The following is a 269904-nucleotide window of genomic DNA, read 5'->3' as shown; positions in this document are numbered from 1 at the left end:
TCCAGGCTGAAATAAAAGGTGGCTGGCTCACCTTCTCTGCTGTCATGGGAAATAATGATCTGTCTGGAACCTGGCTGGGTCTCAAGTCAGCCTGTAAATGTGGGTGATGGGGCCGAAGGAGGCTCTGCTATTGCCTGTCATGTCTCTGCCCCGTTAGTGGGCACCGAGCCCTGCTCAGGGGCTGCCTGGGGAAAAATCTTCTCCTTGGCCTGTTGGTGCTGGAGCACCACTCGTGGGTGTTGGATGTAGCAGGGAGCAGAGTGTGGGTGCTGGGGCAGCCCCTGCTGCCACATCCCACATGCCTGACTCTGTAAAATCCCATGGATTGCATCCCATGGGACGAGCTGGGGGCTGGCCTGCTTTGGGAATGCCAGTGCTGGGTGCTAACATCACTTTGGGTGCAGAATTGGCATCAAAACATTTGTTATGTGGGGGGTGTGTGTGTGCCAAGGGCATAGTGGCACCCTGATGTGGAGGTGGCAGCAAGGAATGCAGATGCTGTGGGACAGAAGGGACTTTGTCACCTGGAAATGCTTTTCTCTGCCCTGGCTGTGCCTGGTGATCACTGGGGCATCCCAGCTGCCTTCCCAGGCTCTTCCTGAGCAGGGCTCCAGCCTGGTCACCCTGGCCAGGACACATTTCCTTTTGGAAGGGAGATCTGAGGATGCAAACATCAAATTCACAATTTCTTAAGCAGGAGCATGAAAGAGATTTGAAGGGAAGCAGAGCCACTGCCATATGAAAGAGGTTCCAATTCCCACAGCTAATTACGAAGAATAAATCCCCAGCTGGGAGGGGGAAAAGAAGGGGAAATGGTGTCAAAACTGTGAATAAACCCAAACAAAATGGAATGAGGAGTTGTCAGCTGGCTGGGACAGTTTGTTTAACAGCCCGAGTGGGTGTGTGCAGAGCCCCTGGGGTCCCCTTAGGGTGGAGTTGGACCTTTTGATTTCCAGATTTCTGGTAGCATCCACCCAGGAGAGCCTCCTGGAATGTCTTGCATTTTTCCCCTGTTTTCTGGCAGCTGTGAAACCAGGACAGGCATGTCAAAAGAATGATATTGTTCTAGAAATCCATTTTCCTTACCTAGAAATGAAGCCAGGGGCGATTTATGTTTCTGAGCCTCACTCTTCTTCTAAATAATTCCACGCAAATCTTTCTTTATGGAGTTGATTTGGGTGTTTTGGGTTTTTTTTCTCCCTATTTTTAATGTCGCTGGCACCAAAGCCGGTGCAGTGGGGGAGGATGGGTGGTCCCTGCCCTGTGTCCCCTCTCAGCATCCCGGCACCTCTCCTGCCCTGCGGGGCTGGAAATCGCAGCCGGGGCAGCGCTCGGGGCTGCTCCGATCTTATCCCGGCCTTTATTAATAAATACTTAAAGGAGCTTTTTCCTCCTGATGCTCTGCTTATCGGCGGCTGGGTAAAACGGCAGATCGCATCCCCGATGCGGACGGTCCGGGCAGGAGAAACCCATTTATTTCCCCTAACGGGTTTATCAGCACATCAAGGAGCTGCTGAAGATGTAAGCACCGCGGTTATTCCCCCAGGTGATGGATCTCGCTGCCACACAGCCCCCGGGAGCCTGACAGGGATGGTGATGGACCCTGCTCGGCGCTGCTGCCTCGTGTATCCCAAGGTCTGCCTTTAATTGAGTCCTGTCACCCTGATGGCAAGGGGTTTCCTACTTTTTTTCTTTTTTTTCCCTTTTTTTAAATTTTTTTTTCTTTTTTTTAATATTCTTTTTCCCCCTTTAGGATGACTTTCCCAAAATAAACGAATGCATTTAATCTCCTGTCCCCTTCCCTCATCTCTCTCTCTCCCCCTGTGGCAAACCCAGAGCTGTGAAGAAAGTGAACAAATTGAAAATCTGTCCTCAGACTTACTGGGTGAAAAGAGCAGCAAAATCTTCTGCCTTTTTTTTTTTTTTTTTCTTTTTCATTCTTTACTTTATTGTGCCTTGCAGAAGGGATGTGGATTGGGGGTGAAAGTCCTTTTCAGAGCGGTGGGGCTGAGCATTCCCGTTTTTATGGACAAAGCTCGTTAGTGGAAAGCCTTTAGAACTCGGGATCGATATTTTCTCGGGAGAGATAAGGCCCATTCAATATTATTCCCCGAGGCAGGCAGAGAAATACCAAGAGCCATCCCCAGAGCAGAAATGCTGAGGGAGCAGCTTCTCCTGCCTGAGGAGGGGACAGGATGGGACATCCCCCAGCCCAGGGAGGGTGGCAGCTGAGCCAGGACCCAGCCCTCAGCATCCAGCTCCTCTAGACAGGGGGGAAATTAAATTTGGGGAGGCTGGGGAGAGAGGGGAATGCCTGGGGGCATTTGGTGGCTCTGTAGGGTTTGGCATCTTCTTGGCACAGGTGCCACTGCTGCCTGCAAAGGGCATCAGGAGGGCAAGAATAAATGAATGAATGAAGAGTCCAGTCCCAAGGCCTGGCTTTTGGCTCTGGAATGCCAGAGGAAAGGGCAAGGTGGGTGTTCCCATCTCCTCTCCATCTCTCAGAGGGCTCCCACCACCCTGCACCCCCTGAACTGAGGTTCCAGCAGAGACCAGCTAGAAACAGGAGAGAACTTTGTTTTTGTGTTAGAGAGAGCTGCCAGAGGTATCAGCTTCTCTCTAAATATAAACCAGAAAACAGGAAACAACGATCTGGCCTAATTTAGTGCCTTTCATCTAAGGATTCAAAGCATCTGACAGCATCACTAAGAAATAAGGGAAGACTTCCCAACCTGCATGAAAATGCAGCCACTCCAGAGCTTTGTGTGCAGAGCATTTCATTTTCATTTTTTTGCTGAATGTTGCATTGCAATTCTCACTCCCAGACCCAATTCCTTCCAAAATTCCCCTGGTTTGCTGTCACTGGGACTGGGACCTGGAAATTCAGCCTGGCAATGAGTGATATTCTTGCAGCTTGACACCGTGCACAGCTGGCTCAGAGCGTGGAGGAATGATTATTTAATGAATTAATGGAATTAATTAATTTTCAGGAGAGTGCTGAGAAAAATAATAGGGAGCTCCAGCAGCTCTGCCAGCTGTCTGGCTGTGTGCAGCAGTGGGAGCAGGGCAGGGTCTGTACTTGGAACAGGGAGCACAGCAGGCCTGGACAGTGCTGGGACAGATGGAAACCACAGAATCATGGGATGGTTTGGCTTGGAAGCTTTAAAGCTCATTTAATTCCAACCTCTGCCATGGGCAGGACACATCCCACTGTCCCAGGCTGCTCCAAACCTCATCCAACCTGGCCTTGGACACTTCCAGGGATCCAGGGGCAGCCCCAGCTGCTCTGGGCACCTGTGCCAGGGCCTCACCACCCTCACTATAAATATTTTTTCCTTATATTCAGTCTGAAATGACCCTGTTTTAGTTTAAAACCATCACCCTTTGTCTTACCACAACAGTCCCTGCTAAAGAGTCTGTCCCTATTTTTGTTAGCAGCTCCCTTCAGGCCCTGGCAGCTCTCCCTGGAGCTTTTTCTTCTCCAGGTGAGCACCCCCAGCTCTGCCAGCCTGGCTCCAGCCCTGGAGCATCTCTGGCATCTCTGGACCCACAGGGACCCCCTCATGTCCTTCTGCAGAAGCTGTAGCTGGGGAGATGCTGCTCTGCACCTCCAGCAAGGCTTTCCTCAGGGAAAGGCACCCCCAGCTGCCCTGGCTGCTGCACAGAGCTGGGCACTGGAGCTGCTGCTTCTCCCTTCCCTGGCGTTCCCAGTGCTGCTCCTTTGCTGCCCTGGGTGTGGTTTGGCCCTTGTCCCTCGCTCTCACCAGGTCTGGCACAGCGGGATTTCCTTGCATGATTTGCTCTGGAAACAGAGGAGGGTCCAGGCAGGTGTGGGGATTTTACATCCCGTGGCTCTGGAAGCAAATTCCCCAAGGTAACAGCAAAGGTGTGCTGGGATGCTCCCACAGGAGCTTCCTGAGCAGGACAGGGGTGCAGGGAAGCTCCATCAGATTTGCCTGTGAGGTTCCTCAGCCCCTCAGGGCATCAGCAAGGTGCTCCTTGGCTGTCCCCAGGCTCCTGTGACATTCCTGTCCCTCTGCAAAGGCTCGTTCAGGTTTGGCACTGAGGTCTGAGCCCTCTAGGTTTCTGTCCCCACCCTTTGCCATCTCTGCACCTGGGTCAGACAGTGGCAGTGGCTGGGTGCTGAAGTGGAGCCCCTCTGGCTGTCACCAGCAGTGCCACCACCATCTCTGTGTCAGCACACAGCAGTGACAGCCCTCTGCCCTTCCAGCTGTGCCCAGCTGTGGCCAGGCTGGGACTGGGCTCGGGAGCAAGAAGTTTGTCAGAGAAAAGTGGGAGGCAACAGATTTCCACACATAATTAACTCACCAAATTAATCCCAATTAGGAGGTGTAATTTGGGTTATAATGGTTAATCATCTTTGCCCCAAGCCACAGCTGCACTGTCTCAACTGCATCACAAAGGGGAGGACGTGCAGTGACCTGTCCATGACACCAGAGCTGCCACCCGGGTGTCCCCTTGTGTCCCCTTGACCTGCTCTCCCCAGGGTGAGGGACAGTGAGGGGACACCCCTGTGTGACCCAGTGTCCCCTGACTGAATTTCATCATCACCACTTCTTCAAGAATGCTGCGAATTCAGCTGCTCCTGTCTGAGCAGGCTCCTACCAGAAAACCAAAGTGCAGGGACATTTCAGGGACTTCCCCACTGCTGCTTTGTGCTGCAGAGAGCCTGACTGGAAACATCTGCTCGTCCTCCTTTCTCTGGGCACGTTAGCCAAGCAGTGCCAGGCGGCCTCAGCAGGGATATTATGGAGCAGCCCTTTCCTCTTGCTTTGTTTTGGATCACACGAGGGGCTTTGGACCCCTCTGAACCCAGGGGCAGCTCAGGGTTGTGCCCAGCCCTGCCTCCAAACCCTCCCTGCTTCACTCCTGCTCCCTAAATCCCACCAGCAAAACCCCCAAATGTTACAGAATTTCTGAGTGACAGAGAGCATGATTTATGTCTGGAGTGAGAACTGAGCTGCCCCTCAGACTGGGCCCTGATGAGCGGCCTTGGTGGGGCCTAGGAGCTTTGATGCAGTGAGAATTCAGTTGTGCAGTCAGAAATTCTGTTTAAGTAATCAGCTATCCAAGCACGAATTAGAGTAGAGCTGCAGTGTGAAAAGTTTGACCACCTTAAGGCAAAGGTAAACAATGTTAGTGTGCCAATCAGAGAGCCTTTGTAACCTGTAAACTATGTAGAAGTGTATATAAACTGCCATCTTGTCTTGAATGAAAGGAGAACGTTTGATTCACCACATTGGTTCAGATCTGCGTTTGTCCTGTTCAGCTTCCTGTTTTCTGAGATTCCCTGGCTTTTCCAAAACCTCTTCCCTGCACCCCCTGTCCTCCTGTGGGAGCATCCCAGCACACCTTTGCTGTTACCCTGGGGGATTTGCTTCCAGAGCCACGGGATGTAAAATCCCCACACCTACCTGGCTCCTCCCCAGGCATTGGGAAAGATTCTGCCAATGCTGTCTTGAAAATGGGCCAGGAGGCTGAAAGATGAACTCCTGGAGAGGTTTCTCCCGAAAGGCTGGCTGCCAGCACGGCCACAAGGGGATCTTGGATGCCCAGTGTCCTGGATGCACCAGAGCATTCAGACAAAGCTCCATTAAATACACCAGAAAGGACAAATTCACTGTGAAAATCACACTGCCAATATTCAGCAGCACAGAAAATAGAGGATTATGCTCCTTACATTTGGCTCAGCATCATCCAAAGCTGCAGAGAATTGTGCACCACAGATCTCGGGGTTATCTTAGTTGGAAGCCTGTTCTGCTGCAGAGGAATGCTTCTGTCCCTCCTCCTCCTCCTCCTCCTCCTCCTCCTCCTCCTCCTCCTCCTCCTCCTCCTCCTCCTCTGGCTGCCCCAGCACAGCCAGAACCTTCTCACCTGCCCACCCCCAGCTCCTCCATCGCCCACCAGGGGCTCAGCCGGTTTTGTAGCTGCTATTTTGGCTGGGTGTTTTTGTTGTAAGTGCTGTTAAACAGGAAAAATAAAAACTCGAGGCCCCCGGTGGTATTTTTAGTCCCGTATCGGTGACTCGCTCAAAAGCCTCAGCAGGACTGTAAAATAAAATTAATCTGCATCTGCCGTGCGTCACTTTTACAAAGCTTGTCTCCTTCTGCTGCCACAGGGATGGTTTGCAACCCTCAGCTTGGGAGAGAGCCAAGTACCTGCCAGGCAGCCCCAGAACACAGACAGCACCGGGGAACCAGCAGGGATGGGGTGTGGGGCGGGCAGAGGGAAGGAAATTGGATTTTCCTGGAGTTTGCAGGAAGGTTGTGCCTCACCCGACTGCTCAGGTACCCCACAGGCTCTGTCCGTGCAGGTGGGGTGAGCTGCACTGGTTGTACTGGTTTGGGCAGGGCAGAGTGCTGGGGAAACCCTGGGAAGCCCTGGCAGTGCCCCACCACCCTGGATGGAGGAAGAAGAGTTATTGCCATGGAGACTGATGGGAGGGCTGGAAACTGACTGCCATGGAAACCAGTTTGGGAGTTTTTGGGGGCATCCCACTGGGCACGGGTGAGGGGGGTGGTGATCCACGTGGCATGGGATGCATGGGGTGGTCTGAGGCTTCAGAGCAGGGCTGAGCCCCACTGCATCCCCCCACAGGGGTTATCAGGGAGTAACAAATGCCCAAAGTGGGGAACAGAGCAGCCCAGACTGGAGTAACGTGGTGGGCACAGAGCTGCTGGGTATCTCTGGGCACAGAGCTGGTATTTCTGGGTACAGAGCTGCTGGGTGTTTCTGGGCACACAACTGATATATCTGGGCACAGAGCTGTTGGGGATCTCTGGTCACAGAGCTGCTGGGTATCTCTGGGCACAGAGCTGGTATTTCTGGGTACAGAGCTGCTGGGTGTTTCTGGGCACACAACTGATATATCTGGGCACAGAGCTGGTGGGGATCTCTGGTCACAGAGCTGCTGGGTATCTCTGGGCACAGAGCTGGTATTTCTGGGTACAGAGCTGCTGGGTGTTTCTGGGCACACAACTGATATATCTGGTCACAGAGCTGTTGGGGATTTCTGGGCTCCCATCCACCCAGCCTGGGAGCTGCAGGTTGGGAGCTGCAGGAACACGAAAGCAGCCCAGGGTGGGTTTGCAGCACGAGGCACCTCCCGAGAGGAGGCTGGCAGGGAAGAGCAGGACTGGGATGAGGGTCAGCAGGAGGGATGGGGATGCTCTTGGCCTGGCAGCTCTGAGGTGATGGGAACAGCCCTGAACTGCTCTTCCTCGCACAGTAGGATGGGGCCAGCCTGGGCTCAGTGATCCCATTCCTTGTGCAGGAAGGGTGGGAGCACCTGGAGCCTCTGAAGTGTTGTTAGAGGTGAGATTTGGGCTGTGCTGCTGAGGTGGGGGCTCTGGGCTGACCCTGGCTGCAGGAGCTGGGATGGTTGTGGGACCTGAGGTTCCTCTGGGAGTCGAAATCTCCACCCTGTGCCCTGAGGGCAGGTTTGGGAGGTGCTGACAGCCACAGGGGTGATGGTTTGGGGGCTCTCTCCTCAGGGAGGCAGCCTGGGCTGGGCAGGGCTTGTGGCCAGACCCCCAATTTTTGGGGGTACACTGGGGGGCTGTGCCCCCCCAGTGCTGGGCTGGTGCCCATGAGCTCAGCTTGCCCTTGCTGGGGCTGAGCACAGCTCTCATGTTCACTATAACCTCAGGATGCCCTTTAATTTTTAATGCTTCAATAAAACAGTAATTACAAACACTGGAATTGGTGTTTTTTAAGCAGAAAGTATTAACTTCCCAGGGTTTAATTATTCAGCAGAAATTAAGGAGAGTGGGGCTGGATCCTGCTGGCTCTCTTGGCTTTTCCTGGTCCCCATCTGTTTTGCAGGGAGGAGGGCTGGGGGCAGGATGGAGCCCATCTCTGGTGTCTCAGGGCTCCCCAGTGCCTTAAAAACCCAGGGCAGAGGTGCAGGAGGGCACCAAGGGGCTGGGCTGGGTCAGGGTGAGGAGAGTTCTGGGGGACAGAAGAAATCCCCCCCTAAATGGCTCCTTCTCTGTTCCCTGCAGGGCTTCCAGCCAAGGCTGGAAGGTTCAGAGCTCTCTGGAGGTAGGTGACTGCTGGGATCTGAGCTGATGCCACTGGGGTGGGTACATCAACCCCCGTGGGATCCTCAGGAGGTGACACCATCACCCAGTGGCTGCCCCTTGTGACCCCCATCCAGTGCCTGCCCCCCTCCCCTGAGCAGGAGGGGACTCAGGAGCTCTCAGTCTTTGTTTTCTGGAATTTTCTGCACCCAGGTTTTGCCCTGAGTTCTTTGGGAAGGTTTCGGGCTTGCTTTTAATTCCTGTGCTCCAGCACGGCGTAGTTTAAAGCACCTGTGGTGGGCATGGTCTGTGGAGATCAGGAGAGCTCCCAGGGATGCTGCAATACAGCAAAGCAGAGCTTTGGCAGAGCTTGTGCATTTGGGCTGGCTGATTTTGGGCCCCCACCCTGCATGAGGTAGCAGTGGGGTTGGGAAAGCCTCGATGGAAGAAGGCAAGGGGTGGGGAAACGGGGGTAAAATATTCCCTGTGAGGAGTGGAGGGGGTCCTTGTGTTGGGATGGGACCTGTTGGGGTTTTCCAGTTTCTTGCACCCACATCTCACACCTCAGCCCTGTTCCCACGTGCACAAAACCCCTTTTCTGTGCAGGGCACCTTTTGCATTATCCCATCCTAAGGCACGGGTCCACACGGTGATGGGCTTCAGGAGCTGGTGCTGGGTGATGATTTAGGGACCCACGTCTGCTGGAAAAGCAAGTTGTTAATATGAATAGTTAACTGCAATAACTTCCTTGGTGAGCAAACCTGTCTGCAGTGAGATGGTGAGGTGGGAATGGCTTTGTCAGGGCTGGGGGATGAGCTGAAGTGAGTGGGGTGGGGATGATGGCTCTGCTGATGAGGTGCTGGGGATGGGGAAGCAACGTGGGCTCATTTGCAAGGGAAATGAAATTATCACCTGCTCTCTCTGCTGTCCTCACAGGCAGAGCCTGATGAGCTGTGCGGGGAGGGGGCTGGAGGTGGTGGCCAAGAGAGCACCCTGGGGTGGGGGCCCTCTCACAGATGGGGCAGCTGCAGCCCCCTGAGGGGTCTGGGGTGATCCCCTGCTCTCCCTGAAGGGTCTGAGGTGATCTCCTGCCCTCTCTAAGGGGTGTGGGGTGATCCTCTCCCTCCCTGAAGGGTCTGGGGTGATCCCATCCGTCCCTGAATGGTCTGGGGTGATCTCCTGCCATCCTGATGGGTCTGGGGTAATCCCCTGCCCTCCCTGAAGGGTCTGGGGTGACCCAGTGCCATGGGGTGGCCTTGTTGTCCCCTTTGGCACCGCTCTGCTCAGGCTGTGTTTAGGGCAGTGAATGGGGTCAGTCACTCCTGGAAAAGGGGTGGAGGTGATGCTGATCCAGGGGGATCTCCACTGGAGCAGTGGATGCTGGTGATGCCCAGGGCTCTCACACGGAGCTGTCACACAGATTCACATCCCCAAGTGGGTCTCAGCACGTGGGGTGGTGGCTTTGGCATCTGCTGGGAATAGGGTGGGGGCTTCTGCCCGTGCTGGGGTGGCAGGACCTTCCCTTGGTGCCTCCTGCCAGGGACAGGCTGTGACCAGATTCCTCCTGAGCTGGGGGTGCTGCTCTGCCATGGTGCAAATCTCTAAATCCCAGCCCATCAAGAGGCCAGCAGCGGTTCCCAGGTGGGAACACAGTTCCCTGGGCTCTGCTCCTCAGGGTGATTCTGCTGGAAAGAGAAGGGAGCTGGGCTTGGAGGAGGGCAGGTGGAGGGAAGGGTGATTGAACTGTCTGGCTGATGAGCTGTGGCAGTGAGAGACCCGGCTGCTCCCTGCCGGCTGCACAGAGAGAGGTCACAGCTCTGCCACCAATCATCTGGGGCCTTTTATTCGCCTCTAACTTTGATTTAACTTCACTAGACTATAAAGAACTGAAAGTCATTCCAAGACACTTCATTCAGAGGGGGGGAAAGGAAAAAAAAAATCAAGCCAAAATGTGGTAGTTTGATGTTGTCAGAATGATTTTCCACTCCTTCAAAATAATCTCACAAAACTGACCCAGATTTTACAAGGCATTCCAGCTTTCAAAGACCTGCCTGCCTTTGCAGGAGATGGGTCTGTAAAAAAAAAAAATATATATATATGTATATATATATATTTTCTTTCTCTGTCAGTAATTTCACAGAGCCTGTGCCTCGCCTCATTCCTGGGGGATCCATAATGCTTTGTGGGAAACACAGTCCAGCCTCGTGGCTCATCCCAGAGCTGAAAGCTGCTGTGATGCTCCCAGGAATGAGGGGAGATGCCCTGGGGAGAGGCTGCAGAGTGGGAAGAATGGAAAACCCCAGGTCACAGTGGGTGTGACAGCAATGCCCTGGCCCAGCTGCCTTGTGGAAGAGCCTGTCCCTGGTTTTTGGGAAGCTCAGGCTGACTCAGGTGTGGGTGGAGATGAGCAGAGGGTGAACAATAATTGGTGATCTTGTGCTCTGAAGCTGCCTGGAGCAGCAGGGAGGGCTGTGAGCTTCCATTTGGGAGAGGCTGGGCAGCAGGCTGATGGAGAGGCCGGGTTAATTGCTGCTTCCTCGTTTATTCACTTGGTTGGGTGCTGGAGAAGGAGGAAAAAGCAGCCCTGGGCTGAGAATCCAGAGAACCAGCAGGGCTGGCTGGCTCTGTGCTGCCCACTGCCTTGGCTGGCCACTGTTAATATTAATTGTTCATTTTCCTGAGTTGTCCTGATTTCATGTCCAAATTTTCCTGAGTTAATGATGATTGTGAATGGATCTGGCTGATCCTCCCGGGGTCCTGCAGCTCTGGGGCTGGGTGAGGAGGGCAGAGCTGTGGGAGTGATTCCCATGGCTCCCAGCTGAATAGCCCAGCTCATCCTGGGGTCATTGATCTGGGGGTGCAGAGTGGCAAAAAGCAGAGCTGTGGGGAGGTGTGAATGGGCATGGAGAAGGTTTGGGGGCATGGTTTGGTGAAGGTTTGGTCTCAGGCTGCTCTGTGCCCCACTCCCCCACCTGGGCTGTGTCCTGCTCGTGGAACCCAAACACTGAGATCCCTGATGGAGATGGAGCCCAGGAGCACCAAGGGGACTTTTGGCAGTGAGGTGGAGGGGCAGGACAAGGGGGAATGGCTTCAGTGCCAGCGGGCAGGGTTGGATGGGAGGTTGGGAAGGAATTGTTCCCTGGGAGGGTGGGCAAGTGTTGATTTCTCGGGGTTCTGATGGTCGGGGTGACCCCAAGAGATCATAAAGAGTCTTTGCTTCCCCAGCACAACGCAGCCAAAGAAGGAGTCTGGAATGTTTCCGATTGTGCTTTCAAGGTTGTTTATTTTTCCTTATCTATAACATTCTTTCTCTGACCTGCTGAGGTCCAGAAAGGAAGCCATGGACATTCTGCCCTTGAGCCTCAAGCAGCTCCCACCATATATACTCAAAACGATGAGTTTTACAATGTTTACAATTTCTTTACCAATGCCTATCACCCATGTTAGACTGTGAATCTCTACCTTAAACCAATAGAAAAGTGTCACATCACACCAAGACATGAAGGACAAGATGAAGGAGAAGAAGGCCAGGACATGCCCAAATCCCTCCATCTTGTACCCCCTTGAACCCCATTCTAAAAATCCCAAAATTCTGTTTGTCCACCCTGTGTTAATTCAAATACCACACTACTAAAACCCTTGTGACTTGTAATTCTTCATACAAAGTTGGCAGCTTTTTCCATGGGCTAAAATTGAAGCCACAGGTGATTTCAACTTTTTGTCAAGATCTCTGAGCCCCCTGCCAGGGTCTGCAGACAGCCAGGGCAGCCAGAGGGATGTGCTGGACTCTGACAGGCCGGCCCTGGCACAGGGTTGGATGGGATGTTGGGAAGGAATTGTTCCCTGGCAGGGTGGGCAGCCCTGGCACAGGTGCCCAGAGCAGCTGGGGCTGCCCCTGGATCCCTGGCAGTGCCCAGGCCAGGCTGGACAGGGCTGGAGCAGCCTGGGACAGTGGGAGGTGTCCCTGCCATGGCAGGGGTGGGATGAGATGAGCTTTAGGCTCCCTTCCAACCCAAAGCACTCTGTGATTCTCTGACAGGATTTTGCCTTTAGCAGCTAAAGCTGCATGGATGTTTCCAAAGGAGGCTGCTGTAGGCAGGTGCAAAGTAGGCAGCAGCTACCTTCCAAAAATGGGGAAGTGGAGAGAGAGGGGAAGATAAAGAGGAGCCAGATGAAAGCAGGGACTGTGCCAAAAGTGCCTTCTATTTATGATCACACAAGGTCAACAATAATCCCCACAGCTACGAGCACATAAAAATTGATTCTTTCCTGAAGAGATTGATGGATTCGTGGTCAGGACACGTTCTCTGATCCTGCTGCCCTCGACACAGCTGGAATTTATGGAGCTGGTGTGTGTTCCTCTGTAGAGGTCTAAATAGCTTCTCAAAAAGCACTTTCAGTTCTGACCTGGGGTCCCGGGAAGTTGTTGTAAATAAGGGAAATGCCTGTTCCAGCTGCTGGGCTGTGTATCCACAGCTGCCTGCTGGGGGTTGAGGCTCTTCATCCTGCCTCAAACGCCAGCCTGAGGTGAGCAGGGTGATGCTCGCCCCACACACCTCTCTGCTCCTGCCCAAAATCTTCTATGCTCCTGCACAAAGCCTCAGCGCCTCTGAGAGGTGACATTCACGGGGGTCACATCCCACAGCTCTGTGATGCACACCCTGTGAGGCTGAAGGCTCTTTCACTCTCTCCCAGTGCTGCTGTGCTAGGGGAGAAGGGCTGAGCATTTCCAAAGCCTCCATCTCCTTCCCCAGCTCTTCCCAAGCTCATCTTGCTGCTCAGATGTCAGCTGGAAATCTCCCTCACTTCTTTATTTTAAAAACACCCAGCTTTAAAAGCCGTGGTGTTTGAAACCACTTTGTTTCCCACAAGTGGCAGGAAGCTACCAAACAAAGCTCATTTATTTTTCACAGCCTCGTCCCTGCAGCTATTAAATCCTGAGCGCCCCTGGATTCCTGGGAAGTTCTCTGGGTAGTGCCAGGACGTGCAGAGCACACTCTGCAATGTCCCTGGGAGCAGTTTGTGCCCTGTGCCCCCCGTCAGGTGAACCAACAGCTTTAGGTGTGCTCAGAAGGCCTTTCCCTTTCCTCTCCCTTTCTGCAGGTGCCTCTGCAGAGCTTTGATGCATTTTGAGTGTGTTACATAAAGTGCTGCCACAGCGAGGGATCCAGCGCTGCGGTTTGGGAGGTCAGGGAGGGATGGGCTGGCGGGGATGTGCAAAGAGAATCGATGCCAGGCTTTTTAACAACCACACAGGTATTGAACCAAGCTTTTTAAGGGCCTTGCAGGCAGCATGGAGCTCCCTCTGTGTGATGTGATGGGAATAGGGACCCGTGGAAGTGCTGCAAGCCTGTCTGGTGTTTGTCCTGTGTCCAGGGTGGTTCTCCAAACTGCACTTTGTGCTGTGATAGATGAGTAATGCCATGGTTGACTCTCACAATTAAAGGGCAAATATTATGTATATGCTAAGAGAAGTTTTATAGGTTTATAGTTGCATTGTTCTCAGGGGACTGCCTGGGCTCGGGACATTTGGGAGGGTGGCTCATTTCTGTGAGCCATCCCCCACTCAGGATGGCAGGAAATGATCTCCACCACCGGGCAGGGAAGATTGACAAAACTTTGGGAGGGGCCAAAGGGTTAAAAGGCAAAACCTCCATTGAGTGGATGAGCACATGGTGGGAAAAAAATCCTCTGCTCCCATAATATTATCTCTATTCAGAGTTCTGTTGTATTTTTTTGATAAGGTTTTAATAAACCTTTTTGATTTTTTTGAAGTGAATATCATTTCACAGTGGCACTGGTGGAGCTGGGCTGTGTCCTGCGTTCCCTCCCCAGCCAAGGAGGATCCTTGTGGCAAGCACATTTCTCTCTCTCTCATGATTTTTCATAGAGGTGCACAGAGAGAAATGAAAGGGAAAACAATTTCTATTTCTGCACCTTGTTTTTCCTATGTGGAATGTGTTTGGAGAATTGTTTACCTGGGATGAGTGCTTGGTTGGATTCTGGGGAGGATTGTTGCAGCCTGGTGACCAATCCAACCCACCTGGGGCTGGGCTCTCAGAGAGGGGCACGAGTTGTGTTAGAGTCAGAGAAAGTAGTATGTAGTTTTAGTATCTTCCTTTTATATCATATATTAATGTATTTTAGCATAGTTATAATAAAGAAATCATTCAGCCTTCTGAATTGAGTCAAACATTGTCATTTCTTCCCATTGGGTTCACCTGCATTTACAATAGATCCTCTGGTGTCCGTGCTGCCTCCAGCCATCCCCTCGTGCTGCTGGACAGAGAACCCCAGCATGTGGTGAAGGACAGGGAGGGCAGGAAACAGGGAGAGGAGCCCCAGGGCCAGCTGGAAAGCAGCTCAGAGCCAGGAGAGGTGAAAAACAAAGCAGCCTGAGCATGGCCAGGGATGCCAGGCTCAGAAGTCTGGGTGGGAGATGTCCTTGGTGCCCCTCTGCCAGCTGGGTGCACACCTGGGGCTCAGTGTGCTGGATGGGACCAACCCCACGGTGTCCCCCAAGCTGCCCTGGAACAAGGATCCCTTCCTGTGGAAAATGTGTGTTTCATTATTGGCTTTTTGCAAATATTAAATTGAATACTGTATGTATTATGTTATATTATTATAACATAATACATACAGTATTATGTTCATACAGCATAATATTGTTCTATATCATGCTGTATGAACATTTTAATAGTATGGTAAATGTAGTTTTGTAGTTAAAATAGAAACTATTTATGTGGGTTTTTTTTTAAGGAATGAGATACTCGCTTTGAGATAAGTCACAGAACACCTAAATCTTCCAGAGAAGAGGAATTTATGATTCTCTCATCAGAAGAAGCTAATTTCTTCAGGCCTTGCTCAGATTTGAAGACGCTGTGGGGATTAAAAAATAGTTGACATACAACAGACAGAGTTTCTTGTTTTAAATAGAATGTATGCATAACCATGAAGGATATATGAATATGCAACAGTGTATTGTTTTAAGGGTGATTCCTTTGTTCACAAGGGATATTTTTCATGACTTAGTGTCTGAGAGAGCATCCAGACATCCCTAATTCTTTGCTTTTTATTGTCTTGTAATTGTTCCAACTCTAAATTTTATTACTCTAATTGTATTACTTTTTTAATAACCATTTTATTATTATTAAACTTTTACAATTTTCAAAACCAAGTGATTGGCATTTTTCACACTTTTCTTGCCCAGGGAGCCTCCAAATCTGCCCTCAGGTGGGGGGCAGGCAGGCAGCTGAGTTGATCTCCTCTTCGACCCAAATTCCAGCCTCCTTGGAGCAGTGCTGAGCTCCCATGCTCACAAGCACTGCCTTGGAGGCTGCTGCCTTCTCCAAGCTTTCCTGGCTGGAAAACGCTGCTGTGGGGTTTGTTTCTGCCTCCCTCCCTCCCTCCCTCCCTGCAGCAGTGCTGAGCATCCTCCGAGCCATCACCTCCTCCACACAGCCTTTGGCACCTGCTGGGAGGCACAAACCAGGATCACCAAGAGGGAGATGCCAGGGAGCCCCGAGCAGCTTTGGGCTTTAAAATGCCATGTTTTCTCATCCCCTGGTATCCCCCTGCTCAGAACAAACCCTTCTGCTGCTGAGCAGCAATCCCACACAAAGCCTTTGGTGGAAAGCTGCTTCCCAGAGGGGGTTTAACAAACACTGGATGGAGTCTGGTGATGCATCCCAGCACCAAAACCTTGTGTTTCCACCTTCCCTCGGGGAGCAGCTCTGGCAGGGGTGAGCAGAGGTCACCAGAGCTCCCTGCCAGGCTGGTAAACAGGCTCTAGCTCCCAGTTTTACCTCCTCCTCCTTCCTACAAGTGAGAGAACAGAGAAACTCTTTCCCCTTCACCTCCAGGCCTGGCTCCCTGAGCTCTGGCTGCCAGATGGCAACGAGCAGAGGCTTTTCTGCCCCTCTCTGCTGCCAGTGCAGGGGAAGCTTTTCCCAAGGCTCTCTCCAGTGCTTTGCACCATCTGCAGCACGAGCCCAGGGGCTGGGCCAGTTGCTCAAGGCTCTGCCTGAATAAGCAGCATCTTTGCTAAGTGTAAAATTGGAAGCAAAGGGGAGCTGGAGCAGAGGCAACAGGGGTGTGGGACTGTGCTGCCTCCCCTGCATGCAGCCAGGGCTCGTCTCCAGAGGATTGACTCTCTTCTCCATCTCCTTTGGCTTTCTCCAGTGGCTTTTGATGGGTGTTAAAAGCAGCCTGGCCTCAGAAGATGCTGCACACAGATTTATGGGTACTGTGAGTTACCCGCTGCTAGCAGGGATGTTTGCTGCCTGCAAAAGCTGTTTTACTCATTTTTTTTGGAGGCTGTTGCAGCTTCACAGGGTTTTGATGGACCAGGGAAAGCTCAGTCTGGGCAGGATTGAGCAGGGAAAGTTCAGCAGCTCTGAATTCTTGTGGGATGGCTGCTGGTCCCAACATCACTGAAGGAAGGGGACACAGGGGGGTCCTGCCCATCATCTTCCCCTTGGGGCTGAGCCCACAGCCATGGCCAGCCATGGGGATGTTCCCATGTGCTGTCACCCTGAGCCACATGAGGACATCAGGTCAGGACCACCCAGAGTGGGGAAATCTGTAGGCCCTCCCACCCTTGGCTTATTTCCAGAAGGAAAGAATCCAATTTGCCCCACTTGTTAAAATTTGATTCATTTTTGAACAGCTTTTTTCCAAGTGGAAAATGGTGGAAAGCATGCTGAGCTTTCCCAGAGCAGGGGGTGCTCAGGAAATGCTCTGTGGAATGTTCTGAGAGCTGAGAGCTGCCTTCCCTCAGCTCAGAGGGACCAGCCCCTGTGCTGCAGAGAGGATGGGGAGCCCTCCCCTGCTGCTTTCCCAGCTCTAAATGAAAGCTGGGCTGCTGCAGGAGACAGTGATGGGGCCCATGGCAGTGTGCAAAGTGCTGCTTTGGCAGCTCCCACAGCATCCACAGCTTGAGGGCTGGGACCCATCACAGGAGGAAAAACAAAATCGTGTCTGTGTCAAAAGCAAGAACTGAATCTGCTCCGCTGATTTCCCAGGTGAGGTTTCTGCCAATGTTTAAAAAGGATAAATGAGACGACCTGGATAATTACAGGGCTGTCAGCTCCACTTCGATCCCGGGCAAACTGATGGAGTGGCTGATGTGGGAATTGATTAATAAGGAATTAAAAGAGAATAACACCAGTAAATGAAAGGAGAGGCCTCAGTGTCTATCAACAGGTTGAAGGCAGTAGGATTTGCAGAAGCAGCTTTTTGGGGCAGAGCTGCCTGCTTTGGAGGGAGTGGGTTTGTGTGAGGTGTTTCACTTGGAGCACAGAGTGGACATCAGAGTGACCATCACAGTGACCAGCCCTGCAGGGCCACAGCTGGACATCACCATGGGCTCCCTGTGCCTGCATCTCCATCCCATCCCAGCTCATCCTGTGCCCCTCTGGACACGCTGAGCTCCTTCCAGCATTGCCACATCCTCCTGGCCAGGTGTGGACACAGCAGAGCTGCTGGGAGGTGAGCAGGGGACAGAGAACACCAGGAAAACGTGTTCCTGCCCTGCTTGTTCCAGCACTGAGCATCCCCCCGGCGCTGCCGTGGTCTCCTGGCAGCCAGGCAGGGATGTCAGCAGCCAGGCAGGGATGTCAGCAGCCAGGCAGGGATGTCAGCAGCCAGGCAGGATCCATCCCAGTGCTGGCTGCAGTGCTTGCCTCCTCTTCCAGTTGCCATAGGAACAGACGAGGGCCTCTAAAGCATCGCAGTGGGGTGCGTGTCTAGGTCATGCTGTGGAGCAGGCAACCATTTTATAGTGATAATAAATTCAGGGAATTGGGAATTTGGCCGAAGTAGCACGCAAGGAAAGGACTTGAAAAGGCAGAATGGAGATAAATGAATGAAAATAATTTTATGACGAATGGGCACGCGCTGTGCCAGACCTGACTGAAATCCTTCTCCGGAGTTCAGGCGACAGGAGCTGGGAACACAGATTGTGAGGAATTATTTGTCCCTGAAGCCTGAAGATAGAAAGGCAAAGGCAGCACCTGAAAGTGTTTAGGGACTATTGGATTTCAAACCCCTTGGTTATCTTCAGTCTCTGCGCTGTCTGGCTGTGAATTACTGCTGGCCAAAGATTTACCATCCCTCCATTTGCATGACAGCCACCAGAGAGGCTCCAAATCATCCAGACGAGAGCTGGCCAAGCAGAGACAGCCCTGAAGGTCATCAAGAGTCTGCTGGAAGTGTCTGCACAGGGGGATGGGGGGCCTGGGTGAGCTCTGCAGGTCCCTGAAGGTCTCCCCAAGCACTGCAGGGCTGGGGGGTCTGGGATGTCCCCAGGGATCCTGGAGAACTCCTGGGGCAGCTGATGGTGGGAGCAGGTTGGATTCTGGAGCTCTCACCCATGTGCTCACACTTGGTTGATGTTCTCCTGCATTGTGGTGTGGAGCTGCTCTCCTGCTCCAGCCTGGGACCCTGTGTGGGTGCTTCCCACCATCCTGGCAAATTCCCTCCCTTTCATGCCAGATCTGTCTGCTGTGCAGCATCTTCCTGGCTTTTTTTCCCCCTGCCTGGTGAGGCAGAAGCAAAAGCTGTGTGCCAAAATGTTCCTTGCTGACAGAGCCCAACGTGTCTGTGTTAACAGCAGCTTTAACACACCCAGTTCCTGCTGCAGAGTGTGGAGCAGGAGAACGTGTGGGCAGTGCCTGTGGAGGGGGTGGCAGGTCACTGAACCACGGCAGCAGTGTCCTCGCACGCCCTAACGAGTTGTGGGGCTGAAAATGGGTGGAATCAGGCAAATCAGGCAATCTCTGGGTTTTCCCAGCCCTCAGACCCCCTGTTTGCCCCAGCCTGGCACTGCTGGCGTGGCACAGTGAGCTCTGGGAGGCCCATGCACATGTCCCCATCCCCAAAACCATCTGGCTGAGCTGAGATCTGAAACTCGTTTTTGTGTCACCGTGTCCTTTTGGCTTGGAGCAGCAGAATTTCTCACACTGGTTTAATCACCTTGTTATGTCAAACGGGTTTGGGTTATTTTGGGGTGGCCAAAGGGTGCCAGTTTGTACCTCCTGGCAGCACAAGGCCCGTGCTTTGCCTTAGCACTTGTTCTTGGCACGACAAAGAAAGCCTTGAGCTGGTGCCTCACATGGCAAACAAGGCTGCTGCTGCTGCTGCTTTCAGCTGATGCCCAGTTTGGTTTAACAAGGCCCTTCCTAAGCTTTTCCTAGGGTGGGGAAGGAGTTGAAAGCTGAAAAATCCAGAGATGATTTATTTCAGCTACCTCTTTTAATGATGATTTGAATGAGCAAAGCAGAAAACTTGGTTTAAATTGCCAGCTTTAAATCTTGTTTCTCATTTCTGTGTGTTTTATTTGTTCCCATAGTTTGATTCTTTATTGGTAACCACCAGCCTGCAGCTCTGATTCTTCTAAAACTCTTCTGTTTTGCTAAACAGAAGAAAGCACTTTGTATGTGGACGGTTACTTAAGCAATTATATAGCTTAATGTACAGTTACAGCAATTCTTTGTGTTTGGATTTTATTATGTTATAATATAGGGAATGATACATTTCTTCTTTATGAGATGACTATTAAGTTTGGACTCACACCGTGTGCCATGGTCTATTTGGATGGAAATTGCTTTTCAATTTAAGATGCCCAAAATACAGAATCAAAAATGGGTTTTATTAGTTAAATAAAACCATTTAAAATGTGCTACCCACAGATGAAAAAATTAGCTTATCTGAGCGTTCATTTAAAGCTGATTTCCTAAACAAGATAAACACTATTCACCAGGAGGGAGCTGAGTGCTTTGTTCTCACTTTTCATATTCTTTATAGGTTTAAAATTAGTATAATACTTAGGATTTAAAATTAATATAATATTTAGCATTTATATGAAAGCAGGAAAAGGCAAAGGAGCTTTGCCACTTTTCCTCATCCCAGATTCCTAGGGTTTGCAATGACTAAATTACTGGGAAAAGTTAATGCAGAAGGAATTTATTTTGCCTGCAGTTTCAGAGGGTAAGGATGCTGGGAGGTACTGGATCCACCCCTTCAGCCTCTAAAACTTCCATGCTTTTAGAGCTTCTTTATAGAGCTGACAGCACCCACGTGCTGCCTGATGTTTTTATACAAGCTACTTAAATTACAGGGGAGTACATCTCAACAACAAACTCAGTTTTTAATTAAAAGGCGGGGGAAAAAGCGTATTTCAGGTAAAGAGAAACCACTCTGAAACTGGAAACACTCCAAAAATAAAGGTGGAGAGCTGTGGCAGAGCAGGCAGGGAGCACTTCAGCCCCCAGGCTTTCCAGGCACGGAGAATTATTATTATTTGCCTTGCCACAGCACTGAGTCCAGTCCATAACTTCTCGTTCTCCTTCCTGGGAAGGGGAATTTTTTCCCATTTGCAGGTCACAGCCGACAGTAATTGCCCACTACTGCCTGCTCCGGGTTCTCCCTGTAACAACCCCACACAAAATCAATGGCTGTGTGCTGTTAGCAGCATTTCCCCAGCAGATCCAGGGTGGGGGGGTTTGTTATCTCAAGGAAAAGAATTCCAGGGATTGCACATAAACAGGGACAGGGCCATCCTAATAAAGATAACGGATTTTGTGCATCATGCCCATAAAAACGCCCCCAGGGTGGGTGAGATGTCTTTTTTGGAGAGGCTGGAGCTGTTTCAGGGCACATCCCGCGGTGGCTGGTGCTGGGCTGGCCGCTGGGAGAGGGGGAATTCTTTGGCATTCCCAGGGATGCGATTCCAGCGAGCTCAGGGATGCCAGAGGAGCAGCCCCGGTCCCCATCGCATCCTGGGGATGTTTTGGGAGCTCCTGGTGGCTCCGGCTGCAGAGGCACCATCTGCCTCCGTCCCTGGGCATCGCTCCCGCTGCAAAAATTTAATCATGGGAAAAGGCAAAAATAGGAAAACAAAGCACTTGTGTGCTTCCAGCTCTCCAGCAACTGGCAGCAGTTTCGTGTGTATGTATCACTAACGCTGCTTCACGGGCTCCAGTCCTACTGGCATCATTTTTAAAAAAAAAAACCCTTTTCCAGAGTAATTGCTGTTTGTTTTGTCATTTCTCAGTGGACAATTACAGTTCAAAAACAAGAGTGCCTTTGAAGATTGCTAGCGGGCGGAGGCTTCATTAACACACTATTAATGCTCCATCGAAACTCACTTGAACTCCACCTGCCTGGGGCCTGGGACACAAAAATCTGGCTTTGCAAAGCGAGGATTATTTGATCTATTTAAAATACTCACAGTATGGTCTCCTGGATACATTTCAACGTCAGCAGTTTGGGAGGCTGAAATATCTCCTGTAGGTTTGTGCTGTTACTTATCATTCAAAAAAAAAAAAAATTCCATTGCGAAGAATAATCCTCTCTTTTTAATTTTTTTTCCTGGAGAAGGGAAACAGAGAGACAAATCTGAACCTGGTTTGTCTCAGGATGGGGTTCTTTACCTGGGATTAAAGTATTAAGAAGAACAGAACAATTTTAAGAGCTGGGGTCACCCCACCAAGCCTATCAGGGACTTGATCCTTTTGGGAATGTATTGGGAGAGTTTCCAAGGCCTGATGGTGCAGTGATGTCAGGAGTGAGAAGAGCTGTTAAAAATAAAGAAAGAGAGAAAATCAGGAAGTTTCCTGCTTAGCTCATTTTTATATTTTTTACAGAAAGGGAAGCTCTGGTAAATCAGGGGTTTGTGGTGCTCACCACCCATCCGTCTGTTCATCCGTCTGAGGTTACTCTGGTGTTTCATTGCTCATCAGAAATATTTTTCCTTAATTAATATTATCCATCACCCAGGAATGAGGCTGTTTGCTGGGAGCTGGGGGCTGCTGCCAGAGCTGGGCCCTGACTCTGCTCCCAGCAGGGCTTGGGAAGGTTCCACCACCCAGAGCTCAATAATCACTTCTATAAAGCTGCTAACCTGGCTCTGGGCTCATGTCCCAGGGCACAGAGATTTTCCTAAAGGGAAGGAAGGGTTTTCTTTCTGCTGTGCTGATGCCTTAGGGTTTTAGCTTTTATATTTTTCAGATCCTGCAGTGCATTAGTGTATAACTCTAAACTCCATATGAAGCGTTGGTTAACTGCCTTCACATTTTGGTCAGACAAAACAATCCCTCTGGGCCTGAGATCCAAGGACATCCTACAGCCTCAGGCCCAGAAAAGTATAAAGAAAAGTGAATTAGTGGGGGAGCAAACTGGGGCAATATGACTTCATTACCTGAAGCTGTAGTTGGGGGATTAACCCCTGATATGTAAACGGACCAAACTTAAAATTGTCTGAAAAACTCGTGACTCTTGTCCATCTGTTGGCCTCTGGGAGGTTTTTGGCTGCTCAGAGTGCATCTATTGAAGGCATTTAACAAACACCCACTTTATTTTCTTAATCTGCCCAGCCTCTGCTCCAGGCAGCCACTCCAAGGCATCTGCCAACAGGAAGGTGGCCCTGAGCAGGGGGTGGCAGCCAGCACTGGTGGGAGCAGGACGGTGAAGGGCTGCATCCCTGGAGATGCTGGGCTGGGATGTTTGTGTCCCTCCAGGGGAGCTTGGGCACGATGGGCCAGCAGCACCAGGGTGTAATTTGTGTGTAGGCACCAGATTTTGGCCACTTCCCTGTGATTTCCAACCCACTCCTGTCGCAAAGTGCAACCATGGAGCCTGCTGAGCATTGCTGGGCAGGGGATGGAGAAGAAGAAGGGAAGAGGGAGGTGCTGGAAAAGAGCTGCCATTAAACCATTCTCTTAAACCTGGAGAAGCTTCCTCCAGCCCACCTGAGGAGGCTTGAGAGACTCTGTGCAGCAGGGAGGCGAGCAGCCCTGGAATTACGCCCTGGAATTACGGCGCAGTAATTGCTTGGTACTTACAGTCCAGGTCTAGGAGATCTCCAAGTCATAAGTCATTGGAAAGATATTGAGCTCTCATCACAAAGAGGAAATATGGTCTCTAAACAGGCAGCTAATGGTGTGCCATTTATCTGATGGCAAATCACCCACGTTCATTGCTCTGCAGCACAGCCAGAAAGAGAAATACAAAATTAGCTGAAGGAGAGAGGGAAGGAGGGAAGGAAGGACACATTTCCTTCCAGCTTTCCTTCAAGGTGGCTTTTGGAATTAGGGTGGCAGCTCTTTGTACCCAGCACAACCCAGCCAGGAAATCCCCCTTTATGTGCATCTTCCTCCCTGGAGACAACAAAAATGCTTTTGGTAGTTATTTCACATTATTCAGAGTTCCTACTGAGAAAAGCCTTAACATTCATCCAGGAAAACCTCGGACTGGTGGAATTTTTATTGTTCTTGCTCATCTTTGCTATGCTGTGGCTCCAGGAGTGAACAAAGAGCAGAAAATCTTTTATGCTTTTCCAGCTCCTGAGTGTCCCTGTGCTGAGGTTGGGAATGCCTTCCAGCTTCCTCTGCTTTACAGCTTCCTTCCTCTCCACTTCTTTTACTCTCTCCAGGTATTTCTGCTGGAGGAAATGGTTTGCTGGCTGCACCAGGCTTTTCCTGAGGGGTGGGTAATGTTTTCTAAGCATTGGTGAGGGGGCTGCCCTGCAGGAGCTGCTGGGTGAGGAGCAGCCCAACTGGGCACTCCCAGAAAACAGCCACAGTCTCTCCATCCATCATCCTTATTTTATAAGAATAAATCTAATTCATCCCTGTGTGCTTTAGGAGCTGTGGCTTCCCTTTGCAGTCCCCAGTGGAGGTGTCTGAAGCAGATGGGGAGGAGGGGGGATGTGCAGGGCTTTTCAAAGCTGTCAGTGGTGCAGGACTGACAGACCACGGACACTTCTCCTTCCTCCTGCCTCGGGGTGGAATCAACTCCTTCTGCCTCTGCTTAGGGTGGAATCACAGGATTGTTAAGGCTGGAAAAGGTCTCTAAACCCACTGAGTCCAACCATTAACTAGCACTGCCAGCCCACCACTAACCCACGTCCAAAGCATCACAGCTGCACAATTTTTGAGCTCCTGCAGGGACGGTGATTCCATCACAGCCCTGGGCAGCCTGTTCCAGTGTCTGACCTTTCCATGAAGAATTTTTTTCCTAGTGTTGAAATAAACCTTCCCTGGTGCAACTTGGAGCCTTTTCCTTTTGTCCCAGTGCTTGTTACGTGGCAGAAGAGACTGACCCCACTTGTCCACATCCTCCTTTCAGGGAGTTGTAGAGCACTTGGAGTTGAAATGTAGCAAAACTCACAGGCTGATCCTGAAAAATCCTTCTTTAGAAAGGCCTGAAGGACTGACCCCTGCCCCACACCTGCCCAGGATCCATCCCCCAGCAGCAGCCCCTGGGATCACTGAGAATTTGTGGGTTGCACACACTGAAAGGAAAAAAATAAAGCTAATTTTAGTTTGCAGAGCAAGTGCCTTCATCAATTAATTATCCTTCATTGTGCAGATATGGAGGAAGGTTGGGAAAAAAGCTGTAGAGCTTCTTAACTTTTAATTTGCCTTTTCAAGATAATCAGAGGGACACAGTGGCTTGGGGGATGTTTGATTGAGGTAGCTGTGGATTTTGCCTCCTGTGTTGTGATGGTGAACAGGAAGTTATAAACCCCTGAAATAACCTTGATTTCTTGGGAGGGAATGCTTTGCTTCAAAGAATTCCTTCCATTTCCTCCCAGGGCGACTATGAGAATGCTCAAGAAACAATGTGAAATCTAATTTTCTGTTAGTCATACACAAAGCACATCCAAGTCATCGCTTCATGCTTGGAAATTTGTCATTTTAATGTGACTGGAGATCCTGTTGCAGTCCTGAGCTGTCACCTGCTGGTGCCAGGGCCAAGTCCTTGCTGGGACTTTTGCTGCAGTGGCTCAGCCTTGAGCCCCCGTGTAACTCTGCAATTCATCTGATCCTGTGCCAGGAAAAGAAACCAACACCTCGAGGCATGGGAGGGAGGCACCTCTTCCTTCCTCTGCTTGGCCACCATCTGTTCTGCAAGGTGCTCTGCACCTCTCCAGAGAGGTGGCTGCTGTTCTTTGTTTTTCATCCCCTCTCCTCAGATTCCCAAACAATTCCCACCACTTTCCCCTGGGACAGGGGAATGATGGATAGATGCCCGTGGAGTCCAGAGATGGGAATTAATTTAAGATATATTTTGGTGATGGACAGACTCTCTCAGAGACCTGAGCTGGGAATTAATAAATGAGGTTAAGTCTGGGGGCAGTTTTAGCAGCCTTTTCTTGGAGATTTTCCTGGCAGGGCTGGCTGCTGGCAGGAATCCTGCCTGACTCCACATGGCACCAGCCAAACTGCCCCAAAAGGCTTCCCCACACCGCAGCAAAGACCTTTAAATTCCATCCCCATCTCAAAAAATTCCTGCATAACTTTTAATCCCCCAGGACTGGGGCTTAAGAGACATCAGCAAGGGGAGCAGAGGGACAGCCAGGCCCTGGGGACTGCTGGGGATGCTGGCACCCGTGGTGGCTGTGTCCCCTCGTCCCAGGAGAGCTGCAGTGGATCCACAACAGGAGCAGTGATTTGCAGTTCCAAGCCAGGAACGTTAAGAATAAATCACTCATAACTGGGAAGATGATAATAACAGAAGCCTCTGGGGAAATCTGTGCTGCTGAACACCAGCTTTTATGATTTTTTTCTTTTTTCACTTGAAGTCACTTAATGAACCCTTGAAATCTTCAGGAAGACTCACCTTAGGGGGTATTGGGAAATATTGATAAATAGTGTTTGGCACTCCTGGGGTTCTCAGCGAGTGGCACCAATATCATCACAGCAGATGGACTGGAGGCTTCCAGTTCTTCTTTTCCCACCCTCTGTGGCTCTTCCTACCTGCAAGGGGCAGGCAAGGTCCAGCAAGAGGTCAGCAAAGCCCATCCCAGCACTCACACAGCCAAATTCCCAGGGAAAGGGACTGTTAGATCAGCAGGAAGATCCGTTTAATCCCAGACTTTGCCAAGAAACAATATATTAGCTGTAAAACAGCTTCCACACTTTATGTGAAGGTAATTTACAGCCCACACTGTGAGACAGTGCAATATTTGCAAGCAATTAAAGAGAGGATGACTCAACAACAGCCACCTCGGGTCAGATTTTCAAGTGTTCATCGTTCCTAATTAAGAAGGGATTTGGGAAGCAGTGGCTGCTGGCACTGCCCTGTCCTGGGAGCTGCTGCCATCAGGCCTTGGGGACTTTGGGCAGATTTGCCACGGGAGGAAAAGGAAGTGTTTATTGAAGATAAGGGGGATGGTCCCAGGGAGCTGTGGGCAGAGATAATCGGTACAAGGGAAAGTTTTGGATGGGTCTGGGGTGGTGCAAGCCCAGCCTTGCCAGGTGAAGGGCTGTGCTGGCTCTGGCAGGAGCAGGACACACACAGGGTGTCACAGCACATGTCACAGCTGAGATGGCCACGATTCACAGGGTGGCACCACACACTGCCAGAAGGCTCCAAGCATCTATACAGAATAACACCAGGTCACTTCAGAGGGTGCAAGCATCACCCTTCTTGTTCTTTCCCCAAATTTCACACCCTGATGTCCACGCACTGCCCTGGGTGCCCTCTGCTCCCTTGGGTGGCTGCTCAGCACCCCTGGGCACTCCCTGGCTCATTGCTGCCAGTGCTGCTCACCTGCTTTGCACAGCTGGAACCTCTGGGGATGGGGCTGGGCCACAGCCACTGCCAGGGACACAAACTGTGCCACACAGAGCCCAGGGACACAAACTGTGTGCCACCCACAGCCCAGGGACACAAACTGTGTGCCACACAGAGCCCCAGGGACACAAACTGTGCCACACACAGCCCAGTGACACAAACTGTGCCATACACAGCCCCAGGGACACAAACTGTGCCACACAGAGCCCAGGGACACAAACTGTGCCACACACAGCCCAGGGACACAAACTGTGTGCCACACAGAGCCCAGGGACACAAACTGTGCCACACAGAGCCCAGGGACACAAACTGTGCCACACACAGCCCCAGGGACACAAACTGTGTGCCACACACAGCCAGGGACACAAACTGTGTGCCACACAGAGCCCAGGGACACAAACTGTGCCACACACAGGCCAGGGACACAAACTGTGCCACACAGAGCCCAGGGACACAAACTGTGTGCCACACAGAGCCCAGTGACACAAACTGTGCCATACACAGCCCCAGGGACACAAACTGTGCCACACAGAGCCCAGGGACACAAACTGTGCCACACACAGCCCAGGGACACAAACTGTGTGCCACACAGAGCCCAGGGACACAAACTGTGCCACACACAGGCCAGGGACACAAACTGTGCCACACAGAGCCCAGTGACACAAACTGTGCCACACAGAGCCCAGGGACACAAACTGTGTGCCACACAGAGCCCAGGGACACAAACTGTGCCACACACAGCCCCAGGGACACAAACTGTGCCACACAGAGCCCTGACCCCAATTCCCACAAACTGCACACCTACAGCCAGGGGAATTCCCATGAAATCCTTGGGAATGGCCCCTCCCTGACTCAGGGAGCTGTAAGAGGGAGGGAAGGGGGGTTTGCATCTCCGTTCTGTTTTGGGGGAGGGAGGAGGTGCTGCTGGTGAGCAGCGCAGGGTTAAGGGCTCTCCCATGCTTTCATCCCCCCTGCCCAGGCCTTTCCCCAGCACCACGTTCCCGAGGAGCTTTGGTGATGCTGGAGGAATCCTGGTGCATTCAGCTGGAGCCACGGGCACACCTCTGCCCTGGCGAGGTGGAAACCTGTCTGTGGAAACATGGAGAGACGCCAGGGTCAGGTGGGAAAAATGCATATTTTATGATTGGCTTTTATACTGATGGCTCAGGTGTGAAAAATGCGTATTTTATGATTGGCTTTTCGCAAATGTTACAATGAATGTTATATGTGTAATGTTAGAAAGTTGTGCTGTATTAATTCTCTTAGGTAGTGTGTTAAGTGTAGTTTTAGGTTCCAATATAATGTTAATATAGAGACTATGTATGTGGGGGAAGTTTTGGTTTTTTTTAGGAAGGAGATACTCGCTTTGAGGAACACCTAAATCTTCCAAAGGAGAGGAATTTATGGCTTCTTATCAGCAAAAGCTAATTTCTTCAGGCCTTGCTCAGACTCGAAGATTAAAGGAAACAGTTGACATACAACCGACAGAGTTCTTGTTTTATATAGAATGTATGCATAACCATGAAGGATATATGAATATGCAACAAGTGTATTGTTTTAAGGGTGATTCCTTTGTTCACAAGGGATGCTTTTCAGGACTGAGTGTCAGAGAGCATCCAGACATCCGTAATTCTTTGTCTTTTATTGTCTTGTAATTGTCCTAACTCTAAACTTTATTACTCTAATTGTATTAATATTTTTATAACCATTTCATTATTATTAAACTTTTAAAAATTTTCAAAACCAAGTGATTGGCGTTTTTCACACAGGCCCAGGGGAGAAAGCAAACTCACACACACAAGCGAGGCCACGTTGCTCTGCCTGGTGGCCCCTTCTGTAAACAAACAGCTTTTCACAGCCAGGGGTAAAGTGCTGGAATAAATCACAGCAGCCACCAGAGCCGGTATAGCTCTGCCAGGGACATCCTCACTGTCAGGGCTCAGCGCCCTTGTCCCTCCTGGATGTGGCATTGTGCCATTCTCCTGGGGACCCTGCAGTGGCTACAGGAAATCCCAGAGCTCGTCCATACAAGGGCTGCTGATTTAACAGTTTTGCCATAAACCATTCTTTATTATCTGGGGTTTCACCAGATGACCCTGGCCCTGTTGAGGAAGTGCTATTTCTTCTGCAGTCAGCTGTATTTTAATAAGTTCCATTGTGGGTGAAACACCCCCAGAGAAAATCCGTGCATTGTTCCATTCGTCAGCCACAGCAAGTTCAGGATAAAAATATTCCAAGGTGAGGTAATGTACTGTGACACTGTGTAAGTTAATTTATAAGGGAATTAACTGTGTTTAGAAGAGAGGATGAAACTTTCTGCAGTCAGCCAGGGTTGGGAAATGTACTGATAGAAAAAAAACAGTTATTCCTTTAAAAATGTGTTGGATTGGGCATGTTTTTTTGAAATTGAGGTGTTAAAAGTGTAAGTGGAGTGGAAGCCAGCACTACTGCCCTGCCTGGTGCCCTCCTGGCTGTCAGCTGAGTGATGCCAAGGACAGCTCTGGGGTGGGTGAGGCTGCCAAAGCCTTTCCTGGGCTGTGGCATCCCCGTGGAGCTGCCCTGGGATGCTCAGAGCAGTCCCAGGGGCAGGAGGGCTCAGCTGCACCAGGAGCTCCTGGGCTTCAGGCTTCTCCCAGCCAAAGGTCACAGGAATTTGGGCACCAGGAGCATCCCATTGGCTTTGAGGCAGGGAGGGGACACAGGGAGCTGCAGGCTGCGGGTGCCAGCTGTAAGAAGCCTGGCATGCCATTATCCCAGGACATTTCTGTCGGAATCTGAGCTATTGATGATTCTGAGATTGTAGAAAGTCTCTGTCTGTCAGCCCCCTGCCAAAGCAGAAGCCATAATTGGTCTGTGCTGGTTTCCAGGTTGTTTATTCTGTTTATCTCTCACATGTTCTGCTGCCCTGCCCAGCTCTGTCCTGCAGGGCAGCGTGTGGGGCTCTGCCCTCAGTGGGATGTGACAAACATTAAATACCAGAAACTCCCTGGGCTGCATTTACAAGAACGTGCCAATATCTGTCACCTACGTTGGACAGTGTGTCCCCAGCCTGAACCAACAGAAAAATGCCAACACCACAGTGAGACATGGAGGGCATGAAGAAGGAGAAAAAGGACAAGGCACACCCAATTCCCTCCATCTTGCTGGACCCCTAAACTAGAATCCTAAAATTTGACTTTTGCACCCGTGCCACACTGAATTATTACTGATATCAAACACTCAGAGCTGTTAATTCACCCTGTAAGATTGAAAACTCTTTTCCATGGACAGAGATCACAGCCAGTGTCTCTGGGGGCTCTGTCCAGAGGGAAGCCCTGGATTCCCACAATTTCCATGCTGCTTTTTGCAGCTGCACTTCCCTGGGTGCCTTTGGGACATGGGATCTCTGCTGTGAAAGTCCTGGCACCTCCTTGGGCCCCTGTTCCCCTCCTCATTAGGTCTTGGTCACTGCAGCCACAGACAGGGACACCCCCCAAGGTGACACCTGGCTGGGGACACTCATCACACCCTGCTGGGATCAGCCCCATGGCCTTTGGGTCTGGCTGCAGGGATTCCCTGCTCCTGCACACCTCCTCTCCCACCAGCAACGAAGGATGAAGCCAGGAAGGACCTTCCAGGCCTTTTATTCCAATGAATGCAAATTCTTCCCCCTTCTCTGGCAGCTTTCACCTCAGCTTTGCAGAAGCAGCGAGGAGTCTCTATTCTGTAGCTATTTTTCACCATAATGATTTATAATTGATGATGAAAATGGAAGTGCTGGAGGAAGAGAGGCCCAGCCTGGGCACTCGGATGGCCCTAATGAAGTCCCATCCAAGTTCCCATTTGTTGTCAGCTATTAATTCTCTCCCCAATTCAGTCCCCAAATTACTTTCCCGAGAACTGAGTCTAAATATGAAAATCAATTAAGAAGGGAACGAGTAGCTACATCTGGGAGAGGAGGCAAATATAATGACAAATCACCTGGTTCCTTTCGAGCATGCAAATTAACATTTAGAGTGTATTTTGAGGAAGGGGAGCTTGGAAATGCTGCTTCACAGAAACTGCTAGATCAATTTTGCAAGCCTGAGTGCTGGAGATTCTTCAAAGTTACTGAGGGCTCTGTCTTGGGATAAAAATATAAAAAAGGCAAGAAATCAATGCTGATAATTAATTTAGCAGAATCTATTCGTTCTTTCTCCTTCCAGTCAATGCAAAGAAAAAAATCAAGCAGGAGCTGAATTTTACATTTCCACAGAGATTCTGCCGGGACAAAATGAATAAACGCTCATAAATTAGTTCAAAAGCTCTGCCATGTTGCTGAAGTGGGGCTTTTTAATGAACTGGAGGAATTTGTCATCACTTTCCCCCTGCCCTTGCGAGGGGAAGCGAGTGCCATCCAAAGTGCCTGGGCAGCCTGGAGGTGCAGCAGCTCCAGACCAGAGTGTGGAAGAGTTTCAAGCTGTGATTTTTTTTTGTTTTAGGTCTGGTTTCAGTCTGATGTGCACCTGATGCACTGCAAAGCCCAGAATCCACATCCCAGCCAGGATCCTGCTTGTGTCCTGCAAACAGGAGCTGGCTGGGAGTTTGTGGGATTCAGACTTTTTAGTTGAGCTTGTGATGGGACAGGAAAGATGGTTTTGAACTAAAAGAGGGTTGATTCAGACTAGATATTAGGATTAAACTTATTTGTGATGAGGGTGGTGAAACACCGGCACATTTTGTGTTCCTGTAATTAGCTTGGGGTTTTGTAGGGTTCCTAAGGAGTTTAGTGGAGCCTCAGTAAATATTTAAGGAGATTGCAGGATTGGTAAATAGTTCAGAAGGGTTGCAGGGTTACCAGAGGGGATGGGCTGGGATCCTGGAGCGGGGCAGAGCAGCAGCAATTCCTGTTCTCTGTCCAGCTTCAGGCAGAGAGGAGCCACGTTTTAATTATTCAAAACTCATCTTCCCTCTCATTAGCAACAAATGGGAAGTGGATGGATTTTGGTAATGAATCCTCAGGAGGGTACTTGAGTTTAAAGCACAACCTGTCCAGTTAAATCTATCCTGTGGAAATGGATTTAAATTATCTGATTCTCCAAATTCAGTTCTGTGGAAGCACATTTCCAGGGAGGAAGGGTGGGAAAAGATGTGGAAGTGGAAAATAAGAGGGAGAAATGGTCCTGGGCAGGTTTTGCCTTTGGTGTCAGCAGTGATGGGGGATCAGGGGAGCTGGAGGCACGGGGTGCAGCACCTGGAGGGATTCACCTGTGCCCTGGGAAAGGGGAAGGTCTGGTTTGGTGTTTCCAACCTGTTCAGGGCCCTGTGGCTCTGGCCTTGGCCACGCTGGGGCTGGAGGAGGGAGGTGACCCTGCAGTGCCAACAGGGACAGTGCTTGTGGAACAGGGGATGTGTGAAAAACCAGGGCTGGAGAGAGGAGTTTCCATGGTATGGTGGGTGTTTGGCCCTTGCTCCATCTGCAAATGGTTGATGAGCTGATTCATTTCCATGGAAATATCCTGTTTATCGTGATTAATGCATAGCAGACTCAGGGGTTTGCTGTCTGTGGGGTTTGTGGCCCATCCCACGAGCCCCAAGAGTGACATCCCTGGGGTGCTGGCCCACACCTCCAGCAAATCCAGGTTTTGCCCAATGCTCAGGGACTGTAAAATAAAGATTCTGCACATATACAAACAAAACTTAAGGTTTTCCCTTTGCTTGTGTAAGAACACAGGGATTTTCCTCACATCATGTGGGATGTGCTCCTGGATCCCAGCTCACTGTTATCACTTTGATAAGATTCAGGAAGTATTAATACACAATATCAAAATCTAAATCCCTCAAAACAGTTTATTTTCAGCCTGGATATCCCAGTGAAGAGTGGCAGCTGCTCACAGATTGCCACCCTTTATGAGGATCTGGTCCCTGAGATCAGATTCAGATGCTTTGCTCCAAACTGGGGAAAAACTCCTGCTGTGCCAGGCAGCTGAACTTTCTGGGTGTGGGAAAGAGAAGAAATTCACTGGTGCTTTAGAGCAAGGGATGCTTTCTGGGACAGGAAGGACAGCTGAGGAAAGGTTCATTTATTATCCTTGTCATGGATTTTATTAGCAAAGATCTATCGTAGGCATTTCTCTCTTTCTGCTTGCTCTTTGTTTTTCCTCAGGAGTGGCTGAGCTGTTCTGCCCTGATCAGGTAATGAGGTGCAGGGAACAAACCCCATTAATCAGAGAATGGGAACAGGGACATTGCCCATTCAGCCTTTTAAACCCTGACTGCTAGAACAAACCATCACCCCCAGTCCAGCAGGAGCCTGAGCCTCCCAGGACAGCTCCAGTTCACTCCACACAAACCCCCACGAGCTCCAGGGCCGTGTCTGGCAGCAGAACTGAGCTGGTATTTTCCCTTCCTGAGCAACAAATCTCCTGGTGGATGATGTTTCTGTGAAGGGTATTGGCCTTGATCCCAGTGGGGCAGGCAATCAGGGTCAATTATTTCATTAGCAGGACGAGGCTCACCCCAGTGACTCCCTGCAGCAGCTCCAGGCTGGGGCAGCAGCTTGGGGCTCCAGAGGGGTTGGGTGCTGTTTGCTCCAGGTTTTCCAGCCCTGTCCACCCTCCCCAGGGCTTCTGAGCTGCCTCTTCCTCACCACTGGTCTGTATCACACAGCAGCTGCTTGAAACTAAGGAATTTCTATTCCCTCTTACGTTTTTTTCCTGTTTCCTCTGATGTTTTGGAAAAACATAAGTGATCTCTCTGAAGAGAGGATGATCAAGGGTTAAGCTTTATTGGACAACTCGGTTGCTGTGTCTGTGTTTGGAGCTTCCCTGAGTTGTGCCCCCAGTTTGATTATCATCAAACCCCAGCACGTTTGTCATGGGGAAGGAGAACATAACTGACATTTTTAGGCCAGGGCCAAATTCATCACCTGCCAGGCAGCTCTGCAGCCATGCCTGTGAATTTGGGGATGTGGAGGGGATGCTCTCAATCCAAGCAGCTTCTGTGGGGAACAAGCTGATCCCACACTGTTCCCTGTCCCATCTGCCTCTGTCCCTTTGTGCAGTTTGTGTCCCAGCACGCTTGCCCAGCCACACGCCGAGGCAGAGCCCGTGGGAGCTGTCAGAGCAGTTTTTGGGCTGGATTTCTGCAGCCTGGGGGGATCCTGCCCACGCTCTGGGCTCTGCAGGGACAAGGCTCCTGCCCAGATGTCCGGAGGCTCTGCCTGCTCCCCATGGCCCTACAGCAGTGGAAATGAGTGTCTGAAGGTGGAGCCAGCTCCTGCTTGGCTTTCCTTGCTCACACAGCCAAGGCAAAGACAAAACCCACTCAGGGGGTGTCCCCAGGGCTGGTGGACCCACGGGGCAGATATGTTTTTATGGGCAGATATGTTTTTATGAGCAGAACCTCTTATAGAATTTCTGAGTGACAGAGAGCAAGATTTGTGTCTGGAGTGAGAATTGAGCTGCCCCTCAGACTGGGCCCTGATGAGCAGCTTTCATGGGGCCTCGAAGCCTTTGATGCAGTGAGAATTCAGTTGTGGTGCAGTCAGAAATTATGTTAAGGTAACTACAAAGTAATCAGCTACCCAGCATGAATTAGAGTAGAGCTGCAGTGTAAAAATTATGACCACCATAAGGAAAAGGTAAACAATGTTAGTGTGCCAATCAGAGTGTCTTTGTAACTGTAAACTATGTAGAAACTTATATAAACTACCATCTTATCTCCAATAAAGAGAGAACTTTTGATTAACCACATTGGTTCAGATCTGTGTTTGTCCTGTCCAGCTTCACGTTTTCTGAGATTCCCTGGCTTTTAGACCCCCTCCCCAGATATATTTTATCCTTCTTTTTCCTTCACCATCCATCCCAGAGGGCTCATACAAAGCAGTTGTGGTCTCTTGGCACCCTCAAAGAAACCCAGGGAGCCCCCATGGGGGCCCTGCTGCTCCCACCCTGACCCCAGCCGGCTGGAGGAGCCAAGGGGAAGGAACTCACCTCAACATTGCCCTGAGATGAGCAGCAGGAGAGGAAAATGGGGATGCAGCATCCTCCTAACAGCCTAAGTATTACATGCCAGACAGCACAGGGCCTGGGCAGCCAGAGAAATTTATTGTAAGAGACATTGTCAAGCTGAATAGCATCAGAGGGGGAGGCTCCGGGGCTCAGCATCTTGGGAGCAGCAGCAAAGCCTTGCTTTGAAGGAGCTCTCCCACACCCCTGTTTTGGCAGATCAGTCCAACTGATTTTGGGGAGTGTTGGATGGGTGTTTTGTGCTGGATCAGCCCCTTCTTGGGCTGCAGGAAGTGGCAGCTCTGGGATTTGTCCCCAGGTGTGTGACATGTCCTTCCTCTGGGGTAGCCCTGTTGTTCACACTCAAGGAAGAGGTTTGGAAAAGAAGAGATGTGTCAAGACTTGGTAAGAGGTCAGCACTGGGTGAATGCTCTTCTCCCTGGAGGGAATCCCTCTGTTAAAGCCCTGGGGTGATGCTCCTGCTGCCAGTCAGTCCCTGCCCTGACCTAGGGTGATGCCAGCCCCAGGCTGCCAGCAGGGGAAATTTTTAACCCCATTTCAACACTTTCCTGGGTATTATTCCCAGCAATAACAGCACTTTTTGATGCAGCAAAGATCTTCCAAGTGGGATCTGTCTGTCCCTTTTGCTCTGCCAGCCTCACCCGCTCCCAGCCCCCTCCCTGGGCAAACTGGGGTTGAAATTCCTGATCCCTCTCCTCATCTCCAGGCTCTGCAAGAGGAAAATGGATTTCTAGCTCAGACCTCAGCTCAAGCAGCTCAGTGCTAGCAGCAAATGATTGTGGGACAATGGGGCAATGGTTCAGGTTGATCATCAGCAGGAGTTTTTTCATGGAAAAGGGGGTCAAGCATTGGAATGGGCTGCCCAGGGATGTGGTGGATTCACCACCCCTGGAGAAGTTTAAAAAACAGCTGGACATGGCCCATGGTCTGGTTGGCAGAGTGCAGATCAGGCAAAGGTTGCCTCAATGATCTTGGAGGTCGTTTGAAACCTAAATAATTCTGTGAAATTATTCCAGGGCCCAGGATCAGGGCTGGATGTGCTGACCTAAGCCCATCCTTATCTGTGCCCCATTGTGCCATGAGTGGAGAGAGAATCTCAGCATCTCCCTCCTTTCCTGCTCCATCTGAGCATTGCTCCTGACTCTCCCCTGTCCAATGCCCCCTCACAGGCAGGAAAACCTTCCCCTGCCAGCTCTGAGGTGCTGTGGGGTGTCAGAATCTGAGCTACTGATGATTCTGAGATTGTAGAAAGTCTCTGTCTGTCAGCCCCGTTGCCAAAGCAGAAGCCATAATTAATCTGTGCTGGTTTCCAGGTTGTTTATTCTGTTGATCTCTCCCATGTTCTGCTGCCCTGCCCAGCTCTGTCCTGCAGGGCAGCGTGTGGGGCTCTGCCCTCAGTGGGATGTGACAAACATTAAATACCAGAAACTCCCTGGGCTGCATTTACAAGAACGTGCCAATATCTGTCACCTACGTTGGACAGTGTGTCCCCAGCCTGAACCAACAGAAAAATGCCAACACCACAGTGAGACATGGAGGGCATGAAGGAGGAGAAAAAGGACAAGGCACACCCAATTTCCTCCATCTTGTCCCCTTTGGACTCCTCATCTAGAATCCTAAAATTTTACTTTTGCACCTGTGCCATATTTAATTATTACTTACATCAAACACTCAGAGCTTGTAATTCATCCTGCAAGATTGAAAACTCTTTTCCATGGACAGAGATCACAGCCAGTGTCTCTGGGGGCTCTGTCCAGGGGGTTCCTGACCCCTGCCAGGGTCCCAGGGCAGCCAGAGGGAAGCTCTGGATTCCCACAGTGGGGCATCCAGGCAGTGCCCGAGTCCAGTCCAGACGGGGTTTTACCTGCCACATGAACTTTTCCTAGAATTTTTTCTCTGTGGCCCATCCAGCTCTCAGCCCACTGTCCATCTTTTTGGAGTACGAGGGGCTCTCAGGAGGGAGAGGGGGCAGAGAGAAGAGCAGGAGGGTGCCTGAGAGCACAGGCAGGGACTGCACTGGGTTATGTGTGTGTGTGTGCATTTATAGATACAGAGACTGCTTTACAAGCTGATACAATCCTGCAGTGCTGGCTTAGCAGTTGGACTCAATGATCTTTATTTTTTTAAAGACTTTTAACTTTTAAAACTTTAACTATTCAGTGCTTCCATAATTATATAAATTTCTATATAAATCAAAGAGATTTGCAAGCTGATAGCCAATCATGAAGTGCTGGATTAACAGTTGCATTCAATGATCTTAAAGGTCCTTCCCTTCCTAAATGATTCTCTGTTTCCATGATTAAATCTATCTATATCTATCTATATCTATATCTATATCTATATCTATATCTATATCTATATCTATATCTATATCTATATCTATCTATATCTATATCTATCTATATCTATATCTATATCTATATCTATATCTATATCTATATCTATATATCTATATCTATATCACTATATCTAGCTATATATCTATATTTGTAAAATAAGCATAGTTACAAGCTGGTATCCAGTCATGCAGTGCTAGGTTAATGGTTACACTTGATTTTAAAGGTTTTTTTTAAATGGTTACGCTTGATTTTAAAGGTCTTTTCCAACCTAAATGATTCTGTGCATCCATGCACTGGAGGAATCAGCAGTGGGATTTTGCAGTAGGGGAAACTGAGGCCCAAGCTGGCTGTCATGCACCTGAAGAAATGAGTGCTCCTCACATTAATTCAATATTTCAGGGAAGGGATGGATCACCCTGACTGCCTTTGTGCCAGCCCTGCTCTGGATTTCAGAGCAAACTGCTCACTTATTTCCCAAGTATTCTCCAATACATGAAAAATGAGATCTGCATTGGGATCTTGTGGGGGTGAAAGGCACCAGTGTGAATTGGGATTAAGGTTTTGGTTTGGTTGGTTTTGCTTCTTCCTTCATTTCCATGAGGGATGACAGCAGTAGCACCATGACTGCAAAGGTTGAGCTTGCTTGGAGAAAATCCAGCCTGTTTTGACACTCTGTTGCCCTGAATGACAAGAATGAAATTAAAAAGGGAGGAAAAAAAATAAAAAAGGGGGGGAAAAATTGAAAGAAAGAAATTCCAGCAGCCACCGCTCCTGCTCTGGCATTGCTAATCCAACAGCTGAAGGTTTATTTGTACTGACTAAGCTAAAACGAGCAACTTAATTCCTTTTTAATTCCCTTCAGAAGGCTTTAAAAAGCCTAATAGCTGTTTTCCTGCTTGCTGGGAGCTCTGAGCAGCCCCCAGCCCGCCCAGGCTCCGTGGATTCCGGGATGGTGGCTGGATTTGTATCAGCCCTTCCCAAGAAAGGCTGGCCCTGGAGCCTGCAGGGGGCTGCTGGAGCTCTTATTCCTGCTGGTTATGAATTATTCAGGCAGCCAGGGCAGGGCTGCTCTGGTGGCTCTGCCAGGGGTCTCAGGGGTGGCCTCGCCCTGTCCCCCTGACACCCCGAAATGTGGCAGCCAGGACTTGGCCAAATGTGTTGCTTAAAGCCCCTGTGGCTCCAAAAGCATCTTTGGGGGGGTTTAACACACTGCAAATGCCACTCTGGGTTTGCAACATCCTTGGGAGTGCCTCCAGGTTGAAGTGTGGATGTGGCAGAGCTGCTCAGGGCTGGTTTTACCACACCAGAGATGCTCAGGGTTGGTTTTTCCCTCTCAGAGCTGCTCAGGGCTGGTTTTTCCCTCTTAGAGATGCTCAGGGATGTATTTTCCCTCTCAGAGATGCTCAGGGTTGGTTTTTCCCTCTCAGAGCTGCTCAGGGCTGGTTTTTCCCTCTCAGAGATGCTCAGGGCTGGTTTTTCCCTCTTAGAGATGCTCAGGGCTGGTTTTTCCCTCTCAGAGATGCTCAGGGATGTATTTTCCCTCTCAGAGATGCTCAGGGCTGGTTTTTCCCTCTCAGAGCTGCTCAGGGCTGGTTTTAACCTCTCAGAGATGCTCAGGGATGTATTTTCCCTCTCAGAGATGCTCAGGGTTGGTTTTTCCCTCTCAGAGATGCTCAGGGATGTTTTTTCCCTCTCAGAGCTGCTCAGGGCTGGTTTTACCCTCTCAGAGATGCTCAGGGCTGGTTTTAACCTCTCAGAGATGCTCAGGGATGTATTTTCCCTCTCAGAGATGCTCAGGGTTGGTTTTTCCCTCTCAGAGATGCTCAGGGCTGGTTTTAACCTCTCAGAGCTGCTCAGGGTTGGTTTTTCCCTCTCAGAGATGCTCAGGGCTGGTTTTAACCTCTCAGAGCTGCTCAGGGTTGGTTTTTCCCTCTCAGAGATGCTCAGGGTTGGTTTTTCCCTGGCAGCCCACAGCTTGGAGCCACCAAAACCCCCATCCATGCACCTGCTGCCTAAAATCCTGGGAAATACAGCAAAACATCCCCCCTGACTCTGCTCTCAGTTGGCAACAGGTGATTCCAGCCCAGCAAACCTCCCTCCATCCACCCCTCTGTGGGTGCAAGGCAACCTTTATCTGTAAGAACAACTGCAGCCAATAAACCATGAAAAAAAAAAAGGTTTATTAATAAAACAAAAATCTGAATCAAAATTTTAAAAAATAAGCTCAAAGAAATGGAAATCTTTTAATCAGCGTGGGCTTTCAGGAAGATTTTGGGGTGTGGGCCCTCTGAGTCTTGGAACATATTTGGAAGAACAGAAATGGAACTGGAAATGGAACTTTTTGTATTTGAGGGATGGATGCCAGGTCTGGAAACAGGGAGGACAAAGGGAGCCCCAGAGTGGCAAGAGAATGGGAGTTTTACCCTCCTGTGCCATTTAATATCTGTGAACCTTCAGTCCACAACAAGAAATAGTTGAGAATTTGGTGCAAAGCACATTTTTTTTTAATTTGAAAATGGAAATTGCAGGAGATATTTGCTGGGAAAAGGTGATCTTGAAGTGTTTTGCTGGGAAAAGCTGAGGAATTACTTCAAACTCTGTCTAAATAGTCATCCACTGGTGATGTGAAACTGCATCTCATTGGGAGGTTGCCACTGCTGTGTCATAATTCAATGAGCACAAAATCAAATCTCCCTGCTTGGTAACATCCCCATTCCTCATTTTCAATGAAAATAAGGAATTTTCTGTTTATTTGTTAGGTGTCAATGCTGTGAGCGAGCCCAGCCTGCTGGAGGGGTGGACGTGGAGGCAGCAGCAAAGCTCCTGGTGCAGACCTGAGCAGAGGGAGAGGCAGAATCAGCTTGGAGGGGTCGGGATGGGCACTGCCCTCTGCCCTGGAGCATGCCAGCCCGGCTGGGTGCTGTGAGTGCCTCATCCTCTGGGAAAACCCAAAATAACCCTTCACCTGTGGGGCAAAGCAAAGGGAAGCAAAGGATCTGGCGGGCTCAGAGGATTTTAGGAGGGTGTTCAATAGGGGTGGGTGATTTTAGGGGGAGGCTGAAGAGGTGGTGTGGGAAGGGGTGGGTGATTTTAGGGGATGTTAAACAGCTGGTGTGGAAGGGGTGGGTGATTTTAGGGGATGTTAAACAGCTGGTGTGGAAGGGGTGGGTGATTTTAGGGGATGTTAAACAGCTGGTGTGGAAGGGGTGGGTGATTTTAGGGGATGTTAAACAGCTGGTGTGGAAGGGGTGGGTGATTTTAGGGGATGTTAAACAGCTGGTGTGGGTGATTTTAGGGGGAGGTTAAATGGCCAGTGCATTCTTGCTGGTGACAGGATTTTGGGGACGGTGCAGAGCTCAGGCTGGGGGCACAGCTGACCCCACAGCTGACCCCACAGCTCACTCCATGCCACAGGGTGCTCCCCAAGGCCCTGATTTCTTTCCCCTGCTGTTTCCACACCCCATTTATTGCCTGGCACTGAGCAGCTGCCTGCTCGGATGAGGGATGCTCCCTGCTCAGTGCCAGGGATGGGGAGCTGGCACTCCTGAACCTTCTCTGGACATGTGGGGGAGACCTCTAAACCAAGGCCTGGGGGTGGCAGGTCGCACGGGGTGTCCCCAGGAGCTGCAGGAAGGGGTGCAGAGGGATGTCCATGTGCAAGGAGCCTCCCTGCCTCCCCATTCCCAGTCTCCACTGACATCTAGTGGCACTGAGGGCGCTCCGAGCTGAAGCCACAAGGAGGGCTCAGCCTTTCCTTCCTCATCCTGCCTGGGATGACATCCCCGGGGACAGCCAGCCCTGGCACACACCTGGGGGACAAACAGCATCCCTGCCATCACCTGGGCTCTGCAGATGGGGACATGGAATAGGGAGGGGTGCATGGCTTTGAGCCCTCTACCAGCCTGATTCCATCCTCTTCTAAGATTAGGGGGTAATGATGGGAGGAGAAGCTTCAAAATGATGGGAGAATCCTCAAACTCCCTCGTGTGAGGGGTGTTTGCTAATCTGAGGCGTTCAGTTTAAATATTCCAGGTTGAAAAGGCTTTTCAAATTTATGGTCCAGGACGGAAATGCTTGGCAACAGAGCAAACCCTTCTGGCTGCAGTTCTGCCATGCTGCTTGTGACAGAGGAATAATGCAGTGGTTGACTCTCACAATTAAAAGGAAAGTATCATGTATATATCTTAAGAGAAGTTTTACAGGTTTATAGTTGTGTTTTACCCCCATTTTGTTGTTATCATGGGGGTGAGCTGGGTTTGGGACATTTGGGAGGGTTGGCTTGTCACCATGGCAGCCCTGACCTCCAGTCAAGGTGTAAGGAAGTGATCTCCACCACTGGGCAGAGAAGGAGGAGTCGATGGACAGAACTTTGGGAGGGGCTAAAGGGTTAAAAGGTGAAATATTCATTGTGTGGGTGAGCACATGGTGGGAAAACCCTCTGCTGTAATATTTTCTCTATTCAATCTTCTGTTGTATTTCTGATAAAGTTTAATAAACCATTAAATTTTCGGAAGTGAGTAGCATTTCCCACATGCCCTTTGCCCAGCTCTTGGCAGTGGGAGCAGGTCCAGGCCAGGTTTGAAATGTGCTGCCTGAGGCACCAGTCATGAGGGTGTCTCACATCTTCCCCATGTAAAAGAATGAATATTTGGCAGGATGGGTGAGCTTTGATCTGTTGGAATTGAGATAAAAGCTGTAAAATAGGAAGGGGGGGTAAAAAAACCCATAAAGAAGAGGTAGCAGAAGGGACCTGTAAGAGTGGGGATGTTGAGGGCAGAGGGGCTCCACAGAGGGGGGTTTCTCTCGATGGAGGTGGGTGACACATCCCCTGGTCTTGTCACCCCACCAAGGACAGGGAATGCACCTGCAAACCCAGTTTGTAAAACCTGAGCTGGTGCAGCCACCAGGGCAACCCACCCTCAGCACCCACAAGGGTGGAAAGGCTGGGGCTGGCCCTTGCTGCCTCATTTTACCAGCTCCTCCTCCAAAAAAAAAAAAACAATTTGATTAACTCTGTTGCAGTGCAAACAGAATTTTATGCTTTGTGTAATCTTCACCTTTCTGAATTTCCCTCCCAAAGTGCCAGGGAGCCCAGCACAGCCTCCCCACTGTGAGAATCACACAGGAGCACATTATTTGATAGAGATCTCCCTGGTTTCTTTTCTTCCCACCGAGCATCCTTATCTCTGCCTGTGTTGTGTGTGCTCAGAGGGAAGCAATTTCTTCCCATTCATCTGCTGGAGGTTGGGTGGATTTGCTGCCCTTGGAAGACCATCAGAGCACAATGGTCCAGCCATCCCTTTTCTGCAGAACCAGGAGAGGAATTTGTAGCTCAAGAGCTCCTGTTGGACAATGCCCTTTTCCTGACCCAGAGATGGCGTAACTGAGAGGTGTTTTAAAAACTTTTATTCTATTTTCAGTCTTATTTGAAGGGTGAGAAAATACAGATGATAGATGTATAATTCACACCATCACAATCAGAAGCCAACTATTTCCTAATTACAGTACACTGTGTTTCTTGGCCACACCATGCTGTTTTTGCCACACCATGCTGTAAATACCTTAAAGCCAATAATCTAAAATTACCCTTCATGGGTTCTGCTATAATGCATTTTTCATAGTTCTATTTCTCCAAAGTACCCAGTCTTATGTGCAAGGCCATCCTTTTAAACTTGTTTCTAGCTCCATTTCTCTCTCAGCCATGTCTGTCCTGTTCCATGGCATTTCTAAGTCAGCATTTCTTATCTCCAGGTTTGCATACAGATGCACACACTGTGTGAGCCTTCTGTCAGGCCCTGACAACTCTCTACAAATCCATTTCCAGCCATCCCTTTTCTGCAGAACCAGGAGAGGAATTTGCAGCTCAGGAGCTCCGTTCCAAGGGGAACCTGACAGGATTATAAAGGAAAGGTGGAACTCTTGGAGAGCTGCACTCCCATCCCCGCCCAGGACTCCTGATCTACAGAGGTACCTAATCTGATTTGTTGGTTTTCAAGTAAATTAACTCCTGGGCAGGTCTGTAGCTGAGTGGCTCTGTTAAATTATTCCTGCCCCGGGAGGAAATGGTTTGCCAAGGAGGCAGGAGCAGCTGGCAGGCACTGATCCCCCTTCGTCCTGTGGCTCGAGGTGTGCAAAGCTCAAAGCTAAATGCTTTTTTAATGGCATAACATAGCCGTGGTATTTATTTGAGGATCATGCTTTGCATGCAGGATGAGCTTTTTTTCCTGTTTCCTGATTGTTTTTTTTTTTCTCTCTTGCCGCTGCAAAGAAGAAAATAAAAGCCTGTAATCTCCAGCCAGCAGACACCAAGCAGATAAACTTCAGGTGCCTCCCAAGGCTCCTGGAGGAGTTTGTGCTCCCTCCTTATCTCCACCTCCAGGTGGATTATCCCGGGGGTTAGCACAGCTCCTGGGGCAGCACAGGGGCTGCTGTCCCATCCCTGCTCCAGGCTGGGCTCCAGGGTGGGCTGCAATCCCAAACCATGCAGGCAGCAGCATTTTTCCTGATGATAACTGTCAAAAATGGCTTAGAAATGGTTGTAAAATAGCTGATAATTGTTAAGCATGTGCTGTTAGTTTGGTTATGGTAAAAGGGGTTGAAAGGGTAGTTATAAGAAATACGAGTACAGTATTACACCTAAAATGTGCCATGCTCTAAACAAAACGAACCAGCCTGGACAGAACTGGGCCAATCAAGGGGCTAAAACCTTCACGTAAATGAAGGATCCCAACAGACACCAATCCAAAGGAACAAAAATCAGGATAAAAAGGAGCATCTGACCCCGTGAATCCATGCTGCTCCTCCTGGAACATCGGGGCCATCGCTGCTCAGCAGCCCCAGCGCCGGCGCTGCAGCATCCGCGCCGGGAACGCTCCTGCTCCAACCACGGCCCTGCTTTAGGCCTTTCCTTTATAATAAATCCTAAAATCGTTTTTAGTGCCAAGAATGGGTCCTGCTTTTAACAATAACCTTTGTCCCAGCTCAGCCACCGTGTGCAGACACTGCCAGTGACAACACAGAGCGCGGCCCCTAAACCCATCCTGGCAGGAGCATCCCTGGAAGGGATGATGAGCATGAAGAAACCAATTTTCCCCATCTCCTCAGGTATTGTAGCTTTCAGTGCTAATTACTGTCTGTTCTAATTCATCCATAACTGATACGGTCTTCAAAGCTTAAATGTCTTACTCTAATAATAGTTTCCAGTTTTTTATTCCTTTTTTTCCCTTGGAACTCCTGCAAGGGAGCCTCTGGGACTCCACAGCTCGTGCTTGTTGTTTGCTTTTAATCAGTTTGCTTTTCTTCCCAAAAACAAAGACAAATAACGCTGCCATGGTCTCTCCTTGAAAATTTCTCTACTTTGAGGAGAAGAGAGAGGAAAAGTGTGACTTGTTATAGGCTGAGTTTCCTGGTGTCTTTCCATGTTTTTATCTGGCAGGCTGCAAGAAAAACAACTCTCTTAATTTAGCTAGGAAATTGAAGGGCACACGTATAATTTGGGAGCAATCCAGCCTGTGGGACCGTGGTGAGCAAGTGTGGTTGTCTTGTTTTGAACAGACAGGTGTCAGCTAAGGAAGGCAGGAGCCTTCCTTGAAATGGAAAATGCAAACCCCCTCCCTCTGAATTATAATTTTGAAATTTAAGGGGCTCTCAGGCAAAGATATGGGAATAGGAATAACAGTTCTTTACTAGGGAAATTAAAAATACAAATGCAATAGAACCAAAAAGAAAACAAACCACTGACAGAGTCAGAACATGCCCTGTCCCCTGTGGGTCAGGGAGGTGGCTCAGCCCCATCCCAGGGGGGGCTCAGCCCTCCTGCAGTGCCAGCTGTGCTTCTGCTGGAGCAGGATCTGCACAAGGGGGGAGTTTTCCTCTGGAGCTCCAGGGCTGGGGGAGATGGGCCTGGGCTCCTCTGGGAATGCAGGGGGAAGGAAGCTGCTCCTCTGGGAATGCAGGGGGAGAAAGCTGCTCCTCTGGGAATGCAGGGGAAGAAAGCTGCTCCTCTGGGAATGCAGGGGAAGAAAGCTGCTCCTCTGGGAATGCAGGGGGAAGGAAGCTGCTCCTCTGGGAATGCAGGGGGAAGGAAGCTGCTCCTCTGGGAATGCAGGGGGAAGGAAGCTGCTCCTCTGGGAATGCAGGGGGAAGGAAGCTGCTCCTCTGGGAATGCAGGGGGAAGGAAGCTGCTCCTCTGGGAATGCAGGGGGAAGGAAGCTGCCCCTCTGGGAATGCAGGGGGCAAAGGCTGCTGTGCTGTGCCCAGGTCAGATTGGATCCAGGTAGGAATGTTTGGCTCCTCCCCTGGGCAGAGCATCTCCCCATGGATGATGGAATTTTCTCAGCCATGCAGGGACACTCAGTGGCCATGAACAGCAGAGATCTCCTGGAGGGAGGGTTGGGTGTGGAGGAGATAAAGCAAACTGCCCAGTGAACAGCAGAAAACTGCCCCAGCACTGACAGATGGCAATAGAATACACACCCAGCTACACCTCTCAACCTGAGACAGTTTTGGAAATGGGGATCAGCAGGCCAAGGAACCTGGTCCTTGTGGCAGAACTGTCATGGCAAGAGTGGCACTGGTGCTGCTGTGAGGAGCTCTGCTCGCTGGTGCAGTGAAACACCTCTGTAGGTGCTGGGAGGTTGGGTTCTGCTGCTCCCTGTGGGTTCAGCTGGTGCTTGGAGAACGTACCCATGGGTGCTGCTCCTCCTGGCAGCATCTGAGGTCGAGTGGAGTGCCCTGGGATGATTCCAGAGGATGGATTTGTTGGCCAAAAGCACAAAGCCTGTGCCAGACCTGAGGACAGTGCTGTGCCGTGCCTGCTCTGCAGACAGGAATAGGGAGTGGCTGCTGAGTGCACCCCTGCCACCCCCAGACAGCTCCTGGGGCACAGCCCCCGGCCCCTCCACGGCTCTGGGGACAAAACCTCCTCATGCTGCAGCCAGCTGGGCTCCAGGAGGATGAGGTGCTCATGTGGCCATGGACAAAAGGTGATGGAGCGAGATGCTGGAGGTCCAGGCAGGGCTCAGAAACCAGAGCACAGCCCCAGCGCCTGTTCAGGCCAGCCCACACAACCCACACCAGGCGGGCATTTACAGGGCCCCTTCTCCCTCCTCCTTCCAAAGGATCCAAGCAGAACATTTTGGGTCATTTTTCTGCTTTTCTCATCTTTGCTCCCTGCTGGAGCTGATTTATCCCTCTGGCTCACAGAGCTCCATCCAAGAGGGACATGTTTTGCCTTTGTAGTACATGAGATTGCTATAAATTATTGGCTGCTTTGTGTCAGCCAGAGCCCGACACAGCCCATAAAACTTTCTGGCCATGATATTGCTCTTGAACCTGGCACCAGGCTGCTGATGGTGAGCTGGCACAGCCCCAAAGGAAGGGGTTTTGGAGCTCCAGGCATGAGTTGTTCTCCAGTGTGACACCCTCAATCTAAAGCCACCCATGGGGTTTATGAGCTCCCCATGGAGGGGGCAGAGCCCTGGAACAGCTGCCCAGGGAGATTGTGGAGTCTCCAACTCTGGGGACATTCCAAACCCCCCCAGATGTGTTTCCATGTCCCCTGCTCCAGGTGACCCTGCCTTGGCAGCAGAGTTGATCTCCAGAGGGCCCTGACTATTCTGGAATTCTGATTCTGTACCACCCCTGGCCACCCCTCCACTGTGGACAAGTGGGCAAAGAATTCAACAGTGTGTGTTTCCAAGGCTTGCAGGTATAGTAGTAGTAGTAGTAATAGTAGTAGTAATAATAATAATAATAATAATAATTCAATAATATAGTAATAATAATTATTATAAATAATATATAATTATATTATATTATATTATAATATTGTGTTATTTTATTTTATTTTATTTTATTTTAATTGTAATTATTTACCAAGCACAGAACCAGTGAGGTTAAAACTCAGCTGTCTCAAGGCCTGATTGCTGCCTGTTCACTTTATTAGCCATAAGTGATGTGTGCAGGAGGGCAGTGGGAAGCAAAGGGGGCCCTGGAGGACCACAAAAACTGGACTTTTAATTTAAAACTGCCCTTTCCTGTTGGAGTGTCTCTCCTCCCAGTCCATCTTTTATTCCTGCTATGCAGCAGTGATCAGCAGGTAGCAAGGGAGAGAGGAAACTGATGGTCTTGCAGCGCTGTCTGGCCAGTTCCTGTGCTGTAAATTATAGATATATATGGTATAAAGGAGTGCTGGGATATTAATTTCTGTTGTTGAAAATCACAGACCCTCTACTTTAATTTACTGCTAAATAATAAATGACTTTGTGAGATACTCGGCAAAGATAAAGACACCTCGGTAAATCAAAGAGCTCATAAGCACTTCGGGCTCAGTCTGTCTTGCATGTGTACTTAAGTGGTTTATATTGTTCTCAGAAAGCAGAAATAAGCAGGCGTTTAACTGATGCTATCTGCCAAAATAAAGGATGAACCCGTGAATCAAACGGTTTCCTGCAAATCCTCATTTGCATTTGAAGAGTGGGATGAGGAGCCCTGCAGGAGTGCTGTAGGGATCTGGAAATATTTAGGTACAAGGCTCATATGTGTCCCACAGGAGCCATGGGATGCAGCCAGGGAGAGCAGCAGGTGGGTTGGTACAGGATTTCTATGGGGTTTACCCCCAGCTCAGCAGGAGGAGCTGAGTGCAGGGTAAGTCTGGAAGATGCTGGGCTTTGAAGCCATCTCTCCTCACCTTGCACCTGAGAAAACACCATTTTGGAAAATCCACGTTTCCCATTCTCGTGGCACTTGACACGGTGCAGAGCAAGGTGAGACAACTGCAGAGCCCGATCTGCAACGTGGATCTGCCACGGAGAGCCAGATCCCTGCCTGGTTCTGCCTCAGTTTCCCTCTTGGCATGCAGAGGAAGCCCTCTGTGGGTCTCACATTCAGTCAAAGAGAGAAACGGAGAGTTTCTAGCCAGACAGAGGCATGGGAAAGAGCTGGAGAAGAATGTAAATAATTCTTTATCTCTCTTGTTTTTCACATTGTTTATAGTTAAGTTCTATCACTGTGCATCAAGCACTCTGCACCAATGCTGTGGCTTGTTTTCACTTCAGGATCAATGGAGTTGGTCTTCACAAAGCTCTGTATAAAAGAGCAGTGTATTTTGAATAAATGGGAATTTTACTCTCAGGAATTGGTCCTCATGAAGCTCTGTATAAAAGAGAGGTGTATTTTGAACAAATTTGAATTTTACTCTCAGCAGCTTCTGGTCAGAGTCTTCTCATTCCCGTCCTGCCTCGACAGCGACAGGCCTCCACCTCCCCAGGTGCCATCCAGCTCTGCCTCCTGGCCCAACACTTTTTTCTCCTGCGTGGGCTCACTTGTGCCAGGCAGCAGAGACAGAGCCACTGAACTTGCACCTGCAGGGAAGGCAGGAGCTCTGGGGTGGCTGTAAGGATTTTGGATGCTGGGCTCTGCAGCCCAGCCCCACGGATCCAGGAAGGCAGCAGCCGCAGAGTGCCAGGCTCCAGCTCTCTGCAAAGGCAAGTTCGAGTCAGAAAGATGCAGTCAGAGTCTGAACTGAAAATAAGATATGGATGTGGCCGATTTTGACATTTATAGCTCATGTTTATTATGCAAATTGGCCACACTCTATAGGAATGCAGCAGAAGGAGATTGCAAAGGGCACCGACTCATCCTTGACGTCTGTGTTGGAAGCATCTCTGGCGCATCTGTGGCCCTGTTAAGCAGATTTTTGGGGTGGTGGGGAGACAGCCAGGGCTGTGGGGGCTCTGTGAGCAGTGCCAGTGCCTGGCTGGGGCTGTGGGATCTTTAGGGATGTGGGTTTGGTGGAACAAGAGGGTGTCAGAGCAAACCATCTCAGAGCTGATGCCCAGGATACGATTCAGAGGCATTTCTTTGGATAATTTCAGCAGATAATTTCAGCCAGAGCTCTGGCTGTGCCTTAGCCTGGCTCTGAAGGGTCCAGGAAGCTCCCAAGTGTTTTGGAATGTTTTAGAGTGTGGCTGCCTGAGCACAGACTAAAAGAGATTGCTGTGGCCCTTTGTGGAGTCACCTCTGTGTTGTTATTAGACACAAAATGAGTATACAGAAGTTTGGCAAGTTAAAAGTGGAAAAGACCCAATTTTATTTCTGACATCACAAAATATAGAATTTTAAAAATGACAGTGGATTGGAGGATGAAATTGCCACCTCTCCAACCACACTGGTTAAACTAACAGTTTAATTCTCTTCTCCAGTATCAATTCTCTCCTCCCACAAAGAAGAATGTAAAACAATCATTATTTACATGAACAGTGTGTGAGCACTCTAGTACATATGCAATACATGGCACAACTTTTTCATGCACATTCAACCCTTGGCCCTGCCTGTCCTTGCCCCTCGTGGTTTGCCACCACAGTCCCTGGTGGTCTCTGAGGCTGAAGATTTTGGTCTTCCTCATGACTGAACTTTTGAACTTTTCCCCTTTGAGAACCTGACCGTCTGTCAGTCTTGATGGGCTTGGAGAAGAGAAGCTTCTTTGTCTGGGTTCTTTGCATCCTCGGACTCCTCCAGTATTGTTCTTTATGCAAGAAGCTTCAGAAATTTGCACTTTCCTCTGCCCTTTGTACCATGGCAGAGGTTTCTTAAGTAAAAGGTCAAAATTCAACACATAATTCTACAAGCTAAAATTTAAATGCTTAATTCATTTTGTTAACTCAAGTGAACTCCAAAAATCTCTATCTCACCCAGACCCACGTGCTGTTCAGGTTTCCCTACACTGTTCAAAGGCAGGGCAGCTCCAATGTGCCCAGAGCTGCTCGGGTGTGATGTGGCACCGTGGGCAAGAGCCAAACCCCACGTCTGACAGTGAAAGCGTTCTGCTGGAGCACAGGAAAGCGAATTACTGTGGAGTTAACAAGAAAATCCATCATTGGTGGGAAGAGGAGGAGGGAACTGGTTGAAGGATCCACGTACAGGACTGCGACAGCGATCAAACAACAGCCCTTTAAATGTCAAGGGGGGTGAGCGTGGTTTAATAGCAAGCAAAACGCTGCCAAGCTGGGTGATGAGGAACAAAGCAGAGGGATGGAGACATCCACCCATTATCTGCTCCCTGGAGAAAGAGAGGAGGGAGATAATTCAGGTTTATGCTTGATCTGCTGTGTAAATCTCAGAGAGGTAATGTTTTCTTTTATCAAAGAGTGAAAAAAAAACCCTGTTTGTTTTCAGCAGTGTCCCTGCCATCAGCCAGGCAGCCCGTGCTCGGCTGTACAATGAGATTCACAGCGTTTTCCTGCCCAGAGCTGGGCAGGATTGCACCCAGGAGGGATGGAACCCTGCAGGGTGTGGCAGCTGGGCAGCCCTGGCGCCCTTGGAGGCAGAGGACTGTGAAAAACGCCAATCACTTGGTTTTTAAAAATTTTAAAAGTTTAATAATAATATAAAAATAGCAATACAATTAGAGTAATAAAGTTTAGAGTCAGGACAATTACAAGACAATAAAAAGCAAAGAATTACAGATGTTTGGATGCTCTCAGACACTAAGTTACAAAAAGCATAGCTTGTGAACAAAGGAATAACCTTAAAAGCAATAGCCTGTTGCATATTCATATATCTCATACATGATGCATAATTTTTTTGCAAATTAAGAACTTTTCTGGTTTTTGTCAACTTCTTCTCCTTAATCTTGTTGGTTCTACAAAGATGGAGAGAAGGTGGAAGAATGTTTTTCTTTTCTGATAAGGAGGCAGTAACTTTTTATGGGCCCCCTTCACTGATATCTCTGTGTGAAGAGCTTTTTAATTATTTCATCTTCCTGCTTGAGCTTGTAACAAATTTTATATAGCAGAGTTTCTATTTTAACATTATGTTGTAACCTAAAACTACATTTAACACACTACATAAGAGAATTAATACAGCATAACTTTCTAAATAACTTTCTAACCTTACATATATAATATTCATTGTAACATTTGCAAAAAGCCATTCATAAAATAGGCATTTTTCACAGCACGGAGTATGAGTGGGGCACAGAGGGATCTGCAGGATGCAGGGTTTGCAGCAACAGGAGTGAAATGCTTTTACCTTCACAAATAAAACTCATGGAAGGGTGTGAAATGCTTTTGTTCTGCACACCCGTGCCCTGGGCTAGGGAGGGAATGCGTGGCTGTCCCTGCCCTCAGTGGGGCGTTGGGGTTGTCCCTCCACCTCCCTGCCAGGCTAAAGAATAAAGCAGGGATTTATTCAAGGATCCCTCCATGGATCCACCTTGGGCAGCACCAGAGCCCAGCCAGGGCTGCACCCAAATGACCCAAAATGGTCCCAAAATGCACGAGCGCTCCCGGGGCTCTCCCTGGGATCAGTTCTGCTCCATTGGCACCTTGGAGTTCATTGTCCCATTCCAGCTCCAGCCCATCAGTCCCACCCTGCTTGTTTTTCTCTCTCCAGCCCACGCTGTTTGTGCTCCTGGGCTGAGGTTTGGATCATTTGTCCTTGGTGCCCAGCTGGAGCAGGAATTGTTTTGTCTCCCTGCTCTGTGATGAGAGCTCAGCATCCCCTAATATGAAGCTCCGAACTGCACACTAAAGCAGCACAGAATGTGAAAAATATAAAAGCCAAAACCTGAGGCATCACCAGGGCTCTCCCACCATGCTCTGGGTACCTGGCACCCCTAAAGGATTTCACTGCAATCACAGCTGGATTTGATGAACTTGGAGGTCTTTTCCAACCTGTAAGGAAAAAAAGAACACTGAGCATTATGACTTCAGCATTATGACTTCAGCATTAAAGCAGCAAGGCATGAAAAGCTGGGCTGTGTTGGGAGAAGGGAGATCCCTGGGCTGGTCAAGGGGCAGCAGGGAAGGGCTTTGTACTCTGAGAAGCACAAAAGCAGCTTTTGCAAAGCCAGCTCCTCAGATCTGCGGGTATTTGCGTTTCCATTCATCTCCCTGCATTGCAATTCTTTGTGCAAAGTAGGGATCGTGCCCTCTGCTTTCACAGGGACTGGAAAGATGTTCCCGGGTATTTGTAGAACACTCCTGATGTGTATTTACAAGAGGCATAAGGAAAATCAGGAGGAAATGAAGAGTTCAGTATTCAGAGCGGGCTCTGAGCAGTAAGAGCACCCACTCCAGGGGAATCTGAGTGTGGAATTTCCTGCTCAGCTGGCTCAGCGTGGGGCTGGGCTGGTGGCACAAACCTGTCCCTGTGTGGATGTGCCAGCACCCAGAGGCTGCACTAACCTTTAATGGGTAAAAATGAGTTTTTATTTACTGGTGGTGTGGTGCTTGGTTTTCCCAGCTGCTCCTCCCATCCAGGTTTTGCACAGCTTGGACCTGTATGTACATTTTATAAAAGGTCTGCTGGAATGTGTTACTGCAGAAATAAAACTAAACTCTGCTTCATTTTTAATGAGCCATCAGGGAGCAAGTTATTGCTTGTGTGTTGGAGTGGTTTTCTGCTCCCAGGCTGTTTATACCAAAATGTCTTGGAGAGAAAATTGTGATTAAATATCTTGAGAGATACCTGTATTTGTGCTGAAAGCCTTTCTCTCAGCCAGGAGTGGGGCTGTCAGAACTGCTGAAAGTGAAGCACAATTCAACATAAACAGGTGGCCTTGAGAACCATCAGCAGAATACTAAACCAAAATACTGATTTACTCTGTATTAAGTGTCCTGTGGTTTCAGTGCTAGCCACGAATGGCCTCTGAACTCTCTGTGTGCAGATATTTTGCCTTTGGGGGGGATTATAAAAATGGAGGGTCCCGTCTCCGCTGCAATGCCAGCTCCGGCCGCACGAGGGCGCTGTCTCCGGCGGGCCGTGCCCCGCGCGGCGCTCCGGCCCGCGGCGGCGCTCGGGGCGCTTCCGGCCGCGCTTCCGGCCGCGCTTCCGGCCGCGCGCGCTTCCGGCCGCGCTTCCGGCCGCGCGCGCTGGGGGAGGTGAGGGGACATGGCGGGCACGGGGGCGCTGAGGGAGGTGAGGGGACATGGCGGGCACGGGGGTGCTGAGGGAGGTGAGGGGACATGGCGGGCACTGGGGTGCTGAGGGAAAATGGGGGACATGGCGGGCACGGGGGCGCTGGGGGAGGTGAGGGGACATGGCGGGCACGGGGGCGCTGAGGGAAAATGGGGGACATGGCGGGCACGGGGGCGCTGAGGGAGGTGAGGGGACATGGCGGGCACGGGGGCGCTGAGGGAGGTGAGGGGACATGGCGGGCACGGGGGTGCTGAGGGAAGATGGGGGACATGGCGGGCGTGGCGGGAGCTGGGGGTCAGTGGGGAGATGGGGGCTGGGGGTCAGTGGGGAGATGGGGGCTGGGGGTCAGTGGGGAGATGGGGGCTGGGGGTCAGTGGGGAGATGGCTGGGGGCTAGTGGGGTGTTGGGGGTCAGTGGGTGATGGGTGCAGGGAGGGGGCTGGTGTAGACGGAGTAGGGGAGGTCTGGAGCGCTGGGGGTAGTGAAATTCGGAGGCAGAGTGGGGTGCAGGAGAGGTGGTAATGGGGGCTCTGGGGAAGCAGGGGCTGGGGGCGGCGTGGGGACATGGGGGACTCGGGGTTTGGGGTGTGGATGGGGGAAGCAAGGTACTGGGGTGCAGGGTATGGAGGTTTGGGGGGAGCTGGGGGCAGCTGGGTTTGGGGGTGCACAGGGGGTTTGGGATGCAGGGTGGTGGGTATTGGGGTACGGGGGAAGGGTGTGGGCTTGTAGGGGGTGTTGCAATGGGTCTGGAGGACGGTGTGGGAGGCAGGGGCAGACAGGATTTGGGGGACTTGGGGTGCAGTGAAGGTAGTGAGGGCTTGGGGGTCATGTAGGGGGCTGCAGTGGGGGCTGGGGGAGGTAGGGTTTGTGGGGCTGGAGCATTGGGGTCTCTGGGGGCTTTGGGACTGTGTAGGAGGGCTGGGGTGCTGTGCAAGGACAACCCCGGGGTGTGGCTGCTCCCTGGAGAGGTGTTGGGCCCACAGCAGGGTGGGGGAGCGCTGAGTGGGGCCCGTGGGGTGCAAGGAGTGAACTGTGGTGGGGAGGGGGCTGCAGGGCCAGCCCTAGGACCAGCAGCCAGAGCAGGACTTTGCTTTTGCTGGGAGTGACCCAGAAATTTGTGTGCCCCATGGTTTCCTGCCAGGGCTCAGCCCCAGATGGTGACAGGGGTGGCACTCGGTGCTTCCATTCCTGAGGTGAGGGAGCAGCAGGTGAGTCCTGGGAGCCCCGTGTGCCCCTCCTGGGCAGGGTGTGGGGTCTGTGGGCTGGGGAAGGGCTGCTGGGTGCTACCAGCCAGCCTCACCCGTGCCCGAGAGCAGCTCCCAGGTGGGCTCCGTGCTGGGCCTCACCCGTGCAGTAACAGGTGTGAACATTCATGAAGCATTTTGATGGTCATGTATGATACTGCATACAACATTTTCCTAATCTAAGGAGAAATTGGTTAGATTGTTTTTTTTTAATGTGTACTGAATCTTCTTTTGAAAGTGTTTTGCAAAATCGAACTGGTGCTCTCTCAGGTATGGAAATGAGAACTTGGGTACTTGATTTATCACTAGATACTGTTTGAGTTGCAAATTTGTTCCCCACATAGCAGGGAATAGTGATAATGTAGCAGGGAATAGTGATAAGGCGGGTTCTGCACTTGAGCAAATGTAAGGCTTTGTTGGAAGGTGTGTACTTTGCTCTCTTGTTTACATGTCTGGTTTCTCTCCTGCAGCGGGGGTTCACCTGGGGACGCCTCAGGGGACTGTGTGCCCTGGCAGGTGTGGGCAGGGAGAGGGGAAGGCCTGTGCTGGGAACCTGGCAGTGATCCCAGCTGCTGGCAAACAGTCCTTGCCAAAACAACAAGTGCTTTTCCAGTTTGTTGTTGCTGTGGGATGGGTGATCTGGCCCTGGAAGTGCTTGTGGTGGAGATATTTCTGGGAAGGATTTTTGGGAGAGCTGGGGTGGGATGATGCTTCAGTTAACACTGATCCAGAGGAGATGGGTGTGTGTAGGACAGGGCTTTAGCATTCCTGGCTGGACATCTTGGTTATTCATTTTCAGGTGGCTGGACCAAGAGACGATTCTGCAGGATGGCGAGAGCTGCTCTTGCAGTTTGGTAATACCTGTGTGGTCTTTTTGGGTTATCATAGAAAGGTTTGGGCTGAAAGGGACCATAGAAACTATCTCCTTCCACCTCCTGCCATGGGCAAGGACACCTTCCACTATCCCAGGCTGCCCCAAGCCCTGTCCAGCCTGGCCTTGAGTATGTCCACAGCTTCTCTGGACACCCTGTGCCAGGGCCTCCCCACCCTCCCTAATTCCCTAATACCCCATCTAACCCTTCCCTGTGCCTGTTCAAACCATTCCCCCTTGTCCTGGCACTCCATGCTCTTGTAAAACATCCCCCTCCAGCTTTCCTGTAGGTTGTAGAAGGCAGTGCTGCCTAATTGGATGGTGAACATGAATAAAATCCATTTTTCAAAGCTGACTTTCTTTTCGTTTAAACCTTTTGTGCCTGAACACTGTAGGCAGGTGTTTACCTGCTGCAGGTGGCTGTGCAGAAGTGACGCCTGCACTGTCCCCTGCAGACGTGCAGTGCCCAGCCCTGCCTGTGGAGCTGTGGGCAGTCGGATCCTGAATCAAGCTTGGCATTGCTGTGGGATTTGGGATTATCTCGGTGTGCCGAGCTCCCACCTCCACTAGAGGGTGTAGAGCTCCACAGAATCCTTTGTTTTCACGGAAATGGGAAAACTGGGAGCCTTTCTGTTATCGGATGTGCAGGCAGTGAGGCCGTGGCAGGATTACATCCCTCGGGAGATCCCTGCTGTGTGCCCTGGCAGCAGCCCAGGCTGCATTACACAACTGCCAGCCGGGCTCGGAGCATTCCATGGGATGTCCCTGGCCAGCCCGCAGCCAGGAGGAGCAGCTGGAATGTGCAGGGGAGGCAGTTCTGCTGGAGGTTGGATCAGGTCGTGCCCAGCTCCTGGACAAGGATTCCTGGAGAGATAACTTGCACATCCCGAGTTCCCTCTGTTTTCTCTTGGGGAGAAAAATGTATCTAAACAGCAAGGACAAATGTTTCACTCGCACAAGAGCTTGCTCCTAGATTTCCCTTCCTGGAGGGAATTTCTACTTGCTCTGCAACCTTCCCAAGCCAAGCCCAACACAGGGGTGCTGTGAAATTCCATAAGCCCGTGCTGCTTGCTGGGCTGTGTGTGCTCCCTGTGCTTGTAGGATGTGCTGCTCAGCTCCAGGTTGGCTCCTTGTCCACGTATAGGTTTTCTTCCTTGCTAAGTTCTGCCTCCAAGTGTCTTGTTAAGAACGAAATCCTGAGCAGAAAGATCCTTGGTGGAGCACTCGGTGCCTGAAGCAGCACCCAGAGGAGAGCTGGCTGGCTGGCTGGGTGGGTGGGTGATGCTGTGGCTGGGCATGTGGAGGAGGACAGGCTCCTCTCCAGCTGCTGGTGCTGTGTGGGCTCGCCTGGATCCATGTGGGAGGGGAGCAGCTCCACAGGCAGGTGGGATGTGCAGCTCTGTGGTGTCAGGAGGGCTCGAGGCCTCTGCATGCTGCCAGGGATGTCCACTCAGAGCCCTGGGCATGGGGAGAGCTAACTGGCCTCTCCAGGGACCTCCTTGGAGGAATCCTGTGGGTAAATTCCCTAGAGGGAAGAGGGATCCCAGAGAGCTGGGTAATATCCAATGATCACTTCTTCCAGGCTCAGTAACATCCCTATGGACAAGGAATGGAGCAAAAAGGGCTGGAGAGCTGCAGGGATGGACATGGAACTCTGTCAGGAGAGACAATGAGGTGGAAGAAGGGCCAGGATGAATACAGGGATGGTGTCTGAGTGTGCTCTGGTGTGCTCATCCATAGTGCTGATGGGAGGGAGGTCAGAGACTCCTGGTGCAGAGCCAGCTGTGGAGCAGCAGCCAGGATCATAACCCAGCCAAGCAAATCCTCCATCAGCTGAGCATGAAATGCATATTTATGTGTATAACGAGGAAGGGGCAGAGGTGTTTGCACAGGCACCTGCGTTATACCTCAACTGCAGCCAGGCCAAATCCCAAGCACTGGGGCTGTGCTGGGAACTGGTCAGACCCTGTGGAAGGAAAGCAGGTCCCATGTGGGCAAGGGAGAGGCACAGGCTGTGGGGAGCAAGCAGCTGCCAAGGTGGGGCAGGTTGGTGAGCTATGGGGAAACCTCTTTATCCTCCAGAGCTCAGCCCAGAGAGGGCCTGGCTGTGCCTGTGGTGTCTCCCCTTGCACTGAGCCTGGCCCCGCTCCACAGCTGCCTTCTGCTCTCCCCTGCTCTGCTCCTGGTTTGTGCTGAGGCTGGAAGAACTTTGAGCTCTGTGCCTGGCTAGACCTTCAGCTGAGGCAGTAATAAGTTCCCACTGCCTGTGTTATGTAAGGGTTTGAACTTTGCCCTGTTGGAAGCGTGAATGTCTGGCCTGCTGTGATCTCTGCAGGAATTGTGAGTGTGGAGACTGAGGGCTTTGGCCACTTCTGCTGGGTAAACAGCCAGAGAACGGCCTGTTTGCCACTTTTCCTCTCCCTCCACCACCCACTGAAGATGCTCTGGCAGCTCTCTTGGAGTGTGACATCTGGGAATAGCGCTGGCAATCCGCAGTGCAGCCCAGGTCCTTCCACTTGGCAACACTCAGCCTTGGTGAAAGCTCACCTCTGCTAAGAGGCTGCTTTTAGCTGTTCCCTCGAGAGCTGTTTTAGGTCTGTTTTTAGCACTGCTCTTCCTTCAGCAGCAGCTGAAGTCCTTTGGGTACAGGCTGCAGGAAGGACACATCTGGTATCTCACTGCTCTGACCCTGGGGAAGGATGAGGCTGGGCACAGCCTGAGCATCCTCAGAACTCCCAGCTCCCACCAGAGCCAGCACTGCATGGCAGGAGTTGATGCCAATCACTGTGCTGTGGTGATGAAGGGAGGGGGCAAGCAAAGAAAGCTTTAAAAAATCTATATTTTTAAGCCATACCTAAGAAATCTGCCGTGGCTCCAAGTTGGACCTTGGCTGTCAGAGGTGAGCAGGCTTAATTTGACAGCTATTTCTTTAAAAGCTGCCTGGAATAAACTGAATGCTTCCGAGTAGTGACCTAAATTCCACTTGCTGTAAATTTCATTAGAAAGTGGATTTGTGTGCCTGCCAGGCTGCTTTGCAGCTTCATTGATCTGCCCAAACCATGTGCTGTGCAAGTGCCTTCCTCAGCAGATTTTTAAAGAGCTCACTGCTGCGTGCTGCCAGCCCAGAATGTGACTCGTTTTTTCTTTTCTCTTCCTCCTTTTTTTTTTTTTTTTTTTTTGTTTCCTGGTGCAAATGCATGATTTGTTTACTAATCACATTGCATCATTAACTGCACAGAGTCATTCCACTGGCTGCGTGGGCACGGATGGAGCAGCTGGGAAGGAAAATGTCACTTTCTTCAGCTCACTTGATGTGCTTTGCTCCCAAATCCCCATCCCACGCCATGAAGGCCAAAGACTTTGACAACCCTGGCAGCTGCCAGCAGCTCTCTGCTCTCTAGCACCATCACCTGTGGTTGTGACACCCCCTGGAAAAAGCCTCCTCCCCTCCTGCTGTCCCCAAAGTGCTGCCTATCCCTGTGCAGCCACGGCTTTAGATCTTGTGGAGAGGTGTTATGGTAGGACAGATGGCACAGACTGAGCCTTAGCAGGGAACATAGCCTGGGGAGACGTGGGGCTGCCACACCTGTGGATGCAGGAGCAACAGGCACCTCCCCAGGCCTGAGCAGGGTCACACAGGTGATGCTGAGTTCCCCTGCTGTGGCAGTGTGCTTGCAGCCCACCTGCATGGGAATGGAGAGGGGCTCTGTGCAGCACCACAGGGACACAGGGCCCGTGCAGGACACAGCTGTCTCTGTTTCATGGTTGGTTTCTCTCCTGCAGTGGGGGGGTTCAGCTCCTGTGTTGGCAGACATGGAGCAATTGCCTGGTTGGGCTGGAGAACTGGGTGAGGGGAAGGTCCCTGTAGCCCTGAGGTTGGATATCCAGCCCTGCCTGCCCCATGGGAACCCTAGTCTGGGGCTGTCCCTCTGCCCCTGGCACTTCTGCTCCTGGGGGACCCCCAGCCTGGGGAAAGGCTCCATCACTGAATGAAACCCAAGTTTTGGAAGCCCCATGGCCTTGCTGTGTTTTGGAGGGGTTGGGCAGGCAGACTGTGCTGCAAATAAAGGCCTGACCTATAACCCCATCCTACAGGAGTGAAGTGCTGGCCCCTGGCAGGAGCTCTGACAGCTCTTTCCAGTTCACAGCACAAGGCAGAAGAGGCTTTTGAAGAGGAGCTTTTGTGCCCAATGACAGTCCCAGCAGTGCCAGGCTGGAGTGGAAAACAGCCCTGGCAGCAAGCCCAGGGGTGGGTTTGGGCCAGGAGGGCACACTCGTGTTGAAGGGATGTCTAAGGAGATTGGTTATTACAGAAATGGTCTCCAGAGGGTGACATTACAAAACATGGGTTTCCCTCAGCTGTCTCCAGACACAGAGCCAGTGCAGCTGGGAATATGGGAGGGACTGGAAATACCCCAAACCCACCCAGAAGGGAGTCTAGTGTCAGGGATGGAGGTTGGAGAGAAATATCCCTCTCTTCTAACCACTGCCTATGACTGAACATTGTGAAGACACATCTGGAAGGGGAGTTTGTGCTTCTCTTGCTGGGGGTGATGAAAATGGGAAGAAATCCCTGCCTTAGAGCTGTGGAACATGGGACTGTCCTGCCTCCTGATGAGGAAGGGGCTTTCTTGGGCTGAGTTTTGGCCTCCAAGCAGCAGCAACCTTTCCACTGCCCTCCCCTTGCCTTTGGCTGCCAGCACAGGGGATGCTGAGTGCCAGGATCCTGGCACTCTGCTCTGGGAGAGGTGCTGCTTCACCTCTGCTGTACAACTCTGATTTATTTTCGGAGGTTAAACCTGAGATCTGACAAAGACCCCACAGCTTGGGCCAGCAATATGGGCTGTCATGGGGAGAGGGCCTTGCTGGCTATCAGCATCCAGTCAGCTAAATTAATTTCCCATAAATCTGAAATGCTCTCCCAGTTTCTCAGCTTCTCAGCACCTCTGCTGGAGTTGCCTGTTGTTTTTTTCTCTGAGGTCTTAGATGTACAGTAAGTTTTGCAGAAGTGATACCCAATCCCATTCCTTCATGCTGTCAGCATCCAGAGCCTTTCCTTATTCCAGCTCTTGATGAGGGGTTTCTCTTGTGGCCCCAGGTGGCTTCAGCGGTCTCCAAGCCTCATCTGTCTCCAGATGGAGGAAAGCCAGGGAGAAAGGAGTCTTGGAGGCAAGAGGTCTCCTGGCTCTGTCCTGCTTTGGTTTGGGGCACTGTGGGTGGTTCAACCCCTTGGAGGGGCTCTGCAGGCTCACCCTGTGAACCTCAGAGTCCTGTGCCTGGCAGAGAGGCACCAGGACTGTGCCAGCCTGGCCGTGACTGGGGCTGGGATGGCACCAGGAGCTTCTCTGGGTCATTCCCCTGCCCAGTGCAGTGAGGTTGGAGCAAGTGCAGCTGCACTTGTGAGTGCTGAGCAAAGGGCTGCCCGGGGGGAGCTGCCAGGGACAGTTGGATTTAAGTGTTGGGAGTGTCACCAAAGCAGCAGTTTCTCTCTGGAAGCCACGGGGGTTTATGTGAAAAATGAAATTTCTGTCTATCTCCTTCCTTGTGCTTTCTCATCTCCGCCAACGAAGCTGAACATGGGAGAGGATTTTTTCCCTATATTTAGCTTTGGAGAAATTGCTATAACTAATCGGCTTTAGGATTCTGCGTTCTCTCTTTTATTTTATCTTTTCCTGTCACTAAGACCTTGTCATGTGGCTGTGGACTGCAGCTCGCTGGCTCTCTGTTTGCTGGGCTTTCATGGAGTCAATTAATAACCCATAAAAATAACACCTCCAGCTGTTCCACTTACAGCTGCCAGGCTGGAGTCTAATTATGGGGCCTTGGATCCCAAATCCTGCTTTGCATGAAAAAGTGCCAGTGAATAGGAAGAGGCAGAGGAGATGGCAATGCAAAAAAGGAATGTGGTTTGGGGTCTATTTTTAGCCTTTTCAAGCCAAATGTAAAAAGACCCTTAGGCTGCTTGTGTCCTGCTGAATGTGATCACATGCACAATATTGTTCCCATGGCAAAGCGGAGCAGCCAGGGTGGGTTGGGGGTTATTTTTGGCAATTAACTTGCCTACATTGCAAATGTCCTTCTGGGTTAGTTTGCACAGTGCTGTGTTGTGGCTCACATCCATGTGCTAATGGGTTTATTGCAATCAGCTCCAGCTCTCTCTGTGTTCCTGAACGTGCCAGTGCAGTGGTGAGGAGGGGAGGCACGCAGCTGCTTGCCCAGGGCATCTCACAGGGTGGCTCCTGGTAAAGGGGTGCTCAGCCTCTCTCAGAAAGTCTTTTCCTGCTGACTGTGACAGAAAATTAATTTAGCTGGGGCTCTGGTGGATAGGTGATGGTCTCCCTTTTATATCATCCTTTCTATTGTGCACCCTCATCTGCTTTCCAAGCTGGATGCTATTTCTGGGTGAACTGCTGGGCAGATTTGTCCTCTGCTTCTCTGGAGCCTCTGCTGGGCTGGTTCTGCCACCACTATCATATTCACCTGCCTCTTGCCTCCTCCTGGGTGCTTCATAACACTCTCTTTTCTTGCTCCCCACAGAAGTGGTGCAGCAAAGGCCCACAAGGGCCCAGGTGCATAGCAGGGGTGTTGGGGATGGGGCACAAGGAAAGCACTGGGCTCATTCCCAGTCTCTGTCCAGGGAGTTGTCTGGGCACATTTCAGATAATGAAAGCCTGGTCGTGACCAAAAGCAGATCAAACAGCTGTTCATTAGACAACTTAAATACTTAGTGGTCACACATTCGTCTGCAGCCACCAGCTTGTAACCATGACTGCAAATAGGCATCCTGTGCTGGAGACCATCCCCTTTGTCAAAACAAGTTATTTGGAGGCTGGTACTGAAACCTGCCCTCAGAAAAAACTCTGACACCCCCCACTTTCACAGGGGCTGCAGGGCCACCCCTGTAACATTGCCACCTCTTCCCTGTCTTCTCAGGCTCCCTCTGACAAGCACCAGAGCCAGGAGGTGTTACACATCTTCTCTCTCAGCCCTCGGGGGATGGAGCCACACTCTCAGAGGGTGTCCCTTCAGTGGAGCTGCTGTGAGCTCTCTTACCCAGGGACAGAGGATGCTATCAATCTGTCCAGCCTTGCCTGGCAGAAAGATTGCAAACGTAGCTTTCCATCAGGCTCTACATTAGCCAAATTAATTCCAGGACAGCCAGCCAGCAGCGCTCCAGGCCGAGACTGATTAATGCTGCGGCCGTGTCGGAATCAGCAGAGCTGCTGCCCGCACTGTGCCAGCTCCCCGGCTGCAGCCAGCCCTCTGCTCGGCCGTGCCCTCTGCCTCACACCTCTCCGGAGCTGAGCCCTGCAGTCCCTGACACAGACAATTCAACTGCAAGGAACAGCTGTCTCGGAATTGTGCTCCCATTCAGGCTGCTGCCGCCGCGATGGGCTGACATTTTTCATGCGTCTTGCCTGCTTTCTTTAATCTCCTAAACACAGGCACGCCTGTGGAGCATGGGAAGGTTCTTCCCCCATGAGAAGGAGAAAGAAATTAGGCAGCAGATTGAGCGTGTATAGCAAATAATGAGATTGCCTTGGATACAGGACCGGAATTCATGCAAAGCATGATGCTGATCGGAGAGGATAAGCAGCGTTTCTGGGGTCTGCAAACAGCGTCACAAAACTTGTGTTTCTCAAGTTCTGAGACACGCGTGGATGAAGGATGCCAGCACAGGCCTGATCCACAGACTGCAAGTTAAAAAATAAACCCTAAAATAGCAATACTGGTAGTTATTTTGGTGTGCAAGTGCCTCATAATGCCTCGTTTTCCTCCAGGCACAGGAATAAGCTGTAGACACAGGCACTGTGATGCTGGAGGAGCAGCAGTCACAAAGGCAACTTATCCTGACAGAGCTCCACTGAAAGGTGCTGTGTTTGCCCACAGGGTGCAGACCCAGAGTCAGTGTGTCCTTTAAAAGAAGATGGATTTGTGCAATACTTTAAATAGTAACTAATTATTTCTTGTTACTCTTCTTGTATTAAAAGAAATAATAATTATCAACATGTTAGAGGCAAATAGGGACAAAGTCTCTACTTGGTGAGTGACCCAGCAGCTTGATTCAGTGCTTGTTGAAGCAGCTGAGAGTATTTGAACTGTCAGGGTCATTAAAAGGAGGGATGGTAAACAGCCTTTGTTTTTATTTTTATAGGAAATTTACTCATCGTTTCTGTGAGCCTTTGGCTGAGACTCCTGTTTTTCTAAGAAATGAGTGATCAGATCCTGAGGGTGCTTTAAGTTATTTAAAGAGACAACTGGAAACAGGCTGTTCTCTGGAAGGCAGGTACCCGGCAGCTCCCAAGGACATGGACACAAAACTGTTGGCAAAGGCAAATTGAGAAGTTGGGCATACTCATCAGCCCAATGAACCCTTCCTCACTCATAACTCCAGCTCCCTATATTATGAGCTTGACATCTTTAGCATCAATAAAACACCTCAGCAAATTAATTATTATCCAAGTGGTTTTCCCTTTATTCCCTGTACCTTTATTTTCTTTACTAGAAAAAAGATCATGGGGGTGAGATCTCTTTAACCTGTGCCACCTCTAAGGGATAAAATAACTCAGTGGGAGCCCCAGAGGGTGTCCCCTGCTCCTCACAGTCCCCTGAGAAAACGGTGCTATCAGGCTTTTAGGTGTTACAAACATCCAACACAGGTATTGCAATAAATGTTGGATCTGATTCTTCACCCAGAATATCCATTCCACCAGCTCCTCACTTTTAATTATCTCTGTACGAGCAGCCCCCCCTGCACCACCTGCTCACTTTTGTTTCAGCATCGCACGGCTCCTGAGCAGTGACACAGAACTCGAGGCAGGGAGCCTTGGATGGGTCCAGGCTTTGCAGGGAGAGCTTGGGAATAAGGGCTGGGACACGTGCCATGCTCATCCCAGCTCATCTATTTTATGAATCAGGACTTGGTCCTATTTGCTAATGTTTGTCTGCGTAACCTTTGCTGTCAATGGAGCCAGTGCTCTGATGTCAGCTGCTGGACTCCAAGCCCTGGCAGCTGGTGTCCCTGGCCAGCTCCCAGGCTACAATTCAATTTTCCTACCAGTCACTTGAGAAGACAGGAAAAAACATGTTTCTGCCTGTTTGTGGCATCAAGAAATTAAAGGGCTCAAGTCTACAAGGTCATTTAAGGCTTTTCTATGGGAAAGCTCAGATAAATCAAATAGTAGTATAAGGTTAATACACCTTCACTTACGGTGCAATAAACTACAGTAAACTAAGGCTGGTTTTATCCTGAATAAAAATCTCATCACAGAGTGTAAAACCCTCTGGGTATTGTACATTAACATCCCCTCTCTGAACACAGGCCAGTCTAGAGATATTTAACCCTTATCCCAAACTGGTGAGTAGTGGAAAACTACTGCAGAGATAAAAGGCAGGAAATAATACCTGGAAATAAGGGAACCACCTAGGAAGTGAGGAGCTCTGGTCTTCTTTCTCATACTGACTTACTGTGTGACTTAACCTATGGCATTTTGTGAGCCTCAGTATTTATACTGCATATTGGGATTATTAGTGTCTTCCCTGCCATCATAAAGGGCTTTACGATCTCCAGAGATACGTGGAGAGATTTTTCCTGCTGTTCACTGTTTTCTCAGTACAGGGTGTCCAGGGAGCTTACAGAATTATGTGCAACTGTAGAGGATGGGCAACATTCAAGTCTGTGTCTGGAGGGCTGAACCTGGGGGTCACAGTTACTTTTAAGAGAAGAGAGGTGAAGGAGTTCCCACATCCTCACACCCAGCTTTACAAGTTTGTCTCTCCCTAGACTGACAAGGGAAAGCAAAAATGGTGACACCTAGTGAAACACCTGTGATGCATTAAATAAAAACTCTGCAAACCAGAATCAATGTCCCCAGGGCAACTCTGTTCCATTAACTGTTTGTCACTCATCATGCTTATTATTATTTCCATCATGCTGGCGGTCTTATCATTTGGGATCATTTCCATGGCTTTGAAAGTTTAGGAAGCAGGTATTTATTTCAATGCAGCCAGCAGTACATAAAAAATTCCACTGACTCAGACAGGACTGATCTGTGAGGAAATAGCTCTTGAAGCACTTTATTGTGTCTGAACCCAAACTCTCATCCCTTTTCCACATATTTTAATAAATATACAGCTTAGCAGCAAGACCTTGAGTGAACACATTCTCTTTTGTGATGAACTGCTGACAATCTCCTTTCTTTAGTACATCTCTGAAGATGAGACTTCATGGACAGTAAGAAGTCAGGATCACTTGACTTTTCTTCACTGCCTGGTATGCGAAGGAAAGAAACAGAGCAAGTTCCTGCCTGTTAAAATTCCAGGAGTTTGAGCTGCATTCCAGCACGGCTGAGAGGCATTTTGAATCTTTTCTCATATGCCTCAGCTCTGTACTGCTCCCAGGCAACTGCACTTTCAGTTAGTTATTATTAATAGTAAAGGATGGACTACCAATAGTTCTCATTAATTTCCATGGCAATATTGCCTGAATCAAGATAACAGTTGCTTCGAGTTGTGTAACTGAAGTTCATGACATGAAGGAATGCAATCCAGGGAAAGTGCTCAGATGGAGGGAAGTGACCGACCTTGCATAACCTCCCTAAGGCTAAACTTCCCTTCATATCTAGCAGGCTGTGTTCCTAATTTTCCAAAAATATGGAACGGTTTGCACTTTCAGCCTGTGTTCTCTGGGCTTCAGTCTGCAGCATGCCTCACAGCTTTCCTCAAACATTTCACCCACACATTTATTCATTATATTCCTCTTAATGATGCATGGCTGGAGCTTCCATAAGAGAAGATGTAACAAGAAAATAAACAACAGCAGAAAAATTTAAACCTACATTACTTTCCTCTTCTTTGTCTATCTTGCTAATATTGTTATTTCTGCAGAAAACAGCTGAAACTAAGATTGATTTCAACATTAAATTATGGATTTTAACTCTATCAGTAAACTTCAAATACCTTTAAAAGTCCAAATAAAGCTTTTCTGGTTACCTGGCCATTTAGTGAAGTAGAATAGAGGCAGTCAGAATTAAAACATTGCCCAGAATCTAAAGAGGGAAATGTTATGAACAAAAAGGAATCTGAGTGGGCGTGAATTCCTCACCCTGCTACGCCAGTAGGATTATATCTCAGGCATTCAGAGCAGGAAAAGGATGTTGCAGGCATAATGGCATGGAATATCAATCAGATAACTAAATCTAATTACAGTTAACTAGTTAATTCCAGCAACATGAAGGCAACTGGCCAAGTGCCACAACAGAAATGAGATTCAGAGGAACAATTTCTTAACATTCAACAAATTCTTGTAAGGCCTAGTTCAGATCAGACAAGAGGCTATGCTTGACTAACTTTAAAAAACAAAATGTCTGTATAAGAAAGAATGGCAGCTTAATCCCTCATTAGTGGTAACCACAAATTCAGCTTTCCTAGAGAAAGAATTGCATCAAAATGTCAGGACACTGAATTTTAGTAGATTTATATTCTGAGGGAGTGAGCCATTAATAAAAGATATTGTGGGTAAACAAAATGTCTCAATAGTGCTGCTGAAGGGAGCAGAGACACGGGTTCCTAACTTTCAAGTACTTATTTTAACACAGTTTGTGATACTCTGGTACTGTAAAAACCACAATTGTACTTCTTTGCTTTTAGTATATCACATTTAAACCACACATAGTGTGAGACAGAGCTCTTTGAGGCATCCCAGACTGCAAATACCCTGAGCTGGGTGAATACTGGCTGATTTCAGAGACAGAGAAGAGGTGGAAAGATGCTCCAGCAGTGACCGAGGTGGGTCCCTGCTCTCGCACTGCCCCATGGCCCTGCAGCACCATGCTGTGCCATCGCTCTAAGCTGACCTTGCCCCTGGTGGTGCCTGAAACCCACCCAGAACTCCCCAGAGCCCCGTGCCAAGGGAGCCACGAGGGGTGTGGGACCACGAGATGCTCAGGGGGCTGAGGGCAGGGGAGGTACCTGCAGGAGGTGCCATGTCCCACTGTCCATGCCCTCCTGCACCCATGCTGTGTGTCTGTGACTTTGTGTTTGAGGGACACTCTGCCCCTCTGCTCCACCCAGGTGAGAACACCTGGAATACTCTGGGGCTCCTGCACAGGACATGGACCTGTGATCGGATCAAGAGGATTGGAGGGTTGGAGCAGTTCTGATATGAGGAAAGGCTGGGAGAATTGGGATTGTTCAGCCTGGAGAAGCCTTCAGGATGAGCTAATTGCAGTCTTCCAGTACAGAATCACAGAATCTGCTGAGTTGGAAGGGACCCACCAGGACCATCGAGTCCAGCTCCTGGCTCTGCAGAGGACACCTCAAGAGTCCCACCATGTGAGAGCATTGTCAGAATTATTCTTGATCTCAGACAGACTCAGTGCTGTGACCACCTCCCTGAGGAGCCTGTCCCAGTGCTCGCCCACCCTCTGGGGGAAAAACTCTTCCTCATATCCAACCCAAACCTCTCCCAACTCAGCTTCCTGCTGCTCTTGAAGGGAGCCTGCAAGAAAGATGAGGGAAAGAGTATTTACCAGGGCAGGTAGTGACAGGACAAGGGGTAATGGCTTCACACTGACAGAGAGGAGGTTTGGATTTGTTTAGTCATCATTCCTGGAGGTGTTTAGGAAAAGATTGGAAGTTGCAATTAGCGGCATGGTCTAACTGGCAAGGTGGTGTTAGGTCATAGGTTGGACTCGGTGATCTCAAAGGCCTTTTCGATCCTAACTGATCCTGTGATTAGAGGTTTGGAAAAAATTCTTTGTGAGGGCGGTGAGGCGATGGAACGGAGCAGCCGTGGCTCTGCAAGCGTTCAAAGCCAAGCTGGACAATGCCCGAAGCAACCTGCTGTAACGCACGCCATCCCCGCCCGCGCAGGGAGCGAACCTCGGTGACTTTTAAGACCCTTTTTTCCCCCACACCATCGCCCCCCTCACGCCCGCCGGCCGCCCCGCGCATGCGCCCCGCGCGCGCCGCCGCCCCCGGCAGCGCGCGCAGGCGCCGGGCCCGCCCCCGCCCGGCCCGGCCAGCGACGGGCGCGCGCGCCCCGCCCGCGCAGGACGGCGCTGCCCCGGCGGCATGAGGCGAGAGCGCGGCCGGCTGCGAGCGGTAAGGGCGGCGCGGAGCCTCCCGCGGCCCGCGCCCCGCTGACCCCCCAGCCCCGCCGCCCTGCCCCGCGGCAACTTTCCCATTGTCCGCCCGCTCCGCGCCGGCTCCTCTCGGCGCTGGCTGCGGGGAGCCCCGAGGAGAGGTCGGCGCTGCCCGTGGTGGACGGGGGGTGGTGGTGGTGGTGGTGGTGGGGCGGGGGTCGCGGTCCGCGGGCGGGTCACGCCGCTGCGCTCCGGCCGGGCCGGGCAGGCGGCTCTGGCCGGGTCCCTGCGGGGCAGCGCGGTGTCCCTCCGTGGTGCCGCCGGTGTCCCTCCGTGGTGCCGCCGGTGTCCCTCTGTCCCGTCACCGGTGTCACCGGTGTCCCTCTGTCCCGTCCCGGGCTGTCCCGGATCCCTCCGGAGCAGCACTGAGCTATCACCGGTGTCCCTCCCGGACTGTCTCGGGTGCCTCCGGGACAGCGCGGAGCTGTCACCCGTGTCCCTCCCGGGCTGTCCCGGATCCCTCCGGGGCAGCGCGGAGCTGTCACCCGTGTCCCTCCCGGACTGTCCCGGGTCCCTCCGGGGCAGCGCGGAGCTGTCACCCGTGTCCCTCCCGGACTGTCCCGGGTCCCTCCGGGGCAGCGCGGAGCTGTCACAGGTGTCCCGCTCGCTGCGGAGCTGTCACAGGTGTCCCGATCCCTCCCGGGCTGTCCCGACTCCCTCCGGGAGAGCTCAGCGCTGTCACCGGTGTCCCTCCATCCCGTCCCCTCCCGGGCCGCCCCGGTTCCGCCGCGGCGGGAGGAACGCGGAGTTTCTTTGTTGTGTAACTCTTTTTGTCCGGGGATTAGAGAGCGTTTGCGGCTGTTTGTGCTGATTCAGGTGTTTTTTGTTTTTTTTTTTTTTAAGAAGAAAATTGCGGGGTAGTCATGGGTAAATTCTTCTCGGGGCTGGGATGCCGGAGAACTTTCCTGTGGCTCGGGGGGTTGTTCTTGGCTCCGGCCGGGGCCGGGGAGCCGCCGAGCCGCGCTGCCCCAGCTCCGGGGCGGGGAGCGCTCCCGCAGCGCCTTCCCGACAGAAAAGCGAAGCGAACTTGCTGTAGCAAACCCGTTTCTCGCTAAAATGAGGCTGGCTCGCAGCCCGCGATTCATATGCCAGTGCTACTGCCAGGATTTTTCAATAAACGTAATTGCAGTCGAGAGAGTTCGGGTCGAGCACTTTGCTGGGTAGAGCAGGCACGAAGCCTTTGGAGTGATTCCTCTCCGTGTTGCCAGCGAATCTTTTCTGGCTGCATAGTGAAATTTTTCTCGAAGTTTTTTCCCCCAGCTATCTCGTAAGTTTCTCTCAAAAGTTTCATTTTTTCTAGAAATGATCAAGGAATACCCTTGATTAATCAGTGTGCTTTTGTAATCCATTTTTTTCCCTTCTTTCTGCAAACAAGCACTTTTGATACTTTTTTTTTTAACATCTTTTTGTGCTTTCTGTATTTCTTTGTTTTTGTTTTTTTTCTCCAAGTCCCTGCTCTGAGCAGGGCAGCCCACATACCATGCTGAGGGACTGGGAAATGCTTCTCTGCCTGTCGCTGGGATGTGTCAGTGTTTGGTTCTCAGCAGCAGCACAGGAAGTGTCACCATCCTGACAAAGAGTCATAAAATATGTTGAAGATTTGTTACTAAAAGTGGACTAAAAATGTGCTAATTTTATCTTGTCTTTGGAAGAAATGATAAGTCATTTCTGACAGAAATATATATATATATATATATAGCTTTTCAGGGCCCCTGTTGGGTCTTAAAAAAGGTTGTCAGGGAATTGTGAAGGATTTCCTGTGGAATTGCTAGCGTGGTACCACGCACAGACTAATTGTAAGAGAGAATTGAAAATGGCTTCCTACGTCTGACAGATGGTTTTGAAAATTTCTTTTTCAGGTTTGAGTTGATCTCACTAAACTGCAGCCATGGTGCAGAAGTACCAGTCCCCCGTACGGGTGTATAAACACCCTTTTGAGCTAATTATGGCTGTAAGTATTAATTTTTGCTGCAGTTTCCTTCTTGACATTTCCTTGTGTTGCTGAGTGCTTGCTGGGCTTTGTTTGATACTGTAGAACATACAAAGGTGAAAACAAAATGCAAAATATGAGAGCTATGTGTTTCAATGGTTTCCTCTGTGCCCAGAATATTTTCTTAACATAATGTTCTCTCCTTTTCTGCCAAAGTTTAGATAGTGTTTGTAGATGTATTTGGAAGTTAGAGCAAAAGTAGGATTGAAGTGTACTGGGAGTTGATTACTGGGGGCAGACTATTCTAGGACAGGAGGAAATGTCATGTACACTGATTAAAAACGTTGTTATGGTTGTGTCTTCATAGACAGCGTAGAGTTTGCAGGATTAGAGAGCACAGAGAAAGCCATGAGAGCAAGGATATGCCTGAATGAAAAGGGAGAAAGGACTTGGGGAACATTTTGAGGGAAGGGAAGAAAAAACTTGGTAGGAAGGCCAGAGAGATGAACAAAAAGCCTTTTGGTGCATGTTGCTAATGGGTATGATAGTGGTACAAATAGTAATGAAAAAAAAAAAGAAATTTAATTAGGTTTACTTCTTTTTATATCTCCTCCTCTCCCTCCCTATTCTTTCCTTTTAGAAAACAGAGTGGAAGTAGGTTTTTGACATTTTAAAGTATATTCGTTTGAAACCACAGCTGTGGGGCTCTTATGAGTTACAGAGAGCAATTAAGGAGCTTTTCCCTGATAAAAATGGTTAAAAGTGAACTGTAACCTAAATAATAATTGTTTGATTTCACTTGCTGAAAATACTGTGTTTAATGACTTCAGAGGAGAGTTTTAATAGCGCTCATAGAGTAAATATTTGGATAGATCATGTGGTTTGGAGTGCAGGGTTCCTTACAGAAGTGATCCTTTGCAGTCACAGGGCAAAAAGGATAAGATCACTCTGCAGGGAATACTTGCATTTCTTTGTATCTTATTCCTAAGGCTGCCTCCAGTGTTACGCATGTAGGTCTTGCTTTTGCAGACACTTCAAGGCAGAGTTGCTATTTTGCTGAGCAGTGAAGAAGCCAACTGTGATATGTGTAAGGTCTTTATGACTTCAGTAGCACTGACAGCTGGGCTCCAGGTGGTCCCTCAGTGAGATTTGGTGGTGTCTGTAACTTTAGCCTTCAGTGAAGTTATACTGCTTCTTAGATCTATCAGCCAAAATTAGTTTCTTAAATGGAATTCCCTGGCTGTTTGCTAAACTGATGAGTCTTTACCTTGCTGCTGAATTGAAGGTGAGAACTCTTCCCAAATTATTTCCTTAAGGATATTTTGAGTCAAAATGCTGATATCAGAATTGTCCACAATGCTTTGCTGGGTGTAACTATAAACACTTCTTTTTATTAGTATTAACTGAGAATTCTCAAACTGTTCTGTATTATCTTGGGGATAATATCTGAAGAATAATATTTAATAAATATAAAGTCTTCCCTTACATTCAAATTTTTCTTTAGAAAGCAAGAGGCTATAGAAGATATGCAACTAGGATATAATGGTAGTTAAAAATTAAAAGTGAACTAAGAGGAGAGGAATGCTTATAAAAAGAATCAGCCGCACAGGATCCTTTCAGAGTCTAGAAGTTTAGCTGAGCAATAATACATCTGATTTATTTAGGTTGTGTCAGAACAGTGGGTTATCACTTGGACTTGTTCAGAATATGAGCACTGGATGAACATCCTCCCCCTGCCATATTGCTGCTGTTACTGATTTTTAAAACTCATAAAATTCTTGCTGGTGGTCCATCAGAATTTTGTGAAGTGTGTGGAGGAGTCCATGAGTCAAATTCTGTGAGGCGTATAAACAGTATATGCAATCTTGATGCTTTTTGTTACTGTTTTGTTACTGTTTCCTCTTGGTTGAACAGTGATTGCATAAGCTGAAGCATTTTTGGGAGGAATACTTGTGTCAAATTCTGTGCTCGCTAAAGTGGAAGCACTACCTTGCATATTCTCAACAAAAAAAAAGTGCTGTAATGTTATTTTAACAGTGCCAGCAACTCTTCTGAAACGAGGAACAGCCTGGCATACACCAGGCTTGGATTTAAAGCACCCAAGAAATGACTTAACATTGTGTTGTGTTTGATTTTCCTTTGCCCCTCTCTTTTATTTGCTCCCAGCCCTTGAGAGAATATGTCCTCAAGTAGAGGTTTAAACCCACGCCCAGAGATATCAATCTGTCAGTAAAATATCTCTGGAGAAAACTTTGGTCAGTGTGGCAGCTGAATTGTCTTAATAAAAAAATCACTGTTTCTAGCCTGGCTCTTGTGTGAGATCTCATCTTTTGTTCAGGTGCTGAGTACTTCTAAAAATTTTATTTGGCCAGTTGTTCTCCCTTCCCTGGGCATTCTGTGGAACTCCAGAGGCAATTCTTTCTCTGCAGTTCACCAGTGTCAGTGAAGCCCATGTGCACTGGGAAGATTCCCTGGATGATACGTGTTGCAATTGCAAATGGGAACTCCTTAAGTCAAACTAATAGCTAGCCTTCAGATAGAGAAATCAGTATTAATTCTTCTGTTCTGGAAGGCACTGAGAGAATGCCACTTGCAGAGTGGGTAATTTATAGTGCAAATTTCCGATTTGCCCACTTTTCCCTTCCTGGGTTTCCAAGAGGTACTTGAGGGAGAATGGAGCACAATCAGCATTCCATTCATGCAGCTCTAGTGTGTTCCCAGGGAACTTTGTTCTCTGCTAAGGGTGACTGCAGCTCTATATTAAGATAAAAAACTGAATTTTATTCCACTTTGATCTAAGCTGTGATTATCAAAACAAAAGCGGTTTGCAGGCAATTATGATATAAAGACTTCTAAAGTAGACAAGAGTCAAAATTCTTTTCCTGAGTTAAATTGATATTGAAAATAAGTTTCTCTGTTATGCTTCCTCCACTGAAATCTAAAACTCATGTGGTGAGCCCTAATATATCTCTGTGACAATATCCTTAAGGCATGACCTCTTATCTCCAAGCTGGGGATTGGTGAGGAGCTGAGGCTCTGAGAGAGTTGGGACATCCAAAGCTTCCCACCTTCCCTCATCATGACAGTCCAGCTGTGTAAAATCTAATATAAGCTACTTCCCTTGAAGATTTCCTTCTATTGGCAAGTTGTGTGGTTCCAGATAATGCTTAAGATGCAAATATTTTAATGAAACTATTTCCTAAACTTGAAAAGATTCTGGGCTGGAAATTGCCACACTTTAGTCTGACACACCTAACCCAGGCCAGATGATTTCACCAAATACTTTCCAAAGCTGAAATAATGATTTTTGGCTGCTCTGTGGAATATCTGTCATAATTCACTTACTGGACTCTCTGTGTGTTAGTGGGTATGTATTTAAAAAAGCACCCAGAGCAGCAGCTTGCACAGCTGTTCAGGAGACCGAATAGAATTTTGCTTCTCCTCCTGTTCAGAGTTTACGTAATGCTGGAAGCAGCTGAAATGTGGAAAAATGGCTGTTTACTTAGACTCACTTGTCAAGTTACCAAGGTTAAATATACTGGAGAAAAACTGAGAAGCTGCTTTTATAAAACTTCTAAAGATTACAGATTCAATTTTTTATATATTAGCTTAAAGAGGTTTACATTTAAAGTAATACAGGGACTTTGCTGAATAAGTAGTTCTTAATATTAAAAGGCAGTTAAGAACTTGAATCTTCCTTAACACATATGAGGCTAAAATTAACTTTGGAGATTCGCAGCTCATTTTCAGTCTGACATACTTTAGATAATTCCCCTTGAGTTTAATTTCCAAAGTAAATTTAAATAATGAATAATCACTTGCAATGGCATTTCAAGGGTGGAATTTATGCAAATGGAAAATAAATATGATGTTTGAAAAAGCACAGATTGGATTGAACCATTGACCAGCGGGATTTTTCTTTTTAAGTTTCTGAAAGCTCTGTGGAAAATGTATTGCTCTTCAGCCCGTTTAGAAAATGTCCTATTTACAGTCAAAATTACTTAGTTTCAGAAATAATATGAATTTTAAAAAATCGATCTCACATTTTGCCACTGTTCTGATGTAATATCTGAACTATCTCGAGCATGAATTTTTCCTATTAAGCATAATGTGTAGTGTCTTTGATTATATTATCATTTTAATGGTTCAAATTTGCTGCTTTTGGACATCAGGGTGACTCTTTTTGGCTTTATAGGTCTAAAAAATAGTTCTTAAGGTGTATCTCATGAATTAAAGTATCCCTAAATTACAGGTAAGTAATAAGATTGTAAATGGGATAAATACACTTCAGTGATAAGAGTAGATGAGAAAAAAAATTCTCTGTTTTTCCAGATTGACAAATCAAAGTATAATCTCTTGATTTAGGTTGTAATGAGCTTCCTGATCAGCAGTGCGTTATTATTTCACTATAAAAATTATTACTTTAACGAGTCATTAAAAAGAAAATTCAAACTGTATCAAGCTAAGTGCCACACCTGCTCATAAATACTCGCCGTTTTTATTCCTTCCAATCTTGTTTTGTTTTCCTGGAAAAAATGCATTTCACACATTATGTGAAGAGGGGTTGAGAGGCTGGTGAGGAAAAGGAAGCTCTTCTGCAAGTGCTTTTGAAAGCACAAAGTAGGGTTTAAATATATAGAGGAATATTTTATTCCCCTGATGCACTGTACTTTGCTGAGAATTCATCCTGGATACTTAAATCCTGGGGAAGGGAATGAACTTGAGTGTCTGCTTCCAAAACCTCTGAGCTGTTTTCCCTTCTGCTGTAGAACTCCCCGAGTCTCATCTGCTTTTCTTCCTGTCCTTGTTGAAAACTCAGCCTTATTTGCTGTTGGAAATGTGTTGGTAAAGCTGTGGTGGAGCAGAGCCTTGTGTGGAATTTCTGAATCTATATTAAATGCCTGCAGTTACAGTGCTGGTTGATGGTGGTGGTTCCTGTGTCAGACATGGTGTAAGAAGAAATGATTATTTGGTCACTTGTTTGGAATGAGCTGTGGGTAACAAATGGGAGAGTTGACTTCAGCGCTATGGAAAAATATTGACTTAGCAGCCTGCTAACAGTGCAATTTATGTGTTATTTTGTGTTATTTTGTGACCTGCTTAGCTACTTCCATGCTTGGTTTCCTGGGATTTTTTTTTGTTGCTGTTTTGGGGGATTTTGTTTTGTTTTGTTTTTCTTTGGGGTTTTTTTGGCACACAAATGACCTGACTGTAGCTGACAGCTGCATTTTTCTTTTTCACCAAATGCTTTGAGTCAGTTTTTAACAAGTCCTTTACACTTTAAAAGCTAAGCTACCACTACTGTCACCCTCTGAAAGGTGTCAGAGGAAGGAAAATATGTATCAAAACAGTTTTTGTGTTTTGTTCTGAAAGCACTCCAAGCTTTTCACCCTTGCAGGTAGGTGTTTTAGCTCTGCTGTGAAGTGCTGCTCCAGGATCTGTTGATCCAGCCAAGTGATCTTGCCTTTGAGTTAAAACTCTTAAATATGTGAGAATCTGGCAGAAAAGAAGTGGTTACACATCCTGCAGAGTCGTAGACACTCAGGGTTCTACAGTTACAGTCTGGAGAAGGTATAATAACTTCATGCTCATGGACTAATGTGTGATTAGACAGTAAGAAGCATGTGTAAAAGCCTTCAAAACCTTCTGGGAAAGAGATAAGGTGAATTTTTTTTGGGATTGATTAAAAAAACATATCCAGTGAGAAGCCAGATGTTGCTTAGAGATCAGAAGGAGGTGTTTTCATATTGCTTGGCAGTGTGTGCTGCCCAAAGACTTCCAATAAATCACTTTCAGAATCCAGAATCTGGAACCCAGAATTGAGGGGGTATTTGCTGTAACCAGAATTGCTTTTGCTTTGAACTTCATTTGGAGTCAGTATGTTTCTGGAGGGAGGCCAGTGATGGAATCTTTAAGCTGTTGCATTCTGAATATAAAATGAATCTTCCGAGAATATGCAGGGAAAGCTGTTAATTAGCTCAAGTTGAAATTAATTACAGGTTGGTATTAAATGGTCTATTTCCTTTTCTCCCAAGTGAATTTGTCTTCCAGTTTTTTCATGTAGTTTAAAAATACTGTGCATGTATTCTAAATGAAGAACTAGCATGTTAGGCTGAATTATTTAACACTTTATTTCATTTTTGTGATAGAGTTAGGTTAGCAGCTCATGTAAAATGTTAAGTAAGGGCTGTTACAGGTAGTTTAATAATTTGACTTTCTCACAGTCAAACTGCAGCTGCTTTCAGCCACCACCAGTCAGTCAGTGGTGTCTGAGATCAGAGCCCTGCCAAGGACCCACACGTGGCTGGGAGGACAGCCTGGCATCCTCTGGGCTCCACTGCAGCATGGAACAGCACTGCCAAGAGAGCACAAGCCACCAGTGAGCCATCACAATTTGACATCAGCCTTCATGTTCTTGGCTCTTCTCTGCACAGCTTTTGCTCAAGTCATGCTAATTTTAGCCCAGTCCACAAAATTTTTCAGCTTATGGTTCATGACTTCTTGTCTTCTAAGGGTCAGAGAAATATCACCAATATGTGGTTTCCCACTGTAGCTGAGCTGATGCACCAGGCTGCTGCTCTTGCTTTCTTGCAAAGTTGATCAGCAAGCCAGCCTAGGGACACAGGCTGGGCCAGAGTTGTCGTGGAAAAAAGGAAGATAAATTCCTTGTCAACCCCATTTCCTCACTGAGCACCCCTGTGGGAGCAGGTGCTCGCTCCCCCCCGTGCTGTGGGTGAGCTGCTGGCAGCTGGCTGCAAGAAACAGGAGTCAGCAGGGCATCTGTCACTGGGGCTGCACTCTGGGAGCCCTCATTCCCTTGGGAAATAATTAGGGATCTGCAGTTTAGAAAATGCAGAAGCTGCTTGCTGTAACACTAAATGAAGGGGCCATTAGAAACCTGATTCAGCAGTCTTCAGGTATTATTTAGCAGTGCAAAGTACTTGCAAATTGCACGTAATGGCTTGGGGTTGTGGATTCTGTGAGTTGCTTTGGCATAAAGGGGGCTCTATCCTTGCTTCAGAAAAATGAAAATTAAAAATTTCTACATTGTATGCTGGAACAATTACATGTGAATGGACTGGCTGCCTGTCTTGCTTTGTATTACTGTATAAAACTTCATGTCTGAGCATTTTCTATCTTGGACTTCTCTTGTGTTTTGCTTTATTCATGTATAGAGCTTCATGTCTGAGCATCTTCTGTCTTGGACTTCTCTTGTGTTTTGCTTTATTATAATTAGTTTTGGATTCTATATATATGCAAATTTGAAAATAAAATTATCAGTGGGCTACCACCTTTAACTCTGGCAACAGCAGAGGGATTGTGGGAGGGAGCAAAGAGAAGCTACTCTTTTGCATTAAAAATGAACTTTATTTAAACTGTTTTAATTATACATGTTTGGGCTCTATTAACTTACTGTTTCAAGGTTTTGTTATGGTCAGATTGGTGAATTTAAATATCTAAATCTGTGGGGTTACAGATTACTGGATAATTACATCTGTTTTCATTTTGTTGGGATTTATGCTCTCATAACTTGAGTATGGATGCTTTTTGGAATATGTGCAGATCAATTTGTGCAGGAGTTGAAAGCTGCACTGCAAACCTCACCATCTCAGCCTGTTTGATAACTTTCTGCTGTGCCTACTGCTGCTGTAGTATTAGATCATATCATGATGTGACAATAATAGATCTCATTTTGTGAGAATGAGTATTTCCCTGGTATTGGTCAGGGTGGCAACGTGCCATTTAGAGTTGTTTATGCCACAGCAAAAGGGAGCAGCTTCCTGATGAGAGCACTTCCTTTCTCGTGTGCATTGTGTCCTTTCATTTAGTGTAAAATTCAAATGCCACAGACATTCAGTCCAGTTCAGGCATACCAGGCAGCAGAAGCCTTTCCAGAGGATGGTTTTTTCAGATTATTTCATTCAGTGTGTAAATTATACTGTATAATTTGCAAAACTCTCTTTGCAGTGCAATTCATTGGCTTGTAGATAAGTTCTTCATTACTGAATTCAAGGCACTATGAAATTACTTATTTGTATTGAAGTGTTTCATAGTGTGCAAGGTGCAGCCACTGAAGTTGTAACGAACAGGATTTAAAGCAATTTCACTTGAACTTGTTTGTTCTGTGTTGACTAAACCAATTCATGCTTTTGTTTGCCTTTCTCTGCTGCAAAGGAGGGTGAAGAACAAAGAAGTGATTGTCTATAATCTCTGACTTTTAATTTATTTTCACAAAAGAATCAAGTGACTCTTGACTTTTTTTATTATTATTATTATTGGCTTATCTTATCTAGGTGGTGTTTTCTGTCTGTGTTTTACTGGGGAGCAGATGCAGGGGTGCAGAAGCTGTACCATGCCAGTGATGGATCTTGCACTGGTATTACGTGGTTATCAAGATCTGGATGATGAATTTGGATTTTTATTCTGTCTTAATGAGAAGCACAGAACTGGATTGCAGCATGAGGCCTCTCTGGCTAGTGCTGCCTTTCAGGCAGTGGCCAAGGGCAGTATCTGCCTCCAGGGGAGAGGATAGGAATGAGATAAACATATGGTAACACTCTCTTAGGATACTTTCTCATCCTCCAGCAATGTGTCTTGACAGGCCTTCTGGTCCAGAATGTGCTGTTGTCAGGAATAACATTTCATGTGCTTGATTTCTTGTGCTCCCAATGCTTTCTGGAGCCCAGTGAACTCTGTGGTGACACCCTCCAGCAGGAGCTGGTGCTTCATGACACGCTCTGGCAAGAGATGGATCCTTTCCCTCCAGCCTGGCAGAGCTTGCTCAGCCTCACACCTCCTGCTCCTTGTGTCAGCAGAGGCAGCACAGCCTGGCCCAGGCTCTCTGTGCTGCCTGCCCTCCTAGACCTGCCAGGGGCCTTTTTCATGCTGCTCGTCTTCCTTAGTCCAGTAGTTTATGATTTCACATGAGGAATTGCTGCTCTGTACTCTTGGTTTTCCACCATCAGTTTTTTTACCTTTTGAGGGTCTCCCGATACATCAGACATAAGGTATTTTTTTGTTGCACTTCCTAGCTTGTGATAAATAGTGTGCGGGCTCCAGACCCTATCATACTGCATTTTGATGACATTTCATTGACATTAGTGAATGGTCATGACTTAATATGATGTACTTAAAAGTTATTAATTGGTTTGCTTAACATAATATGGCTGCTCTCTACCTGGCAGTTGATATTTTGCTGGTCCAAAAGCCAAACCAAAGGTCTTGCTATTTATATTGAATTTTGTGTTCTGCTGAAGCTCACTGTACTGACAGTCTTGAAAGAGTGAAATCACTGGTGCAGTGCTTAGAGGCCAATTGCCTCTGGGCCAAATGAAAACCTGGTGGGTGAAGTCTGAGGCAATGAAGTCAAACCTGTTCCACTGAACCTTCGTGGAGAGGGGGAAAAGTCTGGAGACTTTTTTTCCTTGTGCTAGTAAAGTCTTTAACCTCTCAGGCAATGGTTTAATGAGGAATTCTGTGCCCACACTGTAGCAGTGCTGTAGTCATCCTGTCCTCCTCCACTCACAAATTAGATTTTGTCTGCACAGTAATAATTTTATTTAAAATAGCCTAACGTATTCCAGATGTTAAACACGTTGTAACAGACCTTCTTATTGAAAGTGTCTGTGATTCTAAGACCAAACAAGTGATGAATACTAATTATAGGACTCATAAACGTGAGGCATGGTACAATAGAGCAGCAAGGAATATTTGACTGTTCTAAAAATAGATCCTCAGTGGACACAGCGAGATTGCAGCTGAATTTTAAAAACCTTCAGAGGAACCAGGCATGCAATTTTGTGAACTGGAAAAGGAAAGAGGAAGCCAAGCACCAATTTCTGCTTTCAGTGTGACAGTACCCCGTGCCTGTGAAATGCCTGTTGGCAACACAGTGTGCTTGTGATTGTTCAGCTGCTGTAGGACAAGGAATGGTAATTATAAGAAACGATGGGACAAGCTTAATGATTTACAATTGTTTTTATGTGTGTCTCTTAAAAAATTCACAGGAAGATATGCTCCTGTGTTATGTAAAGGGCTGTGTATTGCCAGTGTTGCAGAGAATTAGGAAGTGTTTGGGAATAGCTGACATTCCTCAGTAATCACATGTCGGGTCTCTAGGCATTTCAGCTTTCCTGGCCTGTCGCCAGCCTTTGCTGTGATGCTTTTTTGGAGGTCAGCCTCTTCTCCAGAGTACTTTAACCTTGAGCCAGAGCAGTCGTGTCCTGTGCAATTGGGGTCAGAAGCCAAGTTTCCTCTGGGAGGACCTACTGAAGTTGACTTTAATTGCAGGGCACATTCTGTCACACAAAGTGTTGTGCCCGGAGCTACGTGGCTTCTGGGCCAGACTGATTTCCATCTGTCTTGCTTGGAACACAGGCAGGGAAGGCATTTTTCTCTGAATATACAATAGCGTTGCAAATGCCTTTGATACAAACAAGTTACAGTGACATTGCAAGTCCATCTGGGACTGCTGTTGCCCCCACGAGGCCAGGTAAGATCTGTGTGTGTTGAAGAGCAACTTGAAGCAGCACAGCTGTGAAGCCTGTCCTCGGTGTTGCACCTTCAGTCTAGACCAAAGCAATGTCAGTTGTTTTCTAACCAGCAATTTATCTTGGCCTCTCAGTCATAAGCCAGCCTAACCTGAATGGTCAGGCTTTCCCAGCTTACTCCAAAGGAAAGGAAGATTAAAATGATTTTATTTGCATTCAGCGTGGTTGTTGGGTTTTCTATCCTTAACCTTTTGTTTTTCTTGAGGAAGGAGTGGTACTTGCCCAACTTCTCTATTCCAGCGTCTCATTTTAGAGGTTCATGTTTCAAGATTGTGCAGAGGCTGCAGTTGAAGTTTGTCTTGCTCACTCTTCAGTGCAGTGGCACTTGGGCACTTTGGGCTCTCTGGGCTTCCCAAAGTGAGGAGGAGAATGAAGGACTCTCCTGTATGTGCCTGGAAGGCAAAGCAGGTGTAACTCTAATTCCTACACAGGCTATCCACTTAATCTTCTGTCCTGCCCTCATATTAAGGTGTCTTTTGAAGATGGACATTAGGTTCCCATACATGAATCAATTATTACACAATTCCACCTGTGGAAATTTATTTAAGCAAACCACAGATGACTCAGATCTCTTTTAAAGTAACCACTCTTCAAATTAAAGTCGTGTTGAGGCATGTCTGCGATTACTGAAGATCATCTTTTACAGATAGAATACGGAATGTTAACCCTTATCTTCACATCCTTTCACATCCTTTACCCCCAGTATGTTCTGCCTGCTGAATTGGTGTACTTTTTGCCTTCAAAACTTTGAATAAAATTGCGTTAAATCATCAGAGATCTCATTTTTATCTGGAAGAAGATGGAATCTCTGTATAGAAGAGTGGTTTTCATGTAGTTATGAGCCAGTTCCCTTCCAGTGTCATTCCATGCAACATGCGGCCCCTGTAATTTTGCTGGTAAAACTTCTCTGAGCACTTTTCTGAAATGAAAATGCCTAGATGTTGAATGGGAAAGGAGCACTGAGGGGGATAGTGTACAAAGAGCCTGCATGGGTGGCTTTACTGGTCCCAGTCCTGAGGAGAATTGAAGTTTCTGTGTCGGGCTGTTTCTTTCTGGTGCAGAAAGAGGCTCTTTGCTTGCTCTGCTAAGTTGGTGACCACAGCTGAACAACTCAACAGTGAACTACCAGTAAAATTCCACTTACCTAGAACAGAACCTGTTCTAAATCTCCTGCTTTATTTATAATGCCTATATTATTTTAATGAAATATTAAAGTAACTTTAGGCATGCTTGAAAACCCTGAACACCGAGACTGAGATTTCTTAGCTCTGTAGCCAACACATTTATGCTGCCATACAGAGGAAGTTTGCTGCAGATCTTCCTGTCCCCCAGAAACTCCTTTTTTTCCTTCTGCTTTTTGCCTTTGCTTTTATCCCCTTCCTTGCTTTTGGTTTTGGGCTGTCTTAAGTGGATCTATGCTTTTTTTAGTATAACTCAGATTTGTCAAGAATGCTTAATGAACATATATTGTCAAGTATCTCTGTGGATAAGCTGAGAGTTTTACTGATATTTAGTTACAGGTGCTGTCTAAATGAAGCATTCTTTCAATAAGCTGCTTCTGAAATCCTTTTGATTTCTGGTTTGCATGCTGGTAGAAAAACAAGCACTTCTTTGCTTCGCACTTACTTTTCAGAGAATGTAATCTAAAACTCTGAAATGTGTGTAAACTTTTAAATTCACTACAAGGAAGTGTGTTTTTTTTCCCCTGAAATTGTTACTATCTTTTTGATAGTAGGCAGGGTTTGATGTCTGCTGTAACTTAACAGCAGTAGAAAATCAGTTCTAAATCCTGTTCCTGAAAGTGATACTAATATGCATAATCCTATCTAGTTGATTCTTAGCCTGAATTTCTCCAAAACATTATGTGCAACAGCTACCAGAGATGAATTTGTTGCAGTGTCCTGTGATTGACAATTGAGATAATGTCCCAAAGTCCTCATGTCTGGGGTCGTGGTTTGTGCAGTAAGAATGTTTTGGTTTCAGTTGGACTCCTGATGCTTTCTCTGTGTGATGACCTCAAAGGAAAGAAGTTTAAACACAAGCAAGACAAACTAAAATGGGTACCAATTTTGGGGAAGATGGTGTGGATGCTGTGCTGAGTTTCCTTGGAGATCTGTCCACTTTCAGTGACATCTTGCAATGACCTGGAGCATGTAATGAGCAGTGGTATTTTCAGGGGTGGACTGGGCAGTGCTGGGTTAATGGTTGCACTCAATGATCTTAAAGTCTTTTCCAACCAAGAATGAGTTTATGATTCCAAGTACATTCCACCTCAGGGGACTCAAAGTCAGCTTACAAGAACTGGCCTGCAGGGTTGCCTTTAGGGCTGTTTAAAATGCCAAGCTATGCATTTGGTTTGGATTTGGAATGTAATTAAAGCCAGTAAGTGATCAACACTGTAACCATGGAAAAGCTGCCTGAACCACAGAGAGGAACAAAAATGCCAGTATTTGTGTGTTGGTGCAGTTGCTTTCACTTGGAAGTGCTTTGTAGCAGTTTAGCACATGAAAGATGCTGCTATCAGAAATCCAAGGTGGTGTGTGATGTGTAGGCAGCACTCTGTGAGCTGCAGTTTCCTTTATACACCATTTCAGTGGTATTTCATGATTTTTGTGATTGGCTGTGTGTATCAGCTATGGTTATGCCTGAAATTTAGCATGAAGCTGTTCCTGTTGCACTGCAGAAGACTTGGAAGAGATTAAATAGGTGTGGAGTCACCTGGATTGTGTCTGCAGAGCTGTGTGGAGATAAAACTCTGTTCTGGCTCTGTTCTGAAAGGTTGTTTTGCTTCCTCATGCACATCCCTGGTGTTCTGGATGAGTGGTGGTAAGTGCTGTTTGAAGCCAGGAACCAAGAAAAAATTGTTCTTACAGTTTTATGGCCTCAGAGTAAGCTAGTGGAGCCAAAGCACAAGGAGAACTTCTGTGCTGTTTCCTGTCTCCATAGAGATTTTTAATTTACTGAATTAAAGCCCTTCATACAAGATCACAAAGCAGTTTTTGAATTTGAGTTTAGTCTGTATACTGGGTTATTTTGTAGTGGTTATGGGCAATGTCCTCAATGTTTTCAGGAATTTGCAGAATGGATGTGAAGCTGAGAGATTTCTTGCTGTGCTTTTCTAGGATTTGAGCAGCACATTGTCTGCTTGGCATGTGGGTAGGGCTGTTAACCTATTTGGTAGAACAAATAGATATTGTTGGCTCAGTGGTGACATCCACTGAAGACAAGATAACTTTAACAGGTAGAGTCTATTGAAATGTCCAAGAAACTTAACTGGGTATTTACTTAACTTGAAAGTACTGTGGGCTTCTGATACAGCTAAATGTAAAAACGGACAGAGCAGTCCAGCCCTCTTCTTTTTATAGGAAGTAATAAAATCTGAGGCTTTATATAGTTAAGCTAGGGATGAATTTAAATGTTAGAATAAATCTGCTCATCCTTTCTTCCTCTTTCTTTATGGACATTCACAAGGCACAAGTGGGTTGTTCATAGCAGTGTAGAGCCTGAAATCCTTTCCAGTGAAACCTGACTAAATCAAGAGAATCCCTTAAACAAGTATAGGCACCAAGAGAAGACGAGGACAAGTAGAGATTATGCTTTTCTGTACACTTTATAAAAGCTTTTCTTCCATGCAGGACTCCTGAGTGACAGAGGAGCTGTTGAGGGCAAGAATTAATGGCTTTGGTAAATGCCAGGAAAAGAAATGTTTTCTTATTCACCTCATTTTCCTCAACTCCTGCTTTCATGGAGAATTTCTCAGGAATTTCATTTCCATTCCACTGAAGGAGAGGTGAGCTGAGAAAGCTCAATTTGCTGGCTGTGAAGCCATTTATGCTTTCAGATGCTTTCTTGAGACAAGGATACTGAAAAGAACCTTGTAGCACTTCATGGTTGAACAAGTCCCAGGGAAGCCCTAGTGGTGTTAATGAAAAGGTTTATGCTGTGACCTTCAGTGTTGGGTGTAAGGGCAGCTTAGAGCACAGGTTATTATTTAACATCTGTGGGTGTTGGAAGCCTAGGGAGTGCCTAGAGACTGTGCAGGGCTCTGTAATGTCTGCGAGGTCAGGACTCATTCAGTGTGGGAAGTCTCTTCTGGATCTTCTGAGAAGAAGAGATGTAGATCTGGGCTGTAAATTTGAGAACCACTTCAGTGCAGTATTATAAATAGAGCATTTGAAGAATCTGAATATCATGCTGCAGTAAGTTTTTGAACCACTGACAATTTCTCTTTCCAGATACTCAACCTGCAAGTTCTGATCTCTGCCTTGGAGAACATCCAAGGTTGTTTTTCAAGATTGCTTCTCTTGCTGTTTGAGAAATAATTAGCCTTCAATTACAACTCATGAACAACATCTGTGCAAAGTAGATTCTTGTTAGTACTTGTCTGATTTGTATAATAAATGTGTTTGTGTGGTCTACTAAAAAAAAAAAAAAGAAGACAAACCTCAGAACTTCAAAAACAAAAAATCCATTGTAATTGTAGTCCAAGGATTTGATGCATAATTATATAAAACTTTTACAGCCTCCTTTATGAAAATTTTAGATTAACTCCATTGTTTCTGGACTTTAAGGTGGGAGTGTACTTCTGCAAAGCAGAAGGAGCTGGGCCGTTTGGGTCAGTTACTTGGGAATGCTTTACTTTGGAAAGCTGGATATGAGCAGTGCTGTAAACTTACACTCTTAATGCACTAAAGATCATTTAATTAGAAAGTTCTAGGTCACTTCTTACACTTGTGTAGTAAACAGGAACACTTTATCCTCTAAAATGGAGCAGAATGTTTGTCTTACCAATATTGACTTGTCCTATTGATTTTTCGCTGTAAGTTACAGAAGGGTTATTTATTTTACCTTGGATACACTTAATAGCCATCATTAATACTGAGATGGCCAAATTTCATTGTACCAGGGAACAGAGGTGAAGACAATCTATTGTGTTTTTGAATGACTTGTGCCATTCCAGGATAAAATGCTTTTTTGGACTGTAATGGAGGGACAAAGCAAAGTAAGGTCATAAGGATGCATTTGTAGGAAGGTGTGATGGGGAGAAAGGGGTATTGTGCAACTTTTTTTTCCTGTAGCTTAGAGTAAGGTTCCACTCTCATTTGCCAGGAGAATGTCAGCTCTCATTTTGGGAGTCCTTTGGAATGCACATGGAGCAGCCGTGCCCTCAGAGCTGCCTGCACAGCTCTCAGATGGAGCCAGCTCTCTGCTCCTGACACCCTGCCCAAGTACAGCTCTGCTTGGAAAGGCAGGATTTTCCTCTCTTCTGTGGAATTCTGCTCTGCATGGAGTGGAAGAGCTTTTTCCTGTTGCAAAATGAAAGTATTTAAACAAAGGTATATTTGAATGTGGGGCATTGTGATTTAGTTTCTCTTTTAACAAACCAAGATGGAACAGAGTCTTCCTTTTTAATGAATGCTTGCTGCTTGCTTCATCTGTCTTAATTCTTAAAATCTCTGCAGTAGCGCTCCTTCAGGTGAAGAGTTACAATTTTTAATTCAAATTGCTGCTACACAACGTATTTCCTGATGTACTTTCTAATTACTTCAGTTCAGTGATAAATTGTTAAGCAAACATGTTGTTTGTTGATCTTGCTCTGATTGCCAACAGGTTCACCATTGGTGAATCTTTCTGGAAAAGGTATAGTGTATTTGTTCTAGTTCTATTTGAACACTTTTAAGCACTTTTTAAAAGTAGAAATAGCAATGGAAGGCTTAAAGGTTTTTTTTTGTTTTCCCTTTTAAAGTAAGTTGTGTTCTTTGCGCTCTGACTTAGTCATATCTTGATGGCATAGACTGTGCTAAGATTTACAGAGAAGTCAAAAGACTGTTAAACAACCTCGTATTTGAGGACCAGAAATGGCACATAAAGGAAATTTTTGTTTAGATGATACCCAGCCATTCACAGACAGGTCTGACCCTGCTGGATTGTCTGTAGTCCCCACGAGCCTCAGCTTTAGTCTGTGGAAAAGATGGTGAAGGCTTTAGTTACAGAGAGAGTTCTAGAAATGAGTGCCTGCCGAGCAGCCTTTGTTTCCCAGCAATAAGAAAATAATTGTCTCTTTGTAAATGAGAACATTTAATGAGGTGAAAACACAACGGAGAGAAAAACCACTTAAGCCTCCTGAGCAAGGGCTGCTGTGGAGAGGTGCTCTGAGGGAAAGGTGGCTGCACAAAGCCAAGGGGGGCTGTGCTGCTGGGAGCAGGGACCCTGAACGTGTCCTTGGAGGACTTGTCCTTGCAGAGCTGGCCTTACAGAGGAGGCTCTTTGCAGAGAGCTGACTACCTGTGTGTTAAAGATGTTTGTGCTCCCCAACGTGCAGTTTGCTTCACGTTGCCTCTTCCCAATGCCTGGGAGTGTCACCTTAGCACAAACCCTATTTCTGGAGCTCTTTGAGGTGTATCCACTGTAACCATCTGCTCTCTTGCATGCACGCCCCCGAGCTGATCACTGCCGTGTGAGCTGCCATCCCTCAGAGCCACTGGCACCGAGATCCCACTGCTTTGTTCAAGTGTCACAATTTTATACTGCTTTGAACAAGTGTCATGATTTTTATACATATGTATGGATTGGGAAGGGAGTGATAGAGAGCTCTTTACAGCAGAACGCAGGGCATGAAAAGTTATTTGCTGATCTGTGAGAAATTGTTTCTTTCCGATCCAGAATTGTTTCTTTTCAAGTTCAGATGCCAAGAATTTGAAACCTCTTGGTTGGCCTGCCATGGGTCACTGCTTTTCCTATTGATCTGCAATGCTCTAATGCAAGGGGAGGAAGGGATACAGTGCTCTGCAGGAATGATCAGGCTCCTGGAATGCAGCCCCTGGAGCCAGGGCAGCATCCTGCTTGAGTGACCTTTCTTGTTTCTTGTGTTTTTGAATAATTCAGAAATCCCTACACTGGAAGTGGATAGGGGAGCACAGTGAACTGTGGTATGCACTTGCACATTGGTACCCACACATGGTCAGGCTCTGCAGGCAGAAATTGAAGTTAGCACTGAGTGCTGCAGATGAGATTTTGGACTGCCAGGATGAATCTGATAGTGGTTTCTCTTGAGGTGCCCTTGGAGAATGTGGTGCTGCTCTTGGAATCTTGCTCGGCCAATAATTTTGGGCAGAAAGCATCAAAAAGAAATAAAACATCTTAACAGCTTGATTCGTGCCATTAAGATGTTAATGCACTCAATATGCTTAATTTTCCAAATGGTAATTGAAATTGCTCTGTATTTCACCAGGCTAGAATTTCTCATTTCAGATTGCTTCATTTAATACTTTTATTTGGAGGATTCACCTACTAAAACAGCATAGCATAAGATTGCTTGGAATATTTTTTTTTTCTTCTTTAAAGTGTACAAGTTAGTTGGAGTAATTTTTAATGGAAATACTAAATAATCCCTGTCCTGGAAGGCAGGAGACTGGGAATATATTAATCTGGCCAGAGAAGCTGAGTAATTTATTTGCATGAATGACTGATTCTCCCGACTGAGGGCTGAGCACATCCTTATTATCAAGGTATTTTATTAGCCCTAGGCATGGTTTCAGAAGCAAAAAGGCAAAAATCTTTGAAAACTGGGCTGGGGGGGGGTCATACCTAAGTGCTGTTTTAAAGGTGGTATTTTGAAAAGAACTTGTTCCTGATACTTGAATTCCAAAATCTAAGGGTTGTGGCAGCAAGCACTATTCCCTTGGCTATGAACAACGACTGGAATGGGTTTAAAATAGTCTGACTTCTGAATTGCTTTCATGTCTTCACACTCAGCTGAAATACTAGCAAGGATATAAGTGGAATAAATCCTGTTATTTTGACTCTACTCTGAGCATGAGTTGCTAAGGGAAGCAGTTGGAAAAGAAGCTTTATTACAGTGCTATTTTGGTTGAAATTATGCTTGTCAGTGCTCTTGCTTGTTAACATGCTTTAAGAAAGTTAAATTTGCAGTTCAAGCTGCTTCACCAGACTGTGTTTTTCTTGATGCACAATGGAGCTTCTAATGGATCAGAGTACACAAATGGTCCAGAGGCTGGTGGGAAATGTAAAAGTACATTATTGAGGAGCTGCAGAATTGCAAGCTCAAAATCACTTTTTGTAAGATCTGTACATGGGTGTCTCAGCCACAGAGGTGTTGTGGCTTCACATCAAGCCCAGCAGCAGCTGCAGAGTTTTGGGGATGAGAATATCTGTGCTTTTGCCTTGTTCCGTGTCAAGTCTCCACACACCCTATGTGCTAAATGTGACAGTAACAGTGTCACGTCCTTGAAACACCATTCCTGGGTGCATTTAGTTTTTCACTCCTGCATGGAGCCCTTCAGGATTTTCTGCAGCTGTTTCTCTTTTGAGGAACTAATTGTCTTTGATTGTATCTGTACAGTGAAATTGGAACACTGAGACAAAGGTGTGGAATATCTGATTTTATGTGTGAAGAGAGACCTATCTGTCCATGTTTCACCACAATGCTGTCATATAAGGAAGGAGCAATATTTTATAATAAACTGCTTTATCAGCCTGCTGGAGGAACACTGCATCATGCAGTTCAGTTATTTCCTGTCTGCAAAGCTGGATTTGAGACAAAATTTCTGGTTCAAAACACTTCAATAATTCAGCAAAATCCCTTCAGTTCTCTTGGAAAATAAAAGCAGTGTTTGATCTTTCTTTAATTTTCTCATGCTCCTTGAATAGCTCCAGTCGTGGCCATGCATGTGCTGCTCTGCCTCACGTGGCTCTTGCGGTGTTGTACCACAAATTACAGGTTTTTTTCCTGTGAGGTTGGTTCATGGTGAAAGATGTGTCAGTGTCCTGTAGCCTTTAGCAGCTTTTACCTGCCCACTCTGCACTGTGAAAGTGCAGTTTGTCCCTCGTGGAAGACACAGCTGTGCTTCAAGCAGATTGAATATTTTGACGTGGCCGTGGTTATTTTATTTATTCCAACTGGGCTGTGCTGAAGAATGGTGCATTACAAGGATGTATTAGCAGTAGGGCATAAATAAAATCTGATTTAAGAACCCAGTAAAATTGACTGGGAACAGTTTTCTCTGTGTATGTTCTCTCCAGGGAGAAAGAATCCTGAATCACTGTTAATCTCAATTACTTTGCTGTGAGCATTCAGCTTGCCAGCTTTTGGCAGATAATTATTTCATTCTCTTCCAGACTGAACACATTCAGTTCAGTCTTGCCATTTAAAACAACACATTCTTCTTGGGCATTTTTTTGTTCACAGTTCAGGAGCAGGTCATGCTCTGAGCAAATGTTCACAGGGCAAACATGAAGTGTTTGGAGGACTAAGATGGGAAAAGTGTCAATATGTGCAATGCAGGAGACTTGAAAAAGCTTTGGCATAAAGGAGGCTGTTCAGATGGAGGAAACTTGTCATCCAAAGGTAAAAAAGACTTTGAAAAAAGTGAGAAAAATAGATCCCTACTAGATACCTGCCTACTTGATCTCTACTGCCCTTGCTTTCCTGTTGATAAAATAATTGTAACATAAGGTCCTCAAAATAAAATTATTAAATGAAGCAATCTGAAAATGAGAAATGGTTCGAAATTCTGCTTCTTCTAGAAATGTTTTCTTTTTCTGACTTCAACAATGCTTAACTACAGTCATTGCAGTTAAAATAGGGATTAATTGATGAAGAATGCTGACACTTTTTCAGGGAGAGGGCTGAGCTACTAAAATGTACAGCCTTCTGTCCAGAACAAGAGCCTTGTAAAAGAAATACAGCTTCTTTGCCATACCAACAGGGCAAAAGAAAACTTCTTATTCCGTGTTAATGGGACCCATCCTCCCTTTGTCTCGGAGCTGTGAAACATTTTCTCCCCAGTGCTGACTGTTGTGTTACAGCACTGATGCTGTGTCCCTGCCTTTGTGCACACATCTCTGAGCTCAGGAATGATTGCTGCTCTTCAGCCAAACCCAGCCAGCTGTGCTCAGTGAGGTCTGCAGCAGGGAGTGTGTGTGACCCTTCCCTGGCTGCCCTTCTGCTGCCTTACAGAGCAGCTTTATGAACTCAGGACAGTCATGCTGCAAAAATGGTTTAAAAATATGCACGAGGGGAAAAAAGCTGACACTGTTTTAGTGCCTTACACCACTGTCACCATAGTAACACTGCCTTCAAACTAGGATGGAGCACTGGTAATAAACTGAAGTATTTTAATTGTTCTATAGGGAGAATTAAGAGACCTTTTCTGTTCCAGCCCCACCATTGCATACTTTGTGCAGCTGCTGCTGGTTTTGTTCCCCACCCTTTCCCTCTTGGTGCTGCAGCCCAGTTGTTTTCAGAGTAGTTGAAATCATCTAAAAGGACAGAGTGGATATTTTACCTCTTTCAAAGACTGGTTTCGTGATGCTTTCTCAGATTCACTTTATCTAAGCTTTCTTCTGCATTGGGGCATCTTGCAATATCCTATCTCTTCACCAAAGCCAATGGGGTTCTTATAGTAACAAAAATAAAGGAATTCACAATATGGAAAGCAGGCTAAAGAATTAGTTGCTTCATTGCTACCCCATGAGGGGAAAAAAAAGGCCAAAGAGAAGTAGAGATACATCAGAGACTGAGAAAGAAAAGGAAAAAAAAAAAAAAAAAAAAAGAGCTGCTTTGTATTCTCCAGCCACAGTGGTTTTACAATCAAAATTCAACAAGTTTGCTAGTGGGGATAACACCCATTTTCCTCTGACTTGTTTTACTGATCTCAAATACTTAACTCTCCTATGTCTGATTTAATACCATCTTTTCTGTGTGTCAAGTATTTAAGGGATGAAGTTATTTACATGACTGTGTTTTTTAACCAAAATCAAAGCTGTTGCTAACTCTGCATTGTTGCAAGAAGTTTTACATTTTCAGAAGTGTGAAATGAGCTCATTGTATTAGACTGACTGTTGTTGGACAAAACTGGGAACTGATAAACTGCAGTGAAATCATTAGGAACGTTCTGTGCCCAGGGAGCTTGAGAGCTCTATTAGCTTAAGAAATAGCTTTTGAAATGTTTTTATTAGACCTTGGGGAGCTGTATGAAATCCCTCTAGACAGCTTGGTGAAACACCGGTAATTAGTAAGTGGGTTTTTTTTAATCCAAGACATAATTGTTTTGTCTTGTGGTATTTTAGAACTGGAGGGCCTGATTTTCCTGTTATCAAGGGGGTTGTCATGGTACAGAATGAATAACTTCCTTTTCAGAGGGAGGGAAGGAATGGGTTATTTTGTATGGTTTAAAAACTGCCTTACTGGCAAGGAACATATTAATAAATGGATTGTTTGGAATGCACCATGACTCTTTCAGCTGTAATGTGGATTCAGGAAGGCTTGGCCCCTTCCATGGAAGCTCTGAAGGACATTGAGCCTCCAAATGCTGGAGGAACTCTGCACACCCTTAGGAATTAATGGTAATAATTGTTTGCTGTCTTTCCATCGTGACAGGCATATGAAAGGAGGTTTCCTACGTGCCCTCTGATCCCCATGTTTGTAGCCAGTGACACCGTAAATGAGTACAAGAGTGAGGATGAGGCCATCCACGTGATTGAGCGGCGCTGCAAGCTGGACATCGATGCACCACGGCTGCTGAAAAAGGTGATGAGCTTTTGAAGTGCCTGCTTTGTACTTCTGGATAGCCCTTCACCTGAATATTGTACTGTCTTGGTTCGAACAGACAGGTGTCTGCTGAGGAAGGCAGGAGCCTCCCTTGAAATGGAAAATGTAAACCAACTCCCTTTGAATTATTGTAATTTTGAAATTAAGGGGCTCTCACGCAAAGATACAGGAATAAGAATAACAGTTCTTTATTAGGAAAACTAAAAATACAAATGTAATAGTATAAATAAAAAAACTACTGCCAGAGTCAGAACAGGCCCTGGCCCCCTGTGTGTCAGAGAGGTGGCAGCAGTCCCATCCCAGGGGGGCTCAGCCCTCCTGCAGTGCCAGCTGTGCTTCTGCTGGAGCAGGATCTGCACAAGGGGGGAGTTTTCCTCTGGAGCTCCAGGGCTGGGGGAGATGGGCCTGGGCTCCTCTGGGAATGCAGGGGAAGGAAGCTGCTCCTCTGGGAATGCAGGGGGAAGGAAGCTGCTCCTCTGGGAATGCAGGGGGAAGGAAGCTGCTCCTCTGGGAATGCAGGGGGAAGGAAGCTGCTCCTCTGGGAATGCAGGGGGAAGGAAGCTGCTCCTCTGGGAATGCAGGGGGAAGGAAGCTGCTCCTCTGGGAATGCAGGGGAAGGAAGCTGCTCCTCTGGGAATGCAGGGGGAAGGAAGCTGCTCCCCTGGGAATGCAGGGGGAAGGAAGCTGCTCCTCTGGGAATGCAGGGGGGAGAAAGCTGCTCCTCTGGGAATGCAGGGGGCAAAGGCTGCTGTGCTGTTCCCAGGTCAGATTGGATCCAGGTAGGAATGCTTGGCTCCTCCCCTGGGCACAGCATCTCCCCATGGATGATGGAATTTTCTCAGCCATGCAGGGACACTCAGTGGCCATGAACAGCAGAGATCTCCTGGAGGGAGGGTTGGGTGTGGAGGAGATAAAGCAAACTGCCCAGTGAACAGCAGAAAACTGAACTGCTCCTCCTCTACCAGAAAGGAATATAATACCCCTATTTCCAGCCTAAGACATGTACCTTAACAGAACCTGTCCCTCTTCCCCAGATTGCAGGAGTGGACTACGTCTACTTTGTGCAGAAGAACTCTCTGAACAGGCGAGAAAGGACTCTACATATAGAAGCCTACAATGAAACCTTCTCTAACAGAGTCATCATTAATGAGCACTGCTCCTACACAGTGAGTAACAACAGACCCTTGCTGGGGCTGCAGATGGAGCCAAGGCACTGTTCAGATCTCAGGGCTCAAACAGAGCTTGGGTTGTTCCTTGCTTTTGCCTTGCAAGAAAAAATAACCAACATGTGGGAAATGAATTTCTAGAGAATGTATGCATCTGTATGCAAACCTTGAGATAAGAAATGCTGACTTAGAAATGCCATGGAATAGGACACACATTGTTGAGAGACAAGTGGAACTAGAAACAAATTTCAAAGGATGGCCTTGCAGTGAAGACTGGATACTTTGGAGAAACAGAACTGTGAAAGATGCATTGTAGTAGGACCCATGGAGGGTAATTTTAGATGATTGGCTTTAAGACATTTACAGCATGGTGTGGCAAAAACTGATAGGCCAAGAAATGCTTATAATGTATTGTAATTAGGAAATAGTTGGCTTCTGATTGTCATGGCATGAATTATAACATCTGTATTGTCTCACCCTTCAAATGAGACTGAAAATGGAATAAAAGTTTTTAAAACACCTCTCAGTTACCCCATCTCTGGCTCAGAAAAGAGCTTAATCCAGCACCAACACACTGCCCTGAGTGATAATTGTTAGTGGTGTAATACACTTGCCTCAAAAACTGAGACATGTTTGGCACTCTCTTGCATGAGCATCTTCTCAGAGCACAGAACACAACATAATTTGCTGTTTTTGACAGCTCTGTTTAGGCAAATCTGTGCTTTGTAGCAGCAGTGTGGGACTTGATGAGGCTTTTGACACCCTGACAGAACTGCTAGAGGAAAGTTCAGCTGATTTGCCTTCTGCTCAGCTCAGACAGGAGTTCACTGAGTCAGCTATGTGTTTTAACCTACCTTTTTTCATTGTTCTTGGTCTTCAGTGCAAATGTTGATGCAGAGGAGTCTGGTGGCAGGCCTGCTGCTCTGCTCTGGTCATGGCTTATTTCTGAATGAGTCAGCTCACCCTCATGGGCTCTTACAGCATGTACTGTAGCAGTAGAACCTCAAATTGATGTTAAAGGTCAGGTCAGAGCTAACAAATGTGACTGATTTATCTGTATTGTAGCACTCTTTCTAGGTCATAACATTTTCTGTTGTGTTTAACCTGTGGTTAAAAGATCACTGAGTGCCAAACCCATTTGACACTATTATCTAATATTTTTATGATTATTTCTGCTGTAGCTTCCAGGGTAAATTTAAGAATACTCTTACCCTTACCTTCAGTTTTTATGTGAAAGCTCTGTTTAAACAGGGGAAATGCTGTATAGAAAAGTGCATGTGGTAAATATGTACAAAACACCACACTTCTCTATGCCCATTTGTTCTACTCAATTGAGAAATTAGGTAAATACAAAACCAGGTTTTTAATGGAATAATAAATTGTTTCTAAAAGTTCAGTTTTACTAAGGGTAACTTATAATTGAATCAATGAAAATACAGGACGATTCTTAAATTATGTTATTATCAGTTGTACTTACTGAGGCTGTACAAGCTATCCTTGTACCTCTCATTCCCTAATGCAGAAACAGAAAATGGAGGCAAAAGGTTTGTTTTTTTTTCCCCCTGCAGTTGTCTCCTCATACAGTGTTGATCCTGTTCTTAGTCAAATTAGGCATGTTTTGAGGGGGAAGGAAACCCTAAGGCATGGGGCCAGTTACATGCTCAGAAATCCAGCCTTTTGTGATGTTTTTATAATGAAAAATTCAGAGCCCAGCCTAGAAACTTCTTGAACAAAACTATTTCAGCTGAAGAGAGTTTAAAAAACAGCTTTTTTGTAACAGTATCAGCATCAATTGCAGAACTGTTTAGGTTGGAAAAGCCCTTTAAAATGGAGTCCAACTAAAAGTGTGTTTCAGGATCATGCCAGTAAAGCAAGAGATAAGCCAAGAGGGAAGGTGTTAGCTGAGTGAGGAGTGTGCACTTCTTTCTGTGGCATCATCAAGGGAGGACAAACTAAAACAGTTTTTGTTCTGCAGAATGCTAAATACCTGCTAGGTCAGTGTGGGAACAGTGTTTTGGCTGTCCCTTGGAAACATGTTGGGAGTGCTGCCCCTGCCCTTGCTGCAGGGCTCAGCCTGGCTGAGCTGGCCCTGGGCTATCAGCCACAGCTGTGGAGGCTTTTACCCTGTTCCTCACACACCCTGCAGTCCCAGCCCTTATCTGAACTGAGAGACTGTAGAAATGTGCACTCCTCTGGCTCTTGGCTGGTGCATTTGTGCTTCTCCACCCTCCCCTTTCTTGTTAAGACCAAAAAAAAAAAAAAAAAAAAGGGTTGTGGGACCAAAAGCTTCTCAGCTTTTTGTCCTTTGGTGTTGCCTCTTCCCAACTGTGAATCAAGGCAAGCAAGACACTGCAAATTCCACTTGAATGTTTTTGACTGTGTGAACCTGTAAAACCAGAAACATTTCAAATGTTGTGAGGGACAAAAAACCCTAAATGGAAAACTGAGCTGTATGATCTTTTGACTTGTAGGTTCATCCTGACAACGAAGATTGGACCTGTTTTGAACAGTCGGCAAGTCTGGATATCAAATCTTTTTTTGGTTTTGAAAGCACAGTGGAAAAGATTGCCATGAAGCAATACACCAGCAATATTAAAAAGGTTAGCCTGCAGTTGGGAAGGATGTGCCTGGCTTCAAGTTACCAAAAGACAGTGAGGCTGCTGCTAAGTAACAGGCTGCTCTGCTCAGAAGCCTGGGCTGCTTTGCTAAGGGCCTGGGGCAGTGTGTCTGTGTAAGGGCTATTTCAAGTGAAATCTTTAGAGGTCTGAGCACTTAATTTTCAGCCCAATTCTTTCTGTGTCTAAATGTGTGGGTTTTTCTGTAGCTGAAGTAAATTTTCTTTTTTGAAGGGAAAAGAAATAATAGAGTATTACCTGAAGCAGATGGAGGAAGAAGGAATAACCTTTGTCCCTCGCTGGACTCCTCCTGTTGCATGTAAATCAGAGAGCAGCACATGCCACCCAAGGAGACCAGTGTCACCTGCCATTAATATCCCAGAGTCTGCCACAAAGGAGGGCTTGAGCAACAAGGAGATCCTCAACACCTCCAGCAGCCCCTCGGAGCCCACCGCAGGAACACCCGATGGTAGGGGGTTCTGATGTGTTTTACTGGGAAGCTTTTTACTGGGGAGGCCCTCAGCACTAGGCAGTTTCTCCTGGGCAGCTGAGGAGCTCCACATTGCTCCTGAGTTGGTGACATGCTGTGTTCAAGCATGGGGCACCAAGCAGTGACATGTGATAGAGTTCAGGCAGCTGTTACAGGCTGAGCTCGTGAGTAGAGATCAGGTATGAGCAGAAGAAATCTGCTGTTCATTGGGTTGCAAATGAACAGTCTGCTCTTACCCTGAAATTCAGGGATAGATGTAACAATAGGAAGGATGGGGAGGAAACAGCTGAAACATCCCTAGACAGTCTTCTGGGAATTTGGGAAATTCTTGCACTGGGAGATTGAAACTTCTCTAAGTATTTCTAGAAGTAGCAAGCCCAGTGGGTGCTGTGGATTGATGAATCTGAGTACACTGGCAAAATGCTTTTACAAATGTCTGCTTTTGCTCCTTCCTTAGCTGCAGAAGGAGACTTTTATCTTCTTCATGAAGATTACTATGTTTGTTTCTTTGCTTATCTTTTCATTGATTCAAGGGAACTTTATTCGGTTCTGACTGTGCCTAACACAGCAGCCACTTTGAGACAGCAGCAAATCAGATAACGTGGTGCTTGGTCAGGTCAGGATCACTCTAATCACCTGTAATCTCTTTTTAGATAAGCTGGATGCAGACTACATCAAGAGGTACCTGGGGGACCTGACCCCGATGCAGGAGAGCTGCCTCATCCGCCTGCGGCAGTGGCTGCAGGAGACGCACAAAGGCAAGGTGAGTTCCTGGGGGTGTCCCCTGCCTCAGAGTGTGTGACACACAAGGTGGGCCCGAGGAAACCTCCTGCCACACCCCCTGGGGCTGACTCTTTCTGCTAAGTGGCTCTCCATGATCAAAACCTAAATTTAAGCAGTGGCAATAGGAGGAGTTCATTGTGATTGTCCAGCTGACTTTGCAGCTGCGGTGCTTCAATAATTAGCTTGAAAGCCTCTCAGACTGTCAGTTTAACTGCCACAGGGGAATAGCATCAGTTTTATAAGTCTTCCTGGTTTCTATAATGACCTTATTTTTACATTTGTTTGTTTTGGCCAAACATCACAGTCTTAAATACTGAAATGGGGATAGGAGTGGAGCACTGATAGCAAGGCTTGGGTTTTTCCAGTGACTTGTGATTTGCATGTGTGTCTCAGCTTCCTCTAACTTAACAATAAAACACAGTTTGTGTTCTGTCCTGATTTATTTAAATTGGACTGGCTTGGTATGGTCATAGAGGTGGAAATGATTACATTAGAGTTCATGAAATTTTTATATCCCTTATGAAGGTAGCTGCAGTGCCTGACAGGGCTTGTGATTTTGTTCCAAACAAAGGCTGATTTTTTTTGAGTAACTCCCAGTGTTACACGCCATCCTCATGCATTGGTGCAGGGCTGCACATTTTTCAGCTTCTATTGTTTGGACTTCTGTTCTTGTTTCAAACCTTGAATACAAAATTTGGTTTGGTTTTGTTAATAGATCCCAAAGGATGAACACATTTTAAGGTTCCTGCGTGCCCGGGACTTCAACATTGACAAAGCAAGAGAGATCCTTTGCCAGTCACTGACTTGGCGTAAGCAGCACCAGGTGGATTATATTCTGGACACCTGGAATCCTCCCCAGGTGCTCCAGGATTACTATGCAGGAGGCTGGCATCACCATGACAAAGGTATGGTTTCAGTACAAAATATGTATTGAACAGCCTTTTTACCTTTTGAATCAAAGGTGATAGTTGTCCCTCTGTTAACTAGAGGTGGCTGGTTAGAACTTCACAGTTGTTATGTACTAAAGACACTTAGATTGCTAGAATGTTTTGGGTTGAAAGGGAATTTAAAATGATCTTGTTCCATCTCTCTGCCATGGGCAGGGGCACCTTCCACTAGACCAGGTTACTCAGAGCCCTGTCCAACGTGGCCTTGGACACTTTCAGGGCATCTGCAGCTTGTTTGGGCAGCCTGTTCCAGTGCATTGCCAGCCCTTAGCTGCTGGGGGCAGAGTCCTGGATCAGAGTCTTTCTTAGCAATACTAACATGCTTAAATCTGCTTTGCCAGGAGCTTAAAAAAAGTGATTAATTGCACTTCTCTAGTGCTCTGAGGTGCTTAGAAGAGTGTTAGGCAAATGCTGAGTGTGCTTTCAGTGATTAAAAGGTGTTTGTAAATAAGTATATCTTCATAATCAATTTATTTCTGAAGTCTGCTGATGGCATAAATGAATATTTATTTGGTGTTACAATCAGCTTAATGATGAGAAGTGGAATGTTGCAAAAACATCAAATAGAGCAGGTTTGTTTAAGAAGAGAAGAAGCTTTGGCTGAATTCCCTTTGTGCTGTGTGCCACAGCCTGACACACTCCCCTGTCCCTCTGCTTTATCGTGCACTGATCTCTCCTTGCTAATACATACATAGAAATGAAACACGCTGGAATTTGTGGCTTGAGGCAAGCTGGGCTCTTTAGATAAGGAAATGATCTCTTACTGTGAGCGATCTGTGCTCTGATTGAGTCTGTTCCCACCAGGCACCGTTGTTTCTGCTCAGCTCTTCCTTTTCCAAGCAGCATATGAAACAGGGCAGGATGCTGTCAGCAGTGGTGGCCAGGAGACAGGGAGGACACAGCAGAAGTTTAATCACAGAGCTTGAATGGTTCTTCCCTGCTGCTCTGGGTTTGACAGACCTCAAACTGAGAAAATGGAAAATGAGAATACGCTCGTAAAGATTTTAGGGAAAAAGACCCGTTAATAAGTCCTGCCTTTCAGCCCGTTCCTTGTCTGTCCTTTATAAATACTTCCTCTGTCACACAGCTGGGTCTTGCCAGTGAGCAGAAAGGTGCAGAATGCATCAAAGGCTTGTTTAATGTTCTTCTGAGAAGTTCTGCAGTCTTGTGGTGAACTTCATGCCCCCTCCCTTCCCCTGCAGTTCCTTTGATCTCTCTTGGAGCATGCCCACAAGTAAAGCACGGCTTTGTCAATAATGGAAACGCCATTTCAGAACTGAGCAGTTCTCTATAATTTAAAACTTTACAGTGGTAGGTTCTTTTTTTAAATCCTCTTTTCTAGTATTGCTCCTTTCCTCCTACATATGCTAAATGTGCCACACTTAAGCTGGCTGAATGCTGTGTGGTTTTTAGTGCTACAGCAAGGGCAGCAGTGATAATGAAGCATGTTGTCTAGAATGAGCCATCAGTGCTAAAGAAAAAAAGTTATTATTTTGGCTTGCAATTAGCATAGATTTCTATACATCTGAATGGTTTTTATTTTGACAGGAACGCTTCAATCTAATGTCTTTTTAAAACCACAAAGCTCTAATGGAATAGAAATTGTACAGTGATAACAAAGCACTGTCAGCTGAGAGTCTCCTTCATGTGTCATTTGGGTGGACCAGGGTTACTGAGCTGTTAGTTTGGGTTTGGAGGCATCTGTGTCTGGGAGGAAGACCTGCTATGAAGCTTAATAGCAGTTTTTGTTTAGTGTTTCAAAAGCTAAACAGTACATTCCAAGATAAGTGTGTGCCAATGTTAAAATAACATTTTCTTTTAGTCCACCTGATAAAACATAAAACACTCTGAACTTCCATGGGGGCTGTGTCTTTGCCAAATAAATAACTAGCCTTGACTCTGCAGTTTTTGTTGTTTGTTGTTTTTTTTAATAGTGTGGTTTTTGTAGTTTCTCTCCTTGTGTCACAAAGGACTTAATGATAATTTGATAACCTCTCTGGCAGCTGCTAGAGGGGAGTGAAGCTGCATGGACAACAAGACTTGAGGGAGATTTTTATGTAGAAAGCTTCCTCTTTTTCTTCTTTTTATATTGCATGCTAACATACTCACTTTTATAAGCTGGTGATTGTTTAGTCTGTGCATTAGAATAGATGAAGCAAAGCTTAACAAGTGTATCACAACTTTAGAGGGAGGCTGGAAGCTGTTTTGTGCAACAAGAGCCAAAGATGCAAAATTAAGAGCCAAAAATGCAAACTTTGATTCTCAATTTCAGCTAACACAGTAATTCACCTTAATGCCTGAGTGATTCCTGTCAGTGTCAGGCTGCCCCAGTGTGCAGGCTGACTGTGGAAAGGCAGGGCTCTAATGCAGAAGGTCCAGCTGAAGCTTATCTCTGGGGCAGAGTCTGTTCTCACCAGGCTGCAGTAGCAGGGCTGTGTGCCAGTTCTGCACAGTGTGCAGTGACAAAGCTGGAGCGTGGTTCCATCCAGCAGACTCTGCAGAGGGCAGGCTCTGGGTGAACACTTGGTTTCATTAATTCCCAGATGTCAGGATGGCTATTTTTCCAGAAATGTTGCTGTAAACTCTCCAGAGTACTATTGCATCATGTGTGATAAAAGCCTTAGAGCCTTCCTTACAGCTCTGCAGTTACAGGAAAGCTTCAGTTCAGTGGTGCACCTGAGCTGTCCTGAAAGCCAAGAATAGTCTGTGTCATTAATTGTGTATATCAAGGTCTGGAGTGTACTGATGTACTCAAAGTCCTTTGAACTTTCCATGAAGTCAGTGAGCTATTTCTGAATCAGGATATGATCATTTTGCAGCTCATTTACAGGTAATCTGTTGGTGTGGCCGCAGAGATTAATGTTCATGTTGCAGTCTGCTCTTGATTCTTCCTGGTGCAGGGGAGGTTTAACTGTTCTGGTTTGTTTCCATCCGAATTTTTTAGAAGCAGCTCTCTCAAAGGTCTCCTGCTGTGTGGTTTGTGTCTCTGTGCAGATGGGCGCCCGCTGTACGTGCTGAGGCTGGGCCAGATGGACACCAAGGGCCTGGTGCGAGCGCTGGGGGAGGAGGCCTTGCTGCGCTACGTGAGTGACCCTAAAACAGCAGCCTTGCAGTTAGAACCCCCTGCCTGTCCTCATGGGCTCATAATGCTTCTCTCGGGGCTGTGTCTCTTCTGCTCCCTGGGTATCTACAGAGCAGTGCAGCCTAACTCCCAAATCTGTTTGGTGGGGAGATTTTACAGGGTATTGTTGCAGGCTGCCAAAAGGTCAGGCCATGATAATATCGTGAGTAACAGTTCTATCAGTTTTTGGTTGGAATACCTCTGATATCGCCTGGTAGCTGTTCCTGGTGTGTTCTGCAGGCTGATGGAAGGGTGGAGTTTCTGGCAGCTCCTGTGGTTATTGATGGGCATTTACAGAGATTCTTCTGCACTTGTGCAGGGCTTCACACCCCAGTCTCTGCTCTAGTGCAGAAGGGAAAATACCACACTCAGGATTTTGTCAAGTTTGTCCTCCAGGGATAAGAATCATGTATTTTTAAAGAAAGAGTGCTTGCCTGTAGTTCTGCCTTCTCTAAAGGCATCACTCAGACTGTTACTGTGGATCTGCTCAGCTTCCAAGCAGAAAGCTGGCAGAATTCCAGGTTTGCACTAACTTTTTGTGACTCCTGGTAATGACAGGAGCAGCCATAGTGACTATTAAAAACAGGGAGTGGGTTTTATTTTTCTCTCTCAGTAGCATTTCCAAGCCAATACTAACTTTTGTTGGCTTGCCCTAGTTCTGTTTCAAGGTTACTTTCTGTGATTTCAAAAGGCAAAAGGGGCTTTAATTTCTGAGTAATTAAGGGTATTTGCAGTGATTCCTAATGAATTCTTTGGTGGAGGAAAAGTTTATGCTGGTTTGATCTTGTAGTTTCAATTAATCTTTGGATAAAAACATATTTACTTTATAATACCTAATGAGTTTGAGACTGTCTTTTCTAAACCCCACTCTTTCTTGTGCAGGTTCTTTCAATAAATGAAGAAGGGCTGAGGCGATGTGAGGAGAATACAAAAGTATTTGGCAGGCCAATAAGGTAAAGTCTGTTCTGTGGGAATGAGCTGCTTTCATGGGGTGTGGGGAGGGAATGTCAGGCAGTGGAACAAGCAGAGGCTAGGCTGTGTCTCACATGCAGGTACAATCATACAGTTAATTAAGAGCCTCCCCAATTAGTGGGGCTAGAGGGAATGTGCCTGGAGAAGCCTGAGGGACCCACATCACCTGCCCCAGCAGCCTTGGTCTTGTGCTCATAATGGTCCTGTTGGGGCTGTTTCTCTTCTGCTCCCTTCTGCTGCAGAGCAGTGCAGCCTAACTCCCAAATCTGTTTGGCAGGAAGATTTTACAGGCACTGGGCATTGGTGCAAGCTGCCAAAAAAATCAGGCCATGATAGTATCATGAGTAGCAGTTCCAGTAGTTTAAGGTGTGGTTTCCATGTCACTTGTTCATCCATAGTGCACTCCAAGGCTCATTATGCTCAGTTCTATTTTGCATTCTCCGTTTATTATGTGTGGCTGCTCAGCTGTTGATCCAAGGTGAGGTCATGAGGCTCCTGTAAAACCTGGGATCTAGTTTTCCAGGTTTTGGCATGACTTCATGTGAAGTTCAGTCAAAAGTGGTTTTCTAGCCCATCTTTAAGTCATTGTAGAGATCTCTTGTGAAAGTGGTAACTGCAAAATGGATTTAAGGACATGGAATGAAGGCAGAACCAGCCCTGAAAAGATGCCATGTTTCTTGAACTCTTTCCAGTTTCCTTCCCCTAATCTGTAAGGTCCAGGGCTGTGGGGTGTGCCTGCTTATCATTTCCCTGTTACAGACTTTGCTGGCTGAGCTCCCTGAGAGAGGTCAAATCCAAGGGAGAAGTCTCATGTGTTTAATGCTGCCTACTGGATCTTTATTTGTAGCCATAATCCTAAAGGGCTGTGTATTAAACATTTAAAGTGAAACAAAGAAGGGTTTGGTGTTTCACAGAAGCCTTATGCATAATGTAATGGCTGCTGGCTGGTGCAGCACAGCTGTAAATCTTGAATTCCTGCCCAGAGCAAGACCTGAACTTGGAAAGAAACTGAAACACATGCTGCAGCTCAGTGGTTAGTATTAAGAACATATCTCTTCCTATAGAAAAAGCTTCTTTCCCTGAGATCTGACAACAGAATTGGCTTTGACGTGTATTGGCATTTGTGCAGTAGAAAATCTGCTCTGTGAATGTCAAATTGCCTCAGAGTAGCATTGTGGCCACTTAAATAATCTCCCAGCAAAAGCAATGGTATAATGTTTGGGCTGACTGTTGACAGGATCTTTTTTTGGCTTCATATGAACCGAACTTTTATCTAGAATCTAAAATGTCTGTGGGAGAATGTGCACAGTGATTATTGCACACCCCTTAAACTGCAGTGCCCACAGGCAGCACAAAGGAACAAACCAAACAAACCAAAACATGCAGAGGGTCCCCACATCTCAGTGTGTTGGGCACTTGCATAAGCAAGGAGAATTTTGATGTTACTGAAATTGTTGTTTTTATCTCTCTCAAATTCAGCTCTTGGACCTGTCTAGTAGATCTGGAAGGCTTGAACATGAGGCATTTATGGAGACCTGGAGTCAAGGCCTTGCTGAGAATCATCGAGGTGGTTGAAGCTAATTACCCTGAGACCTTGGGTCGTCTACTTATCCTAAGAGCACCTCGAGTATTCCCAGTTCTCTGGACACTGGTATGTTTGTAATCCAAGGTGTTCCTCTGTTGTGCCAGTTTGTAAAAGCACTTCAGAGATCAGGCTGCACGTGCAGCAGATGTTGCCATTTGGAAGCATGTCCTTTATATAGGATTCCTGGAGTGGATTAAAAACACCACCTAAGAACCTGATTACACAGTTGGTTAATTTGGTTTCTTTGTGGTGTGGACTTTGCATAGTCAGGATGGTAACACTCAGTGTGATCAAAACTGATTCCTTCAAAATTGACTTGAAAACAATGTAAATTGACTTGAGAAAAATATGAGGGCCTGATCTGTTCTATTTTTCTTTATTTGCAGGTTAGTCCATTCATTGATGACAACACCAGAAAGAAATTCCTTATTTATGCTGGAAATGACTACCAGGGTCCTGGGGGACTGCTGGATTACATTGATAAAGAAATTATCCCTGATTTCCTCGGTGGAGAGTGCATGGTATGAATATAAACTATTTCATATAGCAATTTATTTGTATTTTTTTAAAAATTATTATTTTTCCTCTAAGCAAAGAAATCTGTAAGCACAGAGTGATTCCTGGTGTAGTTTGGAGGTGGGGGCTATGGTGTAGGATTCCAGGATCAGTGCTGTTTTCTGGATCCACTTTAAAAAGACCAGTACAGTGCTTCTCTGGGTTAAGCATCTTGATCAAATACCTCATCAAAGCAGCCAGTCACAGCTAAAAGCCACAGTCTGTTCCCTGGAAAGTTCAGGCAAATTGGTAGCAGAGCTCCGAGCAAGAGCTGTCACCAGCTGATCTAGAGTCTGTGTCACCTTAAAATCTGATCCCATAAGGAGCCCAAGGAACATGAGGCACATCTGCTACGAGGGCTCAGCAAACAGCCCAGTCTCCCCACACAGAGTGTGCAGTTACCCCCAACAAAGCAGAAAAGTGGTTTTACTGCAGGCTGCTGTAATTTCTCAGTCCCTTGTCACATGCCTGTGACAATGCAGCTGTTTCCTGCCTGGGCCCTGGGTGTCAGTTGGATCTGGCATTTTAACATCTTGCTGATAATGTAATTATTACACATTCATGTTTAATGCTTTTGACAACACAGGCTGGGTGTGTTTTCAGCCCCTGTACACTCTTAGATTAATTTCTGTACCATTCTTGAAAATTCATCTGTGTCAGTTCCAATAGAGTCTCAAATGATAATGAAGTACAGTTAGATGTGCTGGACTAGAGCATGTGTTTATCTCCAGTGGGCTGGTTTTTGTTGCAGCAGTAGCTTTCAGTGTTATCTAATTTGGAACTTAAAGCTGGCAAAATCCACTGCTTAAGTAAGCAAAAGTGAATGTTTCCAGAAAGCAAATTGCTACAATATTTCCTGCTAGTTACAGGCAGTAGCAGTCTCTCCTTTCTTCTTTACTCTGGGTATTTCAATAAAAATTACTTCTCTGAGATCTTTTTAATTCTCTGTTGTAATGCAGTTACCAAACACTTCTACTTCCCCAGACACTTCTGTGGAACCTGTTGTCAACTTCATTGCTACAGGCTTCTTAAAACAGAAGTTTGCTTAGGGAAGTTGTGTAATCACTTCCAGTACTGAGCTGTCAGACAGCTGTAACTTCAAAACTGTTAACTCTCCTGGCTGCAGTCTCCTTTTACCTGCTTGAAAACTTTCTGTATGTTCCCACTAGCTATCCTTAAGTTTGGCTACTACTGTTCTTCCAGGTCACTGTAGCTCTATTTTTCTGACTTAGTCACTGTTGCCACTTCCCTCAGGATCTTGAAGTGCTTGCCATCTTTCTTCAGTGTAAGGTGGTGTAAATGATAATTTCAGCCTTTGCACAGTCCATTTCTGGGGTGCTGACTGTTGTGTATGTACAAGATCTGTTCCCCTGGTGTGCAGTTCTGCAAACACCTCACCCAGATAATTTGAAAAATAATTACCTTGTACAAGCTATACAATTGCTTTCAGACTGTTCCCTTCTCCAGAGTATTGCTGAATGTTTGTTTCTGAAGCTGGGAGGCAGAGAACATGATGGGATGGTCACAGGAGATAATTTTTAATGTTTTTTTTTTTTTTGTTGTTGTTGTTTTTAGTGTGAAGTACCAGAGGGTGGGCTGGTTCCCAAGTCCCTCTACCGAACAGCAGAAGAGTTGGAAAATGAAGACATCAAGCTTTGGACTGAAACAATTTACCAGTCTGCAAGTGTCTTCAAAGGAGCTCCACATGAGGTACAGCTCCAGCTGCCCTTTGCTTTCATTTCCATCTCAGCCCTCTGCTCTGAGCTCGGTCTCTTGGCCTGGGAATGCTTTATTGCTTGTTTATTTAGCTCCTGTTCTTCTACCTTCTGGAGCTGGTGCACGGTGATGCCTTAATAGCTGAAGTTTTTGATTGTTATTTTGTTGCCTTTTAGAGAATATCACTGGTTTTCATTCTATTCAAAGCCATATTCTTCTAAGCAAAGCAAGCAGAGGCTGCTGGAAAGCTTCTGAAAGTGAGAAAGATAGACACCCCATTGGGGGGAATTTGTATCTGCACTGCCTTTTTTTTTTTACTATTAAAAAGCCTTTTTAATAGTAGAAACTAAGCCCAGCAACAAAAAAGCTCTGTTCTTTGTCTTTTTTTTTTTTTTTTTTTTTTTTTTTTTTTTTTTGTGTAGGAGTTTGCCTTTGCTGAGCAAATTGCTGTTGCCTAATGTGTCTTTCCTGCCTCAGGTTCTCATCCAGATCGTGGATGCCTCCTCCGTGATCACGTGGGATTTTGACGTGTGCAAGGGCGACATTGTTTTTAACATCTTCCATTCCAAAAGAGCCCCACAGCCTCCCAAAAAGGACTCTCTGGGAGCTCACAGTATTACATCTCCTGGTGGGAACAACGTCCAGTTGATAGACAAAGTCTGGCAGCTGGGGCGTGACTACAGCATGGTGGAGTCTCCCCTGATCTGCAAAGAAGGGGAGAGTGTGCAGGTGAGGCAGCCAGAGCCCCTGTGGGGGCAGATGGAGCCCAAACTGCCCCCACAGGGCACTTCTTACTCACAGCCCTGACAACTGAGTGATGGTGACTCAGTGCTGGGCTTGTTTTTGGCCAGTTGCTGTTCCAGGCTGGGTGCTGCAGGGAACAGGATGGGATTTAGGTGGGATCTGCTGGGAGGGTAAGCTGCATCAGGTCTGCTAGGGACTGAAATGGATCAGCAAGGAGCATGGGGAGACCACCTAAAATGCACATCCAGAAAGAAACAAAACATGCTTTGGGCTTTGTAATTCATGCTTTTTAATTCTGACAGTTATTTACTGAAGCAAATATTCTGTGTTTGAGGAATATCACAGTGCTTGCCCTCAGTAATAAGAGAAAGCTGGAAATCATGTCTGAGCTTCTGTGTGTTTGCCCTCTAATGGTCAGTGTAAGAGCTCCTGATGGCCAAAGCTCCTGAAGGGTTTTTTATGCCATTATGTCCTTTAATTCCAAGTTTGATATGACATGCAGCATGTTTAGTCACACACTGCCACTGCTGTTCCTGTTGACTTGAAATGAGTCAAACAGCCTCTGAAAAAGCAGCTCCTTAAGTCACCAAGATGGAAATGTTCAACTGGAAATATGGACAGTGACCTCTCAAACTATGAGGCAGAAGCCTTGACTGCTCTTTTCACAGTCTCAAAGGACAGCTGTGAATGAAAATAAATGGAAAATGGATATTGTTTTAAAGCAGAACTTATCCTTTCAGCATATTAAATCCTAACCCCTCAACACTGTCGAGCTGCTGGTGTTCCATCCCAGATTTGATAAGGATGTTGTGTGAAAAGAGTCACTCAGCACTGCCATTTGCTGAGGAGCTGAAATATTGGCATTAGGCAAAAATTCTGGGCAATGTAGGCACTTTTTCTAAGCTTAGAAAAGAAATGTCAAGCCTACAAATCTCTGTTGACCAAGTTAATTTTTGATTTCCGTTGTGTCTACTTGCAGGGCTCCCATGTGACCAGGTGGCCTGGCTTCTACATTTTACAGTGGAAATTCCACAGCATGCCTGCCTGTGCTACAACCAACCTGCCTCGTGTGGATGATGTGCTGGCATCTCTACAGGTGTCCTCTCACAAATGTAAAGTGATGTACTATACAGAAGTGATAGGATCTGAAGATTTCAGGTATGTTTGGCCAAGGGCAGCCAATGTCAAACCTTTCTGACTATTTCAGGTCAATGTCAGCTTCACTTAAATTCAAGTAAATTGTGAGGGCCTTAAAAAGCTGCACTGAGGGCAACTAAATTATAAAAGGGGTTAATTAGTTGTCTTGTGGCAATATCACTGGTCACTTGGCTCTGCTTTGAGAGCTTGTTTGACTTGGCAGGTTCTCCTGTAGAAGGAAGTGCAATTCAAATTCCAGTTGTTGAATTTCATTTTCTACCAGTGGATAAACTTGACTGAAATTAAATCTGTCTCTTTAAACAGCATCTGGTTTTTTGAAAGGGGTGCAGTGTCCTCATTGCTTTATGTGGTGAGGCAGAAAAGATTTTGAGTATCTGCACCAAAGCTATTACTTGCTTTTTATTCAGTGTGCAAATACAGTATAGATACAGAGCAGAAATCAAAATCTTTGTGTGTTCTGAAGCTTAAAACCGCTTTCTTTTTTTTTTTTTTTCTCTGCAGGGGTTCTATGACCAGCCTTGAATCAAGCCACAGTGGATTCTCCCAGCTCAGTGCTGCCACCACCTCCTCTAGCCAGTCCCATTCCAGCTCCATGATTTCCAGGTAGTGCCACAACAGCTGAAAAGCAAATGGATGTGATGGCTGGACCTTCGCCCGTGGCAGCTGACTGCAATACAGCATATTCAACTGGCAATTGTGCAAAAAAAACCCCACCCCAAAAAGCCTTTTATAGATAGTAAAGTAGCTGTTTGAATTTTACACTTAGTGGTTTTGATCTTTGTTAGATCCAACAGCTTGTCTCTTAACTTTAACCCTTTTTCCTAAATCAGCCATAAATATTTTTGCAAGTGTGCTTGCACAAATCCTAACTCTGAACACAAGGGCTCTTACTGAAAAGGAAAAACAACCAGTGCATCAGTTAAGATTTTTTTTTTTTTAACTGTGTAGATGTTAAAAAGGGAAAAAGAAAAACCCTACCAAAAATGATCCGTAGTGCATTAGAGATCAACTGTCCCTGTCAGGACATTCCTTGCCATCCTGAGAAATCCCCTGTGATATTCCAGTGCTGCAAACTGTTCTTCTGTTGCCACTAATGATGTCCAAGACAAAGAACACCAGTTGCTGGATACTTGACTTTGTGAGTCCATTTTTTTCAAAGCATGCCCACAGAGCTGTGGCCAGGCTGTAACACTGAATATACTTTTTGTATGAGCACATTTCTGGGGAATTTGAGCTCTGGGTCTTGCTGGGTTAAAGCAATTTGTTCTTTCCTTGGATTTGTGCATGGAGCACTGTGGAGAGAGAGGTGGAGAGCAGGCTCTCCCTTGCTGTGTCACACTGGGCTCATCCAGAGCTGCTCTGAGCTTCTGCTCCCAGTCTGTGCTGGAGCTTTACTCTGCTTCCTTAGTGCATTCCAAGCAAATGGATTTTACTGAGATTCTCTTCTTGTCAGGAATTTATGCAGAGCTTCAGCTTGCTGCTTAAAGCAGTCTGATGGAGGTGTGGCTTCCATCCTTCCTGAGCACTTCTCCCTTCTGCCTTCCCTGTGTCTGGCAGAAACAGAGCACCTCAGTTCTGGTCAGCCTTCCTGTGGGCAGGGAGCACAGGGATCTTCTCTCTGAGTGATACAGGAAAAGATACTTAATTTAAGGATTTTCTCCACTATTTTCACTACTGCCACTGCCAGAGGTGATCTGCCATTTGGGATTCTGTCCCTGTTGGCCAGGCCCAAGTTGGACCCTTGCTGAACTCTGTTCAGGTGTTCTTCCCTCTCAAGCTCTCTCTCTATGCACAGCAAAAGGCTCCAAAGACTGAACTGTCAGAGAAATACAGACCACACCTGGCAGTGGAGCAGAGAAGATTGTGGTCCGAAATGCATCAGGATTTGCACAGTTAGACCCTTCTTGATCTTTCCTTACACTTGGTAGAGCTAAAATGTCCATGCAGGCACAAGGAGCTTCTGTGCTGGCTGCAGTCCCTGCTAGGAAGTGGGATAGGCTCTGCCTTGGGTAAGTGGTGGAGGAGCTTCAGGAGGTGTTACACTTGGAAATCACTCGAGATTCTGGATCCCCTGCCTGAGGAATGCTGGTTCTGAACTCAGTGTGAAGCTTTTTTATGCCTGCAGAGCTCTGGAGAGGCAGGTGACAGACCCCTGACAGCAGCTCTGCTGCAGCCCTGTTCTAGGTTTGGCATGTGCCAGAGCTGACAGATATTTCAGTAACAGAGGTTTTCATAGACCAACCTCCTCAAACTGAACCAAATGGATCTGCTCTGGAGCTCTTTTAGGACTCAGAAGCTGAAGATGGAGGGTAGGCTGTTACTTAGGCTGCCAGAGTGACACAGGTCACTGCTTTGGTGTCACAGCTCCCACAGAGATCTGTGGCTCCAGGGCTGCTCCCAGGGCTGAGCCCAGGCTTCCCAGCACAGGAAATGCAGCTGGTCACAGTGAGTTCACCTGCTGACACTCACAACACTCCCTCTTCCCATTCACCAGGCTGTAAGGGCTGAGGATGGTCCCTTTGTCTCTCTTTCCCTCTCTCTCAGATGGCAATTTTGCTGACAGCTGTAAAGAATCTGTTCCATTCAACACTCCACATCTGTCCAGGTGTCTGGCTTTGTAGAACTTTTTGAGTTGCAGTCCCTTTTCAAGTCTGAAGATCTATATTTTTGTTTTTCACTTGAGCTGGCTCAAAAGTGGCACTTTGGGTTTTTCCTGCTTTTGATCTTAACACATCATTTAGAGCTCAAAGCACATTACAGCACAAACAAGCAGGGAGATAAAATTCCAGAAAAACAATAGTTAATCTTCCTGTAAGCAAAGTGCTGTGGCAATATGACTTGATCACTGCAGTCTAACTAAATTTCCCATACCCTGGTCTTTCTTTGTGTGATACTGCTCTTCCTTCTCTCAGCCAGTGACTCTTCTGTTGGCACCTTTCCCGTTATCAATGTCCTTCACTTCCCTGTCCCTCCTCATGAACTGCATATCAAATTCTGTAAATGTTTTGTATACATAATACCTCATTCTTGGTAATAAAATACAGATAGTCTTTAAAAGATTTTTTTATTGTTATCAATAAATGTTAACTGTTTGGAAAAAAAAAAAAAAAGGAGGGGGCAGTCTCTTTTATTTCATTCATCTGCTGCAAAGCTCCTGGGTTATTTTACATGCTGGATTCAGGTCTGCCAGTGCTGGGTGAAGGAGGGGCTCCTTGGCTGCCCCCACCACTGACACCTCAGGCAGGAGGCCCAGACAGTCACACTCAGGAAATGATGGTTTTTAATTAGTAGAAGTAGAATAAGCTTCAGCTATTTTAGAAACAGGAGCCAATAAACGTCAAACTGTGGCTTTTCTAATTCCTGGAGCTGGAGCAGAGGCTACAGCATGTTGATGGTTGGTCTTTCAAATTTGATCCAAGCTGTGAAGTTTCTCTAAATGAGAATCTTTAACCGTGGTCGTGGAGGTCTGTCAGCAAGACCAGATGGCTGCCTGACCTACTTCAAGCTTTAGCAGGTGGTCAATATTTCTATGCCAGCACACAGTAATGGAGTGCAGCAGTCCTGGAGAAGGTGTTGTGCATGGAGGTGGCTTTGCTGGCCAGCTGGGCTGTGCCTGCAGACGTGGGGGAGCTGCCTTTGTGGCCAGTGCCCTCTCTGAAATGGCAACTAAATAAACCTGAGCCTCAGCCCCTGCTTGAGCTGGGCAGGTGAGAGTGGTGCAGACCAGGGCTGCATCAAACAGCTCCTCTGGGAGAGGTGTCAGTCTGAATTGTGTGGTTTGGGCTTTTATTTATTTTTTTTAATATGGATTTTTATGAGGCAAAGCAAAACTAAAAGAAATTTCACCTCTTTTTTTTTTTTTTTCTTTTTTTTCCCACCAGCATCCCCTGCTTCCCCACAAAGCTGAGGGCTCCCTGTTCTTTAGGTGTCTCCATTTGCAGCCTTGGCTTGTCATCGAGCCTGTAAACTGCCAGGGAAGGATCCTGAACTGCCATTCCCGAGTGTCCCCGGGTGTGTCCCACTGGAGCAGGAGCTGAGCAGAGTCACACAGCAGTGTCACACAGCAGAGTCATACAGCAGGGTCACACAGAGCAGGGTCACAGAGCAATGTCACACAGCAGGGTCACACAGAGCAGGGTCACACAGAGCAGGGTCACACAGAGCAGGATGCACAGAACAGGGTCACACAGTGGTGTCACACAGCAGGGTCACACAGCAGGGTCACACACAGCAGGGTCACACAGAGCAGGGTCACAGAGCAATGTCACACAGCAGGGCCACACAGAACAGGGTCACACAGAGCAGGGTCACACAGAGCAGGGTCACAGAGCAATGTCACACAGAACAGGGTCACACAGCAGTGTCACAGCAGGGTCACACACAGCAGGGTCACACACAGCAGGGTCACACAGCAGTGTCACACAGCAGAGTCACACAGCAGGGTCACACACAGCAGTGTCACAGCAGGGTCACACAGAGCAGGGTCACACAGAGCAGGGTCACAGAGCAATGTCACACAGAACAGGGTCACACAGCAGTGTCACAGCAGGGTCACACACAGCAGGGTCACACAGAGCAGGGTCACAGAGCAATGTCACACAGAACAGGGTCACACAGCAGTGTCACAGCAGGGTCACACACAGCAGGGTCACACACAGCAGTGTCACAGCAGGGTCACACAGAGCAGGGTCACACAGAGCAGGATGCACAGAACAGGGTCACACAGTGGTGTCACACAGCAGGGTCACACAGCAGGGTCACACAGCAGAGTCATACAGCAGGGTCACACAGAGCAGGGTCACAGAGCAATGTCACACAGCAGGGTCACACAGCAGTGTCACACAGAGCAGTGTCACACAGCAGGGTCACAGCAGGGTCACACACAGCAGGGTCACACAGAGCAGGATGCACAGAACAGGGTCACACAGCAGTGTCACAGCAGGGTCACACACAGCAGGGTCACAGAGCAGGATGCACAGAACGGGGTCACACAGCGGTGTCACACAGCAGGGTCACACAGCAGGGTCACACAGCAGAGTCATACAGCAGGGTCACACAGAGCAGGGTCACAGAGCAATGTCACACAGCAGAGTCATACAGCAGGGTCACACAGAGCAGGGTCACACAGAGCAGGGTCACAGAGCAATGTCACACAGCAGTGTCACACAGCAGTGTCACACAGCGGTGTCACACAGAGGTGTCACACAGCAGGGTCACACAGCAGGGTCACACAGCACCCCTCAAGCTGGGGCTTGGGATTTGCTGTGACCCCAGCACTGCCCCACACCTGGGCACTGTGCTTTGAGCTGTTTGCGAAGGAAAAGGGAAATGAAGGAGAGAAAGAGGGAAAGGGGAAGAAAATGGGAAAGAAAAAAAGGAAAAAACACTTAATGTCACGCAGCCTGCAACAAAAAAGGTGCAGGGCAGCCCCAGCCCCCAGCTATGCCCCCAGCCCCTGGTTTGCACACTCCCACTTCTCATTTTGTGCAGGAAACCTGCAAGTGGGTGTGAGGAGCAAGTGCAGGGGGACCCTGTGTGACCCCCAGGGAAGATCCGTAGCCCAGCCCAGGATCAGGCTCTGGATCCCGTGTGGGGTCAGTGGCTCACCAGATGTCCCCCCGCAGCCCAGCGTCCCCCGCTGGCCCCTGAGCCCCGTGGGGGTGAGCAGGGCGAGATGAGGCCATTGCTGAGCCCATCCAGGGAGGTCCCGGTTCCGCCCTGTGCCCCAAATCCCCCCCGGTCCCGTGGGGCACCCACGGGGGATCGCGGGCACAAACCCACCCGGGGCAGCCCGGCGTGCGGGACGGACGGCAAAGGGCTGGGCAGCCCCGGGGGACCCGGGGCCAGCGGGGACACGGGCCGGGCCCCGCACCGGCCCCGCTAGATGGAGCCAGCAGCCCGCGCACGGCCCGGCACCCCGCTGCCGGGGACGTGACCCGTGTCCCAGTGTGCCAGTGTGCCAGTGTGCCAGTGTACCCAGTGTCCCAGTGTACCCAGTGTGCCAGTGTCCCAGTGTCCCAGTGTCCCGTGTCCCCAGTGTCCCAGTGTCCCCAGTGTCCCAGTGTCCCGTGTCCCCAGTGTCCCAGTGTCCCCAGTGTCCCCAGTGTCCCCAGTGTCCCAGTGTCCCGTGTCCCCAGTGTCCCAGTGTCCCCAGTGTCCCAGTGTCCCGTGTCCCCAGTGTCCCAGTGTCCCCAGTGTCCCCAGTGTCCCCAGTGTCCCAGTGTCCCGTGTCCCCAGTGTCCCAGTGTACCCAGTGTCCCAGTGTCCCGTGTCCCCAATGTCCCCAGTGTCCCCAGTGTCCCAGTGTCCCAGTGTCCCCAGTGTCCCAGTGTCCCCAGTGTCCCCAATGCTCCCTATGTCCCCAGTGTCCCCAGTGTCCCAGTGTACCCAGTGTCCCCAGTGTCCCCAGTGTCCCAGTGTCCCAGTGTACTCAGTGTCCCAGTGTCCCAGTGTCCCGTGTCCCCAGTGTCCCGTGTCCCCAGTGTCCCAGTGTACCCAGTGTGCCAGTGTCCCAGTGTTCCAGTGTCCCGTGTCCCCAATGTCCCCAGTGTCCCCAGTGTCCCAGTGTCCCCAGTGTCCCCAATGCTCCCTATGTCCCCAGTGTCCCCAGTGTCCCAGTGTACCCAGTGTCCCAGTGTCCCCAGTGTCCCAGTGTCCCAGTGTCCCCAGTGTCCCCAGTGTCCCAGTGTACCCAGTGTCCCAGTGTCCCAGTGTACTCAGTGTCCCAGTGTCCCAGTGTCCCCAGTGTACTCAGTGTCCCAGTGTCCCAGTGTCCCCAGTGTCCCCAGTGTCCCAGTGTCCCCAGTGTCCCCAATGCTCCCTATGTCCCCAGTGTCCCCAGTGTCCCAGTGTACCCAGTGTCCCAGTGTCCCCAGTGTTCCAGTGTCCCCAATGTCCCCAATGTCCCCAGTGTCCCAGTGTCCTGCTGTCCCCAGTGCCCCCAGTGTCCTCAGTGTCCCCAGTGTCCCCAGTGTCCCAGTGTCCCAGTGTCCCAGTGTACCCAGTGTCCCAGTGTCCCCAGTGTCCCCAGTGTCCCCAATGCTCCCTATGTCCCCAGTGTCCCCAGTGTCCCCAGTGTCCCAATGTCCCCAGTGTCCCTAGTGTCCCCAATGTCCCCAGTGTCCCCAGTGTCCCAATGTCCCCAGTGCCCCCAGTGTCCCGTGTCCCCAGTGTCCCCAGTGTCCCCAGTGCCCCCAGTGTCCTGCTGTCCCCAGTGCCCTCAGTGTCCTCAGTGTCCCCAGTGTCCCCAGTGTTCCCAGTGTCCCCAGTGTCCCCAGTGTCCCAATGTCCCGTGTCCAATTTCCCCAGTGTCCCCAGTGTCCCCAGTGTTCCCAGTATCCCGTGTCCCAATGTCCCCAGTGTCCCCAGTGTTCCCAGTGTTCCCAGTGTCCCCAATGTCCCAGTGTCCCCAGTGTCCCCAGTGTCCCCAATGTCCCTGCTGCCAGGGGACATGTCCTGCTGTCCCCAGTGTCCCCAGTGTCCCCAGTGTCCCCAGTGTTCCCAGTATCCCCAGTGTCCCAATGTCCCCAGTGTCCCCAGTATTCCCAGTGTTCCCTGTGTCCCCAATGTCCCAGTGTTCCCAGTGTCCCACTGTCCCCTCTGTCCCTGCTGCCAGATGACATGTCCCACTGTCCCCAATGTCCCCACTGTCCCTGCTGTCCCCACTGTCCCCACTATCCCCACTGTCCCCTCTGTCCCTGCTGCCGGGGGACACTGTCCCACTGTCCCCAGTGTCCCCAATGTCCCCAGTGTCCCCACTGTCCCTGCTGTCCCCGCTGTCCCTGCTGTCCCCACTATCCCTGCTGCCAGGGGACACTGTCCCTGCTGCACTGTCCCTTGTGCCACAGGCTTGGCGTGGAGCTGGGGCTGGAGCACTGCTCAGTGCCGGGAGCACAAACAGGGCAGGGGACCCCCGTGTGACACCCCCTCCCTGCTCCCTGATGCCTTGTGGGGCTGGCCTGGAGCAGGGCTAAAGAATAAAGCAGGGATTTATTCAAGGATCCCTCCATGGATCCACCTTGGGCAGCACCAGAGCCCAGCCAGGGCTGCACCCAAATGACCCAAAATGGTCCCAAAATGCACGAGCGCTCCCGGGGCTCTCCCTGGGATCAGTTCTGCTCCATTGGCACCTTGGAGTTCATTGTCCCATTCCAGCTTCAGCCCAGGCAGTCCCACCCTGCTTGTTTTTCTCTCTCCAGCCCACGCTGTTTGTGCTGCTGGGCCTGAAATTTGGATTACTTATCCTTGGTGCCCAGCTGGAGCAGGAATTGTTTTGTCTCCCTGCTCTGTGCAGAAAGCTCAGCATCCCCTCATATGAAACTCAGAAGTGCACACTAAAACAGCACAGAATGTGAAAAATATAAAAGCCAAACCTGAGGCATCACCCCCAGCAAGGACAGCACATTGTTCATGGAGCAGCCCCACGGGACGTGTCCCAGCCCCCCCAGCCCCTCCCTGTGCCCTGCACATCCCAGAGGATGCTGCCCTGACCTCCAGGCACCATCCTGGCTGTGGGTTTGCCCTTCCCACTGCTGAGACTCTTCCTGAACAGTCACAATCTCCCAAGAGTCCTGAGAAACTTAATCACCACTGGAGAAAACCCTTGAGGATCTGATGGGAGAAATGCTGTAGAAGTGAAAAAATATCCTGCTTATTTCTTGGCTCCAGTATGGATTGGCCCACAAGCTGTAGGCTGTATCCAGACATTGAATTTTAATTATGAGCAGGATTTCACCAGGGACAGGGAGATGAGAAGAGGAGCAGGCCAGTGAAAAAGATGGAAACTGAAAATGCAAGTTCTTCCAAAAAAGAGCCTTGAAGCTCTTTTTTGAAACCTTTGTTTGGCAAAACAAGCCCCCCAGAGCTGCACACCTGGGGGTGGGGGTCCTGCAGGACCCCAGCTCCCATTGACACCCAGAGCAGAGCCGAGCAAAGCAGAAATGGAATTTGTCTTGCTGGACATGAGTCACTCTGGGGATGAAGGCTCCCAGGGCAGCTCTGACCCCACAGAGGAGCCAGCTGCAGATGGAGGCTTCCCCCACACGGTTTCCCCTAAAAATCCCCATTTCCTGAGCAGGGTGGGGGCCCATTTCTCCATCACCCACTCCACTCTACAGCCTTGCCCGCAGCCTTCCCCAGGACACGGTGGCACGGTGACACTGCTGGCCTGAGCCAGCCTTGGGCAGCCACACCCCGGGTGTTCATTCATCCTTCACAAGAGCCCAAAAAGAAAGGAAGCAGGGAAGGATGATGTGAGCTGCCCTGGAGGAGGGCTGGCACTGCCAGGGACAGCACCCAGGGCAGGGACACTGGGCCCCTCCAGCGCACTCAGTGACTCTGCCCTGCTCACCCCAACAGAGCTGCAGCTCCTGGGGCCCCACAGAACCACCAGCATCCCAGGGGTGATGCTGCCTGAGCAATTCTCTCTGAAGATATTTCATGCTGTGCCTCAGAGAGGAGAGGGCCTGTTCTCCACCTGAGCCCTGGATGCTGCTGAGAGGAGCTGAAAAGGAGGAGGAATGGAAAATGCCTTCACTGGGGCAAGGAGACCTCTCCAGATCCAAGCAGCAGCTTTGCCCACCTGGGATGAGGCAGGATCTTGGCAAGCAGTGGCTGGAGCTGCTGCCCAGGGCTCAGCAGGAGGCTGGAGCTGCAGCATCCCAAGGCAGGGCACCTTGCCCTTGGCTCGGCGCTGCCCCATGGCTTTGCCAGCAGGGTTGTGTTCTGCACGGACAGACCTGCACAGAACCCACGTGTGTGCGAACCCCTCACTGCCAGCTGGGCACAGCCCCCCTTTACCCCAGTCTGGGGCTCCCCCCTGGCACCGGGGCACGCATTCTGTGCCACCTGGGCGTGCCACGGCGAGCCCAGCACTGCCAGGCACATCTGGCTGTGCCAGGTCACCCCGCACCGCTGGCGCTGTCACACGGCCCCGGGACAAAGCCTCGCCTTTGTTTGCTGCCCTTTGGGCATCACAGAGCCTGGGCACCGGGGGGTGGCAGCTCCGGAGCATGAGCTCACCGTCGGCTCGGTTTGTCTTCATGCTGAACCCTTGCTGGAGATGTCAGCTGCCAGAACGTGTCATTTCTGCTTCACGGCGCTGCCCCAGCGCCGCGCGGCTGCGACAGTGACAAGCAGCAGCATCCTTGAAGGAGCGGCTCGGGCTGGGAAACGAGATGGGCTGGGCCGGGCCGAGGGCTCACGGCTGTCCCTGCAGGTGGCCGTGGTGGGGGGACAGGCTGTGAGCTTCCCTGACACACCTCGGCCGCTGGGACGTGCTCCCGCGTCCAAAAGCAAGGCTGGGGCTGTCCCAGCCCGGGGTCACACCCGGCAAGGGCGGCGGGATCCTGCCCTGCCACATCCCGGGGTGCTCCAGCTCACCTCCACATCCCGGGGTGCTCCAGCTCACCTCCACATCCCGGGATGTTCCCTTAGCATCTCCACAATTCAGGATGCTCCAGCTCACCTCCACATCCCGGGATGCTCCAGCTCACCTCCACATCCCGGGGTGCTCCAGCTCACCTCCACATCCCGGGGTGATCCATCTCACCTCCACATCCCGGGGTGCTCCAGCTCACCTCCACATCCCGGGGTGATCCATCTCACCTCCACATCCCGGGATGTTCCCTTAGCATCTGCAAAATCCGGGATGCTCCCTGTCCTCTCCACATCCCGGGGTGCTCCCTGTCCTCTCCACATCCCGGGGTGCTCCCTGTCCCTCTTCACATCCCGGGGTGTTCCCTGTCCCCCTCCCGGGCTCCAGTGACCCACAGCACATGGCCCTGGGACGCAGGATGGTACTGGAAGGGACTGGGTTTCTCCTCTCCGTGCAATGGGCAGGCTGGAATGGCAGAGTCAGCTCTGGGAAATGAAATCCTGGTGGGTTCTATCTGTTGTATCTGTATTTATTGTGCTCATGGGGTTCTTTCTCCCTGTCCATGCCAAGAAAATGCTTCTCCAGTGTGAGCCTGCCCCCAGAGCCCCCAGCACAGCCCCTCTTTCTGGAATCACAGGCTGGTTTGGGTGGGAAGGAATCTCAAAGTTCATTGAGATCCAGCCTTCTGCCAAGAGCAGGAGAACCTTCTACAGACCAGGTTACTCAGAGGTTGCTCCTGGAATTTGCCTCTCTGATCCTCCCCAGGCTGGAGCAGATTTCCCAGAGGTGCCAGTGCTGAGTGTGGGCCAGGGGATCAGTCCAGAGCCGGTCCAGCAGGTCAGCCCTGCTCCCCCCAGCAGGTCTGAGGGATCAGACATCACTGAGGGCTCTTGGGGGGCAGTGAGGAACAGTGAGGGGCAGTGGGGTCCAGCTCCTGGGGACTTGTCACCACTGCAGCCCAGACAATAGCTGGAATTCTGCAGCTTTGCACTTTTATTTTTACCTGCAGAGAAGATGCTGCAGGACGGGGAGGCACAACAGTGCTTTGCCCTCCTTGCCTCAGTTTACCTTGTGAAGACAAATCTCAGCTCTGTGCCCATGCAGAGGTTTGCCCTTGCCCTCACAGAGGTTTTTAGCAGCTCCCTGCCCAGCGTGCAGCACTCGGCCAGAGGGATGGAGCTGAGGAACTGGAGGGATTGATTGTTGATTTTCCCTTCCCACATTCCTGCTGTGAGAGCAGAAGGAACTTGGCCAGCGCCAGCACCAGGAGCCACATCCATCAGCACTGGGTAAACACAGCCAATTGTTCCCAGCCTGCAGGAAGGGCCAGGAGGGGAGCACAGGAGCACCCACCCGGGTCACTGCACCAGGAAAACACTGCAGGAACATTGGGAGGGCCTGGCTGACCCACTTGGGACATGGGCAGAGGTATCCAGGTGCTGGTGTTAGAGCAGCATCCCCTCCCCTCGTGGTGCCACTTGAGGCCACGCTGGCCTTGAGAGAAATGAGACCCAAATTTGAGCACAAAGCAGCTGCACAGGGTAACTCGCCCAGCCAATCTCTGTTTCACAGCACTGCTGCAGCAGGCTGATGGAAGTGCACATCATTCCCTCCTCAGAGCCAGGGAAGGGGCACAGAGCTGTGCTCAGGCACCTGGGAACAGCTCTGATGCAGCTCACAGCCATTCCCCCCATGTCGGAGCCCAGCACATCCCTCTGGCTGCCCTGGCTGGCTCCAGACCCTGGCAGGGGGCTCAGAGACCTTGGCAAGAAGTCAAAAACTCCTGTGGCTTCCATTTTAGCCCGTGAAAAAAGCTGTCAATTTTGTGTGAGGAATTACAAGTCACAAGGGTTTTAATAGTGTGATATTTGAACTAACACAGGGTGGAAAAGTAGAACTTTGGGTTTTTTAGAATGTAATTCAGGGGTACAAGATGGAGGAATCTGGGCGTGTCTTAGCCTTCTTTCCTTTCTTCTTGTCCTCCATGTCTGGCTGGCATAGTGACACTTTTCTATTGGCTTAGGATAGGGACACACTGTCCAGCATAGATTTTAGGTATTGGTAATAAATTTTAAACATAGTATACGTTTAAAACTTTTGATCTAAACACTGCCCGAGAGGGCACACAGAATGTTATGGCGTCCTTGCAAGCCAGAGAGAAACTGTTAAAGATAAGAAGAAAAAAACAACCTTGCAAACTCAATCGGAAGCATTCCAAGGCTCCTCATTTAATTGTGTTTGGGCTGGGGAAGCAAAGACTCTCTCGGATCTCTCTTGGGGTCACCCTGACCTCAGGAACCCTGAGAGAGAAATCCACCCCTCCAGTCCTGCAGGGAGGGGACACTGCTCCCCCATTTCCTGCAATGTCCCCAGGCTGGCAATGTCCCCTGCTCTCCAACCCCCTCCTGCAAATGTGACTCTGGGTTCTTCATCTTTTAGCCCCAGAACATCACCTGCTCAACCTGATGTAGTGGGTGGCCATAGCAGAAGGTTGGAAGAAGATGATCTGTAAAGTTCCTACCCACCCAACTCAATCTTTAACCCCCTGGTTCTGTGATTCCATGGGTCTGTGATTCCATGGGTCTGTGATTCCATGGGTTTGTGATTCCATGGTTCTGTGATTCCATGGGTCTGTGATTCCATGTGTTTGTGATTCCAATGGTTTGTGATTCCAATGGTTTGTGATTCCATGGGTCTGTGATTCCATGGGTCTGTGATTCCATGGGTTTGTGATTCCATGGGTCTGTGATTCCATGTGTTTGTGATTCCATGGTTCTGTGATTCCATGGGTCTGTGATTCCATGTGTTTGTGATTCCATGGTTCTGTGATTCCATGGGTCTGTGATTCCATGGGTTTGTGATTCCATGGGTCTGTGATTCCATGGGTCTGTGATTCCGTGGGCACTGCTGGCTCAGATGGCAGCCTGTCCTGCTGGGGACAGTCCCCAGTGTCTCTGCTCACAGAGGGACGCCCTTGCTCAGTTCCCAGTCACAGGAGGGGACTGGAGCAGGTTTACAGGTGACAGCAGCGTCCTGCAAACCTGAGACACGGCACAGCTCATCCTGCAGGGCAGGGACAGCCCCAGCCCCAGGCAGGCAGGGCAAGGTGCCACTTCTGGCTCACCAGCACCACTTTGATTCCTCCCGTGCAAAAACCTGGCGACACCAAAAGCTCCAGAGCTGCGTGCATGCCAGAAGTCAGGAGCCAGCTCGGAGCTGGGCGTGCAGGGGCTCAGCAGGGTGGTGCCCCTGGGCACAGCCAGGCCTGGCTGCTGCTGATCCCCCGTGACAGAAATATGTCACAAACATGAGATGTCCTGGCAGGCGCCGGAGCCCCCGGCAGAGGCTGCGGAGCCGCCGCGGCGCTGCCCCGGCGGGGCTGTCAGGAGCTCTTAGGGTGACAGTGGCTCCACGGAGGGGCTGCTGGGGACTGGGGTGGGCAGAGGTTTCCTCCTCTGAACCCAAATTTGGAGAGGTTTTGGGGATGGGGAGAGGTTTCCTCCTCTGAACCCAAAATTGGAGAGCTTTTGGGGGTGGGCAGAAATTTCCTCCTCTGAACCCAAAATTGGAGAGGTTTTGGGGGTGGGCAGACTGAACCAAAAATTGGAGAGGTTTTGTGGGTGGGCAGAGGTTTCCTCCTCTGAACCCAAAAGAGGAGAGGTTTTGGGGGTGGGCAGAAATTTGCTCCTCTGAACCCAAAACTGGAAAGGTTTTGGGGGTGGGCAGAAATTTCCTCCTCTGAACCCAAAATTGGAGAGGTTTTGGGGATGGGCAGAGGTTTCCTCCTCTGACCCCAAAAGAGGAGAGGTTTTAGGGGCAGCCAGACCAAAATGTTGAGACTCCACAGCTGAAGAAGCAGTCAAAGAGCTGCCACCCTGTTCTCCACACTGTGGGGCCTGGCACATTCACAGGGAGCATCAAACTCGCTGTAAAATGAATGCAAGCTTCATTTTATTTTAACCTTGCTTTTGGCTAGATCCGTCCTTTGCTCCTGCCCTGAGAAGGAAGGAGCAGTTTGACCATGAATGTGTCTGTGGCAGTAATCAGCTCGGATCCAGGACAGACTGAGGTCACTTCTGCCCCATCATGTGAAGTTTATTTGGTTATTTAAGGACAAGAAGTCACTGGGGAAAGAGTTGGGAGCTGTGCATGAAAGCCCAGGGAGTCGAGGCCATGCAGTGAGAGGGGAAGGGCCCCCACGGGCAGTGAGAGCAGCCCTGGGCAGGCAGAGCACTGGGGGATGTTTACAAAATGACATTTTCATACACTCTGCAAAGGGAAAGAAAAAGCAGCAGTTTGTTTTCAGGGTGTCTGCCTGGCTTTGCATGGCATGGAGCAGGGCTCCCAGCAGGACACGGGCAGGGGAGGCTTGGCTGGGCAGGGGCACAGCCTGGCTGCTGAGCTGTGGGGATGGGAGCAGTGTCCTGACAGCCTTGGTGACAGCCTGGCAGAGAGGGCTCCTGCCTCAGTCCGGGCTGCAGAGCACCTTGGATGAGTGAAGAACCACTTCTGTGCCCCTATCTCCCAAATCTGGGGTGTTGGGCATCTCCTGCCAGCACCAGACTCCCCTGCACCCTGTGTTAATGCTATGGATCTGCTGAAGGTCCAATCTCCATCTGACACTGCCATGAGAAGCCACATACCCACTCCTGGCTCCCCAAATCCCTCCAGCCATCCCTCAGGAGTGGCAGGCTTTCTCCCTCTCCTCTCCTCTCCTCTCCTCTCCTCTCCTCTCCTCTCCTCTCCTCTCCTCTCCTCTCCTCTCCTCTCCTCTCCTCTCCTCTCCTCTCCTCTCCTCTCCTCTCCTCTCCTCTCCTCTCCTCTCCTCTCCTCTCCTCTCCTCTCCTCTCCTCTCCTCTCCTCTCCTCTCCTCTCCTCTCCTCTCCTCTCCTCTCCTCTCCTCTCCTCTCCTCTCCTCTCCTCTCCTCTCCTCTCCTCTCCTCTCCTCTCCTCTCCTCTCCTCTCCTCTCCTCTCCTCTCCTCTCCTCTCCTCTCCTCTCCTCTCCTCTCCTCTCCTCTCCTCTCCTCTCCTCTCCTCTCCTCTCCTCTCCTCTCCTCTCCTCTCCTCTCCTCTCCTCTCCTCTCCTCTCCTCTCCTCTCCTCTCCTCTCCTCTCCTCTCCTCTCCTCTCCTCTCCTCTCCTCTCCTCTCCTCTCCTCTCCTCTCCTCTCCTCTCCTCTCCTCTCCTCTCCTCGTTTCTTGGACCCCATGGTGTATGTCAAGGATGTTCTTACCTAATTTGCCATTTTTTTTCTCCTGGAAATCCCTTGCCTTTAGGACTCATGTCGGCCATCCAGAGATGCACAGCCAAGTGCATCCTGCAACCCTGCCCTGGTGAAAGCTGTTACACTTTGTACACTTCTTCTCATGCCTCTCACATTGAGCCCCACTGATCCATCAGCATCTCCTGTTCCCCTGCCTGCTCCTGGCTCTCCTCCCCCCTTTCCCCACTTGTACCCTGAAGCCAGGACAGCAAAGTCTTGATTTGGGCTTTTCATGCCTACAGGAGCATCAGCCAGACAGCCCAGAGCCCCCTGTCCCTCCTGCACGGATTTAATCTCAGTGGCCAAGGGTGAATAGAGGGGTGCAGCCCTGCCGAGGGGCTGCAGCCCCACGGGGAGGAGGCTCAGGTTGAAATCCCCCATGCAGGAGGCTCAATCCCAAGTGGAGGAGACTCAATCCCAGCTGGAGGAGGCTCAGGGCTCAATCCCACATGGAGGAGGTTCAGTGTGGCTTGGAGCAGCATGCAGAAAACCAGCTGAAACTGTCTGTCTGTGTCCCTGGTAACACCCCATCAGCCTTTACTGGCTTTACTGGCCCTCCAAGCAGCTCAGCACTCATATTTAACCTTATCTTGCACTTAGAGATGTTAAGGCACCTGTCAGGTCAGGGCTTCCCTCCTCGATGCCACAAAGCCAGGCAGAGCCAGGCACTGGGAGCACTGCAGCCTGCTGGCTCTGGGCTCTGTTCCCCCTTGGCACCTCAGGGCTGCAGGAGACCTCAGCATCACACATTTCATCTCCTGACGGCTTGAGAGCTCTCTCTGTCACCCCATATCACCCAAGGAAAAGCTGTGCTGGTGGCCTGAAGAGAGCTCTTTTCTCCAGCCAATAATCCAGCCAGAGCAAGATAAGAGATGTTATAGAAACTCCTGTGAGCCTGAGAACAGCTACACTAAATCCCTTTAGTCCCAGCGAGGTATTTGTTTACGGGGAGACTGGGTTTTGTTACCCGAGGTGGCTCAGAACAGGCTGTCCGTGGTTCCCTGCCCCGCTGGGCTCAGGGAAGGCTTCCAAACCCCAGGTGCCATGGAAGAGGTCACCTGGAGGTGGGACGAGGGGCAGAGCACCCATGGCAGGGCCAGCTCCCAGTGCCCCCGTGCCTGAAAGTGGGTGCCACAGCTGTGACGCCGGGGCGAGCTCCCGTGCTGGTGGCAGCACAGGTGACACCGATCTCCATGAGCAGCTGGATGTGCCATGAGGATTCAGCTCCCCGAAGTGCTGAGTGATGCCAGCAGGGATCTCCTCCTTCAGGGAGGACCCCAGACCCTGCCCCACTCTCACAAGCAGCTCCTCTGAGCCCAGCTGGGCTCACCAGGCAGGAGTTGGTGTCACCCCCTCCAGGGCCAGCACCCCAGTGCCCCCCGAGTGGGGCTGTCCCCCGGGAGTGGCAGGTGTCCCTTGGTGTCCCTTGGTGGCCCCAGCAGAGCTGGAGCAGGGTCCGTGCTGTTCCAGGCACGTATGGCTGATCCATCTATTCCATCTATGCATCCGGGAGGGCTGCGGCCCCTCCGAGCTCGGATTTCTCCTCTCACCTGTCGCTGAATAAAGGCCATTATTTGGATTTAATCTCCGGAGAGGCAGGTTTAACCCTCTCGGGTGCAGCTTGTCCCCACACAGGGGAGGACCTGAATCACTGACCCGGGCTGGCCCTTTGCTCTCCCACACCAGGCAGCAGCTTCTCCTCCTCTCCTGTTTTCCCCTGGCTCCCACCCAGGGCTCATTCCAGGTGGATGATGATCGTTCCATGACCCACCCCACGGGGCTGCTGCTTGGCCAGGCTGCGGTGAGGGGCAGCAGCTGGGGCACAGCAGCAGTGCCAGGGGGGTTCCATTGCTGCCACTCCGAGGGGCTGGGAAACCCAGCTGGAAACACAGCCAGCCTCACATCCACCATGGGTTCATGGCTGGTGAGGGGCTTGGAGCACAAGGAGAGACTGAGGGAGCTGGGGGTGCTCAGCCTGGAGAAAAGGAGGCTCAGGGGTGACCTTGTCACTCTCTGCAGCTCCTGAAAGGTGGCTGAGCTCAGGTGGGGTTGGGCTCTCACCAGGCAGCACTGACAGAACCGAGGTCACAGTCTCTGGCTGTGTCAGGGGAAATATAGATTGGATATTAGGAAAAAGTTTTTTAGAGAAAGGTGATAAAGTTCTGAAATGGCTGCCTGAGGAGGTGGTGGAGTCACCATCCCTGGGTGTGTTTAAACCAGCCTGGATGTGACTCTGGGTGCCAGGGTTGAGTTGAGGTGTTGGGGCTGGGTTGGACTGGATGATATTGAAGGTCTCTTCCAACCCAGGGATTCTGTGAATTCTGTGAATTCTCCAAGAGGAGAAGCGAAGGCAGGGGCACGAGTGGGTGGGGTGGGAGCACCCACCCCGCTGTGCTCACTGCCTGTGTGCTGCCGTGGGGTGCAAAGGGTGCTGAGGCACTACAGCAGGGCTCATTGCAGGACTCAGCCCTGCAGGAGCTGCCTCGGGCTCCTGGAACACCCCACGGTGCTGCAGACTGCTCACCAGCACGCTCACAGTGGTGCTTCACTGCCTGCCAGCAATGGGCCAGGCTCTGTCACCCGGTGCTGATCCGGGCCACTGTGTCCAGGGCTGGAGCAGTGCCCAGCACCAGCAGCTCTGGTGCTGAGAACATCAGAGCTGCTGTTCCCTCTGAGCCAGGACAGCCAAGCACCGAGGCAGGAGCTCCCCAAAGCACATCCAGGCACAGCACGGGCTGTTCCTGAGGGTGAAAATTGCCTTTCTCCCCTCTGGGAGCAGCAGCAGAGCTGGGGAGCACTTGGCCACAAGAGCACTTGGGGAGCTGTGCTCTGCTGGCTTTCCCCTCAATCAATCACTTCCAGGCACCAGACATGAGCTGAAAAACGAGACAAAAATGAATGTTTGTAAAAGGTGTCGCAAACCTTGCCGGGACATCAGGATGTTTTATGGGAGAGCTTCACCCACACCTCTCCAGCTCTGTGGAGCTCTGTGGGCTGGTGCAGGGACAGAAGAGGCACCACACTGGCAAACAGCCCTGTGAGAGGAGCAGCTCCAGGGTTTCTCCTGGGCTGAGTGCTGTTCAGCCCCTTCCCCTGTGCCCGTGCTCCCTGGCCCCTGCAGCAGCCCACATCCCATTTCCCAGGGTTCTGACCCAAACTGTCCTCTCCTGACTGCCAAAGGCTGCCCAGCTTCGCTCAGGCAGGGACCACCCAGCACCCAGGCTTGCCTGATGGCTCTGCCTGAGCCCAGCACTGACTGGGACCCTGGGGACCATCCCTCTCCTCCCACGGGGTACCCCCCTGCCCCATGGCTGTCAGCCCTGCAGAGGGCTGGTTTTTTGGGGCTAAGGATGACCACAAACATTTCCAGGCACCCTTTGCTCCAGACCTGCCTGTGAGCCCCAAACCCACCCCGCACCTCAGCCCTGCTCCATCCCATCTCCTGCCCAGCACTGCTGCCATCCCTTCACCCTTCCTGCCACTGCCTGCCCTCCTCCCTGCCCTGCCCAGGGCTCCTTTCCCTCCCTGCTCCCTCGCAGGCAGGTTGCTGCCTCCCTCCCTCCCTCGTTCCCTCTGTCCCTGGGGCGTCACGGTCCCTCTCCCGTGGGCACAGCCCAGGGCACGCTCTGGCTCAGCACTGGCAGAGGCTTTGCCCCTGGCACGCTCCAGTTCCCGTGGGTGCAGAATGTGCCCTGGCTGCAGGATCCAAACTCCACCTGCATTACAAAATGTCACAGATGGATCCTGGGCACTCCCACGAGCCATCTCAGCCCCACTGGGCAGGACACAGGGCTTTTCTGTGGGCTCACCCATCACTGTCCCCCATCTCCGAGTGCTCATAAATGCCTTATAAGTTTTTCCCTGGGGGAAACACAGACTGAAAGAAATTTTTTTTTTTTTTTTTGAGGGGTCAATATCTGACCGAAGCTGGCCAGCCTTGGAAAATTCAGAATTTAGGGACATTACTGTGAGCACAAAGGGCTGCAGTGGAAAACAAGTCACTGTGTTCATCCTTCCCTGCTCAGTCCCCCGTGCTTTGCTTTCCTTGCTGTCAGGGGCCATAAGCTCATAGGGAACGAGCTATCCATGCAAAAGGCCTTTGGAAATATTCATTGCTCATCTCCTAACAAGATTACCCTGAAATCCTCCATTGCTCTGAGGGAGATTGAAAACCTCTCAGGCTCTCGGTAACCATAGCAGCACAGATGTGAGAACTGAGGGGAGACAAGTGATGTGAAAAACCATGGGGGCTGCAGAGCCTGGCTCTGTGTGCCTGGCTGTGACTCTGTGCCCACAGTGCCACAGCTCTTTGTCTCAGAGCCCAGGCTGGCCCTCCACCCTGCCCACACCTGGCAGGACACTTCCACCTCTGCAGGAACGACCCAGACCAAGGACAGTGGCGGTGATGTGACCCAGTCCTGGCTCCCACAGTGCCAGGGTCCCCTTCCCAAGCCCGGCTTTGGAAGCCCTCCGTGGATGGCACTGCTGCCTGGCATCCTTCCCTGGGTGCCAGCAATAAAGGGGATGGTTTAGAGTCAGGATGGGGTGCTTGGAGCCCGGGGTTCCCATTCCCTCCTGCCATAGGTTCCTCCTTCACCCTGGGCATCATTTCTGCAGCTGTGAGAGAGATGCTGGGTGTTGTAAGATTGAACAGATCCATGATTTGAGGCCCTTTGGAATGAAATGCTGGGAAAACGAGCAGCAGCAAGGGCACCACAGCCCCCCAGCACATCCTGAGAGCCTGCAGAGTTTTGCTGTAGCAGCTGGGAGGGACTGTGGGAAACCCTTTTCATCTCTCTTGAAAACCAGACACAAACAGGCACAAACAGGCCAAATTCTTTATTCTTTAAAGAAAATAGGGGTTTGACTTTAAACAGCTTCCAAGGGCTGGCTTGAGATCACTTGTCCTGCCCTGCTGCCTTCAGTTCCTCATCTCCACTGGCAGCAAACCCTCATCACTGCTTCCTTCATGCACCCTCTGCTCATCCACCCCTTCTCCTGGTTTTCAGCCTGCCATCAAATCTTCTGCATCCCCAGCTCCTCCCAGCTCCCACAGCTCAGTCCTTGACATTTGGGATCTCCTCATGGCTCAGAAAGTGTCCCCAGAAAGATCTTCATGTCGTGAGGGAAGGTGCATCACCAGGGGATGCTGTGGGGCACTGGACACCAATCCCACTGTCAGTCCTGCTGGGGACCCAACCTTTCCCTTCTCCCAGGGCAGGCTGACACAGGACAGGACTCTGCTCTTCCTGATATAATCTCTTGGCTTCCTGATAATAAGATTAGCTGGGAAAGCTCCTAACATGGCTAAAATGTACAATAGCTGGAGAATTAAAAGGCAGGAATAATTCCAGTGAAAAGGGTTTTGGAATCATCAGAACAAATTCATCCAGAACTGAATTCTAGAACTGGTACTTGGCTATGGAAGGAAAACCTGTGTTAAAGCCCCAAAAACCCACACATCCACAAATACAGGTTAGAAACTCATTTGAACTTCTCTGCAAGTTCCCTTTGTGTTTGCACTTTGCGTGAATCAGCTTCTGAGACAGCTCCAGCACGGGATGGAAGGTGAGTGCTGAGCAAACACACCTGGATGGGGCAGCCTGAAGCTCCAGAGCAACCCCACTCCTGGGTCAGGGCCGCTGCTCCCCGTGGCATCTGCTCGCGGAGAGCGCCGTGCATCGTCTTCACGGAGGTTTTATTTCCCCCTGTGGTTAAATATTTCACAAAAATCACTGGTAACTGACAGCTGAATGAGGAGGTTATGACAGACGGGAGAGCTTATTTTCCCCCTCCAGCCAAATATTTCATCGCTTCACTGGAGGCTCGGGCACGTTCGCAGCGACTCCGTCTGCAAACGAGTGCCCAGCCCCGGGCAGGCGCAGGAAACGCCGCGGGTGCCACTGTCCACGGGCCACGCCAAGGGTGGGGATGGCCACCGAGTGTCCCCCTGGCAGCGAGCCCAGGCCAAGCAGCTCCCTGGCTCCGTGGGGAGCTGGCGGTGCCGGATGGCTGCGGTGCTGCCGGCTCCCCGCGCTACCGGCAGCGATGCAGCGCTGCAGGGCTGGAGCGGCTTTCCAGGACTGAACTCTGCGGATTGGCCCGGAGCACCCCGCTCTCCTCCCTCCCTGCCCTCCCTCCTCCAGCACCCACAACCCACAGAGATTGGACAGCTTGGTGCCACATGGCAGAGAGGAACCAGGATAAAAAAAATGAGCCGGGCTCGGGGGTTGTAGAGTCGGCGGCAAAGCAGGAGGGAGAAGTTTGCGGAGCGGTGGCACCAACATTCCCCGGCTGCGCTGAGTCAGTGCAGGGAGGACGGACAGACGGACGCACGGGGCTGCAGTCACCCAGGGACACCTGCAGGGTAAGCACCAGCAGCGGAGCATCCTGTCCCCTCCGTGCCAGCCATGTCCCTGGTGGTGAAGGAGAAGAACCACGTCCGGTTGGTTTTCCTGGGAGCTGCCGGCGTGGGCAAGACCTCGCTCATCCGCCGCTTCCTGATGGACACCTTCGAGCCCAAGCACCGGCGCACGGTGGAGGAGCTGCACAGCAAGGAGTACGAGGTGTGCGGGGCCACGGTCAAGGTGGAGATCCTGGACACCAGCGGCAGCTACTCCTTCCCGGCCATGAGGAAGCTCTCCATCCAGAACAGCGACGCCTTCGCCCTGGTCTACGCCGTGGATGACGCCGAGTCCTTCGAGAGCGTCAAGAGCCTGCGGGAGGAGATCCTGGAGGTGAAGGAGGACAAGTTCCCTCCCATCGTGGTGGTCGGCAACAAGGCGGAGAGCGGCGGCGAGCGGCAGGTGCCGGCCGAGGACGCGCTGTCGCTGGTGGAGCTGGACTGGAACAGCCGCTTCGTGGAGACGTCGGCCAAGGACAACGAGAACGTCCTGGAGGTGTTCAGGGAGCTGCTGCAGCAGGCCAACCTGCCCAGCAGGCTCAGCCCCGCGCTCTGCAAGAGGAGGGAGACGCTGCCCAAGGAGCAGGCGCTCAGGCCGCCCATGAACAAGACCAACAGCTGCTCCGTGTGCTGAGCCGGCCGCCCGGGGCCCCAGGGAAGGCACCGGCACCGGCACCGGCTGGAAACTCAGGTGGGCTGGGTGGGAGAGGCACTGCCTCGGCCAAAACCTCCCCTGTGCCTCCCACCCCTTCCCTCCTCTTCCCCACCCAGCCCCCAGGAGCGGAGGGTTGACGAGAAGGTGGGATGCTGGATGGGTGTGGGGAATTCCCAAAAAAGCTCACCTGGGAACAGCCGGGGGTCAGCCAGGGCGCTGAGGGGGAGCTGGCAGGCACGGGCAGGGGGGACAAACGCCAGGGCTCTGGCAGATGTGGGCACCAGCCCTGCCAGTGCCGCTGTCCCAGGGCGTCAGGTCCGGTGTCACCTCGTCCCAAGCACCTCCAACCTCCTGGCACGGCTCTGGCACCCACAGCACATCCAGTGTCCGAGCAGTCCTGAGTCTGTACCTGGTGTAGATTATGTGATAGGGTGGTCTGTGCATCAGTTTGGTTTTCTCTGTTCTCTTTCTGTTTGAGTTGGTTGTTTTTTGTTTTTTTTTTTTAAGCATTCCCAATAAATTGTTGCAAAGTGGAGCTGGCAAATGTCTCGGTTTCTTTCTCCTGTATTTCAGGTGCTGCAGTGTTTGCTATCAGTGTCTTATCTTCTTATCACTGCATTTTGTCTTCCCTCCTCTGTGCTCCAGCCTCATGTGGAGTATCCTGGCACTGGAGGAGCCTCCCCTGGCACTGCCAGGACATTCAGGGTTATAATTTTTCTAATAATTTACCCACACTGAAGTTTTTACCAGGCAGCAGAGACCAACAATAAAACACCTTCTCACCTCTGAGTACAGAAAATAACACCCATCCATTAAAAGGCAGCTGATCCACTGAAATAAAAACACAAACATGTTAAAAGGAGATAATAAACGGCACAGGGGGAAGCACAGAAGAGCTGTGTTTGCTGTTCTGAGTGTGCCCTGAACTGATTTACCCTCCCCTCACAGAGCCCAGCCTGGCTGTAATGAGCACTTAACCTCAGCAGCCACACACACACACACACCAGAAACAGAGATATCAAAGCCTGATGGATTAAAGAGTCACCCCCCAGATCCTGACCCAAGGGGGATGGGCAGTCTGGGGTCTGCAGCTTTCAGAAGCCCAGCACTACAGGATGGTGGCTCCCTGATCCACTGGGGAGGCACCTGGGCATTCCAGCCCCTTCCCAGAGGAGCAGGTGGCAGCAGGGAGAGCCCAGCCTCCCCGTGGGCATCACCTGCTGGCACAGCCAGTGCAGGGACAGCTGGGGGGGACAGGCAGCAGAGGGGACAGGCAGGTGCCACCAGGACCTGCTGTGGTGGCTCAGGTTGCCCTCACCTCTCTCTCAGAGCCGAGTACCTCGTGCTGGCACCATGACTCTGTCCGGGTGTGTGGCTGTCCCTCGCCCAGCAGAGCTGCTCAGGATGGAGCCTTTCCTGGGGAAAAGGGGCTCCTGCCTGCAGGGAATGAACAGGAGCAGCTCACTTTGGGCAGCTGACCCGACGTGGTGCCCCCAGCCCGTGCTGGATGCGGGGACAGGGATGTGCCCACCAGGACACACCTGCCAGGGCTGTCCCTGCCAGCCCTGCCCACACTCAGACCCAGGGGTGCCACAGCCATGCAGTGATCCCAGCTCTCAGCTCCCCCTGCAGCAGTCCCACAGCTCCCAGGGCGGGTTTTGGTTTGGGTGATGCAGGATCAGGAGCATCGGGCCCTTCGGTTCACAGCACTGTGCTAAAAACTGAAGGGAAATCTCTCTGCAGTGTGAAAAGAGGAGGCCGGGATGGGCGAGGCTGGCTGCCAGCCCCTCCTGTGAGGTCCATGGAGCCTGGAAACAGCTCCTCTTGGGGTCCCCAGGGCCTCCCCAGGCTCAGGCTGGCAGAGCCCCCCGAGCTTCTCCCCTGTGCCCCACCTCTGCCTCCCCTGGGCAGACAGGAGCCCCCGGGGGCTCCAGGAGGAGCTCCAGGACCCCAACTCCCAGCCAGCCCCAGCCCAAGACCTGCGGGTGCAGCAGCCACTGCTCTGCAGATGGGATCCCGACCGAGATGCTGCAGCTGCAGCAGCTGCAGCAACAGAGACGTTGGAGGTGCAGGAGATGCACAGGAGGTGTCGGAGCTGCAGGAGGAGGTGATGGAGGTGCAGAGGGGCACGCAGGAGATGCTGGAGCTGCAGAGGGGCACGCAGGAGATGCTGGAGCTGCACAAGGACATGCACGAGGTGCAGGAGCTTCGCACGCAGGTACCGGACCCTCGGCACGGTCCCACCTCCTGCCCCTGCAGCGCCGGGCTCCAGCAAAGAGCGGAGCCATTGGAGGAGCTCTCCAGCACCCATCGCCCCTCGCCCAATGCCGGCCAGCCTTGTACAGCCCCTCCCGGGGCCGCCCCCAGCCCCATTTCCCCCGGCCGGGCAGGGCAGGGGCTCGGGACACGCAGGGACGGTGGTGGAGGGATAAAGGGATGGTGTAGGGATGATGTAGAGATGGTGTAGGGATGGTGTAGGGATAAAGGGATGGTGTAGGGATGATGTAGAGATGGTGTAGGGATGGTGTAGGGATAAAGGGATGGTGTAGGGATGGTGTAGTATGGATAAAGGGATGGTGTAGGGTTAAAGGGATGGTGCAGGGATGGTGCTGGCGTGCAGGGGTGGTGTAGGGGTATATAGATAGTGCAGGGACACAAGGATGCTGCGGAGATGGTGCAGGAATGGTGTAGGGATAAAGGGATGATGTAGGGATGGTGCAGGGATGATGTAGGGGTATATAGATGGTGCAGGGACACAGGGATGCTGCAGAGATGGTGCAGGGATGGTGTAGGGATAAAGGGATGATGTAGGGATGGTGCAGGGATGATGTAGGGGTATATAGATGGTGCAGGGACACAGGGATGCTGCAGAGATGGTGCAGGGATGCAGGGATGGTGTAGGGATAAAGGGATGGTGCAGAACTGCAGGGGAAATGGGGTGCAGGGCTCCCCAGCCCTCCAGCCTCCACCTGCACAGCCCCTCTCTGGGCATGGTGGGTTTGGGAGAAGGGGTTTCATCACTCCCAAGAAATGCTGTGGCAGGGGTGGCTCTGCTGGGTTGTGGTCACCTTGCTCAGACCTTGGGTCAGGCAGCTCTGGCCGTGCAGGGCCGTGGTGTGGGGTTGGCCTTGGCAGGACAGGAGCCTCGGATGCCTGGTCCCCAAGGCTCTGTGTGAGGTGCAGGGCGAGGCTGGGCTGCAGGGGGCTTGGAGGGCAGCTCCAATATCACAGTGCCCCCAGAGCAGTGCCTGGGGCCTGTCCCAGAGGATCTGTGCCAGGCTCAGCGAGATTTCCCAGTTTCTGCCTGTGCCCATTGCCACTGGGCTGTCCTGGCAGCAGTGGCTGCTCTCCTGATCCCATCCCCGGGGCTGGAGGGGTTTCATTGCCTGGCTCGGTGATCTGCTGAGCTTTGAGCTGGAGCAGGTTTTCCCTGGGTGGGCTGGGTGATGTCCATGTGTAGAGGGGCCTGGGACAGGGCATGTTCTGCAGGGGACAGAGGCACAGTGGGACAAAGGCTCTGCCTCTGCGGGGTGACCGAGGCTGCTGCTCTGCAAATCCCCCGAGGAGCAGTGAGGGATGTGCCAGGACACACCCGGCTCCTGTGCTGCCCTGGCTGTGCTCAGGTCTTTGGTGCTGTTTTCTCTACAAAAAAACATCACAGTGAACTCACAGAACTGCTCTTGCTGTTCTCAAAACACCAGAAAGATCTGGAACATCTTCCAGCTCCCCTTCCCCTTCCTCCAGCTGGACCACTCCAGGCTCACCTCCCTGTCCCCACGTTCACCCTGCGAGAAGAGCTGCGTGTGATCCCTCCTGCTCTGTTCCACATTGTCAGGAAAATTAATCCACAAATACCAGAGGTTGATGTCCAAAAAGGAGACAGAGGAATCCTTTTTCTTTATTTGAATAAAGGGAGAGGCCATGGGGCATTCCCCTGGGATCTCTCCAACTTTTTATCCCGATTTCTCAGCCACATTTATTTCCCTTCTCTCTTTCCCCATTGTCTGAGGTACTTGAGAGGTACCAGCTTCCTGAAATGCCTGATACCAGAGATTTTCCTCTAATGTATAACCCTCCCTTTTAATTGTTAATTTTTATGGAATTTAGGGTTTTCCCCTATTGTTTCTTTCGTCGTTCAACATCCAATCCCATTTATCAGCAAACCTACAGCTTTTTTGTAAAGCCAAGTATCCTTTTTTCCATTCATCACTCAGCAGAACCCTCCCCATCATTTATTTCCTCTCTCAATGCTGGTTTTATGTGCCAGCAGACCCACAGCTTGTTTGTGAAGACAAATCCCTCGTTCCTCTCAGCATCGCGTAGCACATCCCATCGAAGGGCTCGCGCTTCATTTGTGTGCACAAACAAAATCGGGGGAGAACGGGAGCAGCAGCAGCTCCAGCCAAGGCAGGGAGCAGCGGCCGCCCTAATTAGGGCTCTCCTGATTAGCGCTGCCTGCTGCACTTTGCTTAGCCCCTGATTGATGGGCGGCCTCGGTACCAACACCCACGCCGAGGACACCCGAGGGCAGAGCAAAACATTTTAAACCCCAAAGCGGCACTTGCTCGTCGAGGGGGTGATTAAGGGTGTTTGTCTTTAGGAGATTTGGCCGAGCGAGGCGCAGCGCCGGGGAAACGCTGAGTGCTCTGCAGAGAGCAAACCTCATCACATGAGCCCCATTAGGGCTGGGATTCGGGGAATCGAGGAGTTGTTTAGGTTGGAAAAGGCCTGGAAGGTCGCCGAGTTCCCTGCGCTGGAGGGGGCAGCGGGAGCATCCTCGCCCTGCATCCCGGGCGTGCATCACCTCCCGGCTCCAGCCTGAGAATCGCCTCCAGAGAGGCTGGAGCCGGGGCAATCGGCCTCTTCTCCCGGGTAACAAGTGAAGGATGAGAGGGAACAGCCTCAAGTTTCTCCAGGGCAGGTTTAGATGGGATATTGGGGGAAATTTCTTCTCCAAAAGGTTTGTCCACAGCTTCAAGGCAATGGTGGAGTCACCATGGTTGGGGGGATTTAAAGGATGGGTGGATGCGGCGCTTGGGGACATGGGTTAGAGGTGGGCTTGGCAGGGCTGGACTTCCTGGCCTCGGAGTTCTTTCCCAGCCCTGGTGATTCCATGACTGGATCCAAGCACAGCTCATGGTCCGGGCTCACCTCGCTCTCCTGCTTGCCGTGGAACCCGAGCAGCGCGGCCGCAGCACGCCCTGCTCTGCAGCCCTGCGGCAGAGCAGCCTGCAGCCAGCACACGGAGCTCCCCGGGACACAAAATCCGCCGGGAATTGCGGCCAAGCGAAGAATTTTATTAAAAACTTCCCAAAATGCGGGCCGGGCTGGGAGCGGCTCCCGGGCACCGCCCTGTGGGCACTGCGGGGATTGCAGGCGGGGCGGGACTCGGGGACCCCGCGGGCCCCGCCACAGCGGCACCCGAGACCACCGAGACCACCGAGACCACCGAGAGCACCGAGACCACCGAGAGCACCGAGACCACCGAGACCACCGAGAGCACCGAGCCCCGAGAGCACCGAGCCCCGCCACAGCGGCACCCGAGAGCACCGAGAGCACCGAGCCCCGAGAGCACCGAGAGCACCGAGCCCCGAGAGCACCGAGAGCACCGAGAGCACCGAGAGCACCGAGAGCACCGAGACCACCGAGCCCGAGACCACCGAGAGCACCGAGACCACCGAGAGCACCGAGACCACCGAGAGCACCGAGACCACCGAGACCACCGAGAGCACCGAGCCCCGAGACCACCGAGCCCCGCCACAGCGGCACCCGAGAGCACCGAGACCACCGAGACCACCGAGACCACCGAGCCCCGAGAGCACCGAGCCCCGCCACAGCGGCACCCGAGAGCACCGAGAGCACCGAGACCACCGAGAGCACCGAGAGCACCGAGACCACCGAGAGCACCGAGCCCCGAGAGCACCGAGCCCTGAGACCACCAAGACCACTGAGCCCTGAGACCACTGAGCCCCGAGACCACCGAGACCACCGAGCCCCGAGAGCACCAAGCCCCGCCACAGCGGCACTCGGGACCACCGAGACCACCGAGACCACCGAGACCACCGAGCCCCGCCACAGCGGCACTCGGGACCATCGAGACCACCGAGCCCCGAGAGCACCGAGCCCTGTGACCACCGAGCCCTGAGACCACCGAGCCTCACCACAGCAGCTCTTGTGACCACCAAGCCTTGCCACAGCGGCTCCTGTGGCCACCGAGCCCTGCGGCCCCTGACCTCTGCCACCACTGATCCCTGGTACTGCCGATCCCTGCTACCATCAATCCCCCGGGACCACCGACCCCTGGGACTACTGACCCCTCTCATCAATGACCCCTGCCACCACTGACCACAAGATCATCAATCCCCTATGACCACTGACCCGTGTGAGCACTGATCCTTGTGACCACCAGCCCCTCTGACCACCGGCCCCTGTGACAATTGGATCCTGTGACCACTGACACCTCTGACCACCGACCCCTGTGAAAACCAGCCCCTCTGACTGACCCCTGTGACTGCCACCCTCTGACCCTTGTGGCCAGAAGCCTCTGACCACTGCTGTGACCACTGACCCTTTTGACCACTGACCCCCGTGACTGCCAGCCAAGCGAGCCTCAGGCATGGGGCCACAGCAGATTTCTTCCCCGGACAGAACAGATTGCAGGAGCTCAGGGAACCACCCACTGCAGGGCTCGAAGTGTTTGCAAAGAGGATTTACAGTCCTCTGCCTTTTAATTGGCAGCTCAAAGCTCAGCATGCTGAGCTTTGCTTGACACAAAGGCTTTTCAAAATCAAGAGGCTCCAAGTGAGGAGCTCCAGCTGCTCTGCACACACCTGTGTTCATGCCCTGCATCCTTCAGGAGAGCTCTGATCCTGTAGCTCATGGTTGTGCCTTCATAGAACAGGGCTGCTGCAGAAAAAGAGAGGAAAAGTGGGGTTTGTTCCCTGGCACAAAGCTGTGCCTCGAGCTGTGAAGGGGCAGCTTCCCTACTGAGCCTCGGAGGGCAGAGTGGCTCCTGTGGCTGGGCAACACCACCAAAACATAAGTCTGCAGCCTGCCTGAATGTTTTCAACATAAAGGAAGAATAAATTCAGATAAATTAAGAAGTGGTCGAAGGATCCAGGAGGTGGAACAACAGAAAAATCACAGAGGAATCTGCCACAGCTGTGAATATTATCAAGACCATCCCTTGAACAAAATGAACATTTAAAATCATGAAGTATTAACTCAGGACAGACAGATGGGACACACACAGGAGTCAGCAGCCCCACAGGTAGGTCAAGGCACACCCCCTTTACTAACAACCACATTTATGGAAAGCAAAGCAGCTGATAATATTTTATACCATTTTAATAACCTTGAAATTGCACCGGGACCACGTTTCCATTTACAAGCGACTCGTTTCCAACGCATCAGACGGTAAAAAACAAACACGGGGGGCACACACAGGACAGAAATCATCTCCTCTCCATGGAGCATCCTCCCGGAGAGCGGGGCCGGCGCGGGCACCGCGGGCTGGGAGCTGGCACAGAAACCTGAGTGAGCCTTGTCCATGGGGCAGGGAAGGCACCTGGAGCCCTCCAGAACATGGGTGAGTCCATCCTCCCCGAGGAAAGCTCCAGCCGGGCTCTCTCCCGAATTGCAGGGTGTTCCTGGCAGAGGGCTCGGGTAAGGTTTGGCGGAGGTGACACAAGGACGTGGGGGTGACAGTCCTGGCACCCGCAGGGAGCTCCATGGGTGTCCTGGCTTGTAAGATCAGCATGGATTCTATTTGCCATCTGCTGGAGGTGGGGCAGGTTTCTTATCTCTTCCAAGAACAATGTCTCCCTCCGGGGACAGATCTTCTGTTAATGGCCATTAATGACTCACTGCATGGCTGGGAAAGTTCCATCAGCCCATGGTGAGATGCTCCACCCAGAGGGAGGAGCCAAGCAGCTCTACCTGCATAAAATCAGCATTTTTTGGGACACCAGGGCAGCCCTTCACTGGATTCCCAGAGGAGCAGCTTCTTCTCTGCTGGGTCCCCAGAGGAAGACCAGGCCCAACTACTCTGCTGGGTCCCCAGAGGAAGACCAGGCCCAACTACTCCATCCCCAGACCTTCAGAGAAAACTCCACCCTTCTCCAGATCCCCGCTCCAGCAGCATTTCATCTGCCACTGCAGGAAGAACAGCCACCATTTAACTGGACTATTACCAACACCCTGACTCCTCAGGGTGTCAGGTTTCTGACTCTATCACTAGTTTTGTTTGCACTAATTACATTTTTTCTTTATTTAGTTTTTTCCTCGTAAAGAACTGTTATTCGCATTTGCATATCTTTGCCTGAGAGGCAATTTTGAAATCGTGGTAATTCAGAGGGAGGGGGTTTACCTTTTCCATTTCACAGGAGGCTCTTGCCTTCCTTCACAGACTCCTGTCTTGTCAAGCTAAGGCAATGGGTTAACTCCCGGTGCCGCGGGCGCTTCCAGCACTGCCGCAGGGTGGGTGGCCCCGGGTGGGTGGCACCGGGTGGGTGGCACCGGGCGGGTGGCACCGGGCGGGTGGCCCTGGGCGGGTGGCACTGGGCGGGTGGCACCGGGCGGGTGGCACCGGGTGGGTGGCACCGAGAGGTCCTCGAGCTCTGCAGAGCTGCCCGGCCGGAGCGGGCATCCAGAGCATCCAGAGCATCCAGAGCATCCAGAGCAGCACACCAGACCAGGCTCAGCAGCAGCTCAGCTGCGACATCAGGGGATGCTCAGCTCACCTCAGGTCCACTGGCACAGGTGAGCATCACTCCATAGCTGCCCACAATCCAAACCCTAAAACGTTTTCCAATTATTTCCACACTCTTCCTACTCCAGTAATTCTTAACATATACAGATAGCCATATACATTTTTTTTGTTGTTTTTAATTAAAAAGCTCCTTCACATACACAATCATATATTGAATTAGCAAGAACAGTAATATATTTCTTGGAGAATAGCAAAACATCTGCTCTGCCAGTGCCACCCACGAACTAGACAAAGAACTAAGAAATGTGACAGTTTCAGACCGCTTAGGAAAGAGAAATTCTCTTGGCCTAAAGACAGGGAGCCATGCGGTGAAGGTGCCATGGAGAGCACAGCAGACACAATATACAGAAAAACACAAAGTGTTAAAAATGTTTTCTTGTAAAGATTCTGCAGCCAGAGGGTGAATCCTGATCATCAGGAGCTTTCTTTACAATTTAAGAAATACTGGATAGCATTGGAGCAGAAGAATGACACTGAAAAAAATAAAGAGCTACACAAACACTGCAAGATCGATTTTGGCCAGAAGCTGAAATTTCCTTTAATGTATCAGGAGGGGGTTTCTGTATTTTAAGAGTGCATCTGGTTGACAAATGTTGTTGCTGCCAATGTCATGGAAGAATAAAACATCTGACTCCATAACAGACCTCAGTGTCTTGGCAGCAAAGCCCAGAGACACCAAAACTGAAAGCCCTCCTTGCCAAGGACAACATGCCCAACAAAACACAAATCCCAGAAAGAACCAAGAGAAGGAAAAGGCAACTCCCTTTTAAGTTTCATTACAAACACCTGGAAGAGAGAAAAAAAAAAAAAAAAAAAAAAAAAAAAAAAAAAAGGTGGGAGGGGAAGCAGCTTCCAGTAAAAAAAGCTGTGTGATTTTGGGGCCAGCTCAATCAAATTGGCAGAGAAGGCTCCAGACTGGGAGTTTTTGCTCTTTCCATTCCTGAAGTTACTCCCAAAGCTGGATTTGAGTATTTTAGCTGTATTACATCAGCCAGCACAACTCAGACCCAACTGGCCTCTGCTCTTTCCTATGGAATTCTGGCTCATGGACAATGCCAGTAACAGCGTGGGTGGTGCTCCAGGGCTGGAGTAACTCTCAGTATCCCCGCTGTTCATGCCAGATTCTCCTTCCCAAATGGATGAATGAGCTCCTCTGGACAAACTCACACTGGGGCCAGCCCTGCTGAGCATCACCCCCAGCACCAGTGGTCCCAGTGCCAGCGAGGGCTCAGGGCCTGGTCTGGGGGAGGCAGGAAAACCCAGGGAATGCAGCAAGGCTGGGATCTCTCCACGGACCCCCAGCCCTGCACCTCCTGTGCCCCAGCTTGGCATCTCTGGGGTAAAATAACCTTCTAGTGGTGAACATCTTCCTAAACTCAAACCCTGCTAGGCCAAACATGAAAATATGTTGCTGTTTATCCCCTTTTTAGGGGCTATTGCTGACCTCAAAAAGATCAGTGAACTGGCATTTTATAGAAACATCCAGGGCCAGAAACTGGGGTGGAGCTGGGGGAGCCCCCAGCTTGGCTGAAGGTGGTACCAAAGGCAACTCCTGAGTTACTGAAGACATGGATAAATGAGAAAAAGCAGAATCTGAAGGCAAAAATGGGTTCTGCTGCTCCTGGATGAGATGTGCAAAGCATTGATGGAAAAGCTCATGAGTGTCACCAGCAGAGAGCAGAGGGGTGACCACGACAGGAGGGGTTTGCCTGTCTGTACACGGCATTCTCATTCAAAACTTAACTCCTTCCATGAAATAGCTTCACAGATTTAACAATATATATATATATATTTAGTATCCCCTGCATAAAAGAAAAATACACATTATTTCAACAGCCAAGAAAAAACTGCAATTTATTAAGTTTCAAAGAATCTTCGTACTCTTGAAAGCAACTTTCGGTGCATGTTCTTTTAACAATCACATTCTATGAGGAGAATTAACATTAAAAGCCACAATTGTTGGTTTTCTTTTTAATCTCAGAGTTACAGACATCTTTAATTCAAAAGGAAAGGCAAAAAAAAAAAAAAAAGCCCCTAAAAACAAAACCCACCCATCCCCCCACCCCCAATCCCTCCAACAGAAATTTTCATTCCCAATTTGAAAATATCAGGAGTTTTTCTACAACTCAATGCTAAACTTCAGCATGGAAAATTGTATGTAAACACGCACATACACACATACATATTTTATATAAGTGTGTGTGTGTATATATATGTATATATAAAATATATATGTAGGAGGCGTGTAATGGCAATGAGATGCAATTACTCTGAGGAAAGGTTATTCAGCTAAATACACTACTAAAACTTGAGGAAAAAAAAAAAAACAAGTCTTGAACCCAGTTTGTGCATAGTTCATGATCCTCTATAAAACCAGCTTTTGTTAATTTGCAATCTTGCAGGACCCTTTAAATCTGATAAAACCATTAAAAAGCTAATCTTCCAAAAAAAAAAAAAATGTAATGCACAAGTTTCCTGATCCAAGCAGGCAGGGAGCACAATGTTCATATAATTTTTAAAACATACTTGAAGTGTATGTTATTCCATTGTCTTTCTTCCTTTCAAAACAATCAAAAACATTGATCTTTTTTTAAACATAAAGCGATTTTTTAATATATAAAGCACTCTTCAAACATCTATTTCTTTTGAGTCCATTATTTGGTAAATATGTAACTGCTACACATTAGATTAGGTATTTTCTTCTTTCTTACTGTCTTTTTTTTTATTTTTATTTTGTTTTTTAATAATATCTTCAGTGCTAGGAGTTGGGTTTTAAAAATACATGAAATGGTGTGGAGTTGCTCCTCGGGAAACCCGGCTTTCCTGAGACATCTTCCACCATGTGCAAGATAGTGATCACAAAGTTTTCGCCACTTTGACGAAGAGGAGGAAAACAACAACAAAAATAGTACACAGCAATGGCCAAAGAAAAGGATAATACAACAACACTGTTCAATCCCAGAGCTCTGAAGTAGCATATCTTCATTCTGAAAATAGTTTTCTTTACGATGGAAGTCTTTTTTTTGTTTTGTTTTTTCTCTTTTTTTTTTTTTTTTAATTCCTTTTTTTATTTTAAAGTTTGAAGGAGAAAAAAAGGTCTGTAAACAGGTGGGAGCCAAAACTCCTGGCTCCTCCAAAAGCAGTCAAAACTTATGTCCAAGTGCTTGTTTCTGTTCCTGCTTGCAAGGGAACTATCAACTCTTTACAATTATCTATGGCCACAGTTCAACAAGAGTATTTTTTTTTTAAACTTTATATTCCGAATGGAAAAATGGTGCAATACTCCGGTAATAATTTTCTTGCATTAGTCCACAATAAAAAGCCGCTAAAGGTAGATATACATATTATTCTCCAGAGATACACACTGTAATTTTTAAAATGCAATAAGAGTCCTTGAGTAAACATTTACACATGAATTGTCGCCGGCCCCTTCTATCAGTTCCTTTCCTTTTTTTTTTTTCCTTTTTTTTTTTTTTAAGTTTTTTTGTTTTTTGTGTGTTTTTACCATTACAGGATTAGCTACAAGAAGGGCTGCGGACACTCAGTGCAAAGTTAGAAGCTAATAACAATTAAACATTTGACCAATGAGCAAATAAAAAGCATATACTGAACCAAAGGAAAAAACTTCACACATTGAATTAAACCACACGTGGGCACACGCACGCACACACACACACACACACACACACACTCACACTCACATCTGTCCCAACATAAACATAGAGTCTGAACTTCTAAAAGACAAAATTCTTAGAGCCTGTTTTTTGTGTACTGATGCTGACCTGGAAGTGTAATAATTCAACTTAGAAAGTGTTCACATTTTGTTATTGGCCTGCTGGATTCAAGTATTTGCATGTTGATATGGTTTGTTGCTTTTTTTTTTTTAAGTATTTTTTTTCTTTCTTTGTTGATTTTTTTTTTTTTTTTTACTTTTTATATTTTTTGGGATTAAAAAAATGACATGAAAAAGTAATGAAACAAGGGTAATGTGCATAGGCAGATCCATGGGAGTAGTGGACACAGAGATACCCCAACCCTGCCCTCCCTCCCCCCCTCTCAACCTGTACAGTCCAGAGTTGCCACTCGGAATCGTCACTTTTCTGTACCAATGGTAAAATATCACACTTCACCCTTTCTGATTATTGGGTCCGCCTCTGTAATGTGCATAATAGTCACAGGCTCATTTAAATAGGCTTTCATTTCCCCTTCCCACCCCCCACAGTTGATAAAATAACCCTTTCCAGCCCAAATTCTGAAAAGTGCCCTTCATGATAGACCTATTTCTAAGCAGCTTTTATACTTGGTTTTGAAAAATCACAATACAAACATAAAAAGACGACACAAAACAAACAAACAAAAAAAAAAAGCCATGAAAAAAGTAAAACCTGTCATTAGCATGTGACACTGACCAAAGGAGCCCATACTGTTTCAGGAACAGTTCACAAGGACTTCTGCAGTTTCCGATTCAATATTGGACAGAGGTACTAAGGAGGGCTGCCAGTCTCATGGGTTAAAGCTGGATTCTTCATCAAGCCCGGGACTGGAAAGGGTTACCATTTTTTTTTTTTTTTAAATTTTTTATAATTTTATTTTTTTTTTTAATTTTTTTTCGTTATCCTTTAGTGCTGATGATTGTTACTTCCGTTGTGTCTCCTAGATGGACTCCCCGCTGAGCAGATCCCCCGGCAGGAGGGTGTTGAGGGGCGTGGGGCTCCCGATGACTCTGCCGTCGTCGGCGCTGGGGGGTCCCCAAAGGCTGCTGGAGTATTGGGGCACCCCTCCCCACAGCAGGTCGCTGCTGCCCTTGCCCCCCAGGCACGGGGGGTTCCAGTGGCCGGCGTCGGGGCGCACCAGCCCGTGGGAGCTGCCCGAGGAGCCCAGGCGGCTCGGGGTGGATCCAGTGTTGGACTGCCAGCTGGAGGTGGGCGGCAGCGCCTGCCCCTGCGCCAGGAAACGGTTCACTTCTTCCTCACCAGCAAACTCCGCCAGGATGGTGGTGTTGCCCAGCACGCACCTGAGGGCATGAGCAACGTGTCAGGTGTGGGGTGTAAAGTGGGGGTTTTGGTGGCTGTTCTGGTGGGGAAGGCTAAAGGAATTGGGATTGGCCAGCCTGACCCAACCGCAGCATTCCAGTGCCTGAAGGAGCCTCCAGAGAATGTGGAGAGAGACTATGGACAAGGGGAATGGCTTCAGCCTGACACAGAGCAGGGTTAGATAAAATATTCTTTCCTGTGAGGGTGGGGAGGCCTTGGCACAGGTGCCCAGAGCAGCTGTGGCTGCCCCTGGATCCCTGGAAGTGTCCAAGGACAGGCTGGACGGGGTCTGGAGCAGCCTGGGACAGTGGAAGGTGTCCTGCCCATGGCAGGGGTGGCACTGGATGAGCTTCAGCATCCCTCCCAACTTAAGCAATTCTGTGACAGAGATCCACCTTCCCCCAAGCTGCAATCAAGGTGAAAATTCCCACCACATCCACTCACTTCGAGCAATCCCTGTCTCTTCAACCAAGCCTGCTCTATCCTGTTTTCTATCCACCTTTCTACATCCACAAACATCCAAATCCACACATGTGGAGACCACCTGCTCTAACTGACATGTCCTGGAGCCTCAGTTCTCTTCAGGAATAAGGACAGAAGCTCTCCAGCCAAATGATGCTCCCACCGCCTCAGTACTTTCATTATGCTCATGCTACAACCTGTTGATAAAGGGAATTGCTTTCCAACTCTAAATACCCAAGTAATTCTCTTGAAGCATCACTCTCTGTATTCTTCATCCTGCCCAATGGCACTGATTTTACCACTTATGCCCTTATGCCAATTAGTCCCACTGATTTTAAAGCTCCTAAGAAGCAGATTTTGTTGTCATACACTTCTCTCATAACTCCTTTTGAAAAAAAAGGTGACCACCCTGAACATATTCCTTATTTAGCATTGCTTTACTCTCTATGTTTCTCTCTAAAGCTAAAACCTTGTCCTGTGCTCTCCCTGAACTTCCTTTGGAATCCTTATCAAGTCCTACAACTTCTTTGTGGCCTTACAGGTGACAAGTCTTAACTGAGGATATTATTTCTGCTGAGTAAAGTTTTCTAATGCCCTCTTGTTCAATATCTACCCCCAGTTAACTTTTTCCTCTCTCATTAGGTAATCTTGAAAATCAAGATTAAAGTAACTATTGATCAGTTATGCATAAGAAAATATTTTCTGCGCTAGAACTGGCTTTGTAACAAAAGAAAAGGGAGCAGGAACATACATGTGCAGAGACTTCTGGGCCTTGGCTGCTTCCTCCTTGGAACTGTATCGGACCACAGCATTCCCTTGGGTCAGGTTCAAGTGGAATGTGATGAGAGGGCCGTGCTGCAAACACAGGGTCCGCAGTGTGGAGCCATCGATCTGGGAGGAGGCAAGGGCAGCAAAGGTTACCTGTGCTGTTGTCACCTTCCCTTAAATGCTTCATTAACAACTGCTTAAAAGCTAAAGAGTGAGTACAAGTGAAAGGAAAAATGAAGTACTGAATGACACACTTATTGCTGTCTTCATTGAGGGAGATATCCTGTCTTTTTAAGAATTCCCTATAGTCCAGAGCACAAATTTTATCCATTTAGGTTATACAAATTATATTTATTATTAGAAATCAATAGAAATCCAGAAATAAGTCAAAGGGAAAACACACTTCATGAATGTAATTAAATTTTCCCCAAGATTAATTTGGATGTCTGCATCCATGGCTTTGTGGCTTATGCTCCTCCTTTGGAATGACACCGTAGAGGACAAGTAGAGGACATGACAGACATAAGAGAAGAACCCAAAAAACCCATAGGAAAATCAGATTTTACATCTCTGTCTGTGCTTTACAACATCATTCACCTCCAAACTTACACACAAAGAAATGGTGCCCATTCAATGACTAATTACAGGCTTGAAAGTTCATACTTGATTTGACAGCACTTTAAAAACTTAACAAATTCCCTGTAGAAGACAGGTACTTGTGATAATGCAGGATACTTATTCTTCTTTCAAATGAAACAAATGGCCAAGGCTGCTGAATGTTGTTCTCATCATCTCTTGAATTCAAGAGTGTTTTCCTGCCCAGTTTTGTACAACTGCAGTTACCTGGGGGGTGAGGTTCCGAAGAACCAGCCAGCTGCTTGTTCTCCCTGAGCTGTCAGTACTCCATGCAGAACCTGCAACACAAATTCCACAGCAAAACATTTGATCAGTCTCTGGAGACTGCCTTACAGGCAAATTTATCTGGAATCACAACACACTAACAAGCCTCAGTGCTGCTGAAAACAAATCCTACAGCAGCTTCCTCACATCTTGATTTACTGCCTCCCTTGGAAGGGAAGGCTGCTGAATGAAAAGCTGCTCTTGTTACATTTCAAAGATCTGTGGCATTTTTCATACTCCCACGGTAACTATTAGGGAACCAAGAGATGCAGGTATGGCACTGCAACAAACTGGATCCTCAGGATGCATCAGAATTAATCTGGAAGACACATTTTAAAAGCAGTTCTGATGTCCAAGCTCAGATTGCTGCCTGCTAATAAAGATTTTTATAGCACTGCAGCACTCTGCTCTCTTGTCAATGACAGATTAATGTGTATGACTTATTCAAAACAGGTATTTCTGCACTGGCAGTGTCCTGATTCAAGATACAAGGACATAACCAACAAAACCTGCCCTAACAACCTCAGCCTGGTGGTAAGAAGCTGTATAAGCTTGATATTTATGAGTGGCATTTGAGAATCAGAGTGCATCCTGTGAGTGCTCCAGAGAGAATCCTGGGAGCAGCTTTATCTGCCCTTCCAGGTGGGGGTTTGGTGAAGAAACATTCAAAATAAATGGCAGGAAGAGGGGAGAACATTTAATTCTCAACTTAGTGTAAGCAGATTATTAAAACATCTTTGTAAAAAAGGACTAATATCTGCACATATATATTTATATCAATAGAGATATCTAAATATATATATATATATGTAGCCAGATCCATGGCTTCTCATATTTGTATTAAAGCAAACAAAGACAAATGAAAAAAGGGACCTGCATGAAAAAATTCAGGCATTCCCTGAGGGCCCTACAAATGCCATCATGTCCTAAATGCTTCACCTCCACGTGTTCCATATTAAATTCCATTAGCTCCTTTCGGAGTCTTAGATCACACCACAGAACAGGACACATGTTTGAAAGACATTTTTAGAAATTAAGGAACTGGGGAAAAAAATCCTAGTTGGGAGTTAAAGAAATTGGGCAATTTCTATGTAAAATCACTACCATGACCAGCTGAAAGATGCTTCATTTACAACCTATTCAAAGTGAAATTAAAACATACTAAAGGGGTTGCACCCCCAGCACAGAACCACTCCAGCTGTGTTAAAGCTCTGGTTTCTGGAGCCTCACAGGCAGAGTAGAAGCAAACAGTGCTGAAAAGAAAGCAGAAGAGAGCTGTGAGTACCAGAGGAGTAAGAGCTGGTCCAGCCCAGGGGACTGGCACCCCACGTGGAGGATGGCTTGGTGTTGGTTAGGCCTGGAGGAGGTCTGGTCGGAGCTGTAGTGTTTCTGGGTACCTTCCAGAGTTCGTGGGACAGAGAGGCTTGGGTGTGAGAGATTGGGCCAGAGGACCACGTGGACTTGATGTCTGACAGTTTACCTGCAACAGAAAAACAGCACATTTGGGTGTTCCTCACTAATGGGCATCATGGGTGACATCCTCCCAGCTTCTCAGGAGGAAAAGAACAACTTTCTGTACCATACAGTGCTATAACCTACTTATTTTCAACCTACTTAAACCATCAGTACTTTTGTGTTTAGTGAACCTCACACTACCTGCGACATACAAGTTCCCTTTTGAAAATCTATTGTTTTCTTTTCTTGTAAAAGATGATACATGGAAAAAAGTCCAGAAAATGGATGTTGGTATTTGAAATCTGATTTCACCAAAATTATAATGAAACACTTCAAGATTGTCTCTCTCAAAAGTTTAACAGGACTTAAACACTTTTTCTTGCACAACTCATTTTACCTAATATAAAGAATTCAGTATATCCATATGTTCTTCTGATGCATTATTAAAATTCTAAAGATCAAAGACCAACAAAAAATTTATTTCTGAATATCTGAAGTAACCTATATTCTTTTTTCCAAGTATCTTTGAGAAAAACTAAGTCTTCAGAAGATCAGACCACATCACAACCCTTCACTCTTTGTAACTTTCTGCTGTTGCTTGTTCTTTCCCTGATCAGTTCTCAAACTCTTACTGCTGTTCCAGCCAATTCAAAGTTTTAAAAAACAACACAAACCCAAGCACAGCAGACATATTACAGCATTCAATGGGCTGAATTATTAAATAATGGATAACAAAACAGATCTTCATTCACCTTTAGCCTTTCCTCCTGATACCAACACGTGCTGTGCAATTAGAGCCCAATTTCCCTGTCACAGCACAGTCCTGCTGTTACCAACACTGGCAGCTGGAATGGACTCACAGGGACACAATCCTGCATCTTCTGCCCCAGCAAATGATGCTGTGACTGTGCTGCCTTAATGTTTTAATGCTGATTGCAGAGAATAAGAAAATATTTGGTCTGATAAAGTGCAAGATGCAAAGATCTTGTGAATTTTTAAAAAAACTAGAACTGGCAGATTTAAGTATATACTGGAGCAGTGCTTTAAGATATCAGGCAGGCACTGAGAAATTTTATGAGTCCCAAAGCCAAATTTAACAGTTGCAAAATCCCAGACTCAGTTACATACACACACATTCCCCAAATTGCCTCCATTTATCTAAATCGTTTAACTCAATTATTTCATATTGAATCATAGCAATTTAAGTGAATGGGCAACCACTCTCCCATCTCCTGGCAAACTGTAGCAACAAAAATAATTTGACAATGACAATATTAATGAGTGTAAAATGGTGAGAAGAGAGGAGGAAGTCTGAGTTAGAGAGCTCAGAGCAGCCCAGCCTGTGATGGGGCACCCAATACAGGCACAGCACCACAGGCCAGGTGTTGCTATGTCACTACTTCTCATGGGGGTAACACAAACATTAGATGACACTGCAAAAACAACAACAAAAAAAGGCAGCAAATAAAGCAGAAATGTATGGCAGATAAAGAAAAGCAGGCCACTCCCTTCTTTTCCTTTAACTGGAGGAAAACATCCCAAGCAAGTCGTTTTTGTTTTGCATCCTGCAGCCTTACCAGAGGCTGCAACTTCAGAGAAGTGGGTCAGCATTTTCTTATCTAATCCATCTATACAGCCCAACACAATTTTATAATGGGGCAAACTGCATATTTAGGCAACTACTTTGCAAGAAAAGTTCCCTTGTTTTGCAAAAAGAAGCTCCAGAATTTAGAGCTCAGTAAAGAAAATGGGGTAATTATTTAGCTCACCCACAAGCTCAGCCATATAGGGGAGCATCAGGCTTTGGCTTGACTACTAAAAGGCACTGAAGAGCCCCAAACCCAAGCCCCAGAGCCATGCAAAAAGTACCCCTTGGAGGCCCTACTGAAGCTTTTTCTGAGCTGAAGGTGTTTCACTTTTAACAGTGAGTATTTTCACACAAATTTCACATCAGCTCTTCCTGGAAAGGTCTGTTCTTGCTGAGGCCCTGGCCAGTGCTCATCCCCCAAAGATTTCGATGCCAGCACTGAGTGACACCAAGTGGAATAAATCCATTTTTTCCTCAGCACAATCCCAGGCTCACCATCCACCACTCCCCACCGCAGAGCTGCCACCTAGCACAGGGCTCCAAACCCACTTCTGCCTGGGGCAGCACTCCTGTGAGCACTGGGAGAACACTCCTAGGGCCTTTTCCTGGGAATGCAGAAGCTGTGGAAGCAGAAAGGCCGTACCTGCAATGCTAGGTGCAGATGCAATGCTGCTGAAAGAGCTACTGTAGCCGGAGGCACTAAGCGGCCAGGCACTCGATGAAGGCAGCGTGGCATTCTGAGATGATGTTGGGGATGACCCTGCAGAACCAGCAGAGAAGCAACTAAGAAAGATGGGCATAATGATGTTTGGTGTGACATAAGCAAATCTGTTACGTGCAAATACAAACCATGCAAGGCATTCTCCTTAATTAGCCTGGTCTCTGAAGTCCAGGAATGAAATGTTGCTGGGAGAGTGATAAAGTGAGGCAGAAGGCTTTAGGAGGAAAGAGAAGAAAGCTGGCACAGGAACAATTGTAGTGCAGAAGGTAAATTCTGCATTTCCTTTAAGATACATGACTTTAAAAGTCAGTGTTAAAGTGTTTAGTCTCAGAGGAACAGGCTTCATTTACAAAGGTTCTCTGCCAGCTGACTTAGGCAATGGCAACTGTAGATGAGCAGAGATGTGTATGATAAATTAACCTCTTACCACAGGTGATCTGTCCTAAATTACTCAAGGTAAACACTTCCCCTACATCCTAATGCCCACAAGTATCTTTAAATTTTTGCAGAGTTTCAGCAAAAGCAAGGATATATTTCAGCAATCTCTTCTCAAACTGATAACATAAATGAAATAGCACAAAACCACCTCAGTAAATCATTTACAATCTGAGCAGCTATCTAAGCACACGTACAATTTCCTTACTTGCAGCAAATGAAGGAAACTGAACATAAAATCAAAAATCTTCATTGCAACGACCAGGAGAGCTGGAAATACTCTCTCTAGCCACCAACAAAATTAAGTGTGCATCCTGGGTGACTTATCATTCCTGACACACAGAGATGGGATGTGATACTGAAACATCTTTACCTGACTAATAAAAACAGGTGAGCTCTGTAGCAAAGAGCACTGTGTTGAGGTAGAAGGGAGAAAGTAAAAGGATAATCTCATCCCTCACAGCTCAGTAACAAACATGGGCTTTGTTTTCAATTGGAACAGCAGCCAACCAAACTTCACCTTAACCAGACTCCCTGTGCTGCAAGGGACACTGATGCTGACATCAGTTTCAAGCAACAGAACCCTCTATCAGGCTCTGTCTGGAAATAATCTATTTCCTAGGCAGGAACTATGGAATTACAGCAGATTCAAAGGCCCACAGAGCTGAAGATGGTCCTGATTCCTTGTGGCTACAACTCTCAGCTCATAGAAGCTCCAAAATTTCCTTAGTGAACAGGGAAAGCAAAAATTGCCCCTAAAGCTTAAGTTTTACTTGCTTTTAAGTGCACAGGGCAAGGACAGCACACCCCACAGCCTGACCCTCTACCTGGGGAGCAGCTCTGTCTGTCAGCACAAGCTCTGTGCTTCAGACTGCAGTTATACATGCATAAAGAACAGATTCTGCAACTATAGTTTTTATTAAAGTTCTGTTATTACCAAGCTAAAAAGCTACTGAGGAAAAGAAGCACACACTGACCCTCACAGGCACTGCTTTTCAGAAGGTCTGACCTCTTGAGGGACTCTTTACTTAGGCTAAGACCATCTCTGCTGACCCTCTCTAAGGAGAGGAGTGATTTCTTCATTCCACAGGCAGATTATGCACCAACAGAGCTAATTTCCTTCTCTAAAGCAGCAAGGCCTGTAGTGGATATCATCTGATTTTACAGGTTTAGGCTTCTGGCCTGAGGAGTATTTCTTGGGTGCACTGTATCTGAAGTGTCACTGAATTACATCTTACAGCTTTTCTTTTTACAACTTCAAACCTGCCCATCCCCTTGGAAGCACTTTGGAGTCATTAGAAGTTAATTCAACCTTACTCATTACCCAAATCCTTCACGTTTCAGCTGAAAGAAAGGCTTTTTCTTGCTAAGAGAGAACTAAAATCATTGCAGGCAATCAGCACTCTGGATTCCTTTCCCTCACGTTTCACAGCCCTTACCTGAGGTAACAATCCCAGAGCTGGACCCCCATTTCAAGGATAGCCCTGATTTACAATCTGTGCTGGTACCACAGATGTAACTGTTAAAACAAACCCCACATTTTTACTCCTGACAGGTCCTTCTGGACAGCCTGGTTATGCTATTCCTGTGCCAACTGCAGTGCTCTGGCAGAGTGCAGATAACTTGGCTATTCTGGCACTCAGATCACAATTAACCAAGCCACCTTTCCCTCGATCAACTTCCAGCACATGTAGCCAACAAACAGCATAGTCAAAATGCTTTCTTGTTTTATAGAATTCCCTTTGTATTCTGAAGTAAGCACTGCCAGGACAAAAGGAATGGAAAGAGCATTGGGAAATACTAGTTTACTAGTCAATTCCCAATTTTTTTCTGTTATGGTTTTGGAGATAAAGCAGTGCTAATTTATTTTGCTTATTGATCTTCTAACAAAGCTACAATTAATTAGTGTGCCAGAAGCCTGCTGTGTCAGCAACAACTGTCGAACATTTGTATTCAGTCTTCTGAGAATTTCACAAAGTGTATGGAGGAGGGTGGGCAGTGTGCAGAGCAAAATATTTTTCAAAACTTTGTGATACAGGTCAGAAAAACTTCCAGTGACTAAAGAAGTTTAAATTACATCTTACAGCCTTTTCCAATATAAAAGTATTTACATTCCCATGGAAAACAAGATACTTCTTAATCCCTTCTTTTAAAACAATTCTTTCTGGATATTCAGTGACAGTCCTGAGCAGAAACATTATTAGATTAGGAGCACATGCAAAAAGTATATCTGTAACAAATGAGGTCAATCATTTTTTGGAAGAGAAAAGAGAGTGTGCACAGATGTGGAAGCAGTTTGTGTGTTTACCTCCACTCTTGAGCAGATAGCGATTCACATCCTGTATTGTGGTGTTTATGGTGGGCCCAGTTGGAACACTGCCAGGAGTAACATCGGGGTCATTTTCAGGATCAATATTCTGCAGTCCTTTCCATGGCACTCCTGGGTGAAACTCTGTTTCCAACACAACAAAGAGGGAAGTGTTTGAGGCTGTAACTCTCCAAAGCCGCTGCGCATCGGAAGGACTCAACGAGGTGTTTGAGGGACACCAGCCCAAGAGCAGCTTTGCACCGAGTTACCTGGTGGCCAGTTGATGCTGGAGCCATTGGAAATCTTATCAGTATCGGATTTGGCACGTGACCAGCTGTGAGGAACAGCTACGGGCGGGCTGGCAGGAGACTCGCTGTTCTGGATCAGATCATAGCGGCCGTAGGAGTCATCGAGGGAGGACTTTCCCGGAGGACCAATACTCAAACCTCCAGGGATAGCACCTGCAAGCAGTGAAATGGGAATTGGGGGTTTGGAATATCAGCAGGATGTATTTTGTTATTATTTGCCTTTTTTTTTTCTTTCTGTATTACAGAGATAAAAAGAAATCTAAAATGCACACACAGTAAGCCAAGCTTAATGGCATCTCGGGGATTACAGCTGAAAGACACATTGCTGGTACAATCTAGACACTCAAGTTAAAGAATTCTGCATTAAATTTCTGCCAAAAAGAGACTGAGTAATTCAAATCATCACACTGTTGGTAAATAGGAACTTGCTGATACAGCATACCAAGGAATATCCCTCATCTCAACCTGCCCCAGGCATTCAGTGCTGACAGCATGGATGATTTGAAATGGCTGTTCTCATGTTATTACAAACTATCAAACAACAATTTGGCATCAGTAGTGCAGCTACTTGCAGAATAAAAAACTGCTGCTAAAAAGAAGTAATTCATGCTGCTCAGAATAAAATCCAGGATATAATAAAGTTAACAGAGCCCCATGTTCTAACAGAATAAATTTGATACAGGAAATAAAGGAATAACTGGTTCAGGATACTGGAGGCATTAGGGATAAGGGTGTTCAAACAGATTAGCAATCACTTCTGGAAAAGTACGAAGTTTTTGCCCCCAACTCTAGACTGAATAACTATGTAATCCATCATACCTTTGTACAGGGAGAGGTTGATGATACTGGAAAAATTGTGAGAGAAAGCCAATGTAAAGTTTTTTTGGATTGAAGGTATGCAGGTCGGGAATAAGGGGAAGATTGTGGGACTTGTTTTGCCAACACTAAAGGCTTGTTTTACTTGAACTCCATGTTCTCAGCAACAAAATTCAACACATGAGAAAAACATTCCTATACTGCATGCAGGGATTGACAGCTGCAAGCCCTTCATTGCAGAAATCACCTATAAAATCTCACGGGCTCAGAGGTGCTCGGTACCAACCATTTGTGAGCACTTACACAAGAAAGGAACAAAAGGGAAATAATTCCAATTGCACTGTGGCTGGAATCACCAAAAGCCAGGCAGGCAGGGAGTGCCAGGGGACATTACCGTGCTTGCTGGAGTTCTGGTCAAGAGAAGAAGCAGCACTAGACAGATTATCCATTGAGTTGGGGTGTGTCCACTGAGGAAGGCGAGACTGGGACTGAGAAGTGTCCTTCACTGACAAACCACCAGTAATGTCCATGTTATTTACATTCATGTTCGGGTTCAGTCCAGCTGGGGGGGAAAGAGATTCTTAGATATCCATCATATACTGAGGGAAAGAAAAGCTGGGTTTGAAATCCAGCCACAGGAATTACTCAATGCACATTTTCAAGAACTTTTGCTTTTACGGAACACCAATAAAACTCCCATAAATTCAGAAAAAGTTAAAATCTTGCTAAAAAGTGGGGAAAACAACAAGTAGGGATAATATTTTAAAGCTGTCAGTGTTTCTACTTGCAGTCTCCTCACTTGTCTCAGAAGAATGCACTGGAATGTTGAGTTTAAACCACTTTGCACCATTCTATGGCTAAGCCAAAATATTCCTAATGTGTTCCCAGCACCCTCCAACAATGTCTGACACTTTGTTTTGCTAAAAATCCCCCTAAAAAAGGAACCAATTAAAGGTCAGACAAACAGCTGCTGTTTATGAGAGCAGCTTATGCACTAACTGGGCTTCTATTTTGTATACACAGAACAGAATCACTCAGACTGTTATTAAGGGAATAATTCTGAAATGCTTCTGTGACATGAATCTGGGTATTTCTTGATATATAATCCTGAACGTTAGCAGATCACAGAAAGCTGAGATATCATAAGAACCTCTCAGACTTAGGCCTTTAATTCACAAGTTTTTTTGCATCCTAATGCTCCCAGCCACAACAGCTCACCACAGCAGTCAGAATTACCTTCTTAACTGCTGCATGGCAGATAAAGCTTGGCAATACTATTGTATTCAGCATAAAGAGAGTCACAAAGAGATTAAATTAATTCCTTTATGTCAGAAAGGAAGTCTGTAACATACATCAAATGATCACACAGCAAACAGGTCTGAAAAGTTGCTCTGTTCATTCTGTATCCAGGCCTAATCAATTATTTTGACCTCAATTATATTTGACAGATCTATGTCTCACCTACCACAAAATGCTGGTGAGGATTTCAGGAACTTCCTAGGTAATTTATTCCAGTACCCTGATTAAGCCAGGTGATCCTTAATGTCTAACTAGATCTTTTAATAAACTTAAGTCTATTACCTCTTGCATTAGGAAATGCAAAAAAAGTCTTCCTAGCTCTCCTTTACATTTTTGAAGATTCTTGCATGTCTCTTAAATCTTCTCCTTAGACTACTGAGCAGAGGAATTCACTTCTTGCTTACCAGTTGTGTTTTTGAAACGTTTAATCACCTCCACTACAATCTTTCTGCATTCCTTCAAACTGATCCACATATTTCTTGAAATACATTGCCCAAAACTGATGTCTCACCAGTGCTGATTACAGCAGAAAGATGACTTTGCACAGCTTTTACCAGACGATACTCCTGTTTATCAGTATCACATTTGTGAATTTTATAACATGACGCTGTTTATATTTAGTTCATAAACAACAACATACATAAGCAGTTAATTAGGCAAATTTGTTCTGATATTTGTAGGCAGAATACAGGAGAGTAGGTACATGGGCATGATTTTGTTCTGTGATTTCAGTGCTATTTAATATATAAACAAACAAATGTATAGATATAAAATATTATAATTATATATATTTTTCTCCCTCAATATCTATATATCTATATCTATATCTATATATATATATAGAGAGAGAGAGAGAGATTAGAGAGTGTCATGGTTTGACACGGAAAAAAAATTTTTCCAGAAGGAAGAAGTCAATTTAGATATTGACCAATTAAAAGTGGACACGTCTCTGAGAACACAGAAGGATTAAAAGCAGAATTCCCAGCGCCATGTGTAACACAGAAGCACAGGATGTGGCAGCTGTATTTCCTAAGGGGTCTGTGGCACAAAAGAAACTCTGTCTCCCTCAATAAACTAAATATCAATTATCTAAAAAATAAAAACCTAATTAGAGTCCAAATTGTGTCTCACTGTAGTTTATTAAGTAGTAAAAAGAAGAATACTTTACAAAGTTTTTTCATTTTAATCTTTATATAATTTTTTTTCCTTTCTTTTTTCTTTTATAATAGTAGCTTAATAAAGTTTTTTTTTCCTATTATTAAACTTAAGCCTACTTTCCTCTCAATTACATTTCACAACATTCATTTTAAAAAAATCACATTTTCATAGAAGCGCTGGCATTATGCCAGCGTCAAACCATAACAGAGATATATAAATATCTGTGTTTGTTACACTGTGGAGCAAAATCTTGAGGTGTGAATGAAGGAGATGGAGTCCCTGTGTGGAGGACACTCACCAAGAGGGTAAGGAGCAAAGGTGTTCGGTGAAGACTGTTGCTCTTTGGTCTGCAGGTCAGGAAGGCCGGGAGCCTGGGGATGGGGTGAAAAGCTATCCATGGCTGATTTGCCTGCAGAGGGGTGCAAAGATAGATGTGGAGGGGGAGGCTGCTGCTTCATGAGCAGGGCCTGGGCCAGCTGGCGCTGGTGCTGCTGGATCTGCTGCTGCATGTTATTGATTGTACGTGCAACCTGCAGGGAGAGAGCCAACAAACACCCGTCAGTGCTCAATGCACAGGAACACACTGCATTTCTCTGCCTTTCTCACACTGAAACAACACACTGCACCCCCTTACAGGTACAAACTGGCTGAAGAGCTTTCCTCCAGCAAGGCTGTGGATCAGCTTTATTTTTTATTTTATTTTTACTCAGCACCTTCCCTGTCCAGACCTCAAGCCACGCATTGCATTCCTGATTTAAGGATGCTTTAGCTGCTTTGCTGCAATGTCACTGAGCCTCTCCAAGCTACTGAAAGCAAACCCTAAAGCAGAGATTGAGCTGGCAGGGACACCTACTTGCTGCTCCTGTTGTCTCATGGGTCCGGAAACGTTACGCTGAGCCTGTAACATCTGCTGCTGGATTTGTAAACGTTGGTACGCCTGTGGGGACAGGGACAGTCAGACACAGCACACACAGCAAGCTCAACACGCTGCCTTCGACTGCTCTGCTGCACCACAGCACAGAAAAAGCCAGCACTGCAGCGGTCTGAAAACACTCCACGAAGCAACAGTAATAATCCTGCTGCAAATGCATTTTATAGTGCATTTATTTAAGTCCCATGTTCATTTTTTAAAAAGAAACAACTAATAAGTGCACATGGCAAAAAGTGTTCATTAAAAATAGGAACCTACTTTTCTTCTGAAATAACTGTAACATAATGCAAAAATTAAAATTGAAGTTTATGATATCATATAAATAGTATAAATACCAATTGTTATTTCTGGTTTGGCCATTTTGAGTTCTGCCAACACTTTCTAGTTAAATCACTTGTGCTGCTTTATTCCTGAAAAAAAAATCTGCATTTTTCAAGTAGCTGGCTCGGCAGCAAATTCTTTTGCAAGGTAAGTTGCTCTGAAACACTTTGATGAACTCATCAACATTTTGATGAATTCAAAATCCAAAGGAATTCTGTACAGGTATTTTTCAAGTAGCTGGGTACTGTTCAATTATTTTGAGAATAATGTTGTGCTCCTCAAAGCTAGAGAAAATAATCAGAAATGAGTAATAGTATCAAACCCTAAATAAAAGAGTTTGACTAGAACACTGAGATCAGTAACTGAACTAATCTGCCATCTGTGATTTTATGTTTAACCCTAGCCAATATTGAGTTCACAGTATCTCTTTTTAAAATACTCTTAAATTTCAACTATTTTCATATGTATTAAAAGTACAGATGTAAAATTTGCAAGCACAGCAAAAGTACACAGAAGAAAGCAGTTTTTATCACATGGCATGTTTAATATACACTCCATTAATTACAGGAAATTCACCCTACACTTTATTTTTCAGTGAGGCAAGTTAAGAAGTTCTGTAGGTAACTCAGGTGACCAGCACTGCCAAGATTTCTGTTTCTTTTGTGACACATGTGTCCAGTTTAATCTTTCTACTGACATGTAACACACAGGCCAGTGCTGCTTGAGAACACACTGTGTTATTCACACCAGTATGAAGACAGCTGATTTTTAGTTCCACTGATCAGCTGTAAAGGATAATTATTCCACAAATGATTATTTATAAAGCCTGAGGCAGAAAAAAAAAAAAGACTGTGTTTCTTGAAAAAGAAACTTTACCAAAGAAATCAGCAGCTGATTGTTTTGAAAATCTGTCGTGTCATTTAAAAATTTAGTCAGTCTCTTATTTTATCTTCATGCCTTCAATTCTGATTTAGAGCTTATCTGGCACGTCTTTTAACTCACCAGCTGCAGCTGATAGAGCTGGTTCAACATCGTCATATGCTGAGGATTATTAATTGGCGAGGTTAACTGTGCAGGGCTGAGACCAATGTTTTTTGCTGCAAACTGCAAAAGCTGTGCTTGAACCTAAAGAAGAGAAGAGTGTTAAGCACTGTAGATTTAACAGTAGTAACTGTGTGAGCCATTAGTAAGAGTCACATCAGCTGGAAAATGTTGTTATCACCAGAAGTAATATAATGAACTATCAAAAAAATTAGGAAGAGGCTCTAATAAAATCATAATAACCGTACTCAAGTGTCCATTGATAAAAAAGAGATGAGAACAAACACCTCAGAAACACCATTGTGCAAAAAGGAGCAGGAGAAAGTGTTCTCAGAGGTAATTATATGATATGCATGTGAGAACACCTCAGCCGTGCCACATCTTCCTGCCTAGGAAACAAATAACACAGACACAGCCAGGCAGCAGTGGCTGCAGAGCCTCAGGAGCACGACAGAGCACATGGGAAGAGTTCCAGGGAAAGGGAAAACACAGCAGTGAGGTGTTGTCTGACCTGAGGGGATAGAAACTGAGGCACTTGAGCACGAAGACTAGGCTGGGATGAATTAAGAGGTTGCACTGGCGGTTGCTGCGGCTGTTGCATGGTCCTGGCTTGTGCTGCTCCGCTATTGCCAAACATACCCAGATTGCCACTCGGTATCTGCAGCAGGACAAGTGACACAGGCACTTAGTGACACCCTCAGCACATCACCTGCGTGTTACTTGTCTCTGCAGGCTTTATTCTTAGTGATTATGACAGGTACGAATCAAGAGACCAGCACATATAAAGTTTAGAATTGGGCAGGGCAAATATTGCCATGTACCCAACATCCTAAGCCTCCAAAACTTTGTAGAGTTGCCTGGACAAAAGGCAGCTGAAGTTGAAGATGGCTTTTATAAAGATGCAGAACCCTAGAGGGTCACAAGATGAGCAATCAAAAGTACTTGCCAAAAATGTTGGTATTTGCATAGCAAGGGACAGGAGAATGGAGGCATTAAACTCACAGTAACCCCATCCTCCAGCTGGCTAAGCAGTTTTTTTACTTAGGCATTTTACAAAGCCACCGATAATGGACATGCTATTAGTGGAGACTGCTTTGGAAAAATGTGCTTAATGGGCTGCAAGTGCTGGACAAGTATTGCCTTAAGAAAACTGACTTTAAAAGAATATACATAATAAAGAGCCACAACAGAATGATGAAGTTTTTCTGTGTTGTTATTTCGTATCTTTGCTAGGACTTCAGTTTGATGGCAAAAATAACTTTGTCATAATCAACAGTACTTAATGGCTTCTCACTCTCATGGTGGCTTATCAATTACCAACCCCCTTCATCTCCTCTCCTTTTCTTTCCCTGTCAGCCTGTTCTACACAGGGGCCAGAACACCCCCTTAATGGGATGCTCTGCGTGTCCCAGGTGCTGAAAGCCCAGTTTCTTTCTTGCCACCTGTTAAAACTCTGAGATGCCTTGACACTTGGGGCAGGAATAAAACAGCCCCCATCACATCTCCCCCATCTCATCACAGAGTAATTACACCATTCATGAAAGATGAATTGGAGCAATCTCCCTGCTTTACAGTCTGGAACAATTAGCAGTGCCTCAAGAAAAAGAGATTTCTCATTAATGAGAGCACACCAGGGTTCAGGGGTATAAATCCACAACACTACAGTTTCTTCTGGATGGATATGTGTCATCAGCAGGATAATTACAACTACAGAGTTCTTTTATGTCCTGTTAGGTGAAATGTTTACACAGTAGGTAGCTCCTTGTCTGATATTTCACATGAACAAAGCTGTTGCACTTGCAGTTTAAACCACCTTTTCCTGGGGAAGAGGCTGACAGGCACTAGCAGCTACTCCAAGAGAGCCAAATTCCCCTCGGGATCTCCCCCAACAGCCTTACCTGTCTAGAAGAATTCAAGTTTTGCATGCCCAGCCCTGAGGCAATCCCGCCCAGGGTCTGATTAGGGAGTGCACTGTTTGAAAGGGGGAGCTTCAGGCTTGGTGAAGGCAAAAATGGTGAAGTAGTGGGCTCTTCCACTAGGCCGCCATCCTGATTGGAGAAAGAAAGGGTGAGCTGTGTGCGGTGCCAGGAGCCCACGGCCACACCACAGACCCATGGAGACACGGAGGGGTGTGGATGAGTAAAAAACATATATAAAAAAAGGGATGAATAACAGGGAATGGAAAGCATGGAGTGAAGGGAGAAGAAAGAGAGAAAAAGGATTAAGGTACTGTTTTTGGTAGCGTTGTTGTAGTTAATCCCCAAATCACAATCACCCTCACCCATCTTTCCAGAGGAAAGGAAGGATTTTAGCAGCTGACTGCAGAGCTATCATGTGGCCCTTGCCTCCTCCCCACTTAGGTTTTCTCCTTTCTTCTCACCCAGACTGAAAGGTGGAAGGGGACAGGCCCAGCACATTTCAGGGAAGCTCCTGTGTCTGTCTGGAAAACTCCAGCAGCAGAGCACAGACATAAACCAGCACTTTAACAAACCCAAAACTTGGGAAAGGCCACATCAGCTTATTTGACACCAGTCTGGATTTGGTTCCACATCATAGCTCTGCTCTTAAAAAAAACATTTTTTGCATTAATCCCCCTTCCTAACAGAGACACACAAGCCTCTTTTAATATTCACATAGCACTGAGTTATTAATACCCCACTCTGAAACATTACACTGAAGGCAGCCAATGAACACAAACCATCACGGCCAGTAATGACAATATCAGCTGGGCAGCCTTCCTGAACATCCCCAGGAGGAGGCAGATTTTAGCAAGGCAGGAGGAGCCCTCTCTGCTAACTGGGCTGTGAGGAACCACAGCTGAGTGTGGATCTGATGCACAGGAGGCAGCCCCCACGGGGATGCAAACAGCAAGGCAGAAAATAAAATAAATTAGAGAACCTCCAATCAAACAGGTAGATCTCTGCTGTGTTTCAGTGTGGTACTGAGTTCTATCTCAAACTGTGCTTTGATGTCTGGGAAGCCTGTGGTAAAGCATGATCAAATAACACTGTGTACAAAGTAGGGCTCCAAAAAAAACAGGCAGAGAGAAAAAGCTTTAATTTGTAATGTGCTGGGTTGGTGTTTTTCAGGCGGTATGATCATTGTAAGGAAAGGTTTTTTTAAAGCTATGAGGAGCTAGGTTATTTAAACCAATAAATTCAATACCCCAAAAGACTCTGAGATACTGGTGAACCTCCTTTGTTGAAAAAGAAGCCCAGTCTGCTTGCCACATACCCAAACAGATGAGCTAATGCAGCAAGCATGCTCAGTGAATTATAAGTTTTAAGTTAATCCTGAAAAATGCATTTTCTACAGCTCTCCTTTGATGCAAAGGAAAAGTTTCTTTACTATCAGGCAAAGTGACACTTGACATCCTATCTGACTATCCTCCGGGGGACACTGACATTTCTAATGATACCCCCAAGGCCTTTCAGCTTCAGATATTTTACATTCTACTGGACATCAGTCACACTCCACAAACAACTGCAGCTTGCATGACAGTAACAGGTTCAAGGATTTCTCTTTAGATCACAGACACATGTTTACAATTCTACCCTTCCCCCTTCAAAGTGAAAATAATTTCAAGCTCGGTGCTCGTTCTCCCCTTCAGATGCCATTGTTCCCTATGTGAACAGACCTACTGACCATGAAAGACCCTCCCTGCCCCCAAATTTATTCAAGTCTTGCCTTACTGACATTATTTTTTCTCAATTTGGAAATAGGCAGTGCCAAGGATGTGAAGGACAAGCCACACTGGAGACCAAGGCATTTCATTTCCAGACTCCTTCACAAGTGTGTTCCTTGGCTGAATTACAGCAAATGGCTTTGTGTAAGCTTATGACATTTTATTCATGTTCACCTGGTTGTATTTTATTTAATTTGAACTTGTTGCACTGTGCTGCATTAATCTGTGCTCTATAACTGAACTAAAATAAATTCATTTAACATGAAGTATTTTAGCTGGTCAAATTAAAGCACCCTTTAGCCATTTTCAAGTCAGACTAGAGGACAATTTTACTGCTCACAGTGGTTTCTGACCCATTATTTCTCAGGATCTTTTATGTAATCATTGTTTCCTGAAGAACAATCTTTTCTATCTAACCTTTCCTCTTCAGTTATTTTCTTACAAACTTATGTTACACTTCTTCCTCAGGCTACTCAATTAAAAATTGTATCATCACATTAATGCTGAATCCAGAACTGCTTTTGACTTTTTTGAAGGGACTTGACACACCCATGAAATCCTACTGGAAGCACTGTTTTCTACTACAGCTATCTAACACTAAGCACCACACTGGTGTTTTTTAGGATTTTGGGAAGTCTCTCACAATAGTCTCACATATCGAATGTGACAGAATGCAAGTGGAATTACTCAAAGGTTTTTAGTCTTATGAGATATGAACAGTTTAGCAGAGGATGCCTGGACACTTTGGCAGTCACCTGCCAACAACTGCCACTTCATGAATCAAAATGTCTCAACAGGCAGATGAGAGGCTGATGAATCTGCCGGATTCTTTGTATAAAGACAAAATCAGTTACAGAAGTAGCTGGCAGAAAATACAGGCTGACTTCTTAAAAAATAAGATTGAAAAAAAAAATCCTTTCCTAGAAGAGGAAGTTAAAGTAATAAGATCTCATATAAAAAGTGTTATCTTCAAATTAAATTAGGCAAAAGAAACCTGGAGGAAATGCAATACTTAAAAGTAATGCTCATCATACAAGGAGTGATGAAAATGGTTTCAGTCACTGGATCACAGGTGGCAGAGAAGGAGAAAAGAATTTAAAAGATAACTTTAAAATCCTAGTGATCATTATTTATTTGTGACATCTAAAGAAAGTTTCTCCATATTAATACAATATCCTCCTTGTTGTTCCAGAGATGAAAACCAATCACAGTCCCCAGAGATTACTGGGCTCAGGATGAGGCTGAAAACAGACAATAAACACTAAGCTCAAATCAGAAACAAGGAAAAGGTCTAGTCAGAAGATTTTTGGAAGAACAGGACTGCAGCTAAGAGGCATCAAGGCTTGTAGACCTGGATTTTGCAGTAGTAGAGAAGAGGAGCTGATCACTGACTGTGAGGGTAGGAGGAAGGACACTTCATTTGCAAGGTGAGGATTTCAGTGTCCCAAGCCAAACTCTATACTTGAATAAAAGATCCCTTCTCTAGGCTTATTATTGGTATTTTAAGGATGTTTCCAAGAAAATCTGTTTTTCTTACAGATCTGATGGCTCCAGAAGGCACCAGGTAACATCTTCAAGAAAACCTGACAGCTAAGCACAGCACGCCTGCCACCAAGTGTGACATAATGTGGTTGAGATCACTTATCAGGGCTGCATTTTTATTCCCTCAAGGCCACTGGATATTCACCCCTGTCCTTTTATGGTGCTACAGGTCAAGATAACATCCTGAGAAATAATAAATTAACAAAGCACCGAGTGCTGCTGAAGATTGACTCAGTGTGACATGGAATAAAGAGCACCTGCAGCAAGCAGAAAAAGCAAACACTCAGAGGTGATGTTGAATTGCACAGACCACTCCTGATGCAGAGAGAGCAGGGAGTTCAGTGGGTCCAGAGGCAAATGTCAGGGTTGGAAATTTTTCCTCCTCAAATGTATAAAGTTAAAAAAATATTAAGTGCTGGCTTTAGCTGTTTAGAGAAAAATGATGGTGTCTCAATGCAGGTGAGCTGAGAGTGTGGTAACAATGAGCACACCACCTCAAACTACAACTTCATGAAGAGGAACTTTGCAGAACTTATGGAAGACTCAGCAAAGCCAACAAAAGGATGATGACTTGATAAAGCAGTAAGTAAAACAAGGAATGCTGGCTGGAGAGGATCACCTAAGCAGAAGCAAGACAGCTCCAGACTCATGCCCTGAAACAGTACCTCAAAGGGCAAAAAGGTTTTGGAAGAATTGCTCAACTAGCATGAGCTGTAAATCTGGAAAGAATTTCTTTGGAGGGATAAAAACTCTGTGTTCTTAGAGTAGAAACTATATTTATTTAATTCACTTAGCAAGTTGCTCAACACTGTGATAGCTAACAAATACAGTGTGGGATTATTTCCTTTGTTAGAGCCAAGTCACTGTGACAGATTATGCCTAGACTGATAGATTTTACTTACTGTATGAATATTAATGATTTTAGTACTCCCATCTCAATAGTTGTGTTTAACATATGTTTCCAGAATTATGCAACATGCTGCACATAATGCACCTCTCTCTCTGGCAAGAATTTTACTGCTGAAGATATTGTTATCCAATAAAAGGAAAGGCTAACTGGCATGCATGCATCTTTTGTGGCCTTCAATGAACACATTCTTTAAAGTCTGCCATGGCAAAGAATGAGCTTTATATGAGTGGATATCATTACTGCCTCTCAACTTGTACACAGCTCATGTGAAATAATTGGTTTCAGCACAATTTGTCAAAAGCACTGATTTCTGTGGTCAGAATCCTTCACCACCCATCTGTATGAACCTTTAAATACCCTGTGAAATACAGAATGACATCGGAGATTCTTCTTATCAATAATTTTCAGGGGGATTCTTAGGTGATTTAAAAAGTTTTTGCAGGATTTTCTGTCAAGGCTGTAAATCTAATTTCCTACTGAAGATTTGGCTGCACTTTTCCATATATTCTTTTCTTTAGTCACGTTGAATCCTGGATCACAAACTTCTGGAGCCTTTTCCTCAGTCATTAAACAGTGCTGGAAGATTTGTCATATGTGATCACAGAAAGGGAAGCTCATTGGAGAAGCTATTTGTGACTGTGCATGTCTGCTCTGAGACTTAACAAAAATACCTGAACTCCTCCTTTGTATTTAGGTACTGAACTTTCATTGAAATTTCTTAGAAGCTCAAAACTAAAAGAAGAGAAATTAAGAGCCTAATTATTGGAAGATTTTGGCCTTGGTCCTGCCTGATTTTGAATTTGGGCAAGGGTCACTGACTGCACTCTCACAGATTGCTGTGGTTAATTTTTTTTTCTCTTTTTTTTTCCATTTCTAGTTCCACTGCATTACTGATTCCTTAGAAAGCTTTCAAGTGTAAAACTGGGAATGATCATTCTTTATTTCTATGTGGGAATCAAATCATTGATCCTTTCCACAAAGACTGAATTCCCCACAAGACTGAAAAAACACAAAAAAGGAACAAAGCCATCTCCATCACATTTCTTTCTACGCTTTCTAAGCAGACAGTGAAAATCATCAGCATTTCTACACTGTGCACACTCTGACTTGTGCACCATGCTGAAATTACCTTGTCAAGGAAGGTGGGGCGGTCCATGGAAGACTCTTTGGAGATTGGTGGTGGGCGGCAGCCAAGGGGTTTGGTGACCATTCCATTATAATCGGTCACTCCCATTCCACGCTTGTCCATTTCCACCTTCTTTTCCAGCAGAGCACCTGCACAGAAAAGGGAAATATATTGCAAAAGGTGAGGCAGAGGGAGTAAAGCTGCCGACAGCACTTCAGAGAAATTCATCTTGCTTACAAAAGCAAGGCAAGAAAATAAATATTATCCCATTGGTCTGACTATAATCAAATGGTTATAATCATGCAGGGTTCCTGTGTTGCTTTAAAGACAAAAAAGTTACTTACACAGATACTTACTCATGGCCTGATCAAGATTCATACTGTTGCTCTTCAAGGCCTCTTCCGCTGGCTCTCTCTGTCAAAAACGGGAATTGTGTTAAGAGGAAAAGTAATCACATTCATGTGATTTCAAAGTAACCTGAGAAAACAGACACATCTCTTAAATACTGGGTTTAATGTTTACTCAGCAGCCTAAGTAATCTCTTTGTGTGTTTTTTTCTGCTTTCAGCAATTCCCAAAATTCAGGTATTTCAGTTTGTCAAGGAAGTACTGGCTCTACAAGGTGAAACACATTGTTCTGTTTAAACATCTTCCTGTTTTCCATTAACAACTCAAATATCACAATGATAAGACTTTCTCTAAGAAACAACTCAGTTATACTCTCACTTCACCTGTTTAATGAAAAATAAAAAGGAATGGGAGGGGATTATTACCGCAGTTCAAAGTAATACCTGTTGTTATAAAACTATGAATGTCAAAATATTATCCCAGTTCATCTCAGAGCATTCTACAGGTTTAGAGCAGATTTCTGAAATCACTGTATATGTTTAAATGCAGGTCAGAGCTACTTCCTGGCCTGGAGACTGAAGATCCTGGTGTAGCTACAGTCTGAAACAGCCAGAATCAGAATTACAAGTGAAAAGCTAAGGCACAGTGTGCTGGCTGAGCACTACTCACAGGGAAGCCCATGTCTGTGAGCTGTTTTATCAGACGGTTCATGATCCAGGCCTCATCCTGCTTGCTAGATGTCTTCATGCCCTTAGTAAATAAATGGGAGATTCCATTAATGGGCTGGTTGCCACGTTCATCACAGTGAGATGTACATAAAAGAAATGGTAAGTGGTTTTTATTAATAGCACATGCTACTGAAAGATGTATTAGTACATTAATTCAGAAAGTATTGAAGAACCCTCCGAGCAACGCGACTACGATTCTCTTCCCCCAAAAGTGTAAAAATTTATCTCAGCTGAATAGGTGTTCAGTGTACTATTTAGTATTTGATTTGCTGGCCACTGAATTAAAGCCACTTTTGAATTTACGTATTTCATTTTAATCCTTGGCAGAAAAATTATAACGAAATAAAGCTGAAATAGTACAACACTTCCTGAAAAACATTCCCAAAAACAAGTTTGCAACCTTGAAGTTAAGAATGTTACTCAGTGTATTTTCTTAAAAACAAACAAGAGCGTCTAGATAAACACCTTTAAAAGATCTCTGTGCAGCTTTTCTATCACAAAATCCTTAAGAAGTCTCTTCCTTTCAGTTCTCCAGAAAGTACCAAGGGACAAGCGCGGATTTGTTTTGGGCTGCGGACAGTACAAGAAACAACCATACTTGATCAAATCACCGGCCTAACTGTTGGCTAATGGATTAACAAACAAAGTGGCTAAATGCATTCCCAATTCCTTTAAGTTACAGCCTGGCCTTGTCCTGAAATAAAGGCTGTGCAATGGAAAATTTCCTCACACAATTGCCTAGGTTCTTGGTTGAGTGCAGCATTAACACAAGTTTGCTTTGTTCTCACACACACACACACACCGTCCTCATCAACAGAAAACAGCTTTTTGTGTTAAACAACTCCATCACAAACTACTGTTTGTTTTTCCACCACCATGGGAAGTGTGTGAAAGCCCCCATAACACCTTCTTCTCTTTCTGTTAATACATTGTAATTTCTTTAGAATACATGGAAGCTTATAAAATTTAGAGAAAACAAAAGCAACAACAAAACTCCCAAAGCTTCTGACATGCCTAAATTCAAAGATTTCCCATTTTCCCCTGGAAACAAGGTAGGCTGTACTTGAACCACTGTAGTGGCAAGCTGTGCTTGTGTTCAGGTGTCAGAAGTTTAATTTCAGGTGTAACGCACCAGCAAATTTGTGACAACTTATTCTACAAATGTTATGCTAATTCCACTCTTGCTGGAGAGTGTCTTTATTTTTGTCTTACCTTTTGAAGTCCTTTCTTCGGGGCATTCCCCCAGGAATTACAGGAGGAGCTGCTCTCTTGTGAAGCAGTATTATTCCACATATCTCCTTCTTCATCTTCCCACTGACTAGTACTGAGATTCACTTCATCCCCACCACTGCCCCAGCCTTCTTGCATAGATTTTGAAGCTGGAGGGAAAGTGGGAGAAGAAAAATCTTATTCAGTTTCCTGCAAATTTTACAGAAATAGTTTTCTGTGCCATATCCAGTGTGCTAACGTATTTTCAAGAGATAAAGAGGTTCATCAATAGTTTAATTTGCATTAAAATTGTAAGAATGTCTTCTTTGAAGCTAGCAAAAAGAAAGGGAAGTTCTCTAAATACTCAGAGAAGAAAACATCCAGCAACTTCCAAGTCCTGCTTTTCCCAGAACCATTAAGATCTGTGGTCATGGCCAATCCACTCTCCTAGGAACAAGGAACCAAAGTGTAAGCACACATTTGTTAAGTGCTTTACCTACCACATTCTTCCATGAACAAACAAAATTTCTAAGTCATTAATGCGCAGACACTCATTCCCATCTTGAAGAATGGAATCTGAAAGGAGCTCGTGGGCTGCAGGGAACGCTTCATATTCAGTGATGAGGTTGTGTCACCTCAGTCTGTTTTATTCTGTTAGCTCTATTTGAAGCAAGGATTACTCATCTTAAGAGCTCTCACTCCCCCTTTTATATTTTCTGGGACTTCTAACTACATCTCACTCTGGTATTTTGCAGGAGTGAATCTCTAGGCAACCTCCACAGCCAAGAGGAGAGTCTAAAGCAATCACAGTGGCCCTCAGGACATTCAGAGATGGAGGATATTTATTAAATACCACGAGTTAGGAATCACGAAGCAGGAAGTAGTTCAGAATGTTCCTGAACCTGGCAACAATTTTCATGGCTGAAGAAAACACCCACCCACTCAGTTTAACCCAACATGAGGTTGTTATGCTTATTGGTTCTCAGGTGTTGCTTTTCCTACCAGAATCAATTCTATCTTGACTGTTCTCTGCTGTTTCTCATCCAAATACAGGTTTCCTTTACATACCAAGGGTTTAACTCCTAGTCACGTTCTTCTGCAGTTTCACAGTTTTCTGCACCTCTGCTATGCTGCTTTTCAAACACACAAAACTACTCTTCTTTAAATTCCCACTATATTCATATTTTTGCGTTAACTGGTTGTTGGGATTAATGTGGCCTTGTGACAGTTTTGAGAATGAACTCACGAAGGCCACCTGTGGAAAAGCAGAAGAGGCAGAAGCAAAGTCCCTCCCCTGGCAGCACAGTGGCAGCCCTGGTGTACCTGGTTTGCACAGTGCTGGGGCAGCAGCTGGAGCGTTTGTTCTTCCATAGGTCCCTGCTGGCTCGGCAGGATTCTCTCCCCAGCCCGTGCCACTGCTGGGGGGCTTCCCCCAGGCTGAAGTGCCATTATCAACTGCAGCAGAAGGGGAGGAGGGCTCTCCCCAGGAAGCTTCGCTCTTGGTGTGGACAGCAGGCATCTCTCCCCAGCCTGCTGGAGCAAGACAAGGAGAACACTGATGAGAGGAAAGGTTTCTTCATCAAATAATTCCAAAAAGCTTGAAATTTTACTCAAAGAGTTTCTCTGGAAAGAGCATGAATCAGTAAGTACGTACAGTGATTGTACTTAAGTGTGTGTAAAACAAATCCCTTAGATTTGATCTCAAGAGTTTTTTCTTAATTCAGTACTGATGCCAAGTTGCCAACACAGAAAGAGGGTTTTTCTCCACAGCCAGGAGCAACCAGGCTGCCAAGTGAGCACCACTTGTCCCAAGAGCAGCTGCCCAGGGCCAGCGTTCTGGAGACCAGGACTCCAGTCCGAGCTGGGCCTTGCTTCACTGTAAGATCTTAACCTATTTTAATTCCTTTTCAGTGTTTACAAACTATAAAATTTCTTTTTTCAAGCCCTGGCAGTAAGATGCTGTTTGATGTTCCCACTTCGAGTGAAGATTATCTGTGATGAATGTATTCCTTAAAACTTTTATTACAACTCGTGGTTACCTACCTTTCTCTCATCACTGACCCTCTACATTATAATAAATCTTATTTTAAAGAGAATTAATGAAGACTGCAATCAAGATCCATAATCAAACCATGGGGAATGGCAGGTGGAAGCCATTGTTTTCCTACAAAGTATTACATGAATTCACTGGAAGACATAAGCTACTCCAAAGAAACAGCCTTAGTCTGGCTGGGCTTGAATGTAATGCTCTTAAATCCATCTGACAGGATTTTAGCCCTGCAGCTCAACGTGGCAGCAACAGCCACAGGGCTCCTGAGTCTACAGAGCAACATTGACCAACACAGCAAAAGGGTAAACTGAATTTACAGCCATTGTTACCAGAGATTTTCTGGAGAGAGGACTTGATCACAGATGGAGTTCAAGGTACTTTGTAAACAAGCACAAAGAGAGGCACAACAAGTCAGAAAACAAAATTCTTACAGACACCTGACACTAACCTATTTTTGTACAACTGTAAAAAAAACTACATCCCATTACATGACAGCTGAAATCTTCATAAATGTTGTAGAATTCAGTCTGCTTAAAACTTCCACTGGTAATTAGGCTGCTAAATTAGGAACTTGTTCTCTTTTCATTGGAGATGAATGTTATTGAGTATTTTCAAAGTGAATGACCAGATGCTGCTTTGCCACAGCATTATTTCCTTTTTTTGCTCCACAATGATATCTGTAAAAATACTGTGGAAATGCTTCAAAAAGCAGGAACAACATTTTCTCCACAAACTGACACCCAGAATAGATAGGCAATGGCAAGGGAGTGTCTAACAGCACCTTGAAATGCACTGGAATAACCAAACAATAGTGGTTCATGAGCAACAAGCCCTTGCAGAACTCACTGAATTCCACAGAATTCCTGTCTCCTGAAATTGCAGCAACATCCACTGCCAATAACAACTCAAACATTGTCTGGCAGAGAAAACAATCAAATAGATGGGCGCAGAGCTGTACGTTGCTCCCATGTTCCTGCATTATATATTTATTTTAGCCTCCATTCCTTACAGCCGTGCAGGTGGCACAGTGAGTGTCAAACTCTCCACTGGTGTGTTGCAGCTTCATAAAACCCCTTCTCTACCAGCAAGAGGCACTGAATTTAAAGCAAGCTCCTGAAACAGCCCAAAATGTCACCGTTTCATTCAAGTTATTGCCATTTAAAACAAAAATACTATGGTTTAGGCTCTATCAACGTACCTTACATTTCTGGTTATTTTAAGGTGTGTAAAGAAGAAAAACTGGCAGATCCACAGACGTACCTAAATGAACCTGTACTTAACATGACAGCTTCCTTGGTGGTGCACCTGAAATACTCATTTCAAGGTTCTTGCTTGTATGTTCAAGCCAACTTTATTTAAGAGAGGCTTTATTTGAGTTTCTGCCTCACTGCTCAGGAGGCGACTGGCAGACAACTGCGTGTATTAAATCATATTGGCAGCTGAAAAAGATTAACTGCAGGCAAATGAAACAGAAAACAAAACATCTCCACAGCACCAACCAGACTGCAAACAAGGACAGTGAAGAGTATCAACATGTCCCTGACTTCATGCAACCTCTACTGGAAACTCTAGCTAATTCAATTTATGAAATCATCCTTAAAACACAATTCACGTATTAAAAATCCAAAGTGTGCTATGTTATAGAATAAAAACATAAAAAAAAAAAATCTGGTTCCTCTATTGCTCTTAGAAATCCAACAACTTCAACTAAAGACCACAGATGTGCCATGTCCAAATTATTTTTAAGTGCTTTTAAATGCACTGAGCAGGAAATAATATGTGATTACAAACAATGGAGGAACCAGCCTTCACTAATAAAAAATAGTACAAGTAAATAAAAACAAACAAAATAAGTCAACAGAAAGTTTTCCAAACTATCTTAACAGATAAAATTAAGTGCAGGAAATTAGTAAAACCTGAAGGCTGCTGGAAAAATAAACTTTGCACTGCAAAAACTACCCTGTCTGTAAATTCTGAAGCACTCTTAATTGCAAACCTGTTTCCCCTCTGTGTAAATACTGCTGTGCCAATACTACTGTCTCTGTAGCATTCCTATGACTCTTTGTTTTAGAAAGTTTAAAGGTGAATAAAGTTACATTTTTGAATGAATGATGCAAAACTCCCCATGGCTGTTGGGAAGGCAAACCAAGACCTTTGAGTAGTCTCAAAACCTGAGCCTGCCAAGAATTTTCAAAAGTTCTGCTTGGAGAAAACTTCATGTTTTCTGATGAAAATGACACAGATTGAGGCTTTCCTGGTAAAAATCTCCTTAAAACACACCCAGATCTGCACAAATGTTGTTTCACAACAGAACGTGCTCCATTTAAAGGCTTCTTTGGCAAGAAAGTGAGGTTTTAGTACTGAAGTTTTAAAACATTGTTAGAATTGCAAGAAATGAAAAGATCACAGTGAGTAATAAACATGGACACATTGGCAGAGCTTTGTTTTATAGAAATAAAAACATAATTAACATTGGGCCAGAGCCAACAGGAAATCCTCAAGGGAAAGTGAAATGTTAACTAAGCTGTGGCAGGATGCAGTTGTTTTGCCTCAAAATAACCCTATAGCTATTTGGATGGCAGGAATTGTTTTCCTTCAAGTTGTTGGTCCGTGATAAATACCAGAACACATGAGCACAATACAGCCAAACAAAAATATTAAAACCTTATACAGATTAAAAAAATATATTAGGCAGAAAGAGCTTGTTTACTAATTACACACTAGTTATTCTGGGTTTTATATATACATTTAACAGCCACCTAAAAGCCTTAATCTTTCAAATCCTCTTTTTCTGCAAGAGATTGCAGTTCATCACTGAGCATTCAGAAAGCTCTAATTTGGGTTTCAGCAGTGGCATCACCCTTGTGTGAAAATTGAGGGCATCACTTGGCTGCCCCCAAAAGCTGGCTATTCATGGGCTGAGCACCCACCAGAGGGTTTTAGGTTTCCACATGAGCACCCTAAAGCTGAATTGCTTTCAAATCCATTCTGATGGAAGTTCAAAGTAAGAAAAACACTGCCATGTGAGCTGCCACTTAGTGGCACAGGATTATAAAAGGAACAGAGATGTTTGGAGCATTCAGAACTTAGACCCAGTTCAGGTTTTTCAAACTTAAGCTCCTCGCTCTCTAGTAACCACAAAGACTTTAATTTGTGACCTACAATCCCCACAGGGAAACCTGTGTTATCTTCTGTTGTTTCTTTTCTCAGCTGGAGATGCTGGAATCCTGCCAGGCTCTCCTGATGTAACAAGAACAGGAAAGCATCAAACCACTCCTCAGCACTTGGAGGGAGGATCTGATGCTGTTTGGGAACCAAAAATCTCTTTAAATAATTTCTGTTTGCTAAACCTTTTCTCACTTCTTATTCCTCTCATATTAAAGCTGCATGAGTTAGACATGCTAGGAAGAATTATGCACAAGTAATTTAGATTAAGCCCCAATATCTAATTCAAACCCATCAGCTTTGTGCTCCTCTAAGTAATTCACCAGTGCCTTGAGAACAAGCTCCTATAACCAGCTAGGACTGTATCTACCACATTATCTATCCCTTTCCCCCCTTGTTTTTTTCCCTTCTTTTCCAATGGAAAATGAAACTCCTTAGAGCATTCTTCATTTTCATCAAGTGTTTCCCAACATCTGTTTCCCATCAATGGCTTTTAAGTTCTGCCTTCAAAGGATCTGGAGAACTTCTGGGGATGGGTGACAACTTGAATAACAAGACTGTAACTTGGCCTCTATTTCCAAACTAATAAAGCATACACTTCAATCCCAAAAGGAACTGTTAATCCTTTGTGAACCCCTAACTAGGGCTGTGCAGCAAAATTAAAATCCACTTCTTTGCTTGAAGGACGTGCGATTGTGACAACTTCCATCTGCACCACTCCTCCCTACTTACAGAGGAATGGAATCCATGATTCCTGATTCATTCTATTCCCTGAAAGTGACTGGCAGAGCACGTCATTACCCACACAGGTGACAAAATGCCCATGGTAACTACAGAGTGGCAAGATTTTAGACGAGCACTTAACTGTGCCCTGTGGCACAGGCTCTAATAACACAACGATGCTTTGCATGGAAAAGAACTGCTGCTGGATGAACTCTGGTTGTGGATTGCAGAAGTCTCCTGGTTACAGGATTCTCTGCAGAGGCTGGAAATGAGTGGACAGGGAACTGGAGTAGGAAAAAAGAGTTTAACAGCCCAACTCCAAAGTGCAGGGCCCTGCCTGCGTGGGAGGCAAGACACTCACTGCTTGCTTCCCATGTTTTGGCTGTCCCAGATGGGAGATATTTGTAGATGTCTCAGGTTTGTGTACATTTCCACACAGAGCACGAGGATGTTGCTGTGCCATGTGCTGCCTGCACTGGGAAAACCTCTGCACTGCTGACTGAAGGGAAGTCACTGGCATCCCTTGGAATTGTTCTGTGTGTGAGAGAGGCACAGCAATGGTCCCTCTCTGGCACAGCCACAAATAAACACAGCAGAGCTCGAGATGCAAGGGAATGCTCCTCGTTTCCATTCAGACAAAAATCCTTCAAAATATTTCCATGTTAGACCTTTATACTTGTACTGTGCTAAGTGTATGGAGCAAAAATACAAAACATAAGACTCAATTCATGCCTGCCACAACTTAAAATTTAATGTCAGAACTATATTTTAAATTGTCTTCACTATTACTCATTGTGTACTTTCTTGCAATACTGTCTTAAGAATATTCTGAGAGCTGGCTTTGCTTATCTTGGAAAATTAAAAAAAAAAAAAAGAGAGAATATCAAAGATTTGCTTATCTGAAAAGATCTTAGAATCTTTCTAGCTCACATTTTTCAAGAAGCCCAACACTCACTTTAACCTGGTCAGGGGGCAGCTTGAGCAGGTTGGTTATGTGTTCATAGGCAGCTTTCTGAATGTATAAATATACTGGTTCAAAGGAACCCTTCCTTTGCTGCTATCCATGCTCCAAAGGAATCACTGCAGATTAACACCAGCTTTTAAATTCTGTTTTCAAAATCTGAAGGGCTCAGGACCATTAAGTTTTCCTATATAAGGTGTTAATTATTTGAATAACATTAACAATGTATTGCTGTGTATGAACAGTTTCACAAGCACCAATGTAATTCCCAAAAAATCACCTTAATGAAAAACAAAACCTCACCCAAACCCAACCAAAAATCCACTTTCATGATACTTCCATTGCAATTCAGAAATCTGAATTCTTGTTTCATGAATGAAGTTTTAAATATGGATTAAATAAGCTAGTCACATATGTTGGGCTGACCACGTACAAAGCCATTTAAAGATTTCTCCTTCTGGAGAATATTATTTATTAAAATAGGTACCCTCTACTGTTACCATATTTGACCAGAGTGGGGAACGTAAGACTGCTTTTATGCAGACATTAAAGCAAATTTGAATAGTTCTGAAACATCAAAGAGAGAAAGGATGGGAATGGGAGAAAAAAATCCCACTTGGAGTAAAATCTGGTTAAAAAGTCAGTATTTAGTCATGACCACGATGAAACAAAAACTTGGAAACAAAACTCAGATGAAGAATTTGAAAGAGTACTGCGTGATTAGATTTATTTTGGGGAGGTCTGTGGTCATTATATAGAGATAGGTTACTAGTGTAGCTCTTATTTAAATATCTCTCTTTTAAGCATTTTTTCCATTTTTCATGCATTTTTATTCCTTGCTGCCTGTCTACACAACAGCACCTTACCTTTGATTAGAAAAATTCCTGAATACCTAAAACCTTGTCTTTGAAACACAGCTGAAGTTAGAATAACCTAACTTCATCCACCCTGAATATTAACACCTTGAATCAGCCTGCTTTTTGAGAACCACACAAAATCCAGGATGCTGCCTGTGCCCGACCCCTGAGAAGAGAACCATTTCTTTATAAAAGGCAACAAACTGGACAGAGAAACAGCAGCAGCCTAAATTCATTCAATTGTTAACAAACATCTGTTGCCAAGAGATGTTTTGCAGAAAAGAAACAGATGCAGGCTGTCTAAACACACCGAGCCTGCGCACTGGGGACAGCGGACAAATAACAGAAGAAAGGTTTGCCAAAAGCCCCCAGCCTCTCAAATGGCTGAATTAAAAGGTGTTAAATAACTGTGGAAGAGATGTTAAAATGAATATGGATCCACAATCTAAGAACCTACCATGCTATTGACCAAGATTGTTTCAAGACTTTCTTACATTCATTTTCATTATGGAAATGTGGATCCTCAAGACATCCTCAAGACAGCTTCAGAGTAAAGGAATAAACCTCTCCTGGACATAACCACAGGATTTCTACCCAACACACCAACAGGACAGACAGCATTCAGCAACTGGTACTGGTATAACGTATCTTTTAAACCTGTTTTATGAAGTATTTCACAAAACTGTTGTCATACCTGGGCCAAGCAGCGGGGACCGGTTTGGCTGGGCACTTGACTGGTGCGATGGCTGAGGTTCAACCATGTTGCTGTTGATAATGGTGCTAGTGGTGGTGGTGTTGGTTGTGGTACTGCTCTGAATTATAGGATTATTTCTATCCCACATGTTTACAGTCTTGTTGTTGTTGTAATTTGGGTCGCCCCAAGCTGAGGTACCATCATCGATTTCCATCTTGCGGCGAATGGACGGTGGAGATGGCTCTTCCCAGCCAGTTGCCTCACAGTTCTCTTTTTGTTTGGCTGGCACTGGCCCACCAACCCACCCTGACCCCGTCTGTTTTACAGAAGCAGCTCCTCCCCAGTTACTCACATTGTTGTCCTGGGGTTTATTAGCCCAATTTTGTTGGGGGCCTGGCTTTAAAGATTCCCCCCAACTTGTACCTGTATTAGCCTTGCTGTTTGTGCCATTCCCCCACCCACTGGTCCCAGACTTTGTGGAATCATTCCAGCCAGACCCCGATCTATTATCAGAATCCCATCCAGATCCATTCTTCTTCCCATCACCCAAGTGTCCAGGAACAGATGATGAATCTGTCCAGTCTCCACCTCCTGAAGTCCAGCTTGGATTTGATTTCTGTCCATCTCCCCAGTTTTGAGATTTGGGTTTCTGAGGTTCACCCCAGGTAGGTGATTTGTCCTCCTGATTTGCGGTCCCACTCCAGGCGTGGCCGCTTTTGGCAGCAGCAGCATTATTAACAGTAGTAGAGCTTGCTGACTCTCCCCACCCCCCTGGGCCATTTGGTGCTTTGTTGTTATTGTCCCCCCAACCTGTATTTGTTGGAACAGCTGCCGGTGGAGAGTTGACCCACCCAGATACTGAAGAGGTATTTGTACTGTTCATGATGGACCCATCGTTCTTCCCCCCTGAGTTTGAAGATTGAGTAGCTGCACAACCCCAGGCCTCAGTTCCATTGTCATTCTTCCGTTCAGACCTTGGGGACTCTTCAAATTCCCAGGCAGTGTTTTGCTTCACAGGGGTCTGTCCCCACCCCGTATTGGACAGGACCCTGGGGTCAAGGTCATTTCTTGGCAACTGAACTTGCCCTTGGTCTATCATCCCTTTGTCTCTCCTCCTGCCCTCTCCAGCCCCGTCCCTCCCAGTACTGCCTTCATTTTGACTCCCACCGCTGTCGTTGCTTCCTTCACTAGCCGTGGTGCCAGATGCTGCAGCTTTGGCCCAAGAGTTCATTTGTTCATTGCCCTGCTGCATGGCAGGATTCGGACTGGTAACACTCGAGCTATCCCACCCTGTTGATCCTTTCCCATTGATGTCGCTATTGGAATGCTGGTTTGGGGGCTTGCCCCACTCCCCGTTGACACCGTTGCTGGCGCTGCGGTTGGGGTGGCCCCAGGCTCCCGAATGCACACTGCCAACCCCGCCGCCACCCCTGCCCCACGCCAGGACCCCGGGGCCAGAGGGAGGCCCCGAGTCCCAGGCGTTCGCTCCGTTCCCTTCCTTTTGCACAGCACTGCTGGATCCGTTTTGTTTAGCACTTAATGCTGAGTTCACAGTGTCTCCATTCCCCTGACTGAACCCAGAATTGCTGTTTCCTGCGGCAGGATTACCTGGGGACATCCCCCATACTGAACTGCCCATTCCTTCACCACTGCCCCCGCTGACTTGAGAAACCGCTGTTCCGTTAGCACCAGGAAGGCCTTGCAGGTGGGGCGGGATGATGGCCCCCATGCCCACGGCCATCCCCCAGTTCGGCAGTCCGTTTGTCTGCATTGCATTGATAGGGTTTGGTGAAGAGTTCATGGGGTTAGTGTTATTTGGTCCATCAGTGTTAAGGTTCTGAGGTTGTACGCTGAAAGACACATTCTGAGAAGTGGACGTTTGTGGTTCTGTGCTCTCTTGCGGCAGCAAGTTTCCCCAAGCACCTAAGGTGCCTGTTGGGTTCCCATTCTGGTTGCCCATGTTCTGACCTATGGCACTGACTGGACTGCAAATACTGGAAGGGTTGCCTGCTCCCACAGTTCCTTCATGTCCAAGTACAGGCCAGGCAGCTGGATTGGCATTAGGGTTAAGGTTAAGATTAATGCCAGCATTCGAGTTGGAAGCACCCCAGCAGTTCTGACTTCTACCGTCTCCCATCATGTTGTCCATCTTTCCATCCCCACCACTGGCAGAGCAGTGAGCTAGGCCAGAGCTGGAGCCCGCAGCCACCCCCCACACCCTGGCCGAGCCGCCGTTGCCGTTTGCTCCACCAGCTCCAAGGGCACTCTGGTTAGAAGTGCTTTGGACGAGTGCTCCGTTGGCGCCATTATTGCCATTAGTTTTCTTTGTATGTCCAGTGAAGTTGCCTTGGGCACTCCCTGTAGCCATGCTACTGTTCTCTGAGCCACAGTTGGAGGCAGAGTCAGTGTCTGTAGTACATTCTGAGGCAGACTCAGTCTCAGCTCCGGTAATGGAAGGCCACGCTTCCTTGTCAGTCCTGTCTATTATCACTTTATCCCAGCTGCAGTTGCCTTCACTCCTGAAAGCGGGCTGCTGTCCCCAGTGGGAATTCTCATAATGGTCTCCCAATCCACTGTGGCTGAGATCTGAAAGGATCCAAGGTTAAAAATGAGTCCACTGTTCAAGCACTGCAAAAGCCCTCTATTAAAAGCACTGTTTTACAACACTAGATTCTGCTAAAATTTAGAGTACATTCTCTAACATAATACAGCAATTTTCCTCACTACAGTGGAGCACAATGCTCGTATTAACTTGTTTGGTTGTTTTTGTTTGTTTTGTTTTGTTTTTTTTTTAATCTGGCAAAACTCTCAATTAAAATAACTGAACTATTTCATTTTAGAACAGAGAAAGTGTTTTGTAGCCTCCAGTGTAACAGTAAAAATAATAAGCAGGCAATAAATAAGAAGAGCAAATATACTAATCTGTGTGAGAAGTCTAAGAAGCCAATTTGGAAAAAACACAGAAGAGTACCTAGCAGACTTTTACCATTTGTTTTGACTCAATTTTCATTCTTCAGAGAAACACAGTGAAAGAACAAACAATAAAAAAATGTAAAATGTCAGCCTGCCCTGAGATATTACATACACACCCACATCACAACACACTGAATTCATACTGCATTTAGGTTTGCAACCCTTACTGGAAACAAATGAACATATACAGACAGCAACCTTTACTGTTAGGTGCCAGTTATAAACACCACCAATGTGTATTTTAGCAGAGAACTTAGGCATCTTGAAGTAACTGAGTTTTGCCAGGAAACTTACCTCTCACAGGCTTTACATGTGGTTTACACATCATTTTGCATTTGCACACACAATGCCCTGTGTTCCCAGGCCAATGAAAAGTGATGCTGTGCCTTTTCAGCACTGTCACATCCTCAAACACAAACACCAACCCAAAAATTAACCAAAAGCTCTTGAGCACCTGCTTGCTCACCAGGGTATGATGATAAACTGGAAAGCACAACGCGTCTCATGTTAAGAACTCAAGCTTTGTCATGGTTTTACTTCTCCTTTCCATCCCAATTGCTCTGTACAAGATTATTTATCTTTGTTTCTTTTCATAGGAATTGGTAACAAGTATTTCAGTCTGATCCAAGAGATCTGTATGGGAGACAATCTGCAGAAGAGCTCCTCTTAAGTGCTTGCACATATCAAAGTAACCAGTTTTGGATGTCAATTATTTTACTTGCTTTAAATCTGCTGAAACATGGCTTCTACTCTTTGTGATTTGTGAATAAAATGAGTATTTTTGTGGGGAAGATGGATGCAACAAATCTCCCAAACAAGTTGTTAACAACGAATGCATACTATGAATTAATTTAAATCACAGATATGTTGGTGTGATTAGCTCCTCTAATTACGAGGTGTTCTGATACTGCCAAAATTACTCCCAAGATTAGAAAAAGCTCCCCCTCTCTCTGACAAAGTCTTGTTCACACATTTTACCTGTAGCTTTTTAAGGTGATTACTTGGTTGCCTTATGAAGATTTTGCAAGATGAAGAAATAACATGTTAAACCAACTCAAATTGCTTTTTAAAAAAAATTAAATTAATTGAAGTAGAAGAAAGTATTTTAGAGAAAGGAAAGGGAAAACACTCTTAGTTCGAGCTATCACCTATGTTCTCACAATACCAGGAAAATACCTAAATCGGAGAAAGACTTAAATAATCAGAGAAAATAGAATTGCTGGGGTTTGAAGGAACCTTAAAATCATCTCATTCCACCCTTTGCCATGGCATGGACACCTCCCACTGTCCCAGGCTGCTCCAGGCCCTGTCCAACCTGGCCTTGGACACTTCCAGGGATCCACCACAGCTTCTCTGGGCACCCTGTGCCTTACCACCCTCACAGGGAAGAATTTCTTCCATAATTGACAAGCACATGACAAATCTGAAAGAATGTGAACAGAACCACTTGGATTTATCTGGATTCCTTCCTCTACACGCAATGGCTGGAAAGGAAGAAAGCATCCTGTTATTCCTGGGTACAGCCACTGCTACAGCAGAGCTGAGGAAGCACATTGAACATTTACCTGATCTAGATTTGCTACACAGGTGTTAAACAGAGACCAGAATCCCAGATAAGACAGGGAAGGGGAAGGCAGGCTGTGCAAGGACTTAAAAAGGGTCAGCAGGGGCAGAGAAATGAGCTGAGGAACATTCTTAGCAGAGCAGGAATGAACAAAGGGAAAAAAGCAGCAGCAGGGCAGACCAGAAGATGAGAAGTTGAGACAACCAAGGAAACAGATAAGAGGAGTTATTTGAGATTTTTTTTCAACCCTGTGGGTGGTGCGACTCAGGGCTGCATTTGAGCCTTGACAGAAGGATTTGAAAGTGGCTGGAAATACATTGTTCCAGTGAAAGGTCTCCTCGAAGCTGAAAAGTCAGCTCTGTGTGTGGGTGCTGCCCGAGCAGAGCCCTGCAAGGCAGGCTGGGGAAGGAGGATCAGGAGAGCGCCCAGGACGTCTCCACACTCACAGGAACAGCACCACAGCTCACAAGGTGAGATGAAAGGGAGCTGCTTGTTTAATCAGCTCCTTTCTCCTGTCCCCCGAAGATGTTGGTTAAAGCAGTGCTCAAATCTGAGAACACTTAGGAGACAAAATGAAGGGAAAGGGTGGGATTAAAGATGAAAAAACAGCTTAGAATAATTCGAGAGTAGGGAGCAAAACAGTTTTTAAAATAAGAGACCAGATCCTCAGGAGCAGTAAGAGAAGCCAAGAAGAAAAGAAAATTATGATGGAGAAGAACTATAAAACCCAAGAGATGTCCATATTAAGAGCAGAAAATGGTCAAGTCCCTGGGCTTGGCCAAGCACAGCTTGGCAGGATCCCACCAGGAACGTGCAGCTCCAAGCCCTGGGCTTCCCAAGGCTTTGCAGATCCAAGTGCTCCCTTTCCTGTCCCACAGTCATTGTTGCTGGGGTTCAGCTGATTCCCTCAACAATAAGCATGGCTAACCTGGACGTGGTGGCTGTGGTGGGGGTTGCAGTAATTCCATGGAGGGGATGGGAGATCAGTGATCCCCTCTGGAGCAGCGGGTCCCCGTGCTGTGCCCTCCCTGCTCCGCAGGGAGCAGGATCCCGCTGGCACCTTCTGCAAGTCATGGATCAAAAATCAGAGAAAAAACTGTGCAACAACCTCAGAGTGTCCAACAACACCCACTGGAACAATCGCTTGTAACACCAAGGCTGCTGTGATAAAGCTCGCAAGAAAAAGGACAGATGAAGAAAATGGAAAAAAAAAAATTCACAGCATGAACAGAAACCTGCAAAAACTGGGGCTTAGCTGTCAGACCAACCAAGAGTTTGAATACAGATCTTGAAGAGAGTAAGTTTTATATTCTTGTCTCTAGAAGAGATAACAAAAAGGCATTTTTCCATTTTCTTTTAACTAAAAGGGGCTTGCTGCCATGAAAAAAATAATCAGTAGCATAGTCTTACTTAATCTGTAACAACCTTAAACATTTGGGAAAAATAATGAATGCAAAATATTTTATAGGATTAAAGCCAGAGAACTTTTCTGTTTGTTTGGGGTTGGTTTTTTTTGAAAATGCAGATTTCCTCCAACTTTCTAGGAAACTAACTCTTCACAGAAATTCACAATATTTTCTTTTCGTTTCAAAGTTGTTAAGATTGAAATGGGAAACCCATTTAAAAATTTTTTAAGAATCGGTTCCTATTTATTTTTGCAAAGATGTGAAATAGAAGCACTAAGTCCACCAGAAGCATTTCTATTCCTCCTCTGTGAGCTGAGCAAAGACTGTAAACAAGGCACAAGGAACAGGAACCACAGGTATTCCGTGTTAGCAAATCCTAGTGCCGAGACACCACAAAGTGAAAACTATTCTTAAATTAGTACTTTGTGTTTCAATATCTTAATTATGCATCTTTTATAAAATATCATTCCCCTGATCAACAACATTTTCTTAGCCATCAGGAAGGCAATATTAATTTGAGGATAATGGTTCAAATTTGTTTTTAACAAGCACAGAACTTCTGTCCAACTGCAACCATACACATGCCCTGGAAAATGCACAGCTCTGAGCAGTATTACCAACAGCATGAGGGGGTTGTTTTGTTTTGGATTGCTGTTTTTTTAAATAATATCCTTAATGGGGTGGGAGGAGATTGCTGGTGTTATTACGTACTGTAGCCAGCATACTTGACCAGCTTCAACTCAGTACTTATTAAAAACAGAAAACATTTTTGGCTGTGTTGGGTAATGAATGATTAGTTGCAAAATCAGTTTAATATTTTCATAGATTACAAATGTAAAATATGAGTAGAGTGAAATGAGAGAAGCTGTTGCATGCATTTCTTAGAAAAGCAAAATAATTTCCCTGAACAAGCAACTGACCCCAAACTTCCCTCCTCCTCTGAAAATCTCATCTACAATAATATTTAATTTTTTTTTTTATTCAGGTGAGTTGAAAGTAACTGTATCTTCATAGCTTCCATTGCAATACTTAGTTCAAATGCTGTGCAGTAAAACCCTGTCTCCCCAACTATAACACAACATTCAGCTGACTTTGGAACCAAAGTACATACAGGATACGAAATGGCAAAGCCCGGGATAAACTTTTAATGGAACATTATTAATAAGTTGTGCTCACCCCATTTTAAATCAGATCTAACAGTGACTCCTCTCTTATTACTCGTTTTATTTTTCAGTCCACGTTCGTCACGTAACAACAACCAGACCCCCTGGCTCGTCCTGTGCTGCCCAAAGGACAGATGACAGACGGTGCTCCCTGCTCTGACATGCACAACACAGAAAAATCCCAAGGGCCACTGACAGTCCCACTGGGGATTTTCCTTGGCACACAAAGGTTAGTGATCCTGAGTCAGAATATGAGGGGGAAAAGGGCAAATTACTTTCTCTCCCCCCATCAAAATAGAGTTTTCAATTCAGCATGAGCAGATCTTTAAAATACTATAAATGAGTTTTTTCCAAATCTGAATTAAATAGGAACCGCCACAAACATTTTAAGTGCTAAATCAAATGTAGCTTAATTTCATAAAGAAAACATGACATAAGCATCTGTTCTGAAGCAAAAAATATAATAAAGCAGAAAATGTGGGCATTGTAGTGTTAACATTTCAGGTTACCTGCTGCATCCAGCTCTAGGCATAGAGACAGATTTGAAAACTGGCATCTATCTGAAACCTCTAAAAAGCTCACTCACAAGTCTCATGGATTGAGGAAGCTGAAATCTTGCACAGCACACATAATGTGGAAAGGCAGAAAAGAGATGGAAGCATTGAATAAAGCAGCTTTATTTATTTTAAAACTAAACCATAGCTAAGCCCACACGGGGGAAAGCCTGTTTATCCCCTTTTCATTTTCTGCACTACGACATTCAAACGTCGTTCCTTCCCTCTGATGCTGAAAGCTTTCAAATGCATTAAGAAAACAAGCAAAAATAAACAAGATTTTTCATTATTAGTAGAGATTCCACTAAATGCTACCTCTCTGACACAAAAGCAGCAGTAGAAAACACCAAATCATTGCATTTTTCTGCTCAGTGCAACATATCTTTACAAGCAGCTCGCTGCGAAGACGCCATTTTATCAAACCTGAAACGCAGCCAAAAGCTCAGGACGCTGTGCTGCTGCTCTCTCGCTGAAATGTTATGTAATAAATTGATTTAACAGAAGCAGATGCTATTTTCTCAGGGTTAGGGTTACTTTCTCTCTTTTTTTGGCTCTAAAAAAGGGCTGATGGGTAATAAAATACCTGAAGAAAGGAGCCGCCCAACCATCCTAGGAGACGCTACATTGTGTGCAGAGCTGTTTCTACTCCTGCCTCTACGTTCTCCAGGGCTCCCGGCTTCAATATGTCGGCTGTGTACAGTGTAAGCCTCATCCTGTAGAGCTGCCAAGAAAATCTCTCTGTGCGAGCGCGCGCCCAGACAACCTGCGAGCTCGGCCGGGCCTCGGCTGCACTGGCTATGGAAATGCCCTTTCCACGCACAGCCCTCCTCCCCCTTCCCCGAGCTCCGCTCCCCGGCTCTAGGTGAAGGTATCAACAGAGCAGGATTTTTAAGCTTTGATTATCTAATTGCAGCTGACACTAAACCGATCTTCCTTCCTCTTTAAATTCTTTCAACTGTCACAAAACATTTTCACTTCGGGACCCAGCTACAATTAGTGCCCGTAGCTGCTTTTCTGCCGCTTTTGAAAGTCAGCCAAGAGAAGAACGCGGGCGCTGCCCAACGCCTGCCCCAGCTCCTGCCTCCTGCCTGGCGTCCTCCTCCTTCCTCCTGCCCCAGCTCCTGCCCAGTGTCCTCCTCCTTCTCCTGCCCAGTGCCTTCCTCCTTTTTCCAGCCCCATCTGTGCCTCCTGCCCAGTGCCTTCCTCCTTTTTCCAGCCCCAGCTCCTGCCTCTTGCCCAGTGTCCTCCTCTGTCTCCCAGCCCCATCTCCTGCCTCTTTCCCAGTGCCTTCCTCCTTTCCCCAGCCCCATCTGTGCCTCCTGCCCAGTGCCTTCCTCTCTCTCCCAGCCCCATCTCCTGCCCATCACCCTCCTCCTCCCTGCTCCAGGACCAGCTCCTGCCTCACCATTCTCCTCCCTGCCCCGGCTCTTTCCTGTGCCAAGCGTCCTCTCCCCTGCCCCAGCTCCCGCCCGCCGCCCTCCTCCCTGCCCCAGCGGCAGCTCCCAAGTCCCAGATGTACCCTGGACTGCTGCCAAGCCCTTAATGACTTCCCTGCCTCTATCTAAACCAGCTCTAAGTGGCAAATGCGAGCGCATTAATCAGCAGCGCAGTTGTTTATAGAGGCAGGGAAGAGCTGCCCGAACAATGCGGCAGCGGCGGGCGCTGGCACGGCGGCACCGACCATCTTGGAACACCCTGGGCTGGGAGCTCGGCTCCCTCCAAGGCACGGGAACACGCAGAGTGAGCAGAATGGGGTCAGCTTTACATTTTTAGGGCCTAGAGATCATCATAAATGCCAAGATTGCACGCAGAGGGCTTTTATCAGTGCCCACATGGAAATCTCGAAGGCAAACTTCCCAGCATGTCCAATGCACTCCTTTACGATTATCTCCCCTCCTACCTGCCCCAAATACATATTAATGATGTGGTAAATGGGGCATGTTTCAACTTTGCTGTTTCAGTTCCTGCAAGTGTTGCCCCTCTCTCCTGGATCTCTCCACGATGGCTCTTTAAAGCTTTGGCCACACTCTCAGGGTCGCTGCCGCTTCACCACCAAGGTACAATCGCTGCTGCTATTCTTGGCTCGAGAACTGCTCCACTGCACTCCTGAAAATAGTTGGTTTCCTCCTGAAGACATTTATTTTCTGTTTCTCTGTGATAGTCTCTGAATACCGGTCGGGTTCAACCTCATTTCAGAAACAACAGATAAATGGAAATCAAATCTATTTGGTTTTGTTTCTATTCAGAAAATTATTTCAAATGCACCCAGGAACTAGGCTTGAGAGCCAATTTTGCAAGAACAGTTTTAAGTGGACCTATTGTTGTGGTATATTACATTCCTTTTAAACTAACTATACATGATGGAAATTTCCATTAGTTAAAATGATACATCAAAACTGGGCTCCTTGTATTTTTCCTATAAATAACACAAACTTCCTATAATCAACTTCAATTTATGAAGGCAAGTACTTACATAGAGCACCTATTGAAGTTGACTGTTTTTGCCAGTCAGGGTACACAGAAAGAGGCAAAGAAGAACCCCAAGAAATGAGTCAGAGTCCATTAAAAAGCTTGGGAGCAAAATGAAGTGCAGCTTCCAACTAACTGTGCTGGCAGAGCTCATCAGTTCCCTTCCTATCTTGGACCAAGTTTGATGGGGAATGTGCCTCATAAATTTGAAATTTTTAATTATTAATACCTGAAGACTAAAAATGGAGATTTGAGAGGCGATGCAGCCTGCTCACCTGGTCAAAGGAACTCTTCCTGATACACACAAGGTGACATTATCCCAACCCAGCAAGGAAGGCCTCCAGCAATGGAGCCTGCACATTCCCAAGTGCTCTATCTCACTTCTCAAGATCACTTTCCTACCAGCAGGATTTTCCTAATGTCCACCCTCAACCATCCTTGTTGAAATTTTAGCCCATAATTTCTTATCTGATCCATCACAGGTACACAGAAGGCATCATTTCCTTCCCTGCAGCAGCCATTTAGGTATCCCTGCATTTATAAATCCAATCTTCTTTTCACTCAGGAACTCTGATTCCTTCCTTCTTTGCAAGGCTTTTCTCCAAGATCTCTACCAATTCCTGTTGCATTCCTGCCTCTATCCCCCAGTCACTGTTCTTTTTTTAACACATTAATCAAATTTACCCCGTGACCAACCCCGTTTTTGCACTGTGAGACCCACACATCTGTATTTGGGTACAGAGCTGCTCTGGCCAAAATAAAGGAATTTTCATATTTCTTTATTTCTTACCCAATTACACAGTAGTGTCACCACCATTCCACACTGTAATTTTGCCTTTCTATTCCTTAGCACTTTTCTCCGGTTGGTCTAGATCTAAAATTTATTGAAGGCTGTTGTTTAACTAACCCCTTTGGCATAACCTGCTCTCCACAAACCCCAGTGACTCTGCATTTCTCTCCAGAAAAGTTCAACATGCACAAAAATGGTTGCTTTGGGGTTTTTTTCCCCTTGGGTCATTCTAACAGTTACTCTGACTGATTTACAATTCCTTGGTTCTAACTTTCTCAGCTCTTAACATTGGTTGCCTTTTTTTCTCTTTTGTAGTTTTCATACTCTTCAAGTGACCACATTGCTGCAATCCATCCTCTGCTTAGTCTGCTACATGATGAAGGATGCACATGATGCCACATCATTATTTCCAGACAACTGGAAACTCTTATTTCCTGAAGTCTCTAACTCACTGCAGCTTTAGTTCTAAGTTTAGAGATGGAAGGGAAAGGTATTTAAAGTATTCCTCATGCCACCCATCAGTGGTTCCCTCTGTCCCACTGACCTTGCTTTTACTACTGACCCACTTATGAAAAAGTTAGCTTTTTGTTCTTTGGTGTTTCTTTTCCTCAAAACTGCTACTAATGTCATTATTTCTTTCTAGTAGCATTGTATATAATTCCTGAGCTGTAAAAATTCAGATTTCCTGTAGTTTTCACATGACAGCATCTGGGACTTTCTCTTCTTCCCCAGGACTGAACTCCTACCCATCCCTGGTCACTTTGACCTTAGCTGTGTTGTACCTTTTATTTCTCCACCATCAGGATGGGCCCTGCTACTTGGTCTCTTCACATACTTTGTCACAAACTGGCACCTGCACATTTGACCACCTTGCCAGGCTGTTTCCTGACCTTTCCATCCTCACAGACACCTGGGCAGGTCCTGTGCCTGTCCCACAGTGAAGCTGGGAGATGCAGCTCTGCAGCTCCTGCAGCAGAAGCAGCCACTTTGGAGCCATCAAGCCCCACTCTTTCAAAGTGAGGACAGCAAAACTACAAAAGCACCTCAGTTATTTATCCTTCCACAGAATCCTATTTTTTCTTTCTCCCTGTGCAAAATTCTAATCACTGTCAAAGAGATTTGAAGCAGCAGATTTATTTTTCATGCTCTGCTGCCTGATGTCAGATAACATTCACAATACAGAAAAATTCGTTCCAAAGATTAGTTTACTGATGAGTTTTTACCATAATTTTTCATTCCTAATACCTGTATTTGGGCTACACAGAGATTGCCACTTCCTTGTGTTCAAAGCATTATAAGGAGTTTCTGAAATTTTTAATGGGAGACAAAACTCTAAACTAGCTGAGACTCATTTCCCACAACTTTCCTGTCACTGCAGTTCAGAAAATGTTCCTCACCCAGGAGACAGAACCATGGGTGAGATCCCTTCTCTGTGTTATCTGATACATTTATGGCCTCGTGTGATGTTTTAACTTCCTTTTTTCTAAACCTACACCTGGCACCAGTGACCTTTGGGAACACTGCCTGATTTCCAGGGCCACAGATCACACATCAAATGCTACCAAATGCTGAGCAAAGCCCTGAGAAACAACACATGAAGACAGAAACACAATCACCTCCAATCACCTGAACATCCCCTTGCAGCACTAATTGAGTGAGACTTGTGGCAAAAAACGTAAACAAGCCAAATTCTTGATTCTGGTAATTTTTCAAATTTCTGGTAATTTTTCAAATTTTTCAAATAACCAGAAATTGCCAAATTCTGGTAATTTCCCCCATGTTTTGATCCCAGTAGTAGGAAAACTTTAGTGTTGTTTATTGAAGGATTTGAAGAGCAAATTCCTGTGTTCCCAAAGGAACATCTCCATGTTGCTTTCTTCATTTGAGATCAACAGCCTTGACACCATGAAGCACATCATTCAGATTATTATGGAGAGCTTTTTTTGCAAAATGTATTTTCTATATAAAGTGTGAAATTATATACATAGGAAGTGTGCAAACACAATGAATGAATATTACCTAATTTCTACTTTAAAGCTTTTAATGTTTTAACTATTACATATTAAAAACTCTGCTCTGGGAAATCCAGAATAAATCCATTTTAAAAGTCTCTTGTTTTAATTGTGCAACTATCCAACTAAAAGCAAAAACAAAGTAATGTTTTGCCAACAAAGATATACTGCTAATGGAATTGCAGAATATGAGCCCAAAGAGGTGAAGTTCAGCAAATCATTTCCATAAAAGCACTTTTCACATGTGCTTTGTTTGTCAAAGCTCAGCCTATTTGCAATGCCTCCAGGAGATCAAGCTAAATCTTATTTCAAACTTTTGAAATCAAATTTTATTAATACATTTCAGAACTGCTTTGGCACGTGCATGCCTTACCTACAGCCATCACAAATTACAATGAGCTGAACTGCTCAAGCTGAAATCTTCAAGCATGGTTTTAGCAGAAAGGTCTCTGTAACTTTGCTGGATCTGATGAAACAACTGTATGTCAAAGCTTATCAGTGTTTTCCAACTATATTGACTGAAGGCATGAGAATCTCTCTCTAAAACTTTTCTCCAAATTTGACTTTACAACCATATAAAACTCTGAGGGAATTCTGAAGTAACTGCAGTTAAGGGATTGGATGTTTGGAATTAATATTGTCAGACATGATTTTAAAAGTGATCAGCATATTTGAATCTTGCTTCCTAAAAAATTATCAAAATGAAAGTTAAGACAAAGAGATGATAAGAAGAGGACCTGTCACAGAAGAGCACTCAGCAACTTCCAGCTGCCCACTTCAGGGTGCACACCACACCATGCCATGAGCACAAATCTCTCAACTGCAGCTACAGAAATCTCCAAACACAAAATAAACCTTCCAGCTCCAGAGAAAAGAAGAAAAAAGTTCAGCACAAAATCTGACATCAGCCCACACATGGAAAATAAATCTCTGTTTCTAACTGCTGTCAAATTTTCACTTCACAACAAACAACAGATAGAACAAATTAAGAGTGTAACTCGAGTTACCACAACACTGGTGTGTTTACTCATTCTGATTTACTGCAGGAGTTACTCGCTCTCGTTTCTTTCTGGACTTTGGAAGCAGATAATATGGATCTGTTCTGCAAATTACTCTACTTGCCAATAAAAAGATGGGCACAAGTTCCACCCTGACTCCTGCAGGACGTGTTAGGGTGATTTTGAGTTGACAGATGGTGGTTTCACATTGCTGAATTTCAGGAAAATCAAAGATTACTTCTTTTGATCTCTGTTCTAATAATCATCAAACACACTGGTTGCCTGGAGACTCCTATATAAAATTCATCATTTGTAAAGAAACTAAGAAATCTCTAGCAATTGTTCTTTTTAATATCCCATGGTAGCTTCCAGAAATTATCCAAATTCTTTTAGATCAGGTGGCAAAGGATCATTCCAATAATTCAATTAATAGGAAAATGCCTCGCTCCTTAATGAGGGAAGTTAACTACTCACCTGTTTAGTGGAGTTAGATGACAAAACGGGGAGAGAAGATAAAGAGTCACAACTTTAAAAATAACAAACTAGACTAGATAACACAATACTGCTCATAAATTAGAGATACAGCTTTCCTTCAGTGTAATCCTGGAAAGGATTACAGAGGGGGCAGGTCAAGAACAAGCTCTGTAGCTCAAGACAGACATTCCAGACAAATAACCATTCTACTCCAAAGTACTTCAGAAAACAGTTCCATAATTGTTAACAATGAATAAAAGGCTGTTTTCAAGGGGTACGATTTCTAAAATATTCTATGCAATTTGAAATGTTTTCATTTCATAACAGTTTTTCTGGTTAATGTTTTAGAGATTACCCTAGGAGAGAAACAAAAAATCCCTACTCCCTCCACTTCACAGGTGATAAACCTGACAAAGAATATATTAGTGGCCATTAATTCCCACTTGCCTTACATTGGCAGAGCATCCTTTTTAATTCATGACATTGCAGTTAAGTTCTCGTAAGTGTTTTGGATAGGCTGAGGCAGTAGTTAACAGGGGCTGCTGATAAGAGAATAAAAAGATAAAATAATGTGATTTTTAGAGTGGAGAGACTGCCAATGACTCTCTAACTCTCCTTGTACCTGTGTAGTTATAAATAAGGCCTGAAAGGAGTGTGAAGGCATCATTACAAATTAACTCTGAAGGGATATGATGCTGTAAGAAGAAATGCTACAGACATGAACTCACATCAAGCATCTTCTGGATACAAGGTGCTCATGTAGGGCAATCCTGACTCTTTGATTACACCAGATCAGCAATAAAATGTGTTGCTGTGGTTCATGATGAGCCTAGAGAAGCCAGCCCAGATCTGAGGGGCTCTGGGCAGGGCAGGACAGGGAGAGAACCCTGAGCACAGCTGCATCACTGCCTTCACACCCTGGGGATGTCCAACAATTCTCCTGGCAGGGATCCCTCTCCCACACTTCAGGTGCTGCTCAGGCAGACAAAATTCCTCTTCCCATGTGGCTCAAGTACCTACACCAACTCTTCTGGACAGGTTAGATTTTTTTTTTTTTTGTGGTTTTTTTTTGTTCCTTCCCATCATTTCCCTGGAGAACTTTTACCTGCAAAGACTCTTCAGTAAGTGAAATACCGAGGGAGCCAGAGACAGACATTTAAAGGAAAACAGTTCCTACTGATGCTAAGAGGAGGATGGCAAAAAAACTTGTTTCAATAAACTATTTCTTAGTGAGAATTCTCCTGTTTAAAATTATTAATTTTCATATTCACAAAAACATACCAGCCTACCAGTTTGAGTAAGATTTCTGGTAAAATTCTCATGCTTACAGGATATAGAATTCCCTAATTTTTTTTCTTAAATCTAACAGTCATTCAAATCCCAACAGCTGAAATGGAAAGGCTTTGGCCTTCCCTGGGTACTCTTTCTACTTCTTTGCTCTTTATGCTAGACAAGATGAAAACACAAGCCTGTATGAGAGACTGAGTAAGACTGTGGATATGTGCAATTCATGGCTACAAAGGTCTCTCAGGAGAGAGACCCTCCTCCCTTGGCCTCCCAGGGCAGCCAGGCACAGAGCTGCTGGCGTTAAAAGCTGAGGTGAACATTTATTTTTCCCCCCTGTGCCTTCAGTCGGTAAATGAGCTGATGCTCCACCTGCTGGAAAGAATTACGTGAGCTCCAGAGTTCAGCAAGTTCTTTCTGTGTGGAAAAGGCCATCACTGAAATCTCCAAACACCACCTTGTGTCAGCAGACAAAAAGGTAGCCAAGGTTTAGCTCGTTTAAAATCCTGTTCCAAGGGGTCTGTTCAGTGTGCAGGGCCTGTGGTGCTTTTGAAACCTTTTGTTTTGACTTTACAGAGTAAAGAGCAACAGGACAATTGTGACTCCATGGACAAACTGCTACTGAGCAATTAAAATTGCAGCTTTAGATTTGTAATGAGGAAGAAATTATTTACTCAGAGAGCAGTAAGGCCAGAGGAGGCCATGGAAATGCTCCAAGGGCTGGAGACCCTCTGCTCTGGAGCCAGGCTGGGAGAGCTGGGGGTGCTCACCTGGAGAAGGAGAAGGCTCCAGGGGGACCTCAGAGCCCCTTCCAGAGCCTGAAGGGGCTCCAAGAGAGTGGGAGGGGGACTTGGGACAAGGGATGGAGGGACAGGACACAGGGGATGGCTGTAAGCTGAAGAAGGGTAGGTTTAGATGAAATATTAGGAAGAAATTCTCCAGTTTAAAGGTGATGAGACACTGGTTGAACAGGGCTTGGAGCAACCTGGTCTGGTGGAAGGTGTCCAGGGAGCAGGGGGTGGAATGACATGAGCTTTAAGGTTACTTCAGCCCAAACCATTCCATGATTATGATGCTAAGGAACACTTTCACAAAGAGTTTGATCTGGGTTAACTTGTTTAGGGCAATAATATAAAATGAAGCTGAAAAGCTGCTGCACTGTTTCTTTTCCTCTCATTTCTACTAACCTTTAATGTCCTCTGAATTTTTCCAATGGTAACATAAAAGAAGCAAAAAAAAAAAAAAAACAAACCCTGAATGAATTCAGCAGTGTAAAACATCTGCTGAGGGTTGCCCATACTACATATATAGCAAGTTAAAATAGGAATTGGGAACAAAATAAAGCCTCAAGGTAGAAATGCATCTGGCAAGATCAAAGTCAGACAGCTCATACCACACTCTTACAAGGAAAGTTCTTTTATGAGTTATGTTATGATTTACAGTGGCCTTTGTTTCATTAAACTCAAACACAGATGCTTCATATACATCTACAAGGATGCCTGGAAGAAAGCTCCTGACCCTCAGGCAGCCTGAGCCACTGCAGTTGGCTGCTCTGTGTGTCTCACATAAATAATGATGGGAGGGGCAGCTCCAATCTCTGCTCCCCAGGACCTGAGGGAATGGCAGGAGCTGTGCCAGGGGAGGTTTGGGCTGGATTTAGGGAAAGATTCTTCCCCCCGAGGGTGCTGGCACTGCCCAGGCTCCCCAGGGAATGGGCACGGCCCCGAGGCTGCCAGGAATGCCCAGGTGGGGTTGTTGGGGGGTCTGTGCAGGGAGAGGGACTGGACTGGGAGATCCTTGTGGGCTCCTTCCAGCTCAGAATGCTATGATTTCTATGCTACCAGAGGTCTGAAAATAAAATAATAAACATATCTTTGACACAGAACATTAGTCTGACAGTTAACAAACATTTCCCAATCCAGAAGAAGCCAAGAATGTCAGAACCATCCCTGATAAATTGGGATTTGCAAGGAAGATTGCTGCCAGAAAAGTTAGAGAACTGCTGGGAAATGATTGCTTTCCATCTCACTAAAGCCAAATACTTAAGAATACAGAAGCAGAACCTCTTCCCTTCCTAAAAAAGAACCACTTTAATAAATAATAAATTGTTTCATTTTGTCTGTTCAGTTTTAGGTTTCTCGGGAGTAGCTGAATGATACTTTTAAATGTATTTCGATAACCATAGAAGCTGTAATTTCAGAGACAGATTATTCTCTTATCTAACTAAAACTTCTAAGGACAACACCAAAGAATTTTCTCTGTTGTAGTTCTGCTCAGCAGCAAAAATAGTGAAAGATTCACTAATGCCCAAAGGGAAAGACTGCAGACAGTTCAGATCCAAATTTTGTGATGTTTGACAGTGCTAATGAGTGATAATGAGCAACACTTGAGATCACACAGAAATGACTAATATTCAAGATATCAAACCCCTCCTTTATGATTTAGTCCAGATCACTTTTTAAAGCCATGGATAACTGCATGCCAGAGCAGTCCCTGCTTTGCCTGACATCCACACAAAGCAGAGATGGAAATGGGGATGTGCACCACTGAGCCCATCTCCACTGCAAAGCTCACACCATCTCTAGCACAGAAGGGCAAATAAGAAGAGAGCTGCTTATTTCCCATCAGCAGCTTCAGGAAAATGAAGTTAGCTAAGAGAGTGATTCATCAGTATCCTAAACCCAACAGCCAAAGAAAGGTCTGTGTGTCTGTGTGAGCACTGTGTCCAGCTCTAGGGCTCTCAACAGCAGAAGATGGAGAGCAGGGGAGAGGCCAGCAGGAGAGAGCCCAGAGGAGCCATGGAGATGCTCCAGGGCTGGAGTTCCTCTGCTCTGGAGCCAGGCTGGCAGAGCTGGGGGTGCTCACCTGGAGAGGAGAAACTCATGGAGAGCTGAGCCCTGCCAGGGCCTGAAGGGGCTCCAGGAGAATTGCAGAGGGACTGGGGATGGAGGGAATGGCTTCTCACTGGCACAGGGCAGCATTCAATGGGATATTTGGATTAAATTCTTCCCTGGGAGGGTGGGCAGGCCCTGACTCAGGTGCCCAGAGCAGCTGTGGCTGCCCCTGGATCCCTGGAAGTGTCCAAGGCCAGGCTGGATGAGGTTTGGAGCAGCCTGGGACAGTGGGATGTGTCCTGCCCATGGCAGGGGGCTGGAAATAGATGCTCCCTACTGTCCCTTCCAACTCAAACTATTCTGTGACCTGCAAAGGACAGAATGAAGTGGTAGAAAGGCCTAAGACACTAAATTACTTTTCCCAAAGTATTCTTTTCCTAAGGTGAAAATAGTAATTGAGGGCATAAACAAGCAAAGGCATAAAAATGTTGCAACAACAGAATGTAAGTGAAGTTACTATTCCTAATTTACAAACTTGCAAAATACTGTTCAAGGAGCATTAAAATTATCAGAATGATAGATATAACTTGTAAATACCCATATTATCAATGTTTCTGTAAGAATCATTGCTAAATATTTACACTTTCTGAAGATCCATTATAGCTACCAAAGAAACAAGAGGGAAAAAAACCAAACTGGAGAAATACCCCACAACAACAATAAAATCTTTTACGAGTGGATGCCAGAAATGGCACATTGTGCCAGAATGAGCATATAACCAAGGATTATGAGTAATCCTCAAATATGAGGATGTATGAGTAAGAATACGAGTAACAGGAAGGGATTGAAATTCGAAAACTGAATTTTAAAATTGCATTTTAAATGGAATTTTAAAATGGCATTTGAAACAGGATTTGAAAATGGCATCTGAAACAGAATTTGAAAGTGGCATTTGAAATGGAATTTGAAAATGGCATTTGAAATGGAATTTGAAAATGGCATTTGAAATGGAATTTTAAAATTGCATTTGAAAACAGAATTTTAGAATGGTATTTGATACGGAATTTTTAAATGGCATTTGAAAACAGAATTTTAAAATGGCATTTGAAACTGAATTTTAAAATTGCATTTGAAAACAGAATTTTACAGTGGTATTTGATACGGAATTTTTAAATGGCATTTGAAATGGAATTTTAAAATGGTATTTGAAATGGAATTTTAAAATGGTATTTTAAATGGAATTTTAAAATGGTATTTTAAATGGAATTTTAAAATGGTATTTTAAATGGAATTTTAAAATGGTGTTTGATATGGAATTTGAAAATGGCATTTGAAACGGAATTTGAAAATGGCATTTGAAACGGAATTTGAAAATGGCATTTTAAACAGAATTTGAAAATGGCATTTGAAACGGAATTTGAAAATGGCATTTGAAACGGAATTTGAAAATGGCATTTGAAACGGAATTTGAAAACGGCATTTGAAACAGAATTTGAAAATGGCGTTTGAAATGGAATTTTACCATGGGATTTGAAACGGAATTTTCAAATGGCATTTGAAAACAGCATTTTACAATGGCACTTGGCACGGAAGGTGAAAACGGCATTTGCAAACAACGCTGACGGTGCAGGGGGCAGCTCTCACCTGGCTGCGCCTTGCCGGGATGCTGCTGCGCTGCTGCTCCCTGCTGAGGAGGAGGAGGAGGAGGAGGAGGAGGAGGAGGAGGAGGAGGGCTGGCTCCCGCGGCGGCCGTGCCCGGCGCCGGGCCGGGGGCACTGAGCGCCCCGGCGGGCAGCGGCTGCCCCCGCTTTAGGAGCTGCTTCTGCTCCTGCTGGCGGAAGCGGGGAGGCACCTCTCGGGGCAGGTATCGGGACGCCGCCGGCTGCTGCCCGTTGGCAGACGCGCGCTTGCCATTGCTGCTGTTGGTGAGAGTGCTGGTGGAAGTACTGGTACCGGTACCGGCAGGTTGGGGCTGGCTTAAACTGGTCTTAATAGGTTCTGGCACTAGGAAAAAAGAAAATAATCGTCATTGGTTTAGGATCTGAAAAGCTATCAGGTTTTTGGTTTGGTTTTTTTTTTATTGTAATTGGTAAAGCGGTGTTTTGCAGCTACTGAAAAGTTGGCAGAGTGTGTTAGTTTTTGTGTAGGTTTATTTTCTGTGGTGGTACTGGAAGCTTTGACACCCTACTGAAACAAATCATCTGTATGGTTTAAAACAGGAGGGAGGACAAAAGAAAGCTTTGACAATTCAGTTTGGAAGAGTGCTCCTCCACTGCCTTTTTAGTTCAGCAGTCTTGAGGGCAACCTTGCCAATATTAACATCAAATCCCAGGGCCTACAGCCATGCAACACTTTCAGTCTTCTAATAAGCTCCCAAAAAAACAAGCTAAAACACTTGATCCACACTTTCAGTCTTCTAATAAGGTCCCAAAAAACCAAGCTAAAACACCTGATCCACCAGCTTATTCGGCACTGTCACAAACTTTGGGTTTCTTGTAGTCTTTATCCAAACCTTACCATCACTTAGGACATCTCAGCCACCAACATCTGCACTCCAGGCATGCATCTGATCCCTCCCACACTAACCCAGCCTGCAATGAGCCAGCCAGGCACACCTGGAATGTGCCTCCACACCTGGCACGAGTGACCCAGGGACAGGCAGGAGGGAGTGGGCACGGCGCTGGAGGATGGCAGCATCCAGGCAATGGAGCTCTGGCTCAGCTCACCTGGTGGCATCAGCTTCCAGAGCTCTTTGGTCACCCAGAGAAACTCTTTGAGCTCTTCTGGGATGAACAGAACCAAGCACTGCTCCAGCTCATCACAAGCCACGTCCAACAAGTGCAAAATTCCAGCTCATTCAGTCACAGAATATGCTGAGTGGGACAGGACACACAAGGATTGTCCCCCAAGGACTGGTCCCACACAGGACCCTCCCCAGGAGTCACACCTTGTGCCCAAAAAAGCTGTTCACATGTAGCTTGAACTCTGTCACAGCCACCACAAAGCCACACTCTGCCTCTCTCCAGGCTCTGACACACCTAGAAAACAGAACAACTTCTACAGCTGCAGCAGTGAACAGCACCAAGGGAACGCCAAGGGTGGGTTCAAAACAAGCTGGGACTTGAGCAAGCAAAAATATGCCAAAAAGTCTGGCAGAACCATCAGTGTTTCACTTCTCCAAGCTATTTGTTTTGTACGCCTAAGTAATATCACCTGTGATTCTGTCTGAATAAAAAAGGAAATATATATTTAAAAATTTGAAGTACTACTAATACCTGAAGAAGAGCAGAGAACAAACCTTCCTTATCTTTTCAAAATACACAATCACCTTTGGAAAAAACCAGTCTATCCTTATGTTCAAATTTTAAAAGTAGATATAAAGTATTGTGGTATGCAGAGTAATTATTTTCAAATACCAAATCTGCATATTCAACATACATGTGAAAACTATTCCATTTCCACAATACAAATAGAACATTCACCTGATAGAAAATAAGCCTGACTTCATTGTAAAGGGTTTGTTTTAGCTGCTATTTCTTCTGCTAGTGTTACAGCAACGTAAGCATTTACCTCTACTACCACTACCACCACAGAGATGCAAACATTTACAAACAGTGAGATCTGAAGGACTCGGGATTTCTGCAAAGTCATTTACCACAAGGTTCACCCAGAGCACTGCAGACACAGGCTGATCAACCCAAAATAACCCACCATGGCAGCCAGGGAGCTTCTCCAGCTTGGCTGACAGACCAGGCACACACCCCCTGGTGCCAGCAGATGAGAGGGAATGCCAGGGAAGAGGAGGAAAAGGACAAGAGAATGGAAATCACTCGCTGGCACGATGCCAGCAGAGCTGGGATTTGTCTGGCCCCAAGATTTTCATGAGGAATATTAATTAATTGGAAGCATATTTTAGAGAACAAGACAGGCAGATTTTTAAAATGTATTGTGTTCTCAGTATTGTGCATATATATAAAATATCTGATACTTCCAAAGAGGTGTGCATATAGATGTATTTGTTTTTTAAAAATCAGTAATCACTAGTCTATCACTAAGTCATAGAATAGACAACAATTTTCACTTTAATGTAAACTAGCAAAGGTGTTTCATCACAAAGGTGAGGCCAGAGAAACCCATTTTCCCAGTGTTAGACTCAATGTTCCCTCTACATATCTGAATCACAGATGAGAGAAATGAACAAAGAAAATAAGAATATCACTGTACTTAAGAATTAAAATATTTCTGCATATTCATGCTGCTGTTTTTTTCTCTAATCAACACAGCAAAGTAATGTTTATTTTGTATATCAAAATCTCTTTAAAGTGCACTTAAATGGAAGCTCTTGCAAGAATACTATGTCGACAAACCATGGTAGCTGGAAAAGAACTGTTTAATTACACCAATGACAGGGAATAAAGCAACAAGAGTGAACAACATCACACGAATGGGATTGAGCCCTAAATTCCAGCTTCATACCAGACTGGAATTCAGACTTCAAACACAGCAACAATACTTAGAGAATATATATTACAAAGACAATACAACTGTGTTCTGAAAGCCATCCTCAGCAATGTTTAACCAGCAATTTTCACTCGATATGCACTGTGAGAAATACCAAATGTTCCTAAAGTGTCTGTCCTGGCCGTCCTAATTCTGAACTGACACTGGCAATAACATCTTTATAAAGCCTTGAGCCATTCCCCTGCCTGCAGGGCTGCACCCCTGCCACCGTGGGTGCCCCTTGCAGAACCCACCAAGGTTGCAGAGCCCACCAAGGGTTTTCCCCACTGTGGGCACTGTGAGCCTCTCCCACTGGGAGCTCTGCTTGAATCAGCCCCAAGGGCTGAGCTGCCAACCTGCAGAGAGCCCTGGCAGCCCCAGGAGCAGCCTGCCCACCCTTCCACCTGCAAGGAATCCACTGTCACTGCTAATGGCATGTGGGCAGCTGCTGGAAAGCCAGGAATGAAGCACAGAATTTAGCCATTTTATGGTTAAATTTGCCATTTTAGCTGTTTAATGGCTAAATTTGCCTGCATGCAAAAAATGTTGTTTAAATCGTGTGGGGGAAAGGATTTAACACCCAGTGGTTTTCATAACCAGCACGTGATTAAAGAGCTAAAGCGAAAACATTTAAGTGGAAAGGCTCTTGCAAAAATACAATTAAAGGCGTAAAATGAAAGCCTTGAGATTGCTTGCTCTTAAGATGTTTGTGATGGGTATCTGCTTACTCTCCATTCCAAGCTGTACACACACTAAACAATGAGCTTGCTTGTAATAATTATCAGTACTTAATGGTATCTAAACTTCTTAATCCAATTTTACCCAAACAAATCCAATAATTACTCCATATGCTTTTTGATGATTACAATCTCGGGAATCCCAACTGCATAAAAAAGTGTTACAAGCAATTGTAGGTGGATTTTATTAATATAATGAATAGGATCAGTCTAACAGATTTCAATTACAACAATAGCTTTTAAGTACATTTCTATGACATAAGGAAAGAACATGCATAAATGAAAGAAACTGGTTAAGCCACATAATACTGATTTATGGCAGCTTTTTCCTTTCATTCACCTCATTAACATTTCTCTGTATTTCAGAATCCCCCACTCCAGCTCTATAAAACTTGCATTTCTAAAGCCTTCGAGGACCAGACATTCCAGAAGAGAAACAGTTAAACCAGAAATGCATTCTTGGCTGCTACTGTGACAGGATTTATTTACAGCTTCTATTAAACACAGCAGCTCCATTACAAAGTGCTGGATGTGAGGAGAATTTTTGATTATACAATGCCAATGCCTCACTGCGTTAAACATATCATGCCAGTGTATTATTTTTTTCCTTCAGCAATTCGTTCAGGTCATTGTTTGATGGGTTTATGAATTCATTACAGGAAACAGATGGATCCCATAATTCAGAGCTATTCTCCCAGCCAATCATTTGGGCAATTTTTTTCCTCATCTTGCTCCCCCCTCCAAATCAACCTTAATGAAGCCACTTCCTCCACGGCCAGTTCCCTGCACACACACACACACACACACACACTGCAGCACATCACTGCTGCTTAAAGCTCCCTCCAAGCACTAAAGGCTTTCCAAATAAAGCTAAGCAGGAGCACAATCCCACGGACACCCCCTCCGAGGTCACACAGAGCACCAGGAACTTACCCAGGTCGGGTGAAGACAGCCACCAAACACAGCATTAGAGTGGGCAAAACCACAAGTCCTCGTTAGTGAGAAACCCATTTTTATTTGCTCACAGAAGTCTGTTGCAGGGAAAATATTCTTGCCTCCCCCCCACTCCCCCCCCAGTCTACTTTCAAAGGCTGAATTTTCATTTAGCAAATTACCTCCTTTGTCTCCTAAGTGCTGGGATTTGCTATCCACAGTGACATCTGCTGGCAACAGCAAAGGTGCTCAGAACTATTGCATAAAACCCACTTCTCATGTTTTTACACATAAAATGCCAAATTTTCTGCCTGGATCATCCCTTCCCCCAAAATCACAAACTTCTGGGGAGAAAAAAACTACAGTCTAATGCCAAGATAATCCCAGAATTTATAATAGCTTTAATAATGTAACCAGAAGCTGCTGTTTGACATCAAAGCCCTCATTGAGTGACACAAGTAAAAATACACGAGTTATTGTGGCTTTAGAACTTTGTCACCATTTATTTACAGAAATGCCTTGACCTTGGGCCAATTCCTGATGATGCCATTTATCTAATACCCAGAACAAATTGAAGTCTTTTCCTGGTTTAACTTCATTTTCACCCTCACAGCTGACCATGGTGCAGCTTCTTCTGCTTCCTCTTCCAGACATTTCCTCTCCACTTTCTTCTCTTGTCCTTTACAACATTTCCTTCCTTAGTCTTTCACCACCCCAGTTAAAAAATCTTATCTATAATCCACTTCTCCTGACAGACTTCTCACTTCTATCAACTTAGACCTTCTACACAGACCTTGATTTTTTTTTTTTTTTCTAGGTAACTGGAAATCAGAGTAGGCATTAACAGAAAGCTGCAAAGTTCATGGAAAACTTCTAGATCAGTTATTGGAATTTCTCAACAATAGATGGTCTTATGTTCTTAACTGCTGGCTTTATGCAAAGTATGAAATAGAGAAGCATTGGGGACTTCATTCCCCACCTCTACTTTAAAGTAATGTACCCATAAATCCAGCTGACCCCAGACACTCCTTTGCTCCTCCCTCCTCTCACACCCTGTCGTTCACCTCAGTTCAAACAAGTTCTGTCTGTTTGCTCCCATTTCCCACCCATGTCCCACCAGCCAAAGCTCTGTGCATCTTAACGATGTAATGGCTGCTGAAATGACACTCTTACTTGATATTGTCATAAGCAAAGTGGGGAAATGGGAGCAAAATGTGAAATTGGTTGAAATGTTCTCTGGGAGAATCAATGGCTTGCTGTCAAAACAGAATACGTTTCAGGAGAGATTCCACGGGGACTTGATCCGAGCCTACGCTGTTCAATATTTCCTTAACAGCTGGATGATGGACTAGAGAATATCCTTATTAAATCTGCAAATGACACCAAGATGGGAGAAGGAAGATGGGGGTGGTCAGATCGCTGTGTGACAGGATCAGAGCTCAGCAGTGAGGAACTGGAGAAGCAATGTGACAAAACTACAATTCAGTAAGGAAAATCACGTCATTAGCGGGAGGAATTAAATGCAGAATAGCAAACATCTCGCCCCACAGCAGTTCTGCAGAAAAAGAAGCAATGTTTTAGCAGATCATAAACCAAAGAGGAGGAAAAGATAATAAGAAGATTGTAAAAAGCCAGTTGGTGGAATGGGATAAACACCAAGCAACCCATCTACTCAAGCCTGGCATCACAAAGCCTTCCCTGTCTGCTCCCACAGCTGAGCATCTCTCTTCCACATGGAGCTGGACCACCTGAAAAGGGCACAAAGGAAATGGGAATCTGGAAAAGGGAACTACCACAGCAGGCAGAGGTAAGGGAGCAGTCAGTCTACAAGACACTGAGTACACAAATTAAAAAAAAAAAAAAAAAAAAAAAAAAGACTAAATAATTTGCTCCACCCCACAGTGAATAAGACAAGACTTGCTGGTTTAAATGGCAGTCAGGGAGATTTAGACTTACATTTCCAACAATAAGGATGATTAAGGATTATCTGCAGACATGATACAGGTTTGGTGATCTTGTCTCAGGGCAAGAGGATGGAGTAAATGACCTCTCAAGAACCTTTAGAGCACATTTTCTACCACTCTACATGTTAAACAGAGCTCCAAATCCATCTTACTCAGTTCTCCCACTTCCCTCAGCCTTAACAAAGAAATCCTTTTTCTCTCAGGCTGATAGTCCAGCACTCTCCCCAGCTTCTGCTGGATTTTAAATAAGTTTCAGATGTGCCCTTTCTTCACCAGCCCTATTTGCAGATCCTCTCCATTTTGTTCTTGATTAATGTAAATTTGAAATTGTATCAATCCCGGGTGACATTTTATCCCTTCACCACCACAGTGAATCCTCTGTGTAAGCCCAGCACAGCCCACCCTGAGGCAGAACTTCTGTGCAGCAAAGGGTCAGAGCCCAACTCTATTCACAAATTGAACTTTTTTCTTAAGAGCTGGAGCAGTTCCTAACAAAAACATAGATTCTTGAGTACTTCAGCGCTCAGACACAGGATTTTGTTTCCCTTTCTGGAACAGCATCTACATTTTTTCTTTCAGATCTGTCAGCAGAGATGGTGACAAATACTTCTTTTGACAGAAAGATACAAAACCTGTTTTGGGTGACTCAACATGTATTTTTAAGTTTTTTTCAATCCTATTCTACATTATTCAGGTTGGTGTCACATGCAGCAATCTTGTGAAGAATACTTATACTTTTAACAGTTTTAATATTTTCCTCACTGCTTTCCTCCATGTTAGCACTGATTATAATTTTAATTTTAAATTCACAATTAATTAGCTGTGCCATTAAAAATGGTACAGCTAATTAGGTTGATAGGTTGTCATCAACAATAGATTGATAATCCAAAGTAAATATGATGCTCTCCCACTGCAAGCCAAACTCTCTCATGTTTATTGAAAGCTTTGAGTGCACACACATGGGGTTTGCCATCAGCTAATTGATGAGCAGAAATTGGACTGTACACATCAGGCCTCAAACTCAGGCAGCCCAAGCTAGGAACCAGGGCTGTGGGCAATGGAACAGTTAAATTCACAGAGCAGCATTCCTGCAGGACGTGAACTGATAACAGATGGTAACTTTCAAGAATTAACAATTCATCTGTTTCCTTTCAAGCCAGAGCTCTCCAACAGGCAGGCACTGGGAACTCCAATACCAGCGTTAATCATGGACACCTCAGCACACAGACCTGCCCAAACGCCACCCCCTGAAAAGCAACAGATAAATTAATAAATGAATTCACCTGACTAGAAGCTACTCTCTGTCCTGAAGCCTCTGACATCTCAGCACAGGAGTATTTCCTTTAACACATCGTCACACATTCAACTTGGAATTCCTGCAAACCCAACTCCCACCTCCAGAGCAGGGCAATACCCTGGCCTTAGAAAGAGAACTTGGCTATTCTAAAGGAAAATAATGAAGCTATTAGAAGTTTTTAATCACTCATATTAATAATGTCAAGAAACAACAGCATTAACAACTGTCTGAAAAGGACAGGAGGGAGATAAGAGTCATTGCTGAGATGAATTAACTGGTGCAGGAAATACTAGTGTAAAATTTAAGTGAGAGGGCAGCTCAGAATTAAGAGAGGGATTCTCAGCAAGTGGTTAGAAATGCTGGCAGCATATTCTCAGGTTTCCTATAGAGTGTTCAGAACTCTTCACAGAGAATTCATATCTTGTATTCCTTCTCACAGTATTTAGGAACATCTGAACTCCACCAACTATAAAGACCCACTAGAGAAAACCAGTAAGTTCTATCCCACCAACAGCACATGAGAGCATCACAAACACAATCCCAACAATTCAGGAACACAGCAAAGGATGTCAGGAGCCAGCCACAGGCATGTGCTCCCCCTTCTCTCCAAACCCTCCTCAGTGATGCTCCAGGCAAGGTACCCCCAGCAGGAGCTACACCATAAAAGAGTCAGGGAAGACAGGAAACAGCTTAAAGTTAAATCACACAAAGCCAACACTATCATCACTTCAAGTGCCAGTGGGAAAATTCAAGCATATAATAACAGATTAAATAACTTCATACAGAGCCACATAAGAAGTTTGGGCAGACCCAGAAAGTGAATCCTTCAATTTTAAACTGACTGTGTGCATTTAATCTCATTAGACAATGTTTTACAGAGTTTTCATATGCAAAAGAATTTTTTAAAAAGAAATTTACCAATGGCACAGCCATCACACCAGACATGTTCTTCCTCCTTACCACAGAGCACTTCCAGGCACAGACTGAGGACTAAATATTCTTTACAGCAGAGACCTGATTGTTAAACCACGCACACAAACAGATAAATATGCAAATTCCTAGTAAACAGTACATTTCTAAGAAATTAAAAATGAGGATAGCCTCAGTATCCACTGATTAACTGGATTGAAGAGCCTGAAATTTCCTTCACCTTGAACAGTGATGATCTAAACGTACAGCCCACTCTTCAGCTGGGGCTTGAAGACTGAATCCCAGTGTAAATGGGGAGTCCAGTTTCATACAGATGTGGCTGGGTGCTGTGAAGATACCCCATTTCCCCATCATTTCTGCCTGGGGCTGCCTCTGCAGAGACCACTCAGCCCTGGCACAGATTCTCTCCCACGTGGGATGTGTGCTGTGCCCATGCTCTGTTCCTGCAGTTCCCAGGGCACAGCCACTGCTGGCATCCCACCCAGGCCAACAGGGAACACTAAACACTCCTGCTACAGCAGGTACAACACCTCTTTATCCATTTTGACTTTTGAGCTGGAAAGAAGGTAAGGACTCCCTGGGTGTTTTCTGGAATGCCTGGAAATTGTCGGTGTGTATTTATGGATCAAGATCCAAATGTGGGCAGCTCAGAGTGACTTTTTGTGCCCCAAATCAGTGTCCAGGGAGCCCCAGACCTGGAGAGTGTGGACACAGCCTGGGCCTAACAGCCCAGGCACATCACATCACTTACACACAGGCACATTTTTCTCCTGGAACCAGAAACACAGCTCCTCCAGGTATTTAATTTCTGTTTGGGGGAGTGGGCTGCACTGATATTTAATTCCTTTCAGACATGCCCATGGAAGCAAGCTGTGACTGCCTGCAGATGACAGGGCTGCTGCTCAGATGGGAAGTGTAATGTTGCCTGACACTGCCTGTGCTGCAGGAACCATGGGACTGGGCACACATGTCACACTGACTAAAACCCTGTGCAAACACAAAGCCTCAGCCCTCCTGTCGTGGACATTTATGGTACCAAATGAATATTTTATGTGTGACACTAAAATAGCAACAATTCTGTGAGCAACCAGAAACAGGCCTCTGTAATTTTGGCATAACCCTTCCAGTTCACTTCTATCTCAAAAGAAGACTTAACGTGTTTATATTACAGCTCTAAAGATAGTGTAGAGTTATCTGAGCTATCATTTTAAATCAATCAGCAGGAAAAACTGAAGCAGAGCCAACAGAATGTCCAGCATGGACCAGCTTCCCTCTCTCCTGGGCAGTGTGGATTTATTCCAAGTTTCAGGTAGCATCACCCTGAGAAATTGTGCACGGAGCCAACTCAGTGAAAGGTAAACCTGAAATATTTTGGCCTTACATATTAAAATCTTGTGCCCTCATTAGGATAACTGAAGATGTGTTAATTTATATTTCATACAATTATTTTGAAAATCGTTGCTTTGAGTGAGTGGGTCTTTAACATACAGAACCCATAGGGACATCATTATCACTTTAGGGGATGTAATAATAAAATTTCACAGATTTTTCTATCATAAAAACCTGACTGGGGCTCTACATCCTTCCTTGGATGCAGTTCCTAGCATTTGAAAGACATGAAAATGTCATTCTTGCCTTCAGAAAGGAGGAGCTGTGAAGAACTTGAAACCCAAAATGAAGAGTGATCCTTTATTCAGTTAAACCCAATTAAATTAAAGTTGTGTTCTAGAGATGAAATAAACAAATTAGTGTTTAAGTCTGCATACAGATCTGAAGTGGGGGGAGATGAAGAAAATACACTGAACTTAAAAACTATATTTCAGTTATTTTAAAACTTCTTTTTAAAGTTAAACATGACATTTCATATTCAATAGTGTTTTTCTGAATGAGCTTCTCAATGCTGGCTTCTTTCCTGGAAGGTTTTTGTTTGGAACTCTTGAGCTCATCTACCTGACAGTCAAACCTGGAGAGTCAGAAACAAACTCTTCATTTCTGATTCAACTCCCAATCTGAAGCAAACTCTTCATTAATTCAGTTATAGCTGAACAGATTTTTTTGTATCTCCAGTGCCATTGTGCATTAATGTCACATATGAAAAACAGGATTTAAATTATTCAGAAACGTGAAGAAAGCACTTCCAGCAGTTTACACACCTTCTCCTGTTCAGGTTCATGTTTTTTAAGGACAATTTCTTCAAGAAAAGCAGACTAAGAGCTGATGGGGGCTCAGCAATCATTTCCCTGCAGATCAGGTGGAACCAAAGGAAACTCCAAGTGAGTTCATTCACTGAGCACACCCTGCAGGACAGCTCTTCCCAAAATTCCACACCCACACTGAGCAGGAAGAACAAGGCCAGAGAAGCCCAGAGGATCCATCCCACGTTCCCAGCAGGGTTGTTGTCCCAGTGACAGCCCTGTGTCACCACAGCAACCTTCACCAAGAACTCACAATGCGCCCAAAAGAACTCCGAGCTAAATTAACTTATTGCATGTCACCAGTGAGAAATGACTGTTCAGAGGTAATTTTCTGTACTAATATGTAATAGAGTTAACTCTCTAAATTGAATTAAATTAATTAAATGCCACTCCCAGTAAATCAGATTCTATTACATGAATGTTAAAAGAAATTAAAGATGTTTTAATAAAGATTACTAATAATAACTTAATATTATTACTTCATTTTAATTCAAAAATTCTGCTCAGTTTATTTTAGACACATGTCTTCCCCTCACTAGGAAGGAATACCTAATTATTCCACATGCATTACACACAGTTAATTCATAGAGATGGGTTTAGACTTAGCTAGAAGAAGTAACACCAGCACTTTAAGAAGAAATACAACTTGGTTTAATAAGTGACATGCTAGGACTCTTCCTGCCGTCTCACACTTTGGATAAACTCCACACTTTCAGTGAGTGTATCCAGTTTCCAAAGGGTTTCATTTCTGCTTTTTGCAGAAAAAAAAGAAATGCCTTGCAATAAAGCCAATTGCAAAGAAAAAGGAAAACACCATGTCTGCCTAGGTAGGATACAAAAAATAACAGCTCTTGAATGGCTTTGCAGATCTATCTAACAATGCATTACTAAGTTTATTCTTTAAAGTAGGTTCTTGCACTTTGGATGACAGACAGCCAGGAGACAAATCTACAATTCTCCCAATTTCTCCTGTAAATAAAAAGTTAAAACTGCCAGGTGATGGTGTTTGTGCTGTCCCACCACCCTGACTTTAACTCATAACACACCAAGGCGCTTTGGCAAAACCAGGGGCTATTTAACAAAAATCACTTCTCAGAATGATGAACCATGTGATTCAGTTTTATCCATTTTTCAGGCTTCAGGAAGAAGCTGTGCTTGTGCTGAGAAGGCAGCTGGTGACAGCAGAGGGAGCACAAGGAGCTGTCACTTCTGCTGCTGGCCACAGGGTGACAATGACATCAGCCCAATCACCAGCTCAGCTCAGCACCCTGAGGACAGGCAGCACTGCCACTACAAGAATATGGGAAATATGGTAAATAAAGGTTAAAACATTTCCTGAATCTCCAGCAAATGTGAGTTAAGGCAGTGACAGCCCTGTGAGGTGGAACAAGATGAGCTTCTACATCCCACCTACATTCCAGGTATCAGTAAAATGGGATTATGGATTTAAGTGTTTAATGTTACTATGCATCTAAGTTATTATCCACAGATTTTAAGTCAGAATTTTATATATATATTAAGTCTTAGTATCTGTAATAAAGCAGCAAATCACAAAGTCTTCCACAGATCTTCTCTGGGAAGGAATATATGAACAACTGAGGAGGCTGAAGACAACCTCTCACCTGATTTCCCACAGTGATCACTGGACAAAATTAGAGATAACTATATGACAAAGAAAAAAAATTTAAATTATTACGCTTGGAAACTGGCAGGAAGATATGGAAGCTGTAGCAAGATATGAATTATGATGGAGCCTATGTCAGAAACGTGGCACTGAACACATTATTTTCTTCCCATTTCACTCTGAAGACTTTGTCCTGTTGAAAAAGGAAATGCTAGGTGCTCACATGTACAGCAGGAAAAGAACTGGCAGTGCAGGACAGGACAGCCTGACACCCCCAGCACCTGCAGGAAGGGTTCTCATGGTTTCTCAATCAAGCCTAAACAACTGCAGTGGAAACTTTGGGGAAATTAAAGGAATATATTTAGATGTATACTCCAGGGAACTACCTGCAGGGGGAAAATGGGTAGTGATTAAACAGGAGAAATGGGGAGTGAAAAAGAAACTGCACATTATTAAATTGAGGTCTTTACAGAATAAGGTATCTGAAACTTGAGAGTTTTTCATAGGAAGCTGAATTTAGGGACAGAAAAGTAAAAGAGAAGAATTAGCACAGCCCTAGAGAGCCTGGATGACAGAGCTATGCAATGGGGTGAGCCTGAAAGGCACAGGAAAATCAGTTTTCCTTGTACACAGCAGCAGGTTACTGTCCACACACTGACTCAAGGGCTTCTTAATAACTCTCCAATGACAGTGTGCTGGTTTTGGCTGGGACAGAGTTAATTTTCTTACAGTAGCTGGTGTGGGGCTGTGGTTTGGATCTGTGCTGATAAGCCAGGGTGTTTTCATTCCTGCTGAGTGGTGCTCACAGAGCCACTCTGTCCTGCTCCTCACCCCAGGCTGCCAGCCAGGAGGCTGGGGGCACACCAGGAGCTGGGAGGGGACACAGCCAGGACAGCTGACCCCAGCTGAGCCGAGGGAATATTCCACACCAGATGGTGCCACGAGCACCACTAAAGCTGGGGGAGAAGGAGGAAGATGGGGGTGTTTGGAGTGGTGGTGTTTGTCTGCCCCAGGCACTCTGATGGAGCCCTGCTGTCAGGGATGGCTGAATCAACTCCCTGTTCTGCTTTGCCTGTGTGTGTTTGACTTTTGCTTTACTTATTAAACTGTTTTCATCTCAACCCACGAGTTTTCTCACTTTTACTCCTCCAATTCTCTCCGCATCCTGCTAGGGGGGAGTGAGCCCCAGCTCCTGCCTGGGGTTAAACCACGACATACAGATACTACATTAAAAGAAAATAATTTTCCACTAACTGGAAGGACTTCCAAAGAAGAGAAACATAAATTATTATGGCTTGAAAAACAGCCTGAAAACAGTAGCACCAGGGAAAACTGGATGGGCTGTTAAGTAAAAAATGGAGACATAAAAAGGCCTCTGCAGTGGAGGGGAAGACCAGCTCTCCTGGGCCAAGCAGCCAACAAAGTGGGGCTTATGCTATAGAAAAGACAGACTGAATATGAAGGTGCCTTTCAAAGAATAATCAAAACATCTTTCAAGAACATCTGTTGGGCCTGTGTGAGAGAGGGGAGAGGGTTAAGTCCATCCCTTTTTGTTCATCTAAAGGGATATATCTTGAATTTTTAACAGAGTTGAAGAATCATCAATTCTCTCAAACGGTAACTCGTGTGCTTCAAAAGAGAAGTTCATGAGAACCTGTCTGGCCTCCTAAAGGTGAAAAGTCTGGCTTATGAAAAAAAGACAGTACCAGTAGCCAAATCAGAAATTATGCCTGAAATGTTAAAGAGATCCTGGTAACAGGAGGACAGGTCTTCAGGAGACTGCTGAAATAGAGAACAACCTCTGTTAAGGTGGGAAGAGGCCACCAGGAGCCTGAGTCACACCGAGTTCAGCTGCTCCCACTGGGAAGTGCCAATAACAGCGGCTGCCACGCCCAGGGCAGGATTTGGGGGTGCTGTTAAAGACAGGTCCCACAAGGCAGCTGAGCATGAGCCACGGCTGCCACCCCACAGGGGCAGGATGCCTGCAGGGAAAATCACCTCCTCCCCGGGTGCTGATGCACACTGCAGTGCCTGAACCAGATCAGGAAGAACCTGAAGGATCAGGTGCACCATGAACACCTGAGCAGCAGCTCTGGAGCATTTACCAGTGTGTGAGCTGGTTAAGCAGACATTTTGAACAGTCCTGTAGGATTTGTAAAGTACGGGCTACCACCTTTAACAGCTCAGGAAGAACATTAAAATAATCTAGCAAAACACAGGAAGCCAAGGGTTCTCAGAGTAGAGGAATGTCAACACTAGACAGTCAACAAGAGAACACAAAGGTCCCTCAGGCCAAACGCTTCACACACAGTGTGAAAGAATCAAAAACACGTTTTCATTCCCTCCTTTTCTCAAGATAACCCTCTGCAGCATTTGTACAGTAACTATTCCAGGAGCACCTACTAGTGTTACAGTTCAAAGTGGATTTCATCCTTCCCAAGGAAGGGATCAGGTAACCTTAGAAACCCAGCACGTTATCTCAGAACAATCATTACAAAGAGAGCTAATGCATTTTCTGATGAACCTCTCCTCCAGCTCACGGGTTTGCAGATCTTATCAAAACTATATTTATATGCTTTACAAGCCTCCTCCAGGTAGCAAGATGATAATCTAATAATGGAAAGTGGTCAGCATGCTACAGATAAATCAAAGCTGATAGGTCATTTTTTCATGGGAAACTGTTAGTCTCCATGAAAACATGTGTGAGCCAGGCCTCAAGACAGAGAAAAAACTGACTGTGGACATGTTTCTCTAAAAGAAGAATAAAAGTGAATAACATACTACAGTTCAGAAAGTAATGGGAGAAAGAAGCATGCTGATGAACAGTGTGCTTATATTTTTGCTATGAAATCATTTCCAAGGAAACAAATCTCAGACTGCAGGGTGGGGAGGAGATGTGGGATGGGTGTTTGTTGCCATCAGTAGATACAAAAGTGGCATCTTACAAAGGAAATACTGGGGCATATATGCTCTGATGGAGGGCAAATATCAGCCAACATTCTATTTATAATTGGAAAACAGTTATTTTACAAGCAGACTGACAGAAGAATAGAGCATTTGCCAATGCCTGAGCTGCTGCAGTGCCAGAAGAGCAGCAGTTTGACTATTTCACAGCCCACATGCTCCACACACTGCACTGGGGAACAGCAGCAGGGAGCAAAGCACCCACTGTGGGCAGATAAATACCCATAAACCAGCGTGCAGTTCCATCATAACCAACACCATTATCACTGTGTAGCTGGGTTAAAATTTATCCATTAAAATACCCAGCTCTCCACAAGTGTATTGGCAGTTTTGTTGCTGGGAAAGCAAACTGGGATTTACCTGAGAGCACTTCCCACCAAGGGGCACCCTGACAATTAATCTAGACTAGAAAAGCCTAGCTGGTGTTACCCAGTCTGTGCTTGCTCTCTCTTCAAAGGGTATTCTAAGAGAGATGATGTCCTAGGCTAGAAATGCATCTGACAGTGGACCATGTAAAGAGAAATCTGATGATGCACAGGTTGTCCTGCTGCCTTCAAGCAGGGTATCAACCCTTACAACCTAAAGCATTTGAAAAGTGTTTTTAATCAACTGTGTCTAGTGCTGGAAAGCTCCCATTTTTATCTAATTCTAGAACTAACTACTTGCATATCAGGCTTTTGCCATCCTCAACTTTATAAACCCATATAATTCCTAACTGAGGAACCAGAAAAAGCAATATTCTGCCTGTATTTATATTATGAGCAGATGCCTGAATTTGCATAACAGCAAATTACAACAGACAATCTCTAAGGAAAATAAAAACTATCTGAAGAGCATTAGGAGTATGTACTTGAGCCCTTACCTGCTTTTCCATTCCCAGATGAGGAATCTGCAAAGCTCAAGGCAAGCACTGACCAGTGATACCTTAAATTTTAGCTCTCACATTTTTCAGATTCTGTACTGCCTTAGTGTGTGACTGAACTTCACATAAAGTGTTAGCAAGTCCTCCTCATGGTTTACTCAGACAAAACAACCTTCTTCCAGCCCAAGAACACTGCTAGAACTTTTGGGCTGTTTCAGGCCCAAAAAGTATAAACAACAGCAAACTGAGGAGAGCAATCTGGGAGGATGGGACTTCATAAGCTGAAGCTGTAATTGGACAATTAAACCCAACATGGAAATGGATCAAAACTTACAGAAGTGTGAAAACTTGTGACTCGGGGTCTATCTTGGGTAGAGCCATGGCTGGGCTCTGGTACTGCCCCAGTTGTATCCTCTGAAGGCCTTTTGATAAATCCCTGGTTTATTCTTTTAACTTTGTTCCAGGCAGCCTTTCAAGGCATCACCAGCACTGGAGCAAAGCAGCAGCAATTCCAAGCAAGGACATCAAAGCCCCTCTAAGGGGGCAGCTGTCCTGTAAATCCAGTTCAAGCTTGGTGTAAATTATGGAGAATATATTTCATAGTTACCTCTTTTGTTTTCAAATAACCCCAGAGTTATATGTGTGCTTGTTTTTCTTTAAGAGATAAATGTTTTTCCCAAAAGCCTGTACAAATTGCTTTGGTGTGTTGTTGTCTGAAAAGAGCATTTATTTGAAAGCTGGGGAATCTATGGTTTCCCAGGAGCTACAGAAGATTTAAACCTTCAGAACTGCCAGTGCTTGCTTGCAGGGCTCAGGCTGTCCAGCCCTGACAAACCCTCTCTCCTGCAAAAATTCTCAATGCAAATCTCTCTTTGGGTACCTTTGACTTGCAAACCAGCAAGACACACACAGAAAGAGCTACAAACCCAAATAAAGTTTACCAAAGATTATTCATACATTTACTGTTTACCTTTTCTCCTTCACTTCACAATGGCAGCGCTGAAGATACTTGTAATATTTCTTGCACTTATGAAAGCAAAAAGCTAAATTAAATACCACTGAACTACTGCCTGTCACAATCACTCCTCTTGAAAGAAAAGCAGGTAGGAAACCGAAGTTTTTTTCTTTAGTATTTTAACTCCAATTCTCCCAGCTCATCCTTCTTGCTTTTTCTCCTTGACTATGCAAATTACTCCTCCTATCTGCTTCAATCTTTTTGCATTTTGTACTCCTCTTCACCCAGGACTGGACTCACAAATTACCTCAATCCTCTATTCTGTGCAGGCTGTAAAATGGTAATTACTCCTCTATCAGAGAAGTGATATCTCAGTGGGTTTTATGAACAAATTCATGTTTGTTTAAAGATACTTATAATAGCAGAACACCCCCATGATAACATTTATCAAAAAGAAAACATTTTTGTGTTACAAAGCCCTAATGTATGGCCACAGGTTATCATTAAGTTATCAAGTGACTGCATATTAAGATCTAATTGAAGAACTTATTGCAGGGTTCCCCCTCCTTCTGCAATGATGATTTATGGCACATTTTGTCACTACAATGTGCAGCAGTTCAGTACAAACACAGCACTTAACTAACAAGATGACAGAGGCAGATATTCAAGCACAAGCTATAAATACTCAAATGAGTCAGAGGTTGTAAATCTGTTGTAAATCATACCTGATTTGTAGGCTGGAACACATTTTCTAATCTTATGGAAAAAGCCTCTGCTGGTTCCTACAATAATGACACGAACCAGAAAAACTCAAGACTTCTTTTTTAAAAAGACTGATTGTGTCACATTCTGTCATAATTCTATTTAAAATCCTGATTAGATTCTCTAAAAAGCTTCATTTTCCCTTTTTTTCCTATGGAACTACCACTAAACATCAGTAACATCTACCACAGCCAGAAGGAGCACATTATCAATATACACAAACTTAATTTCTGTATGAGCAGAATGGAGGTTACACACACACATGAGCACAGGCAGAGAACATTCTAACAGTCCAACTGGGCAGGGTAAGTAAAGAATCAATTTAAAAATATGCAATAATCTACATGTCTGATTTTGAAATTAAAATAATCCAGCTTTGGAAACAGGTATGCTGCAACTCCTGTCATCCCAACAGAAATGCCAGTGCAGGGGATGGGATCTCAGACATTTTCATACATTCTTTTTTTCCTTTTAACTCCCTTTTCTAGTAGAGCAAACCATGTTCCTCTAGGTAAAATATCCAGCTCTGCCTGTGGGATAACAGATAACCTGAAGGAAGTATGCCAACATTTATGACACCACAATGGTTTACCCAGCACGCTGTTAAATGTTTTCTGTTCAGTCCCCCAAAATAAAATGTATGAAAGCATAAACGTTGGCAGAATAATCTCCCAGTCTGCAGACAACCTCCCTGACTCTGCGAGCTGCATATTAAAATCATCACACACTGAGGAGTCCCAAGGCACACAGCCCAGACAGCCTGGGGGAGGGGACAGCTCCTCAGCAGACCACAGATGGAAGGGAATGATGCTCAGCTCGGGAGCCACTGCACCACTGGGACAGAGGACAGGCAGTGCTGGACAGGCTGCTGAATCCCAGGATCACTGCAGCCACTCCAGCTTCTGCAATCCTGCTTCATCATTCCAGAGCAGTGAGCTGAAATTCCCATTTTCCCCTTGGAAAGCTCACCTCTCCCTTCCTGATGCCCTGCCATGAACATGCCAGACAGACCCACAAGGATCATGGAGGTCCAAAAGGCACAGATTGACCAGCTCTGCTTTACAGTAAAGGGATAAAAATATTTTCCAGCTAACATTTCTAATCAAAATATTTACCAAAATACTTTCTATGTTAGACTAACTGCAATATATAGACTTAACTGTTTTTACTCCTCTGTTTGCAGATTTAGCACTTACCTTTATTTCATATAATGCTGGAGGGTTGGATGGATGCTTTGCCTTTCAATTACCAGGGTAGATGTTTGAGTAACAAACCACTTAAGCTATTTTCTATCAGCTTTAGACAATTACATTCAGCAGAGGTGGGAGTGAAGCAGGCAAGGAATTGATCACCTGTGCTGCCTAACGGGGCAGGAGGATGGCTAGAAGAGAAGCAGGCAGCAAAACCCACCCTGATAGTATTTATGACAAGCACAGCTCCCTTAAAGCCCCTGTAGTTATTACATAACATTCATTCCCATCCTAGTGACCCTTTACCACACAGAACACAGCTCACAATTACAGCTGAATGTTTTCATTAGAAAAACCCTTATACACAAAGTTTCTTGATCAAGTGCAAATAAACTGGCAAGAGTTTATACATGTAAAATAAACACTAATAGCCTGTGCTCAATAGTCCTGCTCTCAAAAAAATTACCATAAAAGAACAACTTGAATGTGCAATAAAAACCTGCTCATTTCCCACCTCATCTAATTCCGCAATGTTTCTCTCCAGCTGAACAGGAAGACTACTTTCATTTGTTTTCAAGTAATTGAGAAACATTTCAGGTCTTTATCAGCTCTCCAATCTTTCTTCTTTTCACATTCCCTAGAATTGTTGCCAACAGGGTATTTATAAAAGATCCAGCCTCATAAAAATACTCAGACAAACAACACTGCAGGGGAAAAAAATAGAAACTGAGGAAGCTGTTATGTAGAGACGATTTAAAGGGTTGGATCATTATTAAAAAAGAGAAAATAATTTGTTTCAATGGATGCAAGAGCTGTGTGAGGGAGCATTCCTAGCCCTGGGCTCCAGCAGCCACATACCTTTCCCCTAAGGGTGGAAATAGGTGTTTATTTTGGAAGGGTTGGTGCTCCACATCACAAATGGAAACATTCAGCTGGGGCTGAGGCCTCGGAGCAAGACTGAACTGACAACACACCACAAACACACCCCCACAGGAAACCTCCTTCCTCTTCCTTCCTTTCCCTGTCCTGAGGCCTCAGCAGCCACTGAACCTGCAGCAGCCCAGATCAGCAGTACAGAACACACGAGCTCATTGCAGGACAACAACCCTGCACCCCTGTGGCAGACAAATCCATTAAAATCTAACTATTCATCAAAAAGAATCAGACCTTGGTCACAGGTTTCTAGCACAGAAGAAGCCAACCCAGAAGGCAAAACTCCTCCCTCCCTCCCAAGCCTCACCACCTGGCCCTTCCTCCCCACTTCAGCAAAGTGCCTTCTGCTCCACAAACACAGCTGAGAGCAAACAAGGGGCTGTACAAACACCCTGCCCCAGACAGCTGAGAAACAAACTGAAAACCCTTCCAGATCCTTCCTGCACTCGTAGGATTTCTTTTTCTCCACCAGGACCCAACCAGTGCAAGCACCTCTCACTGCCATGGCAACCCACTTGCAGAACTCAGTGGCACACACATAAAATTAAGCAATTTTTTTTTTTTTTAAGTTACCACAAAGAGCTCCATTAAGGCATATTTATAAAGATATCATCTACCAAAATCTACATTTTATAAAATGTCCAGTTTCAGTCCAGCCTTAATCTCTGATTTAATACATCCTGCCCACTGGCATGCTGCAGTCCATTCACTCAGTTTTACTGTGCCATCCCGTCATCACAACTAATTTAATTGCTGTGTCCCAGATAGGAAATAAATTTACTAAATTCAATTATAATCCCTGTGTTGCTTTTTAGTTCTAGTAGCATGTGTCATTTATCTTTAAAAATGTATCCAAATAAAGCACTTGGTGCAGCACTGCAATAAGTTTATAGTCAATTCTGAATATTGTAGGAAAAAAAGTTCTGCTTTTCCCTCTCATTTATTTTGTATTAATATTTTCTGTGTTTTAAGAAATTTCTGTTACCTCTCATAAGATCATGCACGTCCCTTCTAAAGATAAATGTAAGGAACTGCACTGTAAAGTGGAAATAAAACATTTCCACAGAGCAACCTGAAAAGCAACGACATTCGCCAGAGAAAGGAAATTCAAAGAAGGGTCCCTTACAGGACTGTAAACAACCCCTGATCCTTGCCCTGAGCATGAACAGGAGGTTTGGACTCTGCAGGACAGGTTTCCCCTTCCAACGATGCTGAACCACAAAAATCTGCATCACTGCTTCTGAAAGATGAAACAATAAATGCCAAAGCTGCTTAATCTCTAACATAACTACCCTTATCCACTGCTGTCTTCTTCCTGATCCATATTTAAAGCAATAGAAGATGCTTAAATATGTGGGATAATGAACAAAAAAAATTCAACAGATGGAGAAATGCAGTCTCTCTACATTTGAAAGAAACAAACTCACAAGCATACCTGAAAAACTGAAGTTATTAACTAGAAACTTACACGTGGCAGTTTCAAGCAATTAAAAGCAAAGCTGTCACAACACAGACAGAAATAGTAACATCCCACAGAGGGAAAGCAGAAGGCTCTGTGTCTCACTCCTAACAGAAATGAAGAGCCACTGCATCAACACGTGAAAATGAATTTAGTTACCCTGACAGCAAAAACATCTGCTGCTGAATTGTGATATTAAAAAGTCATTATAATCCATTATAGAACAGTGGAACCTTTTCACACAGAAATGAGCTGATACAGAGAACAAAACAAGCAATACTGTGAAAACAGAAATATTCCATTTAGATAGAAATTGTTCTTATGTATCTTAATTCCAAAGTTTTTTATGTAAATAAGTTTTGGTGGGACTCACATACCTGTGCTCCCTTCCCCTGAAAGTAAAATCCAGTGTTAGAAACTACATGAGATGTCACAGTGCAGATACTACAGAATTCAAACTAAAACTTTCTGACCTCTCCCTTTCCACACAGGAAAAACTTAAGAAAGAAGTTTCAATGAATTACTGTTACAGAATCGTCATCATGAAGTTATTACTTTATTTTCCTGAATTCATATTACTGAAGTAATATTTAATTTCTGCTGTATAAATCTTAAGAAGTGTATGAAACCTAAGTTGTTTAGTCCAGCCCTTGTGTTAGGTGTGGTTCTTCTCTAATTCTCATTCTTTGGGGCTCTGGGAAGCTCCACTTGCCTGTCACCTAATTACCCACCAATAAATGACAATGCATTTGAGCTGGCTCAGAAGTGAGACACAAAAACATCTGTAAGCCATCAGTTGCATAGAAAGACATTACCTTGCCTCTCTTCTTCACCTTTCTGAAAGCTACAGCTTCATTAATTTTTCTCCCAGGGAACCTGGCAGCCCACTGGCCCCAGAGGGGAAAGCATTCCTTACCTCTGCTGCAAAGCAGCTCCACTCACTTCCCAGGCAGAAAACCCACAGAGAAAGAAAAACAGGCAGTGGTGGCAGCAGGGGGAATAGTTTCTCCTAAGCACCATGAATTGAGTTTACACATTAAATTGAGTTGAATTGTGCAAGGGGAAAGGGGCAATTACTTGTCTTTGAAACAGATAAATAACTACTAACAACTAAATGGAAAACTGCATCTGTCTTGACAAAAGAGATGACACATGCTGTGTTATGGTTCACAGAAAATTAATCCATATATTCTTGTCAAAAGGCTGCCATAGAATACCCAGCAAGATAAGCCAAAGCTTATGCTGAGAATCCCAACAAAACTTTAGGAACATAACAATCCTAGTAAGATATACTCCCCTCATTAAACAGACACAATGAATAAAAAGTACAAGCACGTTTTTTAAACAAGCTCATAAAAACAGCAGACATTTGACAAAGAATAAACATGAATTTACCTTTGGTTTTTTGTTCAGCAGCCTGAAAGAAGAGAAGAACAAAACAAATCAACTACTTGTCAATACTGCAAATTATACCTAATAATTACATGGCCAACTTTTTGCAGAAGCTGCTAACATAAATCAGGCATTGGTTTCATTTAAGGACTAGAGAATGTTAGTTTAACTCCATGTGATAGGAATGTGGGAATGGCAGAAGCAGATGCCAAAGAGGAAGTGTGAAGAATGACAAGAGAGGGCAGCAGCCCATCCACCCTCCTGAGGGGCAGAGGCTTTCTGGACCCCACTATGTGTGTGAACCCTTGAGCACCCAGCAGAATTAACTTCTGTGACTTTGTCCAGCATCCCTTTGAATCCACCCATGCTCTCAGCTTTCTCAGAAGACCTGTTTAATTTTTAATCTGTTTGAAATCTATGCATATTTTTTTATGATGCCTGATTTTTCTACCAGAAAAGACAGCGATCAATTCTTATTTCAAATTAAAACTATCTATGCAATCCAGAAAATGAGGGAGGAGGATGCCCAGGAGTGGAAATGAGCCTGGGATTCCAGAGTGCCTCCAGCACCTGCTGGGACTGATCCAGGTACTCCTGGCTGAGGAGTGGCCACGGGAGGCAGGAGTGGGAGCAGCCCCTTCCCAGCAGGGCATGGTGGGCACGGGCAGTGCCAAAGCCCTGGCACAGCTGCTTGGGCAGGATTTGTGACCACAGCCCCTCCCCAGGCCAGTGGCAATGGTCCAGTGCCAGGCTCACTCCCAGAAGTGAAGCTGCAGCATCAGTACCCACACTCACATTTAAAAGTGAAAGGATCAATTACAATAGGAACATGAACAAACCTTTTTCTGAGCACCTTCCTTCTTTTTCTTTTCTTCCTGCTTTTTCTTTTTCTTTTCTTCCATCAAATGTTCCTCTTCTTGTGTTTCTTGTTCTTTCTCCCTGATAAAAACAAAGGTTAGGAAGAGCTTTTCAGTAAGATGAAGTTTCTCTAGGAAGGTGAATAATCCATATTTGCATTGCTAACTTTCTACATCTCGTGTCTAAAAAAGGCTGCTTCTAATGCTGCAATAAAAGCACTAAAAAAGAGCTGTTCCAAAATTGAAACTCACAACAAATAAAATAGCAGGCAGTGAGAATTCAGAAAGGATAGATTTTATTTGGAACCTCTTTCCACAATCACTCATAAGTGTTGCTTAATATTAGCATATTCTAGGGAAAGAAAGTTTGAAACTGGAAAAAAAAGGATCAAACCCAAGTAATTAATGCAAGTTCTGCTGGCTTTCAGCAGCTGTGATTCACAATATACCTTGAAGATCATGAGCAAGTACATTACTTTGCAACTATTTTTCTCTTTTTGATCAAACACATGCTGCATTAATTTTCCATACGCATCAATTTTGTTCTCAAGAGTTGTAAACTAAGGCCCAGATGAATTCCAATAATCATATTCTGTGCTCATCCTATAAATTCTAGCTGAAGAATTTGCATTAATGCAAAACAAGATGGTTCCAGTATAATCTTGATTAAAAATTAACTCGAATCATTCCAAATCAAGAAGAAAACCTATCTGAAGCCTTTTCTCTGCTTCCTGTGTCCATCACTGAAATAAATGGTTATAGCAATGACCCTCCCCAACATCCTTTTCAATAAATACCAATGCAAATAATTCATTTCCTTCTGTATAACTGCTTTATCTTCCTTGACAGCTCTTCAGGTCCTGATCATTTATCAGCCTTACAGATCTTCTGAGCAGGCTATTTCTGATGGACTGAAGCCATTACCATCACTAGTATTAGATTCAATGTCTTCCAATTACTCATCAAAATCACTTTTAGCCTAATTTACTATTACATTTAACTTGCCAAAGCTTGCAGCCTCCTCCCTTTTCTTTGTTTGGATATTTGTTGTTGTTAAAAAAAGAGGTTTTTAGTTACAAAACTCTTTATTTTTGGTCACAGTCTGTCAGACTGCTTTTTACCTACAGGAGAAACCATCCACTCCTCAGATTTTGCACATTATGTCTTCAAACATTCCCCACGAAACATTTTGCCTCTTAACAAGTTTGCATTTTCCTACATGGTTTCCCTTTGTTATAAAAAAGAGAACATTGTAGCCTTTTGATATTTTGGTGCTGAAGGGCACTCTGGGATTTGGCTTTTTCACTTGCCTGAAAATACTGATCCTGAGCCACTGCAGATGCTTTAATGCTTACACAGATCCTGTATGGAACACCAGACTAAATTAAAAGCAGATTCCCTTCCCTTATGTCACCCCAAACTATAAACACTACAGAATGCAATTCACAGCTCTAAATTTAGGTGTCAGTGCCTTTTTAAGGCACTTTACAGCACTCAGACTATTTACAGAAGTAAGAGATGTGGCAAGACCCAGGGTCTGGAATAGCAGACAGAGGTTGGGCACATCTGGGAGCTCTTGGTGCACCACTGGAGGTCCAGACTGATGAAATGGCATCAAGTATCTGTTTTTTAAATACTGATTCACCTTCTGTCATGGCCAAAAATTCACCACCTGCTCAGCTTATGCCAGCTCCAAAGGGCCACCTTTTAAACCCTGTATTGTAAACTGAGGTTTGGGAAACATCTGCCCTTAGGAACAGCAGGTCGGAATTTGCATTACACTAAAAAAAATGGTAAATCACACTTAAAACAAAGGTGCTTGAAATTGTACTTTTAAATGGTTTCTTGTAGGACTTTGCAAAAAGTGATGACTTAGGTTGCCAAAAGAAACTGAGTTGAAACTGTGACAGATTTGCCTTTATCCCTGTTAGCTCAGTGGAGAACAGACGTCCCCAGGACCTCAGAAACTACAAAGAAACAACATCCAGTCCCTTCGTTTGCACTGCTCCCTACCCAAGTCACAGCAGACTCTACAAAGGCCCTGTTCCAGTGAACTCCCCCAGCTCTCAGACTATTGCCAGAGGAAGTTCAGCTTTTTCTGGTTTTTGAAAGCAGGTGAATGAAACAAGTCCATGTAAAATGAGAAACTTTTTGGTTTCGTCTTGTTAGTACTTAAGAAACCCCATGCCATTACAGCAATTCCAGAACACCACAGTTACATTTAAATCCCCTTCAATACTCAGGGCAGTATTTAAAAACAAAAAAAACCACAGACAAAAACAAACCACCACCACCACTTTGCCTAACATGCAGAGTTTTCCTTAAACTATAAAAGTATATATTACTCAACTTCCTTATTAGGAAGTTGGGTAATATAAGATAAAGTTCTGATCTTATATTTCAAGATCAAGTTCTTTTCCTAAAATACCAGGTTGAAAGGAATCTTAAGGATCTTCTGGTCCAACTTGTCTTGGTCCAGCCAAGGCTTTAAAGTGTCCAGCCCTTGGGATCAACTTTCACCACTGCCAAAATTGTTCCTTACACTGGACTCCACTATCAATTTTTGTTTCCAGGCAATGCAGTGGAATGTCTAAATATTTCAAACTGCAGATCAGTGGATTTTCCAAATCCAAGAAGAGCAAACATTTTGCTCCATTAAGAATACACTGTATTTTATTACCATATTAGCACAGCAATTACATCATCAGAGGTAGAAGTGCCACTCCTCACAAAAACCTGAGGTTTGGTTGTGGGGTTATTTTTTTCATTTGTGAGATTAAAATAGCCTTGGATTAGCTCAGAAAATGATACTGTAATTTTTAATGGAGCTCCATTTTCAAAACTGATTTACATAATGACACTTCTGAATACATGTGCTTTAAATACGCTTAAAATAGAAATAAAGCTCCAAGCAGCCTCTCAGATGGCAACTCTTGCTGTCACTTTTAGGCAGAAATTAGTCATCTAAGAGCAAAACAAAAGGAAAACAATAAAAACATGGCTATATAAAGTTTGATTACGTTGTCAAAGGCACATGTTGCAGCTTTACTTCCTGAGCGACAATTTAATCTTTATTGCAGGAAACAGGCTAAAACATTTATGAATACAAAGCTCATGTTCAAAAGCAGGAATGTCTCAGAATATCCCTGTAGGAGTTTGCCTTGTTCTTACATATGGATCTGAATGGGGAGGGATTTTTATGAGCAAGGAGTTTTACTACAGAATGAAGTGGTGTTTTCACAGATTGCAAATCGCTTATGAAATCCAAGCCTGACCCGAGGTTATCTTTAAAGTGCATGTGCTTGAGAGCTCTGTCAGAACAGGAAAGCAAGAGGAGCTGCAGGTCATGGCCACAACTCCAGCACTGGGGCTCTGGCCTGGCAGTGCCTGCTGCTGAAAGGTTTATTAATCCCTTTAAAAAATTAACAAATCTAGCTTGATTTATTTTTAAGCTAAGTAGGAACTTGAGTTTTCTAGTTGGATTGCTTCCATAGCTTAAGGCACAGCTGGTATTGTGGATCAGCACTGAGGGGACATCCTGGATGCATTCTGCAATATTCCTTTTGGGAACAGTATTCTTCAACAACCTTCAGGAAGAGTCTATTTGTATTATTGCCCATACAGTGTTTTAGAGTTCAGAAGTTCCTGCAGTAATTGAGGGCTAAACACAGACCTGTCTCTCTTGTCATTCTATGTCACACTGCTCCTAACCTCAATAACCTCATTAATTTTGTTGTATAAGCAAGATACTGAAGGTTTATTTAATAACATAAGAAAACTGCCTTTTCAGCACAGCATTCCTAATCTTTGCCTACAGATGCCTTTGTCTGGTTTAGCAACCATACTTTAATTCCAAGATACCTCTTGCACCTTAAATCCTACTTTATGCTGGAATAAACTCCCTTGACAGTTGTAGAAGTTGCTCTTACTGACAGAAATCCTACAACTTGTACACAGCTGCTCAAGCACTGCTCTGGTTTTGACTTCCCTCACTGTACAAGAGGCCATCGTGCCTTCCTGCATAGGCATTTTTTCCTAACAGTGATGATGGGAGGGAAAAAACTGGAAAAAAGAAAATCTTATAACTAGAATTGTAAGGAACTGGCAAATATTCATCCAAATGCAGGCTGTGCAGGTTTTATGGAAGGAATTAATAGAACTATGCATTGTTACAGGGGATAACAGATAACAGAGGGTTTGGACAGCACAGACATGAGCTCTCAAAAACAAGTTCTCAAATCTGGTATCACAGAGTTTCAAACAGAAGGGAAGAATATGACTACTTAGGAAATTCTTCAAGATCTGATTGTAAGAAAGAAGTAGCTAAAATCTTGAAGGTGGAAAAGAGCTTGAAGGGTGGTGATGAAATGGGATCAAAAATAAACATCAAGATAAGAGCATCAAATTCTGGGAAGGCAGGCTTTGATTCCTTCAGGACACCTGAAATACAGACCCATATGAAGAAGCAGGTGCTGCTTCTTGGAAATCACCAGGAACCTAAACAATACAAATACCCACATGTACAGCAGGAATCCTACACCAAGCAAGAGGTCACCAGAGCATTTGCAATCCTTGTTTTCACAAGTGCTGGAGCAGATAAACTAAAATTCTGTGTTTGCCTACTGCTAATTTTGTTTCCTGCTTCGTCTTTACTTGGTCCAGCTCTGTGACCTTTCAGAGTAAATATGGGTGAAGGGAAGGAGCTGGTGTGACTGTTAAAGTGCCAGCTTTGTTCTCCCTTGATATCCAGGCTCAGTCATTAATCAAAAAGAGTCAAGCTGGTTCCTAATTACAAGCTCTCCAATCACCTCAAAAAAGAAAGCAGCATGCAAAACTAGGTCAAATAAATAAGACGGAAATATGAAAAAAAAAAAACCAGCACAAACACACGGGGACAAACTGAGAAAAGCCAGAAAAATATGAGCACTGTACGTGTAAAAAGCAACAACAAATCAACCTTTACGTGGTTCATTAATATGCAAGAGGAAATATTAGTTTTGATTCTTGGTGGGAAGGGGGAGCAGTGACAGATGACCCTGGGAGGGCTGAAGTGACAGTACTTTTCTCCCTAAAGAGGTCAGCAGGGAACAGATGGCCAACAACCGCCAGCACTTCTTTCTCCCAGGGATTTCTCCCCAGGATTTCACGGGGCTCTGGCCAAGCTGGTGCCAGGGCCAGCAAAGCACCCACAGCCAGGCTGCTCCTGCCCCACCTCCACCCCTGCAATGGTCCATTCTGGCTTCTTTCTCAAAGAGCTGCTGAATAGAGCACCAGGCAAAACCCTCAAGATGTGTTTAAAAGTCCCTTTTCCCGAAATTTGAGATGATCTGGCTTCTCAGAAAAACTCACATGAAATGGCAGGGAAGAAAAGGAGATGCAGCTAAACGTTTTGCTACCATTCCAAAGAGGAAATCAAAGCCAGCAAAGGCAAGAACAGCTGAGAAATTCCTGAGAAAAATGGGATGTTCCCCCCTGGCTGGGCCTGCTGTCATTTTACCCTAAGTAATTTCATTGCAGGTTACCTTAAAGCACGAGCAGGTGGATGGGTGGCACTCTGGAAGAGCAGCAGATGGCAAAGACTGTGCATATAACTTACAAAGGAAGGGAGAAAAACATCAGCAAGAGCTAACAAGGATTTGTGGAGGGAAAAAAATAAAGCCTGATTTTATTTTTTTTTTCCTACAGCATAGTCCCAGGTATTTTTGGAAAAGATGAAAGAGAATCAACCAAACTACGTAACTGACTTTTCAATCCACATGGAGATTTGTATTAGTAAGAATATGACTGCTTTATTATTTAATAGTTTTAAGAACTATTATTTAATAATTTTAAGGTATATAACAAAATTACAATAAAAATCCACAAAAGCCCTCCCACAAGGCAGGGACCTGATGAATTTCTGTTGCAGTGTGCCACACGTCCAGCAGCAAAAGTTTTATGAACCACCTGGCTGCTGGAAAAATGTTACTTAATTAGTTTCCAGAATATATCAAGTCATGGAGCTGGAAAAAATTAAGGAGGGACAATATTCAGAGTATCCTGATGAACTCAAAATGCATAAAAAAGGCAGAGAATCAGTGAGAAAAAGCACAGGGTACCATGTTTGGCAGGAAAAATCCTATATAAATACAGCATAAGAAACAAGTGGCAGAACATCAGTTTTGGGGAGACAAAAAAGCAGGTGCTCCAGTGGATTTCACTGCAAAGGCAAACAGTGTCACAGATGGACAAAAGTTCATTAGCTGATGTGTCGTGTCCAGTTAGGGACCAGCTACAGCAAGAGAGACACAGGTCAGCTGGAGAGTGCCCACAAAACAGCACCAGGAAATCAAAAAAGCACAGCCCTTGGAAAAAAACTTCACTTAATCTGAAGAGATTGCAACCCTGATATTCAAAAAGGTGTTAAAGAAAGAGGTAGAGAAGCATGGAGTAAAATCTTTCTCCTTTAGCTGTGGTAAGTAGCACTGAATTTAAATTGCAACAAAGAAGATTTGGATTAGGTAAAGAAAAATCCTCCACACTGCAGCATTTCAAAAACTCCCAACATTAAAATGCATACCAAGTCTTTATAAATATACATTTGGAGAAGAAAAGAGGAAAAACATAAAAAGAAAAGAAGATTTCTTTTTTATGAAGCGATGTTGATATAAGGCCACACCAACTCCTGGATACAAAAACAATTAAGACAGAGAACTGGAGGCCTCTACCAATTTACAAAGTGAAAACCTACAATCTCCTTTCCAGGGAATTGGTGGGGGAAAAGCCTCCAGTCACACCACTGTGGACAAGATAAGTCTATGGAAGAGTTACGTGCACAGTTGTGAGCACACAGCTTGAAACTACACCCTGTAGTTTGAAAATCTGGGTGCAAAATTTGTTCCTGTGGGGAGTCATAAATGAAGTTCAATGAGAGTTTTTGTTTGGCCTCAATTTATGATTTCTTGTTCCCATGTTTTGGAGTTTCTCACTGTCCAGTTATGTCCCTGTCTTGCAATCAAGCCTCATTAATAGATTAGTTGCCTTGACAGGAGATTCCTTCCTCTGAAACATCAAGATATCATCCATTCTAATAGATGTGGGCTGGGACTTTGATACCTCCAGCTTCTGGTGAACTTATCTTGAAATGTCTAAGACAAAATTGATCTCCTGAACAGGGGCAGCAGCCAGATTCCTGCAGGCCACTTAGAAATTCCACCAAATCTGGAGTCTCTGCAGGAGCAGAGCCTAGCTGCCATTCAAAACCAACCAAGAACATCACAGCATTAGCTGAGAACATGCTGTGAACAGCAACACATTTAATTAAAATTGGTGAAACTAGAGGCAGATTTTAGGTCCAAGAGATTAAATTAATAATCCTGCTACTACAAAGTGTAAAATAGAAATTCCAGGATCAGAAAGAGTTTCTGTGTTCCATGCCCTGTCTCAAGGCTGCGTTTCCAGCAGTGGCACATGGTGTTTCAAATATGCCTCTTTGGAATATTGGCTGAAGAGCAATAAAATCCTGGCAGGACCCCAAAGAGAGAAAAGGAGAATTCCAGCTGGTGTGTGCTGCAGGAGCTGGGCTCCCACTGGAAGTTTCCAGCTCAGCCAGTGTTAACTTACTGTGACCCTCCTTTGTGTGCACATAAGGTAAATAACCACTCAAGCAGATTAGATTAGAACAAAAATAAAGCAGAACAGGTAGTTACTATAATTCAATTCAAGATATTTTTCAAAAGCACACCGACCTGGCCTTGTTTTAGCTTCTACTTGTTATTACCAATGATTGGAAGAGGGGAGAAATTCCAGAGAATACAAAGTTTTATAAACTAAAGATGCAGATGAACTACGACTGATAAACCAGAAGATTGAAGAGCTCGTGTCTGAGCACTGCCAAGTCCCAGTAAATGTTTGCAGGGCTTGGAGTTGTTTTTCAGCTAGAGACTTCCTTTTGGTTTTGTTAGCCACTAAGTAGTGCACACCAGAGTGGATCTGCAGGGCAAAACTGTCACTGCAGAGGATTTCCTACTCACACCATCCCTGCTTCAGGTGGAGCCTGGCTCCAGTCTGCTCCCATGCAGCAGGAAAGCATTAACTGCACCCTTGGAACTCATCATCCAGTGACATTTATTTAAAAGGAATCTGATAACTGCACTCCCAAGACACATGACACCAATCAAAGCACAGCAAGTGGGGACAATCACCTGATCAATCATGGAAGTCCAATCCAAATGAAGAGATTCATGTAGATAATCCCACAGGGATGCCACCCACAGGTTCATCCCCTCTCCTGTGGAGGTGTTGCTCTCCACAGTGCAGGGCCATTAGCTATACAAGCTCCAATATGGGGCAGCTTAAGGAGTTAGTAGGTAAATGTGGGCATGGGCTAGAACTGTACACCAAACCTCAGCCATTTATGCATTTCAGGCATGAACCATAGCAGAATTTGGTCCCTCAATCTGCTGACAACACCCCAGGTGCTCCACATGGGTACCACTCAGGCTATGCAAGGACCAAAAGTAAAAAAAAGCCCCACACCCCCACAAAAAAAAGCTTGCATTAAATTCATCACTCAAAGCAGGCTACAAACAGCAAGAAACATGCTATGAAAAACAACTCTCCTCCCCCAACAAACACAGACTGATGGAAAAATTAAGCTACACACTGTGAAGGGTGCAGATAACCAGATTTACATTCCCAGCACTGCCTCCCTCCCAGGCCTGATGATAGTTAGCAGCAGTTGATGTGGCATCTGCTCCACAGCTCGTCCCCAATCTTCTTGGGACATAATGCACAAAGGAAAACAGCTTTGGAATCCAGCAGCTCAGTAAGAGCACAGCATGTTTGTCTCTCCAGATACTGATGGCTATTTTGGTTTCTGTAAATACTTCAGAAGATGAGAGCCCTGTGCCAGTCCCCCTCACTGACCAAGTGTCACCCTTTAGCTGACCCAGGAGCAGAAGCAACCCACAGACAAGCTGCTGGCTCTATTTAGCTGAACTCCAAGAATACTTTAGAGGAGCACTTCTTCCTGGGGCAGCTGCATAGGGATACTGCAATGTAGGAGGCCAGGAAATAGGAACAGGAGCAGCAACTCCACAGGATGTTTTGTCCTGCAGGCTCAGAACTGACCACTCCCAGGGACAGAGGCTGGTGGAGCCAGTCAGTCACCTGTCATCCTGAAGGGACAACAGGGAGCACTGTGCAGCAAACCTTCAGAGCCCTCCAGCAAGCACAGCCAAGCCTTTATGCTCCTCTGTTGAGAAAAAACCAAAAGGCAGTATTGTGTAACTGCAATGATGCACCTTTTTGCCTGTAGGGATTTCCAGCACTTCTAATGCTCCTTTCCCCTTCCATCACAGTTAGGTGTCAGTAATCAATTATTTCTGAGCCAAATCACTTTGTCAGCAGCAGGTGAAAGCACAGTGAACTTATTTATTGCCAGAGCTGAAGACCAGGTTGGTGCACTCACACAAGTGGGGCTGGACAACACAACTTACAGCACCAAAAAAAGGAAACACAATTTACCTGAAGACAGGTATGTTTATGGTGCTGTCCTTATGCTTATTCTGGGAATAAGGTGGTGCTAATATCTTCAGCAAAAGACCCCCAGCTTACAGCAACCACAGGCACACAGGTCCATTGCTGGTGTCCACGTTCATGAGTGGTTCCAGTGTGATTACACAGGCCCAGGAAGGTGAGCAACACCTCCCCTTAGGCAGAGGTGCCACAGGCAGAGTGGAAAAATGCACACACACCACCCCCAGTCCTAGGCACAGGCGGGGAAACTGTAGCAGGCATGCCCAAGATTAACACCAGCAGCACACTGAGGAGCAGCAGAGACCTGACACACACATGTAGAACCCGACCTGAACACCCATCTGAGATGACCTAAGGTCCCCTCCAGCCTGGGCTTTGCTGTGATATTAAAATAATTCCCTAATGTGATATTAAAATCATTTCCTTCTGCCACAGAAGCTGTGGCAGAAGCTGTAGAAGCCAATCTCTAGGAAGAGGTGCTCTCTCTCCACACTGTCCCTCTGTCACCTCATTATACCTGCTCCCACGTGGACAGGTAGGCTGAATGCACAGCTCCTGACACAACAAAGCAAAACAAGATGAAAAAGGGAAAAGAGATGTCAAAAGAACTCCTTATCTTAGAAACCAAATGGAAAATACACTTGAAGCAGTATGATGACAGAGATCTAAATTTTTGTAAGGTGTTTATTCTTTTAGAAGCTATCAGAATACACAAACCCATAATTTCCTTCTTCTGCATTTTTAAATTTGCTGAGTGAGCTCATTGAACATTCAAGCTGTTGTCTTCCAAGTTTTCCAAATACCATTCTATTTAAAGGCACTGTGAATAGGGAATTCAATTTATCAAATGAATGAAAGGAGAATTCTTAGCAGGAACCCTGGTGAGCTAATCAAGAGTCACAATAAAATGTCAGGGGTCTTGGAATTCTCGGCAGGAGGTTAACACCAAATTTGATCCCAGTCAAGGAAGACAAAACACACTATAGACTAATAAACTGTACTAAAAGTTGTGCACTGCAAATTTCAGAAAGTTTAAACACAAATGAAGAAAATCTACTTGGTTTGTGCACTTTATACACTCCTAATATTTCACTACAAAAATAAAAACATACTGTTCACCATAATCATGTCATTTAACTTAAAGAAAATACTTTTTGAAGCTTTTAATACTTTTTGAAGATTTTTGTTCCGCTGCATCTTCAGCTGCAAGGCTGTTTGGAAAATTAAGATGGCAGCATAATTTGAGTAAAATAAGAAACAATTACTCTGTACCTATCTTTAGGCTGGAAACTGGATTCAGCTGAAGGTTTATCCTATCATCCAAAATTAAGGAAACAGCATAATCCACCCACCTTTCCTTCCACAAACCTGCCAGAGTTTAAAAGATTAACTCTGCAGTGCTAAAAGGGCAATCCTTAAAACTTGATGAACTTAATGGAAATAAACTTCTCTGTTCCTCTCTTCACTTTCCATAGTAAAAGCATAAATTAGAATATCAGACCCAGCATCAGAATGGGCCATCATGCATTTTTCAACTTAGCAAATGAATAGCAGCTCCATGGGGGAGGAGAGACAGGGTGGTGGAGAGATGGGGAAAGGAAATAGCCATAAATGATCTTCCAGGACAGGAAAACTAGTTGCAGTAAATACCACTTTGGAAATCAATTTATGGTCAATTACGATCTTAGTAATAACTATTTTATGCCTTCATTTAGTGCATGAAATGCCCAGGGGAGCAAATATTCTCAGAAATATATCCAATATGTCTCCAAGTTATCTGATCAGTAGATGCAGACAGAATTCCAGAAAGAGCAGCTCTTGCTTGTCTGGATGCTGACTGAGGAATTGGGGATGGGGCAGGATGGAAGCAAAATTTCAGTGCAGTTGGACTATCAGTGTTGCAATATCACCCAGATAAAAAAGATTTTATCTATCAGTCTGGGTTGTTGGCTTCAAAAATAATGAGTTTTGTCATCACTGCAGTATTTCACCTAGAAATTTGTGAAGTACATTTCATTCTCACAAATATAAGAAAAAATTAAAGTTGAGGGTCTTTTTTTTTTTTAGGCAAATCATTATGTAAACATCCATCCACTAAGACAACCATTACTTTATTCAGTTATTACATGTAAATGTGGTAGCAGAGTATAAAGACTGACATTTCTAATGCACTGTTGGTGTAAGGGACTTACTCTGACCATTGTTTTTTCAAAAGAAGGAGTTCTATGAGACAGATTAGAAGAATAGAAATAGTAAAAATTACATATTCACCAAGCTCCAGCAAGTCCCAGATAATAAATCTTTCACCTGAAACAGTGCTATTGATACAGAGACTCTGCTCCTTAACAGTAACAGTTCTATACTGTGAGACATCAAATTTAGTTCCACACCTGGATCAGATATATATTTTATTATGATCATACTAGAAAACATTAAATAGCATTTAGTTTGCTACCACTAGGGTCTCCTCCCCCCTTATCAGAGGATGCTCCATCTCCCATATTAATTTACTTTTGAGAGATTCAAGATAAACATACACTTCATTACAGTTTACATCAGCGAAGAGAAAACAAATCATTTCATAGGCAGGAAGATGTGAACAGCACCCGTATGCCAACAGGTTATTTTTAACTAAAAGCAATTTTTTTCTGCATCACAAAACAGGAATGAGTACTGGGCACTTAACAGCATTCCACCATAAGGAGATAAGGATGATTACATTTGCAGAGATGAAGCATCTTTTGTAAGAGAAAGAATTTCAAGTACAGCACCCATTTCAAAGCTGTCGATGTGGTAAAGATTTAGACAACACAAACACTGGAAGCAATTCTCCTCTGTTAAGCAAATTCATGGACTTGGTAAGTGCAATTAAAAATACTGAGGGAAGAGGAAACTTGTGACCTGCAGATGGACAGAATGATGTTAGCAGAGGGACAGTGAGGAATCCTGCTCCTGCCTTTGGTAACACACTGGTGTAAAGAGACTTACTTGATTTACACACACCCCCCATTAGGTTATGCCTGCAGTGCTACTAAAGATTTTAGCTTCATATTTCATGTGCAGGATCACCCTCAAGGCTACTGTGAACATAGACTGAGTTCAAGCAAAAATATTACAAACAAGACCACCTTCTATGGTCTATTAATGACCTTGTAGGATCACAGGAAAGTGACAGTCAGCACTTTATGCATCTGTACAGCTGATTTTTTTTTTCCTTGGCATTCTCCCTGAACTGCTCCTTTTTTCTAGAATGGTTTGTGTTAAAGCACTGGGCTGATGCTCTTTTGTTTACCAGTAACCAGCTACTGTTTAAAAACAAGGATCTCCATTGTCAGCACCAATGAATGACGTGAGCATCAGCCATGAAAACACTTTGGAATTCTGAAGAACTAAAAGACCTGAGAGTAGGAGGCTTGAGCAGGACTGAAATCAGACTGACACAACACAGATATCTGGCTGAGCTTAAAATAGACTTGGAAGAAGTCAGCCTGGACTAACAATCAATCCGTGGACACACTGACCACCCAGAATTTGTTCAAGCCATGGATAAGCACTCCCTATCCCTCCACCAAAACAGCTCTCCCACCTCCTATCAGGAAGCTTAGGAAATGCAGGATGAGAGAGAAAACTGTACTAAAAGTTCAGTTCAGTTGCATACAAAACACAGGAAGAGAAGAAAGGAATAGGAAGGAAAACAGCACATCTAAGAAAAATCAGGTAATGCCATTCTAATGCCTCTTGGGCAAGACCGTAACAAAGGCAGCAGCAGCATCCCTTCAGAAAATCAGCACGGGAAAACATGCACAGACCCCAGGAACAAGAAGATGGAGGAGAGAAGTAGAGGGAAGAATGGATCTCCCTCTGAAAACACCCATGGGCAGCAACTAAACATAGCCCAGGGTGGTTGTTTTCCCTGCGGTGGAAGGGGGGTGGCTGTTATCTTTTCCTAAATGAGCCTATAGCTGGTAGCTGCATGATAACTATTTTGAGATATATAAACATATTTTTCTCTGGGGCTTAATTACCACAAAGGACGCCAACCAATTTGACAAGTCAATTTTTCTCTCAAATAAAAAAAAACACCTGAAAAATCTCATTGTCTAGCAATGCAGAGCTTAAAAATCAGCCAAACATCCAAGGGATAAATATTAGGCATTTTCAATACAAAGCAATAAGCAATTGTTATCATTTCTCATCACAGAGTTCCTAAAACATAGAAGTTCCAGACTGAAATCTAAGTAAATGTACATGCAGTTTGTAATTTTTTAAATGGCTGTACATTTCAAACCCCAGAAAACGCAGGCTGCAGATAGCTGTTTATTACAAATGACTTCCACCTCCTCCACAGCCCTCAAAGGCAAACTATAAAGCTGTGTGCAAAGCCAGACAATCTGGGCACCCAGCCATAAACCATCACTGCTGCAGCACAGATAACTGTTCTCGCTCTCAGCCATCCTTGGCTGCAAACCCACGGGGAAGAGCTCCAGAAACCAGACCTCAGGACCGTCAGGGCTTCTAATATTTTATGAACTTGAATTACAACTACGTTCGAGACCTCAGTGCTGAAAAAATTACAGCGCTGATTCACACCCGGGGTTGAGACCAAAACTCACTCGGATTTGCCTGGTACCCTGCACCTTGAGATGCAAGAACAGCCAGTTATTTTACAGCTGCCTTCAGTGATAGAAGCCTTGTACTGGGAGAAGGAGAGAGACATGCTAGTCTTTTCAAAAAAAACAGACAAAAGAATCAGATGCATATTCTGATCATTTTCCACCATCTTTGACATGACCTCAAAGAGCACAGGGACTGTTCTGTGCCAGAGTAGGCAGTTTGTTTGTGATCAAATCCAGACATTTGAGATTTTAAAACGTATTAGTGACAAGGTAGGAAGGAGCACAAATGAAGTTTTGGAAAACACAGTTGTAAATGTATTTGGAAATCCACAGTGAAGTTAACCATGATTAAGTAATGATAAAATAAGCTTAAGTACATCTTCTGGTATTTAAAATGTACAACTTAGCAATGCTTTTGGTTGACAATTTTCCTAACTAGCACAGATTCCTAAAGGGAGATCAAATAATACTTTGATTCCTCTGCTTTCATACATTAAGAACAACCATCCTTCATTTTACCAACAGCATTTGCCAGTGAAGAGACGGCACAGAGCACATAGATCATTTAGTAATGCAATTTACTGTCACTTCTAGATCATCTCCCCATTCAATAAAGTATACTTCCCCTCTAAACACTATTTGCCCTGGCTGATATCTTCTTAATACAGCTGAAAACCTCAAGCCATTATCACTAGAAGGCATCAGCTGATCCTAAATTGGCTAGACTGCAGCGTCACAGGCATTTAAGAGGTTTCCTTATCATTCATCTTTAATACTGAGGGATCGACACACTCCTACCTGCAGCTTCTAGGCCAAGGGAAACCTTCTAATGGTATTATCATTATCTTGTAATCTGAATTTTAAACAATTAAAACAATAGCACTTTTGTGTTGCAGGTCTCTACTGTTACGAAGATTATACATTTTTTATCAGTTGTAATGTTCAAAGGCTTACATAAAACACTGATTTAAAAAAAAAAAAAAAAGCAGAAATATGCACTCTGCATTGAAACTGGTGAACCTTCTAGGAGAAGCAGCATTGTAACAAGGCACACTTAAATTTAAGTCATTAAGAGAGACTGTTTTGTTTTATTCAGGAAAGGTTTGGTCATTTTATTTTAAATCCGCAGTTCTTTTAGTCAATAGGATCTGGCAATTCTTTCCAAATGAAAGCCTCCTTTTACTGAAGCAGGGGATGGCTCCTCCCCTGACCTCCTCCTTCAGCTTGTTTTGGAAAGGGGCCAGATGACAGCATTTGGAAAAGCGCATGTTTATCTCGGCGAGGCCAGCTGCTAAGTTAACATATTACCCGTTCCCACATCCCCCGCTCTTGGTTAAGTCTTCACAGCTAAAACTGAAAGTAAACGCTGCCATTGGGCTTTTAATAAATGCTAACACGAAAGAGAAAAGGAGTCTCCATGGCATGGAGCATTTGAGGGGCTGCAAAGGTCTAGGTCATTTTGAGTGAACAGCAGGCAGTAACTCTGTCAATAAAATTCCTGGCCTTTCTGAATGAAGTGAATGAAAAACTGAAAAATAAGCGGTTTTATTTCTAGATTAATTTAAAGCTATGCTGTCTTATAAGACTGCCACTCAGCAACAGTTTGCTCCACTACACAAGGAGATTATAAACCCCTGCTTGACAAAACCTTTTACTTTATCTTGTTTTGTTGTTAGTCCATACTTGGCAAAGGTATGGAACCTGGAAGCTTTGAGAACTTCCACAAAAAATCTTCAGATTAAAAGTAGTCTTACGGCCAATTACATTTTTCACATTTTAAGGAAATTCCATCTCATTATTTTTCAAAGTCTTCAAGCAAAAAGAGTACAGAATTACCTTACTTTCCTCAAACATCAGTGAAAGATTTCAACTTATCAAAAGCAGAGTGTGTTATCTTATTAGAAAAGCCAAATCCTGGAGAAGAAACCAGAAATTAAGGCGGAGGTGGGGTTTTCATTGACCCCAGCAAGGTCCAGCAGGCTTTGGAATGGGCAAACCCATCCACTCAGAGGTGGTCAGAGCCAGATTTTGGAGGAAGCCAAGATGCCAGGGCTGAGGATGAGCCCCCAAGTCCCCAAATGGTTTTTAGCCCAAGGGCAGTGTCCCAGAGCAAAGCCCACTCTGCTGTGGCCAGCGGGGAAATGGCACAGCCCAAGGCTGCCCACAAGGACATTCCCAGGGACTGACACCCTGCACCACCATGCTCCAAAATAATCCATGTGCTGCAAAGCTGGTGTACAGCACACACAAACCACCCGTGTCTAACACAACAGTTCTTAGTCTGATGGATACCAGACTTCAATCTGTCAATACGGAAATCCACACATAGAACGGGAACATTAAATATATTAATATATTATTATATATATCCTGCTGCAGTCCAGATGAACTTTCAATAAAAAGGTTTGTCCGTCTTATTATATATAATTATATATATAATATATATATAATTATATATATAATATTATATATATCCTGCTGCAGTCGAGATGAGCTCTCAATAAAAAGGTTTGTCTATCTTGTTTCTTTCATTGCTACAAACAAAACCATTAGACAAAAGTGCAAAATTCTGCCTAAAATAGAGCCATCCCTCTCGCCCCTGGAGCAAGTCCTGGCTGCAGCAGTTTTCCCTACGGCAGCACCTGTTCTCCGGGGGCTGGACCGTAATGAACCTTCTTCATCTCAGGAAGCCAGGCAGATCACTTCCAGGCAGAAATGATCCGCTCCCCTTTGAAGATAAGGACAAAGCCACACAAGGCATTATTACACTTCTGCTGCTGCCCTTAAGCTCTCAATTTCCCTAAAAAAAGTTCAAATTAATCTGATTTACTATAGCTTTTTTTTTTTTTCCCCCACAGACTGTGAGTCTCGGGCTCGGAAGCAGCCAGGTTAGGTTATCCACCAGCAGGGCTTCTGCAATCCCAGCCAAAAAGCACCACAGTGCTCTCCAGAGCAGCTTCCTCACTGGGGTATCCAGGGCTGACACTGATGTTTTCACGTCTGGAAAGAATTCCAGAAGCCACAGCATCCGGGGGCTGTTGCTCAGCACACCATTTTGAGCTCACAAATAACACACAGGAGCAGGCAGGCAGACATCCCAGGGATTCCTGAACCCCAGGAACAGGGCTGCAGCAAGGAAATTCCGTGATATGCTAAGCACAGGTTGCACCCACTGCAAGTCACCTCCTATTTCCTTGGAAAACACCAGGGGAAGCAGTGAGAACCCGTGTGTACCTTCCCGCTGCCTTCTCGAAATTATTATTTTTAAAAAATGTAATATCCGAGAGGAAACTCCTTTTAAATGCTCAGTCGTCGGGGAATCCAAAGGAAAAAAAAAAAACCAAAAAAAAGCCCAAAAAACCCCACCCACCGCCGGGAAGGAGGGCAGGATTTGGAAGCCATGCCTGGCTCTCCCAGCGCATCCAGCAGCAGTGCAGATGTTCTCCTGCTCCTCCGCTCTGGCATTGTCCTCAGGTCCACAGCACCACCGACACCCACCTGATTTAAAGCTCTGCACCACTAACAGCGGGATTTATTGGAATTTTAATTACCTTAACCGGCCTAATGTCCACAGCAAATTTCTGTACATAAATTAGCATAATTCGCCAGATACATACATATGCAAACGAGAAGGGAAAATATGCAACAGACACGGGTATGACGTCCCAAAGATTATTTCTAAATTTAAACTGGCTGTTAGAATAATTGAATAAATCTCTTCTCGCAGATACACTCGAGTTGTAGCAGAAAATAAACTAGTCACAAAGACCTGCAGTATTATTTTTAATGGGAAAAGAGGGGGGAAACCCAATTGAGTTCAATAAATCCCATAATTGAACCTTCAACTAATTACATATTAAGAAGATTAACCTTTGACACAAACTTGTGATACAAACAAAGAAGCCTCGAACAATTAATAAACTTCCAGCGTTTCAAGATTTCTCAGGTTAACAACTGAGCCCTTCCCATTTTCCTCCCCTCCTGCGTCGCAGTTAAAGGAATAAACTCAGTTTAATATTCTCTCTCCCCCTGGACATTCCAGGTTTAGACGAAGATCTCTCTGTGGATACTCAGGAGAAAATTACTGCGGATCCTCACAATCTCATTAGGCGGAGGGGGAAAAGAGGAAAAATAAACCAAAGCTAAATATTTTAACTTTTTAAGAGAAAGGAGCCATGAAGGACAAAGCTGGAGCTCATGTGCTCGCCCACAGGGCAGCACTGCTGGCCATGCCCACAATTTCCCAGCCCTGGGATCATTTCCAAGCCGCTCTGCGATAATTTTCACACGTGTAAGTTCTAAAAAGCAAGAGCACACGGTCGTGCCTTGCAGCAGAAGCTGCCTTCGTGTCATGTCTGAATGGCACAACATGCTCACAAATGGCACTTTCTGCTCGCTCTTCGTGGCCAAACAGCGATTCCGGACAGAGGAAAAATACCGAATTAATTCTACCATTAAAAAAAAATCCGGAGGTTGTTCGCGTTTTTTTAAAAATCGTATAAAAATAAAAGGGATTTTGAAATGTTTGGGGGTGTTCCTTGCTTCGCTGACTAATAAACAATTTAAAAATAATAATAATAATCTAGTTTAGATTTGTGAAAAAGGAGGAATGCACAGGTTTTGCAGGTCTCTTCCCCTGCTAACTTCTATCGTGCCCAGATTAAGAAAGGCTCTTACCCCTTCTTACCTTTTAGTCTTTTCTTTATGGGGCTCTTTGGCAGCTTTCGATTCAGTCTTGCTGTAAGGAAACAAGTGAGTATTTTGTCTACCGTGTAGGGGTCTTTCTGACGTGTTCCTTTCTTATCTTTAATGCTTCTCTTTTTTTTTTTTAATTTTTTTGTAAATGTACCCGTAATTTCACGAATATGAATACGAAAAAAATCTCACACGGCCAAAAAAAATAAGTTTTTTGTTGTTGTCGTCGTTTGTTTAACCCCCTCAGGGAAAAAAAAAAAAAAAGTCTGCCACACAGGAGATGAAAAAAAAACCCCAGCAGATCAACAGGAAAACACTATCCAAGTAGAAAAGCAAGGAGCTTCAGTGTTATCCAGCCCAGAGGAGAAGTGCAGCAAAAGCAGGTCCAATTCCAAAACAAGCTTTTGATTTCCAGTGAAGCAAAATAAAAAAGTAAGAAAAAACAACAAAAAATAACCAAGACCAAGAAACCAAGACAAAATACACGTTCAAGTCCCCAGCTAAATTTCTGCACGAGTGTGTCTTAAATACAAGTTTGCTTTCATGTGTTGCAGCAAAACCCACGGAAAGCCAGGATTTGGAGTTGATCGGGATGAGTTCTGGTGTGTGTGTCTTGATGGGTTCTCAGTCCACATGGAGGAGCATCTGAGGGTTTTTCAAAAAGTGCAAATCAAAAAAAGAGAAACCGGGATCCAGAAAAAGAGTTTTAAGATGGATCTCCCCTTCAAAATAAAAGGAGGAGGGTGGTGGTGGAAAAAAAAAAAAAAACAAAAAGCCTCAAAGAGCAGGGCGGGAGGCACGGGGGGATGCGGAGCCTGGCATGGGGCTGCGGGCAGGAGGAGGATCCAGCGCTGTCCCCGCCGGGGGAGGAGGGTCCGCGGCTCCGCAGGGACCCCGCGGGCGATCCGGGCCGGGAGGAGGATCCAGCAGCCGCTCCCGCAGGAAGCGGCGAGCGCGGGGAGGGGGGACCCGGGGAGGAGGATCCAGCAAAGTCTTTTCACGGAGGGAGGAGGGAGCGGGGACTCGCAGCGGGCTCCGCGGGCAGGCGGGAGGGGGGCGATGCCGCGGCTCTCTCCGTGTCCTCCGCAGGGATCCGGCTGGGCAGCGGGGCGGCGTGTCCCCGGGGAGCCGCAGCAGCGCCTCGGGCAGGCTCGGTCGGTCCGCCGGGATGCAGAAGGGGGAGGGGGTGGTGGGGGGGGAACGCAGCGCCGCTCGCCGTCTCTCTCTCTCTCTCCCGCTCGCTCTCGCCTCGCAAAGGGCAGGCGGGTGCCGGGCTCAGTGCTGCCGGGACGATCCCCCGCTCCTCCGCGCCGCCGGTGCCGCCCTGGGGAGGCGAGGAGCCGCCGCTGCCGCCGCCGCTGCTGCTGCCGCCGCCGCGGCCATTTTGTCGCTGACTGACAGAGCCCCGCCAGGCAGCGCGAGACCGCGGGGCGGCTCCGCGCGCGCGCGCCCCCTTCCCGCGCCGGCCGCCAACGGCAGCTGCCGCGCGCTGCCCCCCCCGCCCCGCCCCCGGCCCCGCCCCCGGCCCGGCCCTCCGCCCCACGTGACGCGGATGCAAATGAGCGCGCCGGCCGCGGCCAAACGGGCGGCGAGGCCGACGCCTATGCAAATGAGCGCGCGCGCGCGCCGCGGGCCACGCCCCCCGCCGCCTCCCTCCGCGCCGAGGCGCGCGCCCTCCCGCCACCGCCGCGCGCCCAGCCCGCGCCCCGCGGGGAGAGGGGGCGGAGAGCTCGGTCCTCCCCCCCCCCAAAAATCAAAGGGGGACCCCCACACGGGAAAATGGGGGTCAAATCAAAGGGTACGGGGGGGAAAATCAAAGGGGTACACGGGGGTCACCCCCACCCGTGGGTGTCAAATCAAAGGGGTACGGGGGGACCCCCACACGGGAAAGTGGGGGTCAAATAACAGGGGTACAGGGGGTGTCAAATCAAAGGGGTGCAGGGAGGGTCACTCTCACGCGGGAAAGTGGGGGTCAAAGGGGTACAGAGATGTCACCCCCACCCGTGGGTGTCAAAGGGGTACGGGGGGATCAAATCAATGGGGTACAGGGATGTCACCCTCACCCGTGGGTGTCAAATCAAAGGGGTACAGCGGGGGTCACCCACACCCGGGAAAGTGGGTGTCAAATCAAAGGGGTACGGGGGGGACACCCCCCATACAGGAAAGTGGATGTCAAATCAAAGGGGTACAGGGATGTCACCCCCACCCGTGGGTGTCAAATCAAAGGGGTACGGGGGGACCCCCACACGGGAAAGTGGGGGTCAAAGGGGTACAGTGATGTCACCACCACCCGTGGGTGTCAAATCAAAGGGGTACAGGGATGTCACCCCCACCCGTGGGTGTCAAATCAAAGGGGTACAGGGATGTCACCCCCACCCGTGGGTGTCAAATCAAAGGGGTACAGGGATGTCACCCCCACCCGGGAAACGGCATCAGTGCTTTCTCACACACACAGCGGTGGAAAAGGGGGTTAAACACATTCCTGCTGCACCCCGAGCTGCCGGGAGCCCCCCTCTTTGTGCCAGCTGTGAGCGCACACCTGCAGGGACACCCCTGGGTGACACTCCCGGGGTACCCATGCAGGGCTCTCGGCCCTCGGAGGGGATCCCCGTTCTACCCAGGCGCCTCCAAAAACAATCCCGGTGTTTGAAACGCGCCCGTGGCTGAGCAAGCCCGGGGAGCTGCGCAGGTCGGGGAGGGGAGATGGAAATGTCACATTTCAGAGTGGCAGCGGCTGGCTTGTCCCCCACAACAACCACATTAACTGCTTCTGTCAGGAGAAAGTCAGGAGCTGGTCTCAAAATACCGCGGGAAGAGCGGAATGCAAAAAATTAGTCTTTTTTTTTTTTTTGCTAAAAATTGTTGTGTCTGGGTCTTTCCAGCAGATCTCCGGTTTTCTCTCCTCTCCTGTTTCCTCTCCCCACTTCTGCAGCGAACGTTTTGGGAAGTGCAAGGAAATCCAGAGCGTGGATTTTTATCCGCTGGGGCTGTTCCGCTGAAATCTGAGCGGAGCAGGGCTCACCGGGCAGGGCTGGTGATGCTGCCGGGGACTGGCACCCGCAGCGGGGCATTCGAGGGGACAGAAGCACGGTCCCGGTACGATTCCCGCTGGAATTTGTGATGCCAGCCCCAAAGCCACCCTGTGCCAGCCTCTGGGCAAACGACACCAGGAGCCCGGAGCCCCTTGACCACTGGAGGGAGCCCATATTGTGCCAGAATGCAACAGAAATACTGTGGGGAAGACAAAAAAAAAAAGAAAAAAAAAGCCACTAAAATATGAAATATCAGATCATTGTAGTCAGAACAAAGTGTCTTCTCCAGGTCAGACCATGATCTATAGCAATGCAAAATGTTATAAAAATCAGATTTAAATGTCCCATTGTATTTCATCAGCACAAAGAAGAGAAAGAATTATTAAGAAGAAGGCTCTTTTTTTTTTTTTTTTTTCCCCATATTTTGAATGTCAGTCTGGCACCTTTCACCGGGAATGAATTCATACGCCAGGATGGTGACAGACCTGGCTTGGAGGGAAAATGCCCTTGTGTCATCCCAAGGGCCAGCTGAGCTTCCCCTCACTCTCCTTACTTAAATGTAGGTCAGCACCTATAGACTCCTTCCCAACCCACCCCGGAGCTGCAGCAGCTTTCCAAGGGGATTTTCCACTGCTGCTTTCCAAGGAGATTTTTTGCTCTCCTGATCAGCCAGCCACTCCAAGAAGCAGAACAGAAGAAGCCACATGCCATGCTTATGGCACTACAAGCACCTACAGGAGGCTGCCCTGCACCAAAACCTCTGCTTGGCAATTGTGCCAAGGAATGTTCCTGGTCTCCTACGTTACATGTTGTGAACGTTGAAATATTTGTAATTCAAAACACATTTTTGCCACACAAATATTTCTGGCTTTGCAGAGTGGTGCCAAGTTGCTGGAGACCCTGAAATGTCAAAATGGAATAAAACTGAAAGTGATTTGTGTACTAATCTTTTTTCTTGGCCCTGGAGAAATTACTATCAAAAGCATGCTATAACCACAGCCCCACAGACACAGAGAGCCTGTTGTGTTTGTCACCCCTGTCCCAAAATACTGTCTTTAACAGATAAAAACACATTCTACTAAACTTTTCCTGTCTTACCTGAGCTTTTTTACCATTGAACACAGGGCTTTATCCAATGTAATTTTTATTTTTCCCCCTGCTTTGGTCTCCCACTGGGGTTTTGCCCTCCCACTCCCCTGGTTGTTCTCCTTGGGGGCTCGCACAGATCTTCAGCATCATCTGAGGCTCTGTCACCTGGTGTCAGCAGCTGGTGGCTGCTGTCACCACGCATGGTGCATCTGTCCCCTCATTGCCCTGAGCTGACAGGACCCTGGCAGGGCACGGGCTTCTCCTTGAGCTGTGTTCTTCCAGAGCTGCTCCAGCACAGAACCAGGGCTCCAGGCAGCTGCTGCTGCCTTGGAAGGCTCTCCTGCCCCCAGTGCTCAGGTAGTGGCTTTTGTCACACGTGAGTAAGAGCAGATGTGAGCTGGTGTGAAGGGGAGGCAGAGGGACAGATGATGCCAGCGCATGAGTGCTCGCAGAGCAGGAGGAATTCCAGTGCTGCCTCCTAAACCTCCACTAACCCAGTCTGTCAGGGAAAAGCTGTGACCAAAGTGTCCCCAGGGTGTGTTAGGTGGGTGGCTTTGAGCACAAAGAGCCAGGCACTCACACAGATGCAGCGTTTGCTCTGCTGAGAGTGCCAAAGCCCAGCTAAGCAAAGGTCTTCCCACGTTTAGGGCTGTGTTGGGTGGCTCAACCACACCCAGGCAAAATATTCCTCCAGCGTAGATTTTAGAGATGTCTCTTGCTTGGTTTTGTATCATCCAACCAAGCACAGAATTGTCACCAAGCACTCCTTGCACTTCTTACCCAGCAATAACAAGCACACAAAAAATTAAAGTCAAAGCCCTGCTCCAGTGACAAAAACAACAACCCCATTCCTTAAGGAGAATCCAGTCTCTGATGCTGAACAGGATTTCCCAGAGCCCACACAAAGTGAAGCTACAGCTCCAAGGCTCTCCCTTTCCTGAGGTGATGCTCAGAGGTTGGATGGGCAGGATCACTCAGGATCCAGGACACCACAGGCTCTTCTCAAGTTTTCCAAGGAAAATATGAATGTGCAAGCCATTTGTACAAAGTCCCTCTGAAGGGTGCATCCACATCCCTCCTGGCCACCCAACCACAAATGGTGTCTTTAGGGTGAGCACTTAAATAGAATCATAGAATTGCTAAATTGGAAAAGACCTCAAAGGTCTTTGATTCAACCATTCATGAACTGTACTGAACTTGTACATAACTTTTTATTGGAAAAACTCACTTTCACAACTTACATCTCTTTCCCCACATTTTCTTCCCACTTGCTTGGACCATGCCCTGCTGTGACACCTCCACATCGGAGTGGTTTTGCCCAGCTATGAAATGTTCTCTCCATGGCACTGGCCCAAAGCAGAAAGGGCTCCTGAAAAAAAAAAACCTGATACCCCATGTTCCTCCTGATGCCTTGCAAAAACATTTCACATCAGCAAACCCACTGTGGTGATCATCATCACAGGAGTCTGGCAGTTCACCTTTTACCCTGCACTGGATGAGCTGGTTCTCTTTTTTTTTTGTGTGTAACAACCAAATACTTGAAACATTTGCCCAGAAAACACAACATCTGGATTCAATTCCCTCCCCAACCCGAGAGTCTCCAACCTGTATTTCCCACGAGACAGATGTAGCATGATGCTAAACAGCAATCTGGCAAGGGGGAAAACATGGTATTTTTTATTCTTGCTCTCCAAGCAGAGCTATTGTACAAACAGGAACACAAGTGTCCTGAGGCCAAAAAGCGAGCAAGAAGCACATGACTCCCTACCCTGCCTGCCACAGCAGCAGTGATAACACGTTCTGCTTATTATCAATAGCTGTTTTACAATAAATACATAATCTGCCCTGAACAGAGGGCTCAGAGCCCAAGATTTGCTTGCCCCATAGCTCACCCTTATTTTGGGGAGAGGAAGCAATGGTTTAGAGGTTGGAACCTGTGAATGTGGCACTTGAGTCTATAGGCTGGAGGAATGTGCAAAGATGCAAATTTCCCGTTGTACTTCTGAGAACAAAATTATTGCCATTAATCAGCCTCTCCTCCTCTGTTTTTTAGGTCATCACTTATTGGTACAAGGGGGCTGGAACAAGCAGAGGGAGGACACAGAGTGTTCCAGCGGCACAGACAGTGCTCATCATCCAGGCACGGCTGCAAATGTTACACAAAGCCCTGCTTTTGCACAGAAAACCCTTGCTGAGCATGTGAACCCCCAGTGAAACACTGGAGTTGTCACCTCTGGCACTGACAGGAGCACCAAGCCAAGTGTTTGTAATAAAAATCCTGCAGCAGAAAGGGAAAAAACCCTGATTACCCAACATTTCAATAAACTGGGAGGAAGCTGCCAGTGCTTCTTTGCTGAAAAGAAGCCTCTCCAAAAAGGTTTTTCCAAGTTTCCTTCAGCTTGTAGATTTTTATCTTCACCCCACACAGAGCCTCCTGCACATATGGGAAGCACTGGAGCTGTTTTCATTATCTGCTCAAAAGTCAGGGTGCTTTTGGTTTTTCTACGTGTTTGCAAATCCCTCACCCCAATGGAAAAAAAAAAGCAGATTTGGGGCCACAAAAAAGGTTAATTTGCTGTATATACCAGTCTGACCTTTTTTGGCAGCTCAAAGAGCTGTACCCAAGCAACAACTAAGAGATGAAAATTCTTTAAAAACCAGGGCAAAGGAGAATACCTCTAGCACCCCACCAGCCATTAAAGCAGCGTTGAAAGAACTTGCAAATACTTAAATTAAAAAATAAACCCCAGTCCTTGGGCCAGGCACTGCTCCCAGTCTGGTTTGTGCAGTGCCTGTGGCAGCCCAACACCATTTCCTCAGGACAAACCAGCCTTTGGTGGGGTTTTGCAGCAGGACTTTATAATATATGTCAGTCATCCAATGCTGGCAGTGGAACAACAGAACAGATTTCAGCCTCCAACATTTCTGTCAGAGGATTTCTTTATGTCACATTGCTGAGTGTGGACATCACCCTCCCTCCATCACCTCCTAGTCCTGGGAACTCTTCAGGGTCAAGCATGGCAGAATGGCAAAATGTTTACAGCTGCAGCTCCTCTCTGAGCATTGCTGGGCCACAACTTCAGTGTTCAAGGTAAAAATGAGTTATGCTAGCCCATATGGATGAGACAAAAATGAGATTTTTGGGTAGTTTTTATGGGACCAGGTGAGAGACCCAGTGGTACAAGAGTTTTTCCCAATGTGCTGGCAAATACACATGGGAATAATTTGACTTCTGTAAAACCTTCAGAGGGCCATAACATCCACTTCTTTCTTTCTTTGATTAAGCTGGGTATCCTGGCTGCTGCCTTCCTTCTCTGTCGTTGGCAGAGGACATTTTGAAGGGGATTGATGCCAACGTGATGTACATTTATTGCCTGCCTTGGGAACTTTGGGTGAAAACGCTGTGATGTGATGACTGTGGCTCTGTACAGACTCACCAGGTATCAACACTTCGGGCTGGATTGTACCTAGGGCAGCTTCTGTATTCCTGACAGAGCTGATATGACTTATCCCTGGGGTGAGGAGGTGGGAGAGAAGGAATTGCTTGTGACAGATACTAGTCATGTTGCTTAATGAAGTTTTGCAAGGTGTTCAGAAACAGCAGGATGGGGTCAAATCAGGGAAGGTCATGCTGCTGGAAGCTGCAATCCTGAGTCAAGACCTGGCTTGTCCCCAGAGCCTGTCACTCTGCTCCCTACCCGGCTGGCGGAGCTGCTCTGATTGCAAAGAATTTATTGACACCCACCCACCATCCCTAAAGTTTTATGGCAATATAGATCCATTAGAAATATATTTTACAGAGGTATTAAAATAATGAAGGTGAGAATTAAGAGAGCAGCACACTCCTTGGAAAACCCACTGATCATAATATACTGCTTTAAAGAAAGTTATCGTGCAGTCCCCTTAAAGAAAGTTATCAATTAGTCACTGCATCAGACATGGGAGAATTGTTCCCTGAAGAGGATTTTAGGAGGAAAGCCAGTGGCTAAGTGATGAATTTATCACTGGGGGTTGCCTGGCTCCATGGATTAAGATGACACGGCACAGAGGGCTCGGAGAGCTGCCCGAGCTCCTGGTGGCCCTGGGGGGCTCAGGCAGGAGCAGTATGGGGTGAGATGTGACACGGCTCCCAGGCAGGGTGATGGCAGGTCAGGGAGGAGACATGACACCAGTGGGGTGGGTCAGAGCTCCCACACATGCTCAGGGCACCGGGCAGATGCTCTCACAGCTGCAGTCCCTGCTGCAGTGCTGCCTTGGGGATGGTGCCCCATGCTCTCCTTCCCCACAGCCTTCCAGAGCATTGCAATGTGCTGTGCAGGATCAAAACATGATGGATTTTCTGGTACAGATGCCCCACTGAAACCAGGAGGATCAGGGCTGATGTCCAGCTGGGCGTGGTCAGGGTAGGGGAGATTTGTCTGTCCCTGCAGCTGAGCTGTGAAATGCCCTGGGGTGAGCCAGGACAGCAAAAGATGAAGTTGAAGTACAAAGTACAAAACCAACTTGGCTCCTGCAGCTCAGATAACTGAACATGGATAGAGGAAGGAGCCACAGGGACATGGCTTTTCTCTGTGGGCAAACATCACCTGGTAACTTCTAGACAAGATGAGCACGCATGAGCCTCCTCCATCCCAGCAGTCTGAGGGAGACAGAGCAAAAGAGAGAGGGCTGTCAAATGAAAAGGTTGTGAATGTTGCCTAAAATTGGGAGAAATCACAGGATTTCCATGGAATTGGAATAAACTTGAAAAATACTTTGTTTTGATCCAAACCACCCCTGGAAGTATTTAAAAGATATGTAGCTGTGGTGCTGGGGGACATGGTCTAGTGGTGGTTTTGGCAACGCTGGGTTAATGCTTGGACTTGATCTTAAAGGTTCTTTCCAACCTAAACAATCCTGTGATTCCACAAATCTACATTTCCTAATGCAAAGGCATTTTGGGAGCCCAAAGTTGCCCTCCTCTGTTGCTGAAAGGGCTCCTGGGGTGACCACAGCAGCCACCCGCTGCCCACACCTCGCTCAGCTCAACTGAGAAGCTCAGCAAAGCCCTGACAAATTGCCAAGCTCTCCTGAGATAAATAATCACAAACAAAAATATTTGTGTTTACTGTGGGGATTTGTCTGTGCATAATTATGCATTAGTCATTACGAGGACTACAGGAGAGTTTTACACATGTAAATATGTTCAGTTAATTAGACAGGACTGCTTTTGGTTTGTTTCTTCTCTGCAGTCTGATCCTGAAGTCATCAAACACTCCTGGATCACGAGGCGGGTTGAAGGCTGTGCGTGAGGAAAACAGCTCTCTCCCTGCTTGTAATGCAGCTCTGGGTATCGATATATATTCCTTTAAAATACTTCTTGTAGCTTTTCTGTTACAGCCTCAAGGTACTACACACATTGCAGCACAACCCTCACTGTTCTCTCATGTTCATGTTTCAAGGGGAGATCAGATGGATTTCTCAGGTAATACAATATAAAACGTTATTTTCCTCTGAAACATTTTTAAGTGCAGCAGCTTTTAGTAATCTTCTAGCATCTTCCCCTATGTATGACAGAGTCTATTAATGTCATTTGCATGAGAAGTTCACAATAAATCATTCATGCACAGTTTAGTACAGGTTAAGTGTAACAGCCTAACTGTGATTTTCTATAAGAAAATCAGAGCAGCTCATCAACTGGTGTAAATCAGCACTGCTCCATCAAAGCCACTGAGTCACACCAACTAATTGCTTGGCCCATGGGAAAGATTTAGGCAAAAAAGCAGCAGGGAAGAGCACGATTCCTGCCTTGCTGGAAGGACCTTCTCCTGAGAGCTTCTCTCCAAAAAACCTTTCCAAAGAAAACCCACAGTGGATTTTCTGTTAATCCTGTGGGGCTGGCACAGCCTGACTGGTCCAAGGTCATCGCTGTCCCACTGACAGCCCTGGGCTCTGCTGTGGCCACACTCCTGGGGCTGAGGAGTGTTTAGGGGAGCCAGCCTGGAGCAGGGCCAGCAGCTCAGTGGGAAACCTTGGGCTTGTCCTGGCCCTGAGAGTGGGAGGAAGATCAAATTCCCCAAGAACCTGCAGCTGTCATTTAGGCAAAAGCTTGGAACAACAGTGAAAGCAGTTCCAACCCTCCAATGGTGGGAGGTTGAACCAGATGACCTTTAAAGTCCCTTCCAACCCAAACCTTTCTGTGACTCCATGATTTAGGACTGCGTGATGCCCATCTCCATGTCACTGCTTGGTTGTCCTCCATGTTTGGACCACTGACCCCATTTCCTCGTGGCAGGAGGAGGGGGAGGAGGAGGAGCAGCACAGCAAACCCCCCATGGGAGATGCCAACAGGGAAGGGCCACCCTGCTGCACCCAGTACCTCGGGAAGTGATGTGGAATTTGTCACCCCTCTGGAAAGGGGCTGTGTGGGCACAGAGGAGCAAAGGGTCCCTGGAGGGGGGTGGCTAATGGAAAACCCCACGCCGTCCCTGAGCAGCGCTGCTGAGCGATGCTGCGGCCGCGGCTCAGCTTCGCCCAGGCAGGAGGAGAACACGGGCACGGCTTCGCTCAGAAATGAAGATCTTTCTCCTCCCCTCCTCCTGGCTTTGCTCTCTGTTTTCAGCCTGGTTCTTGTTCTCTTGAGGCGGCATGTGGGACAGAGGCCCATTGTTCCTGCTGCTCGGGGAGCGCGCCGCAGCGCTGATCTTGTCAGGGCTGGGGCCAGCCAGGGAGGGCCAGCGGCCGCCAGCACATCCTGGGGGACAGCTGGGGGACATCAGGGGGACATCCTGGGGGACAGCTGGGGGACATCCTGGGGACAGCTGGGGGAAATCAGGGGGACAGCTGGGGGACATCCTGGGGGACATTATGGGGGACATCAGGGGGACATTATGGGGGGATTTCATGTGGAATGTCATGGGGAACATCAGAAGGGGACATCCTGGGGAACAGCTGGGGGACATCCTGGGGGTCATCATGGGGACATCCTGGGGGACATCCTGGGGGACAGCTGGGGGACATCCTGGGGGTCATCATGGGGACATCCTGGGGGACATCCTGGGGGACATCCTGGGGGACATCCTGGGGGATATCCTGGGGGGATTTCATGGAGGACATCCTGGGAGACTTCCTAGGGGACATCAGGGGGACATCATGGGGAGATTTCATGGGGAACATCCTGGAGAACATAATGGGGGAATTTCATGGGGGACATCATGTGGAACATCCTGGGGGACATCTGGGGGACATTCTTGGGGGACATCATGGGGGACATCTGGGGGACATTCTTGGGGGACATCATGGGGGACATCTGGGGGACATCCTGGGGCACATCATGGGGGACATCCTGGGGGGGACATCCTTGGGGACATATCCTGTGGACACATCCTTGTGGGGACACCCTTAGCGGGGCATTCTTGGGGACACATCCTCGGGGGGCACATCTACAGAGAAGCCAGGAAAAGGTTTAGATCCTACAAATACAGGGGAGAAGAACTAGAGGAGGTTCTCCATGAAGTGCACAGCAGCTCTCTGGCTGTGCTCCTGGTTCAGCTGAGAACCAGGCAGGCTGATCGAGATGCATCTTCTAAATGCTCAGATACCACAAGGAAATTGCACAATCTCAGGCTATTTATTTGTTACTTATGGAGAACATAATTGTAAATGCACTGGCTAAATTAGAATTAATTTTGTTTAAAATTCAGGTTAACAAATGCTGTAAGGAGTTGTCTTAGGGGAAATAAAGGGGAACAAACAAAAAAAATCTTCTTGGGTGCTAATGATTAGAGCAAAACCCTGATGTTAAGAGGACTTTGTCTCAGTGGAAGCAAGTTACTCATCTTTTCCAGAAGATACATGCACGCATTGCAAAATGTTTATTTTGTACTCTCTGAAGTGGTTAATCTACATGCAAAGCAATGAAAAGGTGCCTTATTAGGCTAATTGCTAATAAAAAAAAAAAAGAAAAAAAAAAGAGCGAAAAAAAGCCCAGAACTACTGTGAGCAAATATTTAAAAACAGATGCAGAAGGCTGTGAAAACAAACACAATCTCGTTTTTCCGTGAAGTTTTCCCACCAGAAATCAGCCAGTTCAAAGAGACGTCCGGTTAATGCGGTACCTCCAGGCTCCCGGCGCTGGAGCTGTTCATTAGCCGCTGCGTAATTCTGTGATGCAGAACTGGATTAATGGAAAGGTGACTGGCAAGCCACCGAGGGACCTGCTAATGATACTGCTGCGTCCTCAGAGAAGTCCTCTCTAGCCTTGCCCACGTGCAGCAAAACACACACACGCCATCAGGATACAATGCCACATTATCACAAGAAAACACTTTGGAGAGGGGAAGAAGATGTCATCACCGAGTGGTGCTGGGAGCTGGTGAAACCCAAGATGGAAAAATAATTGCATGCATGTTTTTTAATACAACAGGATTCCCCCAAGCTCATTAAAGCAGATGGAAGTTTTAAAACCTGTATTACTTTAAAAATTAATTTACAGCTGTGGGGCTTGGTGGCCCAGAGAACATTAAAATGATAAATCTGGAAAGGTGATGTGAGCAGAAAGGAGGATTGCTTTGGTCACGACATGGCCTTGTGCAGCTGGGAAGGGGAGATGGCACCGTTTTGTTGCTGTTTGACATTTACCTCTGCTGTGCCATTTCTGGGCTTAACCCAGATTTTAAAACGCTGTAACGTAACATTAAAACTTCCTCCCAAGTGATGTGTCAGCCAGAAAGGATCTTGGTGCCTCTCTGCTTCATTAGATAGTGGCTGGAGTGGTGAGGGAGCTGATATACATCTGCACTTTGGACCACTGGAGATCCCTGTCAGAGCTGGTTGTCTGCACTGGGTTGTGGCACCGTGTCACAGCCTGGACATCCACACCAGTCCATGGCACAGGGTCACAGCCTGGACATCCATGGCACAGGGTCACAGCCTGGACATCCACACCAGTCCATGGCACAGGGTCACAGTCTGGACATCCATGGCACAGGGTCACAGCCTGGACATCCATGGCACAGGGTCACAGCCTGGACATCCACGCTAGTCCATGGCTCTTAGCATCAGCTTTCCAACCCCAAGGGCTGAGTGGTGCTGCTGCCATGCTCCCCCTGCTGCAGCCCCAGCCCCCAGCCTGATGGCCCCAGAAATTCCCTAATTCCCCTGCTCACCAGCCTCCTCCCAAGACAAGCTGTGCCTGTCTGCAAGCACAGCAGTGTGGTGGTGTGCCCAGGGCCAGGATGGGGCAGGGGTAGGAGCTTGGGGACAGCTGCTGGCACACCAAAACAGTGCCAGGAAAGGAGTCCTTCACCCTGCACAGCCACCACCCTCAGCTGGGACATCTCTGCCTCTGGGAAATGCCACGGATGAAGTGGTGGGACAAAGCCAGGGAAGCCCTCCAAGCCCTGTGGGGGCTGGACCATCTCTTTCCTGCTGTGTATTTGTCCAATGCCGAGCACCAAGTGCTGGGATGGGCGAGGTAGCACGGAACAAAGGCTGGAGGAAGGTTGCATTCAGCTCACACCAGCTACCTCTGCTTGCTGGGATGAAAGGAGCCCTTTGTTTGGAAAGAGCAGCTACCCCCACCAAACCACGCACAGGGCCCTGCGCTGCAGAGCCCCACGTTACGTACAGGAATGGTTTGGCACAAAATGGTCCCTGTGCCCCCCTCCCCGTGCTATCCTTACCTTCACAGGTCTCTGCAGGGAGCATATCCTGGCTCTGCAAAGGCTGGAGTGTGCAGCCAAGGATGGGGATGAAATCACAGCCTGGGAATGCGCCCCTTTGCGCAGCCCCACAGAGCCCACCCACCCCGTGGGTGAGCCACAGCTGCAGTGGCCGAGGTGCTGCTGGCCCCGATGCACTGCAGCCCCCAAAACACACGCTGGGCTCGCAGCCAGCAGGGGCTGACACGGATCTGTCAGGTGCCAGGCTCGGGGCTGTCCCCAGTGCCAGGCTCGGGGCTGTCCCCAGGCAGGGCATCTCTTCGCTGCCATCACACCGCTGCTGCTCCAGGGCGTTCCTGTGGGAAGGTGTATTGTAAATGCAGGTGAACCCAGTGGGAAGAAATGATGATGTCTGACTCCAGTTCAGAAGGCTGAATGATTTCTTTATTAGAACTATACTATAATACATTAATATACTATATAAAGGAAGATACTGAAACTACAAATGTACTTTTTCTAACTACCATATCTAACTCACAATTCATGATCCTCTCCTGAGTCCAGCCCCAGCTGGGTTGGATTGGCCATCAGGCTCAAACAATCCTCACCAGAATCCAATCAAGCAATCACCTCAGGTAAACAATTCTCCAAATATATTCCACATGGGAAAAACAAGGAGGAGAAATAGAAATTGTTTTCCCTTTCTTTCCTCTGTGCTCCTCTATGAAAAATCCTGAAAGAGAGAAGAATGTTCTTACCACAAAGGTGGCTTCTCCCAGCAGAGAGTGTTACTGGGCTATGCCCTTGCAATAATAGTTGAGTAATGCAATGGTTGACTTTCACAATTAAAAGGCAAATATCATGTATGTATGTTAAGAGAAGTTTTATATAGTTTTACCCCCTTGTATTGTTATCAAGGCACAGCCTAGGTTTGGGACATTTGGGAGGGTCGAGTTGTCACTATGGCAACACCTGACCTCCAATCAAGATTTAAGGATGTGAATTCCACCACTGGACAGTAAAGGAAAAGTCCATGGACAGAACTTTGGGAGGGGCTAAAGGGTTAAAAGGCGAAACCTCCATTGTGTGGATGAGCACATGGTGGGAAAAATCCTTTGCTCCTGGTGCTGCAATAGTTTCTCTATTCAGTCTTCTATTGTATTTCTGATAAGATTTAATAAACCTTTCTAAATTTCTGGAAGTGAGTCGCATCTCTCACACCCTGAAGCGCCATGAGACCCAAAGTCACAACGGGCCCATTATCCGGGCACGGGGGAAAAACCCTGGCTCAGACACTTCCCGCAGCCTCTCTGCTGCTGTGCTTATTATAGCATGCTTCTCGTCTCCCTTCTCTCACCCAGCAAATTAACTTTAACAGTAAATTAACTTTATTCTGTTGCTGGTCAGCTGTGGGATGGGAGCGGGGCTGATTTCCCCCTGGCCGTTCGGAGGCCCCAGCAGTGCCGTGACTCACGGGCTTTCAGGCTGCCTATTGAAGGGACCAGAGCCCGAACAAAGCCCCCATTCACTCCCAGAGCTCGCCTGGTTTTCCTTTGAGTCCTCACTGCTTTATTTTTATTCTTTCCCAAACATTGTTGGCTAATTTCATTGACAAAATTCATAACTTGGGGTTGGAGAGCTCGCTGCTATTCAGCTACAAGCGCTGAGGGGGTTTTGTTTTTCTTTTCCACGCTGCCCGGCTTGCCTCATTCTCCTCATCATCCTGAAGCCAGTTTCCAGCCTGTGCCATGCCCAGGAGCCGAGGGACACAGCTGAGGGACACAGCCCTGCACAGGGACTTTAGGTGCTCCTCAGTTTTTGGGTGGAGAAGAAAAACCACCAGGGCAAGGTCTGACCCTGGAGCACAAGGGTGACTCTGAGGGCAGCACAGACAGGATTGAAATCGTGCACTACAGAGCTGAGTGACCCCTGGAAGTACACAGCAAATATTTAAAATCAAAAGCCTGTTAAACTTTTATATTTGCAATACTCTGCATCCAATCCAGTTAATTACAGCCCTTTAAAAACATCTGCATTTCATAAAGGACTAAGTTTCCTTCCCCTCAAGCTGCCCCTCCTGAGACATCCCTCTCCAGGCTGCTGGGTTACACAGCAATTACAATCCACAAGTACCTGACATCACCACCAAGTGCAGTGCATTATGGTTTCGAAAACAAGAGGAACAATATTGCTCAAGATGGGTCTGAGCCAAAACCCCAGCTCCAAACACCATCATTTCTTTCTGGCAGAGCTGAGAGCCAGAGCCCTGCGTGGCAGCCAGGGCCCCCCTGGACATGTCACAGGCAGAGAATGGAGGAGTCACTTGGAGCTTTGGGAAGGAAAGGATATTTCTGCTGCCTGCTGACTGGAGGGGTTTAAATACATCACTGGGGGTGCTGCAACCCCTCTGCCACCTCTGCCCTGGAGCCAGAGCCCTTTTTGTCCTGTCCAAGGCACACGAGGGTGCTGGAATTGCCAGTGCATCATTTTGGGAAGGGATATGGGCTGGACCCAAAGCAGCTCTGGGATGGGAGCAGGCAGCACCACCTTCCTGAGCAGGCAGCACCAGCCCCACAGCAGCACAGGCAACATCCCAGGGAGCCTGCTTGGGCAAGGCACTGCAAGAGCCTTGGGATTGTTCCCTCCCTTCCAGCTGGGAGGAGGCAGAGCCTGCCTTCAGAGAACCTGCAACAAGCTTATCTATGTTCCATACGTACACACATAATAGATGCACATCATTTGGCTTATGGCCACCAAAGTGCACTCAGCTGGTACCTAAAGCAAAGTCCTTAATGGTGTTTTATGTGGTAAATCCCTCTTCTCCTCCTCTCCAGAGACAGAGGCTGGTTCTGGGGTGAGAGCAGGGCAGGAGCTGCAGCCTCACCAACCTGCAGGAACAGCCTCCACGACCCGCCACCTTCTTGCTTTGCTAAGCTCTCGAGGCCAGCTCTCTTTCCTCGTTCATTTATCAGCTTGTTTCCCTGCAGAGAGGAGCTGGTTGGAAGAGAAAGAGTGTGATTTTCAGTCCACAGAGCAAGCAATTTACTTTTTAAGGTTGTTTGCCAAAACCACATTCCTGCTTCAGCTCCCAGTCCAAGCAGAGGGGAGGCTGAGATCAGAAACAGGAGTCAGGGACTGATTTTGCTCAATTGCTTGTGCTCTCTCTGCCTCGTGTGAGAGCTGAGCTCACTCAAGGGTTGAGGCATCCTCTGTACCTTCACATCTGAACAACAAGCAGGGAAAGCAAAAACCACAGGATTTCCTCTGCTGTCAGCAATACCCAATAAATTCACAGCAAGAGCAAGCCTATAAAAGAAAAAATAAAACTAAAAATCCCCCAAACCAAACACTTTATCCTTTCCTGGTCTAATTGGGGAATAAACTTAAAATCTAATTTTAAGGGTGAAGTGAAAAGGAAAGGGATGAAAGGGAGTCGAGGCAAGCGCTGCGCCCAGCCGTGATCACAGGCAGCAGGCTGGGGCTGCATCTCCAGAGGATGCAGCAGCTCTGCCTTGATGTGCTGTGAGTCAGTGGGGCTGGGGCAGGAGTCAGGCCCTTCTCTGCCCCATACAGCTGGTGGGAGCCCGTGTCTGCCACCAGCAGAACCTGGGAAACCGTGGAAAACAATGAGCAGCCTCAGCTGGGAACTGCTGTGTGCTGGGAGGAGCTGGAGCACCGTGGGTGCTGGGTGTGAGGGGCTGAGCTCAGTCTCCCTTACCCTGAGCACAGCCCCACTCAGGTTAGTGGGATGGTTCCATACATGGTCCCTCTGTCCTAAAGTAGCCTTAAAAGTGCCTTGGAACCCACTGAAAGGATGCTCTGGTGACGCAGAGACGTCCTAAGTGCTGCTGCCTTGCACCTGTAGGGAGGCAGGCCGGGGGTGGGAAGCCTGGCTGGGGACATAAGTTCTGACCCCGCTTCCCTCTTCCCTCACTCCCCACCCTGCTGCTCACCAGGCTCCCTCTGTTCTCCTGCTGGCTCAGGACCCTCCCTCCAGCTGGATGTGCCCAGCTGGTGCCACCCAAGGGCACTAAAGCACCACTGGGCTGATGCCCCCCTGATGCATCAAGTTTTAGATTTTGTATTTTTCACATTCTGTGCTGCTTTAGTGTGTAATTCTGAGCTTCACATGAGGGAATGGTGAGCTCTCTTCACAGAGCAGGGAGACAAAACAATTCCTTCTCCATCTGGGCACCAAGGACAAATGATCCAAATCTCAGCCCAAGAGCACAAACAGCATGGGCTGGAGAGAGAAAAACAAGCAGGATGGGATTGCATGGGCTAAAGCTGGAATTGGGAATGAACTCCAATGGAGCAGAACTGATCAAAGTGAGACACCTCATGTCCTTTTTGTGACCATTTTGGTTCATTTGGCTGCAGCCCTGGCTGGGCTCTTGTGCTGCCCAAGGTGTATCCATTGAGGAGATCCTTTTAGTAAATCCCTGCTTTATTCTTTAACTCTGTCTAGTCTCTGTTCTAGGTCAGCCTTCACAAGGCATCACCCCACTTGTTGTTTCTTAACACTCAGACAGAGGTTCTCCATTTCCACAGTGACAGAGGGCACGGCCCAGCTTGGCAGGCTGGCGTCTTTAGGGCAAATCCATCCTTCAGTGGAAAGAAAAAGGATTTGTCTGTGAAGGATTTGTCTTTCTACATGCAGAGAAGAGATATTTATATTAAAAAAAAAGGCTTGTAATGTATCAGAATACCTTCCTCCCTCACCAAAGGTCAAACTTAGATCCAATTTCAGTCAGGAGGGAGACGTCTGTCAGACAAGCACTAATCACTATTTAGTATTCATATTCACCTATTAGAAGCTCCATGCTGTAAACATGTCTATGAATTAACAAGGCATCTGGCCTCTCTTATACAATATGAGCAGCTTGGATCATAAAGTGTCTGCAGAAAATAAAAAGTGCCTTCCATCTGTCTCTCCCAAATATCACTGCTATCACCAAAGCAAACAGACCGGCTCTTCCAAAGCAGCGCCGGCCCCCTCCCCCAGAACGTGTTAGTCAAACAAAAACAAGCGTTTCACCGAGAGCACTTGACAGATCTGAAACGGCTCCGAGGAGGAGCCAGGCGCAAATTAAGAACTGAGGAAAAATTAGCTGAAAGATAACTGGGAAAAAAAAAAAAAAAAAAAAAAGCTTCCTAATAACAAGGTCTTCTTAGCTCTCTGAGTAATTATCCACAGTGCTGGCGCTGCTGAAGCCGTGGGAAGGTCAGTGATGCCCAGCAGAAGATGCATGGGTATGCCAGGACCTGTGCCAGGCCAGTGCCACCGTGGGAATTGCTGTCCCCAGCTCTGACACCTTGGCAGCTGGTGGCAGACAAGGATGCTGTGGGATCCTGGTGACCCTTGGAAGGGCCAGAGACTTCTCTCAGCCATGCAGCGTGGAAAACCAGACAGAGCCAGAGGACAGAAACTCTGACAAAACCAGAGGTCACAATCTCAAGCTGCACCAAGGGAAATATATGTTCGGTATTAGGAGAAAGTGTTTTACAGAAAGGTGATAAAGTTCTGGAATGGCTGCTGGGGAGGTGGTGGAGTCACCATCCCTGGGTGTGTTTAAACCAGCCTGGATGTGGCACTGGGTGCCAGGGTTGAGTTGAGGTGCTGGGGCTGGGCTGGTTTGGATCATCTTGAAGGTCTCTTCCAACCCAGTAATTCTGTGAAAAGGCAAAGCCCAGGTGGCCCTGAGCCATCAAGGAAAGGCCTCGTGGGTGGCTGCCCAGGGGACAGCTCAGCTCCAGCAATGCCACCATCACAGATGCTGCAGGTCCCATCCCAGATCCACGGGCTGTGTTTTTCCCCCAGTCCAGAGCCCTTTGGCTCCTCACTCTTCTCCCTGGATGTCTGTGTGAAATACATGAGAGATAAAGATGGGTAATTTGTGCCTGTTCCCAGTCCATGGGGCAATTCCAGAGGAGCTGTGGCAGTTCAGGATATCAAAGTGAGCTGCTGGCACCAGTGAGGGATGGGAGCTGCCCTGCTGTGGGAGGGAAGGGCTGGGGCAGCCCCTGGGATTGTCCCTGATGGGTTTTTGAGGGTCCTTGGGGACAGCCAGAGGCTGGTGGGACAGGAGGAGCAGTGGCAGAGGTGGGCAGGAGACGTCCCATCCCCACAACATCCAGCCACTCCCCGTGCCTCTGTGCTCCCTGTCTCACTGCCTTTCCTTGCCTGGTTTCCCAGCCCACTCCAGATTCCAGCTCTGGTGCTTCCCAGGGAAACCAGGGCTGGCTTTCTGCTGGCTTAGCTCCTGCCGAGGACTGGATGGGCCTTAGGGTGAAGGCAGGACCTGGAGCAGAGAGAATATCACTTTTGGGGCCAGCTGCTCACCCCAGAGGCTCCAGGTCCCCAGGACATCACTCGTGCCCTGGTTAAAGCTGGTGGCCTTAAACCAACTCAGGCTTCTCCCTCTCAAGGGAAGGGAAGGTCTGCACTAAACCCCGCCTTTGTTTTCTGAAGATAAATTTAAACCAAGGGGAAGGAAGAATGAGGTTCATAAATCAGACAGGCCTGAAAATGAGGCATGAAAAATGAATGAACAGAGCGCGTGTGCGAGCGCTGCCGCCCAGACCTGCCCTGCTGGCACAGCCCACCCCGGCTGGCAGCCCCCCGCCACCACCACGGCCCCGGGCAGCCCTGGCAGCTCCTGCCACTGCTGCCCCTTCCCCAGCTCACATCCACACACAAAACACCTCGCTGGCTGTCGGAATCTGAGCTATTGATGATTCCCAGATTGTAGAAAGTCTCTGTCTGTCAGTCCCGCTGCCAAAGCAGAAGCCATAATTGGTCTGTGCTGGTTTCCAGGTTGTTTATTCTGTTTATCTCTCACATGTTCTGCTGCCCTGCCCAGCTCTGTCCTGCAGGGCAGCGTGTGGGGCTCTGCCCTCAGTGGGATGTGACAAACATTAAATACCAGAAACTCCCTGGGCTGGATTTACAAGAACGTGCCAATATCTGTCACCTACATTGGACAGTGTGTCCCCAGCCTGAACCAACAGAAAAATGCCAACACCACAGTGAGACATGGAGGGCATGAAGAAGGAGAAAAAGGACAAGGCACACCCAATTTCCTCCACCTTGTCCCCTTTGGACCCCTAATCTAGAATCCTAAAATTTTACTTTTGCACCCGTGCCACACTTAATTATTACTGATATGAAACACTCAGAGCTGGTAATTCATCCTGTAAGATTGAAAACTCTTTTGCATGGCCAGAGATCACAGGCAGTGTCTCTGGGGGCTCTGTCCAGGGGGGTTCCTGACTCCTGCCAGGGTCCCAGGGCAGCCAGAGGGAAGCTCTGGATTCCCACAGATGGCATTTAAACTTGAGCTGCCTGGGCTGTGATGGGCTGGGTGAAATCCAACCGCTGTGCTCAGGCTCTGCCTCACTCCCCTTTCCAGGTTTAAACAATGTTTGTAAGGTGATTGGACCGCATGAGATATTTAAACATAAAACCAGGGGAGCAGAGGGAAGACATGGCTTTCTGGAAGTGTTTCTCACATCCCCCACACACGTGGATGACAGGAAGAAGAAAACCAGGAGGCTTCCAGACCTCCCAGCTGCAGACATCTGAGGAGTTGGCTGTATCTGATGAGCCTCTCTCAGCCCCCTGCCTGGCCAACAAGCTGTTCCTAGAGCAGCAATGCAGAGTAGTCTGTCTCCTCCAAAGCATCCCCTGGGACAGCATCTCCCTGGGGATGGGGCTGGAGCAGCCTGGCTTGGTGATGGGCTCAGGAACTGGGAGGGGGATCTGCACCTTGCCCTAAGGCTTTGCTGTGTGGGGTCCTCAACGTGCAGACCTGGCTGAGAAACCCTCACAGTTTGCAGCTCCAAGTGCACCAGGGGTTGTGGCCACAAATATTTGCATTTTGCAAAGGAAAAAAGTCCCCAGCCAAACAAACCCAATACGGCTGCAGCTGCTGTGCTGGGATGTGACAAGGCAAGTTCTGAAAATACCCACCTGTGTCATTTGCCATGCAAATAATTTGAAGAAATAATTCAACCTGGGGCTTGGGAGAAATGGTGGGAGAGTGGCCAGTGGCTGAGGCAGCCCAGAGCAGCTGGCATGGAGCTGGAAAAGGTGGGAAGGAGGGAGAAGGAAGAATAATAATGGGAATTTTGGTTTTGGCTACCTGTGGGGTGACCTTAAGTGTCCCCATCTGAGGGACCTGTGGCTGGGAAAAGGTCTTATTGAGCATCACCATCCAGAACATCACCAGAATCCTTCCTTACATCCTTCTGCTGGGGAAAAGCCTCTGAAATACGAGTGTTTTCCTTCCCATAAGGATTTACCTGCCTCTGTTATGCCATGTTAACAGCTTGCACTGCTGCAAAAATCTGCCACAGAAGATTCCCAGCCACTTCCAGGGTCAGGCAGCACCTCCTCAGTCCCCCTGGACCCCAGGACAGGAGCAGCTGCTTTTCCCAGCTCTGGGATGGCAGCAAGACCCAGAGCTGCCCCCGGCCACGCCGCTGCCTGACCCCAGTCCCAGGCCACCAAAATCAATAGGGAATTTGTCACCAGCCCCAGAGGGGCCAGGATCAGGCTCTGCATACACAAGGAAACCCCTCGAGCATGAAAGCTAATTTAAGAGGAGCTCATCTCCTGGTGTTCAGAGACATGGAGCAAGGAAAAAGCATGACAGATTTTGGTATATTTTAACTGAATTATTGTCCACTGGGGATTGAGCCAAGACCACAAACATTATTTCACTTTCTGGCGAGGCTGCAGTGATGAATATGGGTTTCAAAGGAGAAAAGCTGGGTGGTTCTTGTTTCTAATCTTGAGTAATTCCTCCTCCTTTGGAGGCTGAACACCACAGCACAGGGATGCTGAAACAAAGACTGCCATTCCTTAGCAAGGCATCAGGGTCTGCAGGTGAATGCAGCAAGGCTGAAAACGCACATATCAAAATGCAACAGAATTTTGCACTAGGCTCTGTTAAAAATATTCTGTTTAATTGATTTTTTAAAAAAATCTATTATGCTGCTCTAGGCATGGCTATTGATCTGCAGTGCTGGAGAAGTAATGAAGAAGCCTTCAAATCAATAAGGCCAAAGTATATCTCAAACTATATCTGCTCCACCAGCACAACAGGGATGTGGCCAGTGAAATTCCCCAGTCAGGACTGGGAGTATGAACAAACCTGTTCTGATGACTGCAGAGATTTATTTCTATTGGCATAAACATAACTAATGAAACCTCGGCGACTCTTCACTTCCGTGAAAGCTGATAATATATTGTGGTGCTCACAATGAAATGAGCAAGAACACATTTGCAAAGGAAGAAAAAAAACCCAACTCCCTCAACCGTGAGCTGTATTTTCTTCTTGGTGCCCTTGATTCTCCTCCACCCCCTTCCCCCAGACAGGGTAATATTTCTTCTGAGCTCTAGTATGGGCTTTAACAAGGCTTTTGTAAGTCTCCAAGGCTGCAGTTTTAGGTTTTCTTTTATCCCTCACTGTCAGGATGGAGTAGGTAGGCAGCTAAAATCACAGGCTGATAATATTGTTTGGGGCTAACAGCCTTATCTTATCTTGTTCCTATTATTCATATTACCTTAGATAAGCCACCTGGGGCCACACACAAGCAAGATGCAGGGAAGTGACCTCATTAGAGTTCAGGTGCCTATTTACTGTAATAAGAACAGCTGGACTAACACAGCCACACTTTGAACTTGGCTGGCACTTTCCATCTGAGGCTTTGACTGGATCCCTTTCACACTTCAGAGCACAGAGGAACGGAGGAGCTGGAGTTAATCAGCACTGCCACTTTTTCTCCAGATGGGATTACAGGAGGGTTTTGGCCACTGGACACGGAAGGGCTGTGGAAGGGTGAGTGCTCAGCACTCCCAGAGCTGGGGGAGGTTTTGCTGAGAATCCCCCAGTGATGGAAAAGAGATGCTTAAAACACCGTCCACTCTTTATTCCCCATCTAAAGCTGATGTGGGAGACATCAGTTGGTTCTGCAGTTCTGCCCCAAACAGATCCAGCACAGGTTTGCCCCTGCAGAAGGATTTCCTGTGCCCAGCTCGGGTACTGAGGTTGGCAGGAATTCAGACAGGTTTCCATGGGCAGAGCTGTGTCCAGGGTGAGAGATCCTGCTCCCTGAAGTGCCCAGGAGGGGTGGCACCCCAGCAGGGGTGGCAGCTCTGGGGGCAGCCCCAGCAGTGCCACTCTGCTTCCAGCTGAGGACCGTGACAGTCACTGAACACTTCAGGCGCTTTCAGCCAGCAAATTAATCTTTTTTTTTTTTTTTAAAGGAATCTCCTAAGTTTAAAAATATGGTAATGCAATTAGTGGCTTTGGCAGCCTAATGAAGCCACTTTAAACCCTTGCAAAAATACCATTAAAAGAGAACGCTTAAGAGCCTCTTCAAACTTTCCAAAATGAGAAGTACGTTCGTATTCAGAAGATGCCAATCTAGTCTCCTTTCTCCAAGGTTCAAGATTAATTAGGGACTTGTTTAGTGCATGAATGAGGAAACAAATGAACTCTTGGATCACAGAGCACTGGAACCAATTTTTTAATCATTTTTTTTCTTTACAATTACATTCCTATCAAGAAAGTCTTCATTAGACTTTCTGTCACGGGGCCACATCATGCCAGGTAACTGTTACAAGTGCTTGGCTTCCACCCAAAGACTGAACAATGTGAGTTTTCTGAGAAATAAATACACGTGAAATATAGTTAACGTTTTCTCATTAAAATGTTATTGCATTTTCATAATAAATACATATAACCTTTCCTACCTCAAAACAAATTATTTAGAAAAGACCAACAACATCTTCCCCTTTACAAAATCTGCCTGGGTATTTAAAGATTACCTTTGAGAAATACATTAATGTCTGATCTAAGAAGCACTGTACAATAGGTGGAGATTACTCAGCTAAGGAATAATAGATGAGAAGAGAAAAAAATATGTTTGAGATGAATTGTTAAAAGAATGGGGTTTGCATGTTTAGTGAAGGAGAAAGGAAAAAAGTAACTGCTCCTTTTTTTCTTATTTCAATGAGTTACAACCTGCCCTGGAGATTGGAGGGATTGGTTTGGCTAATCTCTCCAAAATGAGATGCAGATTTGGATCAAAACTGTACCAAAATTCAGGCATTTTCTGCTCATGGTGAGAATCAGCTGAGAGAACTCACTCCTCATCACTCCCTTACCCACACACCAGGTTTGTTTTGATGCTGAGAATTTCTCCATCAAAAAAAAAAAAAAAAGAAAAAAAGCACTAAAATAGATTAATTTGCAGAAAGATACTGCTGTAGCCATGCAGAGAAAGGGAACCAAAACTCCAACGAGGCTGAGCTGCAAAGCACAGACACACAAAGCACGTAGCAAGCAAATGCCAACGACGTGTTCCCTCACTGCTGCTTCCGAGCTTTTACTAATTAAAAACTTTAATTGCGCTCTAGGTGAGCTGCATCCAAAATGCAGCTCACAAAATCCGTGGTGTCAGGAGCTCCCTGGCAATGAGAGGGGGCCTTGTCTGCCCAGGTGTGCCCAGGTGTGCCCAGGTGTGCCCAGGTGTGCCCAGGTGTTCCTCTCATTTTCCTTACCCAGGTGATGAAGAGGACGAAGGTTCCCTGCACAGCTGGGGAAGGGATGGGGAACAGGAACCATGACTGGCACATCAACCCCCTCCTTCCCATTAGCACCCATTTATCATCAGCCAGACCTCCACAGGTCTCCACAGGTCTCCACAGGTGCACAGATAATGTTCTCCTAAGTGGAAAGGCAAGGGTGTCATTTTCATAGCTGATTTGCTCCTCTCTACCTCGCTGCTGTCCTTGGAGCAGTTGTGGGGCAGAGCAGCATTGCCCTGCTCTCCCTTCCTTGGGCGTTTTTAAATGAAGGAGCTTCACCTCCTGGCCATCCTCCCTGACCCCCTTCTGCCCCACAATCTGATAAAATCCCTGCAATGGATATTCCCTGGCCAGCTTCACCTCCTGACCATCCTCCCTGACCCCTCTGCTGCCCCACAGCCTGATAAAATCCCTGCAATTGGTATTCCCTTTGCAGACCCAGGCTGCAGCACAGATCACACTCATTACCTCCTCAGCATGAGCAAAATTTGAAGATTTGTAGGGAGGAGAAGATTTTGTGCAAAGATAATGAGGACCTGCAGGCTCTTTGCAGAGTCACCATGGATCAGCACTGAAATCTGGACTTGTTTTGCTTACAGACTTCACAGCACATCTCTAAGAAAGCAACAGCAGGCACCTGAGCAGTGGGGAAGGTGCCCCTTTGCAGAGTTCCTGCCACCACCAAACCTCCAGCTGGGACCCTTTGCTGAAAGGCCAGAAGTCTTTGTTTCAAAACCTATCCTTCCAGGATTACTACATTAATCCAAGTGATTAGATGGGTGCAGTTGCTGGTGTTTTATGTTGGATGAACAGGCCCTGGGTGCTGCAGTAGCTGGCTGGGGTGTGCTGTCTCCAGCTGGGCACTTCAGTCACGTCTGTGACAGTGAATGGTGGTAATTTATAGCTCCATAATCCACAGTCCCAGGTTGCCAATAACCTAAGGATACAAACCTCTGAATGTTCTGATAGGAATGCAGAATAACATCCTGCTTGCCTGGGTCTTGTCTTTGCCAAGAACTCTGCATCTCAGGCAGGCCTGAAGTAGCTGTGGGATTCCAGAGACCTCACAGAGTTCTGCGTGTTTGGATTGTTTCCATTTCATTTCTCCCATCCTGCTTAGTGCTAGTGACACTCATTTCATGCAGTGACACTCATTTCATGTAGCAGGGAGGTGTTTTTTTCAGATTCACATCTTTTTCTGTCCCTTACCAGGGAAGTGGTGTAGTTGTCATCCGTAGAAGTATTAAAAGAACATCTAGACGTGGCACTTGGGGTAGTGGTGGCCTTGAGCTTGGGTCAATGGTCTGACTTGGTGGTCTTAAAAGTTTTTTCTGACCTGAATTATTTCATTATCATCTCTGGAGGGCCACACCCCAATGGCTCTTAGATCACTTGAGGATCTTGTTTATTTGACTTAAACCAATTCCTGGTAGTTGCACTGTCTCTGTAGTAAAATCTGTCAGGCTGCAGCCTCCGCCCAGGAAGCCCCAGGCATCAGGATCGATTCCTTTCCAGAACTGGCTCTCAGAGGCTGTGTGAGGAACATCCTCTCTGCCACCCTTAGCCAATATTATCAGGCTGTGAGGAACACCACAGATTCAGATTTGCATGTCTGACCTGCTGGGTGGTTGCTCTGTCTGTCTCTGAAGGGAGAGATTCTGCATTTCTACTTGTGTTCCAACCTGTCTGAAACTAACACAGGGCAGAGAGGGGAAAATTTACCCCAGATTTCCAATGTACCAAATATGTCCTCAAAAAACCACTCCAGGTTTCACCTTTCACATGGCTGCTGAGTCTTGTCCCACCAAGGGATGCTGATGCTAGAGAAGAGCTATATAATTAGGAGAGCCAAAGTTTTCAAAGGAAGAGAAGAAGGGAGTGTGGGATGCTGGTGCAAGAGTTATGGGATAATATATACCTCTGCCAGCTGCCAGATCTTAGCAACTTGGTCACAGATCACTTATTTGCATCAAAATTACAAAATACTTGACTGAAGAAGAAGGGCAGTAGGAATCTGACATTCTTCCAGTTCTGCCGTAACCCAGGAACCTTAAATCCAGTTCAGTGCAAATCTAGGAATATTTTGCTTTTTGTGAGTCTAAACTTTGTATCTCAGGTCCCTCCTTGCCATAAAATATCTGCTTGCATTGAGTAAGTGTTTACCCTGTCCCAACAATAACACTGTAAATTGGACAAGGATGTAAGAAAAGCTGATATTCCCGGTGAGGATGGGACTGTGTTAATGCAGCAGTTTGAAGATCAGGCTCGCTAAAAAGGCCAGGCAAAGGTGGTTTTATTCCCAGTGCAGATGCACTTTCCTCAGTGCTTTGTTCTGAGCTGCCTGGATGGGCAAAGTCTGTGCTCAGCTCACAGCAAAGGGGCTGCTTTGTCAAAAACCAGACCCAGTGAAGAGGAACTTTTTGCATTGAAGGTGTCAGACATCAACAACCTGAGGGCTTGTGCCCAGAATAACCCTGAAGGAGATATCTCTGTTCTGTGCACAGCACCTATTGTCAGTCTCCTGGCATCTTCCAGTGGGGCTTTTCCTGGGGCAAAACCTGGGCTGCCTGGCTTTGTCTTTAAAGTGTTGGCTTCTGCCTGCTTCAGTGGGAATCTTGCATCTGTGCTGTGATGTTTTGCTGGGTCTGGCAGTGTTTGATCACACCAGGTACTGGCAGACCTGCCCTGAGTGTCAGGAGCAGGTCCCTGAGCAGCGGGCAGAGAACAGCATGTCCTGGAAATGGAGTGTGGAAGGAGAATTTGCAAACTGCTGTGGCTTTTTACTATTTGCAGTTCAGGAAAATGGAGGAACATCTACAGCTGGACTCTAAATAACCAGGTTAACTACCCTCTGCAAATAGACCAAACCTGCTGCCCTGATCCCTGCTGCTCTCATAGTGTTTTAATAGCTCTTGCAATAAAAAACAGTGAGTCCCAAAGGAGAGCTCTCCATTTATTCAGAAAGATGTTGCTAAATTCCCATACACAACAGATTCCACTGCTGGAATAAGTGCCTCTTCCCTGGCAGCTCTTCTTCCTGCCAGCCAGGCAAAGGCAAGACACAGAATTATCTGTGTAATCTGATTTGGAAGGTTAACTTCCCTGGATCATAAATAAGCAGGGATTTATGACCATAAAGGTGCACTACCTACAGCTTCAAGGGAAAAGCTCCACGCTCACACCTCCCTCCTCTCCCACTTCTAAAAAAGGGAGAGAAGGATGCCGAGACCCAGAAATTACCATGGTGTAATGGAAGATCCTCAGATAGGCTTGGTTTAATTACACACTTCTATCATTTCCTGTGTGCTCCCCGTCCCATTAGGAAATTACAGCAGTAACTCAGCTAATAGAATTTCACTGTGCAAACAGCCACTGGGCTGCAGGCTCCTGCTCCCAGCTCATTCTCCCAGCTCCTGTTCCCAGCTCCTGGATTCCAGATTCTGGATCCCAGCTCATTCTCCCAGCTCCTGGATGCCAGCTCTTGGATCCCAGATTCTGGATCCCAGCTCCTGGATGCCAGCTCCCAGCTCCTGGCTCCTGGCATGGCATGCATACAGCAATGCAGCACACAGCTGGTGAGAACTGGGGGTCCTTCCTGCCACAGAGTAGGGGTTTTCTTGCTCAGAGCAACATCCAGTCTCCCTGGAAGGAGGTGCAAGGCCCTTTTCCACATGCAGACAAAGCTGGAGGGAGCCCTGTGGTCTGGGGTCTGTGCTGGGAAACACCCAGAGGCTGCAGAGTTTTAGGGCAGGTCTGAGCTGAGCACGAGAAGATTTGTTGCACAAGGACAGGAGATAAAGGCAATTAAAGGAAAATGTCATTCACCCCCCAAAAAATGAAAAAGAAATCCTTTTTTGCATATTTCTTTGCTGCTGAAGGTACAAATGTGCCGGCTGGAGCACAGCCTCTGCTCCAGGGCCCATCGTGTGCGATACAATAGTACAGGAACTACAGAGGGAAGGACGGCCTTAAATCAGGCACCAAATCTCTTCAAACACCACATTTTCTGTTCAGCCTTTCAGCACTTCACTCATCCTTGGCAGTGGAGCTGACCTGGTCATTTTTCCCTTTGTACTTCTCACCGCCACATTCCATGGCATTTTCATGAATTAACGCAGCAGTGTGGTTTTGTGCTTTACAGATGGAAAAAAAAAAAAAAAAAAAAAAAAAAGCCTTTCCCTATTTAAATAGAGACATGTGGCAGCTGACATTTCTTGAAAACACTTTGACTCATATTAAGCTTTGTAAGTCCTTTCATTATCTTTAAAGACTCGTAAAAGGCAGGTCTGTGGCAGCAGGAAGAATGGAGGCAGGCAGCCTGCCTGGGGGAGGTGGAGGGGCACGGAGATGTTTTGGGCTCCAGGCTCCATCCCCAGCCAGCTCCAGAGCTACTGCTGGGACACCCATCACCTCCTCTTGCCTAGAGCAAAGAGACATTGGTGAGCACAGCAGCTGAAAAAAGTGACAAGTGTCACCAAAGTGTCACCATCCCCTTTGTTTTGAACTGTGGAGGGAAGAACAGCCAGGGGAGCGAGGGTGGAAGTGGAGGCAGTTTGCTGTGCAGAGGATTTCTGTTTTTCCTGCTGGGTTTTAGAA

The 269904-nt window shown here is 46.6% G+C and overlaps 2 protein-coding genes, 3 long non-coding RNA genes, 1 other non-coding gene and 1 pseudogene across 22 annotated transcripts; 5 read left to right on the top strand and 2 right to left on the bottom strand.

The window, feature by feature from the left end:
- Positions 1-40632: 40632 nt before the first annotated feature.
- On the top strand, positions 40633-48294 carry LOC146765844 (uncharacterized). Its single transcript, XR_014949386.1, has 3 exons — positions 40633-42918; positions 43932-44055; positions 46520-48294. It is a non-coding gene; the product is annotated as an uncharacterized LOC146765844 (long non-coding RNA).
- Positions 48295-52742: 4448 nt separating this feature from the next.
- On the top strand, positions 52743-55341 carry LOC110473336 (uncharacterized). Its single transcript, XR_013340966.2, has 3 exons — positions 52743-52835; positions 54013-54079; positions 54915-55341. It is a non-coding gene; the product is annotated as an uncharacterized LOC110473336 (long non-coding RNA).
- On the top strand, positions 54129-54284 carry LOC116184287 (small Cajal body-specific RNA 16). The gene has a single exon (XR_004149050.1).
- Positions 55342-68009: 12668 nt separating the features above from the next.
- Positions 68010-111094, top strand: SEC14L1 (SEC14 like lipid binding 1). Of its 2 annotated transcripts, none has more exons than XM_021535799.3 (16): positions 68010-68090; positions 69991-70082; positions 92013-92162; positions 93218-93349; positions 95821-95949; positions 96199-96433; positions 97108-97217; positions 97953-98142; positions 101179-101267; positions 102188-102258; positions 103757-103928; positions 104249-104383; positions 105993-106127; positions 106611-106862; positions 107857-108035; positions 108537-111094. In XM_021535799.3, exons 2-16 carry the CDS (start codon positions 70020-70022, stop codon positions 108640-108642), a joined length of 2148 nt encoding a protein of 715 aa, XP_021391474.1. In that variant the 5' UTR covers positions 68010-68090; positions 69991-70019; the 3' UTR covers positions 108643-111094. The 2 variants fall into 2 exon arrangements, with proteins under 2 accessions (XP_021391474.1, XP_085413077.1); XM_085556951.1 differs by having other exon boundaries at positions 68010-69398.
- A 17410-nt stretch (positions 111095-128504) lies between these two features.
- Positions 128505-131276, top strand: LOC110473338 (GTP-binding protein Rhes pseudogene; annotated as a pseudogene). Its single transcript, XR_014949363.1, has one exon. The product of XR_014949363.1 is annotated as a GTP-binding protein Rhes pseudogene (transcript).
- Positions 131277-131284: 8 nt separating this feature from the next.
- On the bottom strand, positions 131285-132172 carry LOC146765843 (uncharacterized). Its single transcript, XR_014949364.1, has 3 exons — positions 132050-132172; positions 131515-131562; positions 131285-131419 (listed from the first exon to the last, which is right to left on the bottom strand). It is a non-coding gene; the product is annotated as an uncharacterized LOC146765843 (long non-coding RNA).
- Positions 132173-144057: 11885 nt separating this feature from the next.
- TNRC6C (trinucleotide repeat containing adaptor 6C) lies at positions 144058-240230 on the bottom strand. 15 transcript variants are annotated; one of them, XM_021535800.4, is made up of 24 exons: positions 239940-240230; positions 221100-221199; positions 220264-220285; positions 197208-197567; positions 177043-179628; positions 169916-170125; positions 168596-168762; positions 167849-167953; positions 167325-167405; positions 166653-166722; positions 166312-166457; positions 160944-161117; positions 159557-159703; positions 159007-159129; positions 157606-157689; positions 157051-157282; positions 154690-154857; positions 153441-153632; positions 153172-153315; positions 150351-150467; positions 147950-148144; positions 146608-146678; positions 145748-145887; positions 144058-144515 (listed from the first exon to the last, which is right to left on the bottom strand). In XM_021535800.4, exons 2-24 carry the CDS (start codon positions 221160-221162, stop codon positions 144155-144157), a joined length of 5958 nt encoding a protein of 1985 aa, XP_021391475.3. In that variant the 5' UTR covers positions 221163-221199; positions 239940-240230; the 3' UTR covers positions 144058-144154. The 15 variants fall into 15 exon arrangements, with proteins under 15 accessions (XP_021391475.3, XP_021391478.3, XP_021391477.3 ...); XM_021535803.4 differs by having other exon boundaries at positions 160944-161093; XM_021535802.4 differs by having other exon boundaries at positions 166665-166722.
- Positions 240231-269904: the final 29674 nt, after the last annotated feature.

Source organism: Lonchura striata, chromosome 18 (assembly GCF_050655825.1).
Source record: "Lonchura striata isolate lonStrDom1 chromosome 18, ASM5065582v1, whole genome shotgun sequence".
NCBI lineage: Eukaryota > Metazoa > Chordata > Aves > Passeriformes > Estrildidae > Lonchura > Lonchura striata.
The sequence above is the reverse complement of the archived record's forward strand: the minus strand, read 5'-3'. Positions and strand labels throughout refer to the sequence as shown.

Bases quoted from the DNA above. Each gene is read 5' to 3' on its own strand.
- SEC14L1 (XM_021535799.3), top strand. From the start codon at position 70,020: ATGGTGCAGAAGTACCAGTCCCCCGTACGGGTGTATAAACACCCTTTT. The intron at 102,259-103,756 runs GTAAAGTCTGTT...TCTCAAATTCAG, and splicing joins GTATTTGGCAGGCCAATAAG to CTCTTGGACCTGTCTAGTAG. The intron at 106,863-107,856 runs GTGAGGCAGCCA...GTCTACTTGCAG, and splicing joins AAGAAGGGGAGAGTGTGCAG to GGCTCCCATGTGACCAGGTG.
- TNRC6C (XM_021535800.4), bottom strand. From the start codon at position 221,162: ATGGAAGAAAAGAAAAAGAAAAAGCAGGAAGAAAAGAAAAAGAAGGAA. The intron at 161,118-166,311 runs GTAATTTCAGCA...CACCGCACACAG, and splicing joins GCCCCACCTTCCTTGACAAG to CTCACCCTTTCTTTCTCCAA. The intron at 146,679-147,949 runs GTACTCACAGCT...TTTGTGTTGCAG, and splicing joins GACCAGCTCTTACTCCTCTG to GTTCTGCATGGAGTACTGAC.